General features: G+C 40.5%; 3 protein-coding genes, 1 non-coding gene and 1 pseudogene across 6 annotated transcripts in view; 2 read left to right on the forward strand and 3 right to left on the reverse strand.

The window, feature by feature from the left end:
* The first annotated feature begins 23,584 nt into the window (after window positions 1-23,584).
* Window positions 23,585-36,488, forward strand: OAZ2 (ornithine decarboxylase antizyme 2). The gene is given in 6 exon segments (XM_065940836.1): window positions 23,585-23,787; window positions 32,748-32,823; window positions 32,825-32,905; window positions 34,076-34,251; window positions 34,989-35,074; window positions 35,295-36,488. Coding segments are annotated over 6 exon segments (570 nt in total). The 5' UTR covers window positions 23,585-23,767; the 3' UTR covers window positions 35,426-36,488.
* Window positions 36,489-37,888: 1,400 nt separating this feature from the next.
* Window positions 37,889-235,441, reverse strand: ZNF609 (zinc finger protein 609). 3 transcript variants are annotated; one of them, XM_065940079.1, is made up of 10 exons: window positions 235,327-235,441; window positions 207,594-208,467; window positions 91,122-91,347; window positions 49,592-49,679; window positions 46,504-48,844; window positions 45,250-45,616; window positions 43,618-43,793; window positions 43,155-43,236; window positions 42,646-42,724; window positions 37,889-42,345 (listed from the first exon to the last, which is right to left on the reverse strand). In XM_065940079.1, the coding sequence occupies exons 2-9, from the start codon at window positions 208,338-208,340 to the stop codon at window positions 42,651-42,653; spliced, it is 4,101 nt and encodes a 1,366-aa protein (XP_065796151.1). In that variant the 5' UTR covers window positions 208,341-208,467; window positions 235,327-235,441; the 3' UTR covers window positions 37,889-42,345; window positions 42,646-42,650. The 3 variants fall into 3 exon arrangements, with proteins under 3 accessions (XP_065796151.1, XP_065796150.1, XP_065796153.1); XM_065940078.1 differs by having other exon boundaries at window positions 43,155-43,371; XM_065940081.1 differs by lacking the exon at window positions 207,594-208,467 and having other exon boundaries at window positions 43,155-43,371; window positions 235,327-235,422.
* LOC136172784 (small nucleolar RNA SNORA19) lies at window positions 70,274-70,401 on the reverse strand. Its single transcript, XR_010664122.1, has one exon. It is a non-coding gene; the product is annotated as a small nucleolar RNA SNORA19 (small nucleolar RNA).
* Window positions 217,899-218,292, forward strand: LOC136172369 (ribulose-phosphate 3-epimerase-like; annotated as a pseudogene).
* A 5,078-nt stretch (window positions 235,442-240,519) lies between the features above and the next one.
* Window positions 240,520-288,358, reverse strand: part of TRIP4 (thyroid hormone receptor interactor 4) — a 51,979-nt gene continuing 4,140 nt past the window's right edge. Inside the window, exons 2-13 of the mRNA XM_065941545.1 lie at window positions 288,197-288,358; window positions 286,642-286,766; window positions 283,503-283,715; window positions 281,821-281,899; window positions 279,026-279,155; window positions 277,049-277,264; window positions 273,454-273,580; window positions 268,159-268,346; window positions 264,351-264,475; window positions 263,233-263,324; window positions 247,242-247,347; window positions 240,520-241,112 (exon numbers count right to left, since the gene is read on the reverse strand). The exon at window positions 288,197-288,358 is cut by the window's right edge and continues 8 nt beyond it. Of these exons, the coding sequence (XP_065797617.1) occupies window positions 241,045-241,112; window positions 247,242-247,347; window positions 263,233-263,324; window positions 264,351-264,475; window positions 268,159-268,346; window positions 273,454-273,580; window positions 277,049-277,264; window positions 279,026-279,155; window positions 281,821-281,899; window positions 283,503-283,715; window positions 286,642-286,766; window positions 288,197-288,358 (1,631 nt within the window). The 3' untranslated portion in view covers window positions 240,520-241,044. The remainder of the gene's footprint in view (window positions 241,113-247,241; window positions 247,348-263,232; window positions 263,325-264,350; window positions 264,476-268,158; window positions 268,347-273,453; window positions 273,581-277,048; window positions 277,265-279,025; window positions 279,156-281,820; window positions 281,900-283,502; window positions 283,716-286,641; window positions 286,767-288,196) is intronic.

Consider the following 288,358-nt stretch of genomic DNA (forward strand, 5'->3'; position numbering starts at 1 on the left):
CTCTGGGAGGAGAGGAGGTTGGTGGCTATGTTCATGCCAGCAAGAGGAAGGGGCTTGACGCTTCTCTTGCCTGGACCCCTCCTGCAGTGTCTGGACCGGCTCTGCACTTGCCAAGCAAGGAAGGCCTTCCCAGCCTGGCGCCCCTCCTAGTGCTGGCTGGGGAAGCGGCGCAGAGGCCCACAGCCCCCACCCGGGGCCAGACCGATGCCTGACCTACTTCAGCTGTGGCAGGAGCCACCGGGTCTTCCTGAGGTAGTGAATTATTTAGCTGGGGCACCTGGGCCTTTCTGAGAGGGGGTAAGAAAGCTGCTTCATAATTTAAAGGCCCCTGTTCCTGCGGCTTCCCTGGGGGGCCTCCTTCACGCTTTGCTGAGCAGGGCCTGCATCTGACAGGAGGGGGAGGGAGGCCCTGAGGCCATCCCAGGAGGGACTCTCCAGCTGGACGGGGGCCTTTTTGAGGGTGAGGCCTTTGCAGATAGGCCTCAGTGGGCAGTCATGTTTGGACCTACCGTGGAGGTGTCAGGGCTTATAGACAAGGACACAGTACGCTGAGGTCAGCAGCGGCCAGGTCCTGACTCCCCATTTAGAAAGCACCTTCTTCCTTTCCAGCTGATCTCATTACTTGAAATACTTCTTTCTTTTCTGGAAGGATTTTAGGCCTTGGAATAACCAGGCCTCTTTTAATCAGAGGCGCCTTCCCATCAGCACTGAAATCTCCATGGCGGAAGAGGCCGCTTCATAAGTGCACATGCCTCCCACACTGCTTCACACGGACGAGGCTGGTGGCAAGTGAAAGCTTGTTGAGGCCCTGGCCTGAAGCCAGCTCTGTTCTTCCTGGGCTGGGGGCAAGGCTCGTCACCCCAACTGGGTCATTGGGTGCTGCTACCTGGCCAGTGTTTTTAGGGATGTGGCTGCTTTTGGAGCCTTCACAGGTGAGCAGGTTCCCAAGCCCTGAGTTTCCAGGGGAGTCCGTGCAGGTAACTGTGGGAGGGCTCAGGCTCTCACCCTCACCCCTTCCCTCTGCTCCACCCATCACACCTGTGTTGCCTCATTTGCAGAGGTCCGGAATCCAGGCTTTCTGATTTCCAGGAGCTCCCTGACAGAACACAGATATCCCTGAGAAACAGGGCAGAGCCTTCAGGGCAGGATTTGGGGAGCGTGGCCAGAAGGGGACCCTGGAAGGGAGCAAAGACTTTACCTCATAGTGTCAGAAGGAGGGAGCAAAAACCTCTACCTGGCTGCATCCTCCCGCCTCTGTCCATCCAAAGGGCCTCCACTGGGGCGGGCTGCCTCTGGAACAGCGGGCCCTCCTCCCTGAAGTGCTCCCTCAGGAAAGAAGAGGGGCCATAGAGCTGAGAGTGCACCCTTGTGAGGAGAGAGGCTAGGCGCTGCCCTGGCAGCGTTCCCAGAGCTGACCAGAAAGGGGCCTGAGCTCCTGTTTGTCCTGGACCTCCTTGCTTGTCATGCAGCCCACCCACACCCTCTGGGCAGCGTGGACAACATCCATGGGCCCCCTTACCCTCTGGCTTCTGGTTGGGCTGGGTGAGTGGGTGGGAGCCCCAGCAGGGGTCTGAAGGAGGTCAGTGAGTGAGGTCAGGTGCCCTTGGACCATTTTGTCTTCTTGACCTTAGAACAGATCATCAGAAGGGCTCTTCCCCGTCAGAATCAGAATTCAGCATGGAGACTCTGATCCAGTCCCCTCTCCCATTTTACAGATGAGGAAATTGAAGCAGAGAGGTGACGAAATTTGCTCTAAGGTTGGGAAGACAGTAGCCAAGGTGTGCTCCGCCTGTGTCTCCTGATTCCCAGTCCGTTGCCCCACATGGCTGTTCCAGAACCACACACATGCTGTCTAACACTGGGGCAGAGAGGCAGCAGGTGCGGGATGGCCGTGGGCTTGGCAGCCTCCTCTGCAGTTTTAGTGAGGATTAGAGCTGGTGTCTCCTACCTGCCACATTCCGGCCTGACCTCTCCCTGGATTCCTGTGTGCTGCTCCCTGATCAAGGGACAAAGAGAGGGCCCCCAGTGACTACTCTAGCTTCAGTCTAGCCCTGTGCAGTCTCTCTGGCTTTTTAACCTGGAGGACAGAGTCATTGGGTCTGCAAGACCCATCTGGGCATGCAAGAACCAAGACTGTGTCTCTGCACCACTGTGCATGGTAGAGAAAATGCAACTCAACCCGGTAGAAGGAGTCTAAGAATTAAAGAATGGCTGTATAGTTCCATGAGAGCTCATATTTCCTCTCTGAATGTCTTATTTCTTTGCAAATCTGTGCCCTTTTCTCACAGGGCTACTGTGGGAGTTAATGAAAGTGCAGGAAAGGTCCTCATACAGGGGAGGTAGTCCATAAATATTCACTGCAGTCATCTTTAAAGAACACAGGTTCCTCTTTCTTTCATCCTTAACCAGAAATGAAATTGAGTTGATGCTAATTTATACTCTCCTTGGTTATTTTTCTAACGGTGTATTAAATCCTCGAAAGGTGTTTAACCCTTGCCCCACTGGGAGGAGAGGGCAGGGACCCAGGAGCCATGGAAACCATCTACAAGTGCCCAGAGCTAGCTGTTGGCACTTGGACACCTTTGGATCTGACTTTAGCCTTTTGGTCAAATCATGTAGGATTTCAGAGCTCTGACCACAGTAGCAGCAGTAGCAGAAAGTAATAGTAATACATTCATATACAACTTTATAGTTTACAAAACATGTTCACATATCCTATCTTTGGTGATTCTCAGAAGCCCTATGAGATAAGCAAGAAAGGCAGTATTATCTATTTTTTGCACTTAGGGAAACCAAAGTTAAGAAGGTCCAACAGCAGGCAGAAGGCTCAAGACCCTGGTTTTCTGGTATTACCATTCACAGTTAAATAATTCTGGGGGTTTCTGGGCCATAGGGATCCCATGAAGGCCAGCACTCCTGGGGGACTCTGGAGGGGCGTCATGGGGACCAGAGAAGCCCTACTTGAGCAGTTAGAAGGGCCAGCCGTTCCCCAAGCCTCTCTAGTAACCTGGCGTAGAAATCAACCAACAAGAGAAAAACAAAGGCTACAACCATTAGGGTGTGTGGGAGGGGAAAAAGTTTGACTGGATAAGGGTGAGCAAAGCTCTTTTTAAATTAATTTTTATGGGAGTGTGGTTGCTTTACAATGTTGTATTGCTTTAGTTTCTGCTATGCAGCAAAGTGAATCAGCTGTATATATATATGTCCCCTCTTTTTTGGATTTCCTTCCCATCTAGGTCACCGCAGGGCATTGAGTAGAGTTCCCTGGGCTACAGTCAGTTCTCACTACTCATCTGTTTTATCCATGCTAGTGTATATATGTCAATCCCAACCTCCCAGTTCATCCTCAGAAATCTCTTAAGGTGGAGTTGTTTCCTGGTTTGGCCAGAGCAGGATTATTCATGTGTCAATATCAACCACCTGTATCTGCGTCTGAGTATCTCATTAGGGTCTGTGAGTGACTGTATCCTCCGTGCTGCCTGAAGGAGGTGCTTTGAGTTTGATGAAGTGCTTTGAGTTTGTCATTTTCAATAATGTAACCACAGGGGGATAAGGGGACCAAAGTTCACAGGCTTAACCACAAATCCTCCTGTCTCTGATCCCCACAGCCACGCATCCTCCTGTCTTTGGGACGTAGTCTAGGGAACAGCTGTCTCCATTTCATGAACAGGAAGTTCGAGTTTGCAGAGGTGTTAGAGTCACATTTGGCAGTGAGTGCCCCGGCGAGGCACTGAGCTCTGGGGTTCTTATCACCTCTGGGGAAGCATCACGCCTCCACCCCTTCATCCTTCCCTTGGGCGAATACTGCGCATCTGCTCTCTGGAGCCTGTGTTTGGGGTTGAGGTGGAGGATAAGGTACAGTCACTGTTCTCAGGATCCAGCCTGGGGTCTGAGGGCCTGGACTGTGGACTAACTGAAATGGGTGGTAACCAGGAAGGGGAAGATTTAGGAGTCAGCAGTTCCAAGTGGCTGGTGCCCTCTCCTGCCCCCTTCTGCCTGGAAGCTGTCCCATTGCTTCCTCCCTGCCTGAGTACAGACCCTCCTGTGAGCCTGTAATGGTGTGGTTCTGTGCTTGGCTTATCAGAACAGCTACGTGGGAGGCTTAAGAGGTGGGCATGGAGGGAAATGCCCCATTTTTCACCCCAAGGTCACCCCTCTTGGCTTCCAGAGCAAGACACTCAGATTCTGTCCTCTGGCGAAAATGGGCTCTCACCATAGAGATGTCTCAAATGTGCCTGCTTCTCTAGATCTGGGTTCTTCTTCCTGGAACCAACAGTATATCTCCTGGCAACCAGCTCAGAAGAGATGGAGGCAGAAGCACCATAAAAGGGGAACAAAGAGCAATGGTCATCACTAGGATTTCCCCCAAAGACCATACTCCCAAATATGTCTTGCTTATACATTCCATGGTATAAAGCTCTTTCTCTTTATAGCCGCCAGATGATTCATGCCAAAATACACTTTCATGATTTCAAAGAGCTTTCTTTCCTGGTCCTCTAGAGCCTATGGGTAGATGGCCGGAGTCAGGCATTCAAGACTCATCCCAGTCTGACTTCTGGCCCCTTCCTCACTGTGCACTCAAGTCAAGACATGTGCAGACTCTGAGATGCTCACAGGGAGAGGTTTTTCCCTATGAAACTGAGTACTGCATTCATCCTCAAGGGGGTCGGGGGCCTTGGTGAGACCTCACTCCAGGTCTAGGCACTCTATGACCCTAGCAAGTCCCTTTCTCTCTCTTTGGCCCCTTGCGGGTCCTGCCACCCCTGCACTCTTCATTGCTCCTTTGTCCTATGTCCACCTGTGTCTACACATCAGGCATCTTGTCTTGGCCCCGGCCGTACCCAAGGTAAGACTTATGCTCCCTGCTGGCCTGTCTCTTTCCAGGTGCTGGGTGCATGGAGTGAGGCTGGGGTGCCCTCTTGTGGTCAAAAATGCTCACATGCCTCAGATACTTTTTACTTTTGGTCTTCCAGGAGGAACTCTGCCTGGGAAAAAAATTCAGGGTCCATTTGATCTGGGCTGCCTGGGAGCCGCTTTTCTGACCAGTGCTCTCAGAGGCAGAGTTGGTAGTCAGTTGCAGACATGTATGGAGCCCCTATCTCCATTTGTACCTAGTTTATGTTATAGGTAGCCAGTCCCTGCTCTGGCACTGGAGGTAGAAAGTGAATATGAGGTCCTGAGAAACTGGATTCACCCCTATTTAGTTCACAAATGGAGAAGCCTCAGCCCCCAGAGGCAAAGAGATGTGCCCAAGTGCATTCAGTTATGGAGAACTGATAAAACTCAGGTGTCCTGACTCACGGTTTCATAGACAATCCAGTCAGTTACCTGCATCCTTTTCCATCTCACTGATTGAAATCCCAGGATGTCTATAGTAATAAGGCAGGAATGGCATAGAGTTTAAGAAGTACAGTTAATATCTTCAGAGCTTACGTATTTGACTTTTCACCCTCTAGAGTGGCCGGGCTATATCTCCTTGGGAGCTCTGATTTGGATGGTTCCCCTCAGGGCGCAAAGTTCACAGGGCATGGATGAACTTATCAAGCTTTGTTATTTTGTCATTGGAAAGACCCATATAAGCAACTAGCCATATAAGCAAAATTTGGAGAAATAAATGGCAACCCATTCCAATATTCTTGCCTGGAAATTTCCATGGGCAGAAGAGCCTGGCAGGCTACAGTCCATGGGGTCACAAAGAGTCAGATGAAACTGAGCACTTTCAGTGCACTTGACCCAGATGTCACTCTTACTAGCATTACCAAGCATTGATCTCATCTGGTCCCTGCCCAGACGGGTTGTTTCTTTAAGGCATAGGTTGTGCCATCCTCACTCACCGGCATAGTCTAGGGCACCTGCTGGTACATAACACAAGCCTGCTAGCTGGTTGCTTCACTTCTGAGACACAGAGCAGGCAAGTCTCTTGTCTCTGGACGTGTGTCCTCATGGGAATGCGCACTCGACAGGTTCCCACGCTGTGAAGGCAGTCGGAGTGACCTGAAGGTACTGTGAGCTGCCATTAAGGGCAATGACTTTTTTTGTCCCTGAAGGTCTTCAAACGTATGCTTGCTGGACAGTGCTTAGTGGGGGTATTCAGGAGGCGAATCAAGCACTGGACGACAGGTTGGCTTCTGTCCTGATAGTTTTTGACCTTGTTCTCCATCATGATGTGCCCGCCTTAGGAGTCGGAAGCTCTCAGCCAGGGGTGATGGGACTCGGGGAGGCAGCCTGGGTGGCTGGGTGGAAGGAGAACTCATGCTGCATTGAAAGGGGCCTGGGCTTCTCCTCAGCTCCGCTCAGCTGGTCAGCCGGATGGGGGCTCCATGTGGCTTGATGTTTTGATTTTTCAAGAGAAACTGGACGTTAAGATTTTAATGTGAAAATTCATGATTCTGGATGTCGGCAACTACCCCAAATTTAAAACTGTTGTGCAGGCTAAACCAAGGTCCATATGCTGTCATTTGGAAGTCGAAGGTTGCTTCTGGTTTTCACTTTGTGAACTGCCCCCAAGTTCTCAGTTACCCAGGTGTCTGAGGCCCCTTCCTGTCCCTCCCTTGTTCCATTTGTTTTGTTTTGTTTTGTTTTACTGCAGAAGCAACTTTGGTCATGTTTCCCTGTTACCACGTCAATCTGGAATCTTCCTGTGGGGAACTAGAAGCATTCATCTTGTTGTGACACTGTATCTGCAATGCCTCCAGAGGCCACCAGGGGGCAGAGGCAGGGAGCAGGAAACCATTGGTTTTGGCCACAATGGAGGATTGCTGCCAAGGTTGCAGATCTGTCTTGAATCCAGGTGTGGGTGTTCAGAAAGGCATCTGGGGTCGTTACTGAGGATTCAGTGTAGCTCGCCATTCCCTGCCTCACCTCCCAGTGGGTACTATCTTCTCACCTCTGTATCACTGGGGAAACGTTCTACCTGGACCTCCTGCCCTTAGCCCCGACCCAAACTGTTTCCCATGTACCCCAACCACCCATCAATCACTGATGTCAAATTGATCTGCCCAAACCCATTTTCCCCAGAGCTTCTCAAGAGCCCTCAGCGGCTCATCATCACATACAGCTTTTCAGATGTGCAGATGCTGATCCTTGTTAAATAAAGGAGAGTGGACAGAGATTTCCTGTCATCTTAATTGTAATCATAAGGGCAAGCCTTGCAATTCCAGTTTCACAGATGAGGAGACTGAAGCATAAAGAGAAAGTGACCAGTTCAGCCAAAAAGCAGAACTCATGTTTTCTGAGCAACCTTGCTAGGTAACCTAAGGGATATAAAAACTTGACGATATCGTTCCCATCCTGAGAGACTACAGCTTGTTAGGAAAACATGATACACATGGATCAAAGGTAGCTCATTCCTAGAAGCTTCCAAATGGCTAATCCAGAACAGAAGGAGCTCAGGGAGAGGTCCCTGCACCTAAAAGTTAGGGGAGCTTTGCCAGGGCAGCAGTGGTCTTCACGCTTGGGCATCTGTACCCCTAGAGATACAGAAAGCCTTTTCTTTTTTTTTTTTTTTTTTCAGAAAGCCTTTTCTAAGGGTAGGTGGCAGGGTTGTGTTGAAGGGGACCCTCTCCAGAAAACACTGTGAAGAAGAACTATTCCACACCTGAGAATGCCTCTCCTCGCTTCCTTCTCACGATGGCTTGAATCCCACTTCACAGAAGAAAGGTCTGGTGTTCACTGGTGCCGTTCACTTGCTTTCCCCGTTCTCCTTCCAGGTCCTTCCCCACTTTTTAGAAGTTAGGTATTGCCATGTGACTTGCTCCGGCCAGTGAAACAGGAGCAAAAGTGAGTCTTTTCTGGGTGGACGCATTTGAGAGTCAGTGTGTGATTCTTCTTACCTTCTCTCTGCCGTGGTGACCGATGACATTTCAGATGGTGGAGTCTGGATGCCTGCGTGAGGATGGCACGGATCAGAACCTCCAACTGGCCTGCGATGGACATGTATCGTGAGTTGGGGGTTGGGGTGGAGGAGAAGAGAACCTTTGTTGGTTTAAGGAACTGAGATTTTGAGGTTACTTGTTCCTACAGGATAACTCAGCCTCGGCTATATAAAGGACTTATCTTGCGCTCATCCTAAATCTTATTTTGGTATGTTGCCTTGGTGTGTAAATCTCTCTGAAGTTCCAAACAAAGAAACAATTTAAAAGAGTGATTTCAGGACTTCCCTGGTGGTCCAGTGGTTAAGACTCTGTGCCTCTACTGCAGAGGGGCGCAAGTTTGATCCCTGATCAGGGAAGTTTCATGTGCCGCAGTGTGGGTAAAAATATAAAAACAAATGAAAGAGTGATTTCAGTATTGAGAAAGTGAATGACTCAAACTGACTGGGCAATAAATCCTTTTGCAAATCAAAGATTTTGCAATATTTTGCTTTCAACAGTTGAAGGAAATGAAACAAATTCAGTTGTCACCTGCTGGATGATAAGGTGGTGTTGAGAGGCTGTGGCAGAACTTCCCACTCTTGCGCCCTTGTCTATGTGAATATGATTCTTGGCATTAGCATCTATAAAAATGAAATGTGGAAATAAAATTGGGTGGATCACTGTCTCATTCCAGCTTGTATGCTGCTGCTGCTGCTAAGTCACTTTAGTCGTGTCCAACTCTGTGCGACCCCATAGATGGCAGCCCACCAGGCTCCTCTGTCCCTGGGATTCTCCAGGCAACAACACTGGAGTGGGTTGCCAGTTCCTTCTTGTATACATCTATCTCAATATGAGATGTATTTCCTATAAAATTTTACTTCTAATGTTTAATAATTCCCCATCAGCATTTGCATATATATTTTTTGTTTTGACAGTGAATGATAAATCAGTCCAGAAGAAGACTTTAAGACTCTAGAGACTTACGGATACCAAAAATAGGAAAAGGATACAAATTTAATTTTTCAAGCTTCTAAAACATAATTTCTTGAGGTAAAATTCACATAACTAAAAGTAACCATTTTATTTTATTTATTTTTAATTTTTGGCTGCACCCCACAACAGGCAGGACCCTAGTTTGAGCAGGGATGGAACCCAGGCCCCCTGCATTGGAAGGTGGAATCTTCGCCACTGGACTGCCAGGGAAGTCCTTGAAAGTAACCATTTTAAAATGAACAATTCAATGGCATTTAGTATATCCACAATATTATGCAATCACTACCTCTGTCTTGTTCCAAAGGGTTTCCCTCACTCCAAAGAAAAACTTCATAGCCATTAAACAGTCACCCCATTCCTTCTGCTCAGCTACTGGCAATAATCTGTGCTCTGTCTCTATGCATCTCTCTCTCCTGAACATTTCCTATGGATTGAACTGTATAATAGTGTGACCCTTTGTGCTTGGCTTCTTACACTTAATGTTTTTGAGATTCATCCAATTAGCATACTGTTTGTAGCATGTATCAGTACATGAGTGAAAAAAAGAGTGAACTCTTTTTATGACTAAAAAATATACCATTGGATGTATATACTACAGTTTGTTTATTCATTATTGTTTATATATATATATATTTATGTAGAGAAGTATGGTTTGATGATATTATAAGAGATTTTCAAGCATAAACTATATAGTCTATTAGAACAGCATTATATAGGGGGAAGAGGAAAGAAAATATGGGTTCAAAGAGAAAAAACAGTGATATAAATTTTCCTCTGTTAAAGAAAAGTTTGCTTATGTATTTTGCAAGTGATTGATGATGGATATAAAATCACTGTGATTCTACTGGATACATTTAAATTTTATTTTTAAATGTCAATATTTCCAACATACCAGAAATCACATCCTTTGTAACTATTTAACGCTGATTGGAAAACATTTTTTTTTCTTATTTAAAAATTTTAAGAGAATACATGATTTTTAAAAAACAGCTTTATTTATTTTTAGGGGGGTATGTCTTTATTTCTTTTTGGCTGCGCTGGGTCTTTGTTGCTGTGCTTGGGCTTTCTCTAGTTGCAGCAAGCCTGGGGATTACTCTCTAGTTGCAGTGTGCGGGCTTCTCATTGCCGGGGCGTCTCTTGCTGAGAAGCATGGGTTCTAGGGCGCTCAGGCTTCAGTAGTTGCTGCTCCCAGTCTCTAAAACACAGGTTCAATAGTTGTGGTACACGAACTGTTGAGCACGCGGGCTCAGTAGTTGTGGCATATGGGCTTAGTTGCTCTGCAGCATATGGGATCTTCCTGGACCAGAAATCGAACCCATGTCCCCTGCATTGACAGGCAGATTCTCATCACTGTGCCACCAGGGAAGTCCCAACCAGCTTTATTTTTATTTATTTTAATATTTAGTTATTTATTTGGCACCAGGTCTTAGTTGCGGCATGCGGAATCTTTAGTTGCAGCAGCATGTGGGATCTAGTTCTGTGACCGGGGATCAAACCCAGGTCCACTGCATTGAGAGGGTGGAATCTTAGCCAGTGGACCACCAGGAAAGTCCCCCAAACCAGCTTTATTGTGGAGTATATAATTTAAAATTTTGTTTAGAGTGTGCGTGAGTTAAATTATTGAAAGAGTACTGCCTTGAAGGATGGACTAGAGGTGGCTTTGTGGAGGAGGGGGAGGGGAGGAGAAAAGCATTGTAGGTACGAAGAAGAGAGGAATGATATACAAGCAGAAAGCGGGTGTGTTCAGGAGACTGAGTGGAGGACAGTGATCTGAGATGAACTGGGGAGGTAAATTGAGGTCAGACTAACAGTTCATAGCTGAGGCATTTTGGTTTCTTGTTAATTTTAATTACACTCAAGTCTTGTAAAGTTTTAATCTCCTTGTACAGGAGTAAAACTTCACGGATAAACTTGGTTCCGTCTCCTCCGTTCCTGGTCCCCTCCCTACCTCTCCAGAGGCGACCTTGGTTTTCGGTTTGGGGCTGGCGCTCTCAGATGTGTTTCCGTGGATTCGCGTGGATTCTGCAGGTCTCTTCCTGATACGGCACCTAGGCTAAGGGGTTTCGGTTTTGTCACGGGATCAGGAGGGACGGCCATCTTGGGAGGACTGTGACTAACAATGCTAGTCACACCTACGGGCTTTTCAAACATGGAGGTTTTGGTGTGAAATCTTCTAACATTGTCTCGAAATCTTTTTAAGCGCTGTGTTTACCAAACAAGGCATGTGTCTGGAGGCTGGACTTGGCCTGTGGACTGCTAAGTCTGTGCTTTGAGGAGTCTTGCCTGAAGGCAGAGCACTGGCCTGTCACATAATCTCTTGGCAAGCCACTTGGCACTAAGATCTAAGTGGTTGTGAAGGATTCTGGCCTTCTTACGGAGATGCTGTGGGAATGGTTGACTTCACTCTCCATGTCCAGTTCCCACTCCCTTTCCAACATCCAGCTAGTAACAGAGCTCTACCAGGATGCTGGGAGCTTAGTAGAAGGTTCCAGAAGCAGCCTCATAAACCCAGGAAGTCAGCCAATGTGGACTCATGAGAAGCCACGACTCCCCCAGGGAGTTGGACCTCAGGCGTCCAGGATTCTTCTCTCAGGCACTGAGGCAGGCTCCTATACCTCTCCCTGGACACAGCCCAGTGGGAATGTAGACTGGTGACTGTTTCTCAAAGGGCTTTGTCCTGTGACTGAAGCCAAGCAAGGCAGTCAGACAAAAATGAAAACACACACACACACTGTCCCCAACACTTCCAAGGCCTTTTCCCACACAGCCCCAGGGCAGCCGGAAGGGCAGCTGGTCGTGGGAATGGACCAGAGGTCCCCTCCCCCAGTGGACGCTCCATCCTGCTTCATTCACTCCCCACCATACAACCCCCGGGGCCCCCTCTGCTTGCTTACTACTTCCAGGGAGGAAGTAGCTGAACAATGTGGAGGATCAGAGAATGGGCACCGGGCCCAGGACACAGGGCCGGTCCTTGGCGGGCCCGGGCTCCCACCCTGGCTGCCCTTCTCCACCTCACGCCCCACCCCTCAGCTGGTTTCCCTGAAGGCTGGCCTTCCACAGACCTCTCTCCCCACCTTCTCCTCATCCCTGTGGAACTCCAGACAGCTGACGACTCTCTCCCCGCTTCCTCTCTCCTACGGCGTGGTGGCCGCTGGTGTCCATGCTCCCACTGGGGTATAATTCCTAGTATGAGGGGCTGAAGCCGAGCTTGGAGAGAAATTGTGGCCCGTGGGGGTGGGTGGGAAGAAAAGGTCGTTTGAAGGAATATGTTTATTTATTTGGCTGCAGTGGGTCTTAGTTGTGGCACGAAGGATCTTCATTTTGGCATATGGCACGCAGGCTTAGTTCCTTTATCAGGGATCAAACCTGTGTCCTCTGCATTGCAAGGCAGATTCTTAACCACTGGGTTACCAGGAAACTTACTGAAAAGACATTTTTTCCCCCCTAAAGTTTTTCTCCAGAGGCAAAAGCAAGCCCTATGAATGGAGGCTGTGTTGGAACAGTGCATGCTGAGGGCTCATCTTCCTCTCTGGATAGAGTCATCTCTGTGGGGTGGGAGAGGTGGAAGTGTTCACAGGCCTGGGGGTGGCTAGTGATTCCCAATTCCAGGGGCTGGGCAGTTGGTGGGAACCACGACTTTTATTTTTCCTGTGGGTCTAAAATAATGTTCTGCCTGGGCCCGGAACCCCACACCCTGGGCAGCCCTGCCTCTTGCTGGCTGGCTCTCGTCCGAGAGCTTTCAACTGCGTCGCCTTCCGCCAGGCATTTCCTGGCCTGGGAGCCAAGGGGCAGGGTTCCTCACAAATCTCTAACTGTGTCTGAAAGCCAGCCTCCCCTCTCTTCCCTGGGTCCTGACTCTGAGAGTGGATAGAAGCAGTTACTGAATAGGTGACAATAGGCTGATCTCCCAGCATACCCAGTGTGGTTCCAGAACGTGCTGAGATGAGCCCTGAGTCCCAGCGGCTTTCCCTTGACCTTTGGTTTCACCCTGTAAGTGATCTCTTGCCCCTTTGTTGCTCATCCAGCTACACGTGGTCACTTGGAAACCTAAAAAGTCTGGAGTGCAGGCAAAAGCCTTCAAGAGTCTGCTCCCTTGTGTGATAGGTGAGAAACGGAGCCACAAAGAGCAATATCTGTCTATAACCTTCTGCGACTTTCAAAGGTGATTTTGGCACAACCCTGGGAGGGAATGGGGACATGGGGGAGGCTTCCTAGTTGGCTCAGTGGTAAAAGAATCCAACTGCTGATGCAGGGAGATGCTGGTTTGATCCCTGGGTCAGGAAGATCCCCTGGAGGAGGGCATGGCAACCCACTCCAGTATTCTTGCCTGGAGAATCCCATGGTCAGAGGAGCCTTGCAGGCTATAGTCCATGGGATCATAAAGAGTCGGACACGACCGAGTGACTGAATGTGCATGCCCGCATTGGGAGGGAACAGGAGAAAAATGCCAGTCTCTTGGTATCCTGATTTTCTTGCTTGGGCCTTTCCAAACCTTTCTTTTTTACTGCATTTTTCAGTGCCCCAGTCTCTATTTCCACCTTGAAAAAGTGGCACGTGAATTGTCTTTGTTCTTAATAAAGAAACTGATGTGAACTCCTCTACACTCCTGCATTCACAAGCTGGACAACCCACTTCTGCACTAATTATGCCATCTGCATTTGCTTTCTAATTGTTTCATACATATAAACCTTGTCTCCAACCAGACTGTAAGCTTTTGTGCTTCACAAAAGCTTCATGGAATTCTACCATGATAAAAGAAGATTCACTGACTGCTTCTTATGGCCCAAGCTCTTTGCTTCTCACCCTTGTAGAGTTTTCAGTTGAAAGGGCACAAGACACTTTACATAAGAAGACAACTGACTAAGTGATTACTGATATGATAGTTGCTGTGAAGGAAATGCCCAGGGTACAGTAATGCTCCCCAGGGCTCACTGAGGAGATGGCATTTTAGGAGCGGTCTTAAGGATGGGCAGTCAGGCTGGTAGAGATCTGAGGGAAGTGTGGGCCAGACCAAGGGAGTAGTAGGAATAAATGGCTGAGCCAAAGAGCAGTGTGCCATGTTTAAGACCTTGAAAAAGAGCCAGAGGCACTGCAGGAAGGAGAGGACTTGGGATGCAGTTGGAGGATGGGAGGGCTCAGATCCTGCATGGTCTCGTGTGCAGGTGAGGTGAGGAATTTGGATTTTGATGCTGAAACTCCAAAATTTTGGCCACCTGATGCAAAGAACTAACTCACTGGAAAAGACTTTGGGCTGGGAAAGATTGAAGGCAGGTGGAGAAGGGGGTGATAGAGGATGGGATGGTTGGAAGGCATCATCAACTCAATGAATGTGAGTTTGAGCAAACTCCGGGAGGCAGTGAAGGATAGGCAAGTCCATTGTGCTGCAGTCCATGGGATCACAAAGAGTCAGACATGACTTAGTGACTGAAAACAGCAACAACAAGTGAGATAGAAAGCCATTGGAGGGTTTAGAGTACAAGAATAACACAATCTATATTTTTAATACTTAAAATATTACTCTGGCTGTTTTGAGGGGAATGCATTGGAAGATGACAAGAAAGGAGATAGAGAGACCATAAGGAGGCTGCAGTAATCTGAGCAAAAGATGGCGGTGGATTGGATTCAGGGTGGGAGAAATGGAGGATACACATACTCTTTTTGGAGACAGTAATGACAGAACTTGCTATGATGAGTTGGATGACAAGAGGTGGGGAAATGAGGGAAAGAGAGGAATTGTAATGGCATCTTGGTACCTGCCTGAGCAATCAGAATGTTAGTGGGTCGTTTAAGGAGATGGAAAAGATGGGGAAGCCCTGGGAAGGACCAGGTTTGACGTGGCAGGTAGAATTAAGGATTTGGGCTTGTCAGGTTAAAACTGTTTAATAGACATGTCAGGTTAGCCTCGTCAGATGTCATGTCATATGACCTATATGTCTGTAACTTAAAAGAGGATTCTAGGCTAGAGATATTGACTTGAGAGCCAGTAGACTAGGATGATATTGAATTCCATGGCAGTGAAAGAGATTACCTAGGGATATAAGGAAGAGGGTCCAGGACTGGATCTTGGGGAGATTAAACCTTTAAAGGGCAGGTAGAGTTGGTGAAACTGAAAAGGACATTTAGAAGAATCGGCCAGAGAGCCACTTGGGAGAGTGCCATGGAAGAAAGGAGAGTGTCCCAAGAGGGAAGCAGTGGTCAACTCTTAGGCATTCCTGAAGTCAGGACTTCCCTGATGGTCCAGTGGTTAAGAACCCACCTGCCAAAGGACACAGGTTTGATCCCTGATCTAGGAAGATCCCACATGCTGCAGAACAACTAAGCCTGTGCACCACAACTCCAGAGCCTGTGCTCTGGAGCCCACGTGCAGCAACTACTGAAGCCTGAACACTCTAAAGCACATGCTCCACAACAAGAGAAACCACCACAATGACCCATGTACCACAACTAGAGAAAGCCCACACGCAGCAACAAAGACCCAGTGCAGCCAAAAATAACAAATTTTTAAAAAAAGAGAAAAGCATTCCTGAAGTCAATAGGACAGAAAGCCAACTCTGGATTTGGCCACTTAGAGATTAGAGGAGCCCTACACAGGAGTAGTCTTTGTGGAGTGGTAGGGTGGATATCAGTGGTGGGGTTTGAGATTTGTTGTTGTTGCTATTATTACTATTTGTTTTTTATCTTTGTATTTTTCTCAACTAAAAAAAATTTTTTTGGCCATACCATATGGCTATCTTAGTTCCCCAACCAGTGATCGAATCTGGGTCCCAGCAGTGAAAGCTTGGAGACCTAAACACTGGACGGCCAGAGAAGTCCCCCTCACCTCGTTTTGTTTTTTAAATTAAAAAATTTTTATTACAGAAACTGTCACACTTTCACATTAAAAGCATGATTTAGCAATTATCAACTCATAGTTTCTGGTTTCATCCATATTGTCTTCTCTCTTTTATTCTTTTAAGCTAATCTCAGGCATATCATTTTATCCATAAATAGTTAAGTGTGCTTCACAAAAATACATGGTTCTTTAAAAAAAAAAAAAAACAATTATCAAACCTAAAAAATCTAATTTTTTAAAATTGAGACATAATTGACATATGGCTCAGATGGTAAAGAATCCACCTGCAATGCAGGAGACCTGGGTTCAATTTCTGGATCAGGAAGATCCCCTGGAGAAGGGAATGACTACCCACTCCAGTATTCTTGCCTGGAGAATTCCGTGGACAGAGAAGCCTGGCAGGCTACAGTCCAGGGGTCTCAGAGAATCGGACATGACTGAGTGACTAACACTTTCAATTTTACTTCATGTATTAGTTTTATTACAACATAATGATTTGATACATGCATATACTGGGAAATGATTACCAGAATACATTAACATCCATTACCACACATAGTTAAGATTTTATTTTCTTGTGATGAAAACTCTTTCTTAGCAAATTTCAAATATATGTACCACAGTATTGTTAATTACAGTCACTATTGCTGTTAACTAAAGAAAAAGTGCAACCTAAAAGTTTCTAATTGTGTTTTATTTGGGAACCTTACTAAGGACTATAGCCTCAGAGCCAATCTTTGAAACAGCTCTGAGAAACCGTTCCCAAAGGGATAAGAGAGGAGCTAGGATATATAGGAGTTTTGCTGAAAAACAAAACCAAGCCATATAGTTGAATGTCAAAAGATTACTGCTAATCATAAAAGAAATCAGGTATCTCAAATTCATTACTTTAGTGCTTCTTCTATGTATGAGAAGATGCAAGAGTCTGGGCTCATTGAAATCATTTCTTAGATATGCATCTCAACTGTGTAGGGCCAGTATCCTGTTTTTCTTATTTCTGAATTCCCTGCAGGGTGCACTGTCAGGGGTGGTGGTGGTGGTGGTGGTGGTGGTGTGTGTGTGTGTGTGTGTATTTTAAACAGTTGGATTATTTGAATCACCATCTAAAAAGGGTCATTGATTACGTTTGGTGGATAAATCTCTTCAATCTATTTGAATCTACAGATTTCTCATTTTCTGGTGAAGAAATAGACATTTCTGTCCTTTAGAAATTTCCAACATTTGGGATTTTGCTGATTGCATTTAACAGTCCCATGATGCCATTCGACAAGTTCCTTTGTCTCCTTTTACAGAACTGTAAACTGTAGTTAGATATAATCCAGTATTCTTGCCTGCAGAATCCCAGGCTCCTGGACAGAGGAGCCTGGTGGGGTATAGTCCATGGGGTCGCAAAGAGTTGGACATGACTAAGCGATTCAGCACACACACATAGTTAAGATATAAAGGCTTGCTGTGATTCAGGTTCAAGGTTTATTTTTTTAAATACTTCATAGGTGGTGATGTATCCTTTCATCAGGAGGCATATAACCTTCATTCATATGCTTCCTTTGTCATATTAAGAGCAATTGGTGATCATGATCTCATTCCTCCTCCTCGTTTCACTCAGTCGTTTCCAACACTGCGACCCCAAGGACTGCAGCCTGCCAGGATTCTCTGTCCATGGGACTCTCCAGGCAAGAATACTGGAGTGGTTTGCCATTTCCTTCTCCACATGATCTCATTAAGGGTTTACAAAATGGTGATACTCTATTATTCCTTCTTCATTTTATCACCTAATTATTTGTCTTGAAGTATGTTTGTAAAGAAAATTAGGTTGAATGCTTTCTTACCAGTTTTCAGAATCATCTCCCATCAATCATTTTGTTAACCTGAAATACAGTTCTGACAAGAAAAGCAGGTTCAATGCTTGACTTTATTCTCTCCCTTTATTTACCAGTTTTCAGAAAATGGGTTGGTTCCTTTGCATTCTCTAAAGGTGGTCAGTGATGGGTTTACTTCCTTTTTCTCCTTTCTCTCTTTCCTTTTGAGCATCAGTGAGCATTCATGAATTTTATCATTATAAATTAGTTTTTTTTATAAATTAGTTTTTATCAGATCTTTTCTGGAGAGAATTTTATACGGAGAAAAGTGGGACTGAATTTACATTTATGGAACATCTTCTAGACCTGGGCTAGGTGTTTCCACATACACTATATTTTTAATCTATCAGCTGTGCCACCTGGCATGTGGGATCTAAGTTCCCCAATTAGGGATTAAACCCATGTCCCCTGCATTGCAAGTGCAGAGTCTTAACCAGTGGACCACCAGAGAAGTCCCCCCACACACTATTTTATTTAATCCCATGGCAGTCTTGGAGGGGAAGTGCCATGGCCCCTCTTTTTCAATGAGGAGGAGACAGGCCCTCAGTAGCCACCTGCCTTGTCCAAAATCATACGGCCAGGCAGTGACCAAGCTCAGATTTGTCTGAGCCACATGGCACATAGCTTTTTCTCTTTTATTTTTTAAAATTTTATTGAAGTATAATTGATTTACAATGTTGTGTTAATTTCTTCAGCAAAGTATTTCATTTTCATATTCTTTTCTATTGTGATTTTTCACAGTATACTGAATATAGTTCCCTGTGCTATACAATAGGGCCTTGTTGTTCCCATCCTATATGAAATAGCTTGCATCTGCTAAGCCCCACCTCTTAATCATTCCCTCTCCCTTGGCACCACGAGTCTGTTCTCTACGTTTGTGAGTCTGTTTCTATTTTGCAGATATGTTTATTTGTGTCGTATTTTAAATTCCACATATAAGTGATATCAACCAGATAGCCTTCTTGAATGAGATCCTATAGACACTAAGGTCCACTGATTACCCTTCTAGCCTCCTTTTTACCTCTTCTATTTTATCCTTACTTACCTGTTTTTTTTTCCTTTGAGTTTGTCACTCATACTTGTAAGAGCAATTCCTAGGGACTAGAATACTCTGCCCTGTAACCTAATTCATAGCTTTTGTTTTTGTTGTTAAATAAATTTTTTGTTATATTTATATATATGTAATTACCTTATCACTTGTATTTATACATGTATATATCCTTATCACAAGAATGCAAACTTATCACATTATATATATATATAAAAGAATATATATATATTTGAATATTTGATGGATTTGAATATTATTTTATTTATTTGAATATTTATTTAAACATTTGATGGAGATAATTGTAGAGTCATATGGAGTTGTAAGAAATAATATGCCATTATACACTTTGTCCAATTTGTTCCAATGGCAACATACTGTAAAACCTACCACATAATCAGGATATCAACATTCATGCAATCTACCTGTCTCATTCAGGTTATCCCAGTTTTTCCTGTCTGCATTTGCATGTGCCTGTATGTTTGATTCTATACAGTCTGAGCCCCTGAGTAGGTTCATGTTTCCACCACCACTATCAGACGCTGAACAGTTCCATCACCACTGGGATCCACCAGTGTTGCCCTTGTGTAATCACACCCACTTCCTCCCGCCTTCCTCCACCCATCCCAAACCCCTGGCAACCACTAATCTGTTTTCTATTTCTAACATTTTTGTCATTTCAAAAGGTTATATAAATGGAATAATACCATATGTGACCTTTTTGAAATTGGCCTGATTCTTAGGAGAGTCATCCAAGTTGTTTCATGTACCAATCAATAGTTCAGTCCTTTTTATTGCTGAATTATATTCCACAGTTTGGATGTACCAGTTTGTTTAACCATTCACCTGCTGAAGGACATCTGAGCTGATTCATTTTTGGCTATTATGAATAAAGCTGCTAGGAACATACAGGTTTTTATGCGAACATAAGTTTTCATTTCTCTGGGATAAATGCCCAGGAGTGCAATTTCTGGGTCTCCTGATAGTTGCATGGCTAGTTTTCTAAGAAATTGCTAAACTGTTTTCTAGAATGGCTGTGTTGTTATTTTTTTAAGGATCGGAGAGCTTGTTTGTGTGCGGAAAGGTGAAATTAGATTGAGCCAGGTCTTTGAAAAGGGGAGAGAGGATGGTTTCCATAGCTCCTGTAGAGGGACTGGCTGGTCTTTTGTAAGGCACTAGAAGGGGATACAGGTGGGTGGAGAAGCAGATAGCTTTGCAGGTTGTATTAGGAATGAGAGGGAGTTCTTTGCTTCTATTTCCTCAGTAACATAATTGGTTAAGGAGATGTGTACATACACACACATTTTTATGTTTGTTGGTTTTGGGTTTCCCCCCCCCCAAACTTTAAATTTTTATTTTTGTATTGGGGTATAGCTGATTAACAATGTTGTGAAAATTTCAGGTGAAGAGTGAAGGGACTCTGCCATACAAATACATGTATCCTTTCTCCCCCATATCCCTCTCCCATCCAGGCTGGCGCATAACATTGAGCAGAGTTCCATGTGCTATACTGTAGGTCCTTGTTGGTTATCCATTTTAAATACACCAGTGTGTATGTGACCCTCTTTTGGGGTTTTTTTTTTTTTTTTTGGCCACACTGCACGCCATGTGAGATCCTAATTCTCTGACCAGGGATTAAACCCAGGTCCCCTGCATTTTAATCATGGAGTCTTGACCACTGGACAGCCAGGGAAGTCCCCTATGTATGTATTTATATATATTCAATCATCCTGTTGTATACCAAAGTCTAATACAAGATTATATGTCCATTATAGCTCAATAAAACTCGGGCGGGGGGAAAGAGGTTAGGCCATCAGCTAAAATGAGAGGCGAAGAGGTTTTGTAGAGGGAGAGTATGTATACAATTCATCTGAAAGAATGGAAAAATTAGAGAAACGTAGTAGGAAGTCCCAGGCAGTGCTGAGAGCTCGTTTGAGGTTTGGATTTGTGAAGTGAAAACAGTCTACCTGGCAGTGTAATTTGCTTCAGCAAAAGCACTGGGAAGGCAAGTGGTGGGTTGATCCAGAGTAAGGGTTTTGCTAGCAAGCACCTAAGGAGGAGACAGGGTGAGAGAGGGGCTACAGTGAGAGATGATGGAAATGGGGCTAGAGAATGAGAAACGGGGCAACTGGGGCTCATGAATAGTGAGAAACAAGTGAGGTCAAGGGATCAGAGGTCATGAATGGTTGAGGAAGGCTTAATTAAGGAAAAGGTTGTGGTCGGAGAGTCTATATATTGGAAGTGGTGTGGTTCTGGGTGAAAAAGTTGAGGGTGTGAGTGCAGGAGTGGGCAGCTGCTGTGGACTGTGGGAAGTAGCGCTGGAGATGAGGAGGTCAAGGAAATGAGGCGAGAATGTTGGAGAGGCCATTCACAGCGATGTTGAGCTCTCCAAATATAACAAAATTGAGGGCAGAGAGGCAGCGAGCCAAGAACTAAATGAGGGGCATCGACCGGGAAGTTGATTGATGACATCAACCAAAATGGTTATGTCCAGAGGGTGAAGCTTCCAAGGAACTGGGGTTTAGCAGGAGGGACAGGAAGTGCTGTAGAAGGGAGGGGTTTAGAATAGCATTGGGGGTGAAAGAGAAATAGGCTTACCCTCTTCCTGACCCTGAGGTACACAAGACTGAGAAGAAAATAGCATGCACCTGAGAGGGTTCCTAAAGAAGCAGTGTCTTCAGGACAGAGCCAGGTTTCAGGTAAGGCGAAGAGGTGAAGGTAGCGTATCGTAAGGCAGGGGCTGGGAGATGTGATCTGGGGCAGAGAGGGGAGCCGAGGATGGGGTGATGAAAGATGAATGAGATGGGGCTGGAACCTGTGACAATGACTGCTGTAAATAGGGTTAGGGGAAAGATGGGATACAGGGCTCTCTGGAACTTTACGTGGATGGAAAATCTGCAGTGATCAGTGCTGTAACGATGCGCTACATGTGGCTGTGAAGCACATGAAATGTGGGTACTGGGACTGAGGAACTGAATTTTTAACTCTGTTTCATTTTAATTAAGTTTAAATAGCCATGTGTGGCTAGTGGCTGACGTATCTGACGGTACAGATTAGAGGAAGGTAGCTCCTGTCTTTATGAGTTTTTCACTTGCTGTTCAGGCAGACATCAAGGTGGTCACTCCTTCAAGCAGCAAGTTGTGACAGAGCCCTTCTCACTCCACAATGTGAAAACAAATCACAGGATAGGCAACTCTGGGTCCAAATTCTAACTCCACTACTTACTAGCTTTGAATTAGAGCAGATAAATTAATTGCCTGGCATATATAGGCCCTTGAAAATATTAGTTGGCAAAATTTCATTTCATGTGTAAAATGGGAGTGGGCAGCTGTTGTAAAAATTAGTGCTTTACTATGATACTTGATAAATGGTGGCCATTTTTGACAGTTACTATCTGCTGGTTGGTCAAAAATAGTCCTTTAGGTCAAGGGGTTACTTATCCAGTAACGGGTTGGCAGAAGTAAACTACCCCAGCTCCTTTAGGGAGCAGGAGGATTGCCCAGGTCTCTGGACTATGAGATGTCCCAGGGGTAGGTCAGGGCTGGATTTAATTGTTCAGTTCTGTTGTGCACTAAGAACATACCTGGCTTGAACGTAGAAAAGCAGGTAGGCATAATCATGGGGACGAGGTAGAGGATCTAAAGTGAGCTGAGTATGGGACCTTGAGGGCCTAGTTGTGCTTAATATCTAGTGATAATCTGGGCAGTTCTGGTTTACCACTTCAATTTTTGCTGTAAAAACCTTAGTTCAGCAGCTCCTGCCTTTCTTCCATCCCTGAATTCCCATCATCTAAAAACTGTAGGCATGTTTTTGTGAAGAAGAGTTATAGTGTCCTAAATGGCTCTAAGGTGGAACATTTGTGACTTGGGGCTACTGTCAACTGGGGGTCATAGTGACCTTTGATCTGGAGTGACTGTGATCACCCTTTCTTTGAAGACATCTCTAATTCCCTAGTAACTTTCTCTGTGGCCTCCCTCAGATTGAGCACTTACCTCATATTATGATGGCCTGCCTGTGTCCCTCTGATCAGATTGTGACATCCAAGGCAAGAACTTTGCCTAGTTGATCATTGAGTATTCCTGGACTCCAGCACATGCCAGGAACACAGAGTAAGTAGCTGCTCAGTAATTTATCAGTTGAATAAATGAATGAATGGGATTTGAGGTGATAACTGCCCATTGTGATCCGAGATAATGTGACCGCTCTTGTTTGTAGTTTGGGTTGACTATGAACAGTCAGAAGCTCTGATGACTACCGAAGTGTCCGATTGTGGCCCGCAGTCACTGTGATCTGAAGGGTCTGTGCACCGGTGACTGTAACCTGTTGGCGCTGATCTGGGATAAGGTTCGGTAGGGACAGTGCCTGTTAACTAATAACCTTTCATGATTGTGATGCGAAGCTCCTTTAAACAAGTCAGCGTTGGTTCCTTCCGCTGCTGCTGTCAGGTGTCTGAGATCCTGACCCACAGCCATTAAACTTCAGATGACCTCAGCCTTGACCGTTGCCCTTGAGACCTGTCAGTAAGGTGCGGAGATTGTTGATCTCCGCTGATAGCTGAGGTTATTGATCTGCTTATGAGCTGAGGTAACGGATTTGTGGGCCTGGGTTTACTCTCAAATGGCACTAATACATGTGTAGTACTCCTAGATTTCCGATTTTGGTTAATAAAATATCCTCCTGGGGCCTACAAATGACACAGCCCAGCTCAGTCCCATGCAAACAAGGGCTAGAGACCAGCACCAATGCTCAGGAAACGCTCCTTGAAACTCAACATTTCGTTCCGGTCAACCCCGCAAGCTGCTTTCCGTCTGGCCCCGCCCGCTCGGCCCCCTCCGCTACCGGGTCCCGCCCCTACCGGCCCCTGGTGCGCCTGCGCGGAGGCGGGGCGGTGCTTTGCCCTTTGTTGTGGGCCCCAGTTTCCCAGGACACCGCGCGGCGCTGGGGTGGGGCTATGCAGATGAGGCACTCGGGGGCGGGGCGGTTGCGGCGGCGTCGGCGGCGGCCGGGGAGGGTCAGTTGGAGGCAGGCGCTCGCTGAGGCAGGAGGAGGGCTCTGGGCCCGCGGCCTGACAGGGACTTATCCCGCAGAGATCGACCCCGCGCGCGCGACCCCACACCCACCCACTCATCCACCTACCCACTCCCTGCGCCGCCTCCTCCCACCCTGAGCAGAGCCGCCGAGGATGATAAACACCCAGGACAGGTAACGGCCCGGTCCAGGCTCCCCGCCCCCATCCTCCCCTCGTCTGCTCCAGAGGGCCTCCTCCCCAACCACCCAGCCGGTTCTCGCCCCTCCTACAAGGCCCCAGCCGGCCGCCACTGGGTCCCTTCCCTACTTCAGCCACCCCAGTCCGAGCCCCAGCCCCGCAACTGGGCCTTCTTCCGTCCTTCAGTCTCCCTCCCTCCAGCCCAGCCCATCCCCCTCATCGCGGCGTAAAGCCCCCACGGACCGGGACCCAATCTTTCAGTCCTGTCCACATTTCCCTTCAGCCCCCCCGAACGGTGGCCCATTCCCCAAATTGTTTCCATCTTCCCCTTTGAATCCCTTCCCTTATTTCAACTGCACCTTCCAACCAGATGCTGCTTTTATCGCTGCTCCCCACCCCCCCGCCCCGGTCTGGCTCCGTCCTTCAGTTCTCAACTGGACCCATTATCCACACCTGTCACCCTCACCCCCGGCCCCCCGCCCCCCAGGCCTAATAGGCTTTACAGAGATGCCTGGCCCTCCCCTTGGTCCCTCACTCCAGCTTCATCTTTTCTCTCCCGTCCTCTTTAGACACCCCTTCCCCCAATTAGGCCCCGTTTCCCCTGTCGCCCAACATCATCATTTTTTATTTCTCACTTTGGGCTTGACTCCTGTCCGCCATCCTGTTCCCCTAACGCCGTTGCCCCTAACACTCTTCTAAACACTCCTACCCTTTAAACACTTTCTCTCATGACTGCTCTTACTCCTCCCATCCTAACTGAACCCCATTTCTAGAATATTAGATCACAGAACTCAGCCCCTTCAGCTTCTGTTGAAGACCTGCTCTCTTTACCTGTACCTCCAGTACTTTCAAATTAGTCCTCATACTCTGTTCACTGGGCCTTTGCAAGTTTTCTCCCTCAAAACCTGACCCCAGCTTTTCCCCAGTAATTGTAGAGAAAGGCTGCACATCTTTCTGATACTGAGTACCAGTAGTTTTCTAAAGTTGCTTCATGTATACTTCCCCCTGCGGACACTCAGCAGAGTTCATTATTCAGTTTTCCTTTCTCTACTTCTCTTTTTCTCCAATGCAGCCCTCGTCATGCATCTCTCCCTCCAGCATATCCCATATTTCTCCCCCAAATTCTTCTGTGAAATTGTTTCCTAATTCCCCATGATTTTTAACCCCAGCTGCTTATATATCAGGATGACTTTTATATTTACAAACTGGGTTCTAATTCTCTTCCTCATTGTTTCCCAAGACTTGTTGCTGCCCCCTCCAAAATGAGCTTGAAGCTCATTAGTTCCCCACACCAGGGCCTTTGTCTCCAGATTTGGCCTTCTGGCTTCTGCCTCTCACTTGAGCCTCATTGTTTTGCAAGCGGACTCATTCCCTGCAGATCATCCTTAAGTTGTGCTATGGTCTGTCTAGAAGAAATGGATTTTAGTTCCTCTTAAAAACATATCCCTCCTTATTGCTTTTGTTCACACAGAGCTCTGAACTACCACTCAAGGTTTCTCTCACACTTGGGTTCCCCTCTTACAAAAAGTGGTCTCTAACTTGCTCTTTCCCATTCCTTTAGCAGCCCCATCCTTAAATATTCCATCTGAGTTTTCAGCTTTTTTTTTTTTGCATCTCAGTGTTTCTCAACCCTAGGTGCACATGTGAAAAATCAATCCCTTGGCTCCCACCCTTCAAAGATCTTGTGTAATTAGCCTAGGGTGGGGCCTGGTATTAGCATATATTTTGAAGCTCTCCAATGGGCAACCAGGGTTGAGAAACACTGCCTCCTCTCCCTTCCCCTGAGAAGACCCTTCCCATCATATTCCTTTAGTGGGTGTCAGCCCTTTCTCCAAGGAAAAGCGTGTTGTCATCTTCAGGGATTTCTTAGTCCTCCTCTCCCAGGAACTCTCCAGAACTATTCCAAGATTTCTCCAGAAGTATGCAAGATATCCGCAGCAGCCTCTTAAATTCTACCTTGTTACACAGTTCTCAGCCATTAGCCACTTTCTTCTAATTCTTAGACTCTTCTCTAACTCCCACATCCTTGTTTCTTCCCTACATGCAGAAAGAAAATTCACTCATTTCCTGGTTTGTAATGGTCCTGTTTGATCCAGTACCCTGACCTCCCAAGCCCTCTTTACCTACAGCCCCATTGTGGTGCTGTTTCCCTTTTCCAAGATTCTCGATGTCCATCTTCCTCTGCAGTCCCTCATTTCATTTTCTCTAAACCAGTCCTCTGGAGCTGAGGAGGTGGAGGTGGATATGTACTTGGGTGGTGCTGGATGCAAAAGATGTTCTTGTGGTAAGGAAGGCTGTGTGTGCTGAGGATAGGACCCAGGTATGAGAGGGCATGATGAAGTGCAGGGGCAGAGGGAAGCTGAGGAACCTGCCAGAAATCCCAGGGCTTTATGAGGTCTATTTTTCTTTTCTAGTCTTAGGTTCTTGTCTCTGCAGTGGGATTTGGAAAGTGGTGGTGCGGTCTCAGCAGGCCTTCTCTAGAGTCCTCCAGACTGAACTGGTCTAGGTGCCAAGTCCTTTGCAGCCTGAGCCCCGAGAGTTGAGCACTTGGGACCAGTTTATAAGGGTCTTCACCCACTGTGAGTTCCAGTCCTGGCTTTGCCAATGTGCTTACATGTTAAAAAAAGAGAGGGTTGGGTTCACTTAACTTTGAAGATTTCTTCCAGACTCCTAGGTGGCAAAACAGGCTTGCTTGTCTCCAGAGAAGCCTTGCTTAGCGTGTTGGTAATTTGAGGGGCTTGGCTGTGTGAAAGGCAGGTGGAGGGAGGAGCCAGCTGGCCTGCGAGGTCTGGGCAGGAGCAGGGCCTTGGATCAGGCTCCTCCACTTTGACCTGGGGGTGGGGTGGTGTGTGCAGGGTGTCTGGTTTCTTTGAGTTATGGCAGTCCTGTTTCTATAGCATGTTTCTGAGCCTCCTCTGGCCTGCCCCTGACTTTTTAAGAGGAATCCTGGTAGAGCTCTAAGGATTTGGATTAACATCCGGATGTTCTTCCCAGTCAGTGTATTGATGTTTTCTGTCCACAGAGGGGCGAGCTATGGTTGAGCGCCCACTGGGTGGGGGATGGGCTTTGGAGCTTCGCTGGCTTCTGTGAAATACTCGAGGTGGAGGCTTGGTTTCCTGGAAGAAACAGTTACAGAGGAGCCTGCAGTATGTTTTGGAAACAAGGCTCTTCCTTTCCAGTTTTGTTCTGATCAGTACCTCCAAAATATCAAAATTCCTAATGGTGGGGGAGGGAAGAAGACACTAGTACAAGAACTTCATTATGGTTTTTGAGCAACAGGTTTAAATCCAAGTAAATCAAGCTTCATGGACCTTTCTCTCCCTGGGTTGTGGCGGCAGGAAGTGTCTGTCTAGGGCTTGCTTAGTACCTTTTGACAGTACAGTGTGTGGAGAAGAGCTTGCCCTGGGTTCATAGCCTTATAATCAGTCTGTGTCTGATGGACTTTGAGAAGAAGCATTTGGTTCCACAGGTGGTTTTTCGGGGTGGTGGGAGCAGCCAGGGTACAAGGGCACATCCTAGTGACCCTGAGCATCTTCACTGAATGATTACCTGAATAATGGGATTTCTGTCTCTCCCACCAAGAATTTGGTTTTGATTATTCCATATTTATTGGCACTGGCTTGTTGGGTGTGGAGTGGTAGGGAGAGCAAGTGTTCCTTTGATGTGCCTTCAAGGTCATCCCCACAGAGAGAGAGAGAGAGAGAGAGAGAGAGAGAGAGAGAGAAACCTAGCATAGTCAGGAATCCCCCCCAAATTGGAGATATGCTTTAGAAAGCTGTGTGGACTAATAATAGTAATTCCTCACTCTGCCAAGAAATCCAAATTTAGCCTCAGAGCAACTCAGAAATATAAAAAATGGAGACTGAAGTAGGGGGTTGAGGAATGTTATATATGTGTATTTCTAGCAAAAAAAAAGTAATTCATCCCTTTTTGAAACAGTACACAGTGTTGATTCAAGTTGATACCATGATTTGGAAGGCTGTGAAGCCTAATTGAAATCTATAGACCAGAAATGGCCAAGTAGCTAACCAAGTAGGTTGGCAAGAATTTTGTTACTTGAAGTGAACAAAATAGGTTGTTTCTGATTAGCAGCAGTGGAGTGAAATGCTTTGTATAAGATAAGCCTCAAAAAAAAAAAAAAAAAAGATAAGCCTCAAGAAAATTCCCCAGGCCTTTGATAGTGTGTAAACAATGAAGTAATTCTATCCTGGGAAGAGAGGCTGGAACTGGGTGATGAGCTTACTATGCAAACTAAATTGAGGTATCTGAAATGCAAAATTAAGATCCTGTTTGGAAGCATGATCACCTAGCCATCTCCCCACCTCTGGCAGCATATGTAGTTTTGCCTACCTTTGGCGGAAGATCTAGCAGTATCAGCTGTGTAATGCGATAAGCAAATCTCAGAGACACAGATATTCTAACTGCCACCATAAGTGTTTCTTGTGGAAAATCAGCCAGAACCCAGTGTTGCTTTCAGTCTGTGATTCAGAGTGGTGATGTCATTTTCTTTATAATTGTGCTTATTAGCAAGTAGACTCCCTTTGGCACACATAACAGCCCTAGTGAGATGACTTATGTCTGGCATCTGACCAGGCCCCTTTCTCATATGTTAAAGGAATTGGCAGCTGGAAATCAGCCTCTGTGCTCACACTAGACTGAAGGTGGCCATTCACCTCCCACCTTTCTTCCTATTTCTCTTTAGCTTAGTGCGATGGCAGCCCTGAATTGGTCTCTCTTTGCTGCATAGGGATTAGTCATCAGGGACTATCTCAGAGTAAAAGCAGCCTGTGTGAAGGGTAGTCAGGGCCCCCTAGAGAGTTCTGTGAGGCAGGGCTGAGACCGGAATGGGTCAGAAGAGGCTTAAAGAGGGGATTGAATGTAGAATGCTTGGGAATGTGGTTTTTTATGTCTTTTCAATTGCTACAACAAGGTCTGTAATACCAAGGCCATCTGACCCTCCTCTATCAGGCAATGGAAATCAGAGAGAGAGGGTATAGACCCGATAAGCTTAGGCCACTGATTCAAGTGAAACATGATCGAAAGTCTATTAAGGAGAATGTGAATTCAAGTGTTTGTTGAATGTAGCTGAATAGAAACTAGCCACAGAATTACTTTTATATAAATCTCTACTCTGTGTAGCAGACTGTACTCTCTTTGAGCAAACTAAATGTGAAAATCAAAACTGACATAAAATCAACTGGAAGTGATTCTTTAGCAGGAAATATTTTTATTTTCTGAAGAGATTTTAGGTTACTTCCTTTAAATTAGTAAGCATCCTAGAGATTTAAAAATAGGATTTGAATTATAAAAAGTCAGTTTACTAGCAGGGTTCCCCAGGAATACATCTAGCATACGCTGCCTGTCTGTAGCTGGCGTATGAAATTATAACCTGCTAAGGACATTTTGGACAGCAGTTTCACAGAATGCTTTAAATTAGAGGCAGCAGGATGTGATAAGTCTGTAGCATTCATATGTATCCTGAGGAGTGTTTCCAAGGACATGTCTGATAACAACTGAGAAAATAAAAGCACCAACAGATTGGCTCGGCTCTAATCTCCCATCTCTCTTCTGAATTGACTTGGATACCTGACACCCTCATTTCCAGTGTGGTCTTTTTTTTCTTCTCCAAAAGCAGGACCAGCCCAGCTGGATGTTTGAGTTCAATCTGACACATTTGATTCTCCTTAATCAGTCTGATCTTTTCAGCCTCTAGAGTGAGCTGCTTAAATCATCCTTTGGTGGTAGAGATTAAACCATGTCTGCCCCCAAGTGGAGTAAGCAGGATATGGGGAAGGAAAGGAAAAAGCTGGGCATTGGAGCCAGTAGAAACAAAACTGAATATGAAACCTCACCTGATTTGGATCTGTGATAGGGAGACTTGTGTTTAAAATCCACTTTTCTTTTGTGCTTAAGTTCCTCCAGGATTCACATTCCTGTTAAGGCTGGTAGCATATTTTGCCACAATAATTTGAACACTAAAGCTGATATGAGAAGGCCATTGCTGGGCAATTTTATACCCCTTAATTACTTTATGGAGAAGGCAATGGCACCCCGCTCCAGTACTCTTGCCTGGAAAATCCCATGGATGGAGGAGCCTGGTAGGCTGCGGTCCATGGGGTCGAGAAGAGTCAGACATGACTGAGCGACTTCACTTTCACTTTAATTACTTTAACCACAACATATGTGCCCATATCCCTTCCCTTTTCATGTCAGAAATGACAGGTTTGTTTTTTTCTTGAGAGAGAGCAGTTTGGCATTTACACAGCAAGTAACTAAAAACAGATCTATTATGATGGACAATTAAAGTAACGACTGTGAACTGCTACCTACTAAGCTTATCCCAGACCCCAGCTGTTTCTTGTAGGGAACTGGAGCTGGATCTCAGGGTGGGGACTGAAACACCCTTCCACCCCCAACTTGCACGCATGCACACATACACAATTGCTTTCTGTGCAGACTTTCTTGGGGAGGAAAGTTCCCAGAATCCTTGTGTGAGTGGGAAAGTAAATGATTTGTTACCATGGAATAGATGTCTTGCATTTTATTTGAAGGAGGAGTGAGATCATGACATCAGAAACATCAGGAGCTCATAGATGAGTGCTGGATGCAGGGCAGGCCCTAGGGTTTATTTCTAGGAAGATAAAGGGGCTTCTGGATCTAAAAAAGGGAAAACCCTTCTTCTTTTCAATGGGTTGGCCCCATCACTTCTGCTATTTGCAGGTGAAAATTAGTTCAGAAAAAAGGTGGTGGTTGGAATGGGAAAACCCTTCTTCTTTTCAATGGGTTGGCCCCATCACTTCTGCTATTTGCAGGTGAAAATTAGTTCAGAAAAAAGGTGGTGGTTGGAATGCAGGTCGGGATTGAAAGTAGCTCTCCCATCTAGAGATCATTGAGGAATAATTTTTCTGGAAGTGAGTTAGCACCGGAATTTTAGAACTGCTAGGGCCTTGGTGATCTGCTTATTTTGTGAACCCTGCAGTTATCCTGATACACAAGTCTACATCTCAGCTATCTGCCCTCAGTCCCTGGCTATCCCTGTTGACCAGTACAAGCAAGCCAGCTTTCTCCAGTGGCCCAACCTTCCTGGTGCTCCTGCAGGAACCTTCACCAAGGCCTGCAGGTGGTCTCCAGGGAATGGGGAGGGACCCATGGGGGGCGGGGGTGTGCCTTTGCTTGGGGAAAGTCCCACCTTTGTCTTTTTCTGGCCTGGACACTATATCCCTTAACACATTGAAAGGTGAGAATTTTAACAACTCATTGTCCCCAGGAGAAAACAGGCCCTGATCTTAAACAGTTAACACAGTCTTCTGTCACGCCTCTTCTGCTAGTAGCTGTTGGTTGAAGCCTCGTGAGGGAGATGAGGATGCCCTGAGGCTCTCCAGGGGAGGCCCGAGGTGGTCATGTGGTTGATCCCCAGGTGTTGATGCTCCTCTGGGCCCACTTCATCTCCTAGCAAAATTTCCAAGTGTAATTTCAGGCCCCTGGCTGAAATTCTTGAGAGAACAGAGGAGCTGAGCTACAGCAGTGATGCTTTGGGTCCTGGCTTAGCTGGAATGCCTGTATAGGTCTCTTAGTACTGAGGGTCTCAGGGGGTTATGTCTCTGGTTATTGTTCCATGTTAGGTGTGAGTTTTAGTTCTGTCACTCTTTGAGCCTAAGCAAAGAATCCAGATGACGCTGTGCCATCAAAAGCAAAGGACAGCGTGCAGAACAGTGCCTCATTATTTTACAAAGGGTTTTCAGGGAACAAAGGCCGTGGTTTGTGGTATATGCTGATTTCTGTGGTTTAAATATTCGTCCTATGGCTGATTCAAGCTACCAACATGCTGTCACTAAACACAACTTTGGTTGGGAAGAGATGTGCACAGTTGGGTGATCTGGTTCCAGCACCCTGCTGCCGCACCCTCCCCTATATGTTACAGCTGCCTTCAGCCACTGTGCCAGGGCCAGGCCTGTTGCTGAGTCATGGTGTTACATGTACAGACAGTTTTCCTCTTTGCTTGCTTCACTTGCCCTTCGCCTGTGGAGTGAGCCATATCTCAGTCTAAAGAGCCAGTAAATTGGATTCAAAGAAGGCAGCGCAGTAGCTCTGGAGCTCTGTTGGGTCCACCTGAAAATCGTGGTAGCCAGGAAGGGCACATACCTGAAGGCGACAGGGGGCTTCTTTCAGAGCCTTTCACCCTCTGTGGCCCAACTGATGATTGGCTTCCTTACTCAGGTCCCAGCATGTATATAATTCCTCCTGGCAACCCCCACGCCTGCAATATACATTCACTTGAGTGTCCCTCTGTCTACACGGGTATTCCTTGAACTCCCATGCATGCTGAGGTCAGATTCCAGCAAAGAAGGGCAACTCTGTGTTTGGTGGTACACCGGGTACTAACTCAGATACCATAATACTCTGTACTGTGGTGCATCTCCTCTCCAGGAGCCAAATCCCTGGATTTGACTCAGTTCTAGACCCTAGAGGGATTTGGGTGATTTTTTGTTTAGTTCCATTGTTCAGGTCGGGGAGGCTTTGGAAGTTCCTCCCGGACAATGGTGCTAGCCCTTGACTTTCTAAGCCCCATATGCCTCTGCACCCTGAGGCGATTGAGGAGGCTTTGTGATTCTGTCACACAGGTTGTTGAGACACTTAGGGTGAGGAGACAGGCTGGTGTGGGTCTGGGGCTCTCTGCCTAGCAGGCGAGCCAGCATTTGTTTCCTCCCAAGGTCTGCTGGTGTCATGGAGATTTGTTTGATGCTTGACGGGGGCTCCTTTGGTTAGACATCCAGCCTGAGCCTCTGAGCCTCTCTGTGCCTCTGTAGGACGGTGGGCTTGCCTTTAAGGAGGAGTTCTGAGAGCTGTAGCAGGAAGGACTAGGGCAGTTGAGGGCGAGCCAGGGCAGGGGTGGGTGGAATGCTGAGTTAAATCTGCAGGACCTTGATTCCTGTCTCACTGTCTTTCTCTCTTGCAGTAGTATTTTGCCTTTGAGTAACTGTCCCCAGCTCCAGTGCTGCAGGCACATTGTTCCGGGGCCTCTGTGGTGCTCCTGATGCCCCTCACCCACTGTCGAAGATCCCCGGTGGGCGAGGGGGCGGCAGGGATCCTTCTCTCTCAGCTCTAATATATAAGGTAAGGGGACTATGGGATGGAAGGCTCGGAGCAGTGTCCTCCTCAGACAATGCTGAGTGGCTGCTTAAGGGCAGCGATGGCTTTCCTTAGTCTTCTGAGTCTTAGGCCAGCAGTGGAACTGGGGAGGACTTTGGACTGAGGCTGCTGGGAGGCATTCGGGGAGTACCAAGTAGACAGCTTGTCATCTTCTCAGCTTAGGTCAGCTCTTAAGTGCTGGCTCTGGGTCCTGAGTGAGGGAGCACAGCTAAGGGGACAGGGGCTGGTGAGTGGAGGAATGGACGAGCTCTTGCTGGTGTAGCTCTTCACTTCCTCCTGAGAAATGCCAAGGGCCAGGAGGGCTTTTCCCTTTGTCCATACCAAGGGCATGGGGCACTGCATGTTGTAGGGTGGGGGGTGGTAATGAGAGGGTCACCCTGGCAGCTCAGGGCACAGCCCAGGAGCTGTTGAGAACCTTGGGAGTCTGTCCTGAGGTTGGTCTGAGCTGGGACAGCTAGCCCGTTTTGCTGCTATTTAATCTGTGAGCCCAGAGGTTGGTTTAGCATCTCCCTGAGACTGGCATTGAGGGGTGGCTGGGCAGCTGAGTCCTGGGCTCTTGAGATGGTGGCAGGGGTGACAACATGGACTCTGCAGTCACCCGGAGCCAGCTTGGGTTGACCTGTGCCTCAGGAACATTCTCATTTGTTTCTGATGATTCTGTTTCAGAGGGAAGGGAAATAACACACTATTGGGGGGACAAGCATGAGTTTCAGTTAGGGAGACCCCATTTGAATCTCAGCTCTGCTGTTTCCTCACTGGAGTCTTGGGTCAGGTGCTTAATTCTACTGGGCCCCTGGTATCTTAGGTTTAAAGTGGGGATGCTGATGCCTACCTCAAGTGCTTGTTGTAATGATGGAAAAATGGGAAAGTACCTTGTACAGTACTTGACAACCAGTGGGCTCTTGGTAAATATTCCCTTCCAGTCATGCTGGCATTTAGCCATCACCAACTGGTCTCACACCCAGTGAGTGATGGCTCCATTTAGGCAGAATGTTGCTCTGATGTTCCAGTGTGCCCTGTCCCATGCTACTCTGAGGTTGGCTCAGGAGGGCTCCCAGCACCACCTAGGTTGGAGAGCCTTTGATGTGGCCAGAAGCAGTAGTGATCTGGCTCTCTGACCTGATCTCCTCCCAGGACGAGAAGCTCACTGTGACCCAGGACCTCCCTGTGAATGATGGAAAGCCTCACATCGTCCACTTCCAGTATGAGGTCACCGAGGTGAAGGTCTCTTCCTGGGATGCAGTCCTGTCCAGTCAGAGCCTGTTTGTAGAAATTCCAGATGGATTATTAGCTGATGGGAGCAAAGAAGGGTAAGGAGCAAGTGCCGGGCAAGGGCTGGAAGCCTGCTCCAGAGAGGGGCGTGTGCTTCCTGGGGGCAGCAGATGGCCAGCCTTCTCCCCTAGCTCTCAGCTGCCCAAGTATATACCTTTTTTTTAAAGGTTAGTTTTAGCCAGTAAAATGGGCCTATGATAATGAAAGCAGATCATTACCACTTATAACTAAATTCCTGTCATATAATGGTGTGGTTTAAACAGCCAGAAGCTCAAAGCAGCAGTGGAATTTCATTGGATTGGGCAAGGCCCTCCAAGCACCTAGTTGTGGAAGAAACAGTCCTGAGGATGGCGTTCTCTCGAGTGGCTCCAGCCTCTTGAAGGACTTTTAGGTGGTGGTAGGACCCGGGGTTCCTCTCCACAACAGGTGGTCACCATCAAACTTGGCAACTTTGGCGGGCCCCTGAGAAACTGGGTTCTCTTCCTAGGCCCCATACTTTCTTGTAAATTGCATTAAGTTGGCTAGTATTAATTTCAGACAAAGAACCTTTATTCCTGGAAGAGAGAATTCTGAAACAGTTTTCTTAGTGATTTTGGTTTACTTTTTTCTGAACTCAGGGCTTCTGAGGTCTTGAAATAGGAAGTTCTTGAAGCTTCCCTATTTTCAGTGCTGACTGTAAGCCTCAGAAAAGCCTTGTGGGAGCAGGGGGTATAGAGGGGTGGGGTGAAGTCCACAGGTGGCAGTGGACTTGAGTGGTTTTCTTTGCTTCCTGCAGATTGTTAGCACTGCTAGAGTTTGCTGAAGAGAAGATGAAAGTGAACTACGTCTTCATCTGCTTCAGGAAGGGCCGGGAAGACAGAGGTGAGGGGCTGAGCAGCTTGAGACCAGGCTGGGGAGGGAAAGGGGGGGCTCCTAATGAGGTGGGGCTCCAGACTTTGACATATAAACCCTAGGAAATCGTGGGATTGGTTGTGTTCAAATTTAGGAAAGGCCAGTGCATTTATTCCATCTTTGTTTTGGGTTTTCCCTTGATTGAGCCTACGTTTCATATCAGAATCCTTTTTTACACTCTTTTCTGCAGCTCCACTCCTGAAGACCTTCAGCTTCTTGGGTTTTGAGATTGTGCGTCCAGGCCATCCCTGTGTCCCCTCTCGACCAGATGTGATGTTCATGGTTTACCCCCTGGACCAGAACTTGTCCGATGAGGACTAATGGTCAAAGAGGATGCTTTGCCCAAGAGCCACAGTGGGGGAAGCGGGGAAGTTAGGCAGCCCTGAGACAGAGGAGGGGGCTTCTTGCTGTCCAGGGAAGGACACTGAGGGGCTCAGGGTGAGGGTTGCCTGTTGTGTTCTCGGAGTTGACTCGTTGAAATTGTTTTCCATAAAGAACAGTATAAACATATTATTCACATGTAATCACCAATAGTAAATGAAGATGTTTATGAACTGGCATTAGAAGCTTTTTAAACTGCGCTGTGTGATGTGCTCTATCTAGCCTAGGGGAGGACATTGCCTAGAGGGGAGGGGCTGTCTGCGTCCAGGGGCCAGGCCTGGAGGGCTGGGGACAGCACTGTCAGGCTCAGGTTACCCTGCTGTTGGGCTTTCTTTTTTTGGTTTTTAAGACTTGTGTATTTTCTTTCCTTGCTTCCTGTCACCCAGGGGACTCTGGAGTATAGGCTTTTCACCCCTGGGCAGTGTCCTTCTGTTGTTTTTTGACACTCCACCTGGGCTTCTCTCTGTGCATTTGTGTCTGGCCTGGAGAAAGCAGGTCTAACCCCTCCTTTACAGCTTAGTGTTATTCTGGCATTTGGTTAAGCTGACTTAATCTGTTATCAGTGCATTCAAAATAGGGGCATTGAAGTTTACTCCTACCACCAGGGCTTTATTTTGGGGGTGCCTGGGTCTTAAAAAACACTAGCCAAACTGCAGTTCTCAGATTACGGCCAGTTCTTGCTCTGGGCTGCAGGCCTAGGCCCCAAGGTGTCTCCTTCCTAGGGTCACAAACAGCAGAGAGGAAGAGGAATAGCAACTCAGGGCCTGGGGGTGGTGGGGGAATTTGCTGTTAGGGACTGGATGCCTCTGCCTGGCTGAGTCTAGTGCTAACTGCACCCCCCCCCCCTCCAGGTTCTGAGTAGTGCCTGAGCCCCTGTTCTATGGGGCTCTCCTGTGGGACTGAGGGGGCAGAAGTGGCCCGCCCGTTTCTGTTTTCACTGAACAGTTTGTTCTAAGGGGGAAGGAAGGGGGAGAGATCTCGACTGGGTGAGGGGGCGGGGGTGTCAGGGAGGCAAGTGTGTTGTGTTAGTGTGTCAATAAACTGATTTAAAGTTGTGGTTGGTCTGTCCTTTACTCCTCAACCAGGGCCAGCTTCCTTCTACTGCTGTCTTTTGAGTCTAGAGCCCAGCCCAGCAGGGGTGTGATACGCGCTTCTTAGGAAAAAAGCCGCTTTGCATCAGGGCAAATGGCTGAGGTCTCTGGGGCCACATTACTAGGCGAAGCAAGGGGTTGCTAGGAGTCTGGGACAGAATGCTGGAGCCCCCTAGAGACAGGTATGTACACAGAGCTTCATCCAGAATAGAGGCTAGACATACCAGGACCCGACTTCTTTTTTGTCTAGAAGGCCAGGTCCTGAAACTGGGTTCTGGCTTTCACACAGAGCTGCCTGACATTCCTGTTCCTGGGGGTGTCTGAAGGAAGTGGAACTCACCTTCCCTAGGAAGACAGTATTCTCCTTTTGGAGCCCAGTGCCCTAAGGCACGGCTGCCCTTTCCCGGTACCACCAGCCTGCTGAATCAGCTCTCAGTGGCACTGGAGGGGGATAAATTCCTCTTCACCTATGTTGTCTTAGTTTCTCAAGGGTTTACTAGGTTTTTTTTTTTTCCCCCCCTTTGCTTCTGTTTTCCCAAATGAAGTACTGGGCATGTTCTTCCACCTCCTATGACTTTAGAACTATTTACTTACTGTTGACTGTGGCTGTCCTTATTTTCTTTCTGAGTCTTTGGTGCATTTTCACATTGTTCTATGTTGAGCTTGTGTTTTCATACTGGACCAAGTCATTAACCTTGGGCCCTATGTAACATTTATGAAAAGAAGTGAGTTCAACACCTCCATCCCACGTGGTATTAGTAGAGAAAGTCTGGGCCTAGGGATTTCCCTGGTGGTTCAGTGGTTAGGAATCTGCACTCCCACTGCCGGGGGGCATGGGTTCAATCTGTGGTCAGGGATCTGATCCCACATGCCATGCAGTGCAGCCAAAAAAAAAAAGTCGGGGCCTAGAGATGAATTCAACTGAAATGTGAAGGACTTAGAAAATGTCTTCTACTGAGCACATAATCCCTAGAAATAACATAAAGTCTGAAAAATGACTTTACAAGTCATTTGTAAAGTTATTACAAGTGAGATATTTACATTGGGAATCTATGTGACTGCTGACAATGGCCAAGTTAATGTAGGCAGTTTAGGATTCAGATCAAATGCTAAATTGAAACCCAAGGAATCTACAAGACAGGGATAAAGAACCAGGAAAAACAGTTTTCTGTTTGCAAAGCTAGCAGAGTGGACAGGAAACATACCTGGGACTTTGCTTCCATCTGCTGGTAGATCTTCTTTAACACAACAAGAGTTAGGCTGAATTGGAAACCTGGGCACTCAGTTCAGGTTTATTTCTCTTTCAAAAATAAAAAACTTTTGCTAGATGAGACCAGTGGCAGGACAGAAATATGGTATCCAAATTCTGCACTCCAATTAAAACAACTTAGAAGGTGAAATATCTTGGGAGTGGGAGGGTGGAGTTGGAAGGGGAGATATGTGAAAGGCAAACTAAGTCTAAATTTAAGAACAGGGACATTAAAAACTTTATTCAATAAATACAACAAATAATTTAAAAATATACTTCAGTTCCAAAGCCAATTAAGAAAAGGAAGTAGAGAGGAAGGGAAAAAAGGGGAGGAGGAGGAAATTAGAGGGAAGGGAGAAAGTTCAAGAGGTGGAACAATGGTTTGGTTGGGCTGCCTTTCTGAGTGTATCGCCCTTTGAAATTCTGATCAAATGCTCTTGACCCATAAGCCCGTAGCCCTTGTTCTGTTAGCCACAGGAGTCCACCCGCCAAGCACTGCTCTGCGCTCTTGTCAGAGCAACTCTGGCGACTAGCATCTAGGGGAGTGTTCAGTTTCCCACTGGTTCCTAAAAATCGTCTAACTCCCAGGCAGGTTTAAGTAGTGCAAACTCTTAGAGAGCTCCCAGCTGCATAGTTTCACAGCGAGTGTAAAAGCCACTCACTGGTGAGTGTCCAAAGCCACTTTGGTGAATGGGATCTATGGGGGCGGGGCGGGGTGGGGTGGTGGAGGGCGGTTGGCACGGGGCGACAGGAGAAGCCAGGGCCCAGGATAAAGCTCCTGGGTAAGCCTGCGGCCAGGCCAGGGAAGGGCTGCAGGGCATGTAGGCTGGACACGGGACTCAACAGCATGCCATCAGCCAGGGAAGGTGGAGCTGAGGATGTGTATGGAGCAGGACCGGAAGATCAGGAGAGCTGAGGGAGGACGGAAGAGTGAGGAGGAGAGAGAGGCAGCTCAGCAGCAGACTCCAGGAGAAATAACCAGCAGCCCTCACAGATTTGTGATTGTCTCTTAAAAAGATTTATTTTCTCTTCTTGCCTGAATGTACAAAGGCAAAAAGAGTACAGTTTGTATATATATATATTTATATATATATATAAAAAAACAAGGAACTTGGTAATGTACACTTTACAGAAGGGAAGAATCAGGAAGACTGAAATTAAATCCAACAGAGCAACGCCAATGGAACAAAAGCTATGAACAGCAACACTGCCCCTCCAGCCCGGGCCTCCAGCTCGCCCCAACCTGCTCCCAATGGGGGGCTGAGCACCAAGGCAAGCGGGTGGGCTGGGGCAGGAGGGGCCGGGGACGGGGCCTGGGAAGGGCTCAATCCCAGGAGGGGCCCATGGCAGAGGATCAGCAGAAAGCTTCCTGGGATGCCCTAATAATAAAACAAATAACGAAGGCCCAGAATTAGGGGGCCAGCTAGCTGCCCAGTTGAATATTGGGGGCATCGGAGTAGACACTTGAGATGGTGGTAAGGTGTGTGGGATAACAAGTGGCCCGTATACAATGACACTAGCCCTTCTGTAGCCTTTTCCTCCCGCTCCCAAGACCAAGCCCTCCCACCCCCACCTTGGAGCCTGGAGAGAAGAGATTCAAGAAGCATCATTTCATTTCATGGGTGCCCTCTTAAGCCTTCTGCATATGGTCCGTTGACCTTGAGATGTGTGGAGGGGGTGAGGAAAGAGAAGGAAATACACATGTATACATACATGTACAGGCAGGGAAAGGGGATGAAGGGAACTGGCACAACTTAAATGAGGAGGAAGCAGATGTGAGTCCTAAAGAGCAGGTCTCCAAGCCTTGGCTGTGCTACTTGGGCACGAGGCTGCCTCCCGCCAGCTTCTCTGTGGGGCTCGGGTGAGCCGTGTCTGTCAAGAGAACTGGGCCAGGGATAGCTCAGAGAGAGCCTTGGTCTGGTGACCTGGGCCATTAGCAGCAAACCTGTCCAGCCTTTGCTGGGGTGAAGTGGGGTGGGGATCCTTGAGAGTCTTGTCCCTATGACTGGGCTGTCAGTGCCATGGGTCCCCACCTGTGGTCCTCCTCCCCAGGGAGAGGCTAGCGGCGGACAGCAAACCCTTCACTCAGTGCTCAAGGCTGTTTTCACCTGTCACTGCTGCTGCTTTATGTCACCTCAGGGAGGGACGACAGGCCTGGCAAGGATCAGGGACCAGGAGGATCAGGAAAAGGCAGTGCTGTTCTGCCATCGATGCTCTCACCTGCTCTTCTGGGCAGCTCAGCTCCTGCTTTTCAGGATATAAGGGTCAAAAAGCCAAATGTTTTTTAAGGGGGAGAAAAAAAGAAAAAAAGCTGTTCCCTTCTGCAGAACCCAAGGCTGCCCTGCTAACACAGAAGTTCCTCGTCTGTTACAGAACGAAGTGGAAAGGGCAGGAATCCCAGGCTATGCCTACCCAATGGAAAAGAAAACTACTCCAAACGGTTTCTTCACAATATGTACAGAGCACGCTGTAAGGCAGCGCCACAGATACAAAACACACAATATTTAAAAACAAACAGGAACAGAGATGGGCCCAGGACTCCACCCAACAGGAGCCGGGAGGCATGAACAGGCTGAAATTCAGAGCCATCTTTTGGGTGGGGACGACTCAGGTGAGGTGGGGTGAAGGTATCCACACCAATGACTTCCGTGGGTAAGAGGGAAGTCGCTGCTCAGAGCACTCCCGAAAGGACAGCGGGGGGCAGAAGTACTGAGGGGGACAGGGAGGCTGCTCAAGGGCCTGCTAGGAGGTCTAAATCAGCGGGGTTTGGGAGAGGGCTCAGAACCCAACTTGAACAAAAACAAGGACATGGGAACCTAGAGGAAAGGTCTATAGATCAGAGGGGCTCTTCTTGGGCAAAAGACCCTAAGCCTCTCTAGAATGGGGCTCCAGGGATCTCGGAAAGCAGCCTCTGCTGGGCGTTGTGCTTACTGTCTTCCATCTCCATGCCCCACACTGTCAGAGCCAAGTCCCTGCTCTTAAATGGTCATTTTGGCACTCTGGTCACAAAGACTCGTCTCTAACCTAGCTTGGTGTCTGTCAGTCTTCATCTCTCAATCCAGAGGGTCAAGGAAAGACAGGAGAGGAGGAGGACAAAGGGATGATATCTCAAAAAGAAAGTAAGAGCTAAAGCTCCCCACACCTTGGGGAAGAAGTGACTGCAGTAAAGCTACCAGATCATTGTCACTTTCCCAGGACAAAGAGCACAAAGCCTGGACTGGACTGCATTTCTAAGGAGAGCAGAGAACTGTGTCTGCCTCAGAGCACATCTCCACTGACTACACCCGGCGGCTCTGAGGAGTAATGGCTTGCACGTGTTGTCCTAGGGTCTAAGGAACAGACGCCCTCCAAGGTGCAGTGTTCCCTAAAACAAAAACGTGTGTTACAAAGAAACACGGCTCATGTTGGCACGCATGGGGCTACAGGTTGAGTAATAGGAAGTCATGTGGTTGTGTACAGAGAAACTGGGCTGGACAGAATTGGACCCCTTGATGAGGCCGACACTTGGATGGCTGCTTGGACAGGACATCTCTCAGAGGGCGAGGCGCTCCCAGGGCCTGCCTCCCGGCAGACTCCAAAGCTCCCCTTGCTGGGGGAATACGATTTTACCTGCCTGAGTCTTAAAAGCCAAGCAGTGGAAAAGAAGAAGAGAGATGAGATGCCCCTGGAAAAGGCACCAAGGGGTCGGGAGGGAGATGAGGAAAGGGCAAGGGGGAGGCTAAGCGGCAGCAGGACTTGGTGGGATGCAGCGTCTCATTCACAGACTCCGTTCGTGCTCCAGCTCTTGCCTGGAATCCCCAGGGAGCCCGGTGCTGGCCTCAGGGCCCCGGTCCTCTGCCTGATAGGCAGCCCAAGGCCACGGTGGGCAGATGCCTTGGTCTCCCTTTCCAGGCTGGGCTCTGAGCATTTACATGTGCTCATGTGAGAGGGGAGAAGTCTTCACGTTTGAAGACCTTGTTTTCACAACTGCAGAGAAAACAGCCCCCGATTTCTTTCCTGAGATTCTAATTCCTCCACGTGCTGCCAGTTCCCAGGGCCCAAACCACTGGGGAGACGCAGGGTCTGGTGATGGTGGTAATGATGGTGAGAGGGGTATGGCTGCTGTGCTGTCTTCAGACCTTACCCAGTGCTTGGGGGGCCCTCCCTGGGGGGTTGGTACTGCTCCGGCAGCTGACCAGGGCTTGGGGAACAGAGCAGTAACTTCTCTGGGCTGAGGCCATGTTCCCCTGGTTGCTCCCCATGCCTTCATCTCCACAGAGGCCACAACAGTCACGGCCGTGGCCAAGAGAATAAATATTTTTGCTAAGTACCAGGTCTCCAGCTCCTGAGGAAGAGGGAGGGTCGGGGAGTCCGGGGGTCTGGTGGAGGCGAGATAGCCAAGGATCTGCCTTCAGTCATGGTGGGAACAGCAAACAGGATGATCAACACCATTTAACTGATGTCTAAACGGCACCTCCAGCACCTCCTTGGGTAAGCCAGTCCGGGCCCGTGAAGCTGACTTTATCCGGGCACTTGGTGTTCTGCAAGGGAAACACGGACAGAGAACCCGGTGCTCAACCGGCTGGTAAAACCACCACAAGGTGGCGCTCCAAGAAAATGAACTGCAGGGGAGGCCAGTCCTGGTCCCTAGGGGAGGCGTGTGGTCCACAGGCCCTCTCAGAGGCTCCCCGGGAAACTTATACAAGAGGCTTGGTCAGGGTTGCTCCATTTCCAGACCGCAGCCCAGAGATGTCCTTCACTGAGGCTCCACAGGGATTCTGTGATCCAGGTATCAACTATCCCTGCTCTCTCTGTGTTGTCTGGGTTAAAAAGTTACTCACCATTCTCACCTCCGGGGGGGTGGGTAGAGTGAAGGAGTCGAGCCTTGCTGGCTGGCAACAATGGCTGTAGAAGCAAGCCCTGAGTGAGGAGGACGACAAGTTAGTGCAGCACTCGCGCTCTGCCAGCGGGGTGGGTGCTGGGAGGGGTTTCTTCAATGCCTAGCTCCACCGAGTTTTGGGGTGCTGACAGAAGAAGATCTGATACTTGGCCAGATACAGCAGCTGGGGATAGACAGACAGGCTCTGTTTTTCAGTTGCTTGTTACTCTTTGGTTGTGGGAACACCTGCTCCTTATTCTTCTGAATATCAAAGTCAATTTTCTGGAGGAGTTTGAGAATCCCTGAGCTCCAAGGGAGGAAATAAATGTTATGATTATACTGATTGTCTGCAGGAGGCTAGGATTCTGGACAGACTGGAGGCTCAAGGGTAAGAGGAGGAGGAGGGGCTTCTTGCCAGGGGCCCCCTGCTATGGCACTGCTACTGGATGGGAGTGGGGAAACGAGGCTTACCTGCTGCATAGGGCAAGTTGTACTGTGCTGGGAGCAGCGAGTACCCCAGGTGGTGGTGATGGTGGTGCGTGGACATCAGGCGCTGAGAAGGGGAGGTGCGGGGCCGGTCAACACTCCTTTCACCCCCGCCTGCTCCCCCGACGCTGCTACAGCTGCCACCACCCCCAACCACCCCACAGCCTCCCCGATCTCTCTCCTGAGAAGTTTTATCACTTATCTGGAAAGGAAAGCAGACACAAAAGCTCTACTGTGAGGCACACACATGAAAGCAAGATGCCCCAAGCCCACATTTTGACTCCTTAGAGATGCAGGACACCCAAGAATCAAGGAGGTGCCTGGGGGAGCTCAGGTCAGGCCGGCCACACCACACTGTTATTGGGACTCGAGCCAGCCCACCTTCTCCCAGACCCTGGCTCTGCCCGTCCTGGTCTCTGACAATGGCCAGTGTCTCTGCGTCCCTTACCGTGGGAGACTTGCTCTTGTAGTGACTGGCATGCTGCTGCAAGATGTCCAGGGCTTTAGACTCTGAGCTGGATTTACAACTGACACTGGGGCTAGCTCGGGCCTTGTCAGCATCTTCACCCCCCGAGACCTTGCTGCCATATGGGGAGAAAGAATAGCTGGAAGGCAGGTAGGAACCTGGGAGAGAGAAATAAAGCAGTCAGAGAGATGGGAGAGGCAGGAGAGATTCTGCTTCAGTGAGCCTGGTGAGGTTCAGGCTGAGGGGTGTTCCACCACAGTGTCTTCAGGCTGAGACTCTTAGCGTGTCCTTCCTTTACTGAGCTCTGGAGGCAAATAGCTAAGGGATGTTAAGAACATGGCCCTCAGTTTCTGGGGAATCAACTCCCTTAGAGCCCCAGTCTCAGATTCATCTCCAAGAGGTGCTACAGTCATAGAATTAGAAAGGTCATTGGATTTGAACTCATGTCCTTGGGCTCAAATCTGACCTCTGAGATTTACCTGTTGGGTACCTCTGAAAAAATGAACAAGTTCATTAGCTCAGATTAACCTTTTGAGGTTCAACTTCTTGACCATCAAAATGAAGATCCTAATACTGATTCCATAGGGTGACAGGATTAAATGAGATAATGTACATGAATCACCTAGTCCAGTGCCTGGCCTAGAGCAAGTACTCATCAAATGGAACTACTGTTTTTATACAGAAGGACTGGGGTAACAGAAGAAAGGAATACTGCGGGAAGAGACAATTTCCTTTTTCTATTTGAAAAGCTCACATGTCCTACTTAGAATCTGCCTTAAAACATCAATATCAAGACTGTTTGAGCTGCTTTTCTACAGTGAGGTGGGAGCTCCAGAAAGTGAAAGAAGGGCTCTTTAGGCAACAGAGACCAGTGAGTGAAGGAAGCATTTTCTTCTGACTAGTCCAAAATCACTTAAACGCCTACTCTGTGTTGCCCTCCCCCCCATACTCCATGGCAGTATAAGAGCTTATCTTTCCCAAACTGAACCTTCCCCTCACTGGGCCTCCCCTCCATGACTGCCTGATGACTTTATGCTAAACATGATCTTGCAGATGAAAACATTCATTCTCCTGATGTGAATTTTACTTTGTTCCACATGTCTCTCCTGCTGCAATTAAGTTGTGAGCTCCTTTAGGGGACTGAAGTAGTCTTCTCTATTTCTTTTATATTCCCCCCAGTGTCTAGCATGCTGCAAAATATAGAGTATGTGGTTTTCTTTTGGCCACACCCCAAGGCATCTTAGTTCCCTGACCAAGATCGAACCCACGCCCCCTGCAGTGGAAGCGGAGTCTTAACAGCTGGACCGCCAGTGGTTAAGTCCTTAAAGTATGTGTTTGGAAAAATCCCAGCTGAGGGAAGATGCCTCTGGTAGATGGGGTTTCGCCTTCAGTTATCCATAAAAACCGACTGCAGAGTCAACCCTTCACCTGGTGCAAGGGAGGAAGGAGTGGTCCCACAGACTGTAAGCAGGGGTCACTCAAGGGTTAGAGTGACCACAATACCACATTCACATCAGAGTTACCATCTACCTGAGCCTCAGTAGCCTTAGCAAGAAAACTGGATTTGAAATCTGCTTCGTTTCCCTTCCCAGTGAACGGAGTGCGGTGCCGTACCTGGGTAGTTCTGCATCATCACGGCAGGCATGCCACGGTAGCTGGGGTGGCTGGGGTCATAGGACTGGCTGTAGGAGTAGCCGTGCATGTAGGGGATGTAGGACTGGTGCTGGGTGAGTGGGGAGGACACAGGCACGTGGACACTGGGTCGGGGCTCCTTGCTCCCAAGGCGGGATTCCTCTGATGTGGGCAGCTTGCAGTCACTACTTGTGCTTTCCTTCCCATCCTCCTTGGGAACAGAGTCCTTACTCCGACTCCTTTCCTCCTTCAGTTTGCGGTCCCGCTCCTCTTTCCACCGCTCATCCTCTGACTTGATGTCCGAGTACTTGGCAGGATAGACATACGTCCACATCCGGGGCTCTGCTTCCTGCAACAATCACAGAATGACGTGAGTGTTGTACAGATAAAAGAGAGAGAGATTTCAACTCCAAGGTCCCAGTAGAAACACCAGAGCACAGCAGATAATACCAGATACCTGGGGCGCTGCAGGATCTGGGCCTCTACTGACCTTCGTTCAAAATCAACTATGGTCCCTCCTGCTTAAATGCCTGTCCCCTCCCCCCAACAAAAGGATATAAAATGTGGGGAAAGAGAGGGAAAATCCACTGATGGGTCTTCTCTATGAGAAAACAAGCATTTGAGGGAAGTGACTGGAAGAAGCTGTTCCCGTTCCAAGGATATTTAGGTAGTTTCCCTTCTTCGGAGCAAGTTTGGGGGCAGAGAGCTGTAGAGGCCGCTCCACTCAGAGGAGGGTGGGCTAACTGCGGCACAAAGAGGGGGCCTTCCTAAGCCTCATGAATAGAGAAACAAGTAAGACCAAGCTCTTAGTTCTAACTCTGCCTATAAAACCTTTTTGAGAGTAATTCAGTCTGAGAAGGGTGCTTCCGCCTACTTTAAAAACTGGAGAGACCACCTTTCTTCATTCCGTGGGAACCAAACAGTGGATGAGACATGTTTAGGCATCACTAGGTACCTGGTTCCAGTTCTGGTTCTGCTGGTGAAGTCTTGAGTACCTCCAGACAAATCAAGCTAACTTACCTGGGCCTCTCTTGTTAAATGGGAAAAACCTCTTTCACTGGTGTGAATAGTGCTTTTAAAAAAACATTAAAATGATTTACAAAGGTAAAGAATCCCTAACATTATAGACTTCTGCTATCCGTACTATGTTGATTCCCTACATAAGGATGGCCCTGATTTATGAGGAAGAGAGAAAGACTATCCAACAGTATTTCCATTTCCTTCCAGGACAGTTACCTGTCGGTACCAGAGTATTGGATCCACCTCTGCCTGTCGGCCACAGTCGGCACCTGTCTTGGCCTCAGAAGCCTCCTTGCCTAGGTGGCTGGCCTCACTCAGCTTTACTTTAAGTCCTTCTGGGGCCTGGCTGGGGAGTTTGGAAGAGTCATCTAACTTGGGAATAATGACTGACTTGGCAGGATCCGCCCCTGGCTCCTTCGCCTTGCCAGGTCCTGACTTTACCAGGTCCGTGAGGCTGGGGGCCTTGGTGAGAGTTGGTGGAATTGACGGCTTTTGCTTCCAGTCTTCCTTAAGTGCTGCCTCCCGCTCCTTCAGGCCCATCTCGGCCTTCTTGTCCAGTCCTCGCTGCTGCTGCTCCAAGCTCTGCCGTTTCTGCTGCTCTTCGTACTGCTGTCGGTAAGCGGAGTTGGTGCTCAGGAGGTGGGTGTGGTAGCTCTGGTCGCTGTAGCCGTAGGGGGGCACGTAGGCATACTGGTTGTAGTACAGGGACTGCATGTACATGTTGGGACGCTGCTGGATGACGGAGGGCTGCTGGCTGGAACTGCTCAGCTCCGGCTTCTTCTCCTCACAGACATCGTTCTTCACTTTTCCCTCTATGCTCTCAGGTTCCTCATCCTTTTTTGTCTTTAGAGCCTGGCTCTCCACTCCTGCCTGGCTGCTGGGGTTCAGAGCCCCTGGGCTGGACTGTGCATAACTTGGAGAGTAGTAACTTTCAAAGCCTTGGTAATATGGTGAGTCTTTGCTCTGTGGCTGAGGGGGGAAAAGAGTTTTCTTGGCCCCTTCCTTGACCAGCTGCTCGGGGTCCTTGGATTTGACACTGTCCACTTTACCCTCTCCATCCTCCCCAGCATCAGAAATGTCAGAGTATGCAGGGCTGTTGGTTTTCACTGAGCTGGCTTCAGCTCCGTTCTGGGTCACTACGTGTAACGGGGTCATGGGCTGGGTAGGGGTAGTGCTATCTAGGCGGCTGCTGCCTCCAATTGAAGGGCTGGGAGCATTGTCTGTGAAACTGTAGATCTTGTCAGCTTCTGCCTTGATGCTGGCCAGTCGGCTCTGGTGGGGGTCTGAGGAGCCATTCAGGAGGCCCTCCATCTTCATCCCATCTCCCGATGATTCCCTGAATGGGCTTTTGCCTTCTTCTGCTCGACATACCTTCCCAGGGGTCAGAGGACTTTCAAGTTCCTTTGAAGATTCCTTCTTTTTTTTCTCTTTCTTTTTCTTGTCCTTGGCTGGAGTCAAGGCAGGGTTGACTGTAAAAGGTTCTCCCATCACAGTGGGCTTGGGCTGAATGGGCTTCAGTTGGGGGCTGTTGGGCATGGCCTGGACCACGGTGGTGGTCAAGCCTGAGGAGGAGCCTGGGCTTGCTGCCGTGAAGGTGGCTGTCTGGAAGGTATAAATTTGCTGTGGGGGAATGGCAGGGGCAATGGGCCGGGCTGACTTTAAACTTTTGGAAGGAATCTTTTCAGGTTTCAAACTAGAGGGCTTTTTACATTTTTCCTTTTCCATACACTTCCTTTCCAAAGAATCAAAAGCATCATTGCTTGTTTCATCCATTACTGAGGGTCCATCATCAGAGCCATCATTGGATAAGGCCCCGAGATCTGTGTCCCCTTCCCCACTCAACTTTTTCTTACAGAGGCCTTTTGTGCTGAATTTGCTTGAAGGAGAAGGGCTATGGGGCTCCACGAGCCGAACTTTGGGGGTAGCTGAGCGGGCAGGGGACAGGGAACCCTTCTGTGAGACAGATGCGCCATTGCAGCTCCCGAGATCTGCATGGAGGGTGGGCTCCTCTCCGTACTCACTGTCTCCGTCTGCTTCTGGCTTGCTGTCATCATCTGTATGGGCATGAGCTTGGTGGTACTTAAGTCCATTGATGTGCTTGTACTTTTTGTTGCAGTTTGGGTGGGGACAATCAATCAGGACTGGGGAAGGACAATTTCTGTCTAGAACAGTGGGTTCCACCTTGGTCCCAGGGAGGGGGCCAGTGGCTGAGCCCATGGAATTCGTACGGACACGTTTGCTCCCTTTGGAGTCCTCTGAGCTAGAATTCAGCTCCATGTCTGAAAGGGGTTTGTTTTTCCGCTTATTAGCTGAGGAAGGGCTGGCCTTGACATCCTCAGAGGTGCTACTGGCAGGCGGGCGATGTTCTGAAGAATTCTGGCTGCCCCGACGGCCTTTGCTATTGGCTCCTGCTCGGGTTTTGCTGTTGCTGCTGGTCCCTTTGCTGTCGGAGGCTGTGGCTGTCTCATTGACAGGCGTGTTACTGTTGGGACGCATGCGTTTGCCTCTACCCCGACCATTGCGCATTTCCAAGTCACTGGTGGGAGAGTCACAGAACCTTGGCAAATGACAAACACAACAAGATATTATTAAGAAAAGAAGCTACCTTCAAACCAGGGTAGCTGCAGCCTCCAAAACAACTGTCCAGATGGTAACTATCATTTTCAATGAATATCATTTGTTAAAGAAACTTCTGAAAACAGGCCAACTGCATTACTGGTGAGCTTCTAGGATGTTACCTGCATGCTAGCTATAAATTATTCCCAAAGATTTGGGTTCCCCCAACCCTGATGAACAGGAAATTAATACTAGGAACTAGCTGTAAGATGAAATTCACTGAAATATCAGTCTTATGGCCAACTGCAACTTGAAAGGTCTTTGTGAAATCCAGATTGTCTAATGGAGTTTATGAAACTGAAAATGTTCTTGAGTTTTAACTTCTGAGAGATAGCTACTATCAAAAAACATCATCGACGAATGCTTGTTCACCCACAGTCAGATTCTGACCTTGATCTCGAGGTGACTTTAGGTAGAAGCCAGAATTCAGTCATTCTAGATAAAGGCTTAAACAGGATCTCGTCACCATTCCTACCCAAAGCAACACCTAACTGATTTCTTCTTCTTGAATGCTAGATGAATATGATGCATTCCCTTGTTTTTATACCATACTGTCCTTTAAAAGCTGAGTGTCCTTTAAAAGCTATCCAACTCTAACATTATCTTTATTATACCTTTATCTAGGTATGAGGGATCATTGATAAGGGTGGTTCAAACCAACATAGGCAAAAAGCTGTAGCGTGCTTACCTCGGGGGTGCCCAATCATGCCGTGTGCAGTCAAGAAGTGTACCTACATAAGTCTTGTTCCTCCATGTTACATTCACCACTAACATCCCTGAAAGACAAGAAGACTCAGATATACACAAAAGAAACTCTGTTGGCCACTGAGAAGAGTATTTTCCGTCTGAGTAGCATCCTAGCTCTTGTAGAAGGGTTTAGGGGGTGCTCTATGTCCCAACAGGCCTAACTGCATTAGGCTGGAATAGTTCCATGGGAACTGCCTACAACACTACCAGGGGCCCTTAGGATGGGGAACATTTGCAAAGATTCCACGGTCCAGTTAAGGTACATTTTCCTAACTTTTAAAAAAACTATGCAGCATTTCAAATACACTAAAAAATACAAAGGTTAACTTAAAAAGCTCATGTGCCCATGTAGCAGCTCAATGGATTTACAGGATTTTATGCTATACTTGCAACTAATTTCTTTTTTAAAGAACAAAATATAGCTGAAAAGCACTGTTTATTGTATTTTCAAACCTGCCAATGATGGGATCATGCTGGTTGTATAACTTACCTCTCTCACTTAACATTAAAAATTTAAGATATATCAATGTTGACATGAAGAGCTTAACCCATTTGTTTTAATGGAGCTCAAGTATGTCACTGCATGACTCGACCACAATTTATACATCCTATTGATGGAAATTCAGATGTTTCTTGCACATTTTCACTATAAATGACATCATAATGAGCATTCCTGACATGTTCATTTTATTTTAAAATGGTTTTGAATAAATGAAAGTCACATTCCAAAATTTAAAAGGTAGCAAAAAAAAAAAAAAAAAGCAAACAAACCCCAAGATAAAATGAAGTGTTCTTCCTGTCACTATTCTTCAGCTTTTCAGGTCCCCTACTCAGAAACATCCATGGATATCCATGTATTCCTCCAGAGGCATTTTATATATTTATAAGCAAATATGTTTATATATTCTTCCTCAGATGGTAGCAGTGTACACCAATATTATGCACATTTCCCATGTAACCATATATTTTGGATCATTCTATATGATCACACATAGAACTACTTCATTCTTTTCAATGGCTGCATATGCATGATTTCAAACTGTACCATCAATGAGTTGACCACTTCCCTGTTGATGGACATTTGGGTTGCTTCACTCTTCCACTACTACAAATAATGCTGAATAACTAATCTTGTACGCATGCTTTATGTTACATATTATAGAATATATCTGTAAGGTAAATTCCTGTAAGTAAAACTGCTACTCACAGAGTATTTAGATTTGGATTTTTCATAAATACTTCCAGTTTGTCCTCAAAGAGGATGTACTAATTTATAAACCCATTAGTGCATGAGAACACCTGTTATTCTTTCCCTTTGGCAATACAGTGTTCTCAAACTTTTTGGTTTTGCCAATCTGATAGGAGACAAATAGTGTTTTATGTACTTTTAATGTCATATTTCTTATTATCAGTTTGTATATTATTTCATTACAAGATACCAGCATGAAACATCTGTATTTCCTTTCTAGTGAACTGTCTGTTCATACCCTTTGCTCATTTTTCTACTGAATTATAGTCTTTTCTTATTTGTGACTGTTTACTGTGGAAAATTCTTAAAGAGATGGGAATACCAGACCACTTTACCTGCCTCCTGAGAAACCTGTATGCAGGTCAAGAAGCAACAGTTAGAACTGGACATGGAACAATGGACTGGTTCAAAATTGTCAAGGCTGTACATTAGCACCCTGCTTATTTAATTTATATGCAAAGTACATCATGCAAAATGCCAGGCTTGATGAAGCACAAGCTGGAATCAAGATTGCTGGGAGAAATGTCAATAACCTCAGACATGCAGATGACATCACCCTTGTGGCAGAAAGCAAAAAGGAATTAAAGAGTTTCTTGATGAAAGTAAAACAGGAGAGTGAAAACGTTGGCTTAAAACTCAACATTCAAAAAACGAAGATCATGGCATCCGGTCCCATCACTTCATGGCAAAAAGATGGGGAAACAATGGAAACAGTAAGAGACTTTATTTTCTTGGGCACCAAAATCATTGCCAATGGTGACTGCAACCATGAAATTAAAAGATGCTTGCTCCTTGGAAGAAAAGCTATGACAAACCTAGACAAGTGTATTAAAAAGCAGAGACATTATTTACCGACAAAGGTCTGTCTAGTCAAAGCTATGGTTTTTCCAGTAGTCATGTATGGATGTGAGAGTTGGACCATAAAGAAAGCTGAGTGCCAAAGAATTAATGCTTTTGAACTGTGGTGTTAGAGAAGACTCTTGAGAGTCCCTTGGACTGCAAGGAGATCCAACCAGTCAGTCCTAAAGAAAATCAGTCCTGAATATTCATTGGAAGGACTGATGCTGAAGTTCCAATACTTTGGCCACCTGATGGGAAGAACTGACTCACTGGGAAAGACTCTGATGCTGGGAAAGATTAAGGCAGGACGAGAAGGGGATGACAGAGGATAAGATGGTTGGATGGCATCACTGACTTGATGGACCTGAGTTTGAGCAAACTCCAGGAGTTGCTGATGGACAGGGAAGGAAGCCTGGCGTGCTGCAGTCCATGGGGTCACAAAAACAAATATTTGTTATTTGTTTTTTTTCTTATGGCTTCTCCGAGTATTTTCATGGTTTGAATTTTTGATTCTTTCATCCATCTGGAATTTAATGTGGTATAAAATGTGACATGGACCTTTTTTTGTTTGGTGCTTTTTTTTTCCTTTGGCCACACTGCATGACTTAATGATTTCTTAAGTTTCCCAACCAGGGATTGAATGTGGGCCCTTGTCAGCGAGAGTGGAGTACTAACCACTGGACCTCCAGGGAATTCCCTGACATGGACTTTTTTTGTTTGTTTTGCCTTAATTCTGAATTATTTTTTGTTATTTTTCTACTTAATGAAGTAAAATATATTAAGCTTTTCCCTATGGTTTGTGCTTTTTATGTCTTACCACAAGGTCATGAACATTTTACCATGAAATATTTTAAAGGTATCTTTAATAAGCTAAGAATGGTTTTTATATTTTTAGTGGTAGAAAAAAATGATAAAGAGAATATTATTTTATGTCATCTGAAATTATATGAAATTCAGATATTTCTCAGAAATAAAAGTTTTATTGGAACATAGCCACATTTATTCATTTACCCACTGTATATACCTGATTTCACGCCTCAAGGCAGACAGAGCTGAGTGTGTGTCATAGAGGCTATATGGCCCTCAAAGCCTAAAATATTTACTATTTGGTCCTTTATAGAAAACGTTCACCAACACCTGTTTTAGATCTTTTTTCTCTTCTAATATAAGCATTGAAGATATAAATTACCCTCATAGCCCACTTTACTTGCATTTCACAAGTTTTAATATGTTTTTATTATCATTCAGGTCAAAAAATTTTCTAGTCACCCCCCCCCTTTTTTTTTAAAATTCTGGGTTTATTTAGAAGAGTGTTGTCAAATTTTCAAATACCTGGGAATTTTCCAACTATCCTTTTGTTTCTGATTTCTAATATAATTCTACTGTAGTTAGAGAACATACTATATAATGATTTCAATCCTCTTAAATTTATTGAGAATCAATTTAGGTATAAAATATGGCCTATCTTGAAGAATATCCCATGTGCACTTGAAAAGAATATTTCAAAATGTATATTCTGCAGTTGTTGGGTAGCCTATATAGATCAAGTTGATTGATAATGTTTTTCAAATCTTGTACATCCTTATTAATTTTCTGTCTTATTAGTTATACTTGTTGCTTGTTCTTGTTGTAACGCCTATTTGGACCTTCTAGACTAATCCTCTTATCTTTCCAACCTATTTCCCATTTCTTTGTCTTTTGATGCTAAGTGATTTCCTTCATCTTCTAGGAAATTTTCACTTTTTTTCTATGACTCGTACTGATCTCTCATATTCTTTTCTCTTTGTTTTTGATTCTTGCAACTTATAATTTTTTTCTTTGACTACAACATACAGGATAGAATTTATCCAATGTACTGAGTTTTTTAAAAATTTAAATGACTATAAGTAAGTCATTCCTTATCAAGGGTACTTTTTTAATGCTCCTGTTCTCTTTGGAATCAGATTTTAGAATGCTCTATCATAAAACAAGATCAGACAAGGGAGCTGAAAAAAAGAAAAAAAAAGATTATCCTAACAGAAAGTCTCAATCTAATGAAATCAGGGCAAGAAAGAAGTTTGGTTTAGTCAATTGGATCTTTTTTTTTTTTTTTACCATTTTCCTTTTTTTCCCCTCAAGTATTTATTTTTAAACTGAAGTATAATTTACAATGTTGTGTTAGTCCAAGTGTATAGCAAAGTGATTCAGCTCTGTGTATATATGTGTGTGTATATATACACAGACAGACCTCCTAAGAAAGCAACTGGGCTAAATAAATTCTCTCTGGCTGTTAGCAAAGTGAATTCATATGGATGTCTCTTCCCAGTGATAACCTGCTCTGATTACCAGATAACCAATTTGAATAGGAGCAGAATCCATTTATTTCTAGACAAGGTAAGACTTCGAAGTTGGTGCCTCATTAACAAGGGCAGATGAGCTGTAAACAGAAAACAGGTATACAATAATAAGAAGAATGTTATTCCTCTTCTTGAAACAGCTGGCCAGGAAAATAGGTTTATAAATCTGTCTCCTTCCTCTGGTATAATCTGCAAACCTTAACAATAATGAACGAGCTGGAAAAATGACAGGTCAGACAGAGTGCTGGAAGTGGAAGAGGGGAAGAGAAAAGATTCTAATAAGAAAAAACAAAAGGGAAGCTTGTTTAAATGTCAGAGCAAACAGTTTTCTGAAATTTAACTCTCTTCCTACAAGGTTCCGGCTTGAGACAGCTGGGCGAATAAGAGGACAGGAAGGAAAAAGCAGAAAATAACACTTAACAGACCTAGTTTCACTATTAGGGGCTAACTATAGGGCAGCAAGGAGGCTGAAGAGAAAGAGAAAAATTGGTTTTCATTAAAGAAAGTTCCCTATTTTGAATAAGTGTTCACAAAATAAGGAAACGCTTGGCGTATTTAAAGGTGATAATAATGCTAAAAGTAGAAGTAAAACTAATGCTTTGTGTTTCTCTAGGTGGTTATCTGCCTATTTACCACGGGCCTCAAAGACGTAATCTCAATAGACCATTATTAAGTTTTAGAGTGTTGAGTATTCTCCCTTCTTAAAGGTGATCAGCACGGGAACACAATAAAGGGGAAATGACTTAGGTATGAGGCAGCAGTCAGGTTCCCCCAAGTCACAGGAGTGCAGTGTTAAGACAACTTGATGCCAAAGGAGCACCACTTTGTTTCAGAGGACAGTTCAGAACAGTTGTGCAGTCAAGACTGATACTAGCGCAACAGTCAAAAAAGTAAATTTTACCTCCAGAGCCCTCACTGTCACCATTTCCACGAAGTACATTCTTTCTCTCAGGGATCTGATAGCCTCATGCTCAGTTGCTGTTCAGTCACCAAGTTGTGTCCGACTCTCTGTGACCTCATGGACTGCAGCATGCCAGGCCTCCCTGTCACTCACCATCTCCTGGAGTTTGCTCAAGTTCATGCCCACTGACTAGGTGACGTCATCCAACCAGCTCAGCGGACCACTCTCCTTTGGTTTAAACTTTTATTTTTGACTGTGCTGGGTCTTCACTGCTGCTCAGGCTTTTTCTAGTTGCAGAGCGCTGGGTCTGCTCCTCGTGGTTGTGCCAGGTTCCTCATCACGGCGCCTTCTCTGGTTGGAGAGCACAGGCTCTAGGGCTCGCAGTCTCAATAGGTGGCGCATGGGCTTAGTTGCTCCTTGGCATCTTCCAGGGATCTTCCAAGACCAGGGATTGAACCCAAGTCTCCTGCATTAGCAGGCAGATTCTTTACCGTCAAGCCACCAGGGAAGTCTTTCACCATCTCCTTCTTGAAACATTTTCTTCATTTGGCTGTCAGGACAAGGACACCACTCTGGCCTGATTTTCTTCTTGCTGTTCTGCTTGCTTTTCTTCAGTACCTTTTGCTGTTATTTCTTCATATCTAATGACTCAAGCTTCTGTTTCCAGCACCGACCTTTTCCCTCTACCTTCAGCACCATCTTATCTCTTTCCCTTGGCTTCCTGTGGCCAGTCTGCCTCCACGCCTCCCTCTATACTGCCTGCGCCTCCTCCATGTGCTCAGTTCCCTCAGACAGATTTTCCCCTGGAACCTACCCCACCTCTGAAACTCCCCCAGTTCCCTGTTCTTCTCAACTTGTTAAAACCTGTCCCTTTAAAATTAAGCCTTCTGAGGAGGATTCAGAAGTTAAACCTCTAATTTCTTATATTCCCTTATACTGAACTGTAAGCCACTGTCAAAGATTTTCCCAAAGTAACGGAAGATCCTCACAGATTTGCTGAGGAATTTAATATAATCACTCAAATTTACCAAACAGGTTCCCTTGTCTTAAATGAGCTAGTTCATATACATGTTGGTGAAGGCCAGGCCCAGCACTGGAGGAAAACTTCTAACTGGGAAAATCCTGAAATGTTTCTAGAATTACAACTGGGAGATCAGCCCACTAACTTACTATATGATCAGGTTTGAGCTATTGCTAAGCGACTTCACTGAGCAATTCCTAGGGCTTTTTCAAAGCCTGTTAATTGAAAAAATTTAGGTTTGCACAGAAAAATCTGTTGAACCTGTTCATAAATATTAAGTCAAATTCAAATTAAAAAAAATTCTGGTCTTTCTTCACATGTTGATGCCACCTGAGAAATTTTCAACTCTATGTTTATTAATGAGCTGAACTGGGAGCTTTCCCTTCTAGTAAAAAGGACCACAATAGAATGGGAAACTGTGTCCACTTGATATTTAATCTGACAAACTAGCTCTCTTGGATGCTAAATGAATGACTAGATGAGAGACCACTAAAATTCTTAATCTTCAAATCCAGCAAATGAAGGCTCCTAAATAAAACCCAAATCCCCCCAGTTTCTGCTACTATTGCAAAGAGTCAGGACATTGGAAAAGAAATTGTTACAAATTTAAGTACTTTAAGCACCTTTAGCTGTCTAACTAGGGCCTCCCAGGTGGCCAGTGGTAATGAGTCCACCTGCCAATGCAGGAGATACAAGAGATGTGGGTTCGATCCCTGGATCAGGAAGATCTCTTGGGAGGAGGGCATGGCAACCCACTTCAGTATCCTTGCCTGGGAAATCCCATAGACAGAAAAGCCTGGTGGGCTACAGTTCATGAGATCATAAATGAGGTTGTAAATGACTGAGCAACTGAGCACTCATGCATGCCTCCTGGTGGTCCAGAGGCTAAGACTCCTGGCTCCCAATGCAGGGGGTCCCAGGTTCGATCCCTGTGTTGCAACTAAACCCTGCATGCCACAATGAAGACCAGAGGTCCTTGTGCTGCAACTAAGACCTTACAGCCAAATAAATACACACACATATTTTTTAAAAAAAGATTCAATTTGCAAAATTGGTGGAGGCCCTCCAAATACCTTGGCTAAACTGTTGTTGTTAGTCCTTCCAGATTTCAGATCTACCCCTTTTAGAAGTCATAAACTCTCACCCTTTGACATAGTAATAAGATGTCCGATGCACTTGGCTCCTGCTTCTTTTGACCCACAAGTAATAAAAGGAGAGATACTCAATACTGCAGAGGCCTAATTGCTTCTATTAAAAATAACCATGCTTTGGTAGAGCAGTCTTTTTTGCAGTGCACCCTGGGGAAGGTGAAGACCTTAAGCATTACACCTGTAACCTGGAGATTTCATCTACTGGGAAAGAACTCTCTCATGCCTCATTGCAAAGGCCCCTATCAGACACCACCAACTCCTGTACCACCTAACTCCAAGGAACAGACTCTTGGGGAGTCATGTCTACAAGGAAAGAAAGCAGGAAACCCTGACGACCTCACAATATCTAGTTATCTGAAAATGAAGATTTCCCAGAAATGAAGCAACAACATCCACTGAGCCAGCTTTCCCAAGATACCTAGACCAGCCCTATTGTAAGTTTACTTCAGATGATCTGAAATGTTTAAGATCTTGATAACATATGGACTTTAGATAAGAAGTGATTGAGAATTCTCCCTTCTACCCTCCCTTGTCACTAGGATGTCACCGCAAATAGGTTTCTAATCTGTACTTTCCCTCTGGCGGGAGACCTTACACCCAAGAAAGGTCCTTCCTGGCACTGAGAGACAAAAACCTACTCAAACTAGCTAAACTGACTTTCGGTCAGTGATACTGTCAGAGAAAGATCTTGATTAAAAGGGAGGAGGGACGTGTAAAAAATTAATAAACAAAAACCTAAGTAGAGCCGTGAGACTTGAAGGCGCTCTTATGTCCTGTGATAACAGCAGAGCCCAACAGGAGGAAGAAATGTATCCTCTTCTTTCCAGCAAGGACCAATCAAGGTTTCTTTGTTTTCTTCAGCTCCCCAACTTCCACTTCCCATCTATAAAAGTGTTCTCCTTCCCTTTCCATGTGGGGACTTGCATGTGGCTGATCACAGTTGCAGACCCCAAACTGCATTTCTCTGTCTGTCCTGAATGAACCCTTCTTTGCTGGAGCAATATTTGGCAATTTTATTTAAGTCAATAAAAGAAAAACTTACAAGTAGTTCCATTCTTATACATAGTGGGAGTCTTACTAGTGTTTGAATACAGTAATGGTTTATTTTGTGAGTTGAATAAGCATCTACTGTACTCAACTGAGTTAGTAACCAACTGTTTGATTCTGGCAAGCTACTTTATCTTCCTTTGTTGGACTAGACCTCTAAAATTCTGTGACTCTGTGAAAGGCTGTGAAACTCAAGCACTCAAAAGTATAAATGACTAATAAAATATTATTTCCTATGGACTTTTACCAATGATGAAAGACTTAAGTTAAAGAAAATACAAGGCAAGAAATATAAGGCATGTCATTTCAGAAATTATTTACCTGGTAGAAAAAAATTTTATCTGAGTGGGAGTATATATTGGTAAAAGCACTCTGGAAAATTATTTTATTTCTACCAAATTCATGTATTTCTAAGCAGATCTTATAAAGCTAAACATAATCTACCCTAGGACCCAACCTCTGACACTGAAAATAGTGATAGAGTTTATTTTCTTGGGCTTCAAAATCACTGCGGATGGTGATTGCAGCCCTGAAATTAAAAGATGCTTGCCCCTTGGAAGAAAAGCTATGACAAACCTAGACAGTGTATTAAAAGCAGAGACATCACTTTGCCGACAAAGGTCTGTATAGTCAAAGCTATGGTTTTCCCGTAGTCATGTACGGATGTGAGAGTTGGACCATAAGGAAAGCTGAGCTCCAAAGAATTGATGCTTTTGAACTGTGGTGTTGGAGAAGACTCTTGAGAGTCCCTTTGACAGCAAAGAGATCAAACCAGTCAGTCCTAAAGGAGATCAGTCCTGAATATTCATTGGAAGGACTGATGCTGAAGCTGAAGCTGAAGCTCCAATACTTTTTTGGCCATCTGATGCAAAGGGCCAATTCACTGGAAAAGACCCTGATGCTGGGAAAGACTGAGAGCAGGAGAAGAGGGCAACGGAGGATGAGATGGATGGCATCATTGACTCGATGGACATGAGTCTGAGCAAACTCTGGGAGACAGTGATGGACAGGTAAGCCTGGCGTGCTGCAGTCCATGGGGTTGCAAAGAGTTGGACACGACTGAGCAATGAACAACAACAACGAATCTATGAGCCAGCAATTCTCAGAAAAAAGAACTCATATTTAACAAAAGACAAGTAAAAGAATGTTCATAGCAGCTTCACTCATAATAGTCCCAAACTAGAAATAACACAAATGTCTGTAAAAAGTAGAATGGATAAATTATGGTATATTCATAATGTAATACTATAAAGCTCTGAAGAATGAACTACTGCTACACACTACAGAATGGATGAATCTCATAGACACAATGCTAAGAGAAAGAAGCCAAACAAGAGGACATACTATGTGATCACATTTCAAGATAGGAAAACTCATCTATAATGGTAGAAATCAGAATGGTTACCTTTTGGGATGGTATTGACTGCACAGGGCATGACAGAATCCTCAAGGGGAACTGGTAATGTTCTAATTCTGGATATAGGTAGTGGTCACACAGCCATATAAATATGTAAAAAGTCATCAAATCATGTACTTAATATTTATGCATTTATTTATGTTATACTTCAATAAAACATTAAAGCAATCTACAGCAGGCAGTAAGTTCTCTCTCAGGAGCATTCTATTCTGTCAAAGAATTAAAAACTCTGGGATATGGTTACCAACTCAGTCAACTTCCACAGAGAAAGTCTATCTCCCCTGAGGTTAATCAACAAACAATATTTTAACACCAGAAACTAACACTACATTGTATGGGACTTCCCTGGTGGTCCTGTTAAGAATCAGCCTTCCAATGCAGGGGACGTGGGTTTGGTCCCGGGTCAGGGAACTAAGATCCCACATGCTGCAGGGCAACCAATCTTCCATGCTGCAACTACCAAGCCTTCACGCCACAACTAGAGAGTCCATGTGCCCAACAAAAGACCTCACATGATGGAACGAAGATCCCATGTGCTGCAACTAAGACCCAGCACAGTCAAATACATAAGAAACTAACACAATGTTGTATATCGACTATACTTCATTTAAAAAACTCTCAAAACAAAAAGAACAAACTTTTTTTTTTGGTGTCAACATATGTCAGGGGATAGTGTCAGGCTTAAAGTGTAAAATATGTATAATAATCCTTCATTTATTGGCAACACTTCTACATGTTTCTACTGTTACTATGCCTAGAGGGACAAAGGAAATTCATATGTTATTGGTGGGTGTATAACGCTGGTTCAACCCCTGGTGGCAATCTGGCATTATTTTTCAAAAAACACATACTCTTTGACCCAACTAATCCACTTGAAGGTATTTATTCACAAATATTCTCAGTGTACAAAATGAACAAGGTACTTGCTGCAGCAGTGTTTACAATAGCAAAAGATGGGAAACTAACTAAATGTGCTACAAAGAAGAAGCAATTAAACACATTTTTGAACATCCACATGATGGGATACCATGCAGCTATTAAAAAGAACAAAGCAACTATTAAACAAACTGATATGGAACAGGCAAATGGAAAAAAAACCAAGATACAGACCAGTAATTATAGTATGCTACCACTGTGTAAAAAACAAACATATAAATATCTGTTTATAAGTGCATGGAAGGTCTCTGAAAGGATAAACAAACTAGTATTAGTGGTCTTCCCTATGGAGGGAAACTGGGTGGCTGGAATTCAGGGGAAAGAAACTTGTTTTTCATTGTATATTCATTTTACTGTTGAATTTTTTTTTTTTTACTGTTGAATTTTTATACCATATACATGTGTTGCCTATTCAAGAAAAGGTAAAAATAGTAATTAATTTTGGTAGCACTATTTCAAAAATGTTGAAAATTTTTTCCCTTTAGGAAGAGCAAGGCAATAATATACTTGAAAAGGGCAATTAAGTGGCAGGATAACACCATCTCTGAAACCCTGTCTCACTTCCTATAAGTGGGAAATGTCTCTTTTTTTCAATTCAGAGTATCAAAGTGACTGTGGAAGTTTTAAAATATGACCACAAATTCTTTGATATTCTTCCCTTCAAAAAGGAGAAGTCTAACATGTAACCCAATGTTCACAACAGCACTATTTATAATACCTTGGACAGCAAGGAGATCCAACCAGTCCATCCTAAAGGAGATCAGTCCTGGGTGTTCATTGGAAGGACTGACGCTGAAGCTGAAACTCCAATACTTTGGCCACCTCATGCGAAGAGTTGACTCATTGGAAAAGATCCTGATGCTGGGAGGGATTGGGGGCAGGAGGAGAAGGGGACGACAGAGGATGAGATGGCTGGATGGCATCACCGACTTGATGGACATGAGTTTGAGTAAACTCTGGGAGTTGGTGATGGACAGGGAGGCCTGGCGTGCTGCGATTCATGGGGTCGCAAAGAGTCGGACACGACTGAGTGACTGAACTGAACTGAGGACATGGAAGCAACCTAGGTGTCCATCGACAGATGAATGGATAAAGAAGATGTGGTACATTATTACTCAGCCATAAAAAAGAACAAATTTGAATCAGTTCTAGTGAGGTGGATGAACCTAGAGCCTGTTATACAGAGTGAAGTAAGTCAGAAAGAGAAAAACATATATCATATATTAATGTCTATATATGGAATCTAGAAAAAATGTTATTCATGAACCTATCTGTAGGGAAGGAATAGAGATATAGATACAGAGAATGGACAAGTGGACACATTGGGGGAAAGAGTGGGATGATACACTGCCATGTATAAGATAGATAGCTGGTGAGAAGTTGTTATGTAATACAGGAAGTCCAGATAGATGCTCTGTGATGCTCTAGTGGGGTGGGATGGGGGGGGCGGGGGGGAGGATGGAGGCTATAGAGGTAGGTGGTATATGTGTAATTATGGCTTCTTTTCATTGTTGTATGGCAGAAATCATCACAACACTGTAAAGCAATTTTCCTCCAATTAAAAAAATATATATCATGGGGGAAAAAAGAAGTCTAATTCCCCTCACCTTGAGTGTGGGTTACATTTAGCTGCCTGTTTATAACAAACAAGAATGTGGTGGACGTAACCTTCCCAGATTAGATGATAAAAGGCAAAGTTTTTCTTCTTGGATTACTTCTCTTGAGGAAGTTATCTACTGTGTCATAAGGACACTGAAGTAGCCTACCCTATGGAGAGGTGCATGAGGCCAGAGACTAAGGCCTTCTGCTAACAGCCATGTGAGTGAGCCAACCTGGAAGTGATCCTCAAATAAGCTTTCAGATGATAGCAGTCCAGCTGACATTTTGACCGCAGTTTCACGAGCAACCTTGAGACAGAACCAGCTACTTAAGCCATTCTTGAACTGCTGACCCACAGAAAGTTTTAAGTTTTAGATCCTTACATTTTGGGAATAATTTGTTATACAACAACAGAAAACCTATTTTATCCTAAGCTGACAAGCAATTAATTTAACTTATTCCTTCATGGAGCAAATATTTACTGAGCTTCTGTTATTTGCCAGGCATTATGGGAAGTATTGAAGTTATTTAAAAAAAAAGCAACTAAGAAGATACCAACGTCCATTTCTGGGCTGGGAGAAAATATTTATTAAGAGCCTACACTGGACTAGTATGGAGAACAAAGATAAACAAGGACAGCTGTTTGCTCTCAAGGGACTGAAAAAGAGGTTGGGGGAAGAGTCACGTGAAATTGAATTTGCCAGTAGCCTTGAGTTTTCAAATGGAAACCGAAGTATGTACCTATATGCTGCTTCTAAATCTTGTTTCAATCCCAATTTGCCAACAACTATAAAGGACAGAAGTGAAAGTGAAGTTGCTCAGTTGTGTCTGACTCTTTGCGACCCCACGGACTGTAGCCCACCAGGCTCCACCGTCCTTGGGATTTTCCAGGCAAGAATACTGGAGTGGGTTGCCATTTCCTTCTCTAGGAGATCGTCCCAAACCAGGGATTGAACCCAGGTCTCCTGCACTGTAGGCAGATGCTTTACCATCTGAGCCACCAGCGAAGTCTAGATTAGCATGCAAATCTCCCTTTCCCTCCTACCTACCTCCCTTGCTCCCTTCAACAAATGAATATCTACTTTGGATCAGAGTATCTGGCATATAGCAATGCACAGAATTGACAGCTCTTGCTCTTAAACAACTTATATTCAAGTGATGGGAGACAGAGAATAAGTAAATATATGTTAGATAGTGTAAGCTCTATGGAGAAAAATGAAGCAGGAGCAAAAGAATAAACAATGTGAGGAATGGGATGTTGCTATTTTACAATGGGCAGTCAAGAGAAGCCTTACTCAGAAGGTGACATGCAAGCAGAGAAACCTGAGAGAGTGAGCCCTGAGGAAATTAGGAGGAGGAACATTTGAAGCAGAGGAGAAAGCAGGTACAAAGGCACTGTAGTGAGAATGTGTTTGGCATGTTTTCAGGAAGAGCAAAGTGGAATGACACTAAAGTGGAGTAAGAAGAAGAATGGGAAGAAATGAGGTCAGAGATCAGGGCAGGCCAGAACATGTAGACCAGCGGTTTATAAACCTTTAATGTCAGGAACCCATAGCAAATTATTTTAGCCTTTGCAGGCCACACAGTCTCTATGATTAACTTCTCAATTCTTGTAGCACAGTCACAAACAATACACAAATGAATGGGTCATGGCTGTGTTTCAGTGAAATTACAAAAATTGGCAGTGGACTGAATTTGGCACGTGGACTGTAATTGCAGACCCTGATAGCAAAAGTCCAGCACCTTATACGACAAATAATGGAGGCCAGAGGGAAGCAGTATATATGCCCAGACTTTGGCCTTAGAATGCATTCCTTCCCTGAAACAAAGCTATAAATGAGAGCTAACTGAAACATTTCTATTGACATTAAGCACTCAAAGGTTCTTTGTTGAATAGATAAACTGAAAAAACAGATTGGGACACAAAATAACAATTACTTAGCTGCTTCTATAAATAAATGTTTTTGAAAGTTATATTAACTTTGGAAGAAAAGCCACTCATAAATTGAGGACTCAATATATGAAGCATATTTTATTTTAATATCTTTCTTCATGATTCAGGGACATTATTCTAGATATGATTACCTTGTGGTGTGGTAAAGGAATGTCCCTTTAAAGGTTACTGAAATATTAAGGGTTCATGACTCTATTCATTGAGATCAGACTTCTCAGTTGAGTTTTGTGTTTTGCTTTTACTGGATTAGCACTGGCAGGTGGACTTCCAACCACTGGACCACCAGGGAAGCCCAACATGTCTACCTTCTGTAGTAGCAGTCATTTCCATATTTCCAAGCTCTCTATCACATCCAACTTTCTTCTTATAATCTACTTTAGATGAGGAAATCAAGGAGTCAATACTAATGTAACTCTATTATCAGGCCCTATAGGTGCTCTTACCTGACTTCATGGCCATATACATTCCACATGCATTAATTCCATGATTCTATCTGTTATATTTGCAATGCAAAGTCCATGGGGAAAAATTCTATTGATATTAGCCAAAGGAATCAGTTAATCAGACAAAATCATTTTTGGTAACTCTCTAGAACTAATTTGTCATGAGCTTTGAATGCAGTATGGGGTGTATGATCAATGTCCAATAAACAAAAATTTTTTTAATTGAAGACTTGTTTTTATTCCACTTTTAAGTATGTTATTTCTACTAACAGGTAATGAGGGTCTCAGTATAGATGCCAAGAATGCTTACACATGTCTATAAAGTGAAACATACATTTTTAAGACTCTCTTAGATAGAGAAACTAAAAAGCATTGCTTAAGGCATGGATTCTCAAAGTATGGTTCAGGGATGTCTGATAGTCGCAAAGACAGTTTCAAGGGGTTTGCAGAGTCAATACTATTTTCATAATAATACTAAGACAAATTTGGATTTTTATTTTCATTCTACCCTGAGTGTACATAAGAGTTTTCCAGAGGAGGCATGACATGATATTTTGACAGATTGGATATAGAAGTACATATCAGAATCCAGAGTGTCTCCTATTAAGCCAGACATTAAAAAGATTTGTAAAAATGTAAAATAATGCTACTCTTTTTACTAAATTTTTGTTTCAGAAACTATAATTATTTTTCATAAATATGTTAACATGTAACAGGTTTATTATTTTTATTTTTAAATAGATTAATAAATATATTTTTAACAGATTCTGTTTTAATTTCTACCATGGCAAATGTCAATAACGATAATATCAACAGATATTAAACAAAAGCTCTTAGAGTTCCTTAATAATTTTTAAGGATGAAAAAGAGTCCTGAGTCTAAAGAGTTTAAGAACTGCTGACTTAAGGCATACAACCCAAGCATTATTTTACTTCTGCTTTTTTTTTTTTTTTTTTACTTCTGCCTTTTTATGGAGATGTTAACTAACTAAGTTGCAGCTAAGTTGTCACTACATGCTGGGCGACAGAAACTTGGGGACCAGCCAGTTCTTCTGCTATTGTCAGTTTTACCTTGTGGGGATCCACTTGCCTAGCTGGAATTCTCTTAAGTTATGAGAACTCAGGCCCCTAAAGCGAGGCAACTGATGACCTCTGAAGAAAGCAGGAAATTTGGGGCAAAATGAAAAGGGATCAGCAGTAAAAAGAGGAAGCAGAGCTGGCTTTCTGTGGCATTTGGATACAAGCCAGTCACCATGGCCTGTCTATTCTGCCTTTGAACTCTCTCTGAATAATATCTTCTTCCCCATCCCCAACCACAACCATCAGAATCCAAGTCCTCATTAACTTACCTCTAGATTATTCTAACAGACTTTGAATTATGCTCCTAACTCCAATCTTTAATTCTTTCTGTCAATCCAGCCAATAAACTGCTCTCAGACGAATATGCCTCAAACACTGCTTTCATGCAATGAGCCAGCAAATATACATTGCTTATTACACTTCATCATTATGCAAAGTGCTAGTGGAGATTCAAAACTTAACTGAAAATTTTATTCTGTTTGGGGGGAGGGAAAGTGAATATATATCAAATCATTATTTTAAAAAATACGCTACACATACTGTGGTGTAGACAGATCAGAGAAGAATAGGTAGGATTTGCTAACTTTTAAGAGGATCTGGGATGAGCGTGGCACACATAAGGAAGAGTGAAACCATGTGATAATGAGCAGAGGCTACGTGTCAAAGAGCAGGAAGAAGATCTGAAAAAGTCTAATATTTCATGCTAAAAAAATTCCTGTTAATTACTGATTAGTGTACTAATACATTAAAATAAGTTATAGGGACTTCCCTGGTGGTCCAGTGGCTGACTCCGTGTTCCCATGCAAGGGGTGCAGGTTCAATCCCTGGTCAAGGAACTAGGTCCCATATGCCATAAGTAAGAGTCTGCATACCACAACTGACAGATCCCACATATAAATTTTTTTTTTTAAGCCAGGGTCCCTATCCTATCTTACAATCCAGCTGAAACAGATAAACACACAAAAAGATAACATGCTATCAGCCAGGAGCTGATAAAAAGAGAGTAAAGTTTGGTTGAATGGCCAAATGAATTATACCTTAATATATCATGACATATTTAGTGCAAAAGGAGAGATAAGAAGGATGTGGTATTTGGATTTAAATGAACTGATACGGTGCTGTTGTAAAATCTGTTAACCATTTCTATGCCTTCCTCTAGATGGTGCTAGAACAACCAGATTGTCTTTTATAACGTAAGTTTCCTTTTACATTATAAAGAGTAAGAGGTAACTTAAGACTCATTAACAACTTGATGGCTCCTCTACCAAGTTTATTGCCTTTTGGCTTGCAAACAGTGTCCAGGAGAGTGGGACATCCTGGACACTGCTAAGAAAATTAAGTCACAGGCAACTCAAACCCCATAATGGTTTCTTATCCTACAAAGAACTATTTATTCAAAACATTGTACTATTTGTATCTGTTTGGGGTGGAGAAATAGGGTTGTATAATTTTCAGTCTCTAATTCTGGGAAACATATAATTTAGAATGAAGGAGCAGCACTTTTAATATAAAACAGAGGACATTATCACCAGCCTCCGGCAATATAAGAGATCACAGAAATAACAAGAGTAGGTAAAGAATATTCTAACCTGCCTAAGGATACAAGGGGTTCTTTGAAGATTAGTAATAATTTTTTTAAAAATTGGCCTGAAGTTATTGTTGAATGTACGTGTAGTAGCTCCCCCAAGATTACAGGCATTGATATACCCAGAGAGAAGCCCTGTCTAGGAACAGCTATGGTGTGCATTCTGTATAGACTTTCAGTGTCTCATGTAATATGGGGTATAATGATGGAGACTGACTATGCTCTAAGATTACATGTTATAAATTTTTTTTTTTAAATTTGAGTAACCGAACTCCTAGATGCAGAGAGCTGAGGATGGTGGGATTGTGGTGATGACAGTGGTTAATCAGAGAGTAAGGTGAGAGAGCTAACACATAATATGTGACTAGAAACCAGTTTCCATTTCCTCCCCGAGAGGGGAGCATCTGTAGCAAACTATAGTGTTGATGTCTGGAGAACACAGGTGACAAACTTTTAACCAGGCCTTCACTCTCAGTTGTCACTGCCAAAGCAGCTTATAAACCTTTAGGTCATATGTCCTTCTCATATAGTCCTCAAGAGCTCCCGTTACATTCTTTCCCCTCCAATGCCAGTGATTAAACTGGCTGGGCACTCCCTCCCTCAACTGAGAAGAGCTAAGCAATGGCTCACTGCTCCTAACTAATCCATTGTAACAGGTACCTATTGCAGTTACCTGGTCTCCTAGTTAAAAATAACTAGGCTGAAGAAGAGCTGCTGTGGTCGTTCAGCTGCCTCACCCAGACTGATCCTTTTAAAAGAAGCTGAAAATGAACTGAGCTCTGTAACTTAGTCAAATGTGATCTCTTTCAGTTCTTGATTATATGGCATCTGCTACATCATTCACTTCAGCCCAGTCACTCAGTCATGTCCGACTTTTTGCAACCCCATGGACTGCAGCATGCCAGGCCTCCCTGTCCATCACCAACTCCCGGAGTTTACTCAAACTCATGTCCATCGAGTCAGTGATACCATCCAACCATCTCATCCTCTGTCATCTTCTTCTCCTGCCTTCAATCTTTCCCAGCATCAGAGTCTCTTCCAATAAGTCAGTTCTTTACATCAGGTGGTCAAAGTATTGGAGCTTCAGCTTCAGCATCAGTCCTTCCAATGAATATTCAGGACTGATCTCCTTTAGGATTGACTGGTTTGATCTCCTTGCAGTCCAAGGGACTCTGAGGAGTCTTCTCCAGCACCACAGTTCGAAAGCACCAATTCTTTGGTGCTCAGCTTTCTTTATGGTCCAACTCTCACATCCATACATGACTACTGGATAAACCAAAGCTTTGACTATATGGACTTTTGTCGATAAAGTAATGTCTCTGCTTCTTAATACACTGTCTAGGTTTGTCATGGCTTTTCTTCCAAGGAGCAAGTGTCTTTTAATTTCATGGCTGCAGTCACCATCCATAGTGATTTTGGAGCCCAAGGAAATAAAGTCTCTCACTGTTTCCATTGTTTCCCCATCTATTTGCCATGAAGTGATGGGACCAGATGCCATGATCTTAGTTTTTTATTAGTAGAATATCAATAATATCATTATTAGTAGCTAAATCATTCGTAGAACTCTTAACACATGTTGTTTGGTGGGCTTATTTACACATTAATTTATTACATATTATTTATTTGAAGATACTTTAATTATAAAATTTCCTGAATATGAGCTCCCATATACAAATCAAATGTGGAAAAAAAAAACTCCACAAATTTTGGAACCAAAGCTGTCTTTTTGGCATTATAATGCAAAAATATGTCAAAGTATAAATTTCTTTTAATTCTGGCTCATTTGAAAGTAAGTAGGACTAGCGCTAGGCGAATTTGTTAATTTAGTGAGGGTTTACATTTCTAACATAACAAATCCATCAATCTTTGTGATTTCTTCCATTTAAGCTAAGCCTTTTCATCTAGAAATTTGGATATTTACTTATGTATTATTTTATTTTTTTATTGTTTATATGTATTTTTTTAACTGAATGACTTCATAAAAGTTAAAAAAAACACCGAAAAGTCTTGAATATATATATGCATTTATATATTATATGTATTTATATATTTTATTTATTTATATTTATATATTTATAATAAATATAATATATATTAAATATATAGATATATTTAATATATATATTTATTTATATATTATTTTAAAAATCAATATATAATTGACAAGTAAAATTGTCACACATTTAAAGTATACAATGTGTCAACTCCAGATATGTATACCTTTATGTAAACTTACATTAGAGAGTGTAAGATAGGTCTGTGAATTTTTTTTCCCCCTCACAGAGGGTTTCCCCAATACCTATGTTACTAAAAAACCCTTTCCATTTCCCTTAGTTTGTGTATAAGTTAGGGCTTGTTTCTGGATTGTCAAATTGGCTCTACTGACCCAGTGTGTGTGTGTGTGTGTGTGAAGTCGCTCAGTCGTGGCCAATTCTTTGAGACCCCGTGGACTGTGGACTACAGCCCACCAGGCTCCTCTGCGCATGGAATTCTCCAGGCAAGGACACTGGAATGGGTTGCCATTCCCTTCTGCAGGGGATTCTCCCCACCCAGGGATTGAACCGGGTCTCTGGCACTACAGGTGGATTCTTTAGCATCTGAGCCACCAGGGGGGCCCTACTGAGCCGCTATATTTGCCTGTAAAAAATGAAAAATAACCTGTGCTCCCCTGCCAAAACCCCAGTGATGCTATATTAGAAGAGGTAATATCTACATTTTTTCCTTTTACCTACCTAAATACCTAGTAGGTACTCAGTAACTGCTGAACAGGATGAATAACCCCAAATACTGGTTCAATTCATCAAGGCAGGGTTTGGATAGGCACCAGATTTGACCTCTGACTGATGGTATGACAAGGGGAATAGGAACTCCTCAACTATTTACTTAAAAATTCCAGTTACTTTCTGTTTACCAACCCAGTGTGGTTCACCAAATTTCCAGCAGCATGAGGGCGTGTGTGCATGCACACACAGGTTAGAGCTCAGGAAAGTGTTGGAAAGCCTAAGTGATAACATCCTTATCAACAATAATCAGTTTATGGTATTTTGTTTTGTTTTGTTTTTTGCTGTTGTCTGAAGGTGACTGGCAGCAATGGGTAAATTAAGCCATGCTGCTAATTTATCTCCAAAGGTTTATTTAACAGATCAGAAATATTTTTTCTCTTAACATGAAGTAAAGTCAATGAAGTGTACACAAGTTTATGGTAATAAAATGTAGTGTAAAGATTTAGATTTTCTTTCTGAACAACAAATACAAGGAAAGGGGACCTTAAATTTCTGATGCTTCACTTCAAGTTAAAATTCTACTTCTTCAAAATCACCTTAGGGTTGAACACTGTAAAAACCCAACATGTTTTTATTACATTGGGTTCATATTTAAAAGCAAATATCTGAATTTGTCCAACCAACCAAAACTTCAGTCAGTTCAAATTCTTGCCTTTTACTTATGTCCTGCTGTCAGACAAAATCTGTTGTAAGTTTGGCAATAAGCATCCATCTTCCCCTTCCATCTATGAGATGAACCATCAGTAATATCCTAGACCTTAACCATCATCACACACTGAATATACCCACTGAATTAAGATTTAGACTCCAATTTAATCTCCTAACTTTGTTGAGGAGGTTTCCCAAATCCTAAATGATACAAAAAGATGCTTAGTCCCACATACAATGGGTTAAACGCTTTGTTGCTTTCTCTGATTTTTTTTTTTTTAATTTTTGGTGGGGGAGGTGGCGTGTACATTATTTCTGTGAAGGCTTGATGGCTTTCAAGATAATTTCTACTTACTGTGTTTAAGAACCTTCCATGTATTATCTTATATTTAATCCTCTCAACAACACCAAAAGTGTTATCATTCCCATTGTACAGATGAAGAAATGGAAGCTTAGAGCAATTTGTTCCAATGTAACATAGCTAAACAAGATGCAAAGCCAGGATCTGAATCCAAATCAGTCTGGCTCTGAACTAGAGCCTGTATTTTTAACTATGCTGTCTTGCAAGATGAGAATATACTTTTTTGGTTTTTGGCAGCTCACATTTCCAGGTGTAAGACACTAAACAGTCCATGTACTGTACTTGAGAATAAAATTGTGGACTAGAGTGAAAGACATCAACACTTACAGGTTTATTTTTGGCTGAGAAGCAGCTCATTGATTTTATGTTTGACCTCTCTCTACCAGAAAAGAAATAGAAGCAGTAATAAAAACTGCATATTGGTGGCAAAGAGAAAAATATATGGAGCAGAAGAGGCAAGAAGCAAAAAGAAAATGTCAAAGTAAGCAAAAGGCACCAAGAGGATAGAAACAGAAAAAAGAACAGGAAATAGAAACTCAAAAGTCCAAAGCTGCAAGGTTATCATGAAACACATATAGTCATCCCTCAGTATCTGCAGGGCATTGGTTCTAGAATACCTCCCACCCCCTGCCCACTACTAAAATCTGAGAATGCTCAAGTCCCTAATATAAAACAGCACAATATTTGCATATAACCAATGTACAACCTTTCATATATATTAAATCATCACTAGAGTACTTATAATACTTAATACAATGTAAAAGCGATGTAAACAGTTGTAAATAAAATGCGAGCAGTTCCCAGTGAATGGCAAATTTAAGTTTTGCTTTTCAGAATTTTTTTTTTCCTGAAGATTTTTGCTTCATGCTTGGTTGAATCTGTGGATTCAGAACCTTTGCATAGGGAGGGCCATGCAAAGGGACCCTTTGCAAAGGGAAATGTGTTCCCTTTGTCTTTGAGTATTTTATTGATGACACGAGAAATGAAGCTCAGTTCTTAAAGAGCTGCAAATTCTCCTGTCTTGGGCCTCCCAGGTAGTGCTGGTGTTAAAGACCCTGCCTGCCAAGACATGGGTTTGATCCAGTTGCGAACATCTGTTGGATTACAGAAAAATCAAGAGAATTAAAAAATCTGCTTCTGCTTCATTGACTACACTAAAGCCTTTGACTATGTGGATCACAACAAACTGGAAAATTCTTAAAGAGATGGGACTACCAGACCACCTTACCTGTCTCCTGAGAGACCGGTATGTTGGTCAAGAAGCAACAGTTAGAACCAGACATGGAACAATGGACTGGTTCAAAATTGGGAAAGGAATACGTTACAGCTGTGTATTGTTACCTTGTTTATTTAACTTATATGCAGAGTACATCATGAGAAATGCTAGGCTGGATGAATCACAAGCTGGAATCAAGATTGCTGGGAGAAATATGAACAAGAGATAGGCAGATGATACCACTCTAATGGCAGAAAGTGAAGAGGAACTAAAGAGCCTCTTGAAGAAAGTGAAAAAGGAGAATGAAAAAGCTGGCTTAAAACTCAACATTCAAAGAAGTAAGATTATGGCATCTGGTCCCATCACTTCATTGCAAATAGATGGAAAAAGTGGAAACAGTGACAGATTGTATTTTCTTGTGCTCCAAAATCACTGCAGATGGTGACTGCAGCCATGAAATTAAAAGATGCTTGCTCCCTGGAAATAAAGTTATGACAAACCTAGACAGCATATTAAAAAGCAGAGACATCACTTTGCTGACACAGGTCCATATAGTTAAAGCTATGGTTTTTTCCAGTAGTCATGTATGGATGTGGGAGTTGGACCATAAAGATGGCTGAGCAACAAAGAATTGACGCTTTTGAACTGTGGTGCTGGAGAAGACTCCTTAGAATCTCTTGGACTTCAAGGAGATCACACCAGTCTATCCTAAAGGAAATCAACCCTGAATACTCACTGGAAGGACTGATGCTAAAGCTGAAGCTTCAATAGTCTGGCCACAAGAGCAGAATCCTTAGAAAAGGCCCTGATGCTGGGAAAGATTGAGGGCAAGAGGAGAAGGGAAAGAGAGAGAATGAGATGGTTGGATGGCATCACTGACTCAATGGACCTGAATTTGAGCAAGTCTGGGGAGACAGTGAAGGACATGGAAGCCTGGCGTGCTGCAGTCCATGGGGGTCACAAAAAGTCAGACATGTTTTAGTAACTGAACAACAAAGGAACAACAGCTTACCTAAATCAATCATGATACATTCTTAACATGGAATAATGTGTAGCTATTTAAAATGTTATAGCAGACCATTTGATGTTACAGGAAGATGTTCATGGTATTTTCCTCTATAAACAAAGGCGGCTACAAATAAAGAGAGATGGGCACCAATTTGTTTAAAAAAAGTATATGAATAACATAATTATAATAGTGGCTTTATCTCTGAGTGATTTATGATTTTCTTCTTTGCAATTTAGGATTTTTCCTTTTTCTTTGATTCCCAAATTGCCAACAATAAAAAGCTGTTACTTTTTGAGGGGAACCATCATCACTATTATTTTCAAAACTTTTTCATCAACTGAAACAGAAATGCTGTAACTTGTATTCACTCTGCCCCCTAGCTCCTAGTAACTCTATTCTCTCCTTTTGGTTTCTATAAACTTGTCTATTCTAGATACCTCATCTAAGTGAAATTATACATTTATTTTTTTCTGTCTGGCTTATTTCACTTGGCAAAATATTTTCAAGGTTTACACACATTGTAATATGTATCAGAATTTCATTCCTTTCTATTGCTATTCCACTGTAAGTATATACCACAGTTTGCTTATGCATTCATCTGCTGATGGACACTGGATTGTTTTTATCTTTTGGCTATTGTGAATAATGCTGCTATGAATATTCTTGTGTACAAGTTTTGTTTAAATACTTGTTTTCAATTCTTTTGGGTGCATACCTACCTAGGAACAGAATTCCTAGATCATTTGTTAATTCTATGTTTACCTTTTTTTTTGTTTGTTTTTTCAACAATTAATTCTATGTTTACCTTTTTGAGGGACCACCAAACTGTTTTCCACAATGGTGGCAAAACTGTATGTTCTCCCTTGCAGCCCACAAAGGTTCCAACCTCTCCACACCCTCTCCAACACTTATGTTCCATTTTAAAAGTACAGTCATCCTAGAGGGGTATGAAGTGGTATATCACTCTGGCTTTGATTTGCATTTCTCTTATTAATGATGCTGAGCATCTTTTCAAGTGCTTATTGGTCATTTGGCAAAACATCTATTCAAGTCCTTTGCTCACTTTTGGTTGTTGCTTTTGTTGTTTGCTTGTTTTTTGGCCACACCATGCAGCATGTAGGATCTTCCCTGACCAGGGATTGAAACCATGACCCCTGCAATGGGAGCACAGAGTCTTAATCAATGGACTGCCAGGGAAGTCCTTTTACTCAGTTCTAAATTGGGTTGTTCCGTTCTTTTACTTGTTGCTGTTGGTGAGATGCAGAAGTTCTTTATATATTCTGGATATTAATTATCAGGTATATTATTTGCAAATATTTTTCCCATTTTGTGAGTTGTCTTTTTCATTATCTTGATAGTGTCTTTTGATGAACAAAATGTTGTAATTTCATGAAATTCCATTTATCTATTTTTTCTTTTTTTGCTCTGTGCTTTTGGTGTCATATCCAAGGAAAAAGCATTACTTTTAAAATAATTTTTAACAAGGTAATTTTAAAAAACACCAGGGGGAAAAAGTAGTTGCTAATAGTGGGGTAGAAAACGTAGGAGGGAGTATAGTTTATTTTCTCTCATTCTGAATACAAAGCACAGCATAAAACAAAAACTGTTTTAAGTATCCAGATTCATCCTTTTACTAGAACATGCCCTGGTAGAGGAGCTCTTGGTCCAAAGATACGTATAAAAGCTTCTCTACTACATAAATCAACTATGCCTCAATAAATGAAAACAGTTCATATCAACATTAAAATCTTTTGGGGAATATTGTGAAAATCACCATAAGAATTACTTCTTGTAAAAAAAAGATGAGATTGGATCAAGGGCTTGTCAATTTCTCTCACCAACTACAGCTGGAATGTCAGATCTTTGAAAAGTGTCCACTTTGGACTTAAAAACTAGTACATTTGGCATCAGCCCTTTGGTATCAAATGAGTTTATACATTTTATGCAATTTACAATTGATCCCCAAGACTCACATCTCAAGAGAAGCTCTGTAAAAAGATTTACTCCTGGGTGTGTAAACACCAGTCCTGTTTTTAAAACAAAACAAAACAAACCTGTTTCTTTGTTAGTCTCTTCTTTAAAAAGCTTGTCACCTTAGAAAAAGAGCTAAATGTAATGGGAATGGTTAACAATAAACACTAATGGTTGTTGCTGACACTTTTTATATTGGTGCCAAATTGTTGTTCAATTTAGTCCTGTCTGGGCTTCCCTGATAGCTCAGTTAGGAAAGAATCCACCTGCAATGGAGGAGACCCCTGGTTCGATTCCTGGTTCAGGAAGATCTGCTGGAGAAGGGAAAGGCTACCCACTCCAGTATTCTGGCCTGGAGAATACCATGGACTGCATAGTCCATGGAGTCGCAGAGATGGAAACGACTGAGCAACTTTCACTTCACTTCACTTAGTCCTGTCCTATAGAAGCTGAGTATACTTCTCAGCTGTGCTCTTTGCTTTCCTGGTAGTCCTCCTTACCCTTCCCAAGCCTCTTATCTGGGCCAATGGTAAATAATCACTATATAAGGCCACCACTAAATAATCAAGAGCCTACTAACGGGCTCTGTGTAGTCCAAGTTCTTTCTAAAGGAGAAAGATAGACGTGTTTGTCTACTAATGTTAGGGGGGAAATGCATCTGTTACAAATCTCAGCTCCCAGTCAACCCTAGTTTCAGGTTTTCTAGTCCTCTCTAGCGACACAGGTAAGAGAAAAAGATCATAAGAAAGTCAAAAAGTCACAGCTTCTGGAAACCTGTAAGCATAGCTGCAGTTGGTCAGTAGCAGTATAGTACAGGAAACTGGCCAGGAGGGAGTTACAAGGAGATGTTTGTGAGGAAGGCTGGTTTGAAACTGTGGGTACTACTACCTCCGTGGAAGCCTCAACTAGGGGAATGTAGGCATCGCTCACTTCCCATAGCTTATCTCTGGTACATTATTGAATAACATTTAATCTTGCCAAGTGATAAGAGATTATGCAAATTTCTGAGCACAGTTTCTTCTAGGACAAAAGTTCAAATCACAGATGCAGAGAAAGGGTGAATATAATCAGAAATTCACAAGAGTGAGCAGCATTCAGAAATTCTGAAAAGACCAGGGAAAATTAGGACCATCTGTGTTTCATCTACCAACTAAGATTTTCTTCCCTGTAAATTGGTTATTATCTGAAAACCACTTTTTTATGGGTCTGCTATGTAGTAACATCAGGAACTTTAGTAAAGAGTGCCATATTTCAAGGAAAACTCTAGTCCCAAATCTGTCTACTGCAGTGAAAATTATTAGAAAGAATGTTTTGCTATCTGTAAATTCTATGTCTTATCAAGCCTCATGCAGGCAGAACCTAAAATCAGCTTAACAGCAACATTTCCAGGTTTTTATCTTAGGAATTCATTCATCTTCAAGTCATAGATTTGACTGTAGGGAAGGATCAAATCATGTATGATCTTTTAAAACCAGAAACCCAAAGGCAGAAATGTGGTTATTATTCCTTTAAAGAGAATACCTGAATACTTTCAAAGAGAATCTACACATTCCAGGAGCCCTTTACTAACATTCTAAGTAGAAATCTGTGAGGTTATCCAATAGAGCAATTTGGGATAAAGTCTTCTGCAGAAGTGTTTGAAACCTATGGAGTGGCGGTTCCCAACTCGCTGCACATTGGATGCACCTGGAGATCTTTAAAAAAATCCTGACACCTGGCTCCCACCTATAGTCATTCTGATTTCATTTAACTAGGTGAGACCTGAGCATCAGGGCTTTTTAAGTCCCCGCCCCCAAATTCTAATGGGCAGCAAAGATGTTCTCAGAATGACAGAAAACAAAAATCTTAAACCTTTATTTCTGGGATCCTCTGGGGCAGAGTGAGCCAAAGAAAGTACAAAGGTAATACCCATCAGCCTGGAACCCTTTTCACATGACTATGGTGTTTTCTCTCCACAGAAATTCAGGTAAAATAATAAGAGACCAGCTGAAACCATTATCAGGCAAGTACCAATTAGGGGAGCAGGTTAGGTAGATCTGATGCTGCTAAAACTCTAAGCAGGAAAATTATATTCAAGTATACATTAGAGATGTAAGGCCAACGTGGAACATCTACTCAGTGTAATCCACTCCACCCCCAGACCATGGGGACCAAGAGGTTGAGGAGGAAAGCTAAAGATCTAACAGTTCCTCCTCCCACCTACAAGTTCCCACACCATGAAAACTGTGTAAGTTTAACAGAGGCTGCTTTACCACACCCTTAAATCTCACACCCTCCTTTTCTTCTTGGTAAGGCAACCACACTGCATACCCATAGTGAGAGGAGGTTCAGAGAGGCCATCATGCCTTCGGCTGTCCATCTGAAGTCTTTATCTGAAAACCTCTGGGTCTAAGAAGGAAGGTATCATCTCAGTGGGACAGGTTTGAGGAAACACTTGCCTGGGGTTGAGATGGAATCACACTTGGCCACAGTTTTACTGCTTTTAAGACCTAGTAGGAGAATCAAGATAAGAACATAGCTAGGGGATAGCCTACAAGAGGTACTTTTCCTTAGCCCTCTTCAGCTAGAGGTTGAGAGGTAGGTAACTGCCGAAGCTTCTTTGTCTTGCTGGTAATCTCCACTTGGCATTTTCAGGGTTTGTTAACAGAGCAGAACTGAACCACATTGAGGATCTCAGAGCCAAGGAGGGGATCGGGGGAAAGTAATGTAGGAGAGGAACAGTTGGGATCAGGGGGTGGATGCTCTTCTGCCCAGACTGGCTTGGGAAGCAATGCCTCTCATTAGTATGTGCAGTTCTAGATTTCCTTCCTTTTTCTAACTTGTGACAATAATTATTCTGAAATTTTCGATGGCCTCTGTTATGGGCTGAATTGTTCCCCCCCCCCCACCAAAAAAAAAGGTACACTAATGAACTCTGAACTCCCAGTACTTCAGATTGTGACCTTATTTTGAAACAGGGTCCTTAGAGAGACAATCAAGTTTCAATGAGGTTATTTAAGTGGGCTCTAATCCAATATGACTGGTGTCCTAATAAAAAGGATAAATTTGGACACAGTGACAGATGCACTCAAAGAAGAAAATGCGAGCTCAAAGGGAAAAGAAAGCCATGTGAGGGACTTCCTGGTGGGTCAGTGGTTAAGACTGCACTTCCGGTGCTTCCACTGCAGGGGGTGCAGGTTCTGGGAACTAAAATTCCACATGCCATGGTGTGGCCAAAAGATAAAAGAAAAGAAAGCCATGTAACTGGAGTGATGTCACCTACAAGCTAAGGGACACCAAGGATTACTGGCAAACACCAGATGCTATAAGAAGCAAGGAAAGACTCTCCCCTTGAACTGTCAGAGACAGCATAGCTTTGCCAACACCTCGATTTCTGATTTCTAGCCTCCAGAAGTATAAGATGATAAATATGTCATTTTAAGTCACCCCAACTTTTGGTATGTTGTTATGGCAGTCCACCAATAGCAGAGTGGTATTGATTAAACAGGTCAGATTTTAAACAAGTCAGATTTTAACTAGCTTCAGTGAATTACTGCCACTAGCCAAGGAGATTATAGTCTAGGTCAGTAGTTTGCCAACAAGGTAGGTGGAGAACAGTGGTGATGGCAGCAAATCATAAATCTTGGGGAACTGTTTCACAATAAACATACCCAAGCTCCATCCTGAACCTGATGATTCAGAATATGAGCATGGGGCGGTGGTGGGGGAGGGTAGCCAACATCTATTTTAAACAATCTCCTCAAGTGATATCACTGACTTTCTCTGATTTTGCACCACCTGCCAACTGAGTAATACTAAGCTTAAATAAAAGGATAAAACTTTAGGTCTGCCCCTAAATTGATCTGTAGATTCAATGTAATCCCAATCAAAATCTCAACAGGTTTCTCGCCATCCCCACCCCTCAAGTAAAAGTTCACAAGCTGATCCTAAAATTTATATGGAAATGCCAAAGGCCAAGAACAGCCAAGGCTGAAGTACCATAAAGTTGGAGGATTTACACTACTAGATAGCAAGAGGTATAAAGTTATAGTCATTAAGACAGTGTAGCACTGACACAGACTAGACAAATGGATGACTAGAACAGAAGAGAGAGCCTAGAAATAAATCCACTTATATATCAGTTGATTTATGACTTATGTGACACTGAAGTCCAGTGGGGGAAAGGATGGTCTTTTCAGTAAGGTGCTAGGTCAGTTAGGTATCCATATGAAAAAACCAGAATCCTGACTCCTTATTCACATCCTAAACAAAAATCAAATTCAGATACATTACAGATCTAAAGGTGAAAAGAAAAACAATAAAATCAGGGAAAAAAAGCAGAATATCTTCATTACTTTGGGAAAGGCAAAGTTTTCTTAAACAGGACATAAAAAGCACTAACTATAAAACAAACAAAAAATGAAACCAAAAAAACTAGCCTTTATGAAAACAAAGAACTTCCATTCATGAAAAGGTACCATTAGGAGAAAATGCAGGAAACAGGAGAAGATATTTATGATATGTATATCTAACAAAGGGGACTCTTTACCATACTATAAAGAGAACTCCTAACAAATCAGTAAGAAGAAAACACACAGTCCAATTTAAAAATAGATAAAAGATGTGAACATGTACTTCATAAAGTGGAATTTCCAAATGTCCAATAAGTATATGCTTAATTTCATGACTTATCATGGAAATGCAAATTAATACTATAGTGAGATATCATTACCCACAAACTAGAATGGCTAAAATGAAAAAGACATAATGTTAAGTGTTGGCAAGGATACAGAGCAACCAGGATTCTAATTGGAAGTAAGAGTTATAAATTGGTTCAGACACTTTGGGAAACTGGCAACATCTATTAAAACTGATCACACGTTTACCTTATGACCTAGGAATTTCATTCCTAAATATATACAGAATAGAAATGTGTACATATATTCCCCCAAAAGACATGTACAAAAATTTTCACAGCAACACTTTTCACAACGGCTCCAAACTGAAAACAACCCAATGTCCATCAACAACCGAGTAAATAAGTAGTGTTTTAGTCACACAATATTCACCGAATACTGTTTAAAAAAGAAAGTGAATAAACAAAGTACAACTACATGCAACATGATGAATTTCACTGGCATAATGTTGAACAGCTACAAGGATATAGAAACACAAAAGAAAATACATATTCTATTTATGTTCAAAATGGGTAACACTAATCTTGAAAATTCAAGGACCTGTATGATACTTATATTTATATTATTGTTGAATAAGGTCTATTAACATAAAAACAAAAACTTTGGGTTTGTGACGCCTGTAGATCAGTGCCAGGATCAGCTGAAATGCAGACTAGTTTTATCCTTTAGGCAGTCTGTCCAGCCTCCAGCGTGGCAGACCAGTCTGGAATCTAAAGTACCAGCATGTGAGGGTGGGGTTCCCACTTTCTTTCTCCATATTGATACTTGATTTTGGTAGATTTAAAAAATACAACAATTCAAAGGAGCAGAGTAAAAGCTACAAAGCAGAGGGGAGTTTGCTAAATGGGAAGATGTACTGTGTTCCAAGTGTACTGAATGAAATGGGAAAATTTTCAAAAGATGGGAATAATCAGAGTCAAATAAGGAGAAAGCAGGTTGTTCACTGAATTAGTTCAGGGTTAAAACTTTCACTTGATTATGAGTTCAATGGGGGTAGAAAATTATTTGATAGCAGTCTTTCAGGCTTTTTTGAGACATCCTAAAGAGAAAATAGAGTACAACTTGTGGGAGGGGAACTGCTCAATTTCTCACCATAGCCTTTTTGTCACAGACCTTGTTGCTATGGAGAAGGCCATGAAGGCAGCAACTGAGGGAAATAAAGGATCTGGCAGCAGTAAGCACAGGGACAGTGGTTTAAACAGAAATTCCTTATGTAATTAGCAAGTAGCAGCGCCTATAAATGACACACTTTCCATTTTTCCTTAACCCCTAACCCTCTAAAAGTACATGGGCCTGGCTTGCCACTATAATTTCACTCAAATACAGAGGAGCCTAAATGGGCCTAACAAAGCCCAAGCCTGGCAGACAAAACACATGGCCATTTAGCAGGGCTGCCTCATGCCAGGGGGAAGCATCTACCTACCCACCCTATCCTGGGGAAATTATCTCCAGCTGCCTAAATTACAAAGTTGATGCCCTATGATTTCTTTGTTCTGTAAAGCCTGAGGGAGATGGGATAATGAAGTAGCAGAAGAGGTAGAGAACAGCCTCTCATTTCACAGAGTAGTCAAGAGACAGAGAGGGGGTGTGGGGCGAGAGAGAGAAAGAATGTGAGAATCTCACTGGTGTCATTAAGAGGCAGCAGCAGCGACCTGCAAGCAAAGCTCTGTCTAAACTGGTCTGAAACTACTGTGGGAGGAAAAAGGCTAGTTGCCAAGTTTGTTAACAGCTTCTGCCCATCATTGTTACAGCGGCTTTATCAATCAGGGCAGGGCCAGGACCTGTTTTGAGCAGCACTGTTAGCACTGAAACAGGAGGGTACGACAACAGCTTCCAGCAGATCTCACCACAACCAATGATGAACAAAGACAATCCCTCTTCTGTTCCACACAAATGATCAGAGAATCATAAATATCAGAACAGAAAGGACCACAGAGCTTTGCAGTCCAACCTCTGCATTTTACAAATGAGCAAACTAAATCCCAGACCAGTTAAATAACCTCATCAACTGGGCAAGAAAATGAGAGGGTCTCTAATGAGGTCTTTTCTCCCTTGGAATCATACGTCAAACCTGAATCAGATGGGGATAGTGATCAGCCCCCCAATTTAGACCAGAACTATATTTACTACCTAGGTATTACTTACCGAGGTTCACACAGAAGTATCAGGAACTAAATAAACTATTTGTTGAAGGACAGCATTAGTAACAACATGGGTCTTTTTTTGAGCACATCTGAGAAGCTTTTGTTACTGAAATATCAAAAGAATCTCATTTGAAATAACCCTTGCCTATCTGGCAAGCCCAAATCCTGGCCACCTTGTTGCCTGACTGTCCTTTGCTGGCGGGCAGGGAGGAGGTAGGTAAGAGTGCACAAAAGAATCTCTCTCTTTGGAGATTAGTTTATTTTGCAATTTGCAAAATGCAACTCAAAAAATTTCTGTAACAGAAATTTTTTCCTTAGGGCTTTGGGATTTAAATATATGACAGTGGACAGATAACACGATCCATCACAGGGTGTACAAACATGTAACTGCCCTAAAGCATCCCCTAGGAGTAAACTGCTAGGTGGGAAGAATGTGCTGGCTGTTGCTTTGCCGTATAGGAGGCGCTGGGAGAAAGTTAAGTATTGATTTCCCTAATGTTTCCTTTGTGTGTCTGCTGTTGCCATGTGGTGGTCTGTTGCTATGAAGATTTGTGGTGCCAGACAATGGCTGCGAGACTCTATGATTGTGCTATGGGTACAGCTGATTCTGCAGGAGTCAGGCTGGTAAGCAACTGGCTAAGCTGTGGGGAAATCCCGGTCACTGTGCACCATCTCTCTCTAGGCGAGTGCTGCCTGAGGTGAGACGGAGGTGAAAGAGTACTGATGAAGCTAAGGAGAAAGACAGACCAGCAGCTGAGGCCCATCTGAACTTTCCAGGGTGCTGCGCTTACTCTCTCAGCCGTGTCCAGCTCTTGGTGACCCCACGGACTGCAGCCCACCAGGCGCCTCTGTCCGTGGGGATCCTCCAGGCAAGGATACTGAAGTGAGTTGCCATGCCCTTCTCCAGGGGGTCTTCCCCACCCAGGGGTCGAACCCGGGTCTCCCTCATTGAAGGTGAATTCTTTACCATCTGGACTATCAGAGAAGCCCAAGAATACTGGAGCGGGTAGCCGTTCCCTTCTCCAGGGGATCTTTCTGACCCAGGAAAAGAACCAGGGTCTCCTGCATTGCAGGCAGATTCTTTACCAGCTGAGCTACCAGGGGAGCCCCAATTTTCAGTACAAATATCTCAAATTAGATTATTTCACAGTTCACATACATACTTTCTTACATCAGAATCACAGAGAATAAACCAAGGGTAACTATCAAGTTTATCATTTTCATGCAAGATTAATGGACAGCCTCTTCGTTTTAGTGAGAACAACAAAGACCCACAGCTGGGATCTGTAAGCAGATGAGGATGAAGAAGCGCTGAAGCAGGTTCTCAGCGGAGCTACCACAGGCAAACTAACTTCCTGCTAAGCAAAACCACTGCCTACTACTCTGATAATGAGAAAACTTCGGCCCACAGACTGAAGTACAGGGCTCAACCACAGAGTCTGAAGTAGGGCCAACTGTTCGGCTAGGTAACAGGGGCCACAGTACACAGAAGTCACCCTGGGTCTTGTAGATATCACCTGTTTACCTGCCCTCATCCTCTTCCATAGATAACCTTTCTTTCCATCTCAGAGCACATACACACTTTCAGAATATTTGTAATTTAAAGACCACCTAGCCCCCATGAAGTTCAATATGGTAAACCACTAGCTAAAAAGAATATTTAAATTTAATAAAAATTAAAATTCAGTTCCTCAGTTCAGTGAGCCACATTTCAGGTGCTAGACTGACTAGGTGTCACTAGACTATCATTTTGGAGAGTCTCTTCCCTCCACAAAAAGTTCCACTGGACAGGACAGATCTAGCCCAAGGCCACATAAATTAGAAATCTCAGGCCAGGAGAAGTTCAGAGACTTATCCACAATCACATTGCCTGCTAACTGTATAATCTGTTCTGGAATCCAGCTCTCCAGACTCTAGTTCAGAGGTATTTGTTCTGTACTACTATGCCTTTAGAGCACTATTACTCTTTGAAACAACTCACCTTAAACAGCTGCAGACACTCCTAGCTGTTGGACTGAAATATATACCCTGGTGTGGAGCTGGGGATGCACAGACTTTCCATCTTTGTGCGTGTATACGACAAAACCTTTTCCAGTCGCAAAAATCGAAAACTTTCTCCTACCCACTAAATCATTAAGCTAGAATTCAGCTTTGGAAGGCAGGGCAAGCTTATCATAGAGCTTTTTATACCCTCTGGCATACCAGGGATTTCTACTCCCTCCCACGTCAGAACTGTGGCCTTAAGGCTTCCCTGGTGGTCCAGTGGTTAAAATCCACCTTGCAACGCAGGGGACATGGGTTCAATCCCTAACCCAGGAAGATCCCACATGCCTTGGAACAACTGAGCCCTCATGCTCCAACTACTGAGCCCACAGGGCTAGAGCCTGTGCTTGACAGTAAGAGAAGGCACCACAATGAGAAGACTGCACACTGCAACAAAGAGCAACCCCCACTTGCTGCACTTACTTAAGATTTTTAAGTAAATCTTAAAAAAAAAAAAATTATACCCCATTTAAAAAAATTGGTCTTAAAGCATTACAACTTCTGTCTTTCTGATATTCTGTTAAAGATCAGACCAATTTCAGAGATGTTTTAAGAAGGTTTTCTACATGGGTTGGGAGGGTGAACCTAGACAGATGATTATCAAAACTTTTTTTTTTTTTAACAGCAGAATCCTCCTCAAATATAGTTTTACAAAGGAGCTTAACATATAAATCATCCAAAAGTAGAATGGCTCTGGATTGCATCTGGTTGGGTAGCAGAGGTGGAGCTGGGGCCTGCCCACTCAACACCTCTCACCCCTTACGACTGCTTCTGAGGTTCCTCCATGCTCACTGTTCCTCAGAGAATAACTTCAAACCATTTCCTCTGAAAATGTCTGAAGGTTCTATCTCTGACTTATATAATCTCAAAAGATTGAAGGTGGAAGTCACTGTTTTTTTTTTAAAAAGAAAGTATTCAATACCTTACAAAATCCCTCATTATTTTTGATCAATACATAGCAAATGAGCCCAAGAGAGGCTAATAAAAAATTACTATTTTTACCTACATGCCTAGAATACACTGGGCTTCCCTGGTGGCTCAGAGGTTAAAGCATCTGCCTGCAATGCAGGAGACCTGGGTTCGATCCCTGGGTCAGAAAGATCCCCTGGAGAAGGAAATGGCAACCCACTCCAGTATTCTTGCCTGGAGAATCCCATGGAGAGAGGAGCCTGGTGGGCTATAGTCCACGGGGTCGCAAAGAGTCAGACACGACTGGCGACTTCATTTTCACTAGAACACATGGGTACAAGCACAATTTTATTAATCAAATATTTACTGGTTATTTTACTTTTTGTGTAAAGACTGAATTAGTTCTTGGGAGAAATAAAATAACACACAAAATGTGGTTTCTGGTCTCAACCATCTTATAATCTAATAAAGAAGAAAAGATACATAGGAACTGTGGGTTGCATATATTCATGTCACTGTAGTCCTAGAAGAAGAGAAAGAGGATGGCGCAGAATAAATGTCTGAAGAAGTAAAGGTCAGACTCCCAAAATTTGGAAAAAGGAAATTCACAGACTTAAGAAGTTAAGTGAATCCCGAAACAGGATAAGCCCAAAGAAGTCCATGTTAGACACATCACACGTCATGATCAAAATGCTGAAAATGACAGAAAAGCTTTGAAAGCAACCAGGGGAAAATAACATATTACTTAGAGGGGAACAACTTAAATACACTTACAGGTGTATTTCTCAGAAATCATGATAGTCAAAAGGAAGTAAAACACTTTTAAAGTACTAAAAAGAAATGTAAACCTAGATTTCTATATAAGAAAAAAAATTTTAGGAATAAAAGTGAAATAAAGGCATTCTCAGAGAATTAATAGACAGTGGACCTGTTCTAAAAGAATTAATAAAGGAGAATCTTCAGACAGAATGCAAACAACAGAGGGGACTCAGAACATTAGGAATGGAGGAAGAACAACAGAAATGTGAAGTGTCTGGGTAAATATAATAAACTAGTTTCTTGAATTCTTTAAAGTATAAAAGATGACTGAAAGGGGAAAAAATTTAAGTGGTCTGATGGGGTTTTCAGTGTATTAGATGTAATACATAAAACCAGGGGTTTGTAAACTTTTTCAAAAGCTTGACAAAGGGAAATGGATTAGGTGGGAGGCAGATGCTGTTTTACTTTTCTCCTTCGTTTTCAAGCCTGAAGAGTACATGTGATAGCTACAGCTACATTAGCAATTTCACAATAAGTTACTTATAACTTGAAGGAGCCTGGAACATTGATTATACTGAAGCCATCATGCCAGCCTTAGATTGCCTACCTTTAGAATTTTCGTACATTACACCATTTTCTGTTTCTAGCAGCCAAACTCCAATCTTAACTCAATGTTTCCTCAACTTTCCCCACTGGAGCACACATAGTAAATGAAGAAACATACCCTGGATGAAGCTGCTTGTCTGGAGGAAAGGGACTAGGGCACCAGCTGCCACAGTCCCACCCTAGAGGACACTAGGACAGAAATGACCAATACTTCAGCATCCTAAAACCCATCAGGAGTTTCCGACCTAATGAATACAAGGAGGAAGAGGGGCTGACACAAAACAAACAGAATAACCAATTTAGAAAGAAACATATGGAAATCTGGGGAAGTGCAATATTACAAAAGGAAGAGAGGTGAGTTCAGAGAATGAATAAATAGCAGAGCTTCTAAAAGCCTAGGAAGAGCGGAGAGATGACCTTAGGAAAGCAGATGATCAGTGGTATGAGAAATGTTTCAGTCAAATGGTAGCAGGAGAAATCTGACAGCAAGACATTAGATGATACTGGGCAGGTAAAAAGAGACTGAAAACAGCAATAGCAAGAAGTGAAGAAAAGCGGAGGGGTCAGTTGTTCAAAGGGGTAGCAATGATGAGGAAAATATTTTCACTATAAGGAAGTATTGAAGAGGGAAAGAGCTTAAACAGAAGAGGAAAGCATGAAGATGAAGAAAAAAGTAGATAAAATTCAAGGTGTCAAGTTAAACAATCTTTGGAATAAGAGAAAAAGGAAGTAACAGCATACGAAAAATACACTTTAATAAAGAAGAGGGAAGTTAGAGGACTTAGGTGGATGGCTTTGATCTTAGTTATTTAAGAGCACAAGGAGAGAATGAACTGGACTGATGAAATCTTGAGAATGAAGTAAGTACTGTGGAATGCAAATGTAATAGAGAGATGAAGGGATTGCCAAGCAGCACTGCAAACTCATTTTATGTCAGCCAGCATAAACTTGCATCAAAAACAGCTCAGTTTTGTGAATTCTTTCATTTGTCAGTCTAGGATTGGGGGCTGAAAAATGGGAGGTAGAGATTTCCTGAATTTGAGACTGGCAAGAGAAGCAGATTAATTTTCTGTTCTACATAAACAAGTGTATAATAAAATTTCATCAATGGTATTAATATTTTTCAGTCTTCACTCTTGTGATTGGCATATGAAACCATTCATTTTCAAGATGCCCTAGTCAACTAGTATTGAATTCATGCTGATTTCAAGGTTTAAAGCCGTAGATTATAATAGCTTACAAGCCTGGATATGTCCTTATTGGTCATCCAATTCAACTATACTCAAGATATGAGGTAACTAAGGTCCAAAGAAGCTAAGCAATTTGTCCAAGGTCACAACAGTAGTGGCAGAAACATAGAGGTCTCCTGATTTTCACTCTAGGGCTCTTTCCAGTATATCACAAATTTGTCTAGAAAGCACAATTGCTAAAGTAAAATATATCACTAGTGATGGCCTTCGACCTAGTGCTGCAGTCTAGGAAGGAGAATCTGTAGGACTTCCTGGAATTCTTATCTAATAAGTCAGCTCTGCCTTTCTTTAAAAATACCATAAAAAAAAAAAAAGAAAACATAGAAGCCAGTAAGCAATTTTGCCTCAACAGAAGCATAAGGTCTTATACATGGAGGTTTTTTATACATTGTTGCCAGGACCGTGGGTTAAGGTAAGATTTGTGAACCAGAAAAAGACTTGGGACCTGTTATTTCTATTTGAAGTAAGGTAGGACAAGGTGAAATCAGGGAGAAGCAGACCTCTGGATAAGTGCTGAGAATACATCTCAAAAAAGCAAAGGAAGACAAGAGAGTCCAGGTTACACTTGGGTCTTCTTAACAGTCCTAAAGTTGAGCCTAGTTAAGGGGGATCTTTGTAGATGCCAGCTGAGTTACAAATAGCCTAAAAAGAGATGAGATCTGCAGGAATTTCAAAATGCCTCCAAGGTAAAGTTTATAGTGAGAAATAGGAAAGAAAGAAGCAACACTGCAGAATAGGTAAGCAAAGAAATCAGGAAGAACTCAGGCTATGACCCCTACACCTGTTCTCTGCAAGGGGGCTCAGTTCTATAGGGAGCGCAGGACCCTCCATTCCCCTCGGAGGCCAAGCATTTATAGTTTATCTCTAAGGCAGAAGGGCTTTTCAGTTTGAAGACAGTAGTTTGCTGGGCAAAGACACAGAAAGTATAAAAAATTGGGGTAGCAGACAAGAAACCTACATGGCAGGAAGGACTTTTTTTTTTTTTTAAAGTATATGTATATAGTTCTTACTATTAACCTGAAAATGGACGCAGTATACTAGGTCTTCTAGATTTGACAAGAATGATCTTTGCAGGAAATCTCTGTTATCTAAAGATGAAAAGGAATGTGAACCAGCTCTGATCCTAATTCAGACCTTTGCCAACAGACAGTACAGGTGAAGGTCCTCTGGGATGGCCAGAAAGCAAAGAAGAGTAGAGTGTATCACTCCAGAACAGTTCTCTTTCCCTTGGGATGAAACAAAAAGAAGAATAAGCCCTAAAACACAATATGGTAAGTAGGGAAAAATACAGTATTAAAAGTACTCAGAGAATGAACACCTTACAGGTTTAAATAAATTAGAATGATCTTAAGCTTGGTGAAAATAATATTTATTTTGAGTTTCAGAGAAGGTATAGAATTCTGGAAAGTATCTGAGTTTATGGTATCTATTACATATATACTAACATAGATCCAGAAATGACAATGAGATGGTGTAAGCATCCATTCATTCAAATAAATATTTGTGAGGGCTGGCATTAAGTATTGAGGATATAATAGCAAGCAAAACAGAGTCCCCGAGCTCACAGAACCTTTAGAACAGTGGAAGAAATAGACATTAAAAGAAAAATGCTGGGATTTCCCTGGTGGTCCAGTGGCTAAGACTCCCGTGCTACCAGTGCAAGGGACCTGGGTTCGATCCCTGCCCAGGGAACTAGATCTCACATGCTGCAAGACCTGGCACAGCCAAATAAATAAATAATATTTTTTAAAAACAGAAAAATGTAATTATACACAATATTACAAACTGTGGTAAGTACTGTGAAATAAGGTACACAGGGTACACTGAAAGTGTGTAACAGGGGAACTTGCTAATAGGCTGCCAGTGACAACCAGAGAGTCTTTCATAACGAACAATTAAAAAAAAAATCAATGCTAACATCCCCCTAGCAGGGAGGGAGAACAAGAATCCCCAGATAAAAAGGTAACCATTGTTCTCAAGAGAGGGAAAAGGTTATTAGCCTCATTCTCACAGTTTTTATCAGGTTTACATACATGAAAAGTATACTGCCCTTGGAGAAAATCACTACTATAAAGATGGGTGGAATACAGTAAATTGGCAGGAAATTGATGTTTTTGATCTTCAATATACTGAAGCAACAGGCCCTGAAGTTTGCTTGGTGGCTCAGAGCTGTGATCTGGATATGTTTGTAATTCCAATAGACTCTGGCTGTTCAGACATGTGGCCATAGGCAGACGGCATTTTTAAAATCAGAGATAGCCACTTGTGATTTCCAGACTGTATACTGTATACACAGTTACAGTGTCAACTTCTAGGTCAACCTCTCTCTTCACAGTTTCTAACACAATGGGATTATTTTCTTCTTCTTTTTGCATTATGGTCTCAGACACACAATAAAACCTCACCAGCAATGTTATTCTGAAAGCTGAAACTTTACTATATTGCTAACAACAAGAGAGCCAAGAACACAGAATTCTTAACCTGTATCACATCAGTGCCTACTGCATGGAAAACAGAATCACAACAAAATATTCAGAGAAACAGAATTTTTTTTTTTTTTACTGGAATGATTAAAATGAAATGCCTGAATTTCCATGGGCAGACTGACAAGATAGCTTATGATAATCAGAGATAATTAGCTGTGCTCCTCTGGGCTTCTAAACTCCTCAGAGTGGTGACGCTTTGAAAGCCTGGTTACTGATGCAAAGACCTGATGGGACTCTGAGGCCCAGCCTCTCTAACCACACATTCTTTGACAAGGACTTGGATTCTTTATAAAAAGAATGTATTCCGAAGTCAAATTGCCATAGATGGTACCAAGGGGATCTAAAATATCTGGTTAAGTCCCTTTGCACCCCTAATTTTTCAGGTTAACAAATTTTCAAAACAGAAGAGATTCTGTTGTCAGGGACAAGCAGAACATACAAGAAGCAGCACCCTCCAGTGAGCCAACTGCTTACTGAATGCCTGAAAACAAGACCATGTAAACAGTTCCCTGTTGCCTAGGCCTATAAAATCTGTACTAAGTGACAGATGCATAAAGTGGTGTGGGTGGCTGGGCAATGAGGCAACTAGTAGGAAGGAGCTGGCTGTGCCTCCAGGTGTTAAAAAAGGCAAGACTTGCATATTCAGTGAGTCAATACTAAGACTGTTTTCCATTTCCTTGACTCCCACAGCTGCCCTTTTATTACTTTTTCTCTTCAAACCTGACCCAAAAGTTCATGTATATTCAAATTCTCCCATATAAAATGATAGAGAGGGAAACAGTATAGATACAGTTTGAGTTTTACAGCCAGTACCTATCAAACGACTGCTTAAAAATGGCTATGAAGGGGAGATAATTAATTTAAAAAAACTGACAATCTCTAGAAGCTAAGCAATTTTATAGAGAAGTTGGCTATAATCTTCTGGGTAGGTATCACCAGCAAACGATGGTCATATGAGACTCCTAATAAATACTTGATATTATTTACAACCATAAGTCCTTGTTGACAGAAGAAGGTTGAGAAGGTACAGGAAAGCCACATGTAGTACTTACCGTCTTCGGTTTCCTGCCACACGATGCCCTCGAGGTTGACACTTGTCCCAGGTTCGCAGGGGCCCAGGCACTCGGGCTCTGTGGCCAGAGCCACATCACATGTATTGACCCCAACGGATCGGGTACGAACCATGATCTGCTCACAGGGGGATGAGATGTCATTATTGACCACGGGCACCAGAAGGTGCAGTGGCAGCACTGCTGGTGTGGACACAGGGGACTCCATCTGTGGGGGAAGAGAAAGCAGTAGATGAGTTGCAAGAACATTTACAGGAAATATCTTCTCTGTATTTAATCTAGACCTACATCCTCTCCTGCCAGAAAGCAGAGGGCTTTAAATACAAGACTTTAGTCCTTATTTTCAAGTTCTAGCTCATGATACCACTATAAATCTAAGTGGTTTAGATGAGTGCACCCTGGGCTAGGGGCAGCTCCATGTCTTATTAATGGCCCTCCTCATAAACTGTGCTTGGCTAAAAGTGTATTAAGAAAACTGTCTCTTTTAAAAATCTACTGAGAGAGAATCAGGGCCAGACTTCAACAGCAAGAGAAGAGAGCACACAGACTGACGAGAAAGAAAAGGCTCAGCTTCTGAGGCTTGTTCTACTGCTGCCCTTCAGCTTCTCTGCAACCTGTCAACAAGTAATACATTAATCAGGTATAAAATCCAAGAATACATATGGGGATAAAGAGAGGGAGAAATATCCATATCCTAGGAATGCCACTCCAGGAAGACTGGAGCTTTAGTTCATCTTTGGGTAGAAGGAAACGTACTTAAAAGTTACAGGAGGGCTGATGGGGGTTTCTAACCCATAGAGATTATAATAACGATAGGTTAATGACAGTGACATTTCAGAGTGTGAATCTAACATCAAATGTGCAGAGAAGAAACAGGAGGTACTGTTACTACCCAGAAGCCAATCCACAGCAGTCTGCACATGAAGCTGAATACACACACATACATAAGAATAGTCAAACACAAGAACCAGCAGTCTGGGACTTCCCTGGTGGTCCAGTAGTTAAGAGTCTGCTTGCTAATGCAGGGAACATGGGTTCGATCCCTGGTCCTGGAAAATCCCACATGCTGTGGGCAACTAAGCTTGTATGCCCCAACTACTGAAACTTGGCACCCTAGAGCCCATGCCTTGCAACAAGAGAAGCTACCGCAATGGGAAGCTGGTGCACAACAACTAGAGAGTAACCCCTGCTCCCCGCAACTAGAGAAAGCCTGCATGTGGCAACGAAGACCCAGCACAGTCCCCCACCCCAAAAGAACCAGCAATCTCTACCACCAAAACTAGACCCTCTCACAAGAATGCAATTTTACTTAGATTCCAAGAAGAAATGAACACATCTAGAGTTAAAAGTTGTAACAAAGAGCAATAATCCCTTAATTCTTTAAACCCTAGCATTTATCAGGTTGACAAAGTACCAATTCTGAGTTAATAGTGCCCACATCCTAACTAAACAGTGTCTGGCACATGCAAAGGCACTCAGTACACACTGATCCTTCCTAAAGATTATGTATGATAGCAGTAAGAAGACCTAAAAAAGAGGAGCCAAGGATGGGAACACTCTTTCCCTTGTGAAAGACCAGGTTGACTATACGCCTTCAACAGGCCCACATTCAGAGTTGAGGCACCCATGTACCCATTATCAAAGCTGCTGCACAGTTCTGCGACAGCACTCTGGTCCTGAAATAGTTTACTGCGTGACCACCACTCCACCTATAATCCATCTCCCTCATTTTAAACACAAACATCTTCCTGGCCTCAAACACTACCCTGGAAACCAAGGTCTGAGTATTGAATCCATTCTCTATAAGTAGCTCTGACTTCTTGGCTTAAAAATCAAGTGATATTTGCAGATCATCTCTATCAGAGTCCACAGAATGCTAAGACACTGGTTCTGATTAATTCTGGTCCCTGAATAGCTGCCAAAACATTATCCTTATCTGTCTGTGGTTACACACATCCACCCTGTACTTTCTAACTCCACCCTTTTCATTAAATGAAAGTGGAAGCCTGTCCAGTGAATCTCCTGCATAATGATAAATGCCAAGAGGCATTTTTGGTCTTTTGTACTCCTGAAAATCAGGCATTTATAATTCAATTTGACAACCTTCTTGGGATGTGTTAGATCCCTGAAAAACTCTTTTAAAAAATGTCTAAGCACAGATTTGAAGGTAAGAACAACAGAAAAAATAAACTGGATTTCCTACTACTCCTGTGTAGTGCTAGACTCTGGGTCTAATCATTAAGCCCTCTCAGGAATGCTTTTAGATGGTGGTTCACTAACTCTTTGGAAAGAAAGTTTCCTAGAGATTTCACCCATGAGAATTATCAGAAAGGGAAATTAGAGAGTATTCAGATCATCTTTACTCTTGGCCTCGCCTCTGTTTCTCGGGTCTTTCTCTTGGGGAAGAACTGAGATAGAAGTAACTTCAGAGTTAGTTAATATGTGCATTTCCTTTGCTTAGAATCCATCCCCTTTTCTATACCTTTCTTCTACTAGCAAGAGAAATTCCTGCAAAGTCCTCTTTCTTGAACAAAGAAATTGGCCTAAACCTTCTAGGTCACTCCTGTGAACTCTCTGACTGCCTAGCTTGAGCAAGACCTCTTGCCAACATGTCCCATTGCTGAGGCAGCAATCCAAATCAGAGAAGGAAGGAAGTCCCCAGGGAGTCACCTACACACTCTCTGCCATCAAGGGCAGCTCTTTTCTAGAAGTGGTTTCATTTCCTGTTAATTTATTCAGTACTGCTGGGAGGCCAGGGAAAAGATAAGCCACTGACATTCTGGACAAAGCTAAGCTCCCAATTCTATACTGACAGATTCAGAAAACAACATCTAAGATGTAAGCAAAAACACCACTGTTGTATTCAAGCAAATTAAATTAAACCCTAAATATCCAAAGAGAAGAAACTTAGCTGAACTGATCACTAAGAATAACAGAATTAATACACGAGAAGCTGATTAATGTGTGTGTGCACGTCAAACTACTCCTACTAATCGAAGTTATTAATAAGTTACTAAGTAGAGTTCAGCATCTGTTTGTGTGAGGATGACTTTACTTAACTATTTGATTAGTTAAATGGGATTTTTGGGAATGAGGAGAAGGGAGGAAATGCACCTTCAGATTTGGAACTACTGTTCAATTTCCTTCTACTTTGCAACAGAAATCTAAGGAGAAATCACAGAGCAGCACAATAATGTTTAATTACAGCTCTAGCTCTGCTAATTACTGTTTGGTCACATCTATAATCTACATTAAGCCACAGTGCATAATAAGCAGCTCTGTGATATTCATCTAATAAGCTAGGTGACTTTGTGGGATTTCAAATTCTACTATTCATTGGAACAAACATAGCTTCATTTATCACTCTCCAGGAGAGGATAAAAATCAAAAAAGGACTCATTTTGCCATCTTGCCTGTATACCTAGGATGCAAAAAGCAGGGATTGTCAAAAGACTGATGCCAGCAGGGAAAATAGGAATAAAAATAGGAAAAGTTAGGGTCACTGAATACCTTCACAACTATGACAACAATAAAAGCTGGCCAGTTCTCAGATTCTGAAATGCTAAGAAGTGCCACTGTGGCTCCGGGGCTCACTGAAATGGGAAGGTAAACAATACAACAAAAGAGAAACCTGAAAAGAGACAGAAAACTTAAAGATGGAGATGTCTGAAGTTTCCTAATATTTCATGTCCTTTATCTTTTAATGATACTTCTTTTCAATTCACCTTTAGATATTAGCCTAATAGCACCTATTAGGGATCTGAGTGCTGATAGGCAGGTGACACAGAAATGAGGACTGGGAAAATAAAGAAAGGCCAGAGCCATTAATCTCCCTGCAAGAAGTGATTATATACTGACTTCAGCTGCCTCCCACACTTGAGAGGCACTAATGGAGGAAAAGGCTGCAACATAATTTCAGGGGTAGAAAATGAAGCGAAGAGGTCTTTGGGACAGACTCTCTCCTTCACAAATCTGAGTCTGAAAACATTACCTTCACACTCAAAAGGCAGAAAGGAAGCTGGTTCTACTGATAACTTCAGTAGCTCTAAGAAACTCCCTTTTATCCAAGAAAGAAAGATTACTGGGAATGATGATTAGATGAATGTTCAGATTAATCAGAAAAGACTGTGCAGAAAGTAGAATGTCATCAAATATACTAAATATTATATTAATAAGATCCCTGGAGTAGGAAATGACAACCTACTTCAGTATTCTTGACTGGAAAATTCAATGGACAGAGGAGCCTGGTAGGCTATAGTCCATGGCGTTGTAAAAAATTGCACACGATTCAGCACGCATGCACACACACACACCTTAATAAGAAGTCCTCTTTCTTCAATAATTCCAAAGGTTCTTCAAGACTTTATAGTGACTCAGCATTAGTAATACTAACAGTAATGTATGTTCTTGATTCATGGACAAATGTTAAGTACTCACCCTGATAGAATATAGCAAACTTGATTTGCTCACAAGGCCATCTTGGTGGCTCAGATGGTAAAGGATCTGCCTGTAATGCTGGAGTCTTGGGTTCAATCCCTGGATCGGGAAGATCCCCTGGAGAAAGGAATGGCTACCCACTCCAGTATTCTTCCTGGAGAATTCCATGGACAGAGGAGCCTGGCGGGCTATAATCCAAGGGTCACAAAGAGTAGGGCGTGACTGAGTGACTAACATACATTATAAAAAACCAGGTAATTATAAAAATCCTATTTATCAATTTATTATGTTATTTATATTTCTCTAAAGTTTAATATTAATCAGAAGGACTGATACTGAAGCTGAAGATCCAATACTTTTCTGGCCACCTGATGCAAACAGCCAACTCACTGGAAAAGACTCTGATGCTGGGAAAGATGGAGGGCAACAGAAGGGTACGGACAGAGGATGAGATGGTTGGATGGCATCACTGAATCAATGGGCATGAGTTTAAGCAAACTCCTGGAGATAGTGAAGAACAGGGGAGACTGGCATGCTGCAGTTCATGGGGCCATGAAGAGTCGGACACGACTTGGTGACTGAACAACAACAACAAATTAAAACACAGGGGGAAAATTCTCAAATTATTTGAATTGCCTTCTATTGATTGGCAATTTGAGATAAAATAAGTTCACTGTATTTTTTTTTTAGGGCTGGAACTTCGCTGATGGCCCAGTGGATAAGAGTCCTTCTGCCAAAGCAGGGGACATGGGTTTGATCCCTGGTCCAGGAAGATTCCAAATGCAGTGGAGCAACTAAGCCTGCGGACCACAACTACCGAAGCCTGCAAGCTCTAGGGACCAGAAGTCGCAATTACTGAGCCTGTGTGCTGAAACTACTGAAGCCTGTGCTCTGCAACAAGAGAAGCCATTGCAGCCCCTGCTTGCTACAACTAAGAAAGCCAGTGCAAAGCACCGAAGACCCAGTGCAGCCAAAGATAAATAAATACATAGATATATTTTAAAAAATTTTAGGGGACTTCCCTGGTAGCCCAGTAATTAGGAATTTGCCTTGCAATGCAGCAGATGCTGGTTCAATCCCTGGTTGGGGAACTAAGATTTCACATGCCTCAAGCCACTAAGCCCACACACTCCAGAGCCCATGCATCACAACTAGAGTGTGCGCTCCACAACAAAAGATCCTGCACAACATAACAAAGATCCCATATGCTGCAACTAAGACCTGACACGGCCAAATAAATAAGTATTTTTAAAAATTTAGGATTTTTTTTTCTTATTCTGAAAGATTCTTACTTAGTGCTAAAGGCTGGTGATGGAAATCACGGAATAACTGAAGATGAAGGCAAGGAAGTCCAAATTCTTCCTCTCCATGAAGCTCTTCTCAGAACGCAACAGAATATTCCTTGTAAATCCCAAAACAGCTTAACGTTTAACTATTAGTGAAGGAGAAAATAGCCCCTTTCAAACATTAAGTACCTTTCCAAATGTCTCTCTAAGTAAAGGAAAGAAGGAAGGGAGGGAGGAAGGAAGAGAGAAAAGGAAGGAAGGAAGGAAGGAAGGGGCGAGGAGGGAAGGGGAGGGGAAAGGCAGGCAGAAGGGGGAGAAAAGAGGTTTGCTGGTTTCCTGAACTTCCAGATTTTACGTAGGTTGCTTTGAAGAATTTGATTGTAACTCTGATTAACTTCCCAACATTTTGAAGCATAAAACAACGAGAAAAAAGAGCAAAAGATGTGGTAGTTGGCATCATAGCCAAACATCAAACAGCTCTTAGAAGCTACATATTCTATTATTCACAGAAGACTTACTTTTGCATTCAATTTTAACCAGTCAACACCTGGTCAAGGTCAGCAGTGAAGGCTGTTCCAATGTGCACTAGAAAATGCAAGTGCAGTCAACACATAATTTGAAGACTACAGATTAGCCACAGGGAGTTCTCCTGTGATGATCCCTACAGAGAAAATCTCAGGCTCAGACCCTAAAGACCTCTTCTGGTGAAGAGAAGATGTCAGATCAAATGATCCTAATATTCAAGCCTTTCTAAATTCCCAATGTGTGGGACTGAATAAATAATACTCGACTTGAACAAAGGAAAAAAAATCTTACAAGCAAAACCAATGCACAACACAAATCACATGGCAGGGTCCAATGCAGTGGCAAAGGCTTTTGCTGAATGCAGCATCTCTTTGCTCTTCCAAGTCTTCTCTGCAATCTCCTGCCCACTTGAATTCCCCAAGTTTCTTTCAGTACATTATCCCCTGTGATGAGTAACCACAAGGACCCAAGAACTACCTCTGAAACTGACTACAGTTTTTTTTCCACAGAAGGTTGATGATCCCTCCCCTCCCATTCCTATAATGTTCCAAAGGAAGCACTAGAATTGGCTCTCAAGAATAAAGGATTGTATAAAAATTCATTCTTTGGCTACAACTACTTCCCTTCCTGGACACACTTCTTACCTCCTTTTACCTACTCATTTCCTAAAATGTCACGGCTAGAACGTATTTTCTATTCCATTCTCTTCTCGCTTAAGTAAACACAACAGAAAGCTAAAGCCTTTCTCTGAATCATTCAGAATTACAGATGTCAAAGAAGAGTCTCAACTCATCCTCCAATATGGATGGACAAATTGTACTAAAGAACCTAATTATCATTCGCATTGACGGTCCTACGAGCATTTTAACTGAGACATCACAGACCACACTGTGCTCTGCAGTAGCTTGGGGAGGTGAAATCGGAAGGAATCTCCCTGCTTTAAGCCAGCTGTTCTTAAACTTCTGGTCTTGGGAAACTTTCACAGATTTTAAAATTGAGAACCTTACACAGCTTTTATCTATGTTGGCTCTATCTATTGATATTTACTGTGTTAGAAATTAAAACTGAAAGGTTTTAGGTCTTGACTGTGAGTTAGATACCCTGACTAGACATGTGATGACACTGCATACAACTAAACACACACGACATGACTACAAGTAAGACGTGGAAAATTTGAACACGAGAGGTGGATTGCAGCAATGTCAACACCCCTACTGTGGCCTGGTGCTGTAGTTCTGCAAGGAGTTACCGTTGGGGAAAACTAGGTAAAAGTTACACAAGATCTCTATGAATTGTTTATTATAACTACAATTATCTCAAAATAAAAAGATTAATACAAAGTTGAGAATCCCAAAGAGCTTTTATTTATTGGGTTGGGGGGGGGGAATCAGTCTCTCTAGTGCCTATCTGTCTCAAATTGCTAAGGATAAGATGTCTCTGAGGGGCTTCCCCGGTGGCTCACTGGTAAAGAATCTGCCTGCCAATGCAGGAAACAGGAGTTCGATCCCAGGTCCAAGACCATCCCACATGCTGCAGAGCAACTAAGCCACGAAGCCCGTGCCCCACAATTGAGCCTGTACTCCTTCAGGCGCCACAGGACACTGCACACACAGCTCTGCACCTTCTCTCTCGGAACAGAAATGTAGGCAACTGTTTCAAGCTTTAAATGCTCATTTTCCTAGAAGACTGGATGAAATCTCTGCTCTGTAAAAACCTGGAAGTATACCTATACTTCATATGGTCATTGTAGCAATCGGCTGAATATAAAGTTTAGTATACAGTGTATAGTGCCCAAGACACAGTAAATATTCCATAAATATTAGCCAACAACAACAATGATGATGATAATAGTAATAACAAAATCTTGTAATTTAATTCAATATTTCAGTCTTTTATGACACTGTTAATCTCTATTCAGACATTCAGTAGTTGAACTATCCATCTCTAGTGGTTCATTCTAGTATAGCTTTTACTTCATTATGTTTTCCTTTCTTCTCTTGTACAGGAATTTGTTTTTTCTGTGGGAAATCCATTCCCCCAACATCATTCTACTACAGGAGTGGGACCAACTCTACTCAAGACTACATAGGATAGGTTCTCCGTAAGTTATGGAAGTGTGAAAGTGTTACTTGCTTAGTCATGTCCAACCCTTTGTGACCCCATGGACTGTGGCCCATCAGGCTCCTCTGTCCATAGAATTCTCTAGGCAAGAATATTGCAGTGGGGGGCCCTTCCCTTCTCCAAGGAATCTTTCGGACTCAGGGATCAAACCTGGGTCTCCTGCATTAACAGGAGGATTCTTTACCATTTGAGCCACCAGGGAATCCCTCTATTGGTTGTAGAGACTCTTTTTTCCTCTGGTTCCTTAAGCTGGAAGGACTAATTAAACCTGGAGCTGCTAGTGGCCATTTTTGCTTAATACTTCAAAAAGGCTTGTCTGAGAATAAAGCCAATTTAGGAGAAAGTAGAACAGAGAGATGAGCAAAGGTAGAATCCGAGTGACATTACTTGAACCCCTGTCAGAAACTAAAAAACTCCACTGGTGAGAACCTATAAATCCCTTGTTTGCTTGAACTAGCTTGAGCCAGGTTTCCATCACAACTGAAAAAGTCTTGACCACAACATATCACCCACAAATTTGTATGCATACTTTCTATTTAGTCACAAGTTATAATGAAAATGCTGAACAAGACTAGACCAAAGGGAGAGTCTTGTGGTATACCACCTTCATCCAAGCAAACATCCAGGGACCAAAACTCTTTAAATTTAGAGCTCTTCAGACGACTATAAAGTCACCCAACTGTATCACCATCCTGTCCACCTTTCACTGACATGTCATTGAGAATATCATAAAAGGCTTTTTCAAATACCTTGAAGAAATCAAAGCACTCCAATCTACCCATCCAAGAACTCTTTCGGGAAAAGAAAGTTTAGAGTACTATGTTTTAGAACTTAATTTGGCTTCTAATAAGCATTATTCCACCCCCCCACCCCCCAGATTCCTCTCTTCATTCAGAAACAGTAAATACTTACTACAATCTAAGCATTATATTATGGCAAGTGATTAATCTTAATATGATTCCTGCCCCTAGATCTGGACAGGCAAACAAATGGGAACAAGTACTTAAAGAAATATCATAAAGGATGCAAAAAGAGGCAAGCACAAAAGTGGCTAATCACTTCTGTAAACCTGGGAGAGATGCAGGTGATATTTCAGCTGAGTTTTAGGAGAAAGTTCAAGGAAGATAAGAAAAATTAGGTTATTTTAGTTAGATGCAATACCAAAGAAATGGTTAGAGTGGGAACTACAATAGTTCGGCATGAAGGGAATGGTGGAAGTGGTGGGAAATAACATGTCATGCTAAGGAAAGTCACTGTGGAGTTTTAAGCATGAAAGTAACACAATCCAATGTTGTTGTTGCTGTTGTTCAGTCGCTTAGTGTGTCCAGCTCTTTGCGACCCCACAGACTGCAGCATGCCAGGGTCCCTTGTCCTTCGCTATCTCCCAAAGTTTGCTCAAATTCAAGTCCATTAAGTCAGTTGGTGCTATCTAACCATCTCATCCTCTGGCACCCCTTTCTCCTTTTGCTGTCAGTCTTTCCCACTATCAGGGTCTTTTCCAAAGAGTTGGCTCTTGGGATCAGGTGGCAAAAGTATTGGAGATTCAGCTTCAGCATCAGTCCATCCAGTGAATATTCAGGGTAGATTTCCTTTAAGATTAACAGGTTTGATCTTGCAGTCTAAGGGATTCTCAAAAGACTTCCCGAGTACCACAATTTGAAAGCATCAATTCTTTGACACTCAGCTTTCTCTATGGTCCAACTCTCACATCCTACTACTGGAAAAATGATAGCTTTGATTATACAGACCTTTGTCGGCAAAGTGATATCTCTGCTTTTTAATACTCTGCCTAGGTTTGTCATACCTTTCTTTCCCAGGAGCAAGTGTCTTTTAGTTTCATGGATGCAGTCACCATCCGCAACGATTTTGAAGCCCAAGAAAATAAAATCTGTCAATGTTTCAGTTTTTCCCCCATCTATTTGTCATGAAGAGATGGGACCAGACGCCATGATCTCAGTTTTTTGAATGTTTAAGTTTTAAGCCAGCTTTTTCACTCTCCTCTTTCACCCTCATCAAGAGGCTCTTCAGTTCCTCTTCACTTTCTGCCATTCGAGTGGTATCATCTGCATACCTGAGGTTGTTATTTCCCCTGGCAATCTTGATTCTGGCTAGTGATTCATCCAGCCCAGCATTTTGCATGATGCACCCTGTACAGAAGTTAAACAAGCAAGGTGACCGTATATAGTCTGATGAACTCCTTTCCCAATCTTGAACCAGTCAGTTGGTTACATATAAGGTTCTGTTGCTTCTTGACCCACACACAGGTTTCTCAGGAGACAAGTAAGGTGGTCTAGTATTCCCATGTCTTTAAAGATTTTCCACAGTTTGTTGTGATCCACACAGTCAAAGGCTTTAGCATAGTCAATGAAGCAGAACAGGTGTTTTTCTGGAATTCCCTTGCTTTCTCTATGATCCAATGAATGCTGGCAATTTGATCTCTGGTTTTTCTGCCTTTTCTAAAACTAGCTTGTACATCTGCAAGTTCTCAGTTCGCATACTGATAAAGTCTAGTTTGAAGGATTTTGAGCATAACCTTACTAGCATGTGAAATGAGATACGATCCAATAAGCTTTTTAAAATGTTACCTAGGTTTTGAGAGAGATTAATCAGAAGGAAGGATACCAGTTAGAAACCAACCATAATAAACCAAATAAGATATAATGATGGCTTGAACTAAGAGTGATAGCTGTCATGGAAAGATGAGATACGATCCAATAAGCTTTTTAAAATGTTACCTAGGTTTTGAGGGAGATTAATCAGAAGGAAGGATACCAGTTAGAAACCAACTATAATAAACCAAATAAGATATAATGATGGCTTGAACCAAGAGTGATAGCTGTCATGGAAAGAAAGGAATGAGTTAGAGGTAGAATTAATAGGACTTGGTGAGTGACTCAATATCAGAGAGGTAAAGAAAAATCTGGGTTGACTTCAAGGTTTCTCATGCCATTTTCTCAGGACAAGAGACAGAAGAAAACAATAGCAATGAATGACAGAACTAAAAAACAAGTTAAACTTTGCATATGAGCTTTAAGTAAATAGCTGGATATATAGAACTGGAACTCAGGAGAAAGGTCAGGGCATGAGCTCACTTGGGTGAGATACCCTAGGGATAGAGGACAGAAAAGAGAAAATAAAAAGAAGAAAGCTGGGGAGAGAAAGTAAGGATGATCAACATTTAGAGGCTTAAATCCAGGAAGAAAGGACTACAAAGAAGCTTAAAATAGTAACAATCATAATAATAGAAGCAAACTTCAATTATTGCTTATTGATGTGTGCCAAGCACTTTTCAAAGTATTTTATATGTATTCCTGAAAACTCCTTTGCCGTAATTAACACAGTATCTCCTTTTCAGGATGAATATACTAAAGCTACGTGAGTTAGGTAACCTGGCCAAAGTCACATAGCTGCCAAATGATAAAACTGGGATTCAAACTCAGGCCATTTGGCTCCAGAACCCATGCAATCATAAATAAGTGAGAACCTGAACTGAATGGTGTCACAAGAAGTCAAGGGAAAATGGAGTTCCAAGAAGAAAACAGGCTGCTGTTACGTAAAGCTGAAACTGCAGGAAAGGGTAAGGCACAGAAGGTTAAATCACACTGGGTAAAGGGAAGCGTGGACGAGTGAAGGCAAGATTATCAGCAGCTACCCAGCTGTGTGCCATGAGTTCTTCTTCTTTTTTTTTTTTTTGTAAATTAGAAGTTTTTAGACAGTTAGAAAACCCCATTATACAGTTACAGATATAAGGCAAAATAGTCATTAAACCAAGTTAAAATCAAAATGAAAAGTCACATTATGTCCATAGTTACATCAGTCCATCTTAAGGTTGTTAGATGTCATCAGTTTAAAAAGAGGCATCACATGGGATTGTTGAAGGTATTTGCAGGCTTGGAGAAAGTCCTTTTCCTTGAAGTGGAGATGTCCACCACGGGAAGGCTTCCACTGATGAAGTGGGGAGTGCTCCGCAGACCCAGCAGTTAGACTGATTGTGGAATGCAGTATAGGAGTGAGCCCAGGACAGGAAGGCATTGTCTTGAGGATCAAACGGCAGACTCAGGATTTCTAGAGTCAGCAGAAGTAGGCTCACATAGATTATCAGGCCCATCTTGTCCTGAAGGATCCCGGACGAGCCCCCAAGATGAAAGGTTATTGCTGAATGATAAGACGCGGGATTCTTGGCCTCCGGAAGAGACAAATTCAATCCGGGGTCAGAGATGAGGCTGGATCACTCAGAGCTTTTGTGTAATAAAGTTTTATTAAAGTATAGAGGAGATAGAGAAAGCTTCTGACATAGGCATCAGAAGGTGGCAAAAGAGTACCCCGTGCCATGAGTTCTATACAGGTTATCTTGTAAATCTCCTACACTGCTAAGAAGTAGATGATTGCTTTGTTTGATAGAAAAGAAACAAAGCCTGGGCTTCCCTGGTGGCTCGGTGGCTCAGTGGTTAAGGAATGCACCTGCCAAAGCAGGAAACAAGGGTTCTATCCCTGATCTGGGAAGATCTCACATGCGGCAGAACAACTAAGCCCATGAGCCACAACTACTGAGACTGTGCTCTGGAGCCCGGGAGCTGCAATTACTGAGCCCACATGCCGCAACTACTGAAGCCCATGCACCCTAGAGCCCATGCTCTGCAAAAAGAGAAGCCACCACAAGGAGAAGCCCACACACTGCAACCAGAGAGCAGTCTCCACTTGCTGCAACTAGAAAAAACCCCGTGCAACAACAAAGACCCAGCAGAGCCAAAAATAAATAAATTAATAAAATTATTTTTAAAATAAATAAATAGGGTAATTGATTTGTCCATAATGATCCAGTTACCAAGTACCAGGGTCAGGATTTGAACCAAGGTATGTCCGACTCCCTAGCTTATGCTCTTTTTCATGACACAATGCTACTCCAAAGCAGCTCTGGCATGACCAGGAAGAAGACTGAGTGTCAATAGTTCACAAACTATCTGTTTAACGTTTTGTTCTAGGATTTCGCTGAAGATTAGTGTTAAATTTGATGGCCTACAATTTTGAAAATGTGGACCTTTGCCTGTCTGCAGTCTTATGGTTCTCTCCGATTTACCAGGATTCCTTGGACAAAAGGATCTCTGACTACGTGTGCAAACTCTTTCAAACTTTTACAGTGTGATTAATTTGGATTTAGACATTTGAACTCTGTCAAAAATTGAGGTGCTCTGTCAGAAAAGAAAGATTGCACTTGCTGTTTAGTATTTGGTAAAGCAAACTCATCTTTTGTAAAAAGAACAAAGGTTGTTCAAGAGTTTTTAATCTATCTTTGGGATCTGGATTTGTACATTTGTTTTGGTAATCCTTAGTTTTATACAATTTTTTGCTTCCAAGTTGCATCATAATATGGCTTTGACTTTTCAGTACAAATATCCTCTTGAAGTGGAAATGAAATACGTATCAGAATGTCGTTAAGCCTTGCTAAACTATATTTCACTTTTCAACAATTCCTTAGCTTAGCTCCTCTAATACAGACCAACAAAAATGAAAATACCGAACAGCAACACTCTATGAAATTTAGAACTTTGTACAATATACTTAGCATACAGGGCTCACAAAATCTTACAGAAACTGAGAGGGGCAATTCATAATTCAAGGGACAGAAAAGTTAAGTTTTCTAAGTAACATAACTTACAAAGGCACCAGAGCATTCAATACTGGAAAGAACTCTGTCCTTAAAAATCTCTCACCAAGGTACAGCATTAGGCAAACCCAACAATGTAAATAAGAGTCACTATATTCTGGGTAACAGAGTTTTACTGCCTTCATTATTAAACACGGTCCTTATTGTAACACTCACAAATCCATTCATCAGAGTAATAAAATGGAAAACTATTAAGGCTCAGGAAAAAAAAAACAGATATCCTGTATTTGTAGAGTCAACACAAAGTTTACATCCTTACCAGGAAAACTTCATTTTGGATTAGGAAACAAACTGATAAACAAATTATCATAACAAAGATGAACAGAGGGCTGCAAGTACCCTGCCCAGGGAGTGACTGCGTGGACCTAAGGAGTTTCCAAAGAAAGGAATAGAAAGCATACTTCATCTGCACAGCAAAGAAAACCATAAACAAAATGAAAAGACAACCTACAGACTGCATCATTTGCAGACCCTTGCAAATGTGATGACAAGGGCTTTTTACTTCTAAAATATATAAAGAGCTCATACAATTCAATAACAGAAAAAAACAAACAAACCAATCAAAATATAGGCAGAAGACCTAAATAAGCATTTCTCCAAAGAAGACATACACCCATCAGCAGATGAATGGATAAGGAAGCTGTGGTACATATACACCATGGAATATTACTCAGCTGTTAAAAAGAATTCATTTGAATCAGTTCTAATGAGATGGATGAAACTGGAGCCCATTATACAGAGTGAAGTAAGCCAGAAAGATAAAGAACATTACAGTATACTAACACATATATACGGAATTTAGAAAGACGGTAACGATGGCCCTATATGCAGGGCAAAAGAAGAGATGCAGAAGTACAGAACAGACTTTTGAACTCTGTGGGAGAAGGGGAGGGTGGAATGTTTCAAAAGAACAGCATGTATATTATCTATGGTGAAACAGACCACCAGACCAGGTGGGAGGCATGAGTCAAGTGCTCGGGCCTGTTGGGCTGGGAAGATCCAGAGGAATCGGGTGAAGAGGGAGGTGGGATGGGAGACCGGGATGGGGAATTCGTGTAACTCTATGGCTGATTCACATCAATGTATGACAAAACCCACTGAAAAATAAAAAATAAAAATTAAAAAAAATAATAATAAAAACACAGAGACTTAACAAAGAAGACATACAGATGGCCAACATGCAGATTAAAAGATGCTCAACACTGCTAATTATTAAAGACATGCAAATCGAAACTACAATGCGATAACACCTCACGTTGGTCAGTACAGCCATCAATAAAAAAGTTTACAAATAACAAATGCTAGAAAGGGTGTGGAGAAAAGGGAATCCCCTGACACTATAGTTGGGAATGTAAATTGGTGTAGCTACTAAGGAGAACAGTATGAAGGCTTCTGAAAAAATTAGAGTTGCCATATGATCTATCAATCTCACTCCTGTGCATATATCTAGACAAAACAATAATCTGAAAAAATATGTGCACCCCAATATTCACTGCAGCACTATTTACAATTAGCCAAGACATGGACGCAATCTCAATGTCCACTGACAGAAGAATGGATAAAGAAGATATAATTCATATATACAATGGGATATTACTCAGCCATATAAAGAATGAAATAATGCCATTTACAGCAACATAGATGGACCTAGAAATTAGCATACTAAGTCAGAGAAAGACAAATATTATATGATACGACTTACGTGCATAATCTAAAAAAAATTATAGAAATGAACTTATTTATAAAACAGAAACACTCACAGACATAGAGAACAGACCTGTGTTGGTCAAGGGGTCCGGGGGTGAGGGAGGGTTGAATTGGGAATTTAGGACTAGCAGATGTAAACTATTAAATACAGAATGGATAAACAACAAGGTCCTATTGTGCAGCACAGAGAACTATATTCAATATCCTGTAATAAACCATAATGGGAAAAAATATGAAAAAGAATATATACGTATCTGAATCACTTTGCTGTACACCAGAGACCACCACGACAAAGTAGATCTACTGTGCTTCAATTTAAAAAGACGAAAAGAAAAAAGAAGGCATACCCCAAGCAGAAGGAACAGCCTGTTCAAAGGTACACAAGCATGAACAAACAGAATTAGTATGTTCAAAGAACCACAAGTTGTCTGGTTTGGTTGGAATAGGGACCAGTACAGGGAGAGTAAAATTTGGACTTAACTTTGCAGGTATTAAGAAACTTCTAAGGAATTAAAGCAAAGAAGTGATATCACGTTTGTATATTTAAAACAAAGTTAATAGAAGCAGGTAGACTAAAAGAGACTGAAAACAAGGGGCCCTAGCTGGATGGATGTTTGCTGCAACAAACCCTGGGGGGAGGGCTCAAGAGACATTCAGGGCATGTAAGCAGTTGAGGGCACGTAAGTATGTAAGCAGTAAGAAGTAAGACTTCATGAAGTATCAGACATGTAGGTAATCAGTGAAGGAGTCAGGTATGATTAGAATTTCTAATTCATATGGTTGGGAGACTATTCATTCCACAAATATTTACTAAGCACCTGCCACATGCCAAGCACTATTCTAAGTGCAGAGGATATGCCATGAACAAAACAGACCAAAATCCCAGTCTTTGGAACTTAAGTTCAAATGGATGGTATTCTATTACTGAAAGAAAAAGAAAGGAAAAAGAGGAGGAAGAGGGTTTAGTTTTGATTTGGGGAGGCTGGGGAAAGGCTGAGATTAGTTTTATATTGCTTTTACTTTGCTTAATTGCCAGCATTCCAGGAAAAGAAGACTGGAAGTGTGTTAGAAGGAGGAGGTGGGTCTGCAGTGCACAATCTGAAGAGGAAGATGAAAGACTTGAACAATATCCATTTTGGCAACAGTATGGAAAAAAATGTTTTTTGCAGTGGTTGTATGCTTTTTCCAGTAGTCATGTATGGATGTGAGAGTTGGACTAAAAAGAAAGCTGAGTGCTGAAGAATTGATGCTTTTGAACTGTGGTGTTGGAGAAGACTCTTGACAGTCCTTTGAATTGCAAAGAGACCCAGCCAGTCAATCGTAAAGGAAATCAGTCCTGAATATTCATTGGAAGGACTGATGCTGAAGGACTGATGACACTCCAACACTCTGGCCACCTGATTCAAAGAAACGACTCATTGGAAAAGACCCTGATGCTGGGAAAGATTGAGGGTGGGAGGAGAAGGGGATGACAGACGATGAGAAGGTTGGATGGCATCACCGACGCGATGGACATGAGTGGCTCTGGGAGTTGGTGATGGACAAGAAAACCTGGTGTGCTGCAGTCCATGGCATCGGAAAGAGTCAGACACAACTGAGCAACTGAACTGAAATGAACTGAACTGACTGATGGAAAAAAAAACAGACACTCTTACACAGTATTAGCTGATGGGAATATGAATTGGTAGAAACTCTGAAAGGGCAAGTGCACAAAAATGTATGATGTACAGTTTGTTTCAGTGTTTTTTTTTAAAACATTTTTTTTAACATGTTCATTTTATTTATTCACGTCTGTCCTGGGTCTTCATTGCGGTATGCAGGCTTCTCACTGTGGTGGCTTCTCTCGTTCTGGGGCATGGGACTCCAGGGTGTGCAGATTTCAGTATTTGTGGCGCAGGGGCTTAGTTGCCCCAGGGCACGTGGAATATTTCTGGACCAGGGATTCGAACCCCTGTCCCCTGCATTAGCAGGCAGATTCTTAATCACTGAACCACCAGGGAAGCTCTCAGTGTTGTTTTTGATAACCAAACAAACAAAAACCCAGAAACAATCTGAATGCCCACCACAGCACATATTTATAACTAGCATCAAGGACACATATCCATAGAATACTTTTGAGTGAAAAAAAAATGACACTACAGTATGTATTAAATTAGCCTATTAACATTAAACTGATTGTATGCAACTGCATATGATTCTTTTTTTTTTTTTTTTTTTGGACACCCTGGGTGGCATGCAGGATGGAAACTCAGGTCTTAACCACTAGACCACCAGGGAAGTCCCTATATATGCTTCTCATGTACTATGCAGATCAGAAGTGAGAAACAAAAGTTGAGATCTAGAAGAGTATTCTTGTAATCATCTTTGAGTAGTGAGATTTTGGATGATGTTTCATTTCTTATATATTTTTTGGGCTTCCCCAGTGGCTCAGACAGTAAAGAATTCGCCTGCAATGCCAGAGACCTGGGTTTGATCCCTAGGTTGGAAGATCCTTGGGAGGAGGGCATGACAAACCACTCCAGTATTCTTGCCTGGAGAATCCCACAGGCCTGGCCTCTGTTCCTAAGAGCTGGGATATGGGCAGTACTACACGAACATTTCTATGACCTTCATAAAGTGAATATTCATAACCCATGACTGCCTGTATTCATTTGATTCTAATTGCCAAGAAATGAGTGGCATCTTCTACGCATGTGCAAATATGCAAATTCTTTGTTGAGAAATAAACAACAATCCCAAACCCCTCTCTGTGGCAACCAGAATCCTGCCTGGAACAGGGCCAGAAAAAGCCATGTCTCCAGCACTTCTGAGAAAACTGTGGCTGCTGCTTATCAAATTAAAATGCAAAGCAGCTCATTCCAGTGTCACTGGGAACTGTCAGAAAAGGATTATGGTTCCCACCCCAAGGATGCAGGTCAGCTAAACAATACCCATCTTCTTGTGCTGAGAAGGAGGGAGGAGGAGGAGAAAGATTAGGCCTGTTTCCAAATAGCAGTCTGGCCTGCTTGTTACCGTGGTAACCTCCTTTCCCTGAGCTGCTCTCATTTGTCTTTCTCTGCCTGACCTTCATGTTGTTCTGACAGTAACTGAGGAGGAAAAGGTGCCTGCCTGCCAGCTAAGCACTCAAGTTGAGGGCACTGTGCAAGAAAAAGAGGCACTCAAAGTCCTCCTCATTCTTGACTTGAAGCAGTGACCTGAGAGCGATTAGAGCAAGAGATCGCTGGTGGCCCTCGTCACTCCATCCTTGCCCTGCTCTCAGGGCCACCTCACTTCTCTGATACTCCCTTTCAGCGTGAGGAGTCTGGGTCAGAGTCAAGTGGGTAGGTGAGAAGTCACAGAGAAGAGAAAAAAACAAGGCACGACAAGCTGAAGAAGAGAGGTAATAAAATATTAACTCAAAAATGCCTGAGACAATAATCAGTACAGTGGTTAAGGACAGCTTTTAGTTTCCGCTGTCGTCAGGATTTGTGCCCTATGTTTAGTTGGAGGTGTGTGGGCAGTTTAAGGTACTTGGGACAGGGCTAGGGGAAGGGACTCAATACTCAGTGCTTTCATTGTTTTTCTTTAAGCCTTTAATACCATTAAAATTCAGTCACTTAACAAATAATTACTGCGTACTCCCTATGTGTAGGTCTTGTCCTAGACACTGGGTATGGAGTGGGAAATGAAAGAGACTGGTGAGTAACTATAAATTAGAATCCCACTAAGGAACAAACAGGGCAAGTAGTAAGAGGTCAGAGGACCTGTGAGCCACCTAGGGTATAGCTCGGGTTGGCCTCCTGAAGATGATGGATTTAAGCTGATATCTAAAAGATGAGAAGACATGAAGAACCTAGGATTGAGCAATACAGGCAGAGGGAACAGTGTATGCAAACCCTCAAGGCAGGAAAGAGCTTGGCATGCATTTGAGGTTCATATTTCATTTAATTACTACACAAGCCTATGCAAAAATGTTTGAGGCTACTTATTCTAGAAGCTTAAGGAGGCCCAAGAAATGGGTAACATGAGAACAGTAGTCAAATATTATCCACTAAGTTCACAGATAATTGAGTCACTAAGTCATCAGTCATGAAATGCTATGGCATACGGACAGAACTTTTATCTAATAATTTGAAAAATATAGAAGCCAGTTCTCTGCCAATAGCAGTCACTGTCATTCCAAAAGACAAACAGTATATAGCTGATTTAGTTTATCTTAAATGGCACCCTCAAACTCACCAAAGACTTTACCCTAAACATACTTACAAACTGATTTATGTTGGAGTAATGAGTGTGTACGGAGAAAGCAATGGCACCCCACTCCAGCACTCTTGCCTGGAAAATCCCAGGATGGATGGAGGAGCCTGGTAGGCTGCGGTCCATGGGGTCACTAAGAGTCAGACAAGACTGAGCGACTTCACTTTCACTTTTCACTTTCACACATTGGAGAAGGCAATGGCAACCCACTCCAGTGGTCTTGCCTGCAGAATCCCAGGGACAGAGGACCCTGGTGGGCTGCCGTCTATGGGGTCACACAGAGTCGGACATGACTGAAGTGACTTAGCAGCGGCAGTAGCAATGAGCTTGTAACGGAGAAGGCAATGGCAACCCACTCCAGTACTCTTGCCTGGAAAATCTCATGGACGGAGGAGCCTGGTAGGCTGCAGTCCATGGGGTTATGAACAGTCGGACACAACTGAGCGACTTCACTTTCACTTTTCACTTTCATGCATTGGAGAAGGAAATGGCAACCCACTCCAGTGTTCTTGCCTGGAGAATCCCAGGGACGGGGGAGCCTGATGGGCTGCTGTCTATGGGGTTGCATAGAGTCGGACATGACTGAAGTGACTTAGCAGCAGCAGCAATGAGCTTATAAAGGAGGTAGCAGGCCAGGTTTAGTCCCAGTTTTCCACTACTTAGCTGTATAACCTTAGACAAGCCATTTACTTCTCTAAACTTTGACCTTATAAAAGGAAGTAGCTGAAAAAAAAAAAAAAAAAAAAGAAGTAGCTGGACTTTGCGATCTCTAAGGAGACTGTATGAGGACTTTTTCAGTTACAAGTGACAGAAAAGCACAGCCAGACTGACTTAAATAAAAGACAGGTTCTTTCCTAACCACTTTAATAAAACTCCTGAAGTTCCTTCTGATTGGACCAGCTTCTGAAACTCATTATAATCTTTATATTTTGTAAATACTTGAGCATATTCCCTCTAAGTCTTTGCCTTTTCGGGTTTTAATTTTTAAAACCATAGTGTACATAGTACACTACGCCCTGTGCTCTTAGTAAGACAGATAATCACAGTGCCTCTCCAGCCACCTGTCTCAGGAGGGGGTTCACCATCAGTCTACTTATTTCCTCTAAAATAAGCTGGTGACAGAATACTTATTCCATTTTTTTTAGAAGGTGGAGTCATGCTTCATCCTTAATATTGCCTGTTCAAGATATAAAACCCTTCAAATCTCTCCTGCTCTTAAGAGCATTCAATTTTTCCAACTGCTTCAAACAAAACACTTAAGGGATAGTTAAGGCACATCACAAAAGTATTAATATGGCCAGACAGCAAACATCAGTCCTTCTTATCTACTCAATTATACTACAGAAATGAGTTAAGAGTTGCATTGTTAGAACATTCTGAATTATTACTAAATATGGGAACTTTCTTGAAGACCAAATAGCATTTTCAGACTGCAAAAACCCAGATTATCAGAATTTCACTATACCACAAACATTTTTGTGTCAAGTAATTTAAAACACAATTTTAAATATTTGTGCTCAAACACAAATATATTGAACAAACAAACAATAATTTATTTGACCAATTTCCTACAGGTAGATATTTAGGTTGTCCCAATTGTCACTTGTATAAACAAGGCTAAGAGAGTATCTCAATGACTACATCTCATACCCATTTTATGCCTTTCACAGGCTAATATCCTATACATGAGATTAGAGAATAAAAGGGTATGCATATTTTATGGCTTTTGACACACACTATTCCATCAACTTTCAGGCTCACTAGAGCTTAAAAAGATTATTAAACTATAACCCTATAAACTGGCATTTATTGCCACTATTCTTGCCTTCACTTAAGCAGGTCTGCACTAATTCCTGATTCCTTTCCTGGGTTACAAATGACTACTCCAAACCCATATATATATATATATATAGAGAGAGAGAGAGAGAGAGAGAGAGAGAGAGAGAGACAGACAGACAGACAGAGACAGAGACAGAGAGACAGAAAGTCGCTCAGTTGTGTCTGACTCTTTGCAACCCCATGGACTATACAGTCCATGGAGTTCTCCAGGCCTGAATACTGGAGGGGTAGCAGCTGCCTTCTCCAGGGCATCTTCTCAACCCAGGGATCGAACCCAGGTCTCCCACATTGCAGGCGGATTCTTTACCAGCTGAGCCACCAGGGAAGCCCTATATATCATGCCTCCTCCTATACACATGACATTATATTTATCCATGTGCTGTGCTTAGTCGCTCAGTTGTGTCCGACTCTTTGAGACCCCATACACTGTAGCCCACCAGGCCCCTCTGCCCATGGGATTCTCCAGGCAAGAATACTGGAGTGGGTTGCCATGCCCTTCTCCAGGGGATCTTCCCGACCCAGGGATCAAACCCAGTTCTCCCGCATTGCAGGCGGATTCTTTACCGTCCGAGCCACCAGGGGAGCCCATAGGTAATATTCAAATAGTTCAGGCCCCACAGCTTGAATACTGGGCAGAGTCTGAATGTCTCTTAAGCCAGGACAATAAAAGGCTAGATTTCTTTCTTTCTTTTCTTATTTAAAAAAAAAAGTTTATAAAATGTTTATTTATTTGGCTGTGTCAGGTCTTAGTTGAGACATTTGGGATCTTTCGATCTTCATTGCAATACGTGGGATCTTTAGAAGTGGCATGTGGGTGTGGATCTAGTTCCCTAATCAGGGGTTGTATCTGGGCCCCTGCATTGGGAGCTTAGAATCTTTAAAAGGCTAGATTTCTTGGAGTATAGGTTGGGAGTTGAGATTTCTAACCAGCAAGTAGTTGACAGACAGGAAAGACTGAGGTTTGATCCCTGGGTTGGGAAGATCCACTGAAGAAGGAAATGGCAACTCACTCCAGGTACTCTTGCCTAGGAAACCCCACAGACAGGAGCCTGGCAGGCCACAGTCCGTGGGGTCGCAGAGTCGGACACGACTTAGCAACTGAGCAACAAGAGAAAGTTTCTAGATTAAGAATGAGCACGATAAGGGTTTGAAAGACATCTTCAAACAGAAGAAAATGGTGAAGATAAGTAAAAAGAGATGATTAAGAGAAATGGACTTTGATGATAGTCAACTTAGGTTCAAGCAGATCCTCTGCGACAGGTTGTACAATGTTAGACAAGACATTTAACCTTTTTAAGCCAGTTTTCCCATTAGTAAAATGGAAATCATAATACATTTCTCACAGAACTACTGTGAGAATTAAATACTATACAAATAGCATTCAGCCTTGTTACCTGGCACATACTCTGATAAATGCTAAACGCTGCTACAGTTTCTGTTATTATTAAATGTGGCCTACGGATCCTCCAAAGGGGCATCATTCACTGACCTTTACTACGAGCAAAGGTCGGGTTAGAAGGCTCACAAGTCAGATGTCAGCATTCTCTTTTCAGGCTCAAAGCAGGTCAAGAGTTGGCTAGTAAATCAGCAATTAAAAAAAAAATCAAATAAGTTTTTTTTTTAAAGCTTATCAAGCCCATTCTTATTTCAGGTTGGGATATGTGTACACAAGGTGAGTACCTGTTCCATAATTCCTGTACCCCTCTACACCTGGCTCCCTCAGAAGAGTCAGAATGGAACTCCACTAGTGTCCCTCTGACCCACCCAGGAACAAACCCAGGGGAAAAAGTCCCCAAATGACATTCTGATGTGTAGTTAATGATCTGTCTTGCATGAGTAGCTGAAACATCGTCCCTGTCATATTACAAAGACTGAGGAAGACGCTGCCATAATCTCCAACTGTATGTACATCCATTTCTTCTTGTAGAAGACACTGTATAATCTATCAGCCCACAGTCTCCCTAAGCAGATAAAACTGGTCAGCAGGTGACAAGTGGTATTAATCCTAAAATTCTCTAAGGAGTTAGAGAGAAAGCACTTAATCATCAGTTCAATGAGGCATTTGGCTAATCACCTGCTGGAGAAGGAACTTTTGGAAAAACAAATGAGTAGGACATCTTCCAATAAGGTGGAAATGCCTAAGAGCACAAACACTGGATTGGCCAAAAAATTTGTTCAGGTTTTTCCATACCATGTTATGGGGAATCTCAAACAAACTTTAGCTGTTTAAAGTATTTAAAAAGATCAGAGAGGCCCTCCCTCAATCCTGTTCCTCCCATATAGGCCCTCTCTAAACATTAGACCTTCATTTTGCAAAGGAAGCTTTCCTGGCTTCTATGACTATTTTCCAACCTACTCCAGTATTCTTGCCTAGACACTCCCATGGACAGAAGAGCCTGGGGCTGCTGTCCATAGGGTCGCACAGAGTTGGACACGACTGAAGCAACTGAGCATGCATGCCTGCATTAAAGAAGGAAATGGCAACTCACTCCAGTGTTCTTGCCTGGAGAATCCCAGGGACAGAGAAGCCTTGGTGGGCTGCCGCCTATGGGGTCGCACAGAGTTGGACACGACTGAAGCGACTTGGCAGCAGCAGCAACACGACTATTTCCTAGCACCCTCAAGATTTCTAGATAATAGCTGTGGTCATTTAAGCTCTCTTAACCTCAGCTTCTTTATGAGATTCAAAAAAACAAAAAAGCAGCTAGGATTTTATTTTATTTCCCTAAATTCTAATCTTCCTCAAATCCAAACTGGTGTAACTGGCAAGTCGTCGTTTAGTTGCTAATTCATGTCTAACTCTTGTGACCACATGGACTATGGCCTGGCAGGCTCCTCAGTCCAAGGGATTCTCCAGGCAAGAATATGCGAGTGGGTTGCCATTTCCTTTTCCAGGGGATCTTCCTGACCCAGGAATCAAACCCGTGTTTCCTGCATTGCAGGCAGATTCTCTACCAACTGAGCTATAAGGGAAGCCTGTGACTGTCAGGTAGAGCTATCCTTAATACCACTGCTATTGACTTCAGTTTTCTTACAAGGGCATTCATCAAAATGAAACCTCTACATTCAGACACACATTTTCAGTATGAAAATAAAACAGTGCCAACCAGGAACCTCTTCAAAATGATACAGATGAGATAAAGGCAGCACCTAAACCACAGTGGTTTTGGACAAGCATCAGGTATAGGGTCCAAGCATGACAGGTGTTGGAAGAAACATAATTTTAGAGCTCCATAGAGATTTGTGTATTTCAAATACAAAAAATAGTGGAAAAGTTGAGATGCATTTATCCCTCAGGCAATGAGATATCTTCTTTCAGTATATAAAATATTAAAATGGCCTACCCTGGTATGGTTTTCACATCTCTAGTATTCTAGAGTCTAGTTCTAAAGATATTCTTTCTTTTTTTCCTTTACAGGTTTTGCTCAGGTTGCTAGAAGAGAGTCTATGGATTTCTAGCTTCAAAGCTGGGTGGATCTGATCAAGTAGAAGTTTAGAGTGCGTAAGCAGGCACATGCACGTAAGAATGAAATAAACCAAGTCACAACTACCAAAAAGGAGGAAGGGACCGGTATAGAAGAAATATATTACATTTATCTTTCTAACAAGTCCAACTGGCAGAAACATCTGCTTTTTAACTTGTTATTTACCTCACGTCCTTAATCAACATCCGATTAATTCCAATGGTCAAAAGAGAAACTCCTAGTAAAATTTCACTATGGGCACTGTTCTGTGCCACAGTAAGACCACATCAGCAGACCCAAACCAGATCTTTCTGTTCTCTCTTACACTAAGGTTTTGTCTAACAGTATATAAAAAAATTTCTTTTCTAATCTCCTGTAGAAAAACATAATGCCAACAGTCCAAGAAGATCTCATTTCATATACAGAATATTCCAAACCATGTGGCAAAGTACCAAGTTGTTTCATTACCATTCCAGTAAGAGTAGGATAAGGAAGAGAAAGTAAGACTTTCCACTCAGGTGGAACGTCTAAATACACATATATTTGGAAGGATGTTATCTTAGTACATTGCCCTTGTTTCACAGCATTCAGAGGAAGTGAGACTTTTTCCCTTATAAATCTTAGGGAATGCACCAAGAACTTTAAAATTTCCACCCCTGTATCCCTCTTTGGGTTTGTTTCTTTCAAAGCATGAGATTAAGGGAAAGAAAAGACAGGCTTCAGTACACAACATAATGATAGGTGCTCATACTGTCCTTAATCACTTTCTGGCCACATTTAAAACAGTATTATGCACCCATGATTCTGGTTAAAATAAATAAATAAATAAAAGTTGACAGTACCAGGAACTGATTAAGCAAGACTGGTGGAGGCATAAATTACAGGTTCAACCACTTTCATAAAGTGGCTATACCTAGTGAAGTACAACATGTGCACATCCAACTTCCTAGCAATTCCACCCTTAGGTTTGTACCGTAGGGAAACTTTGGCACTTGTGGCCCAGAGACACAACAATGTTCAAAGCAGCAGTGTTGGTGATAACAAAAATGCTGGAAAGAGCTTAAATGCCCATCAAAAAGTAATGCAAATTAACTATACTGCATATAGCAACACAGGCAAGGAAAAGGCAAGTCACAGAAAAAGGTGTGACACTGTGACTCTACTTAAAGCAAGAAAAGAATCAGGTAAAACTAAGAAAGCAAGCATACTGACACAGACAAATAAGCAGTGACTAATATAAAATGCCAGACAGTGGCAGGTAAAGAGGAAGCAGGGGCACAGCGAGGAAAGGGCCACACAGGAGGGTCTAAACCGAATGTGTCATCAAGCTTTACTTTTTAAGGCAGGTAACACGTACATGTGTTCTTTTTATCATATTCTTTGAACCCTAACAGGATATATTTCTCAGTTTAAAACTAACAAAAAGAAAAAAATTACACCAAGATATTCCTTATTATCTAGTATCTACACACTGATACAATGAAGAAACATGCCAAGTTTTCCGATGACCCTTTCAAGTGGTAAAAGATTTGCGTAACCATGTTAGTTTTCAGAAAAATTAGCTAATGGATCTACTTCCATAGTATCTCGGAGAAGTTTCTCTTGCAGCATGGTTATCTCATGTAATATAACTTTTTATAATGTCTCCTTTCCGCATGATAAGCGAAATTCCATGTAGGAAGGCCTTCTCTCCTTCAACACTCTATCCTGAGGTCTAACACTGTGCCTTGATACAGGAAGTACACAATAAAAATTTCTGAATGAATAAATGATCTTGAGACTCTAATTAGGCTGGGGCAACTATTACTAGTCTCTCCACAAATGTAGGAAAACACACCACAATTCTTCAGAAACTTCATGTTTCGTCCCTGTCATTTGGTTCTCTGAACCTCTGTCCCAGAAATTAGTAGGTATTTCAGCATTTATGAAACAAAGTTTACTAAGGTCTTACTATAAGTGGGCACAGTCCTGGGTGCTAAAATCATGGCAGTGACAGGACAGACATAGTCTCATTTGTCTATAAAACAGCCATTCGGTGGTATAAGGGAGATGGTAGATAGGATTGTCCCCACTGACCTCTTAGAACACTGAAATGTATACAAAGGCAAGCCTGAGATATCAACAAATGGTGTGTGGCAAGATCCACTGTGGAAAACAATGGGCTGCTATTTCCTTCTGCTGCTCTAAACAATGAACTAATTCCTTTAGTCTCTGTACCCCTGTGACTTATATCATTCTTCATTCTGCAGAGTAGCTTCTCCTAAAGCACTGAATAAACAGTGAAGCACTGTCCTTCTGGAACCTCTTCTAGAAAGCAACAGGCAGAGACATACCTCATAGGAGGAAAAGCTATAAAGGAAAGAAATTATTATCTTGAAGACAAATATCTCTATTCTGGAGATAAAAGACACGAGCCATAGGTGGTCACATTACAGCTGCCTCTGCTTGTGATTTATAAAAATGGTTAAAATTAGAGACAAGGAATGGACAAGCATTAAATGGTGGTTGTAATAAGCTTGAGAACTACTTCATTTCACTAAACTCAAAACTTTTGCTGCTTTTCATTCTGTTTCAATACGTTCATCATTCTACCCAGCATTCCTTTAAAGGCCCCAGTAGAAAATGCTGCTGACACCTATTATCAGTTCTAGTTATTCCTGACTCCCTTCTTCTTCCTAGAGCCAAGGAAGAAGAAATGAAAGTTGGTGAGTAGTGTAATTAGGTAGGACATGAAGGGAACAACCGACATCCTTCAGAATGGATTATGCTTCTATTGCATCTCTGTGAGTCATTGTTTATGGAAGAAGAATTCCACACTCGGAATGCTGAAGTAATTCTTTCATGCCCAAATCTAGACTGAGTATAGTTGGCACAGGGGTCAATGTGGCCAAAGGTAAATGAGCATTATTAACTAAGGATACTGAATACTCAATTAGGTGCTTGGTAGCTAAACTGGAAACTAGTTAAGAAAATTTAGGAACTGAGACTTCCCTGGCAGCCCTGTGTTTAAGACTGTGCTTTTGCTGTAGAGGGCATGGGTTTGATCCCTGGTCAGGGAACAAGATTCTACATGCCGTGCGCCATGCAGTCAAAAAAGGAAATTTGGAAATAAAATTTACTTATTATTGTATTCAAAGGGAATATATAGGGATATTTACCAAAAGTTGGGTAACTTAACTCAGTTAAAAAGCATTCACAATTTGCTCTAGAACTGAACAAATAAAGCAGAACTGTATATCAGATTCAAATTATTACCTAAAGACAACAGCAACAAATAAAACATCTAAGGCTACTCTCAGCATAAGACCTTTCTGAATTAGAGAGAAGCTGCTATCAACATAATGACCAGGTTCAAGACAATGTGAGCCAAGTTCAGGCTGGATATCAACCCTTTATTCAACGCCTCTCAGGAGGGGACCTTCCTGAAGGGCACACTCTGCACAGCTTAGGGTGAATGTCTTATATGTATGTTTTTCTCTTCTGTCTTCCAAAACCTAATAAAAATGAAAATGTGTAAACAGAAAAAAATAGGCACAAATCTCTGAGGAGCAAGAGAGAAGAGCAGAGGAGACATGAGATATCAAAAACACTTCAGAAACTAGAAAACAGATGTACAAATGTTAACCTAGCAGATCAAAGGAAACCGATGAGAGACCTCAGTCTGTAAAGTAAAGGAAAAGAACTACATTAGCAAACATTCAAAACCCAGGAAAAGCTCAGGTACTTCTAAAAAGAGGATAGGGCTCAAAACAGGAAGATCAGCTCCAAGTCTTTAAAAGATACATCAGAACTCTAAACCATCTTCACCAACAACGCAGCTTCCTCACCTCCCCACCCACTACCCCTCACAATTCTAGCAGAAGTCTGAAGGTTTATTCTCCGGGTATGTTGAATAGACAGACTCCGTACTTACCAACACCAAGCACAACTGAGAATAAAGTACAGCGCTGACAACAACAGTGAAACATAAAACTCCTTTCCTTTCACTGGGCTCCGCTAAAGCAGGCAAAAGATTGGCTGATTGCTCTGAGGGAAAAATGACTTCTTCCCTAAGTCAAAAGACCAGATGTTGGTGACTGGGTGACCCTCGCCTAAACACTCAATCACCCCTACAGTAAAGCCTAACAACTGACAAGCTCCATCAATGAAAAAACAGCTTCTAAAAAAAATGGACTGTAGTGTTTTGCTTTTATAATCATTCTTTAGGTTCCAATTATTTTGGCATCTTAGCAAGTATTTATTATATACCACCTGGCTGGGAACCTTAGTTCCTATGTATGCGTGCTCAGTCACACAGTCCTATCTGACTGTTTGTGACCCCATGCACTGTAGCCTGCCAGACTCCTTTGTCCATGGGATTTTCTCAGCAAGAATACTGGAGTGGATTGCCATTTCCTCCTCAAACAGATCTTCCCAGTTCAGGGATCATGCATCTCCTGGATTGGCAAGCGGATTCTTTACCACTGAGCTACCTGGGAAGCCCCTGTAGTGTTTTGCTTTTAAACACAAGTGGATAATCAAGAATGGCAAGACATTTGATTAAAAAACACTCTGCATCTAAACAATGAATGAACTTGAAACAAGTAGAGATAATGTAGAGAGCAGAAAAAAAAAAAAGAAAAAATTACTGTATCATATATAAGATATTGTATCTATGGAACGAGAGATTATGAAAAAGCATTCAAAAAAAATTAAAAAAAAAAGCATTCAGAGTATAAGAAAGCTACTATAGAAATTTAAAAAAAATATGTATATATATGAAGTAGGAAGTTTGAGGAGGTATACTGAAAAATAACTTGCTTACTTATTAGAATTTTGGGTTGCTTGAATTTTTATTAAAAAAAATTAATTAATTTTTTGACTGCACTAGGTCTTCATTGCTGCACACAGGCTTTCTCTAGTTGCGACGAGCAGGGGCTTCTCTTTGTTGGGGTTCACAGGCTTCTCTTGTTGCAGAGCATAGGCTCTAGGTACATGGGCTTCTGCAGTTGCAGCATACGGCTTAGTAGTTGTGGCTTGTGGGCTCAGTAGTTGTGGCTCTCCGGCGGTAGAGCACAGGCTCAGTAGTTGCGGCACAAAAGCCCAGCTGCCCCACAGCAGGAGAAATCCCCTGGACCAGAGATCAAACACATGTCAGCTGCATTGGCAGCGGATTCTTATACACTGTATCACCAGGGAAGTCCTTGAATTTTCTTTTAAGCATCCTTGTTTGTAAGTTATTGCAAAATGTTTCCAATTACTTTCTACCCTGATGCTGGGAGGGATTGGGGGCAGGAGGAGAAGGGGAGGACAGAGGATGAGATGGCTGGACGGCATCACCGACTCGGTGGACATGAGTTGAGTAAACTGCGGGAGTTGGAGATGGACAGGGAGGCCTGGCGTGCTGCGATTCATGGTGTCGCAAAGAGTCGGACACGACTGAGCGACTGAACCGAACTGAACTGAAACTCCTTACAAGTGGAATTGTAGGGTTTTTGTCACATATTCTTTTTATAAAAAATTAATTTGTTTATTTTAATTGGAGGATAATTACTTTACAATATTGTGGTGTTTTCTGCCATACATTGACACAAAATCAGTCATGGGTGCATATATATCCCCTCATCCTGAACCCCCCCTCACATCATCCTTCCCACTCCATCCTTCTGAGTTGTTGCAGAACACGGGCTTTCAGTGCCCTGCTTCATGCATCGAACTTGCACTGGCCATCTATTTTACATATGATAATATACACATTTCAATGCTATTCTCTCAAATCACCCCACCATCACCTTCTCCCACATAGTCCAAAAGTCTGTTCTTTGCATCTGTGTCTCTTTTGTTGCCTTGCATTTAGGATCGTTGTTACCATCTTTCTAAATTCCATATATATGCATTAATACACTGTATTGGTGTTTCTTACTTACTTCACTCTATATAATAGGCTCCAGTTTCATCCACCTCACTAGAACTGACTCAAATGCATTCTTTTTTATAGCTGAGTAATATTCCATCATGTATATGTACCACACCTTCCTTATCCATTCGTCTGCTGAAGGACATCTAGGTTGCTTCCATGTCCTAGCTATTGTAAATAGTGCTGCAATGAACACTGTACCCTTTTTCAATATTTCTCTTTCAATTTTGGTTTCCTCAGTGTGTATGCCCAGCAGTGGGATTGCTGGGTTGTATGGCAGTTCTCATTCCAGTTTTTTAAGGAATCGCCACACTGTTCTCCATAGTGGCTGTACCAGTTTGCATTCCCACCAACAGTGTAGGAGGGTTGGTTCCCTTTTCTCCATACCCTTTCCAGCATTTATTGTTTGCAGACTTTTTAATGGTGGCCATTCTGACCGGCGTGAGATGATACCTCATTATGGTTTTGATTTGTATTTTCTAATACTGAGCAATGTTGAGTATCTTTTCATGTGTTAAATTCCTTTCAGCACTGTTTTGCAGCTTTCAGTATTTACATTTTACATATCTTTTATCAGTTTTATCCCTATTTTATATTTTAATGCTGTTAAAAATTATGTTTTAGAAACTTCAATCTGATTTCCAGTATACAGAAATATAATCGATTTTAATATAATGAACTTCTGCACTATTGTTAAATTCACATATTAGTATTGTTTTAATAGCTTTTTTGTAACTTTCTTAAGAGTTTCTCTTTTTAAGATTATAAAAAATATTTCTTTATTAAAACCTCATGTTACCTGTTTTTTTTCCTTGTAGCATTTTCTACACAAATGATCATAACATCTTTATTTATATAAAGACAGTTTTATTTCTTCCTTTTCAATTTTGGATGACTTTTATTTCTTTTTTTCTGGTCTTAATTGACTAGCTAGAACCTCCAGAGTTATGATGGATAGAAGGAGTAAGAGGGGACATCCTTACCTCAGGCTTTATCCTGAGGCGAAAAGTATTCAGTTTTTCAATGTTACCTACAGTGTTAGCTGTAGGTTTATGATAGATACTCTCTATCAGGAAGAGATTCCCTTCTATTCCTGGTTTCTTGAATAGGGTGAGGCAAATGACAGGCAAATGAAGCATGAAAAGTATTGACTGTGGGTGCAAAATTTAAGGGAGTACCAAGAACCTCAGTAATCGAGAAATGATATTTTAACACAATATTTTTTAAAAGTCAAAATTAATGCAAAAAATCACAATGAACAAAATACTGAGATTTAAATAAAGATCAGATTAATCTTACTGATTTTTCCTTTGGTTTCTGGCTTCAATTTGGGTCTGCATAGCACTGTTACTGAAGCCCTAAGAATAACAAAAGGATGGGTACTGCAGACACGAGGAACAGCACACATAAAGGCCATAAGCTAGGGATGTGCCTGGAGCATCTGAGGAATATTAAGGGAAAGAGTGACAGAGGGAGAGGAGACAGTAAATGAGGTAAGAATGAAAATAGGAGCCAGTGATCTAAGTGACTATGAGAACTTTGAGATTTTTGAATGGTAGTGGCTCAGAAGCCACTACATGGGTTTGAGTAGAGGAGTAAAAGAACCTGATATGCTTTAAAAGGATCACTGACTGCTCGGGCACTAAACACAAGGGTCTAGTTAAGGGCTATTACAATAACCCACAGCTGTTTGTATCAGCCAGAAGCAGGGAAAGTGGTAAAAAGAGTTAGATTCTAAATATTTTGAAGATAAAGCCATTAAAATTTGTTGGTGGATTGTATGTCGAGAGGGAGAGAATGAGAAAAGAATGACTACTCGGCCCAAGCAATTAGAAAAATGCTATTTACTGAGATGATGAAGACTGAGAGAAGATCAGGTTTTGGACAAAAAATTAAAAAGTCTTGATTTTGGACATTTTTTAAGTTTGAAATGCCTATCAGATATCTATGTAAGTCAAAATATCAGGTAGGCAGATGAATACACGAGACGGATAGTAAATGTGAAGTTGTCAGCATATAAATGAAAGCAGAGGAGATAATGGAGAATAGGACTGAGTCCATGGGCACTTCAATGCTTAGAGTTTGGAGAGATTAAAAATAAGCAGCAAAGGAGACTGAGGTGAAGAATACAGACTAAGGTGAGAAAAACAATCAGGAAACTGTGATGTTCTCAAAATCAAGTAAAGAAAGTATAGGAAAGAGAAAGTAATCAAATCTGCTGAAAGGTCAAGTAAGGATTGAGAACTGAGAACTTTTAAGAAAATAAAAAGACAACCTATTAGCCGAGTGGGAAAAAATATCTGCAAATCACATGTCTATTAACAAAAAGACAACCCAATTAAAAATGGGCAAAGGATCTGGGGAAATCCCTGGTGGTCCAGTGCCTTAGGCTTCCAGGATCTCACTGCCAAGCTCCAGGGTTCAGTCTCTGGTCAGGGAATTACAATCCCACAAGTTGGGTGACCAACAACAACAACAAAAAAGGCGAAGGATCCAAATAAAGGTTTTTTCCCCCCAAAAGTAAGCATATATACAAATGAGCAACAAGCAAATGAAAAGATGGGCAGAGCCACTAATTATCAGGTGCCAAATGCTCAGTCATGTCTCACTCTGTGCAACCCCATGCTTTGTACCCACCAGGCTCCCCTTAACATGGGACTATCCAGGCAAGAACACTGGAGTGGGTTGACATTTCCTACTCCATGGCATCTTCCCAAGCCAGGGATCGAACCTGCGTCTCCTGTATTGCAGGTGGATTCTTTACCAGCTGAGCCATCGCGGAAACCCAACTAATAATTAGGAAGACACAGATTAAAATCACTTCACATTCACGAAAATGGCTCAAATAAAAAGACAAGAAGACGATAACAAGTGCTGGAAAGGGCAAGTTGGAACCTTCTAACATTGCTGGTAGGACTGTAAACTGGTGCAGCCACTTTGGAAGTTTGGCAGGTCTTCAAAATGTTAAACAGAGTTATCATGTGACTTAGCAATTTCACTCCTTTTGGTATAAAAGCAAAAGAATTGAACACACATGTCCACATGAATGTGTGTGCACTGTGAATGCATTCATGTGCACATGAATGTTCACAGCAACATTATTCATAATATCCAGAATAGAGAATCAACTTAAATTTGTCCATCAACTGATGAATGAATGAATAAAATGTGTTTATATCCATACAATGGAATATTTGGCTATAAAAAAGGACAAAGTGGACTTCCCTGGTGGCCCAGTGATTAACAACCAGTCTGTCAATGTAGGAGACACAGGTTTGATTGCTAGTCTAGGAAGACTCCAGATGCCACACAACTAGGCCTGCAGGCCGCAACTGCTCAGCCTGAGCACCTAGAGCCTGTCCCCTGTAACAAGCGAAGCCATCATAACGTGAATGAAGTCCATACACTGCAACTAGAGAGTAGTCCCTGCTCCCTGCAACTAGAGAAAGCCTGTGCACAGAACTGAAGACCTAGTGCAGCCAAAAATAAATAAATTAAAAAAAAAAAAACTTAAAAAAAAAAGAACAAAGTAGAGATAAATCCTGTAACATGGATGATCCTTAAAAACATTATTCCGAGTGAAAGAAGCCAGCCTTGAAGGGCCATATATTATTTAATTCCACTGATATGAAATGTTGAGTCAGAAGCAGAGTAATGGTTTCCAAACGCGAGGAGGAGGTAGGAATGTATATTGACTATTAACAGGCATAGAGTTTCTTTCTGGGGTGATGTAAATGATCTAAAATAGTGATCATGTAATAGTGATAGTTGCATAAGTCTGTGAATACACTAAAATTCCCCGAATTTCATACTTTTAATATGTGAATTTTATGGCATGTGAACTGTATCTCAAGAAAAGGCCAAGTTAAAAAAGGTTGAGAATTGATCATTGGATTTACCAATGTAGAGGTCACTGGTGACTTTGACAAGGGCAGTTTCCATAGAATGGCAGAGGAAAGGACGTTGGCAGGGCTACGTGTCTTTGTAGAGGCTCTACAGGAAATCTGTTTTCTTGCTGTTTCCAGTTTTTAGAAGCTGCCTGCATGCCCCAGTTCATGACACCATCTTCCTCCATATTCAAAACCAGCAGTATAATATCTTGAAATCTTTCTCTCTTACTTTCCTGTCTCCCACTTTCCCTTATCAAGACTTCTGTGATTAAACTAGGCTCACCTGGATAATCCAGGCTTCTCTCTCTATCTCAAAATCCTTAAACACATATAGAAAATTCCTCTGCTATGTAAGGTAATCAGCTTCCCTGGAGGCTCAGTTGGTAAAGAATCCACCTGCAATGCAGGACACACAGGCTCAATCCCTGGGTTGGTAAGATCGCCTGGAGAATGGCATGGCAATCCACTCCAGTATTCTTGCCTGGAGAATCCCATGGGCTGAGGAAATTGGGGGGCTATAGTCCTCAAAGAGGTGGACACGACTGAAGTGACTGAGCACACACATGCATATAAGGTAACATTCACATGCTCCAGGGGTCATAGGATATTTTTAGGTGGCCATTATTCTGCTTATCACATACATATAGTTTTTGCATACTACTGAAATTAAATTGGTATTAATCCAAACTAGATTATTCCACTAAGAAAACAGCTCTGAATGTTATATTAAAAGAAACAATCAAGGAATTTAAATGGTATATTAGAATACCTCCCTTTAACACAAAAGAAGACTTGGTGGAGGAATAGAGGAACAAAAAAGACATAAAACATATAGAAAATAAACAGCAAATGGCAGACATAAATATCATCAGTAATTATGTTAAATGTAACCAAATTAAACACTCCAATTAAAGAATGAGGGGGCACTTCTCTGGTGGTTCAGTGGTTAAGACTTTGTGTTCCGAACGCAGGGCGTATGGATTCCATCCCTGGTTGGGGAACTAAGATCCCACATGTCATGCAGCATGGCCAAAATGAATGAATGAACAGGGGAAGCAACTCAGAGTCTATAAAATTACTAAAATAGACAAAAGACAAGACTTACAAACCTAGGAGGTTTTAAAGAATAAGGAAAGAGAGAGTAATCCGAAAGTGCCAAGAAGGAAAAAAGATGACACCCACTTTTAGGTTGACTGACATAAGAAACATGAGAGGACTGCACTGAAGCAGGATTCTACAGAGATGTTTATAATCTTTTTTGACAAAACAACATTTAAATTTTTTGTTTCGTAAAAATCTGTCCATCTCTTTCTTTATCTTTCTTCCCTTACATTCACGTTTAGAAAGGCAGTCATATTCTGAGAGCCGATAAAAAATACTCATCTATGTTTTCTCTTTTTTATATAGGATTCCTAAATTACAGCCTCAGTTCATTTTAACCTTACTGTAGACTGTGCTGTTTTATTTTATTTTTTGACTCTGCTGTTTTAAACTCTCTTTATTTTTTTTCGTAGATCAGAAGGAAAGGAGGTAAAGATGACAATGTATTATAGAAAAAGCACTAAATTAAAAGGCAGTAGTCGGAGAAGGCAATGGCACCCCACTCCAGTACTCTTGCCTGGAAAATCCCACGGACGGAGGAGCCTGGTAGGCTGCAGTCCATGGAGTCGCTAAGAGTCAGACACGACTGATCGACTTCACTTTCACTTTTCACTTTCATGCACTGGAGAAGGAAATGCAACCCACTCCAGTGTTCTTGCCTGGAGGATCCCAGGGATGGGGGGAGCCTGGTGGGCTGCCGTCTATGGGGTCGCACCGAGTCGGACATGACTGAAGCGACTTAGCAGCAGCAGCAAAAGGCAGTAGTACTGACATTTAATCCAAACTCTATTACAAAGCCACTGGATGGCAGGCAGCTTGATTTCTGGTCTACTGCCCTCTTCCCCCATTGCCACAGTTTAACATCACATTATCTCTGGGTTGCAAAAGAGTCAGACACAACTTAGCAACTAAACAACAACAATCTTATCAAAGACCTTTGGGGCTTCCTTGGTGGCTCAGTGGTAAAGAATCTGCCTGCAATGCAGGAAACATGGGTTCGATCACTGGGTTGGGAAGATCCTTTGGAGAAAGAAATGGCAACCCATGCCAGTGTTCTTGCCTGGGAAAACCCAGAAACAGAGGAGCCTGGCAGGCTATAATCCATAGAGTTGAAAAAGATTTGGACACGACTTACTGACTAAATAAAACATCATTATCTCTGGTGTATGGCTATAGGTTATCTCCCAAATGTTGGTGAATTGGCCAAATTGACAACAATCTCTCCTTCTTCCAATCCATCCACCACAAAAGTTAGAAAAGCCTTAAAATGAAGGATTCATATCTATAGCTCATATAAATTGCTCCTACAAATTAGGAAAAACAAATAATTCAAGAGAAAAATGGGTAAAGGTTAGGAACAAGCAACACACAGAAGAAATACAAATGACCAAAAGATATATTTTAAAAATTATATTCAACCATACTAATAACTAGGAAGGCACAAATTAAAATGACAAAAGCATCTCCCTCATCAAATCATCATTAATTATAAAGAATCATAAACACCAGGTTTGATTAAAGATATGGAGTAGCAGAAACTTTCACATTAAAATCTTATATTAAGAAGTTTCATACTCAATAATAAGGAAATCCAAACTCCACAATATGACTTAAGCCCTTTCACAATATGGCCTTGGATTATCTTTCTTTTCTCTCTATCCTCTACCCATTCTGGGTTTTAGCTGTACCTCACACAAAAAACCATGAAACTTATTAGATTTTTTATCCCTCAACAATTAGGAGCATGTGCTTCCTATTGTCTGGAATGATCCTTTCATCTCTTCAATGCAAATACCATATTTCCTTTCAAGATAAAATTTAAATAACCTCTTAACCTCTTACATGATGTCCCCAAATTTAGCTGACTTCTCCTTCAAAGCCCAAGAGTCCACATTTCCACTTGAACTTATCCGTTGATATTTTTTGCCTTCCTATCAGACTGAGGGGAATGGCTGGTAAGACTCTAGTCTTATTTATTACCATTTTTACAGTGCTGAGCACATAGTTGGTGTTCCATAAAAGCTGAATTAGTAACATTTCACCTACTGCCTAAGGCGAACAGCAGGTTTATTTCATTCCTCAAAGTCTACAAAGACCAGTATCTAATATTATCTTAAAATTACAACTCTCTAACACACCACTGTCCAAAACACCAAAACCAACTATCTTATATTGGTAACCTAGGTTTTATTATTGATTATTTACAAGGCTAAAAAAGTGAAATGTTACTTTTGTCAATATGTGGTCTCAGGAGATTAATTAGAAATTTAAACAATCCTCTTTAAAGAGAAACAGTGGTATGCAAAGCAGCTGACTCCACCTTGACAGATTAAAATCACCCAGGGTTTTATTTACATTATGAAAATTGGTAAACACTACAAAAAGCCCAGTTTCCTCCTCCAAGGTGGTTAAACATTTACCAGCACATCCCTGGACAAAAGCAGACCAGCACTGTGACTAGCTAACAGGGAAACAGTTGTTTAAGTCTTCTTTTTTCTTCAAGAAGATTTCTGGTCTGGTGTTACTAAACTATTTTCATTTATTTCCCCTTAATTTACAACTCCTAAATCACTTACATCTATGTCAAACAGCTTTTTTTGCATTCACCTTATTCATTCAATAAATATGGCCCTGTGGCCCTGTCCATATTGATGACTGCTTTATCCACTCATTCTTTACCTTCAACTAAACAGTAAAGCTTCCTGAAAGAAGAATTTCTCAAAAAGTACTTAACACATAATGACTAGGATAGCAGACGTTGTGGTCAGCTTCCAACATCCATTTCACCTGAGAACATCAGTCTAAGACAATTATTGAAATCCCATTCCCCGAGTTAGTGACTAGTTTAAAAGAGGGTTTATCACCTAGTTATGGTCAGAGATGTAAGAATAAAAGTCTGCTGGGAGCTTCTGGGAAGGGCTTTTTTGCTCCTATGAACTAGAAGCAAACTCCCCTTCTTAAGCTCACGTTGTGGTATTTGGATGAAGTTCTTACAAAGCTGGAATCATCATATAATAGAAGCAAATAAACAAAAAACCCACACCTGACCTATTTCTCAAATTCTGTTATGAGTGATAAGAAATTTCCTAATGCCATTTAAAAACAGAGTTAGCAAAAGCACATTAACTGATAAATCAGAAATGTAGACAAAGATCTATGTACTGAACTAGGATTTTCACCATAGTAAAATTTATTATTTACAGAGAATAACTGTGTTCTAAATTGGGTTTTCTCCGTTACCATTTTTTAATATATAGCTTTTTTCTGAACAAAAGATTCTTTAAATTCTATGGTGTTTTACAGTTTTCAAAAGTTTCACACACATGATTTCATATAATCCCATAATAACACTTCTCCCCCCACCTCTATTTTGCCCCTTCCTCCTCTCCTTTCCCCACTGGTAACCACTACTTTGTTCTCTATATCCCCAAGTCTCTTTCTTTTTTAATTCACTAGTTTGCTGTATTTTTTAGATTCTACATACAAATGATATCATAATTGTCACTCTCTGACTGACTTCATTTAGCATAATGCCCCGAAAGTCCATCGATGTCGCTGCAAATGCCAGGGAAGTCCCTCTATTTCTCTCTTGATTGGCACTCAGGTTGTGCCCGTATCTTGGCAACTGTAAATAATGCTGCTATGTATGAATAATGGGGTGTGTGTATCTTTTTAAATTAATGCTTATGCTTTTGGGGGAAGACACCCAGTAGTGGAATTGCTGGATCATATGGTAGTTCTATTTTTAGCTTTTTGAGAAAGTCCATACTGTTTTCCACAGTAATGGCTTCACTTTACATTCCCACCAACAGTATACTACAGTTTCTTCTTCTCTTCTCCCTCATCAACATGTTGTTATTTGTATCCTTTTTTATGACAGTCATTCTGACAGGTGTGAGGTATCATCTTGTGGTTTTGATTTGCATTTCCCTGATGATTAGCCATACACAACTATTTTTAAGAGATTAAAGTTAAACACACACTTACCAAGTGTGTTTAAAAAAAAAAGTTGCCCCTCACCCCTGTTGCGGTCCCATTTCTACTCCCTAGAAAATAAACCACTGCACTTCTTTTAAGTAATTATTTTCAAACTAATCTTCATGCTTCTAAATGACATGCTTGTGTTGCTACCTCTTGATTTTTCAGTTTTGTGATTATCCATTGATATCCCATTTGGAAGATGATCTCTTTTCTTCCTTCTGTACCCAAAATACACATGCATCCTTTCTATCTCTCAAACTACCCTTTATAGTGATCCTATAATCCTGACTAGTTCAATCTTCAGTGTAAGTAGTAATGATTATACAAGCTTATTCACACTTGAGCCATACAGTAAACCATGATTCCTTTTCCTTTCTATAAGTATTATCTTCTTAACTCATTTGCTTAGATTTCTATGTATTTATCGGCATTCTGCCCCAGAAAATCTTTGCCAATTGTCTAAATTTCCTCTCAAGATATTCATATCAATAAAGTATTATATTTCATCTTCCTAAAGAAGCCTCTCTTGGAGACTTTGAACCTTCTCCAATCTGGACTGGCTGCCCTCTCAGTGTTGGTAAATTGTTTATCTGAAATCTCCATTCACTAATCTGAGGAATCCCCTAGTTTGTCTTGTTTACTGAGTCTCCCATTTCCTCAATCACATCTCCGTCTTTCCTGGTTTATGACCTTATTTTGTGGAGAATATTTTTCAGTAGCTTCCGAGAATGGTGCATGGGAAGGAAGGACATTTCTGAGACACTGCAAGTTTATTTTAGCTTTCCAGGCGAGACCAATAGTTTGGCTGAATTAAAAAAAAAAAATCTAGGCTCTGTGCTTGGATACAGTTTCTGACAATGATGTGTACTGATTTTAATTTTTAGAGCAAAAATTTGATAATTAATTGAGTTGACATAGGAACTGAGAAACACATGACTACAGAAGTCTGTATCAGAATTTATAACACACTTAAGCTAACCTAGACTCAATGTTCACGTGTAAAGAAAGCATGGAGGAGGGCATGGCAACCCTCCAGTATTCTTGCCTGAAGATTCCCATGGACAGAGGAACCTGGTGGCCTACAGTCCACGGGGTCACCAGGAGTCAGACACAACTGAAGTGACTAAGCACACAGGCAATGCTTGGTATGATGTGATGAAAATGGCACTTTACTTCTATGGTTATCTTCTCAAAAACCCATAACCTCTATTTTATCATAAAAAAAACTTCAGACAAATTCCTACAGTGACATCACCTACAAAATACACGACCACTACACCTCAAAATTGTCAGTCATCAAAAACAAGGAAAAGTTTGAAAAACTGCTACCACCAAGAAGAACCTAGAGAGAAATGACAACTAGATGTAATGTGGTATCCTAGATTAGACTCTGGAACAGAAAAAGGAAAGGTTAATCTACATAAGATATAGACAATAATAATAAAGCAATATTAGTTCATTATTATAAGGAGTATTTCATCTAATAATATAGGATGTTAACAGGGAAAACTGGGTATGGGGATATATAATTGTCAAAACTACCTTCTCAACTTTTCTGCAAATCTAAAACTGCTCTAAAACAGTAAAGCCTATTAAAAAGAAAAAACAATAATGATCCCTGCAGCTAGGGTAGAATGTGATCTGACCAAACCAAGATGGGTAAAGGAACTGAATAAATTAGAGTTCACAAAGAAACACATACTGCGTACTTCCCCCTTACCTTAGGAAAAAACTGTCATCCAGTCACACAATATCAGATCAGTTGTCTAATCATCAACACATATAAGACAAGAAAAAGCAAATCAGTAAGTACTGAGTCTTATTTATATGCAAAGAGTTATTCTTAGATTACTACTACTCTAAGCTCTAAGGAAGATCTCCAGATTGGGAGCATCAGCATTTCCTAGGAACTTCTTAAAAACGCCAAATGACATCACACCAGATTTACTGAATCAGAATATCTGGTGGATTCAACCTAGAAATCTGTGTTTTAACATCCTCTCCAGGTAATGTGCGTGCATCCTGAAGTCTGAATCTCACTATGGTAGGCAGCATGAATGAGGCAAATTTGTACGGTGGTCTGGGGTGCAGGTAAGCAGATGGAGAATTCATGTCTCACAGCAACACATGTGCCACGTGATTACCAAGCAGCACTGGTAAAGAGCGGTCAGCACTCTTCTACCAGATACTGAGTAGAAACACAATGGTTAGATCCTCTGAGCATCTCCTGGCAATTACAAAGACAAGCAAAAAGGAACAGAAGTCAGAGGCAGGCTGAAAATGCTGGCCAGCAGGGAGATACACATAATAGTAGGTGTAGTGTATATGCTACTCAGTGATCCCAAATGGATTAAGTGTTGCAATCCAGCTCTCTTAACATCTCCAGATTCTTGCTTTTCATAGAAACCTGGGGATTAGTTTTGACTCTTCCGCACTTTGAGATTGCTGTTTCCATCTTGTGTTCGCCTATTTAAAAATGAAAAAGCACTTTCTATATTACCAACAAAAGCAATTCAGCAGAATTCATTTCTATATATTGTGCTGCCAAATATAAGGTCTATTAATGAACAGCACAAGGGATCAGCGCTTGGCTTGGTAAAATGATTAGAGTGTCAGGAGAAATCTAGCTCTGCAAGCTGCTGCATTTAAAAAAAATGCATTTAACTGCTGCCACAGGTCCCTCCCTCCTATGGCTTCAAAATCAGATGTTCACCCATCCCTAGCAGCAAGATGAAGACCTTAGAGAGAGGGCCCTGACAGCAAACCGCAGAGGCTGCAGACACATCTCATTTTAATTGCATCAGCAACTGCTAAGCAATTAATGAAAAGACAGAAAGAGGGAGGAAGCATCAGGGCAAAGAGAACAGACACTTGAGCAACCATGTGGAAATACTTCATCCTCACCCCAATGAGAGTTAGGTTATTTATGGCAGTTGCACAGAGCATCAAATCCTTGCATCTGAACTCCCAGGCCACTTCCCAGGCAGCAATAAAGCTACATAGTCTAGATTTCCTCTTGCTTACAGTTTCATGTCTCCCATATTCCTCCCTGTAGCCACCAACAAAGATGAGGGGGGGAGAAACCAACAGATCAAGTAGGTTACTCAGCCATTAAGTCCCTTGGGCAGATTCTATGCTTTTTACCATACTGGATATGAGAATCAGGAAATACTAAATACTACCAGCACCAGCAGTGATTCATCAGAAGTATGCACATACTAGGCCTAAGGCCTCGGGGGCAGGAACTCCATCAATAATCCCCTGCAGGTTCCTTTTTTTTTTCAAGCTATGTTTTTACCCTATTACAGAAGAGAAAGATAAAAACTGCCAACAAAAACTTCTCAGAGAGAAAGTAAATTCTCAAATGTGGCCTTGGGTACCAAAAAAACATCAGCATGAAAGAAAAACAAAAGCTCACACATTTGGTGCCAAAATTCCAGCTGTTATCTCCCCAGTGAACTGGGAACCTTAAGTTACATCAGTGAAGATTGGTGTTTTTGGGTGGGGTGAGGGTGGGAACTGATGAAAAATTAGGTCTTGACTAATTCATATATGGAGTTTCAAAAGAGAGTGATACTCAGATGCCCTCAACTCCCTGCTCAGTCACAATTCAAACATAAGGACCAGGGGTCTTGGGTTTTTTGCAACAACCCTCACTGAAAAATTTTACCCTATTGTGTCTGAATTTGAGATTGTAAGAAAAATGATTATTATATATATAGCCTATCCCAAAGTTCTTCACACAGAACTTAACAAAACATGACAAACTAACATATGCAGACAAAAGGCAATGTGAAATAAGTGAAAGTTGTTCAGTCATGTCCGACTCTTTGAGACCCCATGGACTATACAGTCCATGGAATTCTCCAGACCAGAATACTGGAGTGGGTAGCCTTTCCCTTCTCCAGGGGATTTTCCCAACCCAGGGATCCAACCCAGGTCTCCTGCATTGCAGGTGGATTCTTTACCAGCTGAGCCACAAGGGAAGCCCAAGAATACTGGAGTGGGTAGCCTATCTCTTCTCCAGCGGATCTTTCTGTCCCAGGAATTGAACCGAGGTCTCCTGCATTGCAGGTGGATTCTTTGCGAACTGAGCTATCAGGGAAGCTCCGCAATACCAAACAGACAAGGATAAAGCAAGCAGGAGACAGATTCCTGAGGCCAAGGTCCAAAGATAATGAAAGTTGGACTTAACTAACCTGGCCTATTCTCTACGACAGAATTACTTGCACTGCTTACTAAAAATATGGAAGATTATGATTTAATGAAAAGTAATTCTCAGCTGACTGCTGTTAGAGGAAAAAAAATCAAACTCCTTACAAGTCCCCACCAGATCTGGTTTCTGCCTACCTGCTCATCTCATAACCTCTTACCTTCTTCATTCCAAACTATGCTGTCATTCTGCAAATATTTATTCAGTGCCTCCTGCATGCTGGCACTGTTGTAGGTACTATGGATGCATGCAGGACTCTCATGTAATGCTTGTTCAATTACATCTTATATGAGGGCTCCAGCTGAGGAGGTAGGAGAAGGCTGAAGTCCAGACAGGTAGCTAGGTTGCCTGTCCTGTTGTGGGCCTGCAACCTCTTAGAAGGGAAACTTTTTCTCTAATTTGCTGAAGGAAGCCTCATGGCCTAAGAGAAGCCCTAGGTTTAGTGACAAATCAGACAAAAATCCCTCCCCCATGGACCTTATATCTCATTGCAGAGTGAGGTGGACAAAACCAAAATAAACTGCATAATATGTGAGACAGTGAGAAGTGTTAGGGAGAAAATAAAACAGGGAAGAGGGGATAGAAAGTTTGTGTAGGCATGTAATTTTAGAGTACTCACTAAGAAAGTGACACATTTCTATGTTTAGAACCTTATCAACCCTTTCTTGTCTTCATGCCTTTGCACTTGCATTATCTACCTAGAATACATCCTAGGGCACAAACCCCCGCTCTCATTTTTTAATAGCTAGTTTTTTATCTTTCAATTTCAGCCTAAATATCACCTGTTCCAAGGGGCCTTCCCTGGCTGCTCGAAATAAAATAATAGCTATCCAATATCTCTAGCCATACTAACCAAATGAAGACTACATAGACTAGAGTTTAGATTTATTCTATCAATATTTCTCGATTTAACACCTGTTATTTAGCTTCCTCATCTGCAAAATGAATAAAAATAGTACCTGCCTTTTAGTAATGAAAAAAAATTTTCATTAATTATGAAAATTAATTATAACTACTACCACCACAATAACATAATGATGAAAACGATAATAGCAATGATTACTTATATAGTTTTTATCATGTACCAAGCATTATTCTATGTGTTCTATTTTTATTAACACATTTAATCCATTCAATTAATCCATTTAAAGTGCCGAGCACCATATCCAGTAAAGAAATGCTGGCAGTCATTCTCATTACCATCAGCATCAGTGGTAGCATTATGAGCTATTCTACTGAAGAATCTTAAGCACTTTGCCTGACTTTCTGCTCCACTGATGGATCTAGGTTCCAAAGTTCCTTCTTTCCCTTTTAGGATTAACAGCCTAAAGAAGGAATTTATGTATCAACCTCAACTTTCAAGCTCTGCAAAATGATTTCTCATTCCTGGCAATGTCATGGACTTAAAAAAAGGAAAAGACATAAGCCTGTCCTTATGGATTATATGCTTTAAAAAGTCTCTAGAGGGTAAGTAGTAAGACAGTGTGGAACTGGAAGCCAAAATCCCCAGATTCACTGATCACAGGATGCTAGAGGTTATCCAGATTAATCTTTCATTTTACACATGAATAAAATGAGGTTCAGAGAAATGAAGTTATTTGCCAACTTGCCTTGTTACTTACAGGTAGTTCATTATGATCCTGGAAACAGAATCTAAATCTCTCCCTCCTAATCCAGCACCTTTTCCATTACTCCATAGAACCACCAGTTCAAAGTGGCTACCTGGAGAATAAGGGAACTAAACTTGTTCATTATACAGGTCTCTCCTGAATCTGTTCTAATACGGTGATTCAAATAGGAATGAAACCAAGAAAGAGATATATATATATAAATTTTCAATTTTGGGAAATCTTAGGTTTTTAACACTAGATTAAAGTTTGGAAGGCAAAAGGATTGAATCCAAAGGAGTTAAGTATTTCAGTGCATAGGTGTGGTATTTAAAAGCTATAATCAGGAATTCCCTGGTGGTCCAGTGGTTAGGATTCCTGTGCTTCCACTGAAGGGGACGCAGTTTTGACACTTGGTTGAGGAACTAAGATCCCACATGCTGCCTGGCATAGCCAAAAAAAGCCATAATGAAATAATCTCCCCATTTGGGGGCCGGGGGGAGGGGGGGGAGGAGAACAGCCTTCAGAACAAAATTCCCAGATTAAATGTAAATTCTAAGACTGTGTTAAAGTAAATTAGGTTCTGCCCATAGTGGCAAGACGGATAAACTGGGATAGAACTCTAGGTCTGCCATTATTCTTATTACTTTAAGCAAATTACTTTTCTTCTTTATAACTGAGTCTCTGTGCACAGAAAATGAGAAGGTTAGGCTAATTATTTTTAAGATGCCTTTCAACATTAAAAATATAGGGTTTGACCCAAATATAGGACATAACATTACATCCTTTTAGGATGAGCAACATGATTTTCCTTCCTTAATGATGATATACAACAAATAAGTACAATAATTAACTTATGAGTGGATGCCGTTTTTAGAAACGATTTAATCATGAAAATGATAGTTGGCACAGTGTTTGGCACATAGCAAGTTCTCAAAAATTATCAAATGGATGAATGTCCAAATAAATGAAGTAATTAACCAATCAGATACAAATTTATTTTTTCAGGCAGATCGAGCTGATCAAAGGAAACTTAGACCGCTTGGAAGTGAACTTTTTAACCTTTGGCTCTATAAAGAATAAATATCCTAGATATGCCATATACCAAAAAAAAAGTGCTAACTAATATAGAAAGTGGATGTATTAGTTTTTGGTGACTGCTGTAACAAATTACCACAAACTTAGTGGCTGAAAACAACATAGCACTCTCATATTTATGAAGGCTAGAGACCAAAATCCGTTTCAGCGGGCTGAAATCAAGTATTGGCAGGGCCAAACTCTCTCTGGAAGCTTTAGAAGAGGACCTGTTCCTTGTCCCTTCCAGCTTCTAGTGGCTGCCAGCATTCCTTGGCTTTGGCTGCATCACTCCAATGCACAAGGCCAGCATTTTCAAATCTCTCTCTGTTCTCTCTTCACATCACCTTCTCTTGTGTGTATTCAAATCTCCCTCTGCCTCTCTCTTGTAAGGATAATGTGACTGCATTTAGAGCCCACCTAGATGATCAAGGATAATCTTCCTGACTCGAGATCTGAACCACACCCTCAAAGGCACTTTTTCCACACAAAGTAAAGGGATTCTACAGGTAACAGGGATTAGGACGTGGATCTCTTTTGAGGGGAACATTTTTTCCAGTCTTCCATAGTAGAATATGAATAATGGTGACAGACTGGTAACCAGAGTCTAAAGAGATAGGTCTTAAAGTAGAGCTTGGGAGGGAAGAAATGTGGTTTAGAAGAATGGTGTATGCACCATTCTTCCAATAGTGGAAATGGGTGCGTTGTACATAAAGAAAGGCAAATATTTAATGTTTTTAATTTTGGGGGGACTGAAGTAGAAAGTTTCAGCAATGCTGTGAAATAAAATTAGTTATATAGAAGCTTTTTTTTTTCCCCCTAAAGTGCTGTGTTTACCAATTGTGTGTTAAGGTACCCTGGGGCAGTATAACAAACTAAAAAAGGCACTGCTAGATATTTTAAAATTTTGAGGGAAGCATAGTAATGTTTGTTACCAATATAAACTACACCAAACTCACCATACACACTACAAGGTAGTTCATAGTTTCAACACTAGATCACTCTATATTCGTATCTTTACTACAATACTGGATTTTACTGCTGTGGTTAAAAGCAAGTACATGGAAAATCAGTGTGGGATGGGAAATGACTGACATCCAATCTGACTCCAAAAGTTTGGAAATGTACATCCCAACACGTCCACATATCACATTAGTTAAGAAACTGTGGTTAATTAAGAATGAAATAAAACTATTTTTTTTTAATTACCAAAAACTTGGTTCCATTTTCAGACTCAGCCACTAACACACATTAACAAATATAGATGCTAATATTCTTTAAGAATCTTAATGGAATGGAACATGATTTCTGAACAAGGCCACTGGGAAGTGTTTTCCTGGTATTCATTGCTTTGAAACATAAATTCACCCTGAGTCATCTCAAATGCATTTGCAGAAATATTTAAATGATTAAGACAAGACAAGAAAAGGATCTAATAGGAGGTGCGTGTGCATGCACGCTCGCCTGTGTGGTCTGTGTACAGAGTTGTGTCTGATTCTGTACAACTCCATGAACTATAGCCTACCAGGCTCCTCTGTTCACGGAATTGTCCAAGCAAGAATACAAGAATACTAGATTGGGTTGCCATTTCCCCCTCCAGGGGAATCTTCCCTATCCAGGGATTGAACCCAAGTCTCTTGCATTGGCAGGTTGATTCTTTACCACTGTGCCACCCAGGAAGCCCAAGATGGGAGGCATTGTGGTCAAAACTGTGGAATAAAAAGTTGAACTAAAAATCCTGATTTCACAAATTGCCAACTAGCGCAAGTTTCTTAAATTCCTAAGACTCACGAATAAAACAAAAATAAGAAATAGTCCGTATCTCATAGATAATAATTGGACATGACTAAGTGACTGAATAACATAGAGATATTGTGAGATGGGCTCTAATCATTCAGTGCCTGGAATACAATATAAGACCAATAAATTAAGGCTTAAAAAATACACCAGAAGAAAAAAAGTCAATATTCTGTGTGCATTTAACACATTTGCTTTTTCAACTGTAAAAGATAACAAAGACAGTTAACTAGTTCACTAATGTGGCCTCATAGTGCTTGACTCTTAGTGATACACAAAAACTGACTTATCAATACATTGTATTTCTCTAGAATTACCCAAAGGTTAAACAACAAATTCTCATTCAGAGGGAGAAGTATTAAGATGGGCACTAATATTGTTGATGCCTTTTCACAAGCAGACTCACTTGTGAGAGCAAGAAGGACCCCAACAAACCCACTCTAGGGAGGGGATTACTGAGATGGCACAACCCACACACTCTCTTACACATTCAGCAGCAACTCCCGAGCTGCTTAGATTTTCTAAGCTTTCAGCATAAGAAAAGATGCTCCTTGGGGAAAGGATATATGAGGATGGATAGGAGATTGTCCCTAGGAGCTTTTCACAAGTTATCTCAAATGCAAGGTAGGATTACCATCACTACTTTACTTATTCATTTATTCCACAAATATTTATTAGGCATCCTCTTTATCTCAGGTATTTTCCTACAGTTACTGGAAACACAGGAAACAAAACAAATAAGGTCCCAGTTCTCATGGTGTCCTCACGTTAGAGAAGAGAGAGTCCATAACAAACAAAGCAAGAAAATTTCAAGAAGAGTAAATGCCAAAATGAAAATTAAACATGATGATAAGATATGGACTATTTGGGAGGTTACTTCAGATCAGGTGGTCAGGGAAAGTCTCACTAAGGAGATGACATTTAAATTGAAACCTAGGGAATTCCCTGGTGGTCCAGTGGCTAAGACTCCATGCTCCCAATCCAGGGGACCTGGGTTCGATCCCTGGTTAGGGAACTAGATCCCACATGCCACAACTAAAGATCCCATATGCTGCAACTAATACCTGGTGCAGCCAAATAAATAAATATTAAAAAAAAAAAATTGAAACCTAAATGACTAGTAAGGGCCAAACTGTGTTATGAGCTGCAAGATTGGCGTAGGGGAGCTAGCAAAAAAGTCCTAGAGTAGGAATGAGCCTCATAATGTTTGAGGAACAGAAAGAAGACCAGTATGGCTGGAGCACAAAGAGAGGTGGGACAAGTGGTAGAGTTAACCTCTGAAAGAAAAGCCTCATAGTAAAGCCTCACTCATGTTCAGGCTGTCAAATCATACAATCTGTCCCCTGGTAAAGTTAGAATTGAACTCCACAGAACTATGACCCTCAAGTCCACAATCTTTCCAGGACATCACAGTTAACATATCTGATTCCTAGCCCAGTGCTTTAAACACAGTAGATGTTTAGTAAATGTTTATTGAAAGAAAAAGAAAAAGCTTAGGATCTTCACATACCACTCTTCATTTCTATACTGGTAAGAAAAATGTCAACTGATCATTCAATACTTCTGAACGGTCTCATCAAAGATCAGTTTGATCTATATAGTTGTGATTCTCAACCTCGGCCATGCACTAAAAAATCACCTGGGAAACCAACAAATACTGATATCCAAGACCCCTAGCCCCAGAAATCAGGATATACGTGGTCTGGAATGAAGGGGGATTCTAATGTTTAAAGGCCACTGAAGTTAATGAACCCCAAGTTGAGAATCATTGCCCTCAGTTCACTTCAGTTGCTCAGTCGTGTCCGACTCTTTGAGACCCCATGAATCGCATCATGCCAGGCCTCCCTGTCCATCACCAACTCCTGGAGTTTACTCAAACTCATGCCCATCAAGTCGATGATTCCATCCAGCCATCTCATCCTCTGTTGTCCCCTTCTCCTCCTGCCCCCAATCCCTCCCAGTATCAGGGTCTCTTCCAATGAGTCAACTCTTCGCATGAGGTGGCCAAAGTACTGGAGCTTCAGCTTCAGCATCAGTCCTTCCAATGAACACCCAAGACTGATCTCCTTTAGGATGGACTGGTTGGATCTTCTTGCAGTCCAAGGGACTCTCAAGAGTCTTCTCCAACACCACAGTTCAAAAGCATCAATTCTTTGGCACTCAGCTTTCTTGATAGTCCAACTCTCACATCCATACATGACCACTGGAAAAACCATAGCCTTGACTAGACAGGCCTTTGTTGGCAAAGAAATGTCTCTGCTTTTAAATATGCTATCCAGGTTGGTCATAACTTTCCTTCCAAGGAGTAAGCGTCTTTTAATTTCATGGCTGCAGTCACCATCTGCAGTGATTTTGGAGCCCCCCAAAATAAAGTCTGACGCTGCTTCCACTGTCTCCCCATCTATTTTCCATGAAGTGATGGGACCAGATACCATGATTTTAGCTTTCTGAATGTTGAGCTTTCAGTCAACTTTTTCACTCTCCTCTTTCACCTTCATCAAGAGGCTTTTTAGTTCATCTTCACTTTCTCCATAAGGGTGGTGTCATCTGCATATCTGAGGTTATTGATATTTCTCCCGGCAATCTTGATTCCAGCTTGTGTTTCTTCCAGCCCAGCGTTTCTCATGATGTACTCTGAATATAAGTTAAATAAGCAGGGTGACAATATACAGCCTTGATGTACTCCTTTTCCTATTTGGAACCAGTCTGTTGTTCCATGTTCAGTTCTAACTGTTGCTTCCTGACCTGCCCATTGCTCTAGACATTCTCAAATTTAAAGCCATGTGAACATGCAAACAATTTCATCAGCTGCTGCTGGGCATCAGGTCCGCAGCAAAGTCATAAGAAAAAAATAAGGCCCTGGGCCCAGCAGGGTTATTTGAGCAAGAAGAAACATGCTTAAGTAAGGGATTAAATAAAATATCTTGCTACACATGGATAACAGATGATATTAAGGAATTACTGTGCAGTATAGGAATGGTATTTTGGTTGTATAAGCAAATGCCCTCATTTTTTGGAAATGCATGTTGAAGTATTTAGGAGAGAAACAATGTCTCAAACTTATGAAATGTTCAGCAAAACAAATAAATGAAATACACATATATAGACAAAGTAAATATGGCAAAACTGGAACAGTTATTGAATATAGGTGGTGGGTGATCATTTTACTCTGAACTTTTCTGCATATTTAAAACTGCTCATAAGAAAAAGCTGAGAAAGGGGAAATCTCCTGTCACAATATATTGATAATTAGTCCATTATATTTAAAAAGCTATCTTGGTAACTTTTTTAAGACAGAATGCCAGTTTGCACTACAGCAATTGAAAGTATAAAATAAAAACTTGCTTTTAAAATATTTAGTCTGTTTCTAAATTATAAATATTTCCTCTCAATTCTACTGAACCAGATCCTTTATAGCCCGTTATTTCCTTATAACTGCATAACAGGTGAAACTTATACGCTCTACAGGGTTTATGATGTTTACTGTTTCTGGGAATTAGATTTCCCAAAGCTTACCATTGAAGGCCTCTGTGCTATCAGCAGTTTCTGGCTGCCTGCCATGAAACAGTCCTCACCTCTGAATGACACTCAGTGATACCATCCATGACCTGGAAGAGGATGGTGGCCTCCAGCAGAACCAAGTCATATATTACAAGGCTGTAATATAATCTCTTTCTACTAGCTCTCAAACGCAGCTCAGAAGTAGTAAACTGTAACCAGGGTCACCCAAGGTAAAATGAAGAAGAAGGCAATAGTCTCTACTACTTCCCTCGCTGGCAGCTTGAAAGAAAAGAAAGTGTTAGTCACTCAGTGTGTCTGACTCTTTGCAACCTCATGGACTACAGCCCCCCAGACTCCTCTGTCCAAGGAATTCTCCAGGCAAAAATAGTGGAGTGGGTTGCCGTTCCCTTCTCCACAGAGTTTCCTGACCCAGGGATCAAATCCAGGTCTCCCACATGGTAGGCAGGTTCTTTACCGTCTGAGCCACCAGGGAAGCTCACTTGCAGCTTAGGAGCCTCCAGTTCTAAAACCTTTCCAATTTCTTCTGTACCTGTTCTTTAACTCACATTTAATTTTAAACTGTAAACCAACTAAATAAATTAATCCTAATTAAATATGTTTAGCTAACTGGCCTTTTTAGAAATGGCTAGAATTTCTGACTCTTAAGAGTCTCTTCAAATCATATCATGGCCACCTGTTCTGATATCTATTGCATACAAACATATTCTCAAGTATCCACCTATGGAGCCTTGTTTGAAGTTATTATAAAACAAAATCCATTTTGCAGACAATTCAAATGGCAGTCACTGATGGTCATGCTTACTTCTTTCTCCACAGCTACCCCAGAAGACTCATTTAAAATACAACAGAAAGGTACCTAAATGAATAAATAGGTCAGTATTAAGTGGATACTGCCCTCACTACTTTAACCAAAACTTATGGTGAATTTTAAGGGACACAAAAAAGAAACCTGGCTCAATATTAAGGATTCTTACTGGGGATTTCACTGGCAGTCAAGTGGTCAAGACACCATGCTTCAAGGACGGGATGCACAGGTTCAATCCCTGGTTGGGAAACAAAGATCACCACGTGCCACAGCCAAGAAAAAAAACCAAATGATGCTTATTCTGTATAGTATCCTTCCTATCTTGGTTCTCTTAAAAGAGATGATCAGAATCACACCACAGTAATGATTTCAAATGCCTTTTTGCCAAACTGAGGTTTCCTAATTGTCCTTCCTGCATTCAGTGCTTCTAAAATTAAAGACATTAAATTAATTTACTAAAATGCTTATGTAACTTACTGGGCATTCTTAGTAGCCTAAGTAGACATGAAGGTGGGCTGAAGAGAAGTGGTTGAGTTTGACGTGCTCTTACATACAGTCAGTTTAATTAAACTTAGATCATACAGGTTGAAGCCACCCTGAAATGGATACTCTTCACTTGCTCTGCAACAAAACATACCTCTGGTATGACAAAATACTTTGGAGAATCAGTTCTAATTACAGGATGGATAACACGGCTGAAAACAAAACGAAACACTTTATTTCAAGTTCTGTAAAAAGTAAAAATAAACCTTCACTGTTTGCGCTCGACCTCTGAATGTTAAAAACCTCTCCCTTGTACCATCCCTCAACTTAAGACCAGAGAAGCAAGAGCACTCAGCATGCTCACAGCAACTCTTGTGTGATTATCCTGCACTCCACTGGATTTCCCAACAAGCAACTTCCCTGACTTCAGCAGCTCTCTCTTCTCTGGGCCATTGGGGCAATTATTGTGACTATCATTCAACTGGCTCCTACACTGTTTGGTATATAGTTAGTTATCTTAATTCTTTTTATAAGTATAGGTCAGCCCCTCTTCCATTAGACTTCAGACCGCTTACTTGGCATAGTAACTCTCTCTTCTTACAGGCACGCATGCATGTGCTCATGCACACACATGCAAGCACACACAAAGCTGCTGCTAATACCACGATTAAATTCTTGCTGGCTTCTAAACTCAGGTTATTGTTTAATTATAACAATCATGAGATTATTGCAAATGTGAAATCTATTTCCTCTTTGTCTAGCATCACTAGTTAAATTTGAGAAATACTAGAATTCAACAGTTATCTCAACCAGGAACTCTTAAGAATGTGTGTGGCTATGATACAGAGGGATCATTAGTAACATATGAGACCAGAGTAGGTGTCATATATTAGTGCCTCCATCAAATTAAACCATATTGACAGGCAAGACTGTGGTAAGATGGCCAGTTTTAAAGTGATGCACAGATCTAGGCTATAAATCAACTTCCGCTCCTTGATAGTTGTGTGATCTTGGAGAATTAAATGTTTCTAAGCCAAAGTTCCTTCAAATGTAAAACGAGAATAGTTACCATCTACTTGTCAAGGTTGTTATGAGATTATCAAGATTAAATTATTGACTAGCACTGTCTACTTTGAAGACACTCAAAATAAACTATAGCCATTACTACTAATTATAGTGACTTTTAGTGAACAGATTTTTTACATTTATTTGGCAACCAACATTCATCAATATCCTTGGTAGTATGCCAAACTGATAAATAGGCTTCTACTTAAAAGAATGAAAAGTGGACTTCAGAGAATGAAAAGACTGAAATGAAATTAACAGGTTTTATACCAGGACCTGGGATTTATTCTCAGGAATTTGTAAGAAGTTTGGAGATCTATGAAATTCAAAAGGATAATTCAGATGTCAGATAATACACTATTAAACATAATATCCAAATTTTCACAGGTAGTAATAGATACGCCTTTAATTAAATTTAAGCACAAACTCCAGTTCTTAAGGTAGCTTAACAAAATGGCATGCACTGAACAGCTCTGAAAAATACTAATTGAAAGACTTTCATCCTCACCACACAACCCATGTTTAGTTCCTAGTCCTCAGAGGACAGGAAACATAATGTTAACAGTTAATCTGTTGCCTATGATTGTTTTTGGGCCAAAAAACTTTGGTAGATACAAGTTTCCCTCTAGAGATCAGCTCTGAAAGATGAGAAAACTACTATGAGAAAATCCATTTTGCATTGCAAAAGGGAAATTAGAATACAGAAAGCTCAAGCCTTAAGCAATCAAACCTCAATAAGTAGCATTACTACTCTTTTGAAGTTAAGATATATTTTGGTGTGCTATGTTAAGACTTGGGCTTCCCCAGTGGCTCAGGAGTAAAGAATCTGCCTGCAATGCAGGAGACCCAAGTTTGATCCCTGGATCAGTGACTGAGTGTGGACACACACACACACACACACACACAAACACACACACTGGGGCTTACAGAATACCAAGGCTGAACAATGGGACTCCGACTGAGCGTGGACACACACACACACACACACACACACACACACACACACACACACACACACACTGGGGCTTACAGAATACCAAGGCTGAACAATGGGATTCTGACACACACACACACACACACACACACACACACATGGGCTTACACACACACACACACACACACACACACACACACACACACACACGGGCTTACAGAATACCACAGCTGAACAATGGGATTCTCTCTCTCACACACACACACACACACACACACACATACACGGGCTTACAGAATACCACAGCTGAACAATGGGATTCTGACACACACACACACACACACACACACACACACACACACACACACACACGCTTACAGAATACCATGGCTGAACAATGGGACTCCGGCAATCAGTGGAGAATAGATAAGAAGGAACTCCCATAAAGATCTCTCTAGAACAGAACGGCTGACAAACAAGACAATAAAGTAGTAAGTGCTATTACAAAATAAAAGAAGATAATAAGTTAGATTAAGTATAACTGGAGAAGGAAGTGGTTCTGGAAGAACTGATGGCTGAATGGTAACTCAGATGTTAAAGAGAAGCAACCAGGCTGAGACCTGCAAGTACACAAACTACGAAGCAAAACCAGATAGAAATCTCGGATGACTGGTATATGAAAGGGCAACAGTGATTAAGATCACATAGTAAGATACGCAGGATTCTTGGGCCTTGGTAAAGGAATTTGGATTTTATCCTAACTTGGTGAGTCAGAGGATTTTTAAGCAGAGAGATTAGGGACATTGAGACTGACTGAAATCTAAAGATGCTGTTTTCTCATTAAAGTTCACAGGTTCATATAAAGTCTTTCAACATTCATAAGGAATGTATGGAGGAAATTTAGCACTTAAAATACACCTTCTATGAGTATCGGTCATCTTTGACCTGTTTTTATTCCTTGTTCCCCTAATCCAGTCAGTTAAGTCTTGCCAGTATCTCCTTATTTATCTATCATTTATTTATTCCTTTTGTCAGGAATCAAGAATTAAAATCTTTTTTATCTCTTTTCTTCCTTTTCCTAATCATGTGCCCGTGCATAAGAATGCACAGAAAATGAAGGGTTAATTTTGTAGGGAGGTCCCTGAGTTTCCTCTGCCACAATCTAAATGAGCATAAAAGAGTATTTCATTTCCAGGAATAGGAAATAAAGGATTCACTAGGTATGAGAGGAATATGAACAAGGAATATATAAACTCTGTCTAGAAGAAATGGCACCTCAAGGGTGGTAGAAAGCCAAAGGATCCTCTGTTGATGAAAATAAAACAAAAACTAGGGCTACAGCAGGAAGAGTAAAACATATTGAAAGGACCTAGAGTAACCTTCTACTCTAGGACAGATAAATAGCAACCCATCTGGTGAAAGATGTGGCTGCATAAGCTCCTATTTTCTGCTACGCTGTTTATCAAAACCTTGTTCTCCTTAAAAAGACTGGTAAAATGACTATGTCTTTACAGGAGCTTTCTATGATCCTGGCAGGCCAGAATTACTTTTTTCTCCTTTACAGTCTCATATCTGAACTCCTATTTAACTCAACTTATTCTTTCTTATGTTACACTATTATTCTTATGGATACTATTATCCATCTTGCTTATACCACAAAGTGGGTGAATAGGATAGAACGGTGGAATACTAAATGAAGACATCTGTAAACTGGGAAGGAGTAAACTGATTTATTCAATTAATATTTATTGAGCAGCTACTATGTGCCAAACACATAAAACAGATATGGTCTGTGTTTTCAGAGTTTATATCCTTGGAAGTAATGGGGAATGTTAGCCATTGTTAACGTAATTAATTCATTATATGTACATCTTTCCTGTCAAATTCTGAAATTCTCTAGGAGACCATGTCATTTTTCAATTCTCCCAAACAGTGACCACTGCACCTGGAACATAGCAGATGATAAATAAATGTCAGAATTGGGAATACTTCATACAAAAACTGTTCTAGTTGCTCAGCTGCAGGAGCCCTTCTGCAGGTCCTCTGAAAGGTCCTCACTTGACTACCAGCGGTCAGTCTCCCTTTTGTATCAGACCCCAGGGCCTCAGTGGTTGTTGCCACTCAGCCACTTTAATCTTTGTGGTTTTCCTCCATCCTACCCCTGGTTGACTAACCAAGAAAGTCTGGTCTGCTTTTGACTCCCCACTTCTTAACTCCAGGAATCAAATCTCCCCACTGTCATGTTTTATTCCATCTTTAAGCCAAGGCATTTTATCTTTCCAAACACTGTAATTAAGGCAGAATAACAAGCACCTTCACAGTCTAAAATGAAAAATTTACATGTTTGAGGCTCCATATTGTTGATGAGGTTAGGGCCCAGCCTGGGAATTATCCTCTCTGGGCAGTTCTTCATAGCTAAAGGTGTGAATGTAACTGTAAATGCATGAATTCACACAGATAACCTTAACCTCCTGGGTCCAGATGAAAGACTTGCTGACTAAAAGAAAATGGTAACAGGAAAAGGAAAGAAAGAAAAAACAAAGCAACATTTTAGACTTTCAAAGCTATACAAAGGAATCTGTAAAATAAAATTCTTTGAAATAAACCTCAATAGTTTAGTTTGAACAACAAAATTTTCTGACATTCCATCAATTTTAATTTTCTATTTGAATTGTGTGTACTGGACAACAAATTTTTATTGAGCAATTACTATGTGTCAGTTAATGAGGATCTGACAATGTGATGGTAGCAGAAAAAGAATGTGTGACAGTCAAACAGCTAGTGATAATACAACATGACAAGGGCAGTACAGGAATCTAATGGAACACAAAAGCGCATTTAACCCAGCTCTGAGGTCAGGAAAGACTTCTCAGTAGTAAAATTTAAGCAGAGATCAGAAGAATGAATATGATGAGCCAGACAACAATAACAGTAATAATTATATGGTGCTTTTAAGTGCCAAGTACTATATATATTTCATATATTAACCAATTGATTCTCAATAACCTTATGAATTAGGTATTATTATTATTACCTACCTTCTACAGGTGAAGAAATTGAGGGTTTGAGTAATCTGCCAAGGTCACAGTGCTAAGAAGGTGCAGAACCAGGATTAGAACTTAACGTACTCTAGAGACTCTATTTTTCTCTCTACATCAAGATAGGAGGTGATGGGGAGGGTTGGAAAGAAATGGTAAAGAAAGGGAAAATAAAAGTGTGACAGAGAAATATATGCATTACAACTTCGAGAAAAGATACAGCAAGAACCGAAGGAAGTTCAGTATGGTGGGCTCTGGGGAAAGGTCAACAACTGGTGGTCCAGTGGTTAAGACCCTGCATTCCCAATGCAGGGGGCCAGGTTTGATCCCTAGTCAGGGAACCAGATCCCACATGCTGCAACTGGGAGTTTGCATGCCACAACTAACGACCAGGGTGGCCAAAAAAAAAAAAAAAAAGGAAATTTAAGAGAAACCAGATTAAGCTGGGGTTCCTTACTTATACCTTAGAATAAGACTTTGAATTTTAAACCCAAGAATCATTAGTGTGTATATCATAGCAAGGGCTTCCCTGGTGGCTCAGACGCTAAAGAATCCGCAATGAGCTCAGTAAGTTATTTCTTGGTGTCTCTTCCTTTGGGACAATCTTCTTTATACAACCATCAGAATTCAACTTCCTAAAACATCATTTTCATGATATCACCACCTTGCTCAAAAAGTCTTTAGTAGCACTCTGCTGACTACAGGATTCATTCCAAATTATTAAGCCTTGTGAAACAGCCTCCATCATTCTTCAAAACTTTGTTTTCTGCCAATCCCAATCACAAATTTCAGCCTCAGATACAATTATTTTTGCTCTTGGAATAAACACTCTGCTGAACAAAAATTTGGAAGAAATATTTCAATTCACACTTAGTATCATACTTCAACCTACAAATAATATATTTATCACATTTGCACAGTTTCACAATTCTGAATGGGTTCATAGAGGGAAAAGAGTGAATTTGTGCAGTTTCTCAATGCTCCTTAATATCATTACATCTATAAAAAAAATCTCTGACCACCAGCTAGTGTTAAAAAAAAAACCACAACATTTCAAGTCTGTTGAGTCGCAACTACTTTAGCATTCAGAATAATATCTAACATACCAAATACCACAATTTTAAGTGAAAAAATGTGACCTATCCTTAAGAGCCAGAATTTCATTCTGACCAAAAATGTCAGGAAGGAGAATTAAATTTAATACCACATGAGCTTAGATTTGGGGGTATAATTATCTTGTTTCCTCTTTAAGGTTTTAGATCTTTAATGTTTAAAAATCTTACTGTATGTCTCATTTATTATAAGCTACATTCAATGGCCTGTTCAAAGCAGATAGGATATAAACAGAAAATTCTTAGAAGTGATGAATACTTTAAATATATACTAAATCTTAGTCATTATGAAAAAAATCTCAATAGATCTAGCTAATTTTAGAATTGTTAAAACACAATGTGTATAAACAACTGAGTACTAGTCAACATGATGTCACCAGACTTTACCTAGTCAGATTAAGCACAATGGCACAATACCAAAGGTTAGCAGTGTTATTAGTGGCTAGGAGTGAAGGACAAAGATTTCTGTGTTGTATTCAAAGCATCCTGGCAATTAATAAATGCTGCTGTTATTATTGATAGCAGATTAGTGGTGACAACAAAGGGCTCATATAAGTAATTAAAACAAATCAATTGAGACCCACAAAGTTCGAAAGATAAAACAAAGAAAAAACAACAACAAAAAAAAAAACCAACAAAAAAATCAAAACAGAATTTACAAAAAATATATAGAAACAGGTATCAAACATTTGAAAAATTATTCAGCTCTATTATTCTACTTCTAAGAATTGACCCAACAGACACAAATGAAGATGTATACACCAAAGTGTCCACGGCAATAGGACTAATATCTAATAATCTATCCACAATATAAATACAAATTAAACTGTCTATTAAAAGAATCTGAAGGACTTTTCTAGTGGTCCAGTGGTTAGGACTCTGTACTGTCAATGCAGGCGACATGGGTTCAATCCCTGGTTGGGGAACTAAGATCCTACATGCTGTACAGAATAACCCAAAGATTTTTTAAAATTATTTTAATGAAAAAAAATCTGAAATTTTGCTTATAAATAAAACGCTGAAAAAGCTCTAAAATTTTAACATTAGGAAGTGAAGGAAATTGTTGGGTAATTTATGATACACCTTGACTCTGAAGTATTTAGACACAAGTAAAAACGTTTACAGAAAATTTTAAATGAAATAAAAAAGTTGAAAAAGTAGGAGGCGCTCAGTGGTGGGAAGCAAAATGTATATAAGAGAAATAAACCCAATGTTACAAGTGGTTATTGCTACATGTTGGAAAAACACAGAATCTTTGGGTTCCATTATGCAGAGAACTAGAGACAATTCGAATTCCTACTAAATAATTCCTACCAAAGCAATTTTTACAAAGTTGTGTTTAAAAAAAAAAGATTCTACCAAAATCATTTAGGACCCACAAGTGTAGTGAAGTGACGGTTTTTGCTTGTTTTCCAAACCATATGCAGCATACCTCCAATAAAAACATCTTTTTAAGGAAGAACAAGCAGGTAACAGCAAGGATAAGATGACAGTAGAGAGAAAACAAACACTTCATCCTGAGTCTAGATTTCATCAAAAGTCAGCAGTAGTAAAGAGATCTTTTCTTGGTTTACACAATGTACTAAATATACTTCGGTTAGCCCCAACAGGCTACAGCCTCACCAAACAAAGGGAAAAAAAAAGACCAAGGTATAACATGAAACTTCTCACAATTATTTATATCCCCACAAACACTGCTCCTCTATGGATTTCATCACCACTCTGAACTGCCTCACTGCTAGCATATTAAATGACAGAAGCCCTCCAATGATAATCCTAAACCCTTGGTCCTACAGTTCCCAACTATCAGTTACTGTGAATCATTGGAGAACTCCAGCACTTCCATTTCTCATATTCCAGGTTTACCTGATTCTCACCAACACTTTCCTTGCACTTGGCTTGACTTCAAGACCATTTAAATTAGGATCTCACTATGGTGGATTTCATAGAATATAACTAATTATGGGGAAAAAAAAGGAGAGAAATACATGATTGACAACTTATGTTAAAAAAAAATCAAACACCTACATTTACCATCATAATTTCATTAAAGGACATTTACATACCAAAAGTGAAAAGGCAATTTCAAAATAAAGGGCAGTTCCTTCCCAGGAAGAAAAGAAAAAAAGACGTAACGCACCAGAACTAAAGCCCGAATGTCAGCTCTGAATTTTCAGGGTGGACAGAGGCAGTTAAGGGACATCAGTGCCCTTCAGCAGTACTTGGACTTTTCCCTGAAGGGCTGGGCATAGCAGACGAGGTCTGGAAAAGGCTGTAGGGCCATCTTCCATCACTTGACATGAAGATGGCAGAATATATACAGAAAGAAAATTTGAAGACTACTATAAAGTACACATGGATACTCTGTTTTAGAACATATCTTTTGGGCGTTCTTTTAAGAAGATATTTTCTCTACTTCAGTACAGATTCTTCCTTTTCTTCCTCCTTTAAGAAATCTGCCCCATTCACACTAACCTCTTCCAGGGACACCTCCAATAACTGAAGCACTATGTGGGAAGAGGAGGATGAGAGGTATTGAAGACCTAACTCTGAGGAGAACTACTAAATGATCCAAGTTAAATTTTTGAAAATTTAAAACAAGAGATGGAGAGGGATTTAGATCAAGGATTCACATCCTCTCTGACTAACATATAGTGAAAATTACATTATATTTAATCATCTCTCTTCGACTACTATATACTCCTCTTTCAAATGGTCTCCTTGCTTCCACCCTTGACAACCTTCAGTCCATTCTCAAGACAGGCTAGAGGGATCCTATTAAAAACTAAATGGTGAGACCTTCACTTCCAGTGAATTACAAGAGATCAGATTTATTCTCTTGACTAACACAAGGAATAAAACCAATAAAAATATATGAAGTGCTTTTCAAGATACTGGACATTAGGAAATGAAAATAATGATTCCTGAGAGATGAGAAACAAATGAAGTAAGTTCTCCAAATGCCCCAGCTCTACTTGAGAGAAGGAGGAGCTGTTTAGGGAGGAGGAACCCAATCACAACTCGGCAGTCATCCAGAGAAGACAGAGCTGGAAGTTCGGAGAGGTCGAAACAGCTCAAGTCTGCAGGGCAGAGTACAACAAAGGAAAGTGCTGTCACAGTTCTGGAGATCTGCAGAAGGCTCCTGTAGGTTGTTAGCTGAGTACCAGTCAGCACATGTCTGGGAGGAAACTGTTCAAGTCTAGTGAGAGAATCATCCAAAAGATTTAGAAGGGGAAAATGCCCAGAGCTCACATAGGAGAAGGAAGAGTACCTGATCAGGGAGGAAAACCTCATAATTCACAGAGCATCAGATAGGATCCACATGAGGGTTCAGCTTTAGCCGTTGAAGAAATCAGCCCTACCTTAATGCTGCTTTGGTCCTATTAAGCAAGTTTAATAGGATAAATTATTTCTAAGAAATTTAACCACAACTCAGAATAAAGCACAAGAATATTTAAAGAATATCTATATAAAACTTCCAGAGATGAAACAATAGTGTCTAGGATGAAACAGACACTGTTGGAGATTAATTGCTGATGAGACAATTCAGAAGACAGGTTGGTGAACTTAAAAATACAACAACAGGGACTTCCCTGACAGTCCAGTGTTTAAGACTGAGCAGCCAGTGCAGGGGACATGGGTTCAATCCCTGGTAGGGGAACTAAGATCCCACAAGCCCTGGGGTGCAGTCAAATGATTTAAAAAAGAAAGAAAGAAAACACAGCAACAGAAATGATACAAAATTAAAAGCTGTAAAAAAAAAATCTGAAAAAGAGAGACAATTTCAAGTAGAATAACAAGCATATAATTCAGGTCTGCAAAGAGGGGAAGAAAAATATTTGAATAATAGCTGAAAAATTTCCAGAGATGATGAAAACCATAAATTCACAGCAACAAGAATCACAACAAATCCCAAGTACAAGATGCATGAAGAAAATTACACCAAGGTACATCAGAATCAACCTCATAAAAACACGTGATAAAAAAAAATTTAAAGCAGCCAAGCTTAAAAATTTTTATTCACTAAATTTACTGAAATTTTATTGAAAAATTAAAAGCAGACTTACATACAGAGAAATAAATATAAGGGTGATCACAGATTTGACACAAGCTACCAAAGCTCACTCAAGGAAAAAGATATAATCTGAATAATCCTTCATCTGTTAAAGAAATAGAATTTTTAGTTAAAAGCATTCCCACTCCTATTTTTCCCAGTCCTCCACCTCCTGAAAAATTCTACTTCCCAGATGGCTTTTCTGGTAAATTCTACTAAACATTAAAGGAAGAAATAATAGCAATTTTGCCCAAACTCTTCCAGGAAATTCAAGAGGTGGGAATAATACTTCCTGGCACATTCTATTAGGCCAGAATTACTCTGGTACCCAAACCAAAGATATTATATGAAAGCTTTAGATCAATATTCTAATAATTATAGATGTAAAAATTCTTTAAAAATTAGCAAATCAAATCCAAGACTATATAAAAAGTCTTCCACATCATGACTGAATTTTATCCCAGGAACATGCTGTTTGAACATCTGAAATTCAATCAGTGTAATTCACCACTAGCAGAGTAAACAGTAACAAACTAAAAAATTTTTTAAGTATGTAATCATCCTTTAAGTAAAAGGAGAGTATTTAGCAAAATCTAACATCTATCCTTGATAAAATGCTCAGCAAACCTGGAATTGAAGGGAACTTTCTCAGTCTGATAAAGGGCATCTATGAAAAACCTGGGCTTCCCAGGTGGCTCAGTGGTAAAGAATCCACCTGCCAATGCAGAAGACACAGAGAGACAGGGGTTTGATCTCTGGGTCAGGAAGATCCCCTGGAGCAGGAAATGGCAACCCACTCCAGTATTCGCCTGGAAAATTACACGGGTAGAGGAGCCTGGAGGACTACAATTCATGGAGTCGCACAGAGTTGGATACAACTGAGCAAGCATGCATGCATGAAAAACCTACAGGTAAAACATTGTTCTTAGTGATGAAAACAGAATGCCTTCCCCCTAAAGTCAGGAACCACGGGAGGGTATCGACTCTTATCACTTCTCTTGAGCTATAGTAGAGGTTAGAGTCAGTGCAATAAAGAAAAATAAAAGGTATTTAAGATGGAAAGGAATAAATAAAACTCTTATTTTGAAGAAGACATGTTTGTCTAGCTAGATTCCACTGAACTACAAAAAGCTACTAAGAACTGACATGTGTTCAGCAAGGTTGCAGAATATAAGTTCAATTTACAAAAATAAGTTTTATTTCTATCATGTATCAATGAACACTCAAAACTGAATTTCAAAAATTTACAATAGCATCAAAATGTGAAATACTTAAGAATAAAACTGACAAAAAAGTACAAAATCTATACACTGAAAATAAGACTGCCAAGAGAAATTACATAAGACTTAAAATAAATGAGAGATAAACTGCGATCATGGATCAGAAGGCAGTACTGTTAAGATGTCAGTTCTCCTCTAATTTATCAATAGATTCAATGGATTCCCAATTAAAACCACAGCAGGCTTTTTTTTTTTTTTTTTTTTAAAGAAATGGACAGATTCTAAAATGTATAGGAAAATCAGAGGGCATAAAAGAGCCAAAACAACTCTGAAAAAGAACAAAGTTGGAGGATTTATACCACCTGACTTCAAGATTTATTATAAAGTTATAGCATTTAAGACAATGTAATGTGGCATTAAGATATACAACCACACATGTATGATAAATGGTTAGCTGATTTTCAACAAACATGAAAATACATTTCAGTGGGAAAAAAGAAGTCTTTTCAACAAACAGTGCTAGAGCACTGGGTGTTCATAAGTAAAAACAAATACTTTGATCTACACCTTGTACATATACAAAAGTTAACTCAAAACAGATTAAAGATCTAAAATATAAAACCTGAACTATAAACCTTCTAGAAGAAAAAAATAGAAAACAGCTTTGTCATCTTGGCTTAGACAAAGATTTAAGATATGACACCAAAAGCATGACCTATTAAGAAAGTACAGATGAACTGAAAAATAAAATTAAGAATTTCTGTTGTTTTTTTCCCCCATGGTTTCTAACACTTAGTATATTTCCTGGAAGAACTAGCTTTTTTTTTTTTTCCAGGTCAGATGAAGGATTTTATTTTATTTTTAGTTGGAGGATAATTGCTTCACAATGTTGTGTTGGTTTCTGCCGTACAACGCAAATCAGTCATTGTTGTTCAGTTGTTCAGTCCTGTCCAACTCTTTGCGACCCCATGGACTGCAGCATAGCAGGCTTCCCTATCCTTCACTATTTCTCAGAGTTTGCTCAAACTCATGTCCATTGAGTCAATGATGCCATCCAACCACCTCATCCTCTGTTGCCTCTCATAAGTGGCTCAGATGGTAAAGCCTGCAGTGCAGGAGACCTGGTTCGATCCCTGGGTAGGAAAGATCAACTGGAGAAGGAAATGGCAACCCACTCCAGTACTCTTGCCTGGAAAATCCTATGGATGGAGGAGCCTGGTGGGCTATAGTCCATGTGGTCGCAAAGAGTCAGACACCACTGAGCGACTTCACTTTTATGTATATATTATGTGTACACACACACACACACACACACACACACACACCCCTCCCCCCCCACACACACATATGTATTCCCTCCCTCCTTAGCCTCCCTCCCAGTCTCATCCCATCCCTCTAGGTCAGCACAGAGCCCCAGGCCTGGAGTCCCTGCAGAAATTTCTGTTCTCTTATCACAGATCAGAGAATGAAGAGACAAACCAGACTGGGAAATAAGATTTCAAAATCAGATACATGATAGAGAACTTGTATCCAGAATACATTAAGAACTCTCTAAATTGAGTTTAAAAAAATAAAAAAATAAGCAATAGATTTTTAAGAGACATTTCACTGGAGAAGATATATAGATAGTAAATAAATAAATAAATACATAACCAAATACCAAGCAAACAAAAAAGCACCCCCCCTCGCCCTGCAACCAAAAACAAACCCAAACCAAACTAAGTGTTAGCAACATTATGGAGCAACTGGAACTCTCAGACTGCCAGCAGGGATTTAATATTGTATAACCACCTTGTAAACTAATTTGGTAGTTACTTAGAGAGTTAAACATATACTACAAAGTAACCCAGCCATTCTAACCCTAACAACTTATTCAAGAGAAACAGAAGCATCTCTCCATACAAAGACTTGTACTTGTTCAGTGTTGCTTAATTTGTAACAGCCCAAATCTGGAAACAACTCACATAAATGTCCAGTAACAAGCTGCATAAATAAATCATGATATATGTTTTATACAATAGAATATTATTCTGGATTAAAAAGGAATAAACTATATATAAATGCAATTTCAAATTATTAATGCTGACAGAAGCTAGACCCCCACCCCCAAAAGAGAATATATTCCATTTAAATAAAATTCTAGAAAATGCAAACTAATGTATACTATTGGCAGGTCCATGGTTACCTGGTAAGAGCAGAAAGAGATGAAGAGCAAAGAACAGGGTGGGAGGAAAAGATTACAAAAGGGCACCAGGAAATTTTTTTGGTTGATGGTTATCGTCATTATCTTGACTGTTTCATATATATATATATATAGCACAGATATATGTGTGTATATCAAAGAATATCACTATACACACTGAAAGTGAAAGTATTAGTCACTCAGTCATGTCCAGCTCTTTGAGACCCCATGGACTGGAGCACGTCAGGCTCCACTATGAATAGGATTCTCCAGGTTAGAACACTAGAGTGGGTTGCCATTTCCTTATCCAGGACTACACATTAAATATGCATAATTTACAGTATGTTAACTGGAACAAAGTTGTTAAAATGGCTTCTACTCTCAGAGTAGAAACCTAAATACTTGTGATGTACTCCACCCCAACCACTTATTTCCCTGACTTTATCTCCTACTACTGACCTCCTCACCTCTCTCAGCTCTATCTAAGTCACAATGACCCCTTTGTTGTCCCCTGAAAATGCAGGCACCCTCTCACCGCAGTACCTTTGCACTGGCTGTTTTTAATCCTCCAAGGACATTTTTCCTCCCGATATCCTCTTAAGCTTGCTTCCTTACCTCCTTTAGGTCATTTATCAACTGTCATCTTCTCTGCTCTTCTTCACAAATCCTCCCCATTTCCTCTCTCTGCTTTATTTTTTCCCACAACATTCATCACCATCTAACATACCACATATTTACTTTGCTTATTGTCTGTCTCTGTCCACCAGATTATGAATTCCATAAAGGTAGGAATTTTTCCTCGATTCTTTACTACCAGTTCTTTAAATCAATATGTCATAGTCTCAACATCTGGATAACCTCTTGGTCTGGTTATGTTTGCACTGCCTTTCTTGCCTTTTAATGCAGCTCTTCATTTCTTATTGAACTAGTACTGTGCCTAAAAGAACAGTACAGAAAAACAACATTTTGCTTAGAAATAAGCACATCTATTTCTTCCAGGCCGTTAAGGTGGGGATTTGAATCAATCTAGTGAGTAAGTGAACTGGGTTTGGGTTTTATTATTGCTTAATTAGCTTTAGTACATCATAGGCTTCAAATTCTCCCAGTGGTGAACTGGCAATTTAACTTATGTTTGAGTGTAAGGAATAGAGTGCGGGAGAAATTTTCTCAGAATTCTTGCTCCACCCTCAGTTTTCAGCTGGTCTTGTATACCTGTGTCATAGAGAAGCTATCTCTCTGTGTTCTTGACTGCTGCAGCCTATTACTTGGTGTAAGGCTAATGGTGGGAAAAGATTACTCTTCCTCCAGTTTCAGTCTTAGGCAGGCTCTGTACATCTGAACCTCAGGGGTGGAAATTACCCCACTGGCAGAAAACCTCGGTTTCCTACACAGTGCAAGATGAATACAGCATGTAATTCATGCAGGTATCCTCAAATCATTCTGCCCCTATCCCTTGCACTGACTCCCTTGTCTTCCCATGGCGCAACTAAACTCTGCCTTCTCTGCCTTAGAAAGGTTTTCGGACAGGAAGAAGCAAAGGGGTTATTTACTAATGCATCCCTTTGTGGTGCTCAGTAAGCGGGATAAATTAACTTTATGTTGCAATAAGTATGCATCCAAACACACAACTTAACCTTACTAACTGTACTGAATTTCTTTTTTAAAAAAATGCTGACTGTAACCAACATGCTTTCACAACCCACTAATGAGTCAAATCTTCAATTCATGAGAAGGGTTGAAACTTGGGCGAAGTAAGTGCTATGTCAGTCATATAGAGCCATGGGCAGAGCAGGCCAGTCAAGAAAGAGGAGAGAAGAGATGCAGACAGAAATGTACTCAGAAGGTATCTAGCTGTACTTTTGCCTTTGGTTACCCTTATGATTGTCTCCTGAAGCCTTACAGCAACTCTCCCACTGACTTTTGTTAGAGTGGACTTCTTTTCCTTATAGCCCAATTATTCCTTATACAACCCTAATCCAATCTATATCACTCAATTTTTTTGCTTTTGTTTTGTTTTCATTCTTTTATTTTTCTCTTGGGCAATGGAGCAATGTTAGTAAATCCACCTAATCATTTATCTCACCCAACAACAAATTTCTGATAACCATCCTTCAGACGCCTTTCAATGCCATGCAGCAATCAACTTATTTCTTTCTCCATGACTCCTTACCCTGAATCTGTCAGACTTTCCCAACCAACCTGGAACTCCCCAAACCATTCAATTAATCCCATCTTAACCTCAGCAAATGACTCTGCCATTTAGACTCAGATTTGTATGACCTGTATGACAGATTTGTATGACCTCTTTTAAATTTCTATTCTTTTCAGTTCAAAGTTCCTTTCTATTTTCTCTGCACCTTCCTATGTTAAAGGAAGACCCAATCTTCCCTTGATGTGACTAAACTATCTAGGCTTTCCTCTTTTATTTGTTTTAAATTATTTTTAAAATATTTCAAACAGGTAAGAATAAACATAAATACCTTGTACCCATCAATGAGATTTTTTGAATTTTAATATTGTCTTAGTAGTTAAGATGTCCCTTTTTAAAAAAAAAAATTAGAACATTATACATGTATCCTTGCCTCATCCTGTTCCCCTTCATCTGCCCCACCCCAGGTAAAACCACTATCAAGAATTCAGGTGTTATCACTGCCAAGCATCAGAGAAGGCAATGGCAACCTACTCCAGTACTCTTGCCTGGAAAATCCCAAGGACAGAGGAGCCTGGTAGGGTGCAGTCCATGGGGCCGCAAAAAGTCGGACACAACTGAGTGACTTCACTTTCACTTTTCACTTTCATGCATTGGAGAAGGAAATGGCAACCCACTCCTGTGTTCTTGCCTGGAGAATCTCAGGGACGGGGGAGCCTGGTGGGCTGCCGTCTATGGGGTCGCACAGAGTCGGACACGACTGAAGTGACTTAGCAGGAGCAGCATTGCCAAGCATAGACTTTAAGCACTTATTTTATACACACACACACACGTATCTATAAACATTACATATTACTGTTATCCAAAATGTTTAGCCTTTTTCTTAATACTTTCTTGAGCTCTTCAATTTTTTTCAATGAGTATGTTATTAAAAAAACATAATCTCTCCTTTAGGAAAAAAGCATTCCTTTTCTTTTCCTCCTCCTTCTAACTACTAAAATTTCTAAATGAGTAATTCATACTTTTTTACCACTGCCACTTTTTTACCACCCACTTCTCCTAAATCCTTTATGTCAACTCTTTAAATTGAGGGTTAAGTACCCTAGAAATAAAAACAGTGGGCCAGAAATTAAGCCATAGGATAAGGGCTGGACCGTTACTTTATACCATATGTAAAAATTAACTCAGAATTATCAAAGACTGAAACATAAGAACTAAAACTATGAAACACTTTGACAAAAACACAGGGGATACTAGCTTTAGCAATGATTTCTTCACTAGGACACCAAAGCAAGGGCAACAAGAGATAAAATAAATTGGACTTCATCAAAATTTTAAAACTTCCATGTATCGAGAGGTGAGTGTGATAAAATATTTGTAGACCATAAATCTAATAAGGGATTAATATCCAAAATATATAAAGAACTCCTACAACTCAACAACAACAAAAAATTCAACCCAATTAAAAAATGGGCCAAAGATCTGAATAGATTATTCCTCCAAATTAAATATATGAATGCACAAAAAGCACATGAAAAGATGCTCAACATTATTAGCCATTAGGGAAACACAAAACCAAAATGAGATATCACTTTACACATTAGGACAGTTATTAGCAAACAAAAACTAGTTACAAATGTTGGTGAGGATGCAGAGAAATCAGAACCCTTGTGCATTGTTAGTATGAATATAAAAAATGATACAGCCATCATGGAAAGCAAAATAGAGATTCTCAAAAAATTAAACAGAGAATTACAGTATGAATCAGTAATTCCACTTTTAGGTATTTATTTCAAAGAATTTAAAGCAGGAACTCAAGCTAATATCTGCACATACATATGATCACAGCAGCACCATTCACAGCAGTCAAAAGATGGAAGTAATCCAAGTGTCCATTAAAAGGTGAATGTGTAAGCAAAAGATGATATATGATGAAATATTATTCAGTCTTAAAAAGGAAGTAAATTCTGATACACGTTATAACATGGATGAACCCTGACGGCATTATGATATGTAAAGAAAGTGCTCAGTTACAAAAAAGTGTCATTTCACTTATATGAGGTACTGAAATTCATAGAGACAGAAAGTAGAATGGTAGTTGCCAAGGGCAGTGGAAGAGAAAAATTTGGAGTTATTTAATGGACATAGTTTTGCAAGGTGAAGAGAGTTCTGGAGATTGGGTGCACAAAAAAATGCATTTAACATGACTGATTTGTACACTAAAAAATGGTTTAATTTTACGTTAGGGGTGACTTAATACAATTTTTTTTAATTAAAAAACAAAAACAAAAACACCGAGTATAGACTCTGGAACTAGGTTACCTGGCTTTGAATCTTGGCCCTGCCACTTCCTAGCTGTGTGACCCTGGGCAGATTACCTAACAGCTCTGGATCTTATTTCCTCAGCTACAGAGGGGATAGCATCAAGATTAATAGTACTTATATCATTAACCTGTTGTGGTGATTAAATTAGCAGATATACGTGAACTTCTAGCAACAGTCCTAGCACTCAGTGAGTGCCAGTTTTAAGTGCTTGTCATAGCTATTAGACTCACCATCTCGAAAGCATAATTTAATATGGAAGTCAGATCTACAGGCGAAATTGAGTTTCTCCAGTGCAAAACTGGACAGAACAATTTGTGCGCTTGTACTCAAGGTTTCCAGGTGAACTCCTGATGCAATGCAGCACTACCATTTACACAAACTGAGGGAAGATATCCATTATATCTCATTTTTTCATTAGGTTTCATTTACAGTTTTGAGTAGTTCAAGTAGTTTGTTTCCACAGATGCGCAGAGAACAAACAATGTTCTAGGAATTTCTCTTCAGGGATTCTAACCAGTACGATTAACTGGGCACACTTACTAACATCTATTGATTCATCAATCTATAATGAAAAGCAAGGCTTAATAGCCATCTGATAAAGTTTTGTTTTTATGGAATCTGATGTTTTACAATGCCCACAAGTAGAGTTACTCAAAAGTAGCACCTTTTCTATTTCCGTTTCTTCACTGATCTCAAACATTTCTAAGCAAGATGGTGATCATTTCTAAGCAAGATGGTAAAATGAACAACTATGCAACTGTGTAACACTATGACCTTTGTTTCCTATTTTGTGTTTGTAGATATGCCGAAAAAATTCAAACCTTTTGCTGTGAAAATGGATGTTTTGTGACAAGGGATTAGTGCAGGTTGCTTGGAACCATTTCTGAAAACTTGCAAATAATACAATTAGGTTGGAGATGAAAACAAAGGGAATATGTATCTAAATTTGAAATTATCCTCATCAAAGGATCATTATTGACTGAATAGCTAATTATAAACGAATATTTCTCCTAGTACTTGGTTTTTGTGATAAATCTGACAACTTTCCAGTTTTAATCAAGTAGTCTATAAAGGTCTTAAAAACAACATACTTCCTATATAATTGACTTCCTATATTACCCCTACTCCCTTTCTCTACCTCATTTTTCTCCAAAGCCCTGTTCACTCTAAGTAGACCAAGAGGAAGATTTTCATGCTTAATATTTTACTGTGTATTTCTCAACAAGAAAGTAGTCAAAACAGGTTTTTTCATTTTTTTAAAAAAACTATTTTGTTCTCTAGTGTATCCCAAGTACCAAAACAGTACCGAGTACCAGGTGGGCACTCACTCACTAAATATTTGTCTAATAAATGAATTGGTGAACAGCTTTACACATGGCCAGAGGAACCGCCAATATCAATTGATGTAAGCTGGTTTTAGAAAGTGCTTCTTTTGGGCCAGAGTCAAATTCCATTGTTCTTTAGAACACAGGGCCTTTCTTCTAAATTTTCAAAAAGCAAAAGAGCCTTCTTTATCATCTACTTTGCCAATTCTACATATCATTATTATAGCAACTCTACTTATCCACTTCATATTCATGGTTCACACTTCAATTATGTCTTCCCAACATGCATGCAAAGGCCTAAAAAGGTAAGATTTTCAAATATCCAGAAAATTAAACAAGCCAAAAATCCAGATTATGTTGATCCCATCTTACTGCCTAAAGTTGAATAAGGTAAGTATAATAGTAATACCATGATTGTGTATGTAGGAAGTCTAAAAACAAAAATACACACACAAACAGAAAAAACCGCTAGAACAACTAAATGACTCTGATAGAAGGCCATATACAAAAATCACTTGCATTTCTGTGTACTAGCAACAAATAAATGAAAAATGAAATTTAAAACATACCATTTAGAACAGCATCAAACATTAAAATCACAATGAAATACTACTTCATATCCACTAGGATGCTACAATGAAAACAAATTTTGGTATATCCATACAATGAAATAATACTCAACAATAAGACAAGAAGAAGAAAGAAACTGCTAATACATACAACAACAAGAACAAGTTTCAAAGATGTCATTCTGAAAGAAAGAGACTGACACACAAGAATAGATTCTATATGGTTTCTTACAGGCAAAACTAACCTCCAGAAACAGAAATCAGATTAGTGCTTGGTTGTGGGGAGGGGGCTGATTACAAAGGGAAACAAAGGAACTTTCCGAAGAAATTAAAATGGTCTACACCTTGGCTTGGGTGATGGTTAAACAGATGCAATCATTTGTCAAAAAACATCTGTCTGTATACTGAAATATATGATTTTTATTGTATGGATATTATACCTCAACAAACAATTTTTTAAAATCCTGGTTATCTGGATCCTCTTCTCACCATACCAGTCCTTTCCCCTTTCATCAAGTAGCTCTGGTTGCAAAGAATCAGCTGAAAGTACCTCTAGGAATGACGCAAAGGCTTTAAGAAATAAGTGGATTTCTAGTCTCACTTAATCCTGAAAGCAGCCAGTCTTAATCTCTTTTACCTGCTAATCAGAGTGGCAGAAACAACAGGTACAGAGGTCTCCCATAACAGGGAAATCACAACCTTCTGCAAGTATTCAACATTTAGGCACCACCCTGAGATATCCAGCACAACACCTACAACTAGATGGGCCAACAGCAGAGAAAGCAGCACTGACTGGCAATCCGGAAACTGAAAAGCAACTGCCCTTAAATAAATCATGTACCCGCTTTGTATTCCTAGCTCATTGCTTTCATGTTAGATTGGTAAGAAGGGGTTTGTTTGCTGACAGCTTAGAGGATTTATGAAAAGGGATTAGTCCTGACATTGCTGTTGAGAAAACTGAGCAAAGTATGACCCATGGCCTTGTAAAGGAGTTTCAGATGAGGCAGTAGAAGAAACCACACCTTCATTATAATCAAAAGAAAACGCTGCCTGCTATTTCAATATAAAGGAATGAAAATCAGCCTGAAAAGAGAACTTTCAACATCATTTGTCTAAAATTTACTTTAATCACATTCTGCATGAATCTGGATACCAGAAATCAGTAAACATATAGAGCACACCAAATTATATTTCAGCAAGCCCCAAAGTGCTTTCAAATTCTTTGATATCATTGGACTTTGGGTCTAATTAATATTACTTAAATGGGCTTAAAGCTCAAGTTGAAAACCTGTCTCCTTCATTGAAATTTTTTTCTTTTTAACATGAATAACATTCAGTCAATGAGCATTTATGGAGTAGCTACTTGGAACCAGATGCTGAGTTAGGTAGTATGGAGCCTAAGATAAAGATAATACACCACCTGCCCTCAAACAAACTTACAGTCTCGGTGGAAAAGAGAATGAGATCTTATAATATGGTGTGATAAATGCTATAACACAAATAAATATGAGGTCTTGGAAAAAACCCTCCAGAGTAAAACTGCCACTGATTCGTGAAGCAGACTCAGAAGTTATTTGATCAAAAATGGAAGAGAAAAGTATTCTAGGCAGAGAAAAAAAATTATATACAAAGGCACAACTGTATAAAACAACAGGAGGTATAAAACCCCACGGCATGTCTAGGGAACTGCAAGTATTTTGGTATGGCTAAAATAGAGGAGTGGTAGAAGGTGAAACTAGGAATAATCAGAGATGGGATTCTGAAGGACTGTAGGTCTTAGAGGAAAAGAGGATATTTTCAAGTGGACTTGAAAATTCATGACACTTCTGACTCTGGATAAGTGAAAAGTAGAGAATCTAGGACAATTCGCTTTTTCAGATTCAACAACTGAATGGATATGCATTAAGTATCACCAAGATATAGAATACTACTAGACAATCAAGTTTAAGTAGAAAGATAACTATTTTAGATATGTTGATTAAAATATAATGAGTACTAGACTATAGTGCATGAAATTTTGATAGGTGACAATATTTAAATTCTATTCAGAATTACAGGGCTGACATTCCATTAATGATGTGAAAAATAACAGAGAGGAATATTAAGTTAGGAATAACATTCTCATAGATATAAGAGCCTGAAATAGGTTATCATTTCTTCATCCATTTCTCAAAAAAACTACTTGTAAAACAATTCCAGTAAATTCTGGCAAAAATTATATTTTAAATTTTGCCCAAGAGGCCTACAAATATCGTAAGGCAAGTTCGAAGTTTGAGGAAGGATAGCTTTAGACCATTTTTAAGCCTCCCTAGTCTCATATAGCATAGAAAATACATACTGGGGAATAAGTTCTGGGCTCACCTTTCTCAGGAGAGAAACAATCTAAAGAGAAGAAATAAACTGAAGAGGAAAAAAGTCACAGTTCACTAAATAGCAGAACCCAAAAGGCTAGGGCATAGAGAAGAGATTCCATCTGGATAACAACTCTCTTTCCATGAAATCAGTTATCATCCCTGAGTAATGCATTTACAGTGTTCCAATCTGCCAACTATTCTCCTTCCAAAGAAATGCAGCTCCTTTCTACTTTTCCATATATCCTATTTGATAAAAAACAGGAAGGGGACAAAATTGGATTTTGTTTTGCGGCTAGACTTGAGTTTGTTTAATCTACATTCAACAAACATATCTGTCTTCATACAGATTAATGGCCTATTCTAGGTTACTAAACATGAAGCCATCAACAATTGACAAAAGAAAAGGGGTAGTTAGCATCAGTGTTCTACTGCTTTAAATTAGAATCTTTTTAAAAAAACTGAACCATAGTTAATTCACAATGTTCTGTTAGCTTCAGGTATACAGAAAAGTAATTCACACACACACACACCTATTGTTTTTTCAGATTCTTTTCCATTATAGCTTGTTTGTTATTCACTATAAGACATTGAATACAGTCCCCTGTGCTATACATTAGGTCCTTGTTGTTAATCTATTTTGATATATAGCAGTACATAGCTGTTAATCCCCAACTCCTACTTTATTCCTCTCCCTGTCCTTTCTTTGGTAACCATAGATTTATTTTCTGCCCATGAGTCTATCTCTGTTTTGTAAATAAGTTCATTTGTTTCATTTTTTTAGATTCCATATGTGATATAGATTCCATATAAGTGATATCATATGATATTTGTCTTTGTCTGACTTACTTCACTTAACATGATAATTTCTAGGTCCATCCATGTTGCTGCAAATGGCATTATTTCTTTCCTTTTTATGGCTGAGTAATATTCTCCATCTTCTTTATCGATTCATCAGTCAATGGACATTTTGGTTACTTCCACATCATGATTACTGTAAACAGTGCTGCTATGAACATTGGAGTCCAAATATCTTTTTGAATTAAGAGTTTTGTCTGGATATATGCCCAGGACTGGTATTGCAGCATCATATGGCAAGTCTATTTTTAGTTTTTTGAAGAACTTCCATACTGTTTTGCACAGTGACTGCTCCAATTTACAAATAAATTGTAAACAGGATCTCCTCTTTACAATAAATTGTAACCAGCCTTCTTCTCTCCAGCCTTCAAATCTGCATAAAGCTCTGCGTATTACTACCTCTCCAAGAACATACACTCTAAGGAAGAAAAGAAGATGAGGATGGGAGAGGATAAAAGAATTTTTCTGTAATGAATTATAAGGCAAAGGAGAAATGCAGAGAGCTAACATCACAAAACAACTGGTAATAAAAATCTTCTCTTTGCAGACAAGATTGTAAAAGATTAAATTCTCTGACCTCTGCCTTTGGTCAAATTTACTAATAAACAGTGATAATCTAATAAACCAACCTATTAAAATGAACTAAAGCAAAAGCCTTCATTTCGATATATTATAAATATCAAAAGCAGTATTTTGATGAAGAATCATCAAAATTTTCCAAAATTTAGAAATGTCAATATGGTAATATCTTGTGTTCTATGCTGACACATAGCTTAGAGATCTAACAGTAGATCTTAACATAATGCTTAAATACCTCAATATTAGAAATAGTTCTTAGAGAAATATAACCCATCTGAAAAAAATTTTCATCTCCTACTATAACAAAGGAATATTAACCTAACCAGAACACTGCTCTAGAATATCACTCTCAATTAGGGTGATGTCATCCCTGAGGAGACAAAAAAAAAAAAGAAGATATTGTAACAGTTTGTGTTTCACCAAAGCATCAATATACAAAGAGATATAGGAATCTCTGGTATCAAAATTTCATGGGGAGGAAGGCAAGTAGGGAAAAAAGTATCGAAAAAGGCTCCTTAGGAAACAATCACGAAGAAAAAGGTTGAGAAATACTGTTTACAAACCTATTCTCCAAAGGGCCAAACAGTAAATATTCTAAGCTTTGAAGACTGTACAGTCTGTCACTATTCAATTCTCCCACTGTAGCATGAAAATAGCCATAGACGATACATCAAAAGAGTAGGTAGGGCTGTGTATCAATAAAATATTATTTATGGACAATCTGAATTTGAACTTCCTGTAATTTTCACATCACAAAATATTCTTGATTTTTTTCACCATTTAAAAATGCAAAAATCAAAACCCAAGTGTCTATTAACTGATGAATAGATAAGATGTGATGTATCCGCACGATGGAATACTATTTAGAAACAGGAAGAAGAAAGTATTGAGACTATCATATAAATGACCCTTGAAAACAACATGCTAAGCGGAAGAAGCTAGTCTCAGAATATCACATACTTACTGTATAATTTCATTTATATGAAATGTCCGAAATAGGTAAATTTATATAGACAGAAAGAAGAGTAGTGGTTACCGTGGGTTAGAGTGGCTAAGATAGGGTGGGAGTTGGCAAAACTGGGTCTGATTGCCAAACGACACTGCGCTTCTTTTGGGGGTGATAAAACACTATAAAATTAGATAGTGGTAAACTATTCAATCCTGTGAATATATTAAAACCATTTAACTGAATGTTCTAAATGGCTGAAGTTTATGTTATGTGAATTATATGTCAATAAAGCTGCTTTTAAAAAAAATGTTAAAATCATTCTTAGACTACAAAAACAGGAGGTGTCTCTGATTAGGCCTGTAGTCTGCCAACCACTGTTGGAGATAGAGCAGTTCAGTATCAGTCCTGGGTGTTCACTGGAAGGACTACGCTGAAGCTGAAACTCTAGTATTTTGGCCTCCTCATGCGAAGAGTTGACTCATTGTAGAAGACCCTGATGCTGGGAGGGATTGAGGGCAGGAGGAGAAGGGGACGACAGAGGATGAGTTGGCTGGATGGCATCACCGACTCGATGGACATGGGTTTGGGTAGACTCTGGGAGTTGGTGATGGACAGAGAGGCCTGGCATGCTGCGATTCATGGGGTCGAAAAGAGTTGGACACGACTGAGCGACTGAACTGACTGACTGACTGAAACATGATCTTAAGGGAAGAAAATATAAACTAACATTTCAGATATCAGACATTCTGATTAAAGAAGAAAGATTTTTCATGGTCCTATGGGAAAAGCAAATGCTACACATAGCCAATCTACCCTATGAACTGTTCTTCAGGTTACCATTCACACTCAATAAACCAGACCAGATACTCAAACTTCACAGGGTATCAGAATCATTAAGGGCTAGGGGGCTTAAGACAGACAGGTTGCAAGGTCTCACTGCTAGAGTTTCCAAGATGGTAGCTCTGGGATGAAAATGGAAATCTGCATTTCTCACAGGCTTCCATATGATGGTGACATTGTTAATCTGGGACCCACACTCTAAAAACCATGGCCCTAAACTAATGGACTGTACTAGTGAAATATTTACTATTGTTATATTTCAGTCTTATACCAGATACAAACATTTACAGAAAAGTGAAGATATACCTTCTTTTATTCACTCCAGTGGATCTTGATTTCTGACTCCTTAAAGCACTATAACAGATTTTTGTGTTTTCAATGTGCAGTGTGGCTATATGTAATCATAAAACCTCTTCTTCCTTCCTTAAAACTGAAGCTCACTCTTCAGAAACCATCAGAGCCCTAGGTATATTTTTTGGGGACACGGTACATAGACAAAGCTCTCAGTGTTTTCCACAGGCTTATTAATACTATTTTCAAAGATATTCTAGGCAGCAAAAGAAGGTGAAACAAAAAGAATCTAAACCAAAGAATCACTTAGAGCACAACCTAAGAAGAATCATGACTTAATCTACAGAAACAAGAGCCTAGGGACAAGACCCCTGGAGCTAGGAAATAGGAAGTCCTACTGAACACCTTGCACCTTCTCACCTTCCTCCATCACCGTTAAAAAGCATTACAGAAAAGGAAAAAAAAAAAAAAGCATAACAGAATAACCCATGCTGAAAAATTTCAAATAATTTATGTAGCTACTCTGTTCTCAAGAAGGGTCAGCACGTGGACTTTTGACTCAAATGTGTGCTATACAGGGTGACTTCTGTCAAAAGACTACAGAAATGGGGAGGCGGGAGTAACTTTACAGTGGAAAAACCTGACAAACCCTACTTCAGCTAGGGGAAAAAGGTCATCATCAACAGTGATAAATCATGTAAACAGTACTACCTTTGAAGTAATGGGATGAAAATGTTACTTTACTGCTCTGGTCCTTCTCCAAATCTGTAACTCCAGTCTAATCTTAAGGAAAAACATCAGATAAATATCAGCTGAGGGGCATTCTATAAAATTTGACAAATTTTCAAGGTCATGAAAAATAAGGAAAATCTGAGAAACTTCCACAGAGGGAGGAATTAGAGGAGGAGACATAAAAAACTATATGCAATGTGATCTCCTGGATGGATCCTGGAACAGAAAAAGAACATTTGCAAAAACTAATGAAATCTGAATAAAGTAAGAAAATTAGTTGATAATAATGTCTTAATACTTTTTCAATAAGAGCAATAAATGTACCATATAAATTATTACAGAAGATGTTAATAGTAAAGGAATCTGGGATATATAAGAACTGTAAATCCGAAAATGCTCTAAAAGGTAAAAAAAGAATCATTGAAAAAAAAGGACCCCAAAACAAATCATATTTGACCAAGGTATCTTAAACCTTTTGTATAACAAAACAAAACAAACATATCAGAACAACTGGACAATCCTAATGTCCATGATAACTCTGACCCCCCAAAAATCTTAATTCTTCTCCCAACTCCTACTAAGGAGCACTTAAAGGAAATAATTTATTACATCTTTAAAAAAAATTTTTATAGAGCCCAATTACAAGCCAGACATTGGAGATACACAGATGAGTAAGAGTCCTGGTCCTTATCAAACAGCTCATAGACTGGGATGGGGGAGGTTAGGGAATCAGACAAAAACAAAAATTACAATAGAATAAAGCAAGTCAGTGCCATAATAAAGTGCAAAACAATCCTGGGAGCAAAGAAAAAGGATACTCATTTGCAATCTATTAGCTGGAGAAGAACAGGCCTCAATTAATCTTTACTTTTATCTGGACAAAGTCAGCTATAAAATACATTAATATTTACTTAATTTCCAAAGAATACAAACAGCTCATGCAGCTCTATGTCAAAAAACAAACAACAAAAAAACAACAAAAAACAAACAAAAAATGGGCAGAAGATCTAAATAGACATTTATCCAGAAAAGACATACAGATGGCCAAAAAGCAAGTTGCTCAACATCACTAATAATCAGAGAAATGCAAACCAAAACTACAGTGAGCTTCCTCATAGTGATCAGAATAACCATTATCAAAATGTCTATAAATAATAAATGCTGGAGAGGATGTGGAGAAAAGGGAATCCTCCTACACTGGTGGGAATGCTGGTGGGAATGTAAACTGGTACAACCATTATGGAGAATAGCATTAAGGTTCCTTAAAAAACTAAAAACAGAACTACCATATGATCCAGCAAACCCACTCCTGAGCATACATCCCGAGAAAAACATAATTTGAAAAGCTACATGTACCCCAATGTTCATTGCAGCAATATTTATAACAGCCAAGACACAGAAACAACCTAAATGTCCATCTGCAGAGGAATGGATAAAGAAGATGTGGTACATATACAACAGAATACTGCTTAACCATAAAAAAGAATGAAGTAATGTCATTTGCAGTAACGTGGATGGATCTTGAGATTTTCATATTAAGTGAAATAAATCAGACTGAGAAAGCCAAATATCATATTATATCACACATATGCAGAACCTAATTTTTAAAAATGATATAAATGAACTCATTTACAAAATGGAAAAAGACTAACAGATTTTGAAAACAAACCTATGGTTACCAAAGAGGAAATGTTAGGGGAAGGATATTGGGGGAAGGGATAAATTAGGAGCTAGGGATTAACATACACACACAACTATAAACAGAATAGATAACCAAGAAGGATCTATACAATAGATCCACAGGGAACTCAACTCAATATGCTGTAATAACTTATATGGGAAAATAATCTGAAAAAGAACAAAAAAAATTCCTTTTTTCAATGCATATGTGTATATGCATAACTGAATCACCATGCTGTATACCCAAGGCTAACACAACATTGTAAATCAACTATACTCCAATAAAATTAAATACATTTACCAAATGAAGAAAGAGAAAGCTCCAATGTGCTCCCTGAGGCTTAGGATAACTGATGAACCAACAGATTACTGGTTATCAAGAAATTTTAGGGAGTATGAGCTTCAAAAAGAAATCATGTATCAATCAGCTTTCTTTAAAGTTTAAGAAAGAGAGAGAAAGAGAAAGAAACAGTGAAATCTCCCTGTCCTCAAAAAACTTTCAAGTGAACTTGAAAACAAGAAATTCTGAAAAAGTAAATGTCTACATATTTTTCCATAGGGAGATTTGTAACACTCATATACAGTCATGAGAAGTGCTAACAGTGAAAGCACAAACCTACCTAGCTTCCTTAATATATAGTCCTAACATCCCCTTCCCTATTTCACCTAGTTTGAACCAGGGGTGACAACAATTCAAAAGTTCTCAGTGATGATAATTAACAATACAGGTATGAGACTTGTAACTCTCTAAACATTTCTTCTTTCTATCCAAATTCTACCCACTATGTGAGTCCCACTTTCTCTATAAGTCAGTTTCCTCATGCCCTTCCACTGATCTTTCCTTTCCTTATAATGTTATATAAGCTATCAATTTCCTGCTAAACATAGATCTACTATCTCATGAGTTCTGTCTCTCAAAAAGATGAGCTTCTTTGATATGTACTGTGGTTTCCACTCTCAAAATTCAACTACTTACTGTATCTCTCATGGTTGCTCACAGAAACTAACTGTGGCTGATCTGAGCTAATAATGCAAATGGGTGACTCACAGAACTCCCTAGAAAGTCTGAAGAGTAAATCTCAGAAAACAAGTAGGCACAGGAAGAGGCTATACAACCAGAACCATTTACAAAATCATGTCACACTATCAGTCTGGTAAGGACACTGCTGCTGCCACCAGTGAACCAGTGATACAACTGGATATCGGATGGTGCTGTCACCATCACTATAAACAACCTTCCACTACTCCTTGGGATCAGAGGTTGATGGAAAACACCAGGGATGACATATTCAGCTGGGGAGGCTTGGGTCAGGTCTCAAACCCTTATTGCTAACAGAGCTAGTAGAGTAAGCATGTGGCATTTTCTGATTTTACAGTAAAATCCCCCCAATGGCTGGAGGTTCAGATAATTGGTAGCACTAAAAAAGGACAAAAGTCATTATATGTATGAATCATTCCACCTTCCAAAGTATTAAGTGCATATTTACATAAAATAATACTTTCTAAACAAAAGCATAGTATCTTAGGAGAAAGTAAAAATTATGTTTAATCAAAATAACATACAAGTGTTACAAAAATAAGTAACAGCAATTATTTTATATATGGATGATGATACTTGACCTTTCTTAGTAACCTAAATCTAAATATCAGTACTAACTGTCATCCAGTCAAAACAGCAGCATTTACACCCAACAGAAGCATAGGGACAAACAATTCTGTACTAAAATGGAGAAGAGAGGAATTCTCTGGCGGTCCAGTGGTTAGGATTCCATGCTCTCACTGCCAAGAGCCTGGGCTCAATTCCTGGTCAGGGAACTAAGATCCCCGCATGCCACGCAGCAATGCCCAAACAAAACAAAACAAAAGTGGAGAAAACAGATCTGATAAATAAAAAAGTCTAGCAGCTCTCTCACAATTTTATCTATCATTTTTAAAAACTTGCATGTCAGATACTGGAGATACAGAAAGATGCTTCCAGTCTAATAATAGAAAAAGACATGAAAACAACTGAATGTAATACAATGTTAATGTTACTAAATACTGTCATGAGATGTTCAAAGGAAAGATGCCAGGGCAGGGGACACAAAGTCAGAAAAGGTTTCTTGAAGAGGTATTCTTAAGCATCTTGAATGATAAGGTAGCTAGCACAGGAAAAAAAAAAAGCAGGGAGAAAAGAAGAAATAAAATTAAAATACCACTCTAAGACAAGAAAGCCCTAGTTCAACTTATAGCTCCAAACACTGTTTTAAACAGAGGTGAAAATAAGTTTATACAAATGCATATCAAAAAGAAAAGAGATGTCAGTCAAGCTGGAACATCGGGATTTATTTCCTTAAGAACAAATGCTAAAATGTGGTAGATGGCAAAAAAAAAAAACAAAAGTTAAACACTATTTCCCTCCCTAACCCCCCCACTTGCAATTCTCTCACCAAGAGACGGAACTCGGCTTCTTTCCCACTTGAATCTGGGCTGCCCCTGTGACTTCCTTCGGTTAACAGAAACTGAGGAAGCAAAGCACTGCCAGCTCTCTATCTGTGCACTTTTCAAGAGGCCTGGGGCACATTTCACACTTCCTCTTGGAGAGGGGGATAACTACCAAGTGAATAACTCCCACACAGACTGCCACAGGATATAGATAAAACCAATGGAGAAGGTGGCTCAGTTGTCCCAGCCAAGGTAAGCCAAGTCTAGCCCAGATCACCAGAAAGAAAGAAAGTGAAAGTGAAAGTCGCTTAGTCCTGTCCGGCTTCTCGCGACCCCATGGACTGTAGAGGCCACGGAATTCTCCAGTCCAGAATACTGGAGTGGGTAGCTTTCCCCTTCTCCAGGGGATCTTCCCAACCCAGGGATCGAAGCCAGGTCTCCCACGCTGCAGGCTAGTCTTTTATTTATTTATTTATTTTTTAATTTTTTTATGCAGGCTAGTCTTTACCAGCTGAGTCACAAGGGAAGCCCAAGGACACTGGAGTGGGTAGCCTAACCCTTCTCCAGGATCCAGGAATCAAACCAGGGTCTCCTGAATTGCAGGTGGATTCTTTACCAACTGAGCTATCAGGGAAGTCCAGAACCTAGCCTAAATGGCTAACCCTCAGAATTAAAAAAAGAAAAAGCTAAGTAAATAATGGTTGTTTCAAGCCATTAAGTTGGTGTGCTTGTTATACAACAAAAGCTGGCTGAGGTTACAGGTAACTGAAGCAATGGGTTTGGAGAATATGTGGACAGTAGACTTCTAAATTAAAAGGTGTATATTCACTATTATGGAGCTTCTAAAGTAAAGAACTGATAAATAAGAAATTTCAGATTTCCTCATGAGTGTATTTCAGAAAATGTCCATAACCCCTACATTTAAAAAATGGGACAGAGGTACCCTGAAAAGTTTGCTGTTGTTGTTTAGTCACTACGTCGTGTCTGACTCTCTTGCAACCCTATGGACTATAACCCTCCAGGCTCCTCTGTCCATGGGATTTCCCAGAGAAGAATACTGGAGTGGGTTGCCATTCCCTTCTCCAAGGGATATGTCCAATCAAGGAACTGAACCCGCTTCTCCTGCATTGGCAGGTGGATTTTTTTTTTTTTTACCACTGAGCCACCTGGGAAGCCCATCCTGAAAAGTGTAAATGCTCAAATATTCAACAATAGAATTGTTAATAAATTGTGGTTTATTACCACAATGGACTACTATGGACCAATGAAAGTGAATACACTACAACTACATGCGATAACGTATATGACTTTGATAGGTTCAAAAGTGTATGACCCTTGGATTTCCCTGGCAGGCCTGTTGTTGAGGCTTTGCGCTTCCACTGCAGGAGGGCCAGGTTCAATCTCTGGTCAGGGAACTAAGACCCCACATGTCACACACAAAAAAGTATGACCCTCTATTTACATAAAAATACATTGTAGGTGGGAACGTAAATTGGTATAGCCATTGTGGAAAACAATATGGAGGTTTCTCAAAAAAACTATAAACAGAACTACCATAGGGACCGCCCTAGCAGTCCAGTGGTTAAGACATCACCTTCCAAAGCAGGGGGTATGGGTTCAATTCCTGGTCAGGAAACAAAGGCCCACATGTCTCATGGCCAAAAACATAACAGAGCACTATTATAAGAAATTCAATAAAGACTTTAAAAATGGTCCACATCAAAAAAATATTTTATATATATATATATATATATATATATACATATATATACATATATATACATATAAATAAAAAGAACTATACCATATGAACCAGCAATTCCACTCCTGGGTACACATCTGGAAGAAATGAAAACATTAGCTTGAAAAGATACACACATCCCAATGTTTATAGCAGCATTATTTACAACAGCCAAGATATGGAAGCAACCTAAGTGTCCCTCAAGAGACGAACAAAGATGAGGTACACACACACTGGACTAGTATTAAAACTAAGAAGAAATAAAATTTTACTATTTGCAACAACATATATGGATTGCAGTGTGTTACACTAAGTGAAATAAGCCAGAGAGACAAATGTTGTACAATATCACTTACATGTGGAATCTAAAAAATAAAAAGAACTAGTGAATATAACAAAAAAGAAACAGATTGACAAATAGAGAGAACAAACAGTGGTTATCAGTGGAGAGGAGTAGTGAGGGAGTAAAATAGGGGCAGGGGATTAAGAGGTACAAATTATTATGCATAAAATAAATAAGTGACAGAGATACACTGTACAACTGAAGGAATACAGCCAGTATTTTATAATAACTATAAATGGAGCATAACCTTCAAAAATTGTCAGTCACTATGTGGTACAACTGAAATTTATGTAACATTGTACATCAAATACACTTCAACTAAAAAAAAATTTTTATTTTATTTATTTTTTAATGTTTTTTTCCCATTTATTTTTATTAGTTGGAGGCTAATTACTTTACAATACTGTAGTGGTTTTTGCCATACATTGACATGAATCAGCCATGGATTTACATGTGTTCCCCATCCCAATCCCCCCTCCCACCTCCCTCTCCATCCCATCCCTCTGGGTCTTCCCAGTGCACCAGCCCTGAGCACTTGTCTCATGCATCCAACCTGGGCTGGTGATCTGTTTCACCCTTGATAGCATATTTGTTTCAATGTTATTCTCTCGGAACATCCCACCCTCGCCTTTTCCCAGAGTCCCAAAGTCTGTTCTGTATATCTGTGTCTCCTTTTCTGTTGTGCATATAGGGTTATTGTTACCATCTTTCTAAATTCCATATATATGTGTTAGTATGCTGTAATGATCTTTATCTTTCTGGCTTACTTCACTCTGTATAATGGGCTCCAGTTTCATCCATCTCATTAGAACTGATTCAAATGAATTCTTTTTAACGGCTGAGTAATATTCCATGGTGTATATGTACCACAGCTTCCTTATCCATTCGTCTGCTGATGCGCATCTAGGTTGCTTCCATGTCCTGGCTATTATAAACAGTGCTGCGATGAACATTGGGGTGCATGTGTCTCTTTCAGATCTGGTTTCCTCGGTGTGTATGCCCAGGAATTAATGTATGTTGTTCAAAGTCAAAATAGTGGTTAGCCTTAGAGGACTTATGACTAGAAGACAGCATAAAGGAAGTTTCCAGGGGCTAGTAATGTTCTGTGCCTTGAACTCCAAGCTAGTTACATGAGCGTGTTCAACTTGAGAAAACTCATTGAGCTGTAAACTTACAACTAGTGCATTTTCTGTATGTATAACAACATTTTTTTTTAGTATATATTATTCTATATGATTGATAATTATTACCTCTATTTACTTACATATATTGTTGTACTCCCAAATGTTATTAAAAACTTCAAATATACAGAAAGAATAGTATATATTGGTGCATCATGATTGGCATCTTTACTGATCTGTCCTTCAACTCAAAACTTCTTATCCAAATATACAGCTATATTGTTGTTTATCCCTAGTCCACCACTTCCTAGTATAAATATAAGCACTTATATAACCTAAAGGATTTGGGGAGAAAAATCAGAAAAACAGAAACAAGCATGGTTTAAACACCTGTGTACATGACATCTCCCGTAGCCCTCACTGGAATTAAAGAGTCTTTCACTCTACTTGGTATTTTCTTTTTTCTTTTTTTAATTTGCTATTTTCTTGAAGCAGTTAATCTGATACATGCAGACTGGGAATTGGGTTTCAAGTATTCCATTTACACACAATCAAAAGCAGTTTCTCTTCTAAAAATGAATAATCTAAAATGTAAAGAATATAGCTAGAGTTTGTAGGCAGATGATAAGAAAGCCTGGGGAGAGGAAAGAAGATAGGGGTTGGATATATAGGCATTCTCTCCTAAAACAGGGACCAGAGGAGGGGGAGCAGAGGGCTCTCACTTAGGAAAATTCCAATGGCCAAATTCAAAGGAATCAATTGTATTTGTATATTTCATTTTCATATATTCATTCAATATTCACATGTATATACACATATATTTTTTCACATATATTCTGCGCTTTATTATCATTTCAAAGGTTACCATTTTTTGAGTTTTTCTTCTTTATTTGCTAAAATACGCATGCACTTTAGGGCAAAGAAATGTGAGACAACACTGAGAAGACGTGTTTAAACTACCAACACAGGTACAAACATCTACACAGCACCTAACGATGTCGTCTATGGTGTCACATTTCTCCAGCGTTGCTATTCTAGAGGAAAAGAAAGGCAATGTTTATACTTGTGAAGCTTACATAGGTTCTAATATTTCTCTCTTTTCATGTTTTAGATTGGAAGAGAACAAAAAATATTCTCTCCATCAATTAGGCCAGAACTGACACAAGACTCTAAACTTGAATAAATGAAGAGATTATGCCATGTTCTTGGGTGGTAAACAAATAATGTATAATGATAATGCAATGGCTTATTACATTATTATAAAAACTATTTCTCCCTCAAACTAAATTTATAAAGTCAATGTAATTCCAATCAATAGCTGAACTGGATTTGGGGAAGAATAAAAAACATTTTGAAAGTTAATCTGAAAAGACAAAGTATTAGTACAACTTTTTCCTGTTACAATAGTCTAACTCTTACATGGCCCTATGTTATACATTAAAAGACCTTTACCTACAATATTGTAAAGTAATTAGCCTCCAACTAATAACAATAAATGGAAAAAAAATAAAAGAACTTTACGTATATTATTGCTTTTACTCTTTACAATAATCTACTAATGTATATAATATCATAAGCCTCATTTTATAGATGATAATAAGGTCTAGAGAATTTCAATGACTCGTACTAAGTCATTTAGCTAGTGAAGGTGGAAATATCAATAGCATTCAACTTGGCAAGTTGAACCTCCATGTTAAATTCTTAACTGTCAAGCTGTGCCTCCTCCTAGACACAAGTTGTCTCATAGGCCTACAAGAGACTATGAGAAGTGAGGTATGATAATCTAATAGATGACTAGACAGACTAAGAAAGCCCAGAAACAGACCAAAGACATATAACAACTTAGATTATGATAAAGATGGCATCTCGAATCAATGAATAACAATCAGTAAATAATGAGAGCAACTGACTCTCCAACTGGATTTTAAAACACAAATATTAGATTCCTACAGGATACCTAAATAAATACTGGATGGTTTAAAAAACTTAAAGAAGAAAAACAAAACAGGTTAATATTGTTATAACCTTGGATGAGGAAGTTCTTTTTAAATTAGACACGAAATTCAGGAGTCATTAAAAAAAACAACCTTTCAGATTTCATAAAATATAAACTTTCATTAAATCAAAAACATATATAAGTAAACAAAAAGATTGACAGACATCAATTCTCCCCTTAGCGTAATTCTTACCAAAATCCTACCAAGGTTCTCTGTAGATGCAGATAAACTAAAGGCCTTGGCCTTTCTATATAAATAACTAAAACAATCTCGACAAAGAAAAATAAAGTGGGAGGAATCACTGACCCTAACTGAAGGCAGAAGACATTCAGAGACATTTCACTGAAGAGGTTATGTGATGACAAACAAGTAGACCAAAAAACTTCAACATTGTTAGTCACTAGGAAAATGCAAATTAAAATCACAATGAAACATCACTACACATTTATCAGAATGACTAAAGTAAAACTAGTGCTAATAATGACAAGAATGTGGGGGGAAAAAAAAAGTTCTCTCATTCATTGCTGGTAAGAATGTGAAATGGTATAGCTACTCTGTAAAAAATAAGTCGGCAGTTTCTTAAAACATTAAACACAGGATTACTATATGACCCAGCAATTGCACTATTGGGCATTTATCCCAGAGAAATGAAAACTTATGTTTGCAAAAGCCTGTATATGAACATTCACCACAATTTTTCCCATTGTAACCCCAAGGTGGAAATAGTCCAGGGCTTCCTTGGTGACTCAGTTGCTAAAGAATCCTCCTGCAATGCAGGAGACCTGGGTTCAATCCCTGGGTTGGGAAGATCCCCTGGAGGAGGGCATGGCAACTTACTCCAGTATTCTTGCCTGGAGAATCCCTATGAACAGAGGAGCTTGGCAGGTTGCAGTTCACTGGGTCACAGAGTCAGACATGACTGAGCAACTAACACAGCACAGCACAGGCAACAGTCTAAATGTCCTTCAACACATGACTGGTTAAACTGTGGCACACACACACCCATACCACAGAAACTCAGCAACAAAAAGGAATGAAGTACTGATACACACAACAACAGTGATGAATCCTGAGAGAATTATACTGACTGTGGTGGTGGGCTGGGTCAGAATCTTGATAGTGGTGGATAAACAAACCTACACATGCAATAAGATTGCATAGAAACAAGCAAAACCAAACAAATGTGAGCAAGACTGATGGACTGTATCAATGTTGTCATCTTGGTTGATATTATACTATATTTTTGCAAAATGTTACTACTGGAGGAAAATGGGTAAAGTGTACAAGGAAATCTTTGTATTATTTCTTTTAACTACATGTGACTTTAAATAATTATCTCAATTAAAATGTCAATTAAAAACAGAAGACAGAGACTTCCCTGGTGGTCCAGTGGCTGAGAATTCATCTTCCAATGCAGCGGACACAAGTTCAATCCCTAGTGAGGGAACTAAGATCCCATATGCTGTGGGGCAACTAAGCCCGCAAGCCCCAACTACTGAACCCACGCAACCTAAAACCAACGTGCCCGCAAAGAAAGATCCCAGGTGCTGCAACTAAGACCTGATGCAGCCAGTAAATAATTATTTTTTAAAAACACAAATGATGGAGAAGGAAATGGCAACCCACTCCAGTATTATTGCCTGGAAAAGTCCATGGACAGAGGAGCCTGGAGGGCTGCAGTCCATGGCATTACATGACTGAGCATGTGTGCACGAGGGTGGAGGGAGATGGGCTGGTAGCAATGAAGTGGTAGAACTAAAAAAAAAAAAAAAAAAAAAAAAACCACAAATGACAGAGAAGAAAATAGCTATAATAAATATAGTAGACAAAAACACATTAAAACTACACTGAAGGATTTTCTAAAAGATTAACTCACAAGGAAGGGAAGAGGAGGAGACAACAGTTATCGTTCTGGAATCCAGAAACCAAATAAAAGTACTGTAACAGACTAAGTCAACATAAGAATGATGACTACTACTAATCCTGCAATAGAGAAAACTTTCAACTATACCTATCACCATCACAGAAGTTTATCTCCAAGAGCTCAGGAACTGGTGGTGCCAGATAAACTCAAGCTGGGAGTGGTAGCCTGGTGAGTTAGTCTGAAGAAGGCTGGTTGAAAATTGTTTCAGAAACAATTATATCCTTAATCCTTCTTCTCAGATACCCTCCCCAACTAAGAAGCCTAGAGATTTATTCTCTGGAAAGTGTCAAAGAGAATCTCTGGACTAGAGTACTTCAGGCATAGGGGAGGGCACAAGGAACATCTAACATAAGGGGGGTTAAATGTGGACTTAAGCAAACTGACTGCTGAAGGCCCCCGTTCTCTTTTTTCACTTGGACAAAGAAAGCTGGCAGTAAGTCCTTACCTTGCAGGAGGATTAGAAGAGGTTTTTCTAAGGAATCTGATAAACTCATGAGGAAAGACCTAGAGATATTGAAATTTAGGGTTTGCCAACTTAATAACCGTCTCACTGTAAAGTTCACTATAATATGCTCTGCTGATGCACTCAGCTTCCAATCATTGAGTGTTCCATCTCAAAGATGTTTAAAACATGAGCAGATACCCAAGGACTATCAAATATCTGAGGAAAACCTCTTACAAAAAAGATAAGAGATCAAAAACCAGCACTTCATAAATGAGTCAATTGAGGCTTACATCAGCTAAAAATGAGATTAGTATTCACCACCCTGCACAGCCCATCCACATGTTTAACAAATATTTAATGGGGCAAGTACTACGAAAGGTGCTTGGGAAACATGGATGAATAGAGCTTATAGTCTAAGATAGAGTCAAACAATAAACATTATAATAATGTACACATTTTGTACATTGGAAGGTGATACATACTTTGAGAAAAAATAATGAGACTGGGTAAAGGAGTAAGGAGGAGGCAGTGTGGAGGCAGCTGCAAATTTAAAACAGTGACGTGAGTAAAAACTTGGGAGATGAGGGTGTTGATAATGCTGCTGTCTGTGAATTCTAGAAGCTGAAACTTTCAGTGTGAGAGCCCGAAACACACCTGAGATGTTCAAAGGAAAAGCTGGAGGGGAGTTGAGAGAGGGGGGAAATAGGAGATAAGGTCATAGAGGCAAGGCAGGGAGAAGTACAGACCATGCATGGCATCATGGACCACCAGACTTAACAGGATGAAACAAAGGGTCAATGGAGGGTTCTGAGGAAAGAAATGATAGTGATTGACAAGCTTTACTAGAATAACTATGGCTGATGTGCTGAGATTGCATGGAAGCAAGGGACATCAGTTAAAAGGCAAGACAGAATAGAGTATCCCAGAATTTTAGAACTGATAGAAGTATTGGAAATACCTTTCACCAAGTTTTTCATTTAAAAGATAAGGAAACCAAGGCCTAGGAAGTTAAACGAGTTTTCCAAAGTCATGTACAGTAAGTCCTCTACATACAAACCTTCAAGTTATGAACTTTCAAACAAACGAATGTGCCTTGTATGCTAGCTGTTGTACTGTACTACTGTATTTTTCGAGGTACTGTACTCCAAGATTTAAAATATTTTAGTTTTTGTGTTTGTTTTCTATGTATTATTTCTATGACAAGTATTAAAAACCCAGTGCTGCTGGTGCTGCTGCTAAGTCACTTCAGTCATGTCCGACTCTGTGCGACCCCATAGACGGCAGCCCACCAGGCTCCCCCGTCCCTGGGATTCTCCAGGCAAGAACACTGGAGTGGGTTGCCATTTCCTTCTCCAATGCATGAAAGGGAAAAGGGAAAGTGAAGCCGCTCAGTCGTGTCCGACTCTTAGCCTCCCCATGGACTGCAGCCCACCAGGCTCCTCCGTCCCTGGGGTTTTCCAGGCAGAGCACTGGAGTGGGGTGCCATTGCCTTCTCCAAACCTAGTGCAGTACAGTACTATATGCTGAATGTGTTAGTTGGGTACCTAAGGTAACTCTGTTGGACTGATGAACAAATTGGACTTATGAATGTGCTCTGGGAACAGAACTTGTTTGAATGTAGGGGACTTACTGTATTAGACTCTGGAATAATACACTTTGCATTTGTGTAGCCTTTTCAGTGCTTTTAGGTTTATCATCTGATCCTGTGCTCAACAATTCTCTGGGCAGTTCATTGGGTAGGTGATAACTGTCATCCATTTACAAGACAGTTGACCAAAATTAGGAACTATGTCTAGAATATTCTCTCTCAGTACTAAATATAAAGCTATTAACTGTCTATACAGGGAGTGAGTCTGCAATCATGCAATCATGCTAGTAACATCACAAAGTGGTAACTAATTCAGACCTTCAAGGAATAGAAATGACTTACTTTTACATGGTCTAATCCTGTGGTTCTACAGCAGAGTCAAGACTACCAAATGTTGCCCCTGCATATTAGGTGGTGTGATGTTCATTACAAATTAGGAAAGAGAGTTAATAATTCTGCCGCAAGTGGGAAACGGCGATTTTGTTCCCCAAGATACTATGTACTCAGACCTCTTCCTCTCCCCTTTCTTCCCCCTCCCCCTCCAGTCTCATCCTGCAAGATCTTTTGCAGATTAGAAAGTAGCTGATAAACAACTAATTCCCACAGGATAGTTCCTGATAACATAGCAAGGTATTATCTCTCTCTAGGGGTATGTACTTTAATAGGAAACTCAAAACCTTTAAACCCCAAAGGAACTGCAGCCAAGTTGGCAGGGAATGTTATAAGACCCTCCTAACAGTTCATCAAATCACAGTAAATAAATTCAAATTCAACAATTGTTTATTGATGATCTACCACACTATCATAAAAATAAGGCATGATTCTTGCTCAGTGGAAGAAGACAACACAAAATATTAGCTTTTTTTAACTGAATGCTATACAATAGGCACTGAGCTAGCTGCTTTTAACATGCAATTTGAAACAAGTATTATATTGTATCTAATGTTCAATATATCATGGCCAGGATTACTATAATCACTACCTTCATAACTGCATTTAGTCTTTACTTCTGCTCTATGAAGTAATTACTAGTTTTACTTTAAGATAGGAAACTGAGGCTTAGAGAGTGTGTGTATGTATTAGTCGTTCAGTCGTGTCCAACTCTTTGCGACCCTATGGTAGCCTGCCAGGCTGCTCTGTCCATGGAATTCTCCAGGCAAGAAGACTAGAGTGGATCGCCATTACCTTCTCCAAAGGATCTTCCTGACCCAGGGATCGAGCCTGGATCTTCTGCGTTGCAGGCAGATTCTGAGCCACCATGGAAGCAGAGGCTTAGAGAAGCTGCCTAATACATTACTAACTAGCTAGGATTCAAACTCTAGTCTGTATGATTTTTCAACGGATGTTATTAATACCTATACAATATTCAAACTCTCCATAACATTAACAGAAAGATGTTTAATTTCATCTTGAAGCCTGAGGACTTGGCTAATAAGAATATGACAAAAAGAAGTGACATTCAAGCTGGGTCCTGAATGACAATTAATTTACCAAGTGGGAATCAAAGTGGGTGAGAGCAGAGTTTGGTTCAGGTAAAAAATGAAAAATGTCTGAACAAAAAGGCGGCAATTAGTACAGAAAAGAGGGGACATAACAAGAGACACACAGGAGAGGGTCTCTCCAAGGGTCTTTGTGATACACCAGGTGTGAGCAGACAGGAAAATGTAAGGGTGACTCAGGAGTTTTTAGTTTGGGCAATAGGAAGGAAATAGTCCCACTACTGAAACTGAGTAAGCATGAGGTGAGCTTTAGGGACAATTTTACTTTGGACATTGTGAGTCTGAATTATATTTGGGACAATCAAGTAAGGAAATGTTAGGCAGCTGGAAACCATGGCCAAACTTTAGAAAGAGGTCAGGGCAGAGGACAAGGTCAGAGGTCCTTGCTGTGACTACAGTAGTTTAAAAAATGAGAGTATAAGATTGACACGTATGCTATCTGCTTACAAGGCCAGTCTTAACACCAAAGCCATACTGAACTCTGAAAATAAGCAGGGTCTTAACACATGCCCACAATGAACATATGCCCAACACCTCTATCTTTAGATAGAAAAACTGAGGTTGTTGGCACAGAGTATAAGAGGTTATATCCGAGGACAATGACTTCAGTCGTTTTACCCTCAAATATGTATAGGGCAAACCAGATGTTTAACAAATATCTAATGAAAAGAAAGCATTAATGAAGGGAGCACAGAGAATAAACCAAAATGTCCTAAGTTATATAATTCAAGTGGTAGAATGGGCACTAGGATTCAGGTGCTCCCAATCTTTTATACTTTACATTACACAGGTTTCTCCAAATACACACACCCCCACCTACCTCAAGAGCTATTTGTTATAAAAAATAAAGTTCCGTGGTGGCCTAGTGGTTAGGATTCCAGGCTTTTACTGCTGTGGCCAGGTTCAATCCCTGGTAGGGGAACTGAGTTCCTATAAGCATGGAGCAGTTAAAATTTAAAAAATAAAAATACTCCTAAATCTCAAGAGTATAAATGTTCCCTTCAAAATTCCATTTTAGGGCTTCCCTGGTGGTCCAGTGGTTAAGAATCCACTTTGCAATGCAAGGGACACCGGTTCAATCCATGCTCTGGGAAGACCCTACATGCTGGCATAGAGCATCAAGCCCGTGCGCCACAACTCCCGAGTTTCAGCTCTAGAGCCTGTGAGCCACAACTACTGAGCCCACTCGCTGCAACTACTGAAGTCCAAATGCCTTGAGCCTGTGCTCCACAACAAGAGGAGCCACCGCAACGAGAAGTCCTTGAACTCACCGCAACTAGAGAAAGCCCATGTGCAGCAACAAAGATCCACCACAGCCACAGAATTAAGTAAATAAATAAAGCTAAAAGAGCCTCAGTGTCCATCAACAGATGAATGGATAAAGAAGATGTGGTACATATATACAATGGAATACTACTCAGCCATTAAAAAGGATGACATTGCCATTTGCAGCAACATGGATGGACCTAGAGATTATCATAGTAAGTGAAATAAGTCTGACGGATAAAGGCAAATATCATGGTATTACTTATACACAGAAAGTTAAAAAAAAAAAAAGACACAAATGAACTTATTTACAAAACAGAAACAGACTCACAGACTTAGAGAATTTACGGTTACCAGGAGGGAAGGGAGGCAGTGAGGGACAGATTGGGAGCTTGGGATTGATGTGTACACACTGCTTTATTTAAAATAGATAGCCAACAAGGACCTACTATATAGCTTAAGAGAACTTTGCCCAATATTTTGTAATAACCTAAATGGGAAAAGAATTTGAAAAAGAAAAACAAATTGCATCAAAAGAATAAAATACTTAAGAATAAATTTAACAAAAGTATAAGACTTGTACTCTTAAAACCACAAAACATCATTAAAAGAAATTAAACATCCAAATAAATGGAAAAATATCCCATGTTCTTGAACTGGAAAACTGCTAAGACTGCAATACTCTGTAAATTATGTGACAGATTCAATTCACTATAAAATCCTAGCTAGCTTTTTTTGTTTGTTTGTTTGTTTGTAGAAATCAACAAGCTGATTCTACAATTCCTATGGCAACACAAGGGAGTCAGAATCCAAAAACTCTTAAAAAGAACAGTTAGAAAATTCACAGCTCCTGGTTTCAAAGCTTACTATACAGTTATAGTAATTGGGAATTCCCTGGTGGTCCAGTGGTTGGGAATCTGCCTTGCAATGCAGGGGATGCAGTTCAATCCCTGGTTGGAGAACTAACTCCCACATGCCATGGGGCAACTAAGTCTGCACACTACATATACTGAGCCCACACACGGGAGTCCAAGGCCACGCACCAAACAGAAGATGCATGTGACACAACAGAGACCCCGAGTGTGCCACAACCAAGACCCCACAGGGCCAAATAAATAAATAAAGTTTACAAAAACAAAAACAAAAAAACTTATGGTCGTCAAGATGGTAATACTGGTATAAGGATAGACACAGAGATTTGTGGAAACCCAATACATTTATGGTCAGTTAGTTCTCTTCAAGAGTGTCAACACAATCCAATAGGGAAAAAAACAACCTTTTCAACAAATGGTGATGGGAAAACTGGATATTCACATGTAAAAGAATAAGCCTGGACCCTTACCTCACACCATGTACAAAAATTAACTCAAAATGGATCAAAGATCCAACTGTAAAAACTAAAATCATAAAACAGAGAACAAAGCATAGACATAAATCTTCATGACAGTGATTTAAAATATGACACCTTGGGAGTTCCCTGGTGATCCAGGGGTTAGTACATGGTGCTTTCACTGCTGTTGCCCCGGTTCAATGCCTGGTCAGGGAACTAAAACCCTGCAAGCCTCAAGGCACAGCAAAATAAATAAACAAATAAAATATGACACCAAAAAGTACAAGGAACTAAAGGAAAAAAAGATGAACTCAACTCTCTCAAAATTTAAAACTTCTGTGCTTCAGAGAACACTATCAAGAAACCGAGGAGATAGTCTACAGAAACGGCAGAAAATTTTGCCTATTATATATTTATTAAGAGACTAGACTGGTATCCAGAATAAAGACAGACTTGCAACTCAGCAATAAAAAGACAAACAACTCAATTAAACATATAGGCAAAACAAAACAAAATTTTAGAGGAAAAAAAAAAAGAACAAAGTATTTGAATAGACATTATCTCCAAAGAAGATATATGTAGCCAATATGCACATGAAGTGAAGCTGCACATGAAGGGAAATGTCAATTGAAACCACAGTGAGACACCACTCCACACTCACTAAGATAGTTATTATCAAAAAATGGACAATCACAAGTGCTGGTGAGGATGTGGAGACATGGGACTCTTCATACATTGCTGGTAGAAATGGAAAATTGGTGCAGTTGCTTTAGAAAAAAGGTGGGAATCCCTCTAAAAGTTAAATATCACATGACCCAGGAATTCTGCTCATAGGTGTATTCCCACGAGAAATGAATACATGTTTATACAAAAACTTATACACAAATGTTCATAGCAACATTATTCATAATAGCCCCAAAGTATAAACAATCCAAATGTCCATCAGTGATGAATGGACAAACAAATGTGACATATCCATATAATAGAACATTATTCAGCTATAAGAAGAAATGAAGTACTGATACATGGTACAACGTGGATGAACCTTGAGAATATTATGCTAAGGGCAAGGAGTCAGACACAAAAAGATAACGTGCTGTGGGATTCCACTTACACGAAATGTTCAGAATAGGCAACTCCATTGAGAGAGAAAGTAGACTAGTTGGTGGGGTGAAAGGGAGGATGGCTGTGTGTGTGTGTGTGTGTGTGTGTGTGTATGTGTGTGTGTGTGTGTGTGTGTGTGTGTGTGTGAGAGAGAGAGAGAGAGAGAGAGAGAGACAGAGAGAGAGAGAGAGAGAGAGAGACAGAGAGAGAGAGAGACAGAGAGAGAGAGAGAGACAGAGAGAGAGAATGCTAACTGGGGCGATGAAAATATTTTGGAATTAAGAAATGGTGATGGCTGCACCATCATTTTTTGTGACTATAAAACCACTGAGTTAAACACTTAAAAAAATGAAATGTGACCTTCATTTTTAAAAATATGTACGAGGGGTAAAAATCTCCATCTATAACCTGTTCAGTTCACAGCTTGCCCCCAAATTTTCCAGTCATCTATTAGTCACTAACAAAATCATTTTCCCCGGCAGACTAATTCACCATTACTAATTTAAAAAACAAACAACCAGCCTTCTAAAGACAATCACAGATGAAGATAAAAACTTGGCTTGAGACAAGTTACAAAAATTTTTGAACTAATAATCTCCACCAGTTTCACAACATTAAAGAAATTCTTCTGTGAAGAAAATAAATATGGTAGAATTAAACATGATTTTCCTCTTCTTCCTTTTACCTTCTGCATTTTCCAAATTCTTTATAATAAAGCACTTAATGCTTTTATTTTTAAAACTTTTTTTTTTAAAGCATTAGTAGTGGACAAATAGAAAATAATCTCAAAGAAACCTAAAACCCAATGGAGAGGTTGCTGTAATTCACAAGGTCAAGATTCTCCCACTTGCCAAGTAGACAGTTTGCCCTGAGGGCATCAGAGATAACAATGCTTGTACTTTGCCCCAATCTTCTCACTGACAAAATAGGCATTTGTCTAGAGTCACCAGATGCCTCAGCAAGTCCCTTGCCAAGTGCCAGAGGCTCAGAGCCTAGATAACACAGCTGAGGTTTGGTACTCCTTACAAGGATTAAGAAACAATCCCCAGCCCACAGCTCTATTGAGCAAGCTTTGTGGCAGCTGCAGGGCCAGTAAAGAATAATGAGGGGACAGGGGTCCAGAGACATAGCTGCACTTTTTTGCCATACCAAGGCTCTCCTTCTGTCCTCAGATAGCTTGTGTTGCTGCCAACTTCAGGTCTTAAGGTTTCTCCTTGGTTTAGCCACCATGGCTGTCTATCCTCTTTATAAAAAACATGCTGGCAATGATGGGATTTTAGTAAAACTTAAACATTTCCAAATAAATTGAGGATACCTTGCTAGGGGCACTTTCATAAAAGTTATGAGCCTTGATTTTACCTAGTTAAATCCCTTCTGGCTTTCGTCTTGGCAGACCAATATTAAAAGGCTGTTCTAGAAGAGCTGTAAAACACTCAATATCCAATCATTTCCTGTACCTTGAAAAGTTAATACGAAGGGGGTGGGGGGGGTGGGGGAGGAAAAACATCAACAAGAAAAAGTAGGGGAAAAAACCCTTCTTCTCAGAGAAATACCCAGATGCCAGAGATCAGGTCCAAGCTCCTGCCCTGCTGTTTCCAGCTATACTACAGCCAAAGCCAAGAACAATCCTTCCACTTACAGAGCCTTCCCCACATTTCCCTCCTTAGCCAACTCTGGAGCCGGGATGAGAGATTCTGTTGGCAAATGCCAGTTCTCGTTTATGAGCCGGTTACCACCTCAAAGGCTGTTTGGCCTAAGGCCTGCCAAAGGCCTTTACAGGATCTTTCAAACTTCAAAACAGGATCTTTTTTTGGACTCCTTTTAAGACACTGAGGTGGTTTACTTAACTTACTGCTTCCAGCTTAGGTCCTAGTCAAGGACTTCTCTGGGGACAGTCAGTATTCACGGGGAGCAGTCAACATCATCCAATACGGAAGGACACTATTCACCCATAGCAAGTAGAGAAAAACCGAAAGATTTTATATTAAAGATAAAAGCAAACACTTTCAGAAGTAACTCCAGTGAGGTACCAAGAGTTGAAATGAGGTCCCGAGAGTTGAAAGAGGGTCACCAAATTGGGTGACCTTCTCTTTTGCTGTCACAGTACAGAAGAGAGGGTGGGAAGGAAGATACATGTTTTGCAAATAGCTCAACTCTGTCCTGAACCCACAGTTCAATACTGAAATCTTCGAAATTCAACATCCTACTAGCTAGGAGTTGAAAGAGACGTTTGGAAGCCAAGTTTTGAGACTATTTTTTGCCTTTCCATTCTACCATAGACCCCTCTTCCCACTAATTCTACCCCATCTTTTAGGGATTGAAAGAGGATGAAAATGGAGACATATTTAGACACAGTTATTGATTGGTGCCTGGTTCTCTATTGCTTTTGGTGAAAAAAGAATTACAGATTTTTTTGTGTGTGGGAATATAACATTTGCAACAGTAAACTGCATTTATTATGCAACTCACGGCATTTTCATAAACATAAAATTACATAAACACAGCCATGTAAGTAACACACATATCAAGAAAAAGTATTTTAGCAAACAGTTCTCAAATGGAATTCTGTTCTTTCAGGGACATTTGGCAATGTGTGGAAATATTTTTGGTTGTCCCAGCTTGGGGGGAATGCTCCTGGCACCTAGTGGGTAAAAGCAAAGCCGCTGCTAAACATCCTACAATACACCGGACTGCCCCGAGCCCCAACTGCCAATGATGCTGTTGCTGAAACTTCTGGATTACCTTCTAGAAGCCCTCCTTCTACGTCCTCTCTAGTAAGGGCTTTTACCAAAAATGCAACACTCCTTTGCTCTAGCAGGAAAGTTGCGGTTAACGTGATCACAGATTAAAAAAAAAAAAAAAAAATCACCCTGCCTTGGAAAAACAGGAGAAGCTGCAAGGAAGAAAAAAGAAAACAGAAGAAACATTTGCTGCTGGTTAACATCTACTAGACTACCATATACTGTGCACTTACAGTGAGGTTTTAATCCATAAAAATTTAAGGAAAATGAGATCCAGAGAGGAAGTTTTCAAGACCCCACATCTATTAAGTGGCAGTGCTGGGGTTCAAACACAGGTCTAATTGCAAAGTCTATGCTTTCATTTTAATTCCATGGTGGAAGATAAGCATGATTTGGAAGAGACTGTGAAAAGCAGAAAAAGTATGGGAAATGGTTAAAGTAAAAAACAAAGATCACTCTTTCATTGTTCACAAGCAGCATGGGAAAGGCACTTTTCCTTAAAGCATGACTCAGTCCAAATCTAACTATAGAACTAAGCAAGTTCTATAATCACTTTCAGAGAATTTTTAAATGTTTTTGTAGACATGTGTCCCCTGTTACAGTTCTATATTCTTTCCATTACACAGAGAAGCACTGCCTAATAGGCCATCTATGTAGCTACATTCTTGGTGCTCTTCAGAGATCTATCCTGGGCCCCTTTCTTTTTGTCTCATTCAACAGACACATTCTCCTTGCGTAAACGTACCCACTTTCATGGCATCAATTATCATTTATTTGTTTACATTAGTAACTCCCACATCTTTAGATTTCCAGTTTTCTCTCACAATCTCCAGACCTTAAGGGACATTTCCACTTGGTTGTCCATTCATTTTACTCCCTTCTCCAAACTATCGATCCTATTCATTCTTCAGATATCTTCATGGATATTTTCTCTGACCTTAGCCTTCATAAACTTATGTGCTTATTTGATTACATTCTGTCCCTCCTACTAGACTTGTTACTCAGCAGCTACAAGTCGAACTTTGGAAATGTTTCTGAAACACGTAGAAGAACATAAGCAGGATAAATGTAATGATAAGGAACAGTTCCTAAGATAAGACTAACACAAGAATATTTAAGAAAAAATAATTTTTATTAACAGAACTACACTAAAATCTAAGTTTCCGGGAGTTCTCTGGTGAAAGTTGCTCAGTCGTGTCTCTTTGTGACCCCATGGACTATACAGCCCATGGAATTCTCCAGGCCAGAATACTGGAATGCGTAGCCTATCCCTGGGCTTTCCTTGTACCTCAGTCGGTAAAGAATCTGCCTGCAATGCAGAAGATCTGGGTTCGATTCCTGGGTCGGGAAGACCCTCCTGGAGAAGGAAATGGCAACCCACTCCAGTATTCTTGCCTGGAAAATCCTTGTGGACAGAGGAGCCTGGCAGGCTACAGTCCTTGAAGTCACAAGAGTCGGACATGACTTAGTGACTAAACCACCACCACAGCCTATTCCTCTTCCAGGGGAAGGATCTTTCCCAATCCATCCCCTGGAATTGAACCCAGGTCTCCTGCATTGCAGGCAGATTCTTCACCAACTGAGCTATCACGGAAGCCATACTCTACCGCTTAAGATTCGGTGCTTTTGCTGCCATAACCCAGGTTCAATCTCTGGTTAGGGAACTCCTGAAAGCCCCTTGGCTTGGCCAAAAAGAATAAATAAATTAATTAAATAAATACATAAGATTAAGTTTCCTTTAAAAGTTTGTTTTTTTGTATTACTTATACCAAAAATATCATCTCTTACTACGAACTCTAAACTACCCTATCTCCAATTTCTAGTTAAAACCATCCTTAATGGGTGGTAAACCAGCCATGTGCTGTTTTTCTTGCTAGTGGCAAGTAAACAGGTGATAAGGAAAGTATTTATTTGTTAAAAATAAAACTAAACCATCAAAGTTTATATTTATGCACTCATTCCCCACACACACCATTTCAAAGCCCAACTCCACTACCTCCTCACAATCTTCCAAGCATACCTCTCCAGCTGCTCCCAGTTCATTTCAGTAAGCTTTCCTCAGTATCAGGCTTTATTCAGGCAAGGGAATTTGAAGGATTAAGGTGTGATTTACTTAGCCCTTTGCTCCTGCTTTCATTTAGATATGAAATAGAAGACGAAATGTAACTACAGAATAAAAACAAGTGAAAAATCTGAAAAATTTTAGTCAAACATGAAAATGTCACTGGAGTATTATTTTCCAACTACTTTCCCAGACTTTTCTCTACATTAAATGCCACTTCAGGTCACTAAACCCAGCAGAAGCTAGGGACAGCCCTAACTACTTGGTTTCTAAACAACAATCAATCTTCTCCTTTTTGTGTGATATTAGCTCTTCCCTCATAGTCAGTAAAGAATATACCTTCAATGCAGGAGATCCAGGTTCGATTCCTGGGTCAGGAAGATCCTCTGGAGAAGGAAATGGCTACCCACTCCAGTATTTTTGCCTGGAGAATCCCAAGGACAGAGGAGCCTGGCAGGCTACAACCCATGGGATCACAAGAGTCGGACAAGACTTAGCAACTAAACCACCCCCCTCCCACCTGCTTAGTTCTAAAAGGGGCATTAGAGAGTTGAGAAGTGACATTACTTTTAAGTCTGCTCTATCCCATCCCTTCCCTTGCTTTGAAAATAAGTTCCATATCACAAAGGCTGAGGGACAAACCCCCAGACCTTCCTAAATCAATAAACTTCCAGTTCTGGGAGGCTTGCCCTGGCCAGATTGCTTCCCAAGGAGTGGCAAACTGTACTTTTCTTCTTCCTCAGTGATGTATTGGCCTACACCCAGAAACATTTGCACTTAGCTCTTCAACATGAAAACTTCTGTCTCTCCAGTCCTATAGGACAATTGCAATGTGCTGGCCAAGAGCTGCCACCAATACACAGTCAAAAGCATAGCACTGGCACCAAGCCTTCAAATATGGCATTCTATTCACAACAGCATCATCCCTAAGCAGTAGCTAATTGTGATTTCAAACTATGGGTAAAAACTTGTAGCCAGTATAACAGTGGTTTTCTTGATACAACCAATGCTATGCCCAGACTGTAAAGAATACCCATGGTAGAACATATAAAAATGGCTATTTTTTCCTAGTTAATTATTTTCAGTTGGAGAGGAAGAGAAAGGCCCCCCTCTCTAAATCTCCATAACTAAATATAATCCCATCTGGTTAGGGCAGGACCTATTCACAAATGTAAAACTGAGTATCATAAATAACAAAAAACAATTATTATAAAACAACTATAAGAGATTCAAAAAGCATGATTTAGGTTCTAAGTCAGAAAAGGAAAGAAAATGAAGAATAGCTGAAAAAGGCTACCAAAGGCACTAGACCTAAGAAAGAGACTAGGCTCAAGAATATTTATGTTGGTAGGAATGCTTCAAAAGAATAATTGCTAGACTGGATTCAATCCACAGACCTGTAATATTATACTACAGAGAAAAAGTAGAGCCCAAGATTTCTTCAGCCATAAAATACTTTTGTGTGCTAAACAGATAACATAAACAAATCAACTTTATGTGACTGGCAAAACAACAACAAACACAAAGAATAATGTGAATGGTTTGGGTCTTGCAGTTATTCCATCCATTGAGTACACACTCTGGAGGGAGCCAGAGATGGGAGACTTGAACTGGCTGTTCATTTATCTGGTTTCCATTTCCTTGTGTCTCCTCATAGTGTAAGTATTTTGAAGGGTTCGGTTAATTCTAGTATTTAAAAAAACATATTTTTTCATCAATTCAGTCCTCAAATAAAAGCCAGATTTTACATGAGACTTCAGCCAAAGAAATGATGGTTTGTTTCAATGCTAAAGAAAAAATTGTTTATGTTGACTTTGTGAAGTCTGAATGGCAATCTCTAACATGGTACCACCCATGTAATCTTCAAGGGTACTTTCTGACCAAGGATCTCAAACCCTGACTTTAGAACCTGATCTTTGTAAGAGATGGGAATGGACAGGAGAGATACCAGAGTGCAAACATAAATGAAAGAATTTCTCAACCTCTTTCTGAAATTGTAATAAGCAATCACATTCTCAATCTAAGCACATATGTATAAGTAAAATGAAAAATGCCTTATGGCATATCTTATCTAAAACAGACACTCTACCAGATGTTTAGAAATCTGCATACTGAGAGAATTAAGATCTAGACTAATATGGTGTATATAAATGTGCAGTCACTTTGTATGATTTCTTCCCTACATTTGCCATTTTTTTCTCCTCCTTCGCAGGGGTATATGCATACACCAAAACCAAAAGAGATCCATCTAAAGTACAGATTAATGTAAATTTTGAAAGCCTAGGTAACACTCGCATCAGTACTATGTTTTAAATTTTATTATATGGGAATTTCCCTAGCCAATCCAGTGGTTAAAATTCCATGATTCCACTACAGGGGCCTGGGTACAATCCCTGGTTGAGGAACTAAGATCCCATATACCATGTAGTGCAGTCAAATTAAAAAAAAAAACTATTATATGAAAATTTAAGGTTATATCATTATGATTTTGCCCCAAACATGATATTCCATAATTATTTTACCTATGAGTTTGCAGCATATTCAAGTATATGTTCATCTCTGATAACAATTAGCATTCTAACTATAATTACTCTTTCTTGGGTATGAGATTTAGAATACCACCAGGGAAATACTTTATATTCAAAACATTTAATTTCTTCCTGATTTCAAGGAAACAGTATGTGTTTACAAAAAAAAAAAAAAAGCAAAGAAAGACAATGAATCTTTACTATTCCTATCTGAAGTGATTCTGTCTCTTAAAAGAGTATATTTAATTTGAATGTGCCCAGAAGCAGTTTCAGGAATAAGGTCTTTATTATTTCATATTGGGGTGTCATGGATTTCTAGAAAATTAAGACCACATATTCCTGGATCAGTAAGATCCCCTGGAGAAGGAAATGGCAACCCACTCCAACATTCTTGTCTGGGAAATCCCATGGACAGAGGAGCCTGGTGGGTTTCATTCCATGGGGTTGCAAGGAGTCAGACATGACTGAGCAACTAACACACACACTTAATAATACTCTATTGCATATCTGAAAGTAGCTAGGAAGGAAATCGTGAAAATTCTTAACACAAGAAAAAATTTTTGTAGCAATGAGGATGTAACTGAACTTACGGAAATGATCATTTTGCAACACAAACATGATGGTATCATTACATTGTACACCTGAAACTACATAATGTTATGCCAATTGTACCTCAATTTAAAAAAAGAAAAAAAGGACAAGAAAGGATTTAATGGCCAGTCTGGTTCATTTAAACCAAGCTAGTAGCGCCACTAAGGCTGGAACCCAGTGGTTTCAAATTAAAAAATATTCAGTTAGTGTATTTTTCAAGCATACAGTCAAACTGTACTCTCTCAGTGGACAATATTTCAAATTGAAAATGGACCACTTTCTAAAAAACTAAGGACTGCTCTTTTATTTCCTGCAGCTAGTGACAAATTCACAAAAAGTAGTATCTCAATCCTTATTCTTCACTTGACTATTTAGACTACCTGTAGTTCTAATCTGTTCAAAAGGTTGAAGTCTGCACTCTTCAAGGATTAACAAAGGGGAATAAAAAACTCTCTAAACTATAAATGTTAGGGGAACCACTGACTGAAACCACCTGCCCTGGTCAGGCCTGACAGTAACCACTTGAATGAGTTATCTTAAACAGGAGGTCCTAGGTAAGGAATACAGAACTAACAAGCTACCACCAAATGAGGAATTAGAGACAAGTCAAAAGGAGAGAGCAGACTCCAGTCCACATGTCCTGCCAACCTCCCAGACTCTTTCTCACTTGAATACTTCTGGGCTGAGCGCAGAGCGCACCACCAGGAAGGACCTGTGCCAGAGTGATTGGCCAGAGACAACCCGGAAACTAACCCCATTGCCATAAGAGCTGAGCCTGCACGCCGTGCGGCAGAGCAGTCCCCGGGCCCCTCGCCGGCTGCTCCCCGCCTGGCCCCGTCCCAGTGAAGTCTCGTGCTTGTCGGCACAGGTGTCTCCTTGGGCACTTCTGAGTGTTAGGGAGAGCCCACTCTGGGCCCTGGAAGGGGTCCCCATTCCTGCCACAAAATAATCACTTTATAGTCGTTCCAATGCTGAGAAAAATAATTCAGGAGACTGGAATATATACCACGCCTTAGCTATTAATGGGAAATAGCTAGGCAAGAGCCATGGTTCTTCAACGTGAGATCAGCTCTGTAACCAAAAGGAGTCCAACAAACCCTTTCAAACTAACTAGCAAATGATGAAATCCCAAACCTCAATGGTTCCAAATGCTCTGAATCAGTCTCTTCCTAAGCCTTCCTGGAAATCAGGATTCAAAATATTAGCTATCATAAACTCATTACTTTCCAAAACCTCTAGGGGCTTATCTCTTCAAAGGATATTCTTTCTCCTTAATTTCACAATTACCCTGCACCTCATAGCTAATAACACTGTACTATCAGCAACAGCTAATATTTACTGAGTACTTACGACATGTTAGATGGGCTTTCCTGATGGCTCAGATGGTAAAGAATCTGCCTGCAATGCAGGATACTGAGGTTAGATCCCTGGGTTGGGAAGATCCCCTGGAGAAGGGAATCACTGTCCACTCCAGTATTCTTGCCTGGAGAATTCAATGTACAGAGGAGCCAGGCAGACTACAGTCCATGGGTCACCAAGAGTCAGACACAACTGAGCAGCTAACAACTTTACTTTCACCTTTACAAGCTAGACACTGTGCTGAGTGTTTAACATTCTTTATCTAATCTACTCATAACAACCCTACGAAGTCAGTAGTTATTCACTTCCACATTATAGATGAGAAAAGTGAGGATTAGAAAAGTTATAAATAATTTAAATATCTCTTCTGCTCTCAAACTCCCAAATCCTTAGGTATTCCTTCCAATTTTAGTGTCCTGTCAGTTTGTCCATAAAGAAAAAGATATATCTGATCATCATTCAGGAGAAAAAAAAATCATACCTACTGTCCAGAGTTATTTTTTTCCTTTTAAACTTTTTGGTGAATTTGATCTTCACTATTAAGAGGAAATGTGCTCTACCACAGTGGATCTCAAACCTTAACGCATAACATGATCAGTGGGAGAGCAATAGTAAAATGTAAATTGCTGGGCCTTAAGCCTGAAGTTTCTGATTTGGGGTCGTGGGGCAGGGTCTGATACTTGAATTTCTAACAAGTTTCCAGGTGCTATGTTGATGTTGCTGATGTAGGGATCACTGCTTTATAAGAAGGTAAGAATAGCTATGACAAACCTAGACAGTGTATTAAAAACCAGAGATATCACTTTGCCAACAAAGGTCTGTATAGTCAAAGCTATGGTTTTTCCAGTAGTCATGTATGGATATGAGAATTGGATGGTAAAGGCTGAGTACCGAAGAACTGACGCTTTCCAACTGTGGTGTTGGAGAAGACTCTTGAGAGTCCCTTGAACAGTAAGAAGATCAAACCAGTCAATCCTAAAGGAACTCATGCCTGAATATTCATTGAAATGACTGATGCTGAAGCTCCAATACTTTGGCAACCTGATGAGAAGAGCTGACTCACTGGAAAAAGATCCTGATGCTAGAAAAAACTGAGGGCAAGAGGAGAAGGGGGTGACAGAGGATGAGATGGTTGGATGGCAATCACTGACTCAATGCACATCAGGGAAGCAGTGACGGACAGAGAAGCCTGGCGTGCTGCAGTTCATGGGGTCGCAAAGAGTTAAACACAACTTAGTGACCGAACAACAATGACAAAAGGAAATAATTCCCTCTCATCCTAGCTGTCATGTTTCTCATGTCAAAACACATCTCTACAGAGCACTTCCAACAAGAGAGACACTTAGGATTTAAAAATATCTCTAGGGACTGAAAGTTTAAGACTTCTTTTTTTCCCACTTCACAAGGGCTCCAATATCACAAATGACATTGGCCATTTCTTATATCAACCAACATTGCAAGCAGACAGCATAATATTACAGCTCTGCAGAAAGCAAGCATTTTATAGACTAGAGTGAAAGTGAAAGTCACTCAGTTGTGTTGGACTCTTTGCGACCCCATGGACATAGTCCATGGAATTCTCCAGGCCAGAATACTGGAGTGGGTAGCTGTTCCCTTCTCCAGGGGATCTTCCCAACCCAGGGATTGAACCCAGGTCTCCCGCATTGCAGGAAGATTCTTTACCAGCTGAGACAGGAGGGACATTAAAGTAGTGGAAATACAGAAAAAGGAAAATTAAGGTCCGAATGACTGTACACTCTGCTCAAGAGCCTTACCATACACATAGTACTTCATCAGTCTGACAAATGTTTCTTTGGGTCTCCCAGGGCAAGAGAAATGCCAAAAGAAAAAAAGAAGTAGACTGTTGCATAAGATCATAAGACAAAAGCATAGGGACAGGCTCTGAAAACATAATAGAATTTTGCAACAGAAATTAAAAAAAAAAAAAAGTCACAAAATGCTATAAATTCTTCCTATCTTTCCTTGTCATACTATCCCCCACCACAATAGAGCTACCCTTTTACCTGATACTGACCAAACTCTACTTTCTTAGGTAGCTTAAATATTGACTACGTCAATGTCATCTAGGATGAACAACTTCAGAGAACAGGATTTGTTAAAAATGTCTCCTCAGCTAGCCTGGGAAGCTTCTTACTTGGGTGGGTGCTCTCAACCATGACTAAACTGTACCTAGAGAGATATATATTTTAAAATATTAATATGGCCTGGCACCTTCCTGATGGTAATCCTTCCAGGCCCAACCCAGTGGCAAGACTGGGAAATTAACTGATGAGAAAAGCAACCTCCTTTCTGCTTTCTACTTTCAGACACTCCTCCTCTACAGCTCTGCCATGTACAAACTCATTCTATACATGCACACTGAGATAGAACATGCGCACACACACAAATAACTCTCGGCAGGAACCAAAAATCAAAGCCTAACCCCATGGTTTTTAAGTGAGCAAGTCCAATTTCCTTCTTTGTAGTCCCTGACACATGCTGGCTGGGAGCCGTCTGGATTTCTTTCTGCCTTGTTCCTGCACCAGAAGGCTCTGCACTGCAGGTCAGGGGATGATAAGGAAATGAACAGTGTAATTTCCAAGGCCTCTGAACACAGCCCTGTCAGCAGCTCTGGAGGCGGGTTACTCAAGCATGGCTTGAAGAGTGAAAACCACAGAGAGGAGGGCTCAGACAGCCAGCAGTGGCAGGATCTCAGCTGTGCATGTTACTGCCACCTCCAGCCTGAAAGCCCGAGCCCTGCTGCCTCCCTGGATGAGCGCTGTTGGTAACAGCTCTTATACACAAATGGCAAAAATACAAGTTCACACTGGGGGAGGAAGATTAAGGACTAGGACTTAGATTTTCCATGCACTCTTGTGCAGAAACAAAAACATTCAGTGCTCTTCCAGCATACATGCTGGCAAACCCACAGCAATATCTATCCAACATACTCAACCCTACACCAGGGCTCTGGCCAAAAAGGAAACAAAATTCATATGAAATCTGAATTTCAACAGGCCACTGCAATATCTTTGGAAACCAATTTCTGGTTTTCTACCTCACCAAACCCCATTATAAATACCAAGGCCTTTAGAACACATCACAAGCATACACGGGTCCCAATCCAGGTTTGGAACGTCTTCTGAGAACAGTGCTGGAAGTCTTAGCCAACAAGCTTATCTATTTATACTGGGCTTCCTATATAGGTGGAATGTTGTGATATTTCAGCTCATTTATTGCCTAGAGTCAATTGAGACATATTTCAACTCAAAACATGTTTTCCTTCTTTTCTAATATTTATCGAATGTTCCCTATGTGCCAAGCACTTTCCTAAGTGTTTTATATGAATTAACTAATTTACTTTCATAAAAATTCTAGTAAGGAACTACTGTTTTCCTCATTGTGCAGACGAGAAAACTGAGGAAGCTCAGTTAAGTAATTTGTTCAATATCACTCAGTTAATAAGTGGCAAAGCTGGGATACAAACCCTGGTAGTTTGGCTCCAGAGTTTATACTCTTAACCATTAAGTTATAAGTAAGAGCTAATGTGCAATTTAAGTTTACAAGACTGGTATTTCAGGTTAGAAGTGGCTCCCAATGCCTACCTTATGAAGTGCCCATCTTTAACAATGGTTAAAGAAAATTCACAAACGTTAAAGTATATAGCAGTTATCTGGAGAGTTTTCTGGAAATACAGATTTCTGGGTCCCTACCTCTAAAACTTTTTTAGCAGATTTGGGGTAGAGTCCAAGGATCTGCATTTCTGACACTCAAATGATATGATGCACATGGTTTTATGGGCCACAATTTCAAGCACTCTGACCTAGCTGGTAAACTGTAAGCTCCTCAAAGAGCAGCAACCATTTCTGTTCTATTCATCAGTATATATCCAGTACTAAGCATAACACCTGGAATCTAAAACACACTCAATTAATACAGAGAATGAATGAAAGATGATAATGGTACCTAACAGTATATCATGTCTTTACAAAATGGTTAATATCCACAATATTAATACATTTAAAGTCTGCCTATTAGTGATATATTCAAGAAGCACAAAGGTAGGGTTTTGTTTTGTTTTTTCATACCTGCAACTGCCAAATAAAGAGGGACCTGGTAATGCCTCAGTGATAACAATGAAAATTTGACTGAACAATAATACTCCAGAACACAAACACACACTCTCAGTAAGTCAAGCTCAAAGTACAGAGTTAAAAGTAACATTCTTCTCTCTGTATATACAACAGAGGAGGTTCAGCATCAGCTACAAATGGCTATTCTTTGTAAACATCAACACCTTACCAAAGAAAGTAAAACTCAAAGATCCACTGTTTACTGAGTGTCTACAATATTAAAATCAATACAGAAAACCAATGAAAGCAGTCTTAAGAGCATCTGGGCATTTATTAATATACCCAATGTTGTTAAGGTAGTCTTTACAATGGGGAAATAGAATCCTTCATAACAATGAAGGATTTGTTAAGAATCCCAGAGTAAGGATATGTCACAAGAACTTGGTAAACAAAACCCCAGCTTTGCCACTGACTACCTCTGAGAGTCTAGGTAAGTCGCATGACCTCCCTGGTCTCAGCTCCCTAGTCTATAAAGTGAGAAGACTGGACTAATCTTCCTCAGGGCCCTCCTTGAATTACAACACCCAGATGGAAAACAGAGCTGCTGAAGAAAAACTAATAATAAGCTCAGGCTTCACTGTAGTTTGAGAATGCATCTCTGTCCCCCATAAATATCAACTCAACTTCTTTTAAATTTTTTCCATGAAGGAAAACACTTGAGGACATTTGGCTTCAGGAAACAAGGCTAACTGCTATGTCATCGATAGCTGAGAAAGAACAGCTAGCAAAGGAGGAAGGCGTTAAGAAAGAAAGCCTTGGATCAGAAAGAATAAAAGAGACCTGACTTTGGTTGAGCAATGAGGGATTGCAACATGAGAGAAATGAGCTGGAAGGCATAAACTAGGGCAAGAAAACAAAATCAAGGGCAAAGGAAGATGCTCTTAGAACACAGGATATGATAGCAAGCATGATCGGAAGGCGAAAGAGCAAAGAGCACACTTGAGCTTTCTTTGTATCCTAAACTAGTGAGGGAAGTGGTAAGTATGTGTATGCAGCGTTCTGAGAGCAGCAGAAGCTGAATCACAAATGTGGGGGGAAGCACACTGCAGTGCTTCTACCTTCCAAGATCAAAAGCAGCAGCTAGAGATGGTTGCAAACTTCTGGTTGCAAACTTCTAGATCCTTTAGCCACTAGAGCTTTACTTTACATGATTTGGGGGTAGGGGGAGCCTCACCTTAAATTCCTGGCTTAAGCCCCACCTCAAAGTCAAGACAGATCACTGCCTTCGGTGGTATGGAAATTCTTTTCCTTGCCTGTCAGAGCAGCAGTGAGCACTAAGCTGGGGACACTCAGACCGGCACCCTCCCTCATCCTACCTCCCCCTCTATCCCTAACTTAACAACCTATCAATCAAATCAAAGGCAAGGGAACAGACAGCAGCCGGAAGGCTCTGTCTTGTTTATGCCTCAACATTCCCTTCCCCCATCTCTTCAGCTGGCAGGAAGTATGAGGCAGGAGTGTTCGATGACAATTCAGGGCAGCAGCAGTTGCTTAGAGCCACCTCTGGTCTCTCCTAGAACTCTGGGAAGGAAACAGCACAGTGAGCCTTACCAGAGAGAAGTGTGGGGAGCAGAAGTGAGATCCCATGAAGGGAAATCCACCTCCTTTGCTGATAGGAATTTGCTCAGCCGCAGATTGAGACACCTATACCCTGATGAGAGAGAACATCCTGAAGTAGAGAATTTGAATATTCAAATCTCCCTTATTAGCTAGCAGTAGACATGTTAACAGTTCTGTTCTACACCACAAACTCCATTCTCTTCTCTCCTGTTTCCAAGGGGCTAGAGGAGTGGGTATGGATGGGTTAAGGAGACTCCAGCTAAGAACCTTTCCAAATTTTTATGAGTTTCCCCTCTTCATGACAGTTTCCAGCTCAGCATATGTAATTCCTAGATTATATCAAAACATCTGTTTTGCTGTTTTGGTTCTGTTGGTTGTCCCCACATGGATGGAACATTCCAAACCAGTTAAGCCATAGGCAAGCCCATATCTCAGAGAGAAAAATCTTAAAGAAGTTTTCAAAGACTTAGCTTTTAAGGTAAAGTATCAATCATCAAACATTGACTCAAAAACCCATTATGCCCCAAACCCTGGGGTCCTTGTTTCTCAAAAGCGACTCTACTCCAAGATTCCTAACCTGTGTTCCCTTTTGCATCTTCCCCTCCTCCCATTCAAGAAATGCTGTCTCTCTGAACAGTGTTTTCATCTCCTAGCAACATCCAAACATTTATTTACATAATTATCTATTCTGACGGCCAAATGCTTTAGAATGGCATCCCCCAGAACCAGACCGTTAAGAAGGGTAGAGGGAACTAGGAAAAGAATTGAGAAAGCAGGTTTTTGCCTAGAGTAACACCAAACTGCGCAGCAAATTTCCTCTTTTAAAAGTACTTCTCAGCACTTTCATCTTTCCTCCAAAAACAGAAGCACAGTCTCTCTTCCTTTTCTCTCTCATTCCACTGCCCCATTCTCAGTCTTTTTGGGAGACAAGGTGTGTAACACAGCTACCTTATTAAGAAGCAAAACTCCCTTGACCAAAATATATACTTAGCTGAACATACTGTATCTTTCAGCCCAATTATAATCTGAAGGGCAGCCACCTACCTAGTCCTTGAACCTTAAGAGAAAAACGGTTCCATTTGCTTCTCTGTTGGAGACTCTCAAGGACATTTAGACTTAAACCCAACATGAAGCTAAGCATCATTAATCCTTTCACCCACAGACCACTACTGGGCTTAGAAGATTGCAACATGAGTCAAGAGTTCTAAACAAAAAGGAAAATTAGGTCACCTTCAGAAGTGGCCACTTTTCAGCACAGGAAGAACAAAGATTATGAACATGAATAGATATGTGGCAAAAGCTTACTGATGCCAGATGTAGGGAACAGTCTAAAGGGCCTGGAACAGAAGCAAGAACTCCTGGTACTCCTAGGCCTCTTTAAAACAGTATTACCCATCTGCACCCCAAAGAAAATGGTAAATCACAGCCAGCACAGGATGTACCATGCCAGTAACCTGCTGGGACTTGACTCTGCTGAGGTGGCCTGTAGCATCTGTCACCTAAACAGGCAATCTCTCTGGCAGCTGCCACTGGTAAAAGGGAATAAACCATTGGGTTATTAGTGGAAAAAAATTCACAGTCCTGTTACCAGGGAAGCCCAGATGTTGCTAAGACTTACAGATGTGCCAGAGGCAAGGACCAAAATACCTACAGCAAAGAAAAGACAAGCTAGCATTGAAAGGACACCACCACCCAAACATACACATCCAGCCTCTATTTATTAACACTTACATATGGAAATAGGTATTCCCTGTTGCAGCTGATGCAATTACAGAGAAATCAATTTATATTGCATCTGCTGGGATCAGCTGAAAGCACAGGGTGAGCAGAGAGCAGAAAATCAAGAGCCAATGAACAGCTCATTACCAGGCCAGCCGCTTTGTAGGAAACTGTAAGCTGCAAAAGTTTAAGGCAGCATGAGCTGACCCTAGAATCACAACCACCCTGCTCCAGACCTGCAAGCTCCATTTACTGAGACATGAACTAAGATATTTCCCAAAGGAGGAGAGCTCCTGGTGGGGCTGCAGGCACCTGTCCTTCCAAGTCAAGCAGAAGGCAAGGTATCAGTACACTGTTTGGCAGCTATTAAACCACCAGGAGACTTTGATTCCCAAGAGTTGAGGGAGATACCCGGCCAAGAACTATACGTTAGTGGCCAAAGACTCTCTTTCAAAGCCAAAATTTCATGGCCACAACACTAAAGCATAAGAGCTGATTAAGTACCTCAGGACTTCCTGCTCCATTGTTTACTTGCCCCAAATGGGTCCTTTTGCTCTTTGGCAGTCACCAATAGAACACTTGGTAAATTACATGTAATGAAAATTATTTAACCCTTGTCTCTTCCAGAGACCCAGCATCACCATTTATCCCATTAAAAACAGCACTCAACTGAAAGCCTATTAAGCTTATCAACTTGTTGTTATCAATCATTCTAAGGATGAAATGTTAGTCAAGCTGGGAACCACGTAAAGGCTTATGCCAATCTCTAGTAACAAGTGACTCAGGTGGAACGAGGACAAGGTGGGAGGTTCTTGGCATATAGAACATTCATTCTACCAAGCAGCTGCCCCCAACAACAGATATTCTTCTCCAAAATGTCCAGGCCTGCTGTTAATGAATCTGCAGGGAATCCCCTAATTTGGAACAAAACCACATTATCATTACCAGCTGCTCTGACCTTGTAATTGGTCATTACCCACAAACTAATGAGCCTCCCACAGAGTGCACATAGCATTAGGTGGTTAGTCTGGGGCAGTTCTGACTGGCAGTGGGCAGCCAGATCTGGCCACCTCTTACCTTTTCAGACTTGACTTTCTTTAGCGGGCGACACTCATTCTCCCCTTCCTCTGGCTCCGGCTTAGCTCCCAAAGGGTTGAGCGCTGCCCCAGGCTCAATAGCTATACTCCCGAGTGGCTCCACAGCTCCTGGATCCACCCCCGCACTTCCATCATACTGACCACCCCGTCCTCCCAAGGGCACTGGCTGGAGGACCCCAGGATCCTTTTCTGCACAAGTCCCCACTCCTTCGCTTCTCTCCTTCTTGCTCTTAGACGAGCTGTTCTCCTTCTCCTTTTTGGAGCCCGCTACACTGCGGGATGCCTTAGCCGCCTTCTCTGAGCCCTTGGGAGCAATAGCAGCAACCAGGCTTCCTGCATTGGCACCATCTCCTGAGCGTCCCTGTACCTCTTTCTTGCTAGCTGCCCCGTCACTCGGAGTGAACAGGGACGTCCCTGGAGTGGGTTTGCTAGTGTCTTTGCCACTCTTATTCCTTTTGGATTTGGATTTGCCTTCCTTTCCTTGAGGACCTGGCACTGGGGTCACAAACTTGATGTTGTCTGGCAGTGTGGCCACAGCATTGGGAGCTGGTATCCCCACCTCCTTTGAGCCTGACATTTCCAGTTTCTGCTGGTCCTTTTCCAGATCGGCGTCCAGGTCAATGATGAGATTCCCTACTCCAATGTCCCATTCATCCCCACTGTCGTATGTCTCAACCGGGTTTGCATCCACTCCTTTCCCTCCGGAGGCTCCACTGCTCAAGGACATCTTAGAGTCAACGTCCCACCTCAAGATTCAAGGCTCTTCCTTGCCCCCAGCTTTCCTAGTTTCAGCTTCAGCTACGTTCTCAGACCTGCCACATTGGTCAGTACATGCCCAGTGGACAACATCATTGCTGGAAAAAGAAAATGTAAAGAGCTGTTAAAGGAAACAATACAGGCAAAGAGACAGCCTGAAATAAACTCCCACACAAAACAGTCCCTTGAGAGGTGGCTATCACATCACAATGGACAAGACAAACAGGTTCAGCTGTATTTCCAACCAAGCCACATTGGATCAAGGAAAAAGCTAATTCCCACTCCATCTCCCCAGGGGAGAGTACAATATTTCCAACTGCCCAGGGATTCTGTGCTAAGACTTAACTAGGTATTATCTAGTTTCCCATTCCCAAGAGACTGATTTCTACTACCACTGCCAGCTGGCAATCTTCCCTCAACCAATATGGGTCCTGGCACATCCCCTAGCACAACTTTACTCACATCTCTTCTCCATGCTTCTTCTTGAATTATCTGAGATTTAGAACATTGCCCAGCAAAGGCTAAATCCCTCTACTAACAGGGCCTGTTCCTACTAAAAATAATATGGGGCAGGGGGAGGGTATCTAATTGTAGGTAAGCAAAAGAGAAAAGTAAACAGGACTGGGGAAAAATACAATATCAGGAGAGAGACAAAAACTGCAATTAGAGGAGACAATCCTCAAAGAGGACTTAACCCATCAGCTTACATTCAGTTAAGCCAGCCTTATTAAACTCCAGGTTTCAAATTATGTCTAAATAGCAGAATTCAATGTAGTCTTTCCCACTAAAATCCGCATGAAGATACACACACACACACACACACACACACACACACACACACACACAGAAAATGTTACCCTATCAATAACTGAACAGTACTAAAAATCTCAATGCTAGAATGTGGTATAAGTCTCCCTATTCTTGTAAGACTGATGACACTATATTGATAAACATCAGGGCCTCACACATGGAACAGAGATAGCTAAAAAAAAGGGGTGGGTGAAGTGGGTGGTAAAAAAGAAAATATATATATTTCCTTGGGGAGTGTACCATCTCGAAAACCTGACAGCCAAAATATATCATCCAGATATTACTTTATGATGAAGCCAAAGAATTCTGTTCTTACTCCCTTGTTTACCATGTTTCTATGTGCGTTTAGAAAATAACTCTCAGAAGATGGCAGAGCAGAAAGAGGAAACCAGAGGGGGCACAATGAATCCTATGAAGTAAATATCTAACAGGTAAATGCTATAGACAGAATAGGGATAAGACAAATTGTACCTTTCTGCCTACTCTCTCAAGGCAGTGTCAAAGAACCAGGGTTCAAGAGAACCTGTTCAAGAGAAGATGTCACTCTAGGAGAACAGAGCTATACCAAATGAATGCCTGAGAGCAACTGAGATTTAAGAGAGAAAGGACTGCACTTTAATCTGCCATTTAGCCACAGATCTGAGAAGAAAATCACTAGTGATAAAGAACCCACCTGCCAACAAGGAGGCATAAGATGCAGGTTTGATCCCTGGGTCGGAAGATCCCCTGGAGGAGGGCATGGCAACCTCCTCCAGTGTTCTTGCCTGGAAAATCCCATGGACAGAGGAGCCTGGTGGGCTACAGTCTCTAGGATCACAAAGAGTTGGACAAGACTGAAGCGACTTAGCACACACGCACTGAGAAAAAAACACATCCTTTAACCAAGTAGAGAGCTTAGTGCCAACAGCAACTGACCACAGTTGGCATTGAGTCCACATAGATCTTACTTCATAAATGGATGAACAAAAACCATGAGGGAAAACATAAGAACTATGAAACAATGCAACCTGCAAGGTAAAAGCAACATAATCTCTGAAGAATTAGAGAAATGACACAGCTGAAAATGATCTAAAACTCTTAGTAAATTTTTAGTAAAATGCTTGGAATTCTGTATACTATCTACTGAGTCATTAAAAAAATATATGTATTAATTGTCTACTAAGTCCCAGGCACTAAACTATGCGCTGGGAATATAGCAGAAAATGAGAATGAATAAGGCAGTGAAACACGATACTGAAAATAATTGTATTATGAAAGGCAAAGAAATGGGAACGCCAACTGAATCTGCACTACAAAGGATTATTAAAGCACAGTTCTGCCCGACATCATAATTTATCACCTCTTCAATCTCTGCAACTGTGGTGAGGTTTAGAGCACAACCCACATTCACCTACCACAGACCCTCTTTCCTCTGGAGCTGCCCCATCATTAGTATGTAATGTAAACCATTAGAACAATCCCATGCTCTTTTATTCTTGGGAAAACAACAGAACTTTCAAAAGACCTTCCTCTAAAAAACAAACAAAAACTCTTTCTCTACAAAACAGGATGGTAATGAAACAGAGGCTCTGAAAGGGTATATAAAGGAAAGAATATGAAGTACAAGGAAATGTTAGCGCTCACTGGGAGCTCCTGATGGTTCTCACGCTACTGTACTGGCTTACTTGTCAAGCACGGAGCAAGATAAACGAAGCATGACAATGGCGTTAAGAAGATACCAGGCTGAAGTGAAAAGATATGAACTTAAAAGAATGTAATTAAAAAAAAAAAGGAACATGCAAGGAAATGAAAACTGTAACACCAATTAAAATTCATACAGAAATCAAAAAAGCACAGAACTAAAACTGTGGAAGAAATTACAAGAAAATTTGAGATATTACTCTGGAGTAGTAGAGGATACTATTCCAATAGTAGAGGATCCTATTTCAAAGAAAAAAGGACAGCAAAGAGAAAATAATGAGGGAAATTAAAAGGAGGTATTTAATAATACACAAAGCAAAACTGATGAGACTAGAACAAATGAGAAAAAAAGCAACCCAACAAGACATAATAAATAAGTATCACCTTGAACTGAAAAAGATCTTGAAAAAGTTCACTATTTTTTCAGCAAAATCAATTTTTTTTCAATTTTTTAAAAAGCCAAATTTGCACACATTCTAGCAAAATTTTTAAGTTACAAAGAACAAAAATTAGGCCAACCTCAGACTATTCTGTAACAGACTGTTCTGTAACATTAAATGTTAAAAAAGAGTAAAAAATCTAGTTTTGAAGTGAAAGTTATTTTTCAAGAATCTTACACTGAGTCATGTTGTTTGTTATGTGTTAAAACAATAGATTTTCCGTTAAGTAACACACATACATCCATCTTGTTAAAAACTATCTGAAGCATTAAAGTCACTTCAGTGTAGCATAAATTTGAATAATTCCTGTAAACATAAATATCAAATTACTTTTATAATCTTAAGGGTAAACTCAATGCATATATTCCTGGAGAAGATATGAGGCAAAATCAATGCTTATAATAATGTTGAACCTCAAAAAAAAAAAAGTCGAACCTCAAAAATTACAGCCTTAATATCAATAAAAAAGAAAAAAAGACTTCCTCAAATTCTTTTTGTCCCAATTCCAAACTGTTGTGGCAAATTGCTTTGGTTTTTCCAGTAAGCAGAAATATTGCCATTAACATTTTTTTTAAAGTGCTTCTTAAAAAGTAGCTGGAGATGACAAGAACATCTGATGGTCTGTGCTCATTTTCGGGTTCCACACCTTCAGTGAGATATTCATGAAATGGAGAGATAGCCAAGAGTATTGTAAAACATCAAGAAGCCATTTCATAAGAGAAAAGGTCTTAGAAACTGGTATTCTTTAGTATGGAAAGGAGTTAACTGAAGGGAGATGGGTATGAAGGTTGCAAAGTGGAAGAGAAACTTATTCTGTGATGCTGAGGGTATAAACAGCACCAATGAGTAGAAGTTACAGAAAGACAGATGTTTAGATTAGGGAAAAAAAACGGTAATAATCTGAAATTCCCAACAATGACCCACAATGCTTAATCAAGCCATATCTCTATCATTGAAAGCAGTGATCAGAAAAAGCATCATCTCCTGTCAAGCTAATTACATGAAGAATTATTCTGTGTGGTAGGGGTAGCCTGGACATGCCCAGGGCCTTTTTAAAATCCAAAGTTCTATTAATGTACCTATCAAAAAGTGCCTCCCCTACTAGAAAACTACCTAGAATTTCTGAATGACCAGAATGCAAACAAAGAAAACATATCCTGAGAACCAATAAGTAGTGGTCCTGATGTTCTATAGAGAGCAACGCCCTCCTATTTCTGAGTGTGTGTTAAGTAAGTACCACTTTTCAACCAGGTGACTTCAGAAATTCAGCTTTCCAAACCCAGCAGCCTTCATAGGAACTTCGATAGTACCTTTCCAAAGATATACTGAAAAATTGCCAAGGATTCTTTACCAGTCTGGCTGTAGCAGCCAAACCACTTTCCATCTGCTCCCTCCAGCATCCCTGGCTTTATGCAGCTAATAATCAACTCTCTGACAGGTCACTGCAGAGATGTTTAACCACAGAAGGAAGGGTAATCAACATGGTAGCTGGAAATGAAAAGCGCTGACCTACTACTTCCATGGCAGAGAAAGTACAGAATCAGGAGGACCAATACCTTACAGAGACCACAAAGCACTTTCAACCTGCAAAAGTCTGTATGTATTTTCCTCTCTTTTCTCCTTCTGCCTAACTGTACTATACTTCCCTATGTACCAAATTCTGGAATTACTTGCCACTGCTATTGAACTTTGTTCTGCACCTGATCATCAAGAACTCTCCTCTGAGTGGCTATAGCTAAGGAACCATAATAGGCCATGACAATCACTCCCCATTCCCTGTATCTGTAACAACAAATGTTCAAATTCCCGTTTCCCCTCTGGAACCCAACTCCATCTCTCAGACTTCCAGCCCACAGACTGGTTTGTAATCACACATTTCAGGACATTAATTGCTTTTTATCAGGACATATGCCATAGATCACACCACCTCCCTACCTCAGTAATGAGCAAGGCCTCTCTTCCAGGCTAAGAATGGGAAAGACAGTCTTCATGAGAGGACTCTGGCTCTGCCCAGAGGACATAAACAGCAGCTGACCCTACTTATGTCCAAACACAATAAGAAAAATAATACTTCTTTTTCTGCTAGATAGAGCTCTATATCCATCCGAGAGGACTTCAAAGACACAGGATCTCTTTAACTGCCAATTACCTATAACTAATCTGGTCTAAGCAGCAAATTGTCCAGTGCTGTTTCACTATAAATTCAACTGTCCTCCCCTCTTGTTACAGTTTTTGGATCAATCTTCTCACAGGCTTTGGTCTGAGCAAGTGACAGTTGTGCTTGAGTGAGTATAATCTGCTTGTGACCAGACAGGTCACACACATTTGGATGTGAGGGTGATCAGTCTTGGCTAGCTAGCTCTCACCAGAAGCTGTATGGACAAAGAAAAATAGGCTATGCTCAATTCCAGGAAGGTAGCATGGTGTAGAAAAAAAGAAAGCTGAGCTTAGAATCAAGAGAAGTGATTTCCAGACTCAAATTTCCAATGCCTTAGCCAGGATGTTAGACAAGTTGCTTTATTAAATATTAATTTTCTTATTATAAAATGGAGGGAGAATCCATCTTGTTTCTAAGCCTATTATGAGGATCCAAATCTGAAAAATGTGACAACTCAAAAAAATAAAATGACCCAAATATTCTCATAATGTTCTAGGGTGTCAACTAAAAGAGGATTGTTTGACAGCTGTACAGGGGTCTAAAGTATTTTAAATAAAGGAAAAATAAAATATTTGAAAATCTTTTACAAATTAAATTATAGGTAGTACTGATATCCATTTGTGTTTTACGAAAGAAAATGGCAATTCTTCTTTCAACTACTCAGTCGTTCTGGTTTTCCACTGAGCCTCGGAGTACCTTCAGATGTGGCTCATGAAACTCTACACTATAGTGACTGACAGAAAGTCTCCATTTTGCTTCAAAAATCCCTCAGAGCCAAGGTACCAATCCCAAAGCTCATGGTTTTAACATCTGGATTATCTCTTTTACAAACTGTTCCAATCTACTAGTTTGTTGAGCCAACCACCGCCCCCCCCACCCCAACCCCCGACAGGCCTTCAAATCTAAACTGTGTGAGGTTCATAGGGTTTGATGTCCTGGGAAACTATCACTAAATCAGTGGGATAAAACAAAAGTTGCAAGAAGAAAACCAAACTATACCATCTTCCCTGAATTTCAGATGCTACCCTGAAATCACATCATACTCAGTCAATCTCGGGTGAGGCCAGTACAACATATAAACCCTCAGTGGTGACTCAGCTTATCCAGCTGGAAGAACAGGCATCTCCCTCTCTACCTGCCACACTAGACCTCACTAATCAACTGAATTTCCAACTAGGGCTCTAACGACAATCAACTTTCCTTTGGGTCTCTCCCTTAATTTATTACATTCATTACTGTAACAAAGGAACTGTGTTATATCCTCAAGTACCACAGCTCTTAGCTTATATCTCCAATGGGAATCAAATACAGACAGACTAACAGTGCCAATTTGAGAAGATGGATCCAATTCAGCAGAACTCCTCTGACCACGTGTCAATTAAGGACAGCAGAGCAAAAGTGTAGCATCTCTCAGTCCCTCAGTGTTTATAGGCTGCATATAATGAATAGTTTTATGGTCTTCACAGGCCGCTATTCTCAGACAAAGACTATGAGGCTTGACCTGTTTCATTTCACATAATCAACTGACACTTCCACTAGACAAAGCTATTCAACAGGGCTCAGGTTTAGAGCCTTGGTGTTTGTCAATACTGCTTGGTACCAGCATACATTTCAAACAGGCTAAATAGCATACTAAATATGCAAATAATTCAGTCCCAACCCTACAGGGATTCACTGGTGGAACTGGTTCACAGAGAAAACCCTTACCAAGGTCTATGTGTAAGTAGGCCAAGAAGCAGAAGGCAAAGATCATCCAAAGTAGACGATAAAGCTTTACCATCCTCCCTCTCCTAACAACTGAAGGGTTCTGTAACCCTTTATAATTCAGTTCTCTTCCCCAGAGATAAAAGAGGTGATGTCAAATTCTCAAGAAAAAAGTGGAGTGAGCTTAGGAATCAGGAGACTTAAGAAACTGGCCCTCCACACAGAACTGTTGTGGCAAAGCTTTTCTATGGCTCAGTCTCCTCACCTCTAAAACAGGGAATAATATGGGTCAAGTTTATAGGAATGAGGGAAAGGAAAAAACTCAGGCATTTTTCAGGAAACATGAGGAATTACCTTCACTTTTATATTCTAGACCTCATCTCCCTTTCTAAATCTCTTAACTACTATCCTATAGTAACTCTAAAGCGTACACAAAGAAAACTTCTCTATCAAAAGATAGTATCTACACTGTCAGACTAACCATAAAAATAGTGGGATCCACACACACATCCTTTAGGATATTTAAGCCAGACTGACTTCTCCAGCCTTCTCTCATGGACACACTCTGTCCCCTGAACCCCATTCCCACGTTATCGCCTCATGGCGTTTACTTCAGACATTCCCTGCTCACACCCCACCTCCCAGTGCAACGATTTGATTAACATTTGTTTCTTCCACCTGACTGCATGCACCCTGAGAGCAAGAGGCTGTCTCTCTTTTGTTCATCATTATATCCTAATAACAGGGTTTGGGTCACAGTACTCCCTCAATAAATATTTGGGTCAATAAATGAGTGAATGAACACTGCTTTCCTCAATGGGCAGAACCATAGCAGGGCCAAAGTTGCCATTTCTCTTCTTCATTCTTACTTGAGCTTGATTTGTCACTAGTCATAAACTGTCTCAATTACCTATTGGCCTTCAAACTTACCAGAACAGAGAGTGGATTTCTCTTTCTTCTAAGATACAGATAAAGGATACAGATTTATTAAGAGTCTAGGGGGAAAGTTAGAAAACAATCCAGTCCTCACATTTCTTAAAATGCCTAACTGCTCCAGAATATTCTCAGCCTTCAGCCTCATCCATGTAGAGATGTTACCCAAAATAGGGCTAGTCCACAAACCAGGACATAACCAACTCCTGGGAGCCCTCATACTTAAATGTATGATACATTCTATCAGACTTAAACTGTCCAGGTATCACATTTTAAACACCTACGAATCAAAGAGAACAGAAGTCAGAAAAATGACCATTTCTGAGAGGAGTTTACTGACTGGGAAGAAGCATGAGGGAAACTTGTGAGGTGTTGGAAATACTCTATTATCTTGAACTGGATGGTGGTTATATGGCTACATATACATGCAAAACTGAGTTATGCAATGAAGATTGGTATACTCAATGCACTTTATCATCTGCACATTATCTTTTTTAAAAAAGGTAAAAGAAAGAAAGTGAAAGTGAAGTCACTCAGTTGTGTCTGACTCTTTGCAACTCCATGAACTGTAGCCTACCAGGTTCCTCTGTCCATAGGATTTTCCAAGCAAGAGTACTGGAGTGGGTTGCTATTTCCTTCTCCAGGGAATCTTCCCAACCCAGGGATCGAACCTGGGTCTCCCGCATTGCAGGCTGATGCTTTACCGTCTGAGCCACCAGGGAAGTCCAAAAAAAAAAAAAGAAAAAAGGTAAAATCGTACACCTATGAATAAAAGGACTAAACTACTGGATCATGGTCCTGTTCCTAAAATAGCATTTTATGTGATCACAGTAAATAGGAATCAGGCCAGTAGTCTTCCCAGGTTAGGATATTTAGAGGGATGGAAAAGAAAGAAGGAAAGAAACTACATTTAAGGATTACCCTGTGCTTCACTATATTGTGAGGAGATTTATAGATCTGTTGGAGAGTCTGAATGAACTACAATAACAAACTAAAAACACTGAGGTAATTAATGATATTAAACCCTGGGGGAAAAATGTTAAGTTACATAAGAAAACTACTAAATAGTTCAATAATAAATATTTACTTATTAAATAATGAAAGTGAAAAGTGAAGTCGCTCAGTCATGTCTGACTCTCTGTGACCCCAGGGACTGTAGCCTACTTCGCTCCTCCATCCATGGGATTTTCCAGGCAAGAATACTGGAGTGGATTGCCATTTCCTTCTCCAGAGGATCTTCCCGACTCAGGAATTGAACCCAGATCTCCAGCATTGTAGGCAGACACTTTACCGTCTAAGCCATAGGAAAGCCCTTGGTGGCTAGATAATGGCATGATAATAAATGATGGATACCGATAAAAGCAAAAATTTGATTTGATAAGGAGAGCACAATAGGATAGCATATTATTTTTTATAAATACAGAAGTAAATACAAGAAAAAGACTGAAAATCTTAAAGCAGTTCCCTACTGGGAGTGAGACTTGGTGATGGGAAGGGGTAAATAGTGGATTACTAAAAACGGCATGGCCAACTGGGGTAAGGTACCTTCATCTAGCTGGTCCTCTTGAGCAGTAACTGGCTCTAAAGAAACAGTACCATGGCGTCTGGCTACAAGCTGGCTCGTCCATCCTCAAAAGTGATGTGGCCAGTTTAGGGGCCAAGTGCCTCCAGATGCTGGAATCTGAGGTCGATTATCTGCACCTGGATGTAACAGGCGGGTGGGCATTTTGCTCTCAACATCACCTTTGGTCATCCTGTGGTAGAAAGCCTCCAAAAGCAGCAAGACCAGGACCCTTTCTTTGACATGTACATGAAGGTGTCCAGGCCAGAAAAGTGGGTAAAACCAATGGCGACAGCAAGGAGCCAATCAATGTATCTTCCATCTCGAGGCTACTGAGAACCCAGGAGCTTTGGTTAAGGACACACAGAATAGAATGAAGGCTGGCATTGCGATCAAACCAGGAACTACAGCTGAGTATTTGGCACCATGGGCTAATCAGATAGATATAGCATTGGTTATGACAGTGGAACCTGGTTTTGGAGAGCAGAAATTCATGGAAGATACGATGCCAAAGGCAGGAGCTAACATAATCGTGTCTGGCGGCGCCATTATGAGGAGTGAAGACCCCAGATCGGTGATCAACCTATTAAGAAATGTTTGCTCAGAAGCAGATCAGAAACATTCTCTTGATCAATGAAACCACAAGGAGCCCAGTGTTTCTTCTTATGAGATCTCCTTTTTACTGGAAAACAAGAATACTGACTACAAATCGTACCACAGTTCAGACAGTGCTGCTTTTCTGGGCAATTACTCATTCCAGCGACTAAAGTTCATTATGCAGAATGTTCCAAGAGGTTAGAAATTGGTCAGTATAACTTCATTCTTAGTGATGGAATTGAAAGATCAGTGTGGTAAAATACCATTTTTACTGGGAGACTTGATTTTCATAAAGAGTAAAAATATGGCTGTATTAAGGTTATGAACAGAAATATGTTTTAATGCCTAAGGAAGGTATGTTAGCTACTATGAAAAAACTTCTTCTCTGAATTTTTAAAAATAATTTTCTTTGGTTTCTTGGCTGTTTTCGGAAAGCAAAGGCATATCTTCTGTTTTTCCTGTTTTGTGTCATTTTTGATTTATGTATGTGATAACTAAGTTTGCATCTGACTGGGAAAGGCACACCTATTTCCCTAGCTTCAAAAACATTTATTATCATTTACTTTGTACCTTATATTTGATACATAAAAAAAGTGTACTATGAAAAAAAATAGTGGATTACAGATTTTCATTAAAAGCAATATTTGACCTTTAATATAAAGCTCATGAGAGGACAAAAAAAAAAAGTGTACATATTAATCTGATAATGCAGATTATGCCACTTTATTTTTTATTTTATTTTTTTTTCATTTATTTTTATTAGTTGGAGGCTAATTACTTTACAATATTGTAGTGGTTTTTGTCATACATTGACATGAATCAGCCATGGATTTACATATATTCCCCATCCTGATCCCCCCCTCCCACCTCCCTCTCTACCCAATCCTTCTGGGTCTTCCCAGTGCACCAGGCCCAAGCACTTGTCTCATGTATGCAACCTGGGCTGGTGATCTGTTTCACTATAGATAATATACATGTTTCAATGCTGTTCTCTTGAAACATCCCACCCTCGCCTTCTCCCACAGAGTCCAAAAGTCTGTTCTGTACATCTGTGTCTCTTTTTCATTTTGCATATAGGGTTATCATTACCATCTTTCTAAATTCCACATATATGTGTTAGTATGCTGTAATGTTCTTTATCTTTCTGGCTTACTTCGCTCTGTATAATGGGCTCCAGTTGCATCCATCTCATTAGACCTGATTCAAATGAATTCTTTTTAATGGCTGAGTAATATTCCATGGTGTATATGTACCACAGCTTCCTTATCCATTCGTCTGCTGATGGGCATCTAGGTTGCTTCCACGTCCTGGCCACTTTAATGGCAGAAAGTGAACAACTAAAGAGCATCTTGATGAGGGTGTGAGAGGGGAGTGAAAAAGCTGGCTAGAAATTCAACATTCATAAAACTAAGATCATGGCATCCGGTCTCATCACTCCATGGCAAAACAGAAAGGAAAAAAGTGGAAGCAGTGACAGATTTTATTTTCTTGGGCTCCAAAATCACTGCGGACGGTGATTGCAGCCACGAAATTAAAAGATGCTTGCTCCCTTGAAGAAAGCTATGAAAAATCTAGACAGTGTATTAAAAGGCAGAGACATCAACTTGCTGCCAAAGGTCTGTATAGTCAAAGCTATGGTTTTTCCAGCAGTCATGTATGAGAGAGTTGGTCCATAAGGAAAGTTGGGGTAAAGAATTGATGCTTTTGAATTGTGGTGGTGGTGAGTACCTTGGACTGCAAGGAGATCAAACCAGTCAATCCTAAAGAAAATCAACCCTGAATATTCACTGGAAGGACTATTGCTGAAGTTGAAACTCCAATACTTTGGCCACCTGATGCCAAGATCCAACGCACTGGAAAAGACCCTGATGCTGGGAAAGATTGAAGGCAAAAGGAGAAGAGGGCGGCAGAGGATAAGATGGTTAGACAGCATCACCAACTCAATGGACATGAATTTGAGCAAACTCTGGGAGACAGTAGAGCACAGAGGAGCCTGGTGTGCTGCAGTTCATGGGAGTCGCAAAGAGTCTGCAGTTGCAAGGAGTTGGACACCACTTAGTGACTGGATGACAACAATTAATCTGATAAATAAAATATTTAAAAATAATATTATAAAAATATATACTTGTCCAAATATTCCTGGATTCCCTTACAAGTTACAAAACATATTAATCCAATAATTTATCAAAAATCTTATGAGAGGCAAGAGTGAAGCAGGTATAAAACGGCAATGTGAGGTACCTTTGTGGTGATGAAATTGTTCTGTATCTTGACTGTGGTGGGAATTCCCTGGTGGCTCAGATGGTAAAGAATCTGCCTGCAATGCAGGAGACCTGGGTTTGATCCCTGGGTTGGAAAGATCCCGTGGAGATGGCAATGGCACCCACTCCAGTATTCTGGCCTGGAGAATTCCATGGACAGAGGAGTCTAATGGGCCACAGTCCATGGGGTCACAGAGTCGGACACAACTGAGTGACTAACACAAATACACACACTCATAAGTGGATACAACTAAAACTAGGGAAATCTGAACAACCTGGGTAGATTTTATCAATGTCAGTATCTGGGTATGATATTGTTCTATATTTGCAGGACATTACCACTGGGGGAAAGTGGTAAAGGCTACAAAGGATCCCTCTGTATTATCCTTACAAATGCATGGGACTCCTACAACTGTCTTAAAAGTTTTAGTTTTAAAAAGAACACAAAAAACCCTTCTAGACTCTATTTCTAATTTCTACTGCCTCCAGTATTAACAAATTTTATTTATTTACTATTGATAAGAGCAGCCCAGTAATTAAGCTAAATTTTTTTCTAATTTGAAAAGGTGCTCTCTATCCAATACAGAGCCTAAGAACTGGTGAACAAGTTCTTCTCATCGCTTGATGGAGTCTGATAATATTCCCACTGTCTTTAAAAACTGGATTTTAAAAAAAACTAATTTTATGTGTTTTCATTAAAGCCTTCACTTCATTTGGTCTCCAGTTCTGATACATATTTCTTAGGGATGAAGAGAAGGCGCAATATCACAAGCATGGACAAAACTTGATTTTGTACAGGGGGAAGTTTATTTTTATCTTTCTTTAGTTCTCTTCCTAATGATGCTTAGCATTTCCCTGGCAGCACACTGAACTAATTTTTCAAGGAATAGCTTACCAAGATTTCTAGTCTCCTCGAGGAGCTGAAATTGTTAGCTAGAAGTTACTCATGCTAGCAAAGTGGTTTGGACTTTCTGCCTACTTTTAATGTAATATTATCCACACTGAAGCTCATCTTCAAGTTTTCATCCCTCCCTCACAGTCAAGATACTTTGGAAGTATAACCTTAAACAATTTGGGAACCTAAGCACTTGAAAGAGCTTAGTGTCATGAGAAAACCTGAATATGTCACTTCTGTAAAACATTTATTAAACTGTCAAATAAAATGAGTGTCAATGAATGCTTAAACCCTTCCACCTAGAAGAACTTATCATTGAGATAATTTCTGGAAGTAATGTCATGAGAAATCAGCACAGTGCAATGAAAAAAAAACAAAACAAAGGCGGAGGCAGGAAAAGCTCAATTCTAGTCTTACTCTCCCTGTAGATGTTTAAGAATCTTGGGCAAGTCACTGCACTTATCTGAGCCTGTTATTTCACCTATAAAAATCTGAGATAATTAATACCATTAAGTGCAATACTCTCAGTAGAAACTGGAATAGCACCCTGACATCAAACTCATTAATATTCTTACAACAAAATGAATAAATATTTACTTGAAACAGAACAACAATGAAAACAGCTATAAATAGCCTCATTAGCTGAAGTCAGGTTTGTGCCTACCTTAAAAAAAAGAAACTTAACAGCTTTCAGAATTTGGGGGTTTTAGAACTGCAGAGAAGGAACTGTAGGCCTACATGGATGTGATTACTGTCAGAAAGTCAGTTTACTAATACAAAACAAAACATTTTCTCCCATTCCAAGACTAAAGTTTTCAAACAGCCTTGGCCTGACTTTAATACAACTGAACGACGTCCACTGATAACCACTCTGACCACACACAACTGTCGATGGTTTGTCATCTGTGACTTCTCTTTATGTAAATTAACCCATCACCTTGGCCCCAATAAGTTATATTAATAATACCAAGTCATCTCAATCTTTAATTTACATTTTATCAACTTTCTAATATAGATTTCACTCCCTCCACCTCCAAACCCTTCTTATGGTGAAATCTACTTCAGTCCCTTCCTGTAATGATCATGCTACTTAACTTGAAGTGATGTACTTTCACTAGGAGTTACAGTTTATCCTTGAATTTTTTCCTAAATTCTAGGGTAGACAGATTCAATCTCATCAAGTTTAGAGATGTGATCCAGAAAAGTGAGGCAGCTAGCGGGAAAAAAAAAAAAGTGTTGGAACAACTAAGTATTACCACTTCTGGAATAATTTCTGGAACCTCTATACATTTTTCTGTACTTTATATGCATTAAAAGAGATTAATTCGTGTCCTAATTTCTTATTTTTTAAAGTTAAGCATTTATCATCATTTGATTGGAAGCTTTAAACTGCTTGGAAAGAGGGAAAAACAGAGGTGAAAATTCTCCAACCTCTTCATCCCTGAACGGATCTTTCACACCCAGATCGAGTAGTCTTACCAATTTTCTAGCAGTCTTCTTAGAAAAGCAAAAACAAAAACTCTTACCATCAGTTTAGCAAAGAATTTAACTAATATCTTTTTTTTCTTTCACCTAAAATTTCTAGGCAGCACGCATGATTAACCATCATCACTTTGTGGGTTTCTTCGGTCTTGACTGAAAATGTTTTTAAGTTTCTTTTAAAGATGCTTTTCTCCTCTCCACAGCATCTGAGACTATGCCAAATGACCATCTGTTTTGTATGGTGCTTTTGATCCTTTGCTTTCTAATAAAATGGTTTTTAAGTCTTTAAACTTTCAGTGGGTTATTTGCTATTTGATATCTTTCCACTTTTCCTACTGTACATACTTTATCGCAGCTCAATTTCTTAAAATGAATCCCCACATGATAGATTTTATTCTTCCTCTCCCTGAAGAATGCTGAGCTTAATCAAGATATGATTTCTGTTAAACAGACCTATAGAAACCTTTCTCAATTCTTGTTTGTTCCTCAAAGCAAAAATCGTGATTATTTCTTTGTTCTATAGGATCTAAAACTGCCAACTGTGCAAAGAAGTTTATCTTACTCAAAATCATATCTGTAAATTTGCTTTTAATAAAGTATTTAACAAAACTATTAAGAGTAAATAAACCCCACATTATTATTATCTGGCCTATTTTGTAGCTTCTCCTTTAACAGTTTCAACTCAATCACATTATTTTGATTAGGACTGTGACATTTTTATTTAAGTAAGGATTTCGATCCTTATAAAAATGTAATCCCTTGTTGCCTGTGTCATCCCTATGAAGTGCACAGCCTAGCAGCACCATACTTCAACAATTTGTTTCCTTCCATCAAGTATCTGAGATGTGGATTAAATCACTGTATCATTATTCTGCCTACCAAGAAAGGAGAAGGAAAAAAATTATATAAGGATGACAGAAATGGCACTCATCATGTTTATGTAACACTCTTAAATAAATCTAATGCTTCCGATCACAAATTCAGGTAAAATATATTATAGACTTGTTGTTGGAAGAAAATGTCACTTCGCTGTTATATTACCTACCTCAATGTGATCTTGTTAAAACTGAATTTCTTTATTATAGAAAGGCTCCATAAGAAAAAGAATATTACCAGATACTGTCCTGCATTTCCCTCTCTGTCAGATGCTGTTACCGAACTCATCTGAAATCCACACTGCCAGATTTCTAGCTCTGTTAGGACTATAAGGGCATGCTAATACAAACCCCAGAAACAACACTACTAAAAACAACCATCACTAGCAAACTAAGCTATGGTAAAAGCATTTCTACTAATAAAGCAAAACTACTTGGTCAGTTAAGTTAAACTGAGACCTTTTTAACCAATACAGAAAATTAATGACATAACGAATTAACAGCTACCGGCTTTAAAATTCACAATATCAATCATATATTACTGTATGTGGTGACAATCTATGACGTCAAGTCTGACATGCAGCAAATCCTGACAAAGAAAAGCAATGTGATATCTGCTTAGGACCTCTCTGCCTTAAAGTAACAGATTTTTCTTAAGCATCAATCCCAAGTTCATTAAGAACCTTTCTTCTAAAATTTTATATCAAACATAGCACGTTAAAAAAAAAAGCACATTTTTATAGAATGGCAAATAGGCCTCCTTGTATATTGCAACCACACAAGTTGATGATATAAATAACTAAAAATTGAGTGTACAGGTACCCTGCACCTCTCAGCTACCTCAAATGGCACACAGTATAACAAACAGGCTGAGAGCTTGATGTCCACAAGGAGCATTCTACATAACCCAAGGACAGAAATAAGACATTACATCTCTACACATTAGGTAGGAATTTTAGCTTCTAGTCAATTACCAAACAGCAGTCTGGCCTAAGGGATTTTTGTTGCCTATCAACTTCATGTAAAGAAAAAAGGGAAGAGGTAACAGGAAAAATAATGAAACAGTAGAAGGGTTAGGAAAGAGCAAGCAAGGGAACTATAAGAAAGTTTACAAAACACAAGCCAAACAAGAGAGCAGCAAGACATCACAAGACATCTTCACCCTCAGGCTGATGAATTAGGTATTGAGACTTCCAGAACAAAGCCAGCTATGCATTGAGAGGAAATCAAAATAACACGAACCTCAAAATTAAAATTTTAGGCTGGGAGCAAAGTATATAGTCTTTGAAAGCTTATTTTTAATGAGCTACCCCAACCCCCAGAGTTGCTGAGACCTCACTAGAAAGAGGGACTATCATGATATTGAGCTTTTCCCTTTGAGGAAGGAGAAAATTCAGAGGCCTAAGTCACCTATTACTCAAGGTACCCAAGACTCAAATACCACTCCTCAGGGAAACTGGCTATAAGACCTTCTGTTCTACCCGTGGTGTCTTCCAGACATGACGGCCAATTTTCACCATGATTAACTTCCAGGAATGCCAGTCAGAGGAACAGCCAGGAAAAAAGAACATATTTCCCCCTCACTGTCGGCTAGAACCTTTGGAACAACTACAGACAGTGCCTCTTTCTCTCTTCTGGGCAGAAGAGCATTCAGCAACCCCAGGGAAGTGCTTAACAACCCAGTAACATACTAGCACCATATTTCTCAAAGATGCCGACTCTGATCATCTTATTTAAAGCTGCAAGCTTCCTACCTCCTTCATCTATCCCTCCTCTACACTACTAACCCTCCTTACTCTGTTCTATTTTTTCCCACATCAATTATCACTCTCTTTATACTATATAATTATTAATTGTGCTTATTTCTATTTCCTTCTGTTAAAAGACAAGATCCATGGGGTTGGCATTTTTTATCTATTTTGCTCACTGATAGATCCGACACAGCTTGGACAGGACCTCACATATAGTAGGACTCCAGTAAATATTTATGGAATGAAAGAAGTAAATAAGAAAAACTAAAAAGACCTCTTGGAGACCAACAATATCCAGAGGGCCCAACAATGCCTGTGCTCCTCTAACAGAATCAGTCTGGTTCCCGTGCCTGACCTACTACCTCTCCTCACCCCAATTCCTCCATCAACTAGGATATACGGAACCACAGTCCTACTGCAGGCAACTGAGGGCGACACATGATTGTCCCCGAGTCTGAAGGATTTCTGAAGGCTTTCGTAGTCTGCACCTTGTTCCCAGGTTATTCAGTTTGGGACAAAATGTGTTAGATGCAAGTTATCTTAACACAGAGAGAGTTCTGAAAAAAGAAATCTCAAGAAGTTTCCATCTTCAAAAAAACAAATTCCAATTCAATTCAGCAAGCATTACATAATAAAGTTATATTCAAAGCACTGGGTTGAAAGTCAGGGGAAACAGGAGACTCAGGTCTCTTATGGAGTCTAGAATGAAGGAGGAAAAAACATATTCACATCTAATTATAATCAAAGACAGGGTATGACACAGTGCTATAACAGAGATCCTAGCAAAGAGTTAAAGAGATACAGAAGAACACAAAATCAATTCTGTTAGACACAGGTAGATAGGAAGAAGAAAGTTAAGAAAGTCTTCAGGAAGGAGATGAAATTTTTTGGTAGGTTGAAGGAAGAGTCAGATTTGAAGTTGAATGCCTTGGAGCAGGGGAAGGGCATTCCAACAAAAAAGAAAAGAAAAAAACTAAGGTGTTGAGACTGAAAAATGGAACGTAAGCAGAAGGAATGACTGTAAAAAGAGTGAGAAATAAATGAAATGAGACTGAAGAAGGCCAGGGTTGGTCAGACTTATAGAGGATATTGAGTGCTGGCCTATATAGGCAACAAGGAGTCATTAAAGGTTTTCAGCAAAGAAGTAAAATAATCAGAGCTACATTTTGAAAAGTCCACACTAGGATTCCTTGTTACATACTCTTCTAGAAACAAATTCTTTCCTTTCAGAGAACTTCAGCTCATAATCATACATTCATTAATTGATTGCTGTTTTCCCCAACTAGATGTGTAAGTCATGAATAGACAGAGACCACATCTGGTCTGGCACACAGTGTTCAATAAATACAGGCGTACCTTGGAGATACTAGGGATGCAGTTCCAGACCACAACAAGAAAGCAAATATCATAGTAAATCAAGTCACACAAGTTTTTTGCTTTTCAGTGCATATAAAAGTTATGTTTATAATATACTGTAGTGTATTAAGTATGCAATAGCATTATGTTTGAAAAAACAATGTACATACTTAATTTTAAATGCTAACCATCAACTGAGTCTTCAGCAACTCATAGGAGTAACATCAAAAATCACTATCATAGATCACCGGAACAAATATAATAATGATGAAAAGTATGAAATACTATAAGAACTAGAGAAATACTGTGACACAGAGACATGAAGAGAACAAATGTTGGAAAAACAGTGCCAACAAACATGCTTGCCACAGGCTTGCCACAAACCTTTAATTTGTAGAAAATGCAGTATCTGTGAAGCACAGTAAGAAAGGGATGTCTGTATAAACTAAATAAAAACTATAATAATAATGCAGAGGTATATGACATGTAATACAGAAAGAAGCATTAACCACGAGGTTACTACAATAATACACATATGGAGGCCTAAACTAGGTCAGGTGAAAAGGCGACGCCAAATGAAAAGATATCTAGAATGATTCAAATTTAGTGAATGATAAGATGAGGTGCTAAGGAAGAAAAAAGAACAAAATACAAACCCAAAGTTTTGTGTCATGGCAACTGGAAGAACTGTAATGCTTAGCAGGGAAAAGGGTAAGCAAATTCCAGAAATGATGGACTGGAGGTACATTTGAAAGCAAATACCAAGTAGAAAAAAAATTCCCCCTTTCCTCTGTACCATTCAGATTCATTGACTGGTGAGCCTCACAATTTCAATGTCTCTTCCAATTTCTCTAGCTCCATTGCTAATACCATTCTTGCTGAGTTTCACATGAAACCTCAGAATTTGTAACTGCAGTTTACAAGGTACATTCCTGAATTCACTACTGCTCACATGAATGTTCATCCCAACCAAACCCAAAGAGCTCACCTAGGAATATTACCAGGAACATTCTGGTAACATACCAAAAACGCCCTGGCTTTACTGTGTACATAGAAAAGACAATGCTGCCTTACTCTATAAATACTGAACCACAGCCTAAGAAACTACAGGTACTAACATGCAATGTGGTATCAGCATACAATGCAATGGCCTAACTGCCAGATTTGGATTTCAATCACCGTGCAGTACGATTTTCAAAGGTTGCACAGTACCTATTCTGGCCACTATCCAATTCAAAACCCAGACAGTTGGGGAAAAAAAAAAATCTATCTACAAAAGCCACTTATATTTCTAATACAAATCTTTCAAAAATCTCATTCAAGTGGAACACTTCCCAAAATAACTTTTAGATTACCTGAGAATTAGTAATGCGCTACAGATGGCAGGGAATAAAGCAGAACACTCCCAGGACTTTTTGAGTCCAAAATAAACAATAGTTCCTCCCACCAAATTTTTCTATTACGGACTGATGAATGTTTTAAGTACAAATTTAAGAACACTGAATGCTTCTTCCAATGTTCAAAGGTAGATTAAACATGTGATTTTGTTATGTTAACATACACTCCCTCAAAAGAAAGAAAAGACCATCACCCTCTTAACATTCAATAAAAAGCTGCTATTGCAAGTTCTAAATCCAAAAATTAACTGGGAAATGCTGATTAAAATTCTAACTTGGGGGCTTAACAACTAGGTTATACACTTTTATTCCTTTAAACTACTTGAAAACAAAGACTTCCTAACATCACAGTTAACCCTTGAACACTACGAGTTGGAACTGTGATGTTAGGTCCATGTCTATCTGGATTTTTTTTTCAATAAATACATACTACAGTACTGCACAATCAAAGCTGGTTAGAACCTTGGATACTGGAAGGCCAACTACAAAGTTATATGAGGATATTTTTATTTCACTGGGGATGGGGGACACCCCCCCCCATCAAGGATCAAATATACTACCAATTTCAAAGTTCCTAAAGTCCCCCATCAGCTTCAGATTGCTCAGTCCCTTTTAGGGGGTATTTCAGAGATTCCCTCTTGCTGGTCAAACTGCCGATTTTGCATTCGAGCATTAAAAACAACAATTTTATTTTCTAAACAAAACAGTGGGCAACTTTTATGCAATCCCAATTAATTCAAAGTAGGTTTCCCACTAACTGGACAGAAACAGAAAAATGCCCCACCTCCAATATCAGTCCCATTTGGTTAAAGATTTCAGATATAAGAGATTTAAAGATCTTAAATCCCTGGCTGACTACACAAAATTACTTCTTATTGATATCAGGTAAATCCTTCTAGGTTTGATTTCCTTTTCCCAAGCTGAGGTTCTTTTTCTGCAGCTTTCTGATCCCCACTGCTATAGCTGGAGCAAGCTAGAAGAAGATATATTTGACAAACTGGTGAACCTGCAGAATGAGGGTACAAGACTCTCCAAAAGAAGACAGCTTAGTGGGGGAAAAAAAAAACAAAACAATATACACATGTCAAAGAGAAGTAAGAGTCCCTGGAACTAAGGTTGCACTTATTTGCCCTTCTAAATACTGACACGATTTAAAAAAAAAAAAAAAAGCTTAATCATTTTTGCCCCATTCTTTCATCAAAATCTTGATATCATAAAATTCAACACTACATGGAACCTTTAGAGATGATCATGTCTAATATGCTCATTTTACAAATAAGGAAAAGGAAAACATAGGAATGACTAGCCCAAGGTTACACAGCTTGTTAGAGGCAATACAGTGATCAGAATCTGGGATTTATGGTGCACAATTCCATGCTTTTTCCTCTATGTTTTAAAAAGCCATATTAGCAAACATTTTACACTATTTAATCAGAAAATAAGTAACTGTAACTAAGCCACACAAAAATAAAATTTATCCATATGAAGAGAACAAAGGGTTAGACCAGGAAGTACCCCAAATCAAACAGAAAGAAGCAGCATTTGCTCACACAGTACATGCTTTCCTAAGGGCACAACTTGGCACATGTTTTCTGAGCCATTTTATTAATTATCACCTGCGGGCATTTGTGTCCTGTGCTTTCACCAAATGCAACTCCTTAAGAGGGTGCCACAATGACTCTCGTGGCAAAGGTTTGAGAAGTGATAACTCCTGGCCCAGATAACTAATGGTTTTACAAAAGGAACCCACATACACACAAGTGGCACCAGCAATCAAGAAGAGAGGACTGAGTTGAAGAGGGTGGAGACTCTGCTGGGAGCAAGTAATCCTGAAAATGAGATAAGAATAAAAATCCAAGAGCAAAGCTGGCCTGATACTAATGATCAGAGAGCACAATAAAAAGAAAGTAGTTTCAGAGTTTGCCTGGCATCAGACAGTTCTCACCTGCAAAAGAAGGAAAAAATTCTTACAGAGACAAAAGAAAGATCACAGGTTTGCTCCTGAGTGATGGATTAGATATGACCTAATAGGTATTTGCCATCTCTTATTTCTGGGACTCTGATCCAAGAACAAACAGCAAGAGAACCATGAAAAATCAGCCCTGTTGGATCTGGAGTTCTGCCTTGACAAGATATAAAGCTCATTCATAGATCTGACTGTGCTCATGAGACTGCAGTTCAACTCCTGCTGCTAGAGCAAGAGGAGGGGGAAGGAAGACAGAAAGGGGTGAGTGGGAAGGAGGTGGAAGATCTGGGTTGTGACTATAATAGCTACAGTAATTAGAGTGTTTCCAAGCTGCTGGAGAAGTCTTCAGAGCAGAGAATGTGGAGGGGCCATGGGGGAGGGGGAAAAACAGGAGGAAGCAAACTACTGAGAATGCTAGGAAAATATATGGTGCTTTGTGAACAGTTTAAGACAAACAAACACCTGTGATGGCTTCATATAGGGAAATAGAGAAGTTTATATTCTTTCCCAGAAGTGAAATTATACAAATAATGGCTAGGCTGCTACTCAAAGCTAGGCTACGAACTAGGTGTAAACAGATTCTTGCAAATGTCCCTGTCTCTGCAGTGGTCCACTGTTTGCCTCCTTTTCCCTGAATCAATCAAAAAAATCAATCTATCCTTCCATCTATAATATCCAAATCTGTCTCAATCCTTCTAACAAACAGATCTAAGCCTTCACTTCACTTGGAAAAGTGATTTCTGAACTCCAAAAGTTACCATATCTTCTTTCCTGTCAATCAACTGTTAATTAATACCTTGTGAATTCAATTAGGTTGCATGTGTGTTATGTGTGCGCATGCGTGTGTTTCAAGCACACAGTTTGTTAGCCTAACACAGAAAATGACTGGAGGACACCAGAGAAGTCACAAAATAAACATCAAGATGCCTGTTTATAAATTTTAGGCTCCACAGCACTGCCACTTCTAGTGGCATGAACATGTGAAAGAAAAATGAAATCACATTAACAGAAGATGATGATATCCTGGGAGGAAAATCTGGGAATTTGCAGAAAACCTCAAAATAGAAAGTCCTCCTCCAAGTTATAGGAAATGCTACACTTGTTTCTAAGATAAATATTTACTTGAGCTACTTCCTTGACATGATGTAGCCCTCTGGTGATGACTTGATTCTAACAGTGATGTTAAACTCAAAGCCAGAAAAAAAGAGTTATAAAGGTGTTGGGAGAAACTAAAAATGGAATAAAACAAACAACAGAACAGATGCAAACTTCATGTGGAGAATTACATTCATAAAATAAAAACATATGTGAAAGTCTTGAGTAAGCCATGTCAGGTAGACTTAACACAAAAAATCAATTACATCCTTTGCACAAAACCTGCTGGGTATCCTCCCAGTGGGCTAAATCTTTTTCACCACACTAAAAGCAAAGAATTTTCTCCTTCCCTATCCCCCTAATAAACAAGTGCTAGAAACACTGAATTACCATTATTTCCTTCCCATTCACAGGGCATAAAGCCAGAACTCACAGAAATACAATAGGACCGTTCAGGACCACGTCTAAGGCATGCTACTCAGTAATCTAAAAGAAATACAGAGAAGGAAGAATCTCTTCTCTTTATTTCATTATTGCCTCACTAAGACACCAGCATCAGGCATTAAGAAATGTGAAACAAAGAAGAATTTCACACATATGAACTGAACCTAAACCACGGAAGACCAAGTATTTTCTTGTCACTGTGGCATGTGATTCTTTAACCACCTGCTCAATAATCCCTCTTCAGCTGCACAGCTGCTGCCAATTCCACATGCCCAGCCAGGCAGGTGCTTTGGTGAATTACCTGTTCCCTAGTGAAAAGAGCCCTTCACTGACTCTTACTGGGCCCAGAACATGCCAATCAGCATTGCCTATCTTCATTTTGTCTGTCACAGCCAACTTTTATGAGATATCACAAAGGTATATTTAGTCACTATGTGATTTTGTATTTTGCAAGTTTTTTTTTAAGGAAACTGATTTTTTAAAATCAGGCAGAAGTGAGAATTCAGCTGCTTAAAAGAAAATTTGCCACACAACATAAGGCTGCCTCATCTCAGAGTAGCCCCATCTGTCTGGCAGTATTCCCATTCACGACCAGTTTCCACAAGGGAAATAACAATTGCTTAGGTACCTATGAGCAGGAGAAAGTGGCACTAGAAGGTTCTATTGTACCTGACAGTAATAAGAGAGAAAGCAGAGAACTTCTGGAGACCACACGTCATTCCTGTACTTGTTAGGTCTCCACGGCTGAGCCCAGGCAGTGGTATTCTGAGTCAAATAAGTAAGGAGTGGCACTTCCACTTGACGGAGCAATCAGTAAACCCCTCAACAAATTATCCTGTTCCAGTCATTTAGCTGCTATATGCTAATTGCAACATAATTACTACCAGAAGCCAAAATTATGCTTCCATATCCTCACACAAAATAAGCACTAATCTGTCCAGCTATCTAGACCTCTCACAAGGAAACATTTTCTAACAAGAAGCTGGGGGAAAAAAAATCCAAAGTGTGCTCTGAAACATGGTCACAATCAGAAGGCTTGTAAATTTCCTTGTGGCAAGGGCCCAATTCTGAAACCACTAAATCTAATCCGGGCAAATTTAATCTGAGGCTTCTGCCTTCACTGTCACCTGACAGGATTCAGAAATGAAAGTCAACAGCCCAAGAGCAAAAACTTTTGGACTCAGTTTAGCTGACTTCACTCAGGGACCTAGGACACACAGTTGGAAACAGTCTAAAGACAGACAACACCTCTAGCAAGACCTTAAGACACTTCTGTCACCAAGAAATATAAAGATCAGAACAACCTGTTCCCTCCTAACAAAGCCTAACACCTAAGTGGCAAGCCATCATTTTCAAGAAACTCATTGAAATAAAGAGAAAAGGGAGGCAACGTGGTCAGACTGAGGGCCTCGGAAAGACCCCTACCACAACCAAAGGCTGAAGTTCCTCTTCAATGACACCCTGTAAGAATTGGCTGGCTACTGTATACAGTGTATACTGTGTACAACTGTCCTCTCACAATGACACAATGACAATTGATTTCTAATCTCTTTTCAAAGAAAAGTTTTCTTTAATGTCCTAAAGGGAAATCTCATCTCTAGTCCCTAACAATTGTTTACCCAACTAACAGTACCGAAGTACTCAACTAATAGTACTATTTGGGCATTTCTATGAGGTAAATACAAGGATGGGGTTTCTTCTAGCTTATTCTCATCCTTCTCTCATTAATAACTCCCAAGATCTCAATTTTTTTTATGTTACTCTGGCAAATTTCTCCCTAACACAGACACATATATGGATTTTCTGCACAATGAGCAAGTCACATCCTTTCTTCAGAATTAAAGATAAAAAGGAAAGTTATTTTGGTTCCCCCAGCTCTTGCCCAGATAGGCAAATTCTGTGGGGTTTTTTGTTGTGCAATTATTCTAACCAGGAAGTCCCCATTAAAAAGGTACTTGATCCGTGACTCCCTATCTTAACCCTGCACAGGTTTTTAGTGGTATTCCTAAACAAATAAACAAACATCTTTGTAGGAGTGTCCCATCTCTATAAAAAGGATTAAATTGGCTGGCTTGAACCAGCTTAGAGTCTTTTTCCTTAGAAGTCTGACACAAATCTCAGGATTGAGTCTCCCAGCCACTATTTCTCCTCAACTTAGTACAGGCTAGCCAAAGAGGCAGGCACAACATGGCTGGCATTCCCTATTCTTCTGAAAAATGTGTGCCAATGAGCTCTGCATTGTTCCTCACTCAAAAAGAAGAGCCTTTCTGTCTGGCCTCCTCCAATGGCAAGCCCCAGTCTGGAAAAGGAAGAAAATGGCACTGAGGAGCCTGGGAGATGGAGCCTATCCAAAGCTCTCAGACAAGACTTGAACCTATGACCTTCACTGTGTACACAATAGGCGGGTGAGAGGGACCGGTTTATCTCTGCAGCAGCAGTTCTCAGCCCTGGGGTAGCTCTCCCGATAAAATGACACGACTATTGTGTGTGGCAGCAAAACAGTCATCTCCTCACAACAGCCTAAACCAGCACTCCCTCCCCCAAGACAAAGCAGCGGGGGTGAAATTAACTCAAGGCTGCAGACCAAAGCCTCATAGAGAAAAGAGAGGCCTGTGGGGGACTGGGGACTCTGCTCAACCCCTGGGGCTCTGGACACAAGGCTGGAAACAGACAGGCTTTCTCCCCCATCTTTCCCACTCTCATTTAGATAGGAAGCTGTTTCTTAGAGAATTTAATCATCTGTGATTTGTTCAGAAATATTCCCCCTGAAGGGCTCTGATCTCTCCACCCTGTGTGAGCCTAATTCCTAGAAGCTGAAATGACTGTTTGCTGCTGCCTGTTTCACAAACACACATTAATTGGTCAGATGTGTCTCCTCCTCCTCAACCCCAGAGGGAGGAAGGAGAATCTGAGCAAAGCCCAGAGATGATCCAACCGTAATTACACATAAAGGGAAAAGAGGGCAGCACGGGTTTTCCAAACAGGACAGGGTCACAGACCCTCCCGGGGGCACTAGGAGAGCAGTTAAGGCCAGGCCCAGGAATCCCTCCATCTTGAAGAAAAGGACAGGAGGAAATGTGACCTGAAGCCTGGAAGGAGCACACACCCACAGCCTACTTACTGCACACTCCCAGCCACCTTGCTCCCCCCTCCTGGGCCACGCGCACGTCCTGCTCCCAGCTCTTCGCCCTGAAGCCCCCTAACTCCCTCACTAGCTCCAGTCGACCCGGGCCCCCTCTAGATACCCAGACTCGCCTCGGGAACTCTCTGGCCTGTCCCCACAACCTGGCCAGACCCTAATCCCCTCTCAAGCACCCCTACCCTCAGCCTGAACCAGCCCTGGCCACGCTTTGAACTTCACCCTGCGCCCCTCGACGCCCCCTCCCCCAAACAGGCAACGATCCCCCCCCCCCGCCCTACACACCTTCTCCTCGCTCCTCCCCGGCCCCCCAACCCCCACTTCCTCCGTCAGGCGCCGCTATCCCCGGCCCCCTGAGCGCCGCCGCCTCTCTCCTCCCCCAGCCCCGGCTCCACACAAAGCTCCGGACTCACCGCGCGGCCGGTCCCGGGAGCCGCCACCTCCGCCCGCCTGGGCCCCGGGCCGTAGAGCCGCTGCTGCTACGGGGCCCAGGCCGCCATCCGTTCCCGCGGCCCCTCCCCCCCTCCCCACCCCGCCTCGGCTCCGGCTCTCCGCCCCCTCCTCGCGCCGCTCCGCCCCGCCCGCCGGTGCCGCTGTGTCCGGGGCCGCGGGTCCCTCAGCCGCCGCCACCGCCGCCGCCGCCGCCGCCGCCGCCGCGATCCGGGACAACCAGGGCCGCCCAGAAGACCCGGACACTGGACTACCGGGCCCTCGGATCCGGATCCTTGTGCCGTCTGGAGCCGTAGAGCGCAGAGGAAACCCGGAACCTGGATGAAGGAGCCAAATCCTGGGTCTCGGAACGCGCGGTCACACGGAGCCCGGATTAGAGACTTGGAGCCCGGGTTAGAGACTCGGAGCTCTGGGAATGCTGGAAAACCCGGCAAGCCGGTTAAAACAGAGATAAACTCGAAGAAGCGTGGATTGGAGAGCTCGAACCTAACGCTCTCTCCTCGTGGAAAGAACTCTCGCTGAACCAGACTTCCTCGCAGAGAGGTCTCTAGGGAAGTATCGTACCTTAAAATACGGAAGACACCAGTTCTGTAGGTGTCTAACCATTGGGAGAGCAAAGGGTCGTAAAGGGTCTGTCTGAACGTGAACATCACAAAGAACCGAAGAGCCAGCACAGCTCATCGTGGTTTCACCCACTTTATCTCTTGGTTCAGAAAAGTAGCAACCCCTAGTTTATCCTTTGTTCTCCAATTTCTTGTTTAGGATTACCACAAGTTTTCCTCTTCAAAGCACCCATTTCTAATCCTTCTAATATCACCTTTCACCTTGCCACCCCGTTATCACCAAATCTTGGTTTTTATTATCTCTAAGTCCTACTTTGTCCTTTTCCAACACACCATTCAAACGACTTTAGCTGTTATCTGCCATTCCTCTGATTGCCCAGCACACTTTCTAGTAGGCATTCAGCTCTTCTTTAAGTTCTTTAAGTGAACCTCTCACTCAGGAAACTCATCATACTCTTCACCACCTCTTCCCTAAAACGTCCACTCCCTTTCGTAGCAAGAAGAAACTTATCTTAATTCTCATGTCTTAGCCTCAATTATGTCCTTCCTGTGTCCTTGCCATCTTAGTCAGCTCTGCGGTTTTGTTTGGTTGCACTCTCCAGCACTTGGAATCTTACTTTCCCGAGAAGGGATCAAATCCACGTCCCCTGTGGTGGAAGCTTGAAGTCCTAACCACTGGACTCCAGGAAGTCCCAGCTCTGCAGTTTTTATCTTTCCTTTTCCTTACCCTGAGGCATCCTTCAACAGTACCACTCAAGATAACATGTGATTTAGGGATAAAGGCAGATCATAAAACCCCTTTGCTCTCCATTTCCACATATGCATGCAAAAAGTGTATGTGTGTGTGTCAGGGGGTAATGGCTAAAGATGAACACTAAGCTGCTCTGGCCTAGAAAAAATAATCTCCCCTTGATCCACCCATATTCAGCTTGTTCTAAGACAGTACAAGAACAAAACTGACCCCAGGTGATGATGTTACAAGTGAGGATTCAGCTACTTGCAGGTAGACAAAGAGAAGGGTTAGATTTGAGACAGGTATGACTTAAGAGTTAACACTAAAGTGGCATCTCCTGAAGAGCATGACTCTACCACCGGAAAACACTGAATTGCAGCAATGGGGAACAAAGGAAAGCAAACATTCCTACAGTGAAGTTTTAGAGAAATTTCTCAAGCTTAGAAGTATCATTAAAAATTTTCAAGCAATTGAGGTCCTATACAGTAAAAGAATCTTCAGTTTTGACTCCTTGTTCCTCTAGACCAGGGTTTGGCAAAATAAGGCCCACAGGTCAAATCTGGGGCAATACTTGTTTTGGTATGTCCCATAAATTAAGAATGGTTTTTACATTTTTAGATGGCTGAAAAATAACCAGAAGACTATTTTGTGATGTGAAAATTATATTAATGTTATTCAAATTTCAGTGTTCATAAATAAAGTTTTAGCGGCTCATAAGCCATGCTCATTCACCTATGTATTATCTATGGATTCATTTCACTTGCACTGTAATAGCAAAGTTGAATAGTTGTAACAAGGGCCGTATAACCTGGGAAGCCTAAAATACTTGCTGTCTGGCCCTTTATAGAGAAAGTGTGCTGACCTCTACTCCAAATAAGGACTGTCTGATAGAACTTTTGGCAATGATGGAATTATTCTATACTTGTGCTGCCCAATTCAGAAGTCATTAGCTACATGTAGTTATGTGAACACTTGAAATATGGTACTGTGACTGAAGAACTGAATTCTTAATTTCACTTAAATAATCACATGTAGCTACTATATTAGACAGTACAGCTCTAGACGCTTCTCAGATCTTCCATATTGACATTTTTTACCCCTTGATCCAACATCTCACTCCCTTCTTGTGACACATCTACACATTCTCAGTCACCATCTCCACCTCACCTATCTACCAGACTCCGAGTCAAGGTACAATATTTACTAGGTTTTTGTCCTAGACTCTCCATTGTCACAACAGAAATCTGATCAGTCTATGACGTTTCACCCCATGAATTAATCCACATTATGTGTACAAACATAAATGGACGCACATTTACACAACTTTCTTTATGTGAGAGGGTGGCACTGTGGCCATGTTCTTTCTTCTCTGCCTGAAAGAAGTAGAAAGCCCTCCACATGCTAGATCCCTTGATGCTGCTGGAGCCTGTGATATGGATCACCTCCCTCCAAACACATTCACAGAAGCTGACAACAGCAGATGTGCACTTGCTATTTGAATCTCAAGGAAAAAAAAAAAAAAAAACCTTCACCACAGGACTTTCTTTCCTCCCCCCAGGCCTAATAAACTGAAGTTAGCTGATTTCTCTAGTTTAATAGATGCTTGCTTTTTTACTGGCCTTTACTAACTGGGCAAGAGAACAACCCCAATACTGTCTCAGTCTTGGCTAGGAGCTCTAGCAAAGGCATTAAAGAAAAACACACACCAAAAAAACTTACCAAATGAACCAAATGAAATGAAATCCACATAAACGGGCTTTAGTAGAGACAGTAGTTAAAATGGAAAGAGATTAGGGGTTATAACACATAAAAAGCCATAACTTTATAATTATTTATAAAAGCGATCTTTAAAGTCTGAAATTTTTACACCTACTCCCTAAGGAAAAAATGGGTTTCTGTAAACTTCCGGCTTTAAAAAAAAAGAAGGGAGGACACCTAGTTTTCTTTCTCCAGATTAGCTATAACAAGCAAACCACCCACCCCACCCCCACTCCCACCCCCCACTCCATTCTAAACATCTGTCTGCATGGCCAAAGCCTAAATCCTGACAGAGCAAAGTCTCCAGTTTTATATATATCCTACTTTGAGCTTGTATAATTGAGACTGTGTCCTGCCTAGAAAAACAAAAACAAAAAAGCTGAATCCTTTAGCAACTGTACAAACTGACAGCCATTGAACCCAACCATCCAAAAGAGAGTAAGATCTTTAACCTGTAGAAGAAAACCAGCTCAGAAATGTGGACCTTCCCTCAGGCCAAGCTGTTCCAGAGTAACAGGGTCAGTGCAAAGTGTTGTAAAGTACAGACAGGCTATTCCTGGGCGAGTTTGTACTCGGGCTGCTAAGAATTTCCACTAGACTTTAAATTATGCTATTCATCACTGAGCAACTGAGGGCCATCTACCCCAAGTCTCTCCTACACTTCCTCCTGGGTGTCTCCACAAATAAAAGAGAGACCTTATACCACTACCATGTGAACTGAAGGGAGGCTTTCACAGGCTGACCATGAAAAGGAGAAGTTTCCAAGTTACTCCGCCGTTTACTCATGTGGCTCCAGCTGCGTCTTCTGGATGCTGAGGTCGGGTTCTCATAAACTTGTGAAGTTCTTGTAAACTTTCTTATCACAGCACACAAAATGGTTGCATAACCTGAACTCTTGCATCTCCTGATGTTTTTCTTTAGGCATGCACATACAATCTATCCAGGTGGAAAAAATCAAGCAATACTCCTCTGTGTTCAGGCTGTCACTCAAATAAAAAGGCATAAAGAGAAACTTTTTTTTTGCTCCCTGGCTCTTCACTTCCTGTCTTTCAATTTTATTTTGGTATTAAAACAAACAAACAAACAAACAAAAAACCAGACAATCCCAGCCCAGAATTCAAGTTGTTACTGCTTGGTAAACTAGTAACTGCATAGTTGCATAGTGAACCTGGTGTGGCTTTATTAGTGGTACTAGGGTCTGCAGAAGGCCAGAGAGAGGCTTTTTTCCCCTCTAAAAAAGTCCCATTAGTGTCCTTTCCACTTTCTCTACACAAGTTGAACAGAATAAAAAAAAAAAAAAAGAATACAGCATGTCTGCATCACCAGAACAAGAATCTGGTGGGTTTTCCCTGGGAATCCAGGGTGATCAGTCCCCCACAAAACCAATGCCCAGAGCCATGCAACAAGAAGGGTTCACAGTTGAGTGAACATCAATGCATAAGTGGAGGAATTTCAATGCAAATAAATGCTGAATATGAAGGATTAAAGAAAGGGGAAATTAATCTTTTTCATGACACAGGGCACTTTTTTTCTCTCCCTTGTGCTCCCTTTTTTAAGTCATGCACACAAATGCTGGAGGGAATCCAACTTCCCCGTGTGGTGGTGCTGCTTTATAAAAAGCAGAACATACACATTTAGGACCATGAATTTCCTGAGGATGCCAGCAACTGAGATTCTGACAGCTCTTCTGAACAGCCTCAGAAAAAAAAAAAAAGTACTTCACTAAGTGGGACCAGAATGACTAGTAAAAAGTCTCATTTCAAACCAATCTAGTTTTTCAAAACTCATAGCTTCCTGGGGTATGGATGCCTTAAAGGGTTTGGTTTCAGCATTTTGGGGTTATCTAGATGCATTTACAGAACGGATTTTATTTTTGTTTCTAACTGCTCCATCCAAATGATACTCTTGCAATACCAACAAAATAAATAGCGCCGTTTCATGCTGCTTTAGCGGGTGGCTCCATCTCATCCCAGCTTGATCCTCTCATGTCCTAATGTCTCAAACCAAAGAACAAAGTGGCAGCGCCTCTTCAGGTTATACCCCCACCCCAGCCCCACCCGCCCCCCCAAAACCTGCCAACGAAGTACTCAGTTTTTGAAAACTATTCACTTGAGATGCTGGATTACAGCAGCAAACCTGCTACGTCTGGGGACTTTTTGTTCCCATCACTTGTTTGTATTAAACACAGAATTCCTCAAACATCCTAACACCCCACCAAGCTATCACTTTGGGGGGGGGGGTGGAAACTTTAAAATTCAAGTGGTTCCTTAAAATATTGTTAACCTAGGCTAAGAATTTACCTAACTAAAATAAATCTAAGCCTCAGGGAGGATATTTCCACCTTGGTCCATTTTCTTCTGTATCATTCTAAGAAAAATGTCAAAGATTGAGGATTTTTAAAATAAGTTTTTATAAATAATGTATCCAAAGATTTTTGACCCACTACATACAGTAAGAATCTCGTTAAGAAAAATATACAAATTTTGATAAGAGTTTAAATTCTGAGAGAGAGTTTAAACCCTGATGCCAAGTCCTTCGTTTGTTGCTGCTTCAATTTCAAAAGACTAGTGGACAGCGATTTTAGTACACAGAACTCCACTATGCTGTAGAGTTCCTTTTTTCCTGGGTCAGCCAGCTTTATTCTGCTTCATTAACCCCTTCTTTGCTCCTTGATGGATTTTGGAATCCAGTTTCCCTGTAAGGGAGAAAAAGAAACCTCGTTATTTATTTTTTTATATTTGCAATGCAAATCTTTCATGGTCTCTCAGGTCTTCTGGTTACTGTGTTCCTGTCACATTCAATTATCTTGCTCCAGGACTCAGACACTTTCAAACTTCAGAGTTTTCATTCTATAAGAATGAGGAAGCAGTGGGAACATGGTACAGGGACCCACAAATGTCTGCACACAAACACAATGAGCATTCACAGCAAGAATCCAAGGAGTTAATATTTCTAATTTTGTAGTTTCTTTAAAAAAAAACACCACATTTTCTGGAGTGTCTGATACTAAGGCAAGTTTTTAAAGAATACAAACATAATGATAAAGGAAGACATTTCACATAGTGGGAAACTCATTCCTCTGACCTGTTAACTGGCTGAGCATAATGCATGAATCTCCCTCACAGTGAGAAAAGCAATTCAATTCACTCCTTTGCTGCCTCAGACTTAATAGGGGGAGTGACTTGAAACAGTGAGGTAGAATCCACATGAATGCTTTTCTGACAAAGGGGCCCTATCACCAGCTAAGAAGGGCAAAGGTCATGGGCTGTATGACTCATCTAAGTGTTAAAGTTAGAAAACAAGCAACCTTCCTGTCCCAGGTGACCCTAATGAGAGGTATTCCACTGATGTGGTCTCCGACCTCTGACTTCTCAGATCTACTAGGATAAAGGTCAGTTCAGTGGTAGCTGCCTTAAGAAATATCCATCTCAGGAAGAACTTAACAGAGCTCCTGTCTGTCTGGCCTAGAACAGAGCTGGCAGGTGACTTTCTCCCACAAAAAGTCTTATTTAAGTCAACAGAGATGCTGATGCTGGAAAGAGAAACAGTTCAGTTCAGCCTTGGCAGTAAATAAACATACAAACACCAAAACAAAAGCAGCTGGGTATACTACAGTCCTATACCCACAACCCTGGCCCCTTGGACTCTGTCGTTTTCATTTGCCGCAGTAATCAGGTGCAAGAGAGGAAGCACTGGACGAGAAGTCAAGAGACCCAGGTTCCAGTCCTCCTTTGTCTGATACAAACCAGTCATCCGATCTGTCTGGACTTCAGTATCCTCATTTGTCCAACCAAGATAAGAATTCATGTCCTGACTATGGCACAAAGACAGTGTGAAAAAAAAAATTACTTAAATCTAGCAAGTTTCCTCCCTGTTTTCTTAATTTTTCTCTTCTTCCTCATCTCTCCAGGGCTACACCTGCCTTTGGAATAACATTACTTCCTTTTCTGGGCTTCCTTAGAAATCATCATTTAGTGAGACCCTAAATGATGTCCACAACGGTCACAATAATGCTGATTTTAATTTGGGCTTTAGAAACATAGAGTATTCCCAGGGACTTAGGAGTTCTTTCATCTCCCAGTCTGCCTTGCTGGAAATCCAAACATGTGCCAGCAATCTGGCAAAAAGCCCTGTTATGAGGCAAATTTGCCTGTGTATCCCTAAGACTACCATAGTGACCACCAAATGGTAGGTGCTCAATAAATGAATTAAAAAAAGAAGGCACTGCAAATTTCAGAACCTGTACTGTCAAGGTTTGGGAACTACTAAGTAACCAAAATAGCAGATATCAGATAAACATAAAAGACACACACCACCACTGTAAAGGTGGTGGTACCCAGAGGTACGAAGAAGTACTGCTTCTCATTAAGCTTTTTAGAACAAGTTAGGACAAAATTTAGAATTCCATCTAGGACTCCAGACTTCTAGTTCTCTGCACTGAGTAAGTTAAGAGACGCAGGTCCCAGTTTTAGTCCTAAGACTACCTATCTGTATAACCTTGAGGAAGTCACCTAGTCACTCTTGTCCTCAACTTTTTCAGTACTGCGAGGAAATTGGACTACACAGTACTGAAGGTCCTTTGCAGCTCTATGATACTTTGGCCTAAAAATGAAATGTAAATGGGAATACTTTGTTTCTGAGGCAATGTGATAAAAGTGAGAAAAGCAGGAAATCTAGCGGTAGAAAGACCTGAGCAAAATACAACTTCTGTAAACCTGTTCACTCAACTATAAAATGAAAGGAAGAAAAAATTTCTACTAACTTACAAAGTTGTTGAGAGGATTACAGCCAATACTAAGTGCTTTTCTGTATACAGAGCACCATACCATTTATTTTATATACACTAAATCATTTAATCAAGCAATTAATTGAAATAAAATACATGCAAGTGCTTCATAAGTTCGGAGGTCTCTGAAAAATTAACAGTAGCCGTATTATTTATGCTAAGGCTTGGGAGTTGTGTTTCGTAGTTATGATCTCAGTTGTACTTTTAATTTACCATATTTACCAGCAACCCTAGGCAAGACTTTTAACTATTTCAGGCTCCTCATATTAAAAAAAGAGAGACATTACCTTCTTCACATTCTCAAGGCTTTCCTGTATAAGAATATCCCAAATATTGCTTTCATAAAACTCCAGTCTGATTGTGAAAGCCCTCAAGTGAGACCAGCTCAGATAAGATCAACCCACTGGAGGAAAGCACTCAAGGGTAGGCAAACTAATCTCTGGCTTCAATGATGATGTCATAAAATGGAAAACTGATATGAGAAAGGAGATAGAAAGGAAGAAGGATTTCCAGGGCACTCCCAGGGATTCAGAAGTGTTTCATGCCCTTTTCATCCCCTAGGCTAACCTAAGAAAACCATACATGTGCCAGCAATCTGTGAGCTCCTTACAACTAAAAACTTCTTTGCATTCCTAGCATAGTGACTGCCAATAGTGGCAATCCTTAGGTCAGCTGGGCAATGAAGGCCAGGACCTGGGGTTCCTTGCATCGAGAAGCAGTTATTGTGGATGCCCTCTGAACTCCGAGTTCTAGGTTACCCTGTTTTTTTTTTAAGATTTGGGATCTGGACAGTTAACTACAGTAATATACTGTATACTCTCTTAAAAGCAGAGTGATAATGCTTAGTTTCTGTATTTCCCCAATATTTTTACATTTAGTACGCACAGCATTTCAGTGTTAAACCACATCCTCAATCATGGTGCCTAAAAGAAAATCAAATGCATATGCAGCAGATGGGGGAGAAGTTAAAAGGGAAAAAACTATTTGCCATCAATCGATAGAACTCTCATAGGAATTTTCATAAGCTTTGCATAAGATATAAGGCAGAATTTGCATGAATTTATAAAGCATGTAGTTCATTTAAAGTAAAAAATTTCCTTCATCTCTTTGAGCATTCAACCTACATAGTCTACTGTTTTGCATTTCTTAGTTTCAGCAGACACATAACCAAGTGATTTCATATTGTACACCAATTTGTGAATTATTTTAACTTCAAGAAGCACAATTATCCTCCGGTCAAGCAAGCTCAAGTTTACACGTCCAAATAAATAAATAAAAATATATGCTTTTAATTTAAATCATACACATATACACGATATAACATGTAAATGAGTTATATTGTAGAAGTTTATTTGCAAGTCAGAAGTTTGCAACTTAGGATAAATTTCTCATAGAACTAATCTATGAAGAGTGGCTAAATTCCTCAGCATCCTACAAGAAAAAATATTTAAGGCACAGAATTGTAACTAGACTACTAATATTATTAATACCATGGAACTTAACCACTTCATGTAACAATATTCTAAGAAGAAAATGTGAAGCATTCCAAATTAAGAGCCAAGCATGTATTTTTCCCTATGGCAGTGGGATTAAGAACTTTTCCAGCTGTGAACTGGAGGTGGGCCTCTATGGCCTAAGGGAAGGAAGTTCTGACAGAGTGTTAAGGTTTTTAAAGATAGTAAAGATGAATGAAGGATCAAGGAATGAAGAGTTGGAGGGAATGAAAACTTTACACTAGACTAAATCCTCCGGCTGGCTCCCTCTCAACAGAAAATTTTTTTCTGAAACAAAGGGATCTGTCACTCTACTCTTGCCCCGCACCCCACTCACCCCCTTTACCTATTGTTTCTGACCCATGTTTTACCTTGCCTGGTCTACCATGGGAAAAGCTGCAGTCTCACAGTTTTTCCCAGCCCTGCTGTCCCTGAAGCACACAGCCCATTTTGGCTTTTTTAAAGCTCTTAACCAATAGAAGCAACAGGGAAAAGCTTACTCCTCCCCCTATTAAACCTTGTGGATAAAAACCAAGGTCATATATGTGCTGAAGTTAAGTCTCTGAGATGAGAAAGTACTGAAGTAAAACATTTCAGAGAAATATATAAAGTCTGTTTACACAGAACATTTTCTCACAAGAGTTTAAGCGGCAGATGAGAACCAAGATAGGGAGGAAGCTCTGAAAAGGTAACTGGACTAAAGATCAAATAGCAGTGGGTCTGGGAGAGAAGCCTGACTACCAGTGTTGCCCTCAGGGCCCAAAGGAAGACCAGAGTAGGAAGGGGTATAATTTCACAACTTAAAAAGGAGGAAAAAAAGGAAGATTTAAATCCTAAACAGTTAAGAAGAAGGAAAAAGAATTTCCAGGGCCACTTGGCTAACAGTGCAGGTAAAGTATGAAGTAAGTAATTTGTGTAAGTAGAGGGCAACTTATGTTCAGATTTTCTGACTTGCAGGAAATCTCAAGAATATATTTCATAAATCATCAGAGTTGCCTGAATTTTGCAGTGAATATACATTCACCTAAATTTCATTTTGTGCCCAAAAGCAGTATTATCCATTGTATAGTCAGCTAACAAGAGCATTACTATTACCAGAGAGAGGGCCCAGGAATCTGTGTTTTAATAGCTCTGTAGGTGATTTTTATCTACACTACCCTCTGAGAATTACTTCTCCATAGAATACATTTATAAAATAGTTGGTCCCCAGGCACAAAGCTTTTCCAGTAGTCATGTATGGATGTGAGAGTTGGACTATAAAGAAAGCTGAGTGCCGAAGAATTGATGCTTTTGAACTGTGGTGTTGGAGAAGACTCTTGAGAGTCCCTTGGACTGCAAGGAGATCCAACTAGTCCATCCTAAAGGAGATCAGTCCTGGGTGTTCATTGGAAGGACTGATGATGTTGAAGCTGAAACTTCAATATTTTGGCCACCTGATGCGAAGAGCTGACTCATTTGAAAAGACCCTGATATTGGGAAAGACTGAAGGCAGGAGGAGAAGGGGATGATAGAGGATGAGATGGTTGGATGGCATCATGACTCAATGGACATGAGTTTGGGTAAACTCTGGGAGTTGGTGATGGACAGGGAGGCCTGGTGTGCTGCGGTTCATGGGGTCGCAAAGAGTCGGACACGACTGAGCGACTGAACTGAACTGAGGCACAAGGTGAGGTAGCCCTGTGCGCAGCTGACAATGATGCATGCCCTCGGAGCATCCAATTCACACAATGGGAAAGCAATGTCACAAAGGACAGAACAATAACTGACATAAGCAAGCAAATGGGAGAGCTTTTCATGTTGTGTTTAAAAGTAAGTAAGAGAGAGAGGACACCACTCTGTGTTTCTTGAGATTGCTTGGAGATAGAAGAACCTGCTGTATGACTAAACAGAGAAGTTGGGAGTTGAAGATGGGGTGGAAGTGGAAAGAATAAAGTCATAAGCACTTCCTAAAAAGTGAACATGCAGAGGGTACTATGGTCACAAACACATAAAAGCAAACATTACAGACAAGAAAACCATCAAGAAGTTTCAAAAAGAGGATGAAAAGCAAGAGAGCTAGAGCAGACCTCTGGGACCAGCAATCAAAGCAACAGTGGGAAGTGGTACTTCCAAAAAGTTAAGTCTTATTCTTGAATTGAATACTGAGGAACAACAGATAAGAACAGTACAGTGGGGCAAATGTACTCTTTTTGGCTTACAAATAGTATTTTAAAGGTAATGGGGTCCTAACTGGAAGTTTAGAGTGATTCACTCATATACCAATAATTGTGGATCAAGGTTATGATTCAGAAAGGCTATACTGTAGTTAACCTAACATTAACGTTACTGATAAAAAGAATTTTTTAATTAACAGTAACTTTAATATTAAACAGTTGATTAACAATGTTGTGTTAGTTTCAGGAATATGATAAATAGAATTTTTCTAATCCTTCAAGTATTTGAGATGATATGGAACAGGATAAAAAGAGAAAAAAATTTTAAGTTAAACAAGTGAGATTCAAGGTAAAAAGAAAAAAAAAAAAGACCATCGACACTTGTGACTTACAGATTTTTGGATTTCCTTTAATAGGAAACTTCACAATCATTTCCTGGGGATTTGTGCAGATGAAAACAAATGGAGAATCAGATTCTTCTTGACTCATGTCTGGATACTGCAAAATATAAAAATAAAAAGTTCAAGCTAGTTGGGACAAACTTTGAATTTCAAGGAGATCAAAGGATGTCCCAGAATCCACCTCAACATTCTGATGGTAGTACTCTCCATTACATAGCCAGGTAAAGATGATAATGCTTAATAAGCAAGAACAAACCTTCCACTTTCCCCCAAGCTTTAGCACAGTATTCTTATACAGTCTTTTGCCCACCATTTGTGACTTCCTATAATGGAAACACTTCTTAAAAAAAGATGTTTGACATCTTTCCAGAGAATCAAAACTGACTAATCTTTCAATATAAGCAACTGTGAATTGGGAGATTCAGAGGTCTCCTTTAGGAACATCAGGCACCCACCTCCAAATTCAGCTCAAGTGAATCGCTGGAAGGTTTAAGAAAAATAGAACATTTGTGGAAATTCTGCCAGAAACCATCAACAGGGCACTTCTCTCACTAAAGGGAAGGAAGATGATTCATTCTGAAAGGTATGAACATGCCAAAGTTGTTTTGCTGGATGCATTCCAGATTCACTTAGGGTGAAAAGGTAACGGTACAGTAATTCTGAAAACAATTTAGAAGCCTCCTTTGGATCTCCTATCACAAAACGAATCTGTGTGAATACTTAGGACTTTTATTCCTTCTGCAAAGACAGACACAGAACCTAGAGTAAGAATATCTGGCCACACAATCACAACTTAAGGAACAAGTGGGTGTTGGCAGAAAAGTGCTCTCCAGCAATGTGCAACTGACTTGGTATTTCAACATTTCCTATCTTGGGATGTCTTGTGTTTAGTGTTCGATAAATACGACTCTAAAGCCGACTATGGCCATGGGTCAGACTTGAATACTGAAGCAGCCTTTCTCCTGGTAACGATAAAGTGTGAAATTATTTTCCACTCTTATTTACCTGCTAAGATGTATCCTGTAAAGATCTAAGGCTCTAGAGTAAAAATGGAGGTTTCAGTGAAAAAAGGAAGAAAATTCAAATGTCGGGACTTCCCTGGCGGTCCAGTGGTTAAGAATCCGCCTGCTTATGCAGGGGACACAAGTTCAATTCCTGGGAAGATTCCACATGTTGTGAGGCAACTAAGCCATTGAGCCACAATTACTGAGACTGTGTACTTTAGAGTCTATGCGCTGCAACAAGAGAAGTGACCATGAACTGAAGCCCATGCAAGGCAACTAGAGAGTAGCCTCTACTCGCTGCAACTAGAGAAAATCCTCGCACAGCAACCAAGGTCCAGAGCAGTCAAAAAATACATAAAATGCATTTAAAAAAAATGAAGATGGAAGGAGAAACTTTCTTTTTCCCTTTCCCTTTGGATCTTTAGAAGTCAAAGAAAAGTGGGGCCCAGCTGTTATTGTTGAGGTGCTTTGGCACAAATAAAACCAGAGGCTGGCATCAAGATCTTTAAACCTAATTCTACAGAGGCCAAAGTAGCAACAGTCACAATTCATATCTCTTCGATTTTCCTTCTCTCTCTTCTCTGTGTCTCAGAGAGTGCTGAGGCAGAGGACAAACCTGCCAGGACTTTACAGCTCTGCTTTTCCAAAACGACAAGCCATTTCACTCCTCTTTCTTCCGCATCAATAAATGTTCCCTCTCTACTGGATCAATCCCGTTAACAAACACACTTTCTATAATGTCTGTCATAAAACAAAAGCTCCCCAGATCCCACATTCTCCTTTTGCTACTGCCCCATTTTCAGATTCCCTTCACAACAAAATTCATTAAAAGATTATCTATACACTTTGCCTCAAATTCCTCTATTTTTTCTTGAAGTCACTATAAAGAGGCTTTTCTTCTATCATTCCACCAGAACGGTTCTTCTAAAGGTCATCTTTCATTTTCATGCTGCCAAATAAATTCTACTTCTAGGTATATACTCAAAAGAATTGAAAGCAGGGATTCAGATATTTGTACACCAATGTTCAAAAGCAGCATTACTCACAATAGTCAGTAGTTTCCACAATCCAAATGTCTAACAATAGACAGATAAACAAAATATGGCAGATACATACAATGAAATACTATTCAGCCTTTAAAAGGAATGGAATTCTGATACATGCTACACCATGAATGAACCCAGAAAAATTATGCTAAGTAAAATAAACCATACACAAAAGAACAAGTATTCTGAGTCTACTTATGTGAGGTGCTTAGAATAGACAAGTTTGGAAGTTCCCTGGCAGTCCAGTGGTTAGGACTTGGTGCTTTCACTCCTAGGGCCCAGGTTCAATCCCTGATCAGGGAACTAAGATCCTGCAAGCTGAGATGCACAGCCAAAAAAAAAGATAAATTCATAGAGAAAGAAAGTACAACAGAGGTTACTAGGGGCTGGCGGGGGGGTGGAAGAAAGAGGAATTCCCATTTAAGGTACAAAGTTCCTGTCTGAGATGATGAAAAGTTCTAGACATGGATGGCTGCACAACACTGTGAATATACTTAACACCTCTAAATTGTATGCTTAAAAATGGTTAACTTTATATTATGTATATTTACCACAATAAAAAAAAAATCAAGGTCCTAGATTTTCTTTCCAAACCTGCTCCTCTCTCATTCATATCCCTTTAAAATAGCTATTCTAATCTTTCCAGTTGTTCGGGTCAAGAACCCCATAACCAACCCTCAGGGAATCCTGTTAACTCTACTTTGGAAAGATACCCAATATTCCACCATTTCTTAAGACCACCATTGCTACTCCCCTGGTCCAGGCCACCACAGTGTCTCTCTGGATTACCATGATAACCTCCTAATCGGTCTGTCTATTTTGCCCTTAACCTTCCTCTTGTCTATTCACATCACAGCAATTCGAGCTATTTTTTAAACATATTCAATATATCGGATCACGTCACTCCAAAGTTTAAAACTCTCCAAAGGCTTTTTGTCTCAGTCAGAATAAAAGTCCTCACTATGACATACAGGTCCCCACTATGACCAACAGGTCCCCAGAAAATCTGGCCCCCACTTCCTTTCTGATGCCTTCTCCCCCACTTTCCTCTCCAGCTATATAGGGTTCCTTGTTCCTGCCTCGGGACATCTGTGCTAGCTTACCCCTCTTCCTGGGATGCTTTCCCTGCTCGGTATCTGCCTGGTTTCCTCTATCTTTCTTCAGAACTTTGTTTAAATGTCAACTTTGTAGTTGGTCTTCCGGCACTCTTAGCCCCCATCTCTTTACTTTTTCTCTACAGCACTTACCATCATAAATGGCAATCCACTCCAGTATTCTTGCCTGGAAAATCCTATGGACAGAGGCACCTGGTGGGCTATAGTTCATGGAGTTACAAGAGTTGGACATGACTTAGTGACTAAACCATCACCAATTCACTTATTTAAACTTTTTAAATTTGGACTTTCCTTACTAGGATAAAAGCTCCAAGAAGGCAAGGATCTTTGTTTTGCTTACTCCTTAGCACCTAGAATCATGCCTGGCACATGATAGGCATTCAATAAATATTTGTTGGATGAAGAAAAACAAAAAAAATTACCAACCTGTGTTTTTAGGTTATCTTAACCATGTTAAATACATATATGCTGGGAACTGGACACTCTTAGGACTAAACTCTGGCTAAAAGCAGGTGCTAGTCTATAATCTGTTATTCCTCAAGCTAAATTAGAACTTTTGTGTCTTGGGAAGTAGCCAGTAAGGCCCTGTGTTTAATAAAAACTACCCTGACATATATTAACAGAGTCAGAAAATGTCAAATAATGGGGAAAATGATGGATAAATGAAATTATAGAACAAGTGGTTCTCTGGACCCATTCATGCCTTCTAATAAACACTAAAATTAACTTTCTCAATTGAATCTAAATCCAAGTTTCATGTGAATATTCCTGTTCCCAAGCTCTATTACTAAACTTCAGGAGGCTTACAAGAAACAGAGCTGAAGAGCAAAGAAGCCTACGGGAATAAAGAAAAGTAAGGCCTATGTGTTGGAAGAAGGGATTATTTTTTATGGTAAAATGCATTAAAGCAAAGGCAGCTTGGCAGAACCTGCACCTGCAGAAATGTATAATCTCTGAAACTGGGTCTCGGACACTAAGAGACCACATTAAACACCAAAAAGTCAGAGACTTGCAAGGAAGAGGGTTGTGGTTTGAGAGTCAAAAGACTAAAATGCAGCTGACCTAGAGAAAGAGTAAATTAAAAAAAACAAGGTTCATATTTGTGAAGAATGTAAATAAACTCTCAATGTCATATCCAATTTAGAGAGGATATTAGATTAAGGGTCATTGAGATAGTGCAATAGACAGGATAGGGAATGAGGGTTATAAGACCAAGCAATTCAAAGCAACCATTTACATTCAGTAACAGACTCCTCAGGACGCTGCTGCTGTTCCTGCCTTCACCAACATGACTCCTGTCACCTGGTTTCCAGCCTGAGGAGAGGGGGAGGTGGGCTTACTCTTCTTTCATGCCTCATAAGTTTCATAGCTGTCTAACATAACAGGTAATTAACTACTAAACAGCCGTTTTCTTCTCCTCTCCAGAGGGAAACTGTTCACCAGCCATCTAGAAAACATTTCTCTTGCCATTTTCATAAGAGGGAAAAAAAAAAAGTTTAGTGGCTCTTGGCAACCACTATAGTCTCAGAGCCAAGTGGGCATTTTCACCAACTCCACAAGCCTCCATTTAATCCTTGTACTGAAATGATCAGAAAGTCCTACACGATGTCACTCTTCCCAACAAATCCCCAGATGACCCACATGTAAATCTTACACCTGTCTCCAAGGACTAACAGCGAAAGGAAACAGTTAAAAAGAAACTCATTGACAAAGAATGTATGTTTGCTAGAGGTTTTCTTGGTTTGAACTTTGGGGAACTAGATAGGACATAAAATCAGGCTCTGAAATCTAGTTAGCTGAAAACCAACTCCAAGAAGATTGAGGTGATAATACTCAGAAAGAGAGAAGGAAATGAGTCTGATAAAAAGACCACAAGCACAACAGATCCAAAGAAGCATATCCTGAAAGCAACTGTGTTCTCTGATAAACAGCCCTCATTAAAAAAAAAAAGAAAAAGTTGTTCTCATTTTTCTTCAAAGCAATTCAAGGTGTTCACAGGATAAGTAGTACCCTGGACCCCACCGTACTGGAGGATAAGCGTTTTCTCACATCAGAGTTAATGTATTGCTCATGATACTTTGATGAGATGACTACTGCATATTTGACTGGAGTTGGATAAAGATCATGCCAACTGTCCCTAAGTGGGACAGCTGAACTCATGTACCAGTACCCAATGCAAATCATGTGCCTAACACCAAATACAAGGGGTTCCAGCTCAATGCCACAGAGACCATTCACATTTGTGCCAAATGGGAGGAATAAGGATAGGTGATATTCAGTTTGGAGTCTTTCAGATACTTGTGGAAGATGACCTGGCTGAAGCCACACAGTACTGCTATCCTGGTCCCTTCCCTTGTTTGTTGTTTAGTCACTAAGTCGTGTCCAACTCTTTGCAACCTGAAGCCTGTCAGGTCCCTCTGTCCATGGGATTCTCCACGCAAGAATACTGGAATGGGTTGTCATTAAAATTCCCAGTCTGACTTTCTGTGTCCTTGTGAATCCTATCTATACTGGAACCTCTACACACAAGAGAACCGAAGGACTTATATGTTTTTTCTAAAATTAACCTCATAGCTTTTCTGCCCTGATTCTTCGAGACCAAAGTGAAAATCATCCATTCGTAACAATTACTGTTGGTCTTAATTTTCATAGAGCAGGCTTTCACTCTAACTAGTAAGAACCAAAAGAAAATTGCTCTTAATCCCAAGTGGCTCAGTGGTAAAGAATCCACCTGCCAAGGTTCAATCCCTGGGTCAGGAAGATCCCCTGACCCAGAAGGAGGAAATGGCAACCCACTCCAGTATTCTTGCCTGGAAAACGCCATGGATGAAGGTATGAAATCCCATAGACAGAGGAGCCTGGCAGGCTACAGTCTGTGGGGTTGCAAGGAGTCAGACATGACTGAGTGTGCATGCAAAGATACTACATTGTAAGGCCCTTAACCATTCAAATCTACCCTAATATCTCAGAATGCTAGGACTCCTCTTGTTTTAAGGGCTCTGCTGACTTCATATTTTTACCTCCCAATGGCTGGTCTGACTCAGCTGAGAACAACTCCTGAAGCAGAATTCACAGAATCCTTTGACATGAGTTGACATATCAAGGTAAGATCATTATCAAGTGATACAGTGTTATTAACAGCAACAATACCCCTTTATCAAATAAGGGAGTTTTGTCTTTCAGAACAAAAGAAAGAGATTAAAATATTTTAAACAGTCCAAATGAAAAATCACAGAAAAAGTGATTTTTGTATGGCTCTAAATTTTTTATTTTTTATTTTTTTTTATTTTTCAGTGGGTTTTGTCATACATTGTTATGTTGTATGGCTCTAAATTTTTGTACTACTGATTTTTGTATTATGTGCACAGATCACATACTACAGAACCTCTCTCCTTCACTGCTACAATACAGGTTTCCTTTGCTACAGCTGCTTTATTTTAAAAAGTTGTTTTCCAGGACTTCCTTGGTGGTTCAGTGGACAAGACTTCATGCTCCCAATGCAGTGGGCCTGAGTTCGATTCCTAATCAGGGAACTAAGATCTCACATAAAGCAGCTAAGCCCATGCACTCTAGAAAAGCCCAGGCGCTGCAACAAAAACCCAGCACAGCCAAAATATATCATAAAAATTAAATAAATAAAAAGTCATTTTCCTTAAAAGAAAATTCTTTTCTTCTGTACACTTCCCTGGTGGCTCAAAGGTTAAAGCGTCTGTCTGCAATGCAAGAGACCTGGGTTCAATCCCTGGGTCGGGAAGATCCCCTGGAGAAGGAAATGGTAGCTCACTCCAGTACTCTTGCCTGGAAAATGCCATGGATGAAGGCACCTGGTAGGCTAGAGTCAATGGGATCGCAAACAGTCATACACGACTGAGCAACTTCACTTCTCATGTATAACCCATGCAGACTAATAGTACTACCATTTACCCCTCACCATAGCCAGAAACCAAAATCTAACCTGGACTTCTTTCTCTCACCCTTCACAGCCAATCAAATCACCAAGTCCTATAGACTTTATTTTTTAAACATTCCAATCATCTGGTCCTTTCTTTCCAACTTGACAGCTAGGGCATTGCTGCGGGCCTCCATCTTGCCTCCACCTGGAAAATCATGATAATTTCCTAAATTATCTACTTGTTTTCAGCTTGCCCCATCTAGTCCATTCCTTCCTACTTCTGTCAAAACAATTCTTCTAAAGTGCCTTCAGAATACTAAATTCTCTCACATGGCATTTAAGGCTTCTCATTTACCAATGCCTGCCCCTCAATTTGCTGTTATCACCGTTAAGTGAACACCTACCATACACCAGGCTATATGCTAGGACACTGGAGATAACAAGGTTAGATACCGATGGTGACCTAAAGGAACTACATGTGAATACATAATTATAGGGGAAAAAAAAGAAGGTTAAAGATGTAAATAGAAATATGAACACAGGAGCCCAGAGAAGGATGTAGTTAATCCTGTCAGGGAGGAAGTAGGCTGAGGTCAGGAAAGACTCTACAGGAGGCAATGAACAAAGCACTCTTTACTCTTTCAAAGAATGAACAGAACTCTCATGGTGGACATAAGCATGAAGATACAGAATGGTATGTGAGGAAGATATAAATTCTGCTCTCTTCAAGGATCGCCTTTTTTAGATTTCTTAACCCTCCCCACCTGTCTCCAGTCAAGGTGAGTTGGGAGTTAGATCTCCTCCTTTATGTATTCCTTTGAGCATATGATAATTATCATGGTTGGGTTTTCTTGTCACAGTCTCTTGCAGCAGATTTAAGAGATCAAGAGAAGATGGAATATCTTGTTGAAACTCTGGATTCTTAATGTGTACAGTGCCTGCACATGACACAATGGTCAATAAATGTTTGCTGAATGTGTGATTATATAATATTTTGAGCAATAAAACTTAAATTAGGAGATAATTTGCCTCTTGGTTCATACAGTATACTCGGTAACAAATTAAGAAGCCTTTCAACAGACTGAAGAAAGACAGCAAGATTGTAAAGTTACAGCAGATTCCTTCTAGATCAAACAGACTGCTTTCTCTCTAAGCCTGGGTGGTGGTGGTGGTGGTGTTGCTGCTCAGTTGCAAGTCATGTCTGACTCTTGAGACCCCATGGACTGTAGCCCACCAGGCTTCTCCATCAATTGGATTTCTCAGGCAAGAATACTGGAGTGGACTGCCATTTCTTTCTCTGGGGGAATCCTCCCAATCCAAGAATCAAATTTGCACCTCTTGCATTGGCAGATGGACTCTACCACTGAGCTGCCAGGGAAGTCTGAGTTTACTTACAGGTAAAATGAAGGTGTCACATTAAGTGACTGAATCTACCTGCATAAAACCTTGCATTTGTCCCCACCCCTTTTGTCTAATTCCACAGGCATTTCCTAGAAGATTTGTTTTAAGAATTTTTTTCTTTTTTTGGATGTGAACCATTTTTAAACGTCTTCATTGAATTTGTTACAATACTGTTTCTGTTTTATGTTTTTTGGCCGAGAGGCATGTGGGATCTTAGTTCCCTGACCAGGGATCGAACCTGTACCCCTTGCACTGGAATGCAAAGTCTTAATCACTGGACTGCCAGGAAAGTCTCTAGAACAGATTTTAAAAATACATCCAACCTGGATGACAACAGCCTTCTCACTAGACTTCCTACCTTCAGTCTCTTCACAATTCATCTTCCACATTGCTGCCATATTCATTTTCTGGCTCCAATGATTTTCAAAACATCCCTTCCCATCCCACGACTGACTAGAGAGAAAACTCTAACCTCTGCAGCCTATCCTCAAAGTTATCTACCATCTGACCACAGCACAGATTTCCATTCAACAAACTGGTTGCTATTATTCTCCACACAGGCTCATGACTTCTCACCTCTCATTACTCTCTCCTTAGAATATGCTTTTCTACCTGTAAGTAGGAAGACTTAAACAGAAACACCAATTCTACCATTTACTGATTGACAGTACACAAGTTGTTTTAACCTTGAGTCTTAAGTTCTCTCATCTCTAAAAGAGGGGTAATGATACCTTTTTTGGTATCAAGTTGTTATGAGGATTAGAAAATAACATACTAGGTTGGGCACATAATAACTAATCAAAAAGTGATAGTTTTTATTATTACTATGCTTCAAGGCTAATTCAAAAGCCACAATCCTAAGATGTCAATATTGCTAATAATTAGAGAAATGCAAGTCAAAACTGTAATGAGCCACGACCTTGCACCGGTCAGAATGGCCACCATTCTGACTACTGTAGACTACAGTCTACAAATAACAAATGCTGGACAAAGTGTGGAGAAAAGAGGATCCTGCTACATTGTTGGTGGGAATTAAGCTGGTGCAGCCACTGTTCAAAACACTAGAGAGGTTCCCCAGAAAACTAAAAACAGAATTATCAGATGATCCAGCAATCCCACTCCTGGGCATACATCCAGACAAAACAATAATTCAAAAAGATATATGCACCCCTATGTTCATAGCAGCACTGTTCACAATAGCCAAGACATGGAAGCAACCTGTGTCCATCAACAAATGAGTGAATAAAGAAAATGTACCATACATATACACACAAATTATATATATATAATTGTATATACATATACAATGGAATGCTACTCAGCCATAAAGAGTAAAATAATGCCAATTACAGCAACATGGATGCAACAAGAGATTATTGCATTAAGTGAAGTAAGTCAGAAAGAGAAAGACAAATACCATAGGATATCACTTATATGTGGAACCTAAAGTGAGTCACTCTGGAGAAGGAAATGGCAACCCACTCCAGTGTTCCTGCCTGGAGAATCCCAGGGACGGAGGAGCCTGGCAGGCTACAGACCGTGGAGTTGCAAGAGTGGGACAGGACTGAGTGCCTAACCCACCACCACACCACAGTGAGTCACTCAGTCGCACCTGACTCTCTGCAACCCCACAGACTGCAGTCCACACGGCTCCTCGGTCCATGGGATTCTCCAGGCAAGGATACAGGGGCGGTTTGCTATTTCCTTCTCTAGGGCATCTTCCTGACCCAGGGATCGAACCCGGGTCTCCTGCACTGCAGGCAGATTCTCTACCGACTGAGCTACCAGGGATTACTTGTGGAACCTAAAATATGCCACAAATGAACCTATCAACAAAGCAGACACACAGACATATTTGTGGTTGCCAAAGGGGAAGGAGGGTGGAGGGGGTATGGACTGGAAGTCTGGGATTAGTAGACACAAACTATTACATATGGAAAGAATAAACAACAAGGTCCTAATGTATAGCAAAGTAAACTATATTTAAGATCCTGGCATAAGCCATAATGAAAAGGAATATTAAAAAGAATATATGTGTTAACTGAGTCACTCTGCTATACAGCCAAAATTAATACATCACAAATCAACTATTCTTCAATAAAAATAAATATATAAATGGCCAGTAAATACTTGAAAAGATGATTGTATGCTTGTATTTAACCGCTCAGTCGTGTCTGACTCTTTGCAACCCCACCGACTGCAGCCCACCAGGCTCCTCTGTGCACGGGGATCCTCCAGGCAAGAATACTGGAGTGGGTTGCCATGTCCTTCTCCAAGGGATCTTCCCAACCCAGGGATTAAACTCAGGTCTCCCGCACTGCATGTGGATTCTTTACCAAAAATGTCACCAAATGGTCAGGAAGATTGAATGAAAATAACAAAGTATGGTTTTCACCCACTTTATTAGCAGACATTAAATTGACTATTAATAATCAGTTTTGGTAAGGTATTGGTATAGGAAAGACTCAGACCATTGGCAGAATTTTAAATTAGATTTTTCTTTAAGAGTGGTAACTTAAAAGAAAAAAGAATGGTAACTTAGCAGTTTGTAACAACTTCTAAATGTATGTACCTCAGACTCTAAGTTCTACTTCTCAGAGTTTATCCTGAAGAAATACTGAGTCCCCATGGGGAAAACTAAAAAGCCACATTCCTAATAAAGTCCTCCTCCCAGCTGGAAGCAACCTCTCTCTCCTTTAAATTCCTCAGAGGCAGTCTTTACTTCCCTTAAGACAGTTCTCTTTGCTTTCTATTTTGTTGTTTGGTTGTTTACAAACCTGGTTGTAGATATATCTTACCTACCTGGTGCTCTTTCAAACATTCTGAGAACAGAACCCACAGCTGATTCACCTTTTTGTTTCTCTTAGTGCCTAAAACAAAGGCACTCAAGCACTGATCAATATATAAATAATAAAGAAAATCTTAAGAATTATATGTTCATTTTCAGATGAAAAGATACACATTAAAAAATTCATATAAATGCACAGAAAAGTGTTCATATTCCCTTCTTCTCTTCAGGGTAAGTACAACAGGAAGCATAATGCTTCCTGAATTATTTTAAAATGTACATGGTTGTCCTCACCTCATCAAGTGAGCACTTGATACCCAGGTTGCAAACAACTCAAAAGACAGTCTGTTCTGACCTAGAAACTCACGGAAATGTTCTAGTCTTCATGAGAACTCTGAAAATACATTCCCTGTCTCCCTCAAGTGAGTTGAGATCTTAAAAAATTGCCTAGGGCTGACTGGGCTAGTCGTTGCAGACACAGATCTTCTCTTTGTTGGGGCTCAGAGGCAGCCCTCAAGATGCCTTAGAAACCATACATTCTAAGGCCTATGGACTGGCAGCTTTTCTTAGTAAAACAGAGAAAACACTTTCACATAATTTAAAAGGGAATTTGAGGATTCTGCATTTTTCAATGCCAATGCCTGGTCTGAATATTGACTACTATTTAATTTTTCACTTCTCAAGTTGTACAGACAATCCTTTGGTGATAGAAGCTGATGGTTTCCACACATGAAGTGATATATGCAATCTTCCTGAAGATCTGTATCATATGGATACTCTTACAGAAAATGGAACAAGTAAGACTCTCTTCCCCAATGGAAAACAGTACTTACTTTGCTGATGTCAATTTGTAGGAACCCAGCAGTAGAACTGGTCCAGTATTAATTCTTTAAATACAGGATCTAAGGCTCTTACAGCCTTAAGATCAAATGGACTGAAAAGCCAGTAAGCTAGCAGGAAAGGAATGGATTCAGTACAGAAGTAGAATAATCAATGACCTCAGAGATTTCAGACAAATCAGATTTTCTATTGAAGGCAGAGATATAAATAGCACAAACACAACACAGACAGAGAGAAACAAAAGCCTCCAACTCAACTTTCTGTTTGAAAACTTGTTAGGTCTAGAGAACTGTTCAAACCACAGCTGCTAATGGTTATGGATTTGGCAATCAAAATGTCTTTGTTAAAAAAGAAAAAAAAAAAAAAAGTTTTAACTGCCTTACTATTGAGGTTACAAACCACAGCCTTGATGCATTGTTGCAGTCAACATCCTCCCTGCTGTTTTTGAGAGCTTACATCTGCTGCTGGCAGATAAAACCCTGGCGAGGCATGGTCTGCTTCCAGGGGAATACAAAAGAAGTCTACCTTTCTTTCCTGAGTTGAGGCTACAGCCTTTGCTGCATTGCTCCTAACTTGTTTAGGTTGATCCGTGGCCATTACTCAAGACAACCGAGAATCTAGCAGGATTTTTTCCTGGCACACATCAGCCATGCCAGCCATACTACTTTTAGAAGATAAAAGGAAGACGAGTTCTTAGCTCAGGGGAAAGCATTTTAAGCACATATTTTTAAAGCCACTTATAGTGTAGTGCACTTGATTTTAAATAATCACCAATAAAACCTGTTCTGTTATTTCTTTCAAGGAACTAAATAATTATACTATGCCCAAAATAGTGTACTTTAACTTATCAAAGAAAGGCCAAGCATGAAAGTAACTTACTGACTTCCTCTGGGGACGGAAAAATTTAGGAACAAGATGGAGAAGTAAAATACAGTCCCAAGTCACACAGGACATTAGTTTCGGTTGAAATAAAAATTACTAGGTCTACATAGGCTTCCAAAGAAAATGCAATTCAGCTTGGTGATGAGGAATGAGCGTGAAGATGCAGAAAGACGACACAGGTCAAGAAACTGTTTCCTGGATTATTGCCCCTCAGTGAGCTGATCTATGAGGACAAAAAAAAAAACCTCAAACGTATTTAGACCAGCACTTACTAACTATATATACAAGATACTGATATGTAAATACGTGGGGGTGGGAGCAGGTGGGGTTGTGGTCAAAAAGTTATGAGAACTCTGTATACTATATTGATCAAATAAATCAGATAATTACTTCAGAGTCATAATGGACACTAGCATATTAAGGGCTCTGAGAAATTCTGCAGCAAACAAACAAACTTATTAAATCCAAAAAAATTTTCCAAATCGGCATAAATTTTCTATGCATCCACAGAAACCCCTTACTCCTCCCCCTTTTTTTCCCCAGAGAAGACCTATGCCATGGAATGGTTTGGGAAATGCTAGAGTTATTATTCCTAAACTCTCAACAACTCATTCTTGAAAAAATGAGAATAACATTAGTAAAACAGACTAGGCAATCACAATTCTTACATCACAGAACGCTAACTCAAACAGAGACAGGTAGATGACCAAAGGTGCTTGGGACATTTTCCAAAAGACAGCCAAATACCAAAGCTATAACCTCTGAAAGTGGTAAGAGCCTTATCCAATAAATAATCCCCTAAAAGAGCTATTATCAATTCTGGATACATTCATGTGCTACTCTCAAAAACAAGGGAAAAAAAAAAACAATGGGGAAAAGCCACAGCAAAGCTGACCATAGGGAAAACAGATATGGGGCTCCTGTTTGATGGAAGTTTCATGGCTTTTAGCATTTGGGGATATTCTAATGTCATACACATCAGGAAAATTCATGAAGAGTTGCCAGGACTTTCAGCTGGGAACACATGGATCACACACTTCTGGGTGCTGCCCTCATCATCCTCATGATAAAAGAAAATAAGCTAAAGGAGGGATACTATGCTGACTGAAATAGAGAAATTCTTGAGAAACCAAAAAGATTTATTCTGTTAACTGAGTTTCTAATTTCCATAAACCTTGTGGTACTCGACAGACTAGGATTATAGCCTCCTACCCTTCTCAACACAAATTTGTGGCAGAAAGAAGATTGGTTAACTGCCTAGAAATTGAATTCATTTGACCTTGAATCAACTGGTGGTCTGCCTGATCAACAAATGAGATAATAAAGGAAGGCCCCTGGCCAAAACCCACCACACACAGGGCCAGATGCTCCTATGTTCTCTCTCAGAATGCAGCAATCCTATGAAGAAAATATGATATATCAAGTAATATTAAGCTTTTCATAGATATCTAAAACTGTAAAGTTTATATCAACATAAGGGATTTTTACAATTATTATTTTTAAAATGAAAAAAAGGAAAAAGGGAGATGAGGAGAAGAAAGAAGACACTGAAAATAATGGGCAAAACATACAAAGATAGATAGAACAGGCACAAGAGTGTGGAAAACAAACGGTCTTCATGTATCTACAGTTTTGCCTAGGTCTAGATCAGGTACTAAGGGCAAAACAAAAGGGCCAGAGTCAAAATTCATACCGAATGAAAGCACTGTACTCACAAAGTAATCAGAAAAGGGCTGAGGAGGCAATCCACAAGAAACTGAAAGACAGAAAACTAGAGGGATAATAACTATTGGCCAAAGCCTGTGAGGAATGAATAGAAAAAAATGAGATGGATGGGAACAGTTTTTTGTTTTTTTAACTTATTTGGCCATCCTGGGTCTTAGCTGTGGCACGTGGGGTGTAGTTCCCTGACCAGGGATCAAACGCATGCTTTCCACATTGGGAATTTGGAGTCTCAGCCACTGGACCACCAGGAAAGTCCTCGGTTTTTCTTCTTTTTTTAAAGCACTTAATTAATAATGAAAGGCAATTAAGAGGTTCTGAAAAACAAAGAATTAACTGAGAAAATTAACGTGAAGAACATATTCTTAAGCACAGTGGTGGAACCCCTACTGCATAACGTAACTGTTTCAAAAAACAGGAAAACCATACTGTAAGACTCTTCAGGCTTTAAGGATGGGACTTTTCCTATTTTGGATTCCTGCTAGTCTGAGTCTTAACATAAGGCTCTAAATTTCAAAAGTTTTCCAATTAAGCTAAAGTCCTTCAGCTCCCTCTGCTGTTCAGAACTGTACTCTCTGCTTTCTGCTCAGTCGTGTCCGACTCCGCAACCCCAGGCTCCTGTCAGGATTTCCCAGGCAAAATACTGGAATGGGTTGCCATTTCCTTCTCCAGGGGATCTTGCCAACTCAGGGACCAAACATGCATTTCCTGCATTGGCAGGCAGATTCTTTACCACTGAGCAACGTGGAAATCTTTAGCAATCAAAATAAATAAAAATACATACAAGATGCATATACAAACACAAACACATACCCAAAGATGGCATGGTCCAGGCAATCAAGAGTTCAAACATACAAGTCTTTCATGAATTCTCTAGTCTGGACCAAATGTTTCAGAGTATATAACAAAATCTACCATTTCCACCACCTAACTGAAATAATTCAAGGAATAATAAACAGTTTCTTCCCCAAGAACAGGAAAATTTTATTAAGGAAAAGGACTCTACACTTGTTAGTTAGATGTGGCAGTAGCTTTTTAGGCAGAAATGTACATGTACCAGTCTTCCACATACTAGGAAGCAAAGCATCATCACTATGTTATCGTTTGTTTGTTTGCTTGCTTCTGCTGTGGTCTTTTCTCTCTCCGTATTTCCTCCTTAGGAGATTCTACTCACATGTCTAAATTCAGTTTCTAGCTCCTTACCATATACAGGATACTCTGAGTTGAAGAATCTACAGGACAGCTATCCTGGCAAATCAAGCATCTGTTCAAAAGAAATATTCTTTACTTACCTGATCCTTAAACTGCTTCTGGGACAAGCAGTCAATTAGGTCCACACAGCCCAGAAGACAGCCTGAGGGATAGTCATTGGGAAATTCCACATCTAAATTAAGAATAACAGAAGGATTATATAAATTTCCTTCTTTGTGACCCTGGAACTCACAAATCTCTTTTCAATTCTGAATAAATCATTTTCTCATCTGTTTGTAGACATAAGGAAAACTATGAAGCTTGTTACCTAGCACAATTGTTTGAATTTTAACAAAAAAGTTGGTTAACTGGCTTAGTTCACTATCCACATCCTAAGCTATAGGAAAATAAGCCTCGAACCACTGAAGTTTAGGGACCCCACAAATTCACTCCAAACACATCAATTCCACTATACTCAACTGGATCAGACTAGAATTTCATAGTGCTGGGTTCTGGAAATTTGAGGTTTCAAGAGAGAAAGTGGTAAAAAACATAAGAATGTCAGAATAAAAATTTTAAAGAACCCAGTCATACCAGTCAAAACAAAAAGTTCTTTTTAAGGAAACATGCATTTCTGATTCCTAAAGCTTGATTTCTTAACTTTTAAAGGTGGTTCTTTATTCTCTCATTTTACCTTCAAAACTACTACATGCATTGAATCAGGGGAAGGAAACCAAGACACCCAATGGTCAGAAGTGTTTTTTAGTATATAAATTAAGAGTGCTTGCAGTGATTCTCAAAACTCAAATGCTGAAGTCAACTAACTTTGATCTGTCCAAATCCGATTGCAGATGTCTATCTGAGTCACTCCCAATAAAAAGAGGTCTTATTTGTGGTTGTTCTTCCCAATTTAAAGATCCCAGAATTTATAGTAGTTATTTTACTCTCATAATAACAAAAAATATAGAAAATTAAGACTAGCTGGTTGATTCCTGGCGCTGGAAACTGAGATTTCTCTTTGTCTTGTTTGGGGACTTAATGCTTTGAATAGCTGTTCATGATTTGCCACACACACACACACAGTTTAAAGTCCCTTTCAGCCAAAAAAAAAAAAAAAAACCCCAAAAAAGCCACAGGAAGAAGGAAGTGAAAGAGGATGAACGTCAATGACTTCTCTTCACAAAGACAAACTGAAATTAGAAGAGTATGTGGCTGTTACCTTTCCCACGGAGGAAGAGATAAGTAGTCTGGAGTTCTGAAACTTCTTGTGGAGAGGGTCTTTTTGCTGTGGCTGCTATCCAAAGTCTTCCTCTGTGAGGGGTGTACCAACTTCTGCCCTCCACCCTTAAACAAATATAAATTTAGTGGGAAGAATCTAAATTCTAGTGTCTACTAAAAAAACGTAGTGAAGCTTTGGTTCCTAGTATGTGGAGGACTGGTACATGGACATTTCTGCCTAAAAAAACTATTGCCATGATCTAGCTAATAACTGTAGAGTCCTCCTCCCATAGAGGATCTCACATGTTCGAGCTAAGTCACTCAGGCATATCCGACTCTGCAACCCTGTGGACTGCAGCCCACCAGGGTCCTCTGTCCATGGGATTCTCCAGACAAGTATACTAGAGTGGGTTGCTATTTCATTCTCCAGGAGGATCTCATTAACATATAGCAAATTATCCAGGTGAGCCAAGAGATCTACAGATGATATCTCACCAAGAGGGGTATTTCTGGTAGGAAAAAAAAATTTCTCCTATGATACCTTTCACTTGAATATGAACCCTGTTCCCTAATTTTCCCTTTCATTAGAACAAACACAATTCATCTCTCTCAGTTCCTATTTTTTACCTATCTCTGTAATGCAGAAATGCATCTTTCACCAGCCTTTGGACCTCCACGATCCAAACCTTGTGTTTTCAAAGCATTGAAGTTGTACCACAAAAATTAAAATCCTTGCCTTTGAGTCATAGAAGATTTGTTCATTGTTCTCCAACCTGACAGAAAAATCCGCACCCACACAGAACTCCTCAAGAATAGTACTTTCATAGTTACTATTTAAGAGTTTAACTAGATAAAAATGCTATCATCTTTAAATTGCAACCACATTCATTTATATTTTCTAAGTATTTTATAAAGGGTTATATTCTTTGTAGATAATTAAACAATCTGTTAACTAATTTGAAAGAATCTTTAAGTGGAATAACAAAATGCAACCAAGAGAATGTAATAGCTACCTACTTTCTAAGGATTACAAAAAGATGTGCCTCCTTTAGTTTCTATAAGACATTTATAAAGTAGCCTGATAATATAACCCTATTATATTTGCCTTATAATGGGAAACAGAAATTCTCTCATCCTTAGTTTTCTAACACAGATGAATTGGAAGAGTACCAGGCACATGGTGGATACCCAATAAATGGAGAATGTATCAATATATTTCTTCCCTCTACTCCAAACGATACCAAGGGATACTGGGAAAACAGTCTCACAAATGTGGCAGAACCACCCACTTTGTTTCTGTGGGATTAGGGACTGTGGGTTGGATGCTGTTCATCCTGTTCTTTTCAGTGAGAAAATGTGGATAACACAGATCCAAAATAGGATGAGAGCAATATAAACATTCTGATTCCCTCAGCAAAAAGCAAGCTGTTTCGTATTCTACTTTGGGAAAGGAAGACACCTCAACTGCAGAGAATGGAATGAGAAGAACAGACATCTGAGGGCCCAGGTGCCCTAGAGCAGAAGCAGATTCACATGCACTTGTAATGCCACTACGTACATACACTATGGAACATTTAGGAGGCAAAGCAGGAAAGCTGGACTTTCAAGAAGGGAGAAAAATAGTAATGCACCTTCAGGAGGAGGTAAATCACAGCTAACCATGGAAAACACTAAAGTTGAAATGATTGCTCCTAAATTCTGATAATATTTTTTTTTTCAAGAAAGCAGAGAAATGACTGAAGCTTACAAAGTAAGAGTGGAAACAGCACTTTGAAAACCAGAACTCTAGTTCCCTATCTGCCACTAACTAGGCTTTGCAATTCAGAGCAAGCTATTGGGTTGGTCAAAATGTTTGTTTGGTTTTTTTTTTTTTTTTTTTTTTTTTAATTTTTGGCTGCACTGGATCTTTGCTGCAGCGCAGAGGCTCTGCACGGCAGCATGTGGGCTCATCTCTAGCTGCAGTGTGCAGGCTTCTCTTGTTATGCAGCACAGGCTCTAGAGCGCCCAGGTTTCTTCAGCCGTGGCTTGTGGGCTCTCTAGCTGCAGTGCACAGGCTTAGCTGCCTCACGGCATGTGGGATCTTGACCAGCGATAGAACCCATGTCCCTTGCATTGCAAGGTGGACTCTTAACCACTAGACCACCAGGGAAGTCCTCATTCGGGTTTTTCATAACATGCTATGGAAAAATCCAAACACATATTTTGGTCAATCCAACACTTTACCTTTGCCTGCTTGAGTGTTTAAGACTGTAATAATACTGGACTGAGCTACTTCAACACAGCTACTGTTTTGAAAAGTATAAAATTGTATTTAAATATAAGGCATTATTATTGTGATGAGTTAGGACACTGCCAGGGATATAAAATTCTAACGGATAAAACAAGAAGGAAAAAATAGGTATTTGTATCCTCACACTCACTGCAGTATTATTTACAACAGCCAAGACATGGAGACAATGCACATGTCCACCAATGGATGGATGAAGATTATTCAGCCATAAAAGAAAACAAAGTCTTGCACTTGCAACAATATGGACCAACCCTGAAAGATTATGCTAAGTCAGACAGAGAAAGATAAATATTTTACAATCTTACTTTACATGTAGACTCTGAGAAAAGCAAACTCATAAATACAGTGATAGACTGAGTGAAGGTAGTCACAAGATACAAACTTTTAATTATAAGATAAATCCTGGGGATGTAAGGTACAGCATAGTGACTAAAGTTAATAATACTGTATTGCATATTTGAAAGTTGCTAAGAGAGTAGGTCTTAAAAATTCTCATCACAAGAAACAAAAAAATTTGTAACTATGCAAGGTGATGGATTTAACACAAACATATCATGGTGATCATTTTGCAAAACATACATATATATGTAATCATTATGTTGTACGCCCTGACGATGTTTTATGTCCATTTTATCTCAATAAAACTGGGAAAACAAGGGAGAATGAACATATAATAGTAAGTGAATGAAGAAAATCATAAACATATATCTACATATTATGACCTCACTATGTAACAATTTGCAAAGGATAAAGAATACAAACAAATACTCCAAAATTATAACAATAGCTGTTTCTAGGCAGTGGAATTATAGATGTTCTTTCTTTTTCTAGCTCCTTTTCTCTAATTATCAATTTTCTATTTACATTTACAAAAGCAAAGGGAACAGTTGAACTCAGAAGAAATATAAGAAACCATGGAAGAGTAAGCTATCACCATTACTCACATGTACGACTTTACAATACCTCTACTTATCCTCACTACTACTCCCCACTTATTGTAGAAAAGGAATTTGTAAAATTGTAAATTCCTTTTGTAAAAAGGAATTTCTACCTTTTGTAGAAAAGGTAGAACAGCTTCTCAATATGGTTATTCATATTAAAAGATAGATGAATAGATAGAAAAACAAAGTCATAATTAAGCTAGTGACATTTAAAAATTAATAAATAGGCATAAGAACTCTGAATTTCCAATAGGATCAAACCATTAAGGTTGCTGAGTGCTATATTACAAATGCAAAGGCAAGAGAAGTTTTCTTAATAAACTTCCTTCCAAAGAAGAAAAAACTTACATTCTATTCTTTGTTATGACTAAGATCTGTCGTCTTTCTAAACTCGGTTTCTTTTAAGCTATTCAGTTTTTAAAAACAAGTCCATAACATGCATGAATACACTGCTTAAAGTTCTATGTGTTAATGAGTATTATAAATCATTGCTAGGCTGGGAAGAAGAATCCCAATCCATAAAGCTAAATCAAATTTACGTAAAATCTTTCACTGTCAAAATTCATTTCTGTCCTTACCTTTTAATCCCTCGGACAAGCAGAGAAGCCCAAGGCTGATGCACAGAGAGGCACCAGCCGCCATCAAAGCCTTCCTGAAATTCTTGGTCCTGGATTCGAAACTGATGCCGACATGAGCTGAACTCTAGTCCTGATCCTGCTGGATGCAAAGCCTTCTTCTGTGAGGCTGCACCTGTCTGGTCTATCCACTATGCAAGAAAGAAATCAAACACACAATTTGTCTAACAAGGGAAAAATCTGGAGTAGGCATACAAAATGAGATGAATTCTAATAATAATGAATCATGCTGGGAACGTTCTCTTAGAAAAATGTACCCCCACCTCTGTCTGAAACAAAGTCAAAAAAAAATGGAGAAGGTATAAATTCAGTAGAAGTCCCAGGTATGATAACATGGTCCCATCTTGAAAGATAGTTAGATGATGCTGAATTCTCCAAATATAGCTTCCTAATTTCAGCAAGAGCACAACTCTCAGACCAAATAACTGGTTTGAAATTATTAACACTTTAAACTTATTAATGATCCATACTGGATTCAGGAAAGTTTCCAAATACAGTTCTATCAGCCAAAGGAAGGTTCAACATTTTGGTTCACATGTTCTTCATGTGCTTAAGGAACTGGGTCACATACTGTTACCATGATAAAGCCAAACAGATGCTTTCAGGGGGCAGAGGTTCTGACTATTGGATGTATGAAGTTATTAATATTCTCTTATCCTGCAATGAACAACTTGTCCCCTGAAAGACAGGATGGAGCACAATGAAACAAGGCTCCCATCATGTAAAAAGAATACCAAATTGCAGGGTATGGATAATTATAGGAGGCTGGAGAGTCTTGGCAGTAGTTCAGTCAGAGAATGACAAAGGTTAACATTTCTTCCTGAGCAAGAAGACTGAGTGCTCTGAAATTTATTTACAAAAAAAGGGGCTCTGTCAGGATGATGAGGTTCTCAGTTAGTTAATTTATTAATCTTTTATTTAATAAGGAAAACAAAAATGTTAGGAGGGTAGAGGCTCTAAGCAATCATTTAACCCCTAAGATTTCAGTTTTCTCAACTGTAAAATGATGGAGTTGGACTAATTGAATCTCTAAGAATCTTTCTGCAATAAAATGACTAATTAATTGTGTCATAACTAAAAGAAAAACAAACCATAAACATTTGAGTACTTAATGCAGTATATGTGAAAAGCATATAAAGTATGAAGACATATAAAATACAAAAAAAGAAAAGGTTCTTGCTTTCAAGGAACTCACAATCTTAGTAGAAGACACACACTTAAATAACTGTCCACAACATAAGGCAGATATGGGTAATTACTACACAGGGATTTAAGTCCATAAGTGGGAACACAGAAGCACAACTTATCCATTACATGGGAAATAAGTGATTTCATAAAAATGTTGGTATTTGAACAATCCTGAGGTCCAAATTCTCTGGTTCTATCTCTATTACAGTTCTAATTCATATTACCTGTTTTTCTACCCCACAGCTACTGTTCTAAATTAATCTTATTGTCTTTTTTTTTTTTCTTATTATCTTTTAATAATACTATTTTAGAGTCTGCTAACCCATCTCATCTCCATTTTTAACCTCTAAATAACTCTCTACTGCCTGAGTAACACTAACCCGGGCCCTGATCGTCTTCACACTATGCTAGCTCAATCGTTGTCCTAGCAATTTCCGTGCTTCTGTCCTACTTTTCCCTCCAATCTACTCTCTACACAGGCATGCAAGTCATGCCAGTCTTCTGCTAAAATTCTTCCAAGACTCTTCCCTGTCTGTGTGCGTGTGCTTAGTCAGTCGTGTTCAACTCTTTGCAACCCCATGGATTGTAGCCGGCCAGGCTCCTTGGCCCATGGGGATTCTCCAGGCAAGAATACTGGAGTGGCATTATTAGAGAAATGCAAATCAAAACCACAATGAGGTACCATTACACGCCAGTCAGGATGGCTGCTATCCAAAAGTCTACAAGCAATAAATGCTGGAGAGGGTGTGGAGAAAAGGGAACCCTCTTACACTGTTGGTGGGAATGCAAACTAGTACAGCCACTATGGAAAACAGTGTGGAGATTTCTTAAAAAACTGGAAATAGAACTGCCATATGACCCAACAATACCACTTCTGGGCATACACACTGAGGAATCCAGATCTGAAAGAGACACGTGCACCCCAATGTTCATCGCAGCACTGTTTATAATAGCCAGGACAGGGAAGCAACCTAGATGCCCATCAGCAGATGAATGGATAAGGAAGCTGTGGTACATATACACCATGGAATATTACTCAGCCATTAAAAAGAATTCATTTGAATCAGTTCTAATGAGATGGATGAAACTGGAGCCCATTATACAGAGTGAAGTAAGCCAGAAAGATAAAGAACATTACAGTATACTAACACATATATATGGAATTTAGAAAGATGGTAACGATAACCCTATATGCAAAACAGAAAAAGACACAGAAGTACAGAACAGACTTTTGAACTCTGTGGGAGAAGGTGAGGGTGGGATGTTTTGAAAGAACAGCATGTATATTATCTATGGTGAAACAGATCACCAGCCCAGGTGGGATGCATGAGTCAAGTGCTTGGGCCTGGTGGGCTGGGAAGACCCAGAGGAATCGGGTGGAAAGGGAGGTGGGAGGGGGGATTGGGATGGGGAATACGTGTAACTCTATGGCTGATTCATATCAATGTATGACAAAACCCACTGAAAAATAAAAAAAAATAAAAATAAAATACTGGAGTGGGTTGCCTTGCCCTCCTCCAGGGGATCTTCCCAATTGAACCCAGGTCTCCCTCGTTGCAGGAGGATTCTTTATCATCTGAGCCACCAGGGAAGCCCACTGTCTTCCCTGTCTACTTTAGAATAAAACCAAACTCTTGAGACATAAGGGCTTTCATGATATGATGTTACCTACTACACTGGAATGAGCAGCATCCCTCTCAAATTTATGTCCCCCCAGAACTTGTGAAATTGACCTTATTTGCAAACAGATGTAATCAAACTAAGACAGAGTCATACTGGATTAGGGTAAATCCCAAATCCAGTGACTGATATCCTTACAAAAGGAGAGGCGAAAAAAAGGATAGAATACCTAGAGACAGAGACATACGGGGAAGAAGTCCACATAAAGGCAGAGGCAGAGAGCAGAGTGATGCAGCCATAAACTAAGGGATGCCCAGGGCCACCAGAACCTCAAAGAAGCAACGAAGTATTCTCCCATGGGACCTTTGGAGGAAGTGGGGCCCTGCCAACACTTTGATTTCAGTGTTGAGAATTGTGAGAGAATAAACTTCTTGTCTTAAGCCAACCAGTTGTGGTCTTTTGTTACAGCTGCCTGGGAAACTAATACACTTACTAGTACAGTTTAATCTCTAAGAATACTTAATTACTTATGGTTCTCCCAACCTACAGTGCTCTCAAGCTCTGAGAGCCTTTGTACAAGTTATACCATCTACCTAAAAGTCCCTCCCCAAATCTGTCTGCTTATTCATCCCTTAAGTCTCCTCAAACACCATTTCCTTTGTGATTCCTGTGAGTTTATGATCTCTCCTAATGACATGTGTCTATTATAGCAATTATCTCAAGGAACTGAAATTCTTTGTATTCAAACACATCTTCCCATTAAACTTAAAGTCCTTAAAAACCTCAAGGGTTTTTACCTTTTAATTTCCCAGCACTTAGCAAAGAGGGCTTCCCATGTGGCACAGGGGTAAAGAATCCACCTGCCAATTCAGGAGTAGCAAGAGACTCGGGTTCAATCCCCAGGTTGAGAAGATCCCCTGGAGTAGGAAATGGCAAACTGCTCCAGTATTTTTTGCCTGGAAAATCCCAAGGACAGAGGAGCCTGGCATGCTGCAGTCCATGGGGTTGCAAAAAGTCGGACACAACTGAACATGCATGTGGGCGTTCAGCAAAGAACCTGGCTTATGTACAGTGCTGCATGAGGATCTCCAGTTAAACTGTCTAAATACTGCTCTGATTGCATCTCTCTGCTTAAGAACATTCTATGATTGACATTTACGAAACAAAAATGTGAAAACTTTCTAGCTGAACATTTAACTCTTTAGTGATCTGACTCTACCTACTTAACGCCACTTGTTTTCTATGAAAATTCCTTTTATGAGTACTACATTTGTAGTCTAAATTCACTATTCCCTATAGAGTCAATGCTTGAATGATACAGGTTTGAACTATGTGGGTCCACTTATACGTGGGTTTTTTTTCCAATAATAAATATTGTAGAACTACATGACCCGTAGTTGGTTGTGGATGTGGAACCTACTGTGGATGTGGAACTACTTTACAGAGGGCCAACTATAACTTAAACATGAATTTCTGACTGTGCAGAGGGCCGCCACTCCCAATCCTCCCCTACACTGTTCAACTGTGTGTGTGTGTTTCCCATGCCTTGCTCCTGCAGTTAATTCTGACTGGACTGTTTTTTCCCCATCATCCCCAAACACCATTTACTTGGATACTTACTTTTAATGAATGCCAGCTTCCCTATAAAAGCCTCTTTTATTCCTCTCAACTGTCTTTCCCTCCTCTGGGTTTCCACTGTACTTATTTATATCTTTATCAACATTAGAACTGCCTATGTCATCTTTTCCACTACTAGTCCATGAGTTCTTTGAGAACAGAAGCAGTGTCTGGTTGATCACTTACTTCTGGGATTATACACATTAGGTGCTCAATGTACTTAATGTCAAAATGTATGACAACAATGAATAAGTGAATTAATGTATTAATTTACAACACAACACTAGGGGACTACCCACATTCTATGAAAGACAAACAAAGAGCATTAACAAAAGGACCGTGGAGTATTGTTTAAATCTCTATGCGTGTGTGAGTGCTAAGTTGCTTTAGTCGTGTCCGACTCTTTGTAACCCCATGGTCTGTAGCCCATCAGGCTTCTCTGTCCAAGGGATTTTCCAGGTAAGAATACTGGAGTGGATTGCCATGTCCTCTTTCAGGGAATCTTTCCAACCCACGTGTCTCTTATGGTATTCTGCACTGAGATCATAGGCAGGTTCTTTGCGACTAGTGCCACCTGAGAAGCCTTTAAACCTTTAGCGTACTTAACAAAACCTTCTCTTGGGTAATACTCAAATGGTAACTTGTCACAAGTGCTGCAAAAAAAAACTGGACAAACTGGGTCAGAGAATAAGGTGGGTAGGAGTACTGAGAGAGCCGACTGGTGTCTACAGCCTATGAAACAGGCACACTTGAAAGAAGAAATATCTGGGCCCAAAGTTTTCTCACCATCAGTTAGAGCAAAGTTCCACTAACCTGGGGAGGGGGCTGGTACAGGTTGGGATTCACCAGAAGTCCCAAAGGCTCTTCAGAAGATCTATCCAATTTGGTCACTGGTTGGTTCAAGGTTCCATTGGCAATGGCATGTATTGCCTCATCTAGTCTGTGATAACAAACCAAAGGATGCAATAATTGGCAATGTCCTATGCTCAGACTCTTCATTAGTAATAGAATATGAAATTCAAAGAGGGATCCATGGATGACCTTCCCTGCTCCCCCTACTAACTTCCCCTTCTCTTCTCTTCACTCCAAGAACCCTAAGGAAGATTAGTTAGTTGAAGTTTCAGAACACAAAGAAAATAGGTAGCACACATTATAATCACTCATCTTTTTAACAACATTATTAAAATTGCCAAGATTAGAAAACTTGCCTGAAAACAGTCTGACCCACAGAAGAGTATTCTAGGGCAGGCTATTTCTCAACACCTTCAATTATTCTTCTGCCTGCTCTACAGTCCCTTCCCATTCCTCCATGCTGATCTGAATTCTATCCTTGCTTCATGGCCCAAAATTTCTAAGGAGTCCCTCCACCCGCCCAGCACAAAAGTACTTATTCCTTTCTCTGAAGTCCTGCAGCACTTTCTATTTAAACAGTCACCAAATATACCCCATGTAATCCTGTGTCTGTGGTGTTTGCTATGAATATTCGGCGCTCTCAACCTATAAACGAATGTGATGATTTCAATTAAAGATTATGGAACTAGTCCTACTGGTTAGTAAGTGATCACAGGTCCTGCAGGAACCATCTCTTACTCTGCTCTACAGCTTTTCATTACTTGCTGCTATACTACCATGTCTCTGCTTGACAAATGTTTGTGGATGATGGTAATTCGAAGGGACAAGATAATGAAAAGGTTCTACTAGCAGGGAAGGCTGAACCTGACCTTGAATATAATTAAACAGGTATTTGTTAGGCACTTCTTACACACAAGGCACCTTAAAAGGGGAGGAGATCAGGGTTTTCCTGCCTTCAGGAAGCTTTGAATCTAAGTGGCAGGTTTAAGACAGCTAAAATAATGATAAACAAAACATGAGAGGATGTATTTATTACTATGAGACAGATACAATCCATTTGGTAGTTACTACTTATCATCTCATGTGTTGGACCAAGAAGTTCAAAGGGGAGGCAGATATTTGAAAGGCAAAGTTGGGAGGAAGGATTTCCAAAGCAAGGGAAAAGCAGAAACAAAGACATGAAGCTAAGACAAAACAAAACAAAAAGGACAAGAATTTGAGGTAAGAAGTGAGTCTAAAATAGGACAGGGATAATGAAATCTAAAGGAGGGAAACAGGTTTAAGACACAGTACACTGATTAAGGACATCTAGAACTCCAGAATCTATTGAAGAAAAAAATACAAATAGCTACTCAATACATTTTAGAATGCTCACACTTACTGCCATACAACCAAAGGGGGGGGTGAATAAAAATTACAAAAAACTACCATTTTTTATGTATCAGTATGGCAATTTTTTGTTGTTGTTAAGAAACAGACAGCGAGGGGGTTTCAGGATGGGGAATACATGTAAATCCATGGCTGATTCATGTCAATCTATGGCAAAAACCACTACAATACTGTAAATTAATTAGCCTCCAACTAATAAAAATAAATTTAAAAAAAAAGAAACAAACAAACAAAAAAGAAACAGACAAAGAAACTAGCATCTTGGTATCTAGTGTCAAAAAGTCAAAAGCTATGCACAATTTGAATTTTGAGATAGTGTCCAATTTTACTTCTAAAAGGCTGTACCGCTTTTTATTGAACATAAAAATGATTTTTGTTATAAAAACAATCCATGTGCATTATGGAAAACCAGAAAATACAAATTAATATAAAATGAAAAATTCCTATACCCATCACCCAGAAACAATTTTTTCTTTATATCTGTGTATCACACATGCAATAGCTGAAAACAATTTACTGATGTTAGTGGTAGCATTTGCCTTAAGGAGAGAATAACCTCTGTTTAAGAAAAATCTGTGATGGATCTGCCACAAATCAAAGAGAAAGGTCAAGGACTGGGTTGAGTAGAAAGCATTACTGCGTTCACCAGGATCCAGTTTTCTGTGTGTGTGTGCGAGTGTGTGTGTAAGAGAGAGAGAGGAGAGACAGAGATATGTATGTCACTTGCAAAACGTGTGGAATGAGATATCCACGTTTTCTTTTCAGTGCTATGCTAGAGTTAACATTCATCTTTTCTCAACTCTATATTCAGTGACTTCATATTGATAACCTGAAACTGACCATGATGCAAGTTTTATTTAATAAACTTTACTTTTTAGAGCAGCTTTAGGATCAAAGCAAAGCTGAATGGAAGATTCAGAGATTTCCCATTTACCTTCTGACCACCCCCCCCCCCCCCCGCCCCCGCCACAGCCTTTCCCATTATCAACTATCCCTCACAGCAGTAATACATTTGTCACAACTGATCAACCTACACTGACACATCATTATCACCAAAACCCATAGTTTCCACTAGGGTTCATTCTTGGTGATGAGACTTGAACATTTCACTATTCCCCTCCACAGTAAGAGAACATATTCATATTATTAGTCACAGATTATGCAGTGTTATAAATTTTAAATTTCAGACAACTTAATGATACATGTTTCAAAGCTTGCATTTACCAAATAAGAAGCTGAGCATCTTTTCAAATGTTTATTGGTTATTTTCATTTCCTCACCTGTAAATTATCTGTTCTTAGCTTTTGCCTGTTTTTCCACCAGATGTGTCTTTATATAGTATGGGTATTGCTTTCTTGAACTGCTAAAACTGTTTAAAATGTTTTCTCTCCGTCTTGTACTTATTTACATTATTTAAAATATCTTAGTCTTTTTGACTTTTGTATCTTGCTTAGAAAGAGCTTTATTATACCAAGACACTAAGTATATTATAAATTTCTACTATTTTATTTCCTTCTGATCTTTTTTATTTCTTTTGTATTCAACTTTTTTTTGGTGTGTGGGGAGGCAACACTATAGGGCTTAAGTGATCTTAGTTCCCTGACCAGGAACAAACTGGGACTCCCAGCAGTGAAAGCTTAGAGTCCTAACTACTAGACCACGAGGGAATTCTCTTGTATTTAACCTTTTAGTCAAACTTATTATCACAGCATACTTTGAAGTAGAGATTTTTTGTTTTTGAGGTAGAGATCTAATGTGTATTTTTTTCAAAGCTGATGGCCCTTCATTTAATCCTTTTCTTACTGTTCAGAAAAGTTTTATGTAACTATAAACATACACCCATACACACACAATGCAGACATACAGGTGTCTTTTCTGGATTCTATTACATTTCATTTATCTATTCCTGTGCCCAAGTTGTACCTCATTGCTTTAAAAACAACTTTTTCTAAAACCACATAGTTATCTAATAGGACAAGTTACCCTCACTGCTCATTTTCAAAATTTTCTTAGTTACTCATCCATGTTTCTATTCCAAATGAATATATTACTCTAAAAACTAACAAAAATAACAAACCCATTAAAGGGTGGGGCTGGGGGGGAGGGCAAATCCTTTACAGTTAAAACTCCCCAATTCTCTCAGACCTTTCTGGTTTTGCCCACTTACTTGCTGTGATACTCAGCTAGAGGATCTTCATCTTCCACAATTTTCCTGCCTGCAAAATCAATGGTGATCTTCTTAGAGAGCCGAGAGGCATGTCGAAATTCTCTCAGCTCCTCCTCTCGCTTCTGTATGGCCTCCCGCTCAATTTTGGACAACCACTGGTTAGAATCACTAGCAAAGTAATCTGACTCATCATCAATGACTTGGGTCCTTCGAATGCTAAGGAAAGAAAAAGAACATATGGCAATTAGGTCACCTGTTAACAAACAGGGATTTGACTATTGGGAAACTGTTACAAGTAGCTCACTCTGAAGTGCTGTCCTGAAGGTTATTATTTCAAATGTAGAAGCTCCAGAATGTTCCCAAACCAGGTCAAGCTCTGATTTCCAGCTTCTGTATATACCTTATTCCCACTGCAGGCTCAGCTCTTAGACCGAATCGCACCCTCAGGCAGAAAAAGACATAGCACCATATCCACTGTCCTCCTATTTTCCTACTAGTCCAGACCTCACTTTCTTATAACTGGGCTTATGGGTCATTTTGCTGTCTCTGAGTTCATATCTTGGCAGCTTACTTAATAACCTAGTCTTTCTACAATCTGGACCTAGACTCCTCCTACTAGACCCAGCTGCTGCCACTTCGCTTAGAAACTGGACTTCTATCCTGGACTCTCAGTCCTGGAGCATATTCTTAGGATATCTTATTACTGCATTACTGTTACAATTCAGTTTCCACCACCTCCTCCACCCCCTCCCTAACCTCATCCCCAGTCCCTCACTTAATATACAAGGGCCAAGTTCCAAGATAAGACAATCAAGCTTATTTCTAAGATCATACCAACAAAGAAATTAAGAACTAGAGGGAATCCTGATGACCCCACTCTCTCCTTCTATAGATAATAAACCTGGGCCTCAAAGAAGTTAAGTGACTACTCCAAAGTCATAAAATCAGTCTGAAAGGAATAATTACTAATTAGTGACATACAAAGGCATAGGAAAATACTGAAAATCAGATTATGATTTCAATTTTCCAGGACCTGGCTGGAATTATAAAAGTTTTAAAATAGACTGAGAGTGGTCCCATACACAAACTTACATAATGAAATTGGTGCCCCTGGAAACACACTGGCATAAGGGAAATACCAATAGGGAGAGACTCTTTTCCAGTTTTTGTTTATCAAAAAATGTACTCTATTTCTAATGATAAATTTCACTGAGTAAGGGTAAAAGTGATATTTAAAAATCTTGTGATGGGCTTACTTAGGGAATAGCTTTCAAAGTATATCTCATGTATTCCTAGCAAATGATTTCAAAGTAGTAGGTGCATATAACCAAAGGATTATAATGCCAGGAACAGACATATTCAGTTGTCACAGTAAGAGATTCTGGGTCTTTCTAAGGATTCCCACATGGCTACTTGAGAAGTGAGCATACACGTACTATTCAAACATTCTTTACCATTAATTGGGTTTCACCATATTTTGCCCAAAAGAAGAAAAAAAATTAGAACTAACAAATCCATAAACCTCTCTCCCAAAGAGAGGTGAGAGGGCTAAATGACAAAAGCACAGGAGTGTAAAACTCAATTTAGGGACATTATTAAATCAGAAAATAACTTTAGTGTCAGAGGAAAAAGGGAGAGTAAGTCATGTGTCCCCATGAGATGGTATCAACGCTCTCCCAGAGACAGTTTCTTATGGAGTATCCAGCATACATTGACTGAATTAATGAATGGCTTCAAGTGAAACAAGTGGGGAATTCCATCCAAATCAACTTTCCAGGGGGTACACTAGCATTTGCCAAGAAACAGAACATCTTGCAGGGTAGGTCCTCTTGGTGGAAGCCTATCTTAGTCAAACATGATTCAAAACAAGTGGCTGACCTCCTACACAGGGCATTTGCTCTTCTGCTGCTGCAGGTAAAGTGCCAAAGTAATGGACTACTCTACTTCTTAACCTTTTTAATTCTGACCACATCATACCTAGTTCTGTCAAACTCTAACAGCTTGTCTTTATGCTTGATAGCCTTCTCCAGACCAGATTTAAATCGCAATTCTTGATGAGGAAGAAGGTCCTTGGTAGAGATGTCCACTTTCCCAGAATTCTCTGTCCCTGAAATTCAGTAAGGAAATCAAATGGTGTCAGCGTATCATACAAATTAGCTGTATCATGTGCAGCAAAGAAAAAAATATCAGAAGGTATGGCTGTGTTCCTAATGATAGCCTTCATTTTAATGGAAAACAAACAGGTACCACAGGCCACGCTTTACTTCCTCAGGCATCAAGCAGCACTTGAAACATAGTAAGTCCTCAATCGATGTTAAGGATCCACTTCTTTCCTTACAGGAATGTGGATTACTAAGGGTAACAGACTGTTTTAATAAAACAACGTAAAAATGCCTTATAAATGAAAAACTTCATTGAGTAGGGCTGAATATCATCTTTAAACTACTTCTATATATCAAAGTTAAAAACTAAATGACAAAAGGAAAAAAGAGAAGAAATTTCAGGAAAGGAACAGAAATCAACAATGAGAACTTATCAGATGTTAAAGCAATGATGACGACTATAAAATTACATATTATATTACTTAATTCTCATAATAGCCTTGTAAGACAGTTTTTATTATTTTTATTTTATGGATAAAGAAACTGAAGTTCAGAAACATTAATAAATTCACCAAGTTCGGGTAAGTTAGAAATTAAAAGGTAGAAACAAAATTTAACCTTAGGTCTAACTCTAAGGCCCATATCCATTCCTCGGTCCATGTGTTATCTCCCTAGTGACAACATACCATAAATCTATGGATCAGAAAAGATACCCATAAATTATGACAGAATCAAGATCTAAAATGTGTTAGGAAAGCAACTAGGCTATAATGAAGGCTTTCTCTTTACCTAAAACTCCAGGCCTATTTAAAGTCCTGTCAAATCTTTCTTTCAAAATTAAAAAAAAAAAAAAAAAAGAGATTGATTCTTGTGTTCTGAATATAAGAAAATTACTGGGGCTTCCCTAATGGTCCAGTGGTTGGGAATCCACCTTGTCATACAGGGGATAAGGGTTTGATCCCTGGTCTGGGAAGATCCTACATGCCAGGGGGCAACTAAGGCCATGTGCCATAACTACTGAAGCCCACACTTTGCAACAAGAGAAGCCACCACAATTAGAAGCCCAAGCACCAAAACTAGAAAATAGCCCCTACCCACCACAACTAGAGAAAGCCCATGCAGCAATGAAGACTCAAAGCAGTCAAAGAAAAAAGGCACTGAGAACTACCTGTTTCATAATAATGACCATAGAGAAATTCTAATGGAAAAAGTATGGAGACATGTTCTACCTCATTAATAATAATTTAAAAAATGATGACAATAAAAATAAAATAATATGAAATGTCAAAACTCAATAGTGATAAGTTTGGGGGTAAAATACTACTTGTTGTAGACTAGCACAGTACTGGAGAAGGCAATGGCAACCCACTCCAGTACTCTTGCCTGAAAACTCCCAAGGACAGAGGAGCCTGGTAGGCGGCCGTCTATGGGGTCGCAGAGTCGGACAAGACTAAAGCGACTTAGCAGCAGCAGCAGCAGCACAGTATTTTGATAAAAGAATATGGAAAATATGTCTTAAGTGTCAAAAATGATCATTTTCTTTGACTCAGTAATCCCATTCCTAGGAATTTATCCCAAGGAAATAAATCAAAAGATATAGTATTAACAAAGTGGACCGTTTGTGTTAACATTTATAATTTGAAAAGAGTAAAAATATCCAGTAATGGGAAAATAAATAATCAAATTATAATAAATACATTTAATGACTATTTTTAGGTACTAAAAATTACAAATATGAACGGCAACATAAACAATTACAAAATATTAGTTAAAAAAGGAAAAACATAAAATTCTGTATACACTATGATTACTACTTCATAATACCAACCAATCTACCTTTATTTAAAAAACAACTATGAAATAAAGCAGGCACGAAATATCTGCACAAATAGAAAGGGCTGAGTAGATTGTTTCCCCTTTAAAAATGTCCTTGTTATGCTTTGTTCAATTATAAAAACTGTGAAGAGTGCAAAAATCGGAGCGCTCCTGTGTGACTCTGACCCCTCTCCCTCTAATGCCAGCGCCTCACCTCACACACCACAGCACCACTGTCAAAGCAGGGAATTAACTTCGGTACAGCATCATCAACCGAATTACAGACTTCACTTGGATTTCAGCATCTTTTCCACTGATATTATTTTTCTGTTGAGGGATCCAATTCAAGATCCTACACTGTAATTAGTTGTCCTTTCTCCCTAGTCTCTTTTCAAATTGTGACGGTTTTTCAGTCTTTCCTTTTCTTTCAAGATCATGCACATCTCCGATTCTTAAACTTTCATCCAATAATTTCAGCATCCATTGGCGGATCCTGCTTATAGCAATTATTACTTTTGTGGTGTAGAAATGATGATTTTCCGTTCCCACAATTACTTCATTTTACTAATTGGAATTCTGTAAGAGCAGTCCCTTCTCCCCCATTTATTAATTTATTCAGTTAATTCTTATTATATTCTTTGGATTATAATCCAATAGTATTATTGTTACAATTAATTTTTTTTTTTGCTCAATGTTAGGTGGTTTTAATAAGAATATTTTTTAAAAAATGTTTAGAGAATAAATGAGTAAATAAACTGCATCTTACATACCAGGATACAAGTAAGAGAAACAATCACAGATACAACAATCACAGATCCATCGCCACATTGATCCAATTAAAAGATTGCTGCCTACCTGACATGAGCTTCTTCAGTAGTTTCTGGCTCTTGTTTGAGTCACGCTGTAAAATATCTCGTTCTTCATGAGTACATACCTAATAAAGTGACAAAACATATGATCCAATAGTTAAAAGATATTGTTTGCTTGATATACTTAAAAAGTAACCTCAAATTACACATTAGATACAGCAATAAAATAATGACTGTCAATGTTTTTTAATCAAGACAAATACACCAAAAAATATACATCCAAATGAGTTTCACCCTAGTCTCTTTCCATTTTTTCCTTCTTTTATGAACCATACAAAAAACTGATCTCACTGCAAGTGTCCCTAAACGACTAGTTTTAAAAAAAAGGCTAATCTACTTTCAAAATACAAAAATTTGCCACCACTAACAATACAGAAAAATACATTTTTTTAAAAGTCTTCCATTTCTAAGCATAAAATTCAAGCCTTACGAGTGAAATTATAAGCAAGTATCTTATTTATTTATTTTTGGTTGCACCATGTGGTAATGGAAGCACAGAGTCTTAACCACCGGACCACCAGGGAAGTTCCGCAAGTATCTTATTAAAAAAAGTCAAAGAAAGCAGCAAAATACAGTGCCAACAGTGAAAACTAGTCTAACTTTTACATGTATTTTGTTTCTTTGCCTTCAAACATTACCTACTTGTAAAGTAATAAACATATTAAGCAAAGAAAAAATTATATTATAAAATCACTACAAGTAATAAGAAGGTATTTTACTTTAAAAAAGGAGTTACTTAAAAACAATTTCATACTAAGCTTAATTAATAAAACTGCAAGACTTCAAGGCCAATCAGCTTCACATTACTTTGTTTCTTGAACAGAAGGATCCAAGGGACCTAACAGAAAACACTGTACTTTGCTAGCAGTTGCCTGAGTGGCACATGGAGTTCTGGCCAGCAGCTGTCGGGTGTTTATCTAGAGAAAAGCCCCATATGGGAGGATATTTGCTACTGTTTTCTGGACATTTTTGATACTAGATACTACATTTTTCAGGTCATCCACTGTCAATCAACTTATTATCTGAGTATACTGAGAAATTAAAGGCCCCACAAGAGAAGGGAAAACAAAGCAACACAAAATATGCTTTCACCAATAGCAAATGCCACTGTTTTTGCCAGTCGGCTCAACTGGCAGAACAAGCCTTCTAGACAACTCACTCGGGTGTTTGTAATTACAGCTACACTTTTGAGATCACTCACTCAGATAATGAAGCATTATAAAAAGAAGGTGTTCTGGAAAAACAAGCTATAAAGACCTGAGGATTATGTCACAGTGACTCTGCATCCCTAGAAATATGAGCCACATCTGAGATCTGACAAAAATTTTTGACATTTCAGGCCCTAAAGTTTTCTTGAATTGAATTTAATCTGACACAGTACTTGGGATTCCTCACAATGTATGTGATCAAAGTCCTTCTCACAAATAGGCCTCATTCTAGGGTATCACCTTGGGTTTTTGACTAAAGTTCGTGCTATAAGAATTTACTAGTAGCATAGCACTGTAAATTAACTGTACTTCAATTAAAAAAAAATTTTTTTTAATTTACAGGACAACTTAGGGAAGAAATTTACTAAGAAAAAGAGAACTTACTAGGGGTGTAATAAAGTCAAAAGCATAGTAAAAAACCAAAACCAAAGCGTAGTAAAACAGGAGAGAAACAATTTACCAGAGAACCACAAAACAAGCAGGGGCCAGAGCCCTCCTGTTCGCAGACAATCCGCCCACAGGTCAGACAGTTGTTGATCAGTTTGTGCTTCTGGCCTAGGCAATCGCAAGGGTGGCGACCTGGAATCAGGACTGCAAGCTTGTCCTGTCCCTCTTTTGTGTATAAACTGACAAACTTCGTCTTCTTCTTCAAGGAGCTGCTGTTGTCTTGTGCCTAATGGTACAAAGATATCAGAAATAACATCAAATAATTAATGACAATGAAAGCAGTCAGGAGAAAAAAACCTCAGTTCTATTCAATAATAACTTACAGGGACTTCCCTGGCGGTCTAGTAGTGAAGGCTCCAAGCTCCCACACAGGGGGCATGGGTTCAATTCCTGGTTGGGGAACTAAGATCTCACACCTGAGTGGTGAGGTCAAAGGAAAAAAAACTTTGACAATTTGACAGGTAGTATCTCTGGGGATTTAACGTGTATTTATTTGATTATTAGTAGCATAACCAACCATCCTTGTTTGCCCAGACCCAGTGGAATCTCAGAATACAGGACTTGTCAGTGCTAAAACCAGGAGAATCCAGGCAACTAAGGTGACAACCTGGTCACGTAATTGCTGGTAAGGATAAACATTTTTTTTTTTTTTTCAGATGTTGGATATTTTGTTTAATAAGAGCTGTTGACAGACCTTAACAGAAAAATAGTCTTTAAGTTGGTAGTATGACTAGGCTTATCAGTGCCCTCTGAATGGCCAGGTGTTCTAAGTAAAACCTGGAGGACTGCCCCTCATGGGGGTACTGTCTCCTAAAATTCAGATGTAAGAACTGTGGGAATTTAGGCTTTTTCTGACGCATAATGAAGCAGGATTTTTTTTGATACACCCCTAAGAGTTAAAGTCATCAAGGAATTTAGATTTTATACTCTGCTTCCCCCCGCCCCAAAACTCAGTTCCAGTTGGTAGATTTGTTACTATGGAGTCAACAAAAACCTCCATTGAATGATTATAAAAGAAATCAGGTTATTAGAGTTCTTTCTCAGATTCACTAAGAAAATAGTTTCTGTTTTATAAATACAGTATTTTAGTCAGTAAATCTTTTGAAGGGAGAGCAAGATCTCATTTACCTTGTAAATTGTAGTTCACATTCAGTGAATGTGTGTTGAGAGCAAGTAAGCATTATGCAAATACTCTGCTTTCCACGTGAGTGATCCCTCTACCTTTCTATATAGTATCAGTGTTCTCTCTTTGTCTTTGACCTCTGTCCTATCCCTTATCACTTATTAATTTCTTTTCCAACTTTAACACTAAGTTCTTCCACTTTGTTGTCATTCAGTTGCTCCGTTGTGTCTCTTTGCAACCGCAGGGACTGCAGCACACCAGGCTTCCCTGTCCTTCATTGTCTTCTGGAGTTTGCTCAAACTCATGTCCATTGAGTCGATTATCCCATCCAACCAGTTCATCCTCCATCACTCCTTTCTCCTCCTGTCCTCAATCTTTCCCAGCATTAGTCCTTTCCAATGAGTTGGCTCTTCACATCAGGTAGGCAAAGTATTTGAGCTTCAGCTTCAGCATCAGTTCTTCCAATGAATATTCAGGGTTGACTTCCTTTCGGATTGATTGGTTTGATCTTGCTGTCCAAGGGATTCTCAAGAGTCTTATCCAGCACCACAGCTCAAAAGCATCAATTCTTCAGTGTTGAATTTTCTTTATGGTCCAACTCTCACATCCATACCTGACTACTGGGAAAACCATAGCTTTGACTATATGGACCTTTGTCAGCAAAGTGATGTCTGCTTTTTAATATGCTGTCTAAGATTGTCATAGCTTTTCTTTCAAGGAGCAAACATCTTTTAATTTCATGGCTATAGTCACCGTCCACAGTGATTTTGGAGACCAAGGAAATAAAATCTGTCACTGTTTCCATTTTTTCTCCATCTATTTGCCATGAAGTGATGGAACAGCATACCATGATTTAGTTTTTTGAACACTGAGTTTCAAGCCAGCTTTTTCACTCTCCTCTTTCACCTCTATCAAGAGGCTCCTCAGTTCCTTCTCACCTTCTGCCATTAGGGTGGTGTCATCTGCACAACTGAAGCTATTGATATTCTCCCGGCAATCTTGATTCCAGCTTGTGCTTCATCCAGCCCAGGATTTCACATTATGTACTCCGGGAAGTCCAGCAGACTCGGAAACGACCGGCAACAGAGATCCCGGAGGAACCAACAGCGGATCCACCCACAAAACAGATGTCACGGCTTTCCATAAAAGATGGCGCCCAACCTCCTACTCCTTCACGTCGCAGAAGACCACCAGGATGTCCTGCGCGGACAACTCAGCAAGCCTCCATACCCACATGGGGACAAATTAAGTCACTCTGTCATCACGCACAGGGAATAGCTTCCCTGCAGGGATCTTCAGCCTCTCCCGAAAGGGTTTTCATTGCTATGCTTGCTTTACTGTCTTGTCAGGCAAGTGCTACCTCAGGATAAACATTTTTAATGTTCATTGGTCATTCGTGGTTTTTCTTTTGCTTATGACAGTCTTTGCTCATTTTCTTCCAATTAACAAAAGGCTTAAGACAATTTTTTTTTAAGTTCACATTATTTTGGAAACCCTTCTCCACATGTTGCTGCACGGTCGCCACAAATGAATTTTTTGATCACTACTCTTCCATCTTAGCGTAACTAACTACCCTGAATACAAATATTTCTGCTTACTTCATGGGGCTACTTTGGGAGCCAAGAGAGAATATGAAAGAGCTCTATATGCTAAATAAAGATGACAGTGGTGGTAGTAGTAAATGTTCTAACATCGGAACATCTTAAAACAGCTAAAGTTCAAATTCTTTCAGTACAAACCCACAAAAAATGTTGAAATTGAAGCCCTGGTGCATTTCCTTAAATATTTTCTATTGTATCTATTTATAATCGCTAAAAATGTCCTTATAATACTAATTTAATCAAGCTGTCCCCCCCCCAAAAAAAACTACTATATAGAAAGGAATATGCCATCATTATCACTCTTTAAAATTCATACACTTGTTGCAAGTTGCCATTCTAGACTAATGTATACCCCTTGTTCTCTGAAATGTATCAGGTGTTTCATCTTTTCCATAGAGCCAGAAAAAGCCTCATTTCTGAGCACTCACCTTGGCCAAATCAAAAGGTGTTTTGACCTCTGTGGTTGTATCAGGTTCAGTAAATGCAGGAGCTTCCTGTTTGTTTCTCCCTTTCCGCCTACTCCTCTTCAGCTGGTCTCCTGACCTCTGGCCTTCTAACATTTATTAAAGAAGAAGAAAAAAACATATGTGTGTGTGTGTATATATATGTACATAGAAGATTGGAAATAGTAGGATTCATTGGTAAGTTAATAGCTAATAAAGGGAAGGCAATGCTTAATATTTAGAGTCAAGAAGTCAGGCAGGTTTTTAAATTATCTCTTCCTCTCAAATCAGAATTAAATTCAAACTATCATTTTTCAAGATTACAGTCAATGATAAAGACTACCGGGTAACATTAAGAAGTTAAATTATACTTACGGCTGATTTACATTGCACGGCAGAAACCAACACAACACTGTAAAGCAATCATCTTCCAATTAAAAAAAAAAGAGTATAAAAAAATTTTTAAAAAGAAGTTAAATTAAATAGAATTCCCTCGTTGCCCAGTGGTTAGGACTCCAGAGTTTTCACTGCCAAGGGCCAGGGCTCAAGCCCTGGTGGGGAGACCAAGGTACTGCAAGTCATGTAGTATAGCCAAAAACATATAAGTTAAATTAAAATCTGATATTTTAGACTGTATAATGACTTATTTAGTTTGGTTCTCATCTTTAGTACTGTTTAACTTATTGCTGCTGCTGCTAAGTCACTTCAGTCGTGTCCGACTCTGTGCGACCCCACAGACGGCAGCCCACCAGGCTCCCCCATCCCTGGGATTCTCCAGGCAAGAACACTGGAGTGGGTTGCCATTTCCTTCTCCAGTGCATAAAAGTGAAAAATGAAAGTGAAGTCGCTCAGTCGTGTCTGACTCTTAGCAACCCCATGGACTGCAGCCCACCAGGCTGCTCCATCCATGGGATTTTCCAGGCAAGAGTACTGGAGTGGGGTGCCATTGCCTTCTCCTGTTTAACTTATTAGTTACCTGTAAATGCTACTCATACTGAAACCGGTCAACACTTACTTACATTATTGTATAAAGTTTTTCTTTAATCCATGTTTTAAATTTTTCAAGTTATTCTGAAGCTACAGCTGTATCTACAAACAAGTATTTTTGTGATATTTTCTAAGTTGAAAAAGTCTGAACTAAAACAATATTCATTACAGATCAAGTAGAAGTGAACTTGGGCTTCCCAGGTGGCTCAGTGGTAAAGAATCCACCTGCCAATGCAGGAGACTCGGGTTTGATCCCTGGGTGAGAAAGACCCTTTGGAAGGGAAAATGACAACCCACTCCAGTATCCTTGCCTGGAGAATTCCATGGACAGAGAAGCCTGGAGGGCTACAGTCCATGGGGTTGCCAAAGAGTTGGACATGACTTAGCAACTATACAACAAGAGAACTGAACTAAAAACATGTAAACACGATTCTGCTTAAGTTAGCTCTGAGGGAATATGGGGTGATAGAACATATGCAATCCTATAAACCAGCCAATTTACCAATATTTCAACCTTTAATTTATATAAGTTAATCACATTAACGTAACCTACCATCTTTCTTGAAGGACTGCTGCAGAGCATCAGAAGTCAACTCCTGATCATTCTTTTGCCACTTGGTTACAAGCTCTTCTATAAATTGACCTTTTTTGCCCTCATTTCCCTGAAGGAGGTCAGTAACATATTCTCGTATCTCTTCAGCACTCTCAATGGACA

The sequence above is a fragment of the Muntiacus reevesi genome, chromosome 7, assembly GCF_963930625.1.
Source record: "Muntiacus reevesi chromosome 7, mMunRee1.1, whole genome shotgun sequence".
NCBI lineage: Eukaryota > Metazoa > Chordata > Mammalia > Artiodactyla > Cervidae > Muntiacus > Muntiacus reevesi.

What these genes read in the sequence shown, in the direction of transcription:
- ZNF609 (XM_065940078.1), bottom strand. Translation starts at nt 208,340, where the DNA reads ATGTCCTTGAGCAGTGGAGCCTCCGGAGGGAAAGGAGTGGATGCAAAC. An exon ending in GTGGCAGGAAACCGAAGACG is followed by an intron (nt 49,680 to 91,121) that starts GTAAGTACTACA and finishes CTTGTCTTTCAG; the next exon opens with GGATGTTAGTGGTGAATGTA. An exon ending in GATGATGCAGAACTACCCAG is followed by an intron (nt 43,794 to 45,249) that starts GTACGGCACCGC and finishes TCTCTCTCCCAG; the next exon opens with GTTCCTACCTGCCTTCCAGC.